The 285,618-nt window shown below is 39.5% G+C and overlaps 4 protein-coding genes, 2 long non-coding RNA genes and 1 other non-coding gene across 17 annotated transcripts in view; 3 read left to right on the top strand and 4 right to left on the bottom strand.

The window, feature by feature from the left end:
- Window positions 1–27,408: 27,408 nt before the first annotated feature.
- Window positions 27,409–34,079, bottom strand: LOC128622199 (uncharacterized). Its single transcript, XR_008388364.1, has 3 exons — window positions 31,009–34,079; window positions 29,454–29,738; window positions 27,409–28,942 (listed from the first exon to the last, which is right to left on the bottom strand). It is a non-coding gene; the product is annotated as an uncharacterized LOC128622199 (long non-coding RNA).
- A 19,620-nt stretch (window positions 34,080–53,699) lies between these two features.
- On the bottom strand, window positions 53,700–53,771 carry trnat-cgu (transfer RNA threonine (anticodon CGU)). Its single transcript has one exon. It is a non-coding gene; the product is annotated as a tRNA-Thr (tRNA).
- Window positions 53,772–56,471: 2,700 nt separating this feature from the next.
- Window positions 56,472–57,915, top strand: LOC128622194 (uncharacterized). The gene is made up of 2 exons (XR_008388362.1): window positions 56,472–56,747; window positions 56,954–57,915. It is a non-coding gene; the product is annotated as an uncharacterized LOC128622194 (long non-coding RNA).
- Window positions 57,916–60,111: 2,196 nt separating this feature from the next.
- Window positions 60,112–82,758, top strand: suz12a (SUZ12 polycomb repressive complex 2 subunit a). 3 transcript variants are annotated; one of them, XM_053648484.1, is made up of 16 exons: window positions 60,112–60,790; window positions 63,426–63,472; window positions 63,579–63,643; window positions 68,177–68,245; window positions 68,377–68,426; window positions 69,035–69,117; window positions 69,785–69,986; window positions 70,110–70,212; window positions 70,717–70,822; window positions 71,009–71,189; window positions 71,426–71,514; window positions 71,809–71,952; window positions 75,067–75,224; window positions 75,618–75,816; window positions 76,827–76,906; window positions 77,363–82,758. In XM_053648484.1, exons 1-16 carry the CDS (start codon window positions 60,637–60,639, stop codon window positions 77,589–77,591), a joined length of 1,959 nt encoding a protein of 652 aa, XP_053504459.1. In that variant the 5' UTR covers window positions 60,112–60,636; the 3' UTR covers window positions 77,592–82,758. The 3 variants fall into 3 exon arrangements, with proteins under 3 accessions (XP_053504459.1, XP_053504469.1, XP_053504478.1); XM_053648494.1 differs by lacking the exon at window positions 60,112–60,790 and having other exon boundaries at window positions 63,851–68,282; XM_053648503.1 differs by lacking the exon at window positions 60,112–60,790 and having other exon boundaries at window positions 63,439–63,472; window positions 63,579–65,968.
- Window positions 82,759–87,498: 4,740 nt separating this feature from the next.
- crlf3 (cytokine receptor-like factor 3) lies at window positions 87,499–116,822 on the bottom strand. Its single transcript, XM_053648470.1, has 9 exons — window positions 116,719–116,822; window positions 108,150–108,267; window positions 102,554–102,761; window positions 99,389–99,476; window positions 95,587–95,764; window positions 95,196–95,418; window positions 94,197–94,338; window positions 92,119–92,231; window positions 87,499–89,886 (listed from the first exon to the last, which is right to left on the bottom strand). Exons 2-9 carry the CDS (start codon window positions 108,264–108,266, stop codon window positions 89,621–89,623), a joined length of 1,335 nt encoding a protein of 444 aa, XP_053504445.1. The 5' UTR covers window position 108,267; window positions 116,719–116,822; the 3' UTR covers window positions 87,499–89,620.
- Window positions 116,823–130,650: 13,828 nt separating this feature from the next.
- caskin1 (CASK interacting protein 1) lies at window positions 130,651–283,472 on the top strand. Of its 6 annotated transcripts, none has more exons than XM_053648385.1 (22): window positions 130,652–131,255; window positions 208,514–208,565; window positions 224,724–224,821; window positions 226,251–226,396; window positions 236,505–236,600; window positions 236,797–236,927; window positions 237,088–237,196; window positions 237,560–237,668; window positions 242,702–242,796; window positions 247,910–248,036; window positions 254,358–254,534; window positions 260,315–260,395; window positions 263,444–263,544; window positions 263,769–263,862; window positions 267,516–267,598; window positions 268,599–268,709; window positions 272,458–272,559; window positions 272,774–272,912; window positions 273,047–274,080; window positions 274,707–275,391; window positions 279,248–279,674; window positions 280,971–283,472. In XM_053648385.1, the coding sequence occupies exons 1-22, from the start codon at window positions 131,162–131,164 to the stop codon at window positions 281,065–281,067; spliced, it is 4,188 nt and encodes a 1,395-aa protein (XP_053504360.1). In that variant the 5' UTR covers window positions 130,652–131,161; the 3' UTR covers window positions 281,068–283,472. The 6 variants fall into 6 exon arrangements, with proteins under 6 accessions (XP_053504386.1, XP_053504360.1, XP_053504354.1 ...); XM_053648379.1 differs by having other exon boundaries at window positions 274,707–275,439; XM_053648411.1 differs by lacking the exon at window positions 208,514–208,565 and having other exon boundaries at window positions 130,651–131,255; window positions 274,707–275,439.
- Window positions 283,473–284,701: 1,229 nt separating this feature from the next.
- Window positions 284,702–285,618, bottom strand: part of traf7 (TNF receptor-associated factor 7) — an 18,534-nt gene continuing 17,617 nt past the window's right edge. For all 4 annotated transcript variants that reach the window (XM_053648434.1, XM_053648449.1, XM_053648441.1 and 1 more), the window contains one exon: window positions 284,702–285,618. This exon is cut by the window's right edge and continues 971 nt beyond it. The gene's annotated coding sequence lies outside the window, so the exon portion shown is untranslated.

Here is a 285,618-nt window from a genome sequence, read left to right as displayed (position 1 = left end):
CACACACACACACACACATATACACACTGACAAAGGCACTACAGAAGGTGCAGAAGGAAATCGGCCGAGCAGAGAGAACATTATTAACTGCAATCCAGAATCAGATGACGTTTGGCTTTCCCCTGTAAACCCCGGAGGTGCAGTAACCAAATCGAGCTGACATTTGAGGTGTCACCACTTCACTGCAGGCTTAAACAAGCGCACTACTTTGAGAGTGACTACTGTGCATGTGTGAAGTCATGCTGCCTCACTGAGGCTGCCGTTCAAGCCAGACTACCTCGAGACAAATAAAGGAGAGTGTTGTTGTTATAGCAGTGAGCTGAGCTGTGGCGCCGATTCCAAACCAACCAGCAGGAATTGTCCTGTCAACTCTATTGAACTCCGAAAGTTTCAAATAAACCAGAATTGCTGTTTTGAAACATCTCTTGGCCAGATTGTACAACAAATTGCCTTCATTTCAGCTGTCATACTTGTGCCACATTGAAAAAACCTAACAAACAACAACTGTATTTTTTATTTTTTTTTTAAATCATTAAAGCAATTGTAAAACCGTTCACTAAGCCTGACTAGCTTGTGCTAACTTGCTATCTATTGTTACAACATATACCGTCATTGGAGTGAGTATGTTAGCTAATTATAGGTAGCTCAAAAATAAGGTAGTAAATGGAGCTGGCCGGCTAGCGTTACACCAAACGGGCTTCATTTAACCTATTAATCATAGACAGCTTAATAGCTTAATAGTTACACCAAGAGGCTATCACTACAGCAACTAAACATTAACTACATAACCTAGATAGCATGATAATAACGCCTTAAAATATCTTAAGCTACTTTATATAGATAGCTGGTTTGTCATAGCAGGGAATTGTCGTTGAAGTATTTAAAACATAAATAGTTAAATAGGTAGCTAGCTCTGTACTTCAACCTACGATCTATCCGCTATCTAGTTACTGTCTTTAAATTGTTAAATGAAAAAGGTTTTAAATTAGTTCTTCTTGTTCTTCTTCTTGTTCTTCTTCTTCTTCTTGCAGCTAAACTCAGCACTTGGATTGAACCTGTGAAGAATCTTGACCGCTCTTGGCCGACACCTCTCACCCTTAAATCACATTTCAAATCCAAATACGAACACTATATAAAAATCCCAACCATAAAGCTGTTTCACTGCCATTTTAAAGGCATGCTCGAATTTGGTACTAGTCACGGTAGTTTGGAATGATGATCTTAGAATTGTATCCTTTGAAATGTATAACTTGACTTTGGTCTTAATTCGCTAAATGTTTGCTCGTGTAAAAACTCATGCAAACTTGATCATGCCTGCAGAGAAAGTGCAAGCTGATTTTACCAACAGGCTGCACAGATGATTGCGTCTTGTCCGGTTTGAATGTGCAGATTGGGTTGTTTTTCCTAAAGGCGTGGAAGGAACACAGGGCTGTGACAATGCAAACCGATTCATTTTGTATCCGTAGTGCAATTTGCTTGAAACTAAGCCTGAAAGTCACTTTGTGACTGCTTGTGCAAATTAGGACATCAACAGAGCATGTACGGCGCCCTTCACTAATACTGGCACCCTTGGTAAATAGGAGCAAAGAAGGCTGTGAAAAATTGTCTTTATTATTTAACCTTTTGATCTTTTGTTTAAAAAAAAAAATCACAAAAATACTCTGCTCTTATGAATATCAAACAATTGCAAACAAAACACAGGTTAATCCAAAAATAAATAAATCTTTGTTAAATATAGGTGTGCAACAATTATTGGCACCCTTGTAGTCAATACTTTGTGCTACCTCCCTTTGCCAAGATCTGGGTCTCTGAGTCTTCTCCTATAATGCCTAATGAGGTTGGAGAATACATGGCAAGGGATCTGAGACCATTCCTCCATACAGGATCTCTCCAGATCCTTCAAATTCTGAGGTCCACGTTGGTGGACTCTCCTCTTCAGTTCACCCCACAGGTTTTCTATGGGTTTCGAGTCAGGGGACTGGGATGGCCATGGCAGGACCTTGATTTTGTGGTCAGTAAACTATTTTTGTGTTGATTTTGATGTATGTTTTGGATCATTGTCCTGCTGGAAGATCCAACCACGGCCCATTTTAATCTTTCTGGCAGAGACAGTCAGGTTTTCATTTAATATCCGTTGATATTTGATAGAGTCCATGATGCCATGTATCCTAACAAAAGGTCCAGGTCCTCTGGCAGAAAAACAGCTCCAAAACATTAAAGATCCACCACCATATTTAACCGTGGCCATGAGGTACTTTTCCATATGGCTACCTCTCTGTGTGCACCAAAAAGCTCTATTTTTTTTTTTCATCTGACCATAGAACCCGATCCCATTTGAAGTTCCAGTAGTGTCTGGCGAACTGAAGATGCTTGAGTTTGTTTTTGGATGAGAGTAGAGGCTTTTTTCTTGAAACCCTTCCAAACAACTTGTGGTGATGTAGGTGACTTCGGATTGTAGTTTTGGAGACTTTCTGGCCCCCAAGATGCAACTAACTTCTACAGTTCTCCAACTGTGATCCTTGGAGATTTTTTGACCACTCGAACCATCCTCTTCACAGTGCGTTGAGACAATATAGACACACGTCCAATTCCAGGTTGATTTATAACATTTCCAGTTGACTGGAACTTCTTAATTATTGCTCTGATGGTGGAAATGGGCATTTTCAATGCTTGTGCTATTTTCTTATAGCCACTTCCCATTTTGTGAAGCTCAACAACCTTTTGCCGCACATCACAGCTATATTCCTTGCTCTTACACATTGTTATGAATGACTAAGGGAATTTGGCCAATGTGTTACCTCATATTTATACCCCTCTGAAACAGGAAGTCATGGTTGATCAATTTCCTGTTCCTAGTCACCCAGGTGTGCTAAAAATATATATATTTCTCTCAAATATATTTTTCCTATATGAATTCATAAGGTTGCCAATAATAGCTGCACACCTAAATTTCACAAAGATTTTTTTTTTATAAACCTGTGTTGTGTTGGAAATTGTGTTTAATATTCATGAGAGCAGAGTATTTTTGTGAATTTTCTGAACAAAAGGTTAAACAAAAAAGACCATTTTCACAGCCTTCTTTGCTCATATGTACCAAGGGTGCCAATATCACTGGAGGGCACTACATTAAATTTGCAGCCGAAGACCAGATCACAGTTTACGTTCACACATCAAATGCCAACAGCGTTCAAACAAAGCCTTTGAAAAAGCTTTCCGTTCATGTTTACCTTCCTTAACATAAGACACAATCATATCTAGACTCTTTTATTGATTAATCCATGTCATATTTTGAACAGCCTTTCTAATAATCTCACTGGCACTATATTTGAGATTTCATGTTCAGTTTATGGCTATTGAAAACAATTAAACCTCATCAATTACCTAACTAAATCTTGCTTCCTCACCTTGTTTGCACATAATATAATTAATGCAATTATTCTTTGTAAACTACCCCCTATTTGTACACTGTCATTGCACATTATTTAGCATGCACTCTTTAAGAACATAGTAAGCAAGTAGGGAAGGTACAGTCTGTTTGACCTTTGGAGAAACGTCTAGTGAAAACATTAGGAGTCAGAGCTTTGCTTTGTTCAGACCTGCAAAGTGATTCTTCCTTTAGAAAAGAATAAATTGTTCACAAATCTTCAGTCACTGTCATGTTTCCTGTGCAACCACATGAGCTCCCAAAACCACAGACTAAAACGGCAGCCATAAATCAGAGCCCCAAGGATCCATTTTCACCTTGGGCACTTATGAGGGAAACCCAACGCTGCTCTCCCAAGGATGGTTTCTTCGTTCTGAAAATATTTCTATGTATAAGAACATGTTGGGAAAACGGTTGAATCAGCACGGGTCCGTTTACATCCTGATGGCACATCACTTGAAGAAGGGATTAAACATAGAAGCAACAAGACCATGTCACCCAAACACTGCATCCTAAAACGCATACTAATGTTTTGGCAGGAAACGTCTCTAAAGGTTTCAAAACTGTTTTTTTTTGGGGTTGAATAAAGTACAGTGTCTTGCAAAGATCGGGGTTGTAACGGCAAATGATAATAAAAGTTCTTCAGAAATAGAAGGGGACAATGGAGGTCCACTTGTTGGACAGCCAAAGGCTTTAAAAGAAGAAGTTGTTCACTCCCACCTGTTTAAGAGGACAGCCTTCGTTTCATCAGCAAACATCACCTCCTATTTAGCAAGAGGCGCAAGAAGAGGGTCCATGGCACCATTACAGAGCCAGCATTGATTTCCTTACACAGTCAGAAGCTGCCAGGAAAGTCTACAACAGATGGCAGTCTTTCATATGGCCTTGGAGAGGCTTATTAGAGCGTTGTAGTTGTACAATTCATCCCTCCATTCATTTTCCATACGGCGTATTCTACACAGGGTCAAGGGGGAGCTTGAAGCCTATCCCAGGGAGCTCGCGGGCACATGGTGGGGGACACCCTGGATGGGGTGCCAACCCATCACAAGGCACAATCATTACATTACATTACATTTACGGCATTTGGCAGACGCCCTTATCCAGAGCGACTTTTATTTAATTTATACAACTGGGCAGTTGAGGGTTGAGGGCCTTGCTCAAGGGCCCAACAGTGGAAGCTTGGCAGTGCTGGGATTTGAACTTACGACCTTCTGAGCAGTAGTTCAACAGCTTAACCACTGAGCTACCACTGCCAATCACACACACATTGGACATTTTGGAAATTCCACTCAACCTACAATGCACGTCTTTGGACTGGGGAGGAAACCGGTGTACCCGGAGGAAACCCCCGAAGCACAAGGTGTAGGTGAGATTCGAACCCCCAGAGGTGAGGTGCGAGGCAAACATGCTAACCACTCCCAGTGCAGTTAAAGGAAATACAGGCACTCTTGGAACCAATCAAATCTCAACCAATCAAATTAGTGGACGAAGCTAACTGTTCTAATGTGATATCGTTTATGTAATCATTAATATCTTGTATGCCGTGTTATCCCAGTGTCTGCGTGGGGTTCCTCTGGGTTCTCTGGTTTCCTCTCATCTCCCAAAAACATGCCAGTAGGTGGACTGGCTCCAGTAAGACTGAGACACATGCCAGTGTGTAAATGGTTCTCGGTTATGGATTAGTGTGAATTCTCCAGATTTGCACCCAGTGTCCTAAGGATAGGCTCTGGATCCATCCCGATCCTGACCACGTTAAAGTGGTTACTAAAGATGAGTGAATGAATGAATGAACTCATATCCCCACCCTTAACTGACTCTTTCATAACCTCTGAGCTCTTAGTTGCAATATTCAACCCATATATATCCACCATGTGAACAGGCATATACCTATAAGGACTTTGCTAACTAAAACCAAACCATAGCACTGTTGAATTCTCGATTCTGATTGGTCAGAAGGTGGTGATTCATTTTCTAACTGCAAATCTGACAGTAGCGCTGGCTTTAATTCTAATCACATGTTTATATCGACGCACTCATTGTAATCCGTTATCGTTTCTATAGTAACAACTTACACAGGGACTCCATATTATCTGAGACGAATAATAAATGGATTTGTTCTGTAACAAAGAAAAACCTACAATCGTTGATACGGTTAAGTTTTATGTAAGAAGACATTTATTTAATATTTATGGACGTATATATATATATATATATATAATATATATATATACACACACCACATGCCGTTCATTAATAAGTTGAAAATTGTAATTGTTGGCAAGTTGCTGTGGTAGAAGAGGAATAAAACCCTTCGGGATGCATTACACCATCCTGTCGCTGATTGTTTTCCTGTAACAGCATGCCCTGTCGTGTTTTATCCCTTACTCATGGTATACAGGCTAAGACATGAACTGGCAATATTTGAACAAAGATCTAGAAATCCCTGGTTTCTGAAGACTTTTCAGGGGTCTGCATTGTCCAAGCCCATGTCAACGGAATAGGAGGATAAATAATGGCCTAAAAACAGTTAAAACAGAGAGGAGGAGTCAGTGAGGGCTCATTGTCTCTGTCTCTCTCTCTCTCTCTTTGTCTTTCTCTCTCTCTCTATCTGTCTCTCTCTCCCACTCTCTCTCTCTCTCTCTCTCTCACTCTCTGTCTCTCTCACTCTCTCACTCTCTGTCTCTCTCTCTCTCACTCACTCTCTTGCTCTCTCTCACACACACTCTCTGTCTCTCTCGCTCTCTCTCACACTCACTCTCTGCCTCTCTCGCTTTCTCTCACTCACTCTCTGTCTCTGTCTCTCTCTCTCTCACTCACTCTGTCTCTGTCTCTCTCTCTCTCACTCTCACTCTCTGCCTCTCTCGCTCACTCTCTGTCTCTGTCTCTCTCTCTCACTCGCTCTCTCTCACTCAATCTCTCTCACTCACTCTCTGTCTCTCTCGCTCTCTCTCACTCACTCTCTGTCTCTCTCTCTCACTCACTCGCTCTCTCTCTATCTGTCTCTTTCACTCTCTCTCTCTCACTCTCTCTCACTCACTCTCTGTCTCTCTCGCTCTCTATCACTCACTCTCTGTCTCTCACACTCACTCTCTCACTCACTCTCTGTCTCTCTCTCTCACTAACTCTCTGTCTCTCTCTCTCACTCACTCTCTGTCTCTCTCGCTCTCTCTCACTCACTCTCTGTCTCTCTCGCTCTCTCTCACTCACTCTCTGTCTCTCTCTCTCTCACTCTCTGTCTCTCTCTCTATCTGTCTCTTTCACTCTCTCTCTCTCTCTCACTCTCTCTCACTCACTCTCTCTCTTTCTCTCTCTCTCTCTCTCTCTCTCTCTCTCTCTCTCTCTCTGCTGGGTCTCTCTGACCAGACTGTTCATGTCTCTGTTTTAGACTGCATATTGTATATTACTGAAAGATTATGGAATTATCTTGGAGAAACATAATTTGTTATTAGTTTTTAGATAAGCGCTAATATACATTTAAAAGAAATGATGGAATGACTTCCTCTTGGGATCTTTGAGAACAGCAAATGGACAAACCACACAATCATTAGGTTTTATGGAGAGTCCTTGTTCATCTTCCAAGAGTTCCTCATGTCTGGAAATACTCTGATTTCTGGCACACAGCCTATTCACTCACACACACACACACACACACACACACACACACACACACACACTCTCTATCCACAACGATCACACTCGTAATATAGGTTTCCATCCAAATGTGTCTCAAATGCAAAGTGAACTGTTGAAAAATATGAAGGGTTGTGATTCCAGCTCCTGTTCTGCTGAATGTTCTGCAGAGGAATACAAAGAGGGGACATCATTACACATCACACAAGCTGTGTCTCAAAATCCACATACTGTGTGTGACCTAACACTTAACCGTTTGAAGATTAACATTAACACATAGGCTTAGCTTTTTATTTAAAAAATCTTGCGAAATCAAATGACAGTTGAATGTGTGTGTGTGTGTGTGTGTGTGTGTGTGTGTGTTGACAGGATAACCCACATCATGATAAAGTACGAAAATCATGAAATTACTGTAAAGTTGCACAAGCGGCAGGTTCAAAAATGGTCAGAATGATTTGATGAATGATTTGCACACAGCATAATTGAACATTAATAGTGTTGCGTATCTAGTTACCTCATGACCAGGGTTTCATAATTCGAGCGCAAAATCAAGCCAACTCCTCGATATTCAGAGGAGTTTGCAATTTATTCAAACTCACCGCAGATGTTCCACAGATTTGGGCTGTGTGACATCATCACGACGGGCGTTCAGCCAAAGCCCTCTCCGATTCGCATGTGTCGAACATGAGTACAGCTAAAAACACATGTCCTGCTAAACCTTTTTTCCGACAGTGAATCTTTCCACAGCAGAAGTTTTTGCCAGCGTCTTAAAATAGCATCTTTCGCACACAGGGGGTCAGGTGGTTTTGAAATCCATGACAAATGTCTCGGGTGTTTACGGTTCAAGCAGTGTGGGGGTGGGGAGAGATTACAAGAGCAATTTCATCAGACAATGAAAGAGAGAGAGAGAGAGAAAGAGCTGAAGAGCTGGAAAACACCTGCGCACTTCTGATTAGGAGACACCACAAGTGAGCTCTTACTGAGGGAGAGAGGGAGAGGGGAAAAGATGGGTGACCCAGGCATGACAAATCATACACACTGTATCAACCGTTTTGTTTTCTTTCTTTCTTTTTTTTTTTTTAAATCAGAGGGTTTTTTTCATTATCAGGATATTGTCATCCCTGTTTATCTTTAGCTGTACATATCAGGTGACATTTTAAGCATAAAAAACATAGCTGTATCTATTTTGGTATATACTACATATACAGTTGAGGTCGTATGTTTACATACACCTTGCAAAATCTGCAAAATGTTTTTTTTAATAAGAAGGATCAATAAAATTGCATGTTGTTTATTTATTTAATTCTGTCCTGAATAAGCTATTTCACATTACAGATGTTTACATATAGTCCACAAGACACAATAATAACTGAATTTACACAAACGAACCAGTTTAAAAGTTTACATATGCTTGATTATTAATACTGAGTGTCGTTACCTGGATGATCAGTGACTGTGTTTATGTTTTGTGATAGTTTTCATGAGTCCCTTGTTTGTTCTGAGCAGTTAAACTGCCCACTGTTCCTCAGAAAAATCCTCTAGGTCCTGCATGTTATTTACTTTTCCAGCATCTTCTGCATATTTGTCCCCTTTCCATCAGTGACTATATGATGTTGAGATCCATGTTTTCACACCGAGGACAACTGAGGGACTCGTACACGACTATTACAAAAAGTGCAAACATTCACTGATGCTCAAGAAGGTAACAGGATGCATTAAGATCCAGGGGGGTGTAAACTTTTGAACAGGATGATCGGTGTAAATTGTTATAATTTTTTCTTCTGGGAAACATGTAAACATCTAATGTAGCTTCTGAAGAGCGGTACTAAATGAAAGATCTTTAAACAAAATAATAACAATTTACACCTATCATCCTGTTTAAAAGTTTACACCCCCTCCCCCCTCCCCCTGGCTCTTAATGTATTGTTTTGCCTTCCTGAGCATCGATGAATGTTGATCCTCAAGATGTGGTGCTCAATCAACGTGAAAAGATGGATCTCAACATCATATAGTCACTGTTGGAAAGGGGTCAAATATGCAGAAGATGCTGGAAAAGCAGTGGGCAGTTTAACTGCTCAGGACAAACAAGGGACTTATGAACAACTACCACAAAACATAAACACAGTCACTGATCATCCAGGTAACGACACTCAAGTTGTGTCCCAAATGACATACTATACACTATACACTTGTACTATGCATTATACACTCTGAAGTCTAGTGTATGAATTTTCTGAAATAGCTTATTCAGGGCAGAACTAAATTTAAAAAAAGGAGAATGCAATTTTTATGATCCCTCTTACTATTATTTATTTATTTATTTATTTATTTATTTATTTATTTATTTATTTAATTAGTAACATTTTGCAGATTCTGCAAGGCGTATATAAACTTATGACCTCAACTGTATTTTCTTCGAGCATTTCTTCTCAGCTCAGATACACAGCTAGGCTAAACAGTTAGCTCTCATAGTGAAGAGTGAGCTGACTAGCTTAGTTATTAATACTAGCGAGCGATTTATGCTTGATGCACTGTATTAGCTGCTATACTGAAGACTATAGCAAGCTAGCTACCTGTGTAGGGTAGCATTATGTTAGCTAGCTAAACCAGCTGAAGAGCTCAACTGGCTGAAACATAGCTAGCTGGGTGACTTTAAAGTTGAATCGTGCACAAATTTTTGATTATTTATTCATGAAAACTCGATCTGTGACTAGTGCCACACGTACACTCCTGCTAAATTCTAGTAAATAAAGCTCCAGGGATTTGGTATGATTAATTCCTTGGTTATTGCAGAACATGTAACAGAAATGTCACTGCTCATCACAACATGCGATGTATTGCACTGCCGTAGTGATCTTAAATGGCTGATCATTTCTGTTGTGTTGGAAATATATATATAATTTTCTAAACGAATTTAAAAAAAAGTACTTTTTATTGGACTCAGACTTTTGGAGTGTATGAGGTGTGTGTGAACCGTGCTGAACTTCCGCCCGTGTTTTCACTGGTCAGTGTGAGAATTTCCTTTAATCTCAGTGTGCCATGTCAGCATTTTTCTTATCCACTGCTCCCTATGGAGTTATCTATCCTAATGATATCCTACTATGGTAAATCACCAATCCTCCATCACTGAGTTACACACCGGATTATCATGTCCGCTGAGGACATAAATAATGAGAGTACAAACGAAGTCTGGAACAAAAACACACACAGCCACTGAGTCATAACGGATAATGTGTCCTCTGCGGTTTCTAGCTCTGTATGACACACTTATCTACAAAAGATGAGCAAAGGACTTCCCATAGCTGAAAATGCGTAATAGAAAATAATGACATTTCATTCATTTATTCATCTTCAGTAACCGCTTTGTCCTGGTTAGGGTCATGGTGGATCTGGCAGCCCGAGAAATACCTTTGTAATTTGGCGTTTTGTACTTTTTGACAACTACAGGCTTTCCCATTTGAACGATTCTCAATCAGAAGTAAAGTTCTAGCATTTTAAAAGTCCCTGAGAAGTGAAAAGGAAGAACTGCATTTAGATTTCATTCCATTTCCACACACTGATTGTCTAAAAGCAACTTCTATTTATTAAATTCACTGGCATTTAATGTAATATGCAATAATCATGTAACTATCCAACAACTTGGTCAAAGATTATTCAAGAACACTTAAATAGCAAGGTTTTAGACATCTTTAGGCAGACTAGCTGTTTGGACTGCCTTACTTAACGTTACGTCGGCTTCGCCGTTGAACTCCACGTCCTGTAACATCACGCCATCTACTAAAATGGCCACCAATGATAATCCAATTCTTCAGGCAAAATCGTAAACAATAAACAGGCTAGGGTCAGGTGATCAGCAAACAACACGAACTAGTCAAAGACTATAAACGATGCCTCACACCTCCAGGGTTGGTCGCTCACACCTCACGCCTCTGCCCTGTGTGCGTGGAGTTTGCAGGTTCTCCCCATGCTTCGGGGGTTTCCTCCCGCGGTCCAAAGACATTGTCCGTAGAGTGTGAATGTGTGTGTTGTTGTGCTCTGGGATGGGTTGGCACTCTGTCCAGGATGTCCTCGCGTTCTCTGATATATGCTCCAGGCTTCCCTGTGACCCTGTGTAGGAAAGACCCTGTGTAAACGATAGAAAACGGATGGATCGTTAAACCCCTGTAGACTAAAGCGGAGTGAAAGGCTTGGTAATGACAGACATGAAACACTGAGCGTATACTTCGCAGTCCGTGAATGGATATGAGAGTCCTTATATTGCGTGGGTGTGTGAATGAATCCAGGTGACTGTAATCAGTAACCAGGTGAACATGAACATAGGTGAAAGGAGTTAGAGTCCGTTGCGGCCATGTTAGTAGGCCGTGTGGTGTCATGGGATGTGGAGTTTAACACCCAACATAAAATAAAAACATTGCCAATGCCATTTTTGTAAAATATACTTATATTTTGTTAAAGTTGAGGTGTCAAAGCATTTTTGGATTGTTACGTGAATTTACCCACAGCGACAACCAATGGGTTTAACCAGTTCATCAGATATATATACAGTATGTCCAGGATTTTACGATCGTAGAAATTAACACAAAACCAAGCAAACTCCGCAATATTCGGAGGAACTTGCGAATTTTGAGGAAATTTACTGCAGAGTTCGGCCAACACAAGTCATGTGACGTCATCACGACACGCTGTCAAGCATTTTTGGACGAAACAATCACAACAAACTGGCACCCTGTCCAGGGTGTACCCTGCCTTGTGCCCGATGCTCCCTGGGATAGGCTCCAGGTTCCCCGTGACCCTGAAAAGGAGTGAGTGGTAGAAGATGGATTGATGGATGGACATACACACTCATACACACACACACACACACACAATTTAACACACTCATTCACACCTTTCGGGCAACTTAGTGTAATCGAAGCCACCTTCAGATTTCAATTATTTATCATACATGTTTTACTTTATGTTCAGACTTCAACATGCAGTTTGTTAGTATGTAAGCTTGTAAACTAAGTTAGCTTTGTAGCACCAGGGCAAAAAAGGAAAAAAAGACATTCTTAAAATGAATATTTAAAAAAAATGAACTGTTAAATTGGTCAAAATGAAGAAATAAAAGGATGAAATCAAATGCACATGGGAAAAGTACATTTGATTGTATGATTGTATGTAAATACACAGTACAAACTCCATTAACATCATGCAGCCAGTCAGACGAGACCTACAGTCCTCTGTGCATTTAGATTATATCTCATCTGATTGGCTACATATAATGCAATAAAGCTAAGAGGCTAGAAAAGGATTTGGGTTTTTTTTTTCCTTTCCCACTTCTCATGCAGAATTTGTGTTCAAGTGTAGCTGTCTCTCCTTCTTTCCCTTTTCAAAATCTACGTCTCTGGGTCTCTCTCTTTCATCGGATACTCGTCCTCCCTTCCCCTTTATCTCTGTAATTCTCTCCCTCGCTCTCTCTCTGACCTTCCTTTTGTCTCACACCATTTTCACACTTCTTCTTCCTCTTCTTCTTCCTCTTCTTCTTCTTCCTTTTCTTCTTCTTCTTCCTCTTCTTTTTCTTTGTCTTCCTCTTCTTCCTCTTCCTCTTCTCCTTCTTCCTCTTCTTCTTCTCCTTCTTCCTCTTCTTCTTCTCCGTCTTCCTCTTCTCCCTCTTCCTCTTCTTCCTCTTCTTCCTCTTCTTCTCTTTCTTCCTCTTCTTCTTCTCCGTCTTCCTCTTCTTCCTCTTCCTCTTCTTCTTCTTCTTCTTCTTCTTCCTCCTCTTCTTCCTCTTCTTCTTCTTCTTATTATTATTATTATTGACATTGATCAACAGTTTGGATGAAGCCTTTCAGTCAATCCTACTGTCCTATATACAAAATATACAAAAGTCTTTAATTCATAGTCACTTGCTTGTGAATCCTTTCGTTTCACTCAATATTTTATCTCCATGTTCCCTTTCTACACCATTGTGAAACTCCGCTATTGGATTCCTTTCACGCATGCCGTGCAGTTACACACGAGTGCACTTACAATCAATCCCAGGCAGTCCTCTTTAGGTGGACTAGAGATAAGTTCCTGATGACCTATACACGACACTTGGTGTGAACAACCCCGGACCAAAAGAAAAGCGCAGGTGTTAAAATACTGAATAATCTGCAGACAAAATGTCACAGTCATGATCCTATATATTCATATTTAGAGCTGATATCTGGAACATTAATACCAGTGCTTATGAATAACAGGAATCATTCAATTACCTGGATTTAGTATAAATAAATAAATGAATTGGTATTCATTAAAAAAAACATTGGCAGCTCTGTTGCCTTGATGAGAGACCTCAGAGGAGAATAGCCAGACTGTTTTGAGCTGACAGGAAAGCCACAAGAACTCAATTAACAACTCTTTACGCAACTGTGGTAAGCAGAAAAGCATCTCACCTTTTCGACACATTAGAAAGCAAAACATCGCCTTGTCTGATCTTCCCACTGTAGCCTCAGATTCCTGTCCTTCACTGATAGGAGTGTTACCTGATAGGGTCTTGAGCTTCTGTAGCCCATCCACCTCAAGGTTTGACATGCTGTGTGTTCTGACATGCTTATCTGCACGCTGTGGTTGTAAAGAGTGCTTATTTGACTTACCATAGGCTTCCTGAACTAGTTTAGCTATTCTCTTCTAAACCTCTCTCATCAACAAGGTTTTTCCACATGCACAACTGCTGCTCACTGGATGTTTTTTTTTTTGTTTGTTTGTTTTGTTTTGTTTTGTTTTTCGCACCACTGTGTGTAAACTCTAGAGACTGGTGTGTGTGAGTGTGTGTGAGTGAATCCCAGGAGATCAGCAACTTCTGAAACCAGCCTGTTCTGGTACCAGCCACCATCAATTTTTCTGATTCTGATGAACATTCATTGAAGCTCTTGACCTGTGATCTGCATGATTGGTTGTTTTAATTCTACATATTCTACATATTGACTGAGTAAATGCTTTTAAATCCATCTAACATACAGACAAAATCCTTTACATCTTTTTATGTTGATACAATGTATTTCTTTTTAAACAGATTTTACATTCCTTTATTATGCCTGTCCATGTAGAAAGAAATGATCTTGTAAATGTTCATCTGCAGTCTTTGAGCATGTAAACAAAAATATTAGGTGATACAAAATGCCTTAAAATCACAATCACAATTTTTTTTTTTTTAACAAATACACTAATGCTAGTGTGTATTCTTAGAATGACTTTTGTGTGTGTGTGTGTGTGTGTGTGTAATACAAGTGCAGGAAGGCCTGATGTTCCTGTGTGGGTGTTGTGGAGCTCAAAACACATGCCAACAATTGTTCTCACAACTGTACCTTTATTGTTAATGTCAACGAAAGAACAATACAACAGATGTAACACTGAACAAGCCTCAGCTGCACCCTACACCTGTTAGGGCTTTTAAGGCATAAAGTAAAATTTATACAGCGTCCTTTAGAGGCTATGTATATACAGTCCCCTCTGAAAGTATTGGAACGGCAAGGCCGAATTCTTTCATTTTTGCTATACACTGAAGACATTTGGGATGTTTTGAGATCAAAAGATAAATATGAGATGATCAGATCAGAATTTCAGCTTTCACTTCCTGGTATTTACATCTAGACGTGTAAAACAACTTCGAACATGGTATCATCTTTGGTGGCAGAGCACCCTAGTTTTGCGTGCTTAAAGTATAGACTTAAAGTAAATAACACTTAACTACATAGCAATAACTACATCAAGCCTGTGACTCACTGACATCACCAAACTGTTGCATTTTTCTTTTGCTCCAGGTTTTTCATGCAGTTTTTTTTTCAGTTGTTTGTTTCTGGGGTTTATTCACCTCATTCAGTCTCCTCTTCCATCCATCTTCTATACCGCTTATCCTTTTCCAGATCACAGGGAACCTGGAGCCTATCCCAGGGAGCATCAGGCACAAGGCGGGGTACACCCTGGACAGGGTGCCAGTCCATCGCAGGGCACAATCACATACACACTCACATTCATACACTACAGACACTTTGGACATGCCAATCAGCCTAGCATGCATGTCTTTGGACTGGGGGAGGAAACCGGAGTACCCGGAGGAAAAACCCGCAACACAGAGAGAACATGCAAACTCCGCACACACAGTGGGAATCCACAGTGGGAATCGAACCCCCAAGCCTGGAGGTGTGAGGCGAACGTGCTAACCACTAAGCCACCGTGCACCCCCAGTCTCCTCTTCAGGAGGTGAAATGCATGTTCAATTAGGTTAAGGTCTGGTGACTTGAGTAGTCTTAAACCTTCCACTTTTTCACCCTGACGAAGTCCTTCATTGAGTTGGCAGCGCGTTTTGGATCGTTGTCTTACTGCATGATAAAGTTCCTCCCGATCAATTTGGATGCATTTCTCTGTAAATTGATAGACTTAATGTTTCTGTAGTCTTCTAAATTAAGAAAATTAAATAGATTTTCTCCCGTAGACAGCTCTCTGGTCTTCATGTTGGTTTATCATTAATGACAACAAATACAGTCTTCCCAGGCGAAACCCAGGGCCCAAACCCAGAGTAGACTTGCAGAGGTATTAATTGTTGAAATAATCAATCTAACAGGGCACACCTGGACAAAGAAACAGCTGTCAGTCACGTGTTCCAGTATTTTTCATCACTTGAAAAATGGGTGAGTTCAAACAAAAGGTGCTGTGTTCGAAGTTGTTTAACATGTCTAGATGTAAATATCAGGAAATGAAAGCTGAAATTTTGATCTTTCATCTCTACCCCAAATGTCTTCAGTGTATAGCAAAAAGAAAAAAAAGAATCAGCCTTGCCGTTTCAGTACATTCGGAGGTGACTATATGTTACGTATCTGTACAGACAATAACAAGAGCTCAGGATTGAACCACTACAATTAATTTGAACCTTAATCACTCATTTGAGTCAATTCCTATAATGTAGCATAGATAGATAGATAGATGGATGGATGGATGGATGGATGGATGGATGGATAGATAGATAGACTATAATATACCATAGATAGTTAGATAGCTAGACAGCTTTCTTGTCAGTTAAAAAAATCGGATAAGCTCGGAGTACACAACTAGCAAAGCTAATACAAGAAAACCAGCAATTTACGTGAAAAATAAACTCCACCAAACTGCACCAAAAACACCATTCAAGTTTTGCAAATATCTGTCTGTTTCAACAGCGCTAACAACATTGTGCTATCTAAAGTTATAATAAATGGGGGTTTTCTCATCGTAGCGCAAACCAAAAATAAGATTGCACAACAGCGATCCTGGAACTTGACTCCTCCGGTGCATGAAAAGTAACCTTGTAAGGTGCTTTTCCAGGACCTGAGAAAGCTGATATTTGTGTGTTCATAAATGCTAGCAGCTGTGGAAGTAGAGCATTTCAAAGGTACAGTATAAATCACATGCCATCAAAACATAAACATCCAAACTATATAAAAATGTAGTAAGTGCACAATACATCATGAGATACAAGAAAAACATTTAGTTATAGTATATAATGTTCGTAGGCAAGAAGTTTATGTAACTTCCTGGACAGCTGCTAAGCAGGGCTGTTACCAGCAATAAGTAGTAGCTTAGCTGTGTGTGTGTGTGTGTGTGTGTGTGTGTGTGTGTGTGTGTGTGTGTGCAGAAAATCCAATGCCATTTTAATAGTGTAAACGCTGATAACAGTTAGCCAGATTAGGACATGCTTCGGTGCCGTGACGCTACCTTTGCACTGTATCTGACTCCAGACACTTGATCTGCATCTCCAGTTTCCAACTGACTGTTGGCTCAGGGGTCTTTAGGACAGGATTTTTTGAGACATCACAGTTAGAAAAAGTTCTTCACCATCTCACCATCACCTCAAAAAAATGCGCTTACAGGATCTGTAAAAACGGACATTTGTAGGTTCGTTAATGCTAGTGGCCGGATGGAGAGGTTTTCAGCTGTACGTTATTAATGACACCATCACAAAACATAAACAGCAAGTATGGACTACTGACTTTGCATGTTTCCTTCCACCTCCCAAAAACATGCAAGTAGGTGGATAGTATTTTCTATACTGTAAATAGCCCCTAGGTACATTATATGGCCAAAGGTATGTGGACACTTAATGATCACACTCACATGTGGGTCTTCCACAAAGTACACAATTGTCTTGAATATCTTTGTATGCTGTGACATTAAGATTTCCTTTCACTGGGACTAAGGGTTCCAAACCTGTGCCCCTATGCACAAAACGAGGTCCATTAAGACATGGTTCGCCAAGTTTGGTGTGGAAGAACTTGACTGGTCTGCACAGAGTCCTGACCTCAACCCCACTGAATGCCACTTGGCAGGCCTTCTCCCCTGACATCAGGGCCCGACCTTACTAAAGCTCTTGTGGCTGAATGGGCACAAATCCCTACAGGCACGTTCCAAAAACAGGTGGAAAGCCTTCCCTAAAGAGTGGAGGCTTTTGTAGCAGCAAAGGATGGACCATGGTTTTGGAAGGGGATATTCAAGAAGCACATAGGGGTGTGATGGTCAGCTGTCCACATACATTTGGCCAAACAGTGTATGAATGAGCATGCAAATATGTGTGTGTGTGTGTGTGTGTGTGTGTGTGTGTGTGTGGGTGGGTGGGTGGGTGGGTGGGTGTATGAGATGCCCCAATGCAGTGACAACCCAAAGAGGGTCAATTCCTGCCATATGCTCAGTGATCCTGAGATAAACTCCACCTTCACTGCCACCCCAACCAGGATAAAGTGTTAGTGAAGATGAATGAATGAATATAATCTAATGCAAAAATGTAGAGCGTGGCACCGCGCTCCAGTAGGTTGCTTTGCTACCTCACAGCTCCAGGGTCCCTGGTACACCCCAAGCCCAAGTTTACTGACTGGGTTACTCCTGTGTCCATGTAGGTGTCCTCTGGGTACTCTTATTTTTTCCCCACCTTCCAAAAACATGCAGGTAGTCTGTGAATGTTTATGAATGAGTCTGTGTAGTGCTCTGCGATGGACTGGCATCCCATTCAGGGTGTATTCCAAGGGTGTGTTTCAGGATAGGCTCTGGACTCAGTGTGGCCCTGACCAGAATAAAGTGGTTACTGAAGATAAATACATACAAGGACAAAACTGTAGAATTTACAGAATATGGCACCAGACACAGGAAAAAGTTAGCTGTAATGAAATGCAGTGTAATCCTGCTAACTACTTTGCTAATGTTAGTCAGCTTGCTCTTTGCTACAAGAATTATCTCTATTTAAAAAGCCTTGTGTGGTCATTTATAAAAACGTATACAGTACAATATCATAATATTACAACTGCCTATTGTCATGGTCGTTCATGCTTTACAGTACTAATGTAGACCATGATAAAAGGTTATACAATTGAAATATAAAACTCTCATGTCAGCTTGTGACTCTGACTGTGAACTTATGCTAACATTTCTGGCTACAGATAGTTGATCCGCTTCTCAGTGTGGATTTCAGCTTACAGTGGGGTTTTGTGAGGCTTGTACAGTTACGGGTGCAGAAAATAGCATGGAAATATAACCATTACACTTACCTTAGCAATGTGGAAAAGGCTGTGTGTGTATGTGTGTGTGTGTGTGTGTGTGAGAGAGAGAGAGAGAGAGAGAGAGAGAGAGAGTTTAGACCACTCTTTCACGCTGACATTAATAGCAGCCGGTCCACTAAAGTTATGATTCCATTGATAATATTAGGCAAGGCTATTAGGCAAGGCTACCAATGCACACATGTAGGCATGCATACACATGCCATCCATCCATCCATCCATCCATTTTCTGTACCGCTTATCCTACACAAGGTTGCAGAGAGCCTAGAGTTTATCCCAGGGGAATCAGGCACAAGGCACAAGAGTACCTGGAGGAAACCCCTGAAGCATGGGGAGAACATGCAAATTCTGTGCGCACAAGGCAGAGGCAGGAAACCAACCCCCAACCCCAGAGGTGCAAAGCAAATGTGCTAACCACTAAGCAACCGTGCCCCTTACACATGCCAGATGATGGCACATGATGTATTTGCAATACCAAATACCATGGGCATATACCCCCTTTTTCCCAGGAGCCTTCTTGCTACCTTCTCACTGGATTTTGGTTTCAAATGACCCATTCAAAAAGGATTCACAGAACCACAGTTACATACATAACTAGTGTTCTATTTCACCCCTCTTAACCACCAGAAGTGGTGAGAATAACCTGGAAAACATATGTCATGAGGAACCAACTCACCTTTGGACTGCTAATATATTGGGATATGAACCATTCTCACACTACTTAGAGGGGCAATGTTAACCCTTTAGAACCTGGTACTACCCAGTGATGGCAAGGGAGATATAGAGATATATATATATATATATCTCAGAGGGCAGCTGTGCCTCAGGTGGTGGAGCAGGTTGTCCACTAATTGTAGGGTTGGCAGTTCGATTCCCAGCCCACATGACTCCACATACCAAAGTGTCCTTGGACAAGGCATTGAACCCCAAGTTGCTCCCCTGGAGCAGAGAGGGTTAAGGACTTTTCTCAAGGACCTAAGAGCAGCAGCTTGGCAGTGCTGGGGCTGGAACCCCCGACCTTCCGATCAGTAACTCAGTAACCCACAGCCTTAACCGCTAAACCACCACTGCCTGATGGGTGCATCACTTCATTTGCTTCCCTTCTTACCTGATGCACCCAACACTTTGGAATAGGGTAAATCTATGGCTTGGAATAGGGCAGTTGTGGCTCAGGTGATAGAGTGGGTTGTCCACTAATCGTAGATTTGGCGGTTTGATTCCCGGCCCACGTGACTCCACATGCCGAAGTGTATTTGGGAAAAGACACTGAACCCCAAGTTGCTCCTGATGGCAAGTTAGCGCCTTGCATGGCAGCTCTGGAGTGTGAGTGTGTGAATGGGTGAATGAGAAACAGTGTAAAGCACTTTAGATAAAAGTGCTATATAAGTGTGCCATTATAATAGAGAAACAGCTGGTCTGAGGATTCAATGGCCAGCAGCAGGTTAGCCTTCATGGAACAAGTCTGATTCACTGATTTATGAAATTTGGTAAAATGATCTTCCTGCATGTACCTTTAGCAATTACTTAAGAAAAGTTTTTCAAGAATCAAGCAGTGCATCAGAACTCGTCAGTGAGATGTATGCCATTCAAGGTACAGCTTCCAGCTTAGGGCATACAAGGCCCATGAACTAGGGGGTTTTACAATCAGGAATGTTTCCTGGACTGCTAGTTTGCAATCCTCATTCTACACTTTGTCTAGGGGGGTTAAACACATTTGACCTGGCTGAGGGTACTTAATCTTTCTGTTTATTTGTAAAATCTGCTTGGGGAGGAAATTACCAGGGTGGTCCAAACACTATCAAAAGTAGTAGTAGGAGCCAAGGCCTTGCTAGCTTTCTCAGGGCCACAAGTAGGACTCTAGAGCCTAGTTGCTGATTTCTGTACAACATGGGCCAGTGTTTCTACTAGGTAGAACCACAATCAATGAGTTGGCAATGACTTGGCATCAGTGAAAATGTCCACCTGCACCTAACCAAAAGTGGCAAGATCTGGGACACCACATGTCCAGTCTATCGAGCAAACTAGAGCCTACGTCCCTCTCATGGAGATGAAGACTGTGAGACTGTGATACAGTCTCTGCCTGTGTTCAGGCTGATAACCCAATTCTGAATGTTGCTTAGTTCCAGCAAACCAAATTAAACTGCTGTTATGGCTGCCATCAGCAATCCTAGCATCATCAGCAGCAGCTGGTGCCACACATAGTGACCTGGCTGAATCCAATTAGCGAGGACAATAATGTCTCCCATGCATTAGGTCACAAGGTAGCTAGCATTTTCAGTGTATCTAGCTTCACACCTAAAGTGGAATTCATGATCGTATCCCTGCGATACTGTCCTCAGGACCCACTGAAAACTGAACCTTACTGCCCAGCAATATTTTTGTATGTTAATTGCCCCAATGCAAGCCACCGCCCTTTATGGGCATACTCTGCAAGGCCCTTTAGTGGTGCATACAGTAGGTACTGCTTTGAGCTTGCCCTACGAGGTGAGTGGAGGTGCTTGTGCATCTGCAAGGAGCCTGAAGGTAGGACTCACTCTGTTTAGGCTTTGCACAAGGCCCATAAGACCATTGTAGACATTGGTACACGGGACCAGTTTGTAACAGGTCCAAAATATAAAGGCAAATTTTGCAGGATTGATTTACATGTGCCTGAGAAGGCAGAATATGCTGCACACTTGTCATCATTCATAAACCAAGTTTTTGGATAGACTCCCCATATCTTGGCCTAGGTGTCCCACTGCAAGGAACAAGATTTGTACCAAGGCTAACAGGAGAATGAGTAACATATTGCATGTGAGTACCATACATGATGAAATATTGTTAGTTCTCTATAGCAGTTATCAGTGCACATCTTGGCATTGAGCTCCATCTGATCCAGCCACCAGTGATGCAAAGCAGGTCTCAGTGTAGGATTACCACCTTTTCATGCTAAAACTAGACACCCCTATGCCCTAACACACATTTAACGTTTCCATTAGACTCACCCATAATATTTCTTCCAGCTGTATTTTGTATTTGATAATGCTGATGTCAGCAGATTTCAAAACAATTTTGTCAAAGTCAACACATGACAATCCAAAATGAAATCCAATGCAGGTTTCTCCCTTGATCACACTCATTCATGATTTGTTTCTTTCATCGCTCCAAATATTGTTCGTAACACTGACGAACTGCTTCATATATGCATTGTTTACAGGAACTGCAAAAGAACAATTCTGAGCAGATTTGGCGAGTCCCATTGAATGAAAAGCCATTTTTTGTCCATTACTTGGATCAAGGCTTGGGAGTTTCTGTTTCAAGTTGCAGCACTCACTGAAAAGCTGTTTCTCATCAGCACATTCCACTTTGAGTCCATCGTGAATGTCTGATAACATGCTAAAGAAAAATCCTTAGCCTGAGCACTGAAATATTCTTCAAGAGGTAGTCTGTAGTCATAATCAACAATCTGTGCACAACAAAGATGTAACACTTGTGAATAGAAAACTCTGGCCTATGTTTGGCCTCAGTTTATCTTCATATGATTTTACTAAATCCCATATTGTTCATGGACAGTTGTCTTCTGCTTTTTAAACGAAACACATATTCACTGCTGCAAACATGGAAAGCCACCTGGTGGGCACATGACACAGTACCTTATATCCCATTTCTAGGAATTCAAAACATGTTTCGCATTACAAGAAAACTCATTGTATATATTAATGAATAAGTCAACATGATAAGAGAGTTTCTTGAATGCTTTGCAGTATTGTGTAGGAAATGACAAATGCAAGCTGTAGTGAGACTGGAATTCTCCTTTCCCAAATGAGTGAATACAGACTGATGCCTTCCCTAATTCACAGCAATACTGTACCATATGCAACTTTCTGAGAGTCAGTTCCACAGTTGTTGAGTAATTGATCCACTTCAGAGGTTTGCATCCTCACAGAACTCAATCACTCCATTCTGTATGCCATTCTCTTTGCTAAAGAAAGTACTGGCACCAGGGAACATTTCCTGGTGTCCTTTATTGGAAGCGTGCATGGGAAGTGAACCTGACCATCACACCCATATGTGCTTTTTGAACATCTCATTTCGGAGTTTCTGCTATAATGCATTTGCTGCTATAACAGCCTCCACTCTTTTGGGAAGGTTTTTCACTAGATTTTGGAACGTGGCTGTGGGGATTTGTGCTCATTCAGCATTAGTGAGGTCAGACACTGATGTCTGGAAAGGAGGCCTGGGGCTCAGTAGGCATTCTTGTTCATTCTAAAGGTAATCAGTGGGGTTGAGGACAGGGCTCTGTGCTGGTCTTGTCAAACCATGTGTTCATGGAGCTCGCTGTGTTCACTTGGGCACTGCCATTATGAAACATGTTTGCGCCTCTTAGTTCCAGTGAAGGTAAATTACAAAGCTACAGCATATAAACACATCCTATACAATTGTGTGCTTCCAACTTTGGGGAAAGGCCCACATATGGGTGTGACGGTCAGATGTCCAAACACTTTTGGCCATATAGTGTAGCTTAAGTATTTGACAACTAGGTCCACTGAAGTTTGTCTCAAAAGATTAATAGCAATAGCTTCACTTTTGGTTCTTCCACGGTGTAGGTTTGCTGCTATGCCTGATTCTGTAAGTGAGTAAGTAAGTAAACGTCAATCCACAATTCACAATTGTAAAAAAAAGTTGTGTGATATATATATATATATATATATATATATATATATATATATATATATATATATATATATATATATATATACATATATCACACAACTTACATTTCAAATACAAGCATAAGTTAAAATAAGCAGTAGAAATTTTTGTTAAGCATTATGGACATAATTTTTTATACAGTTTTGATAAAGAAAGGATATAAATAAAAATAAACACTCACTCAAACAGTTTCATATTTAATAGTGAAGCATTGATATAGTTCTCTGGTTTTATCATTCAGTGAACTGTAAATCAGACAAACAGCCTACTGATTGACAGTCATACCTGAGATAAGTAGTTGGCATGGTACACGATGCAGTCTTCTTCAGTAGTGTTTTTCTTGAGTATGAATTTGAGTGGTCTATTCAAAATACCGGTTCTGTTTATGATGATCTAAACTCTGATGAACAGGTTTAAGTCCTGGGTAAGGTTGCATGATTAATTGTAATTTTATCAACTGACTATTCTAAGCAAAACTTAGAAACTAGGGCATCAGCAAGTAATACATAGACTGGGACAGGGGTTCCCAAACATTTTGAGCAAATGACCCCAAGCCCTAACTACCCTACATTTTTTAAATTCTGGGGTTCTAATTCAGGACCTGTAAATTCATATTCAAGAAACATTTTTGGCATATTTTGGGTTTGTTTTCTTGATGTCTGTTGTTCCTGAGTCAGATTCACTTGATGTTTTCAATGAACTAGCTGAAGTCTTTGAATGTGACTCACAGTAAGGCTTCAACATAGTAGAAAAAAAGTTTTGTTTTTAAAAAAAAAAAAAAAAAAAATAGAAAGAGCAATATTTGTTTCAATTAATCGGATAAATAAATAAATAAATAACATTTAAGAGGAGATTATGAGTTTCTCTCACATGACCCCTAGTTTGGGATCCCCTGAATTAAGAATTTGGAAATGGAAAGGAGTATGACGTAGGAGTTTTTCAAATGAATGCAAGTTCTTGATTATCTGGAAAATAATGTGCAGCAGGTGTTTTCGAGCAATGTGTGTGCACAGCTGAGAGCAGGGCTCTTGTAGTGCCAATTGCAATCTTAAAGTTTAGATTTGTTTCTCAGCATTTAATCTGACTATGGTGAGGGAGACACCATCCTACACACCATCTTCTTCACCCCCCAGAAATTGTTTAACAGGAACAGTAAGAAAGGTGACCCCTCAGCGCTGAGAGGAATCATGACCAAATGTTTGCTAAACCAAATGCTTCCCTGGTTCTACTCTTTGTCTCTTCCGCTCTCTTCCCAAGAGGCCACAGCCAATCGTCAGTGAGGTAGAACTGAGTTTGAGCAGGTCTGCGCAGGGCACTTCCAGCTGGACTAGCCCCAAATGGAGGTGGATCAAGTACTCTGGTTTTGCATGGTGCTGTGGCCCTCCCTAATCCAGAAGTGACATACAGAGTGCTGGTATACTCTGTACGGTATACACTGTATACCCAGCAAGCTCCATCAAACCCCTTCAGATGATTCAGAGTGCAGCAGCACGACTCGTCTTCAACCAGCCCAAATGGACCCATGTCACTCCCCTCTTCATCTCCCTCCACCAGCTTCCTGTAGCCGCCTGTATCAAATTCAAGGCCTTGATGCTCACCTACAAGACCTTGTCTGGAACAGCACCCTCCTTCCTCAACTCTCTCTTGAAGGCTTACGTTCCCTCACGCAACCTGCGATCGATTAATGACCGACGCTTAGTAGTACCTACTCAGCGTGGCTCCAGGTCCCTTTCCAGAATTTTCACACTAACTGTTCCTCAGTGGTGGAATGAACTTCCAACCTCAGTCCGGACCGCAATCCGGATCTGTCACTATCTTCAAAAAACAGCTAAAAAACAGAGACCCACCTCTTCCATGAACACCTAACCAACCCCTAAAACGCCAACCCCACATTATCTTTAAAAAAAAACCACCAAAAAAACAAAACATACGCTGGCATTTACACCACTACTCTGCGCACTTTGCTTTTCTAGAACTCGATTAATAGATCTTGTATGGTAGCACTACTTGCATTGTTCTCCACTTGATATATTACTTTGCTTGTATTTCCTCGTTTGTAAGTCACTTTGGATAAAAGCATCTGCTAAATGAATAAATGGTATACTTTAGGCTTTAGGCTTTAAAGCCTGATTGACGACAAGGCAAGGAATGCAGCTGGATGTTAGGGGGCTAGGTGATGTGCACACACATTATTTTGTGCTGTTGGACACTGCATTTATGTCACACAAAAAAAAAGGCAGCAGTTTGTCTCCACTTTTCCTACACAGAAATTTTGGGAACAGACTGGGCAGGGTTTGATCAGTTGGCTGTGGACTTCGGATTGGGTAGGTCCAAAGTGTAAGGTGCTGTGTAAGGTGCTGGTACCTTGTGTGACTGTAACCAGGCAGGGTGGTGGGAGGTGTTCCTTACCTCTCTCTTCATTCCCCTCATGGACTTACCTCTGGGCCAGTCACGTGACAATATTTTAAGAAACCCTTTCAACTAGGTCACTGTGATCAATGTTCGAAGTGTTTGACTGGGGTCGGTGCAACCTTTACAGCTGTACAGAATATGTCAGAACACCCAAAGTGTAGAAACTATGACTCTAATATTGGTCCCAAAAAGCCAAAGGGAAATGTGTTTCCTTGTGGCTCATTATAACTCCATGACTGGGCGCCTGATGGCACCTGAAACTCTGTTCTGTTCTGTTTTATTGTAATTATAGGGAGAACTTCTGGATCAAATGTAATCGTTTGAAAGTAATAGTTTTTTTTTATTCTGTATACAAATGTAATTAATGATTTAAATAAAACCTTGTGTGCTTTATTAGACAATTTTGAATTAATGAACAAGACATTCTGTAGAAGTAATCAGTTTTAATAATTCAAAATTGGTTTAGCCTCATACACTGTTAATTACAATAACTAGCTGAAAGAACTATTGCTAAAAATAGAACAAAGACTTGAGACTTGACTTGGACTCCACCTCAAAGACTTGAGACTTGACTTGGACTCCACCTCAAAGACTTGAGACTTGACTTGGATTCCACCTCAAAGACTTGAGACTTGACTTGGACTCCACCTCAAAGACTTGAGACTTGACTTGATCTCCACCTCAAAGACTTGACTTGGACTTGGACCTCAGGAACTTGGGAACATATATGGATAGAAGCCATGGGGCATGTTAAACATAATTAAAGAACACTGGGAGGATGGTCCAACACCCAGTAAAAATGTTCAGTATCTCTTGGACCTGCGATTAAACACAGGAAAATGTGCCCCAGGACAAATACAGTGGCTATATAGTAGGTGAGACAATTTGCACTGGGAGATAAAGTCCCCATCTGGTTCAAAATGACTTGCCAAGTGGCAAGGACCATTCAAGGTCACACTGTGGGTTGGGGATGTTGACTATGAGGTGCTGCGAACAGGGGAAACCCACAGCATATTTACCACCTTACTGCAAAAATGTCAATTGCTGTACACAAATATAGTCCATCATCCAGCTCTATTTATTGTACTCAATTTGTTTAGGTCTGTTTTGTTTTTTCAGCCTAATAATGGCCTCCTTCACAGCTACCAAATACAAATTCAACACTTGAAATCAACTCCAGAAATTTTAACGGACAGACTCTGTAAAAAAAAAAAAAAAGGCTGTAATTTAAGCCACTTGAGATAAAGCTGAAAGTCTACACTTCAATTGCATCTTGATTGCTTCATTTCAAACCCATTGTGGTGGTGTACAGAGGCAAAATGACATAAATTGCATCACTGTCCAAATACTTAAGGACCCGACTATGTTTCACAGTGCAGGCACGTCAGACACTTACGCATACTCTGACATCAGCTAATATAGAGAATAATGATCTTCCATGATCATCCTCTTTTATCCCATATTCTCTTTAGTCTTTAGCCACACACTGCCAGTCAAAAGTTTGTGCACACCTGATTAAATTCAGTTTTAAACTAGACCAGAGACTGAAGGAAATGCAGCCCACAAATCCTCAGCATATGTAGGAACTCGTTCAAAACTGTTGGAAAGGCGTCCAAGGCTACCTTATGAAGGGGGTTGAAAGAATCGTAAGAGTTTGCAAAGGCAAAAAGTAACTATTTTGAAGAATCTAAAACATAAGATGGTTTGGTTTTCATTTATTCAATAATCGTTTGGGGGGGGAGGGGGGAGGGGCATACACAGAATAATTCCACATAAGTTATTGTATAGTTCTGATGTCTGCATGGTGCCCTGTAACCTAGTGTTCCCGGGACAGACTCCAGATCCGTCCAGTCAGATCCAATGAATGTCTTCACTATTATTTTAAAAGGTAGAAATTACTGAAAATATGGGAGAGAAAAAAAAAACCCCTCTCTATTACAATGCATGTCCAAACTTTTGAATTATACTGTACATTAACTAAAGAGACATGAAGTCAGTGACTAAGAGCTGAGCATGCTGGGGTTTCCTTATGCCGTATGGACCCAAGTCAAAACAAATGATCAAAACAGAATAAAAACATACATAACGAAAAAAAAGTACATAAGAAGACAATAAACACAGTACAATATACAAAAGTGGGGAAGGATGTTGCAGCCATGTTGCGGTGCACCTGGAATGTGAAGTGTGTGAAACACTCTGAAAAGAATATTATTTTGCACTATATATAGTACACTGAGTTATATAGTACACCTATAATTCATTTCTCTCTCTCTCTCTCTCTCTATTGTTTCCTCCCACTAGCTGAGAGTTCATCACTATCCATGACGTCTTTATTGGGGAGCAGCTCCGGATGTATGGATGTCTAATAAACTAGTTCATGGCTTTAGCCGTGTTTGGCTACTTTATGACTGCTGTTTACTCTCACAGTAAGGTCAGAGAGTCCACAGTCACACACTGATGAGAACTGTTGGATTTTACTAGTGTGTCTGTGTGTGTGTGTGTGTGTGTGTGTGTGCTCATAAACACAGGAGTGTTAATCCCATGGTATACATTACTGAGGCTTTAGGGACTGTGACAGACACTGAAAATGTTTGTCTATATTAAGCAACCTGATTCTCTACATCCTTCTCTCTTTCCCCATCACACTCTTCATCTCTCTCCGAGTGAACAGAGCTCTTTCTGCTCCCACTGCCCCCCCTATTTAATTGATATATATATATATATATTTAATGATGAACAAAGTGTACATACTGTATAGAACAGAACAACAAATCAGTGTTATAAAACAAAATTGTACAAGAAAAGAAAAGTACTTCCTGAATATAATATTGTTGCTGTTGCTTCTTTTTGTTCTTGATAAATGACAATACCTGAACACATAAATAGTGTTACAGTTTGGTGATTCAGTTTAAAGACTGATAAGAGTTTCATTAGAATTGTTGAGTTATTATTTGGTGGTTTAGTGGTTAGCACATTTGCTTCGCACCTCCAGGGATGGGGGGTTCGAATTCCTCCTCTACCCTGTGTACACAGAGCATGCTCTCCCTGTGCTTCAAGGGTTTCCTCCGGGTACTCCAGTTTCCTCCCCCAGTCCAAAGATATACACTGTAGGCAGATTTGCATCTCTAAATTGTCCGTAGTATGTGAATGTGTGTGTGAATGTGTCCTGCGATGGGTGTCCAGCGTGTCCCCTGTCTTGTGCCCCGAATCCCCTGGGAAAGGCTCCAGGCTTCCCACGACCCTGTGTAGGATAAGCGGTACAGAAAATGAATGGATTGAGATATTACTTTTTTTTTCCACAAATGCTGCTATAATTAAGGAAGAGTATTTTGTAAAGGTAAAGGGTAACGCTGATAAGTAGGTCTCACCTCTCTTTAACTGTTGCTATAGTGTGATTTATTTTGTCTTATTTTATGTTTTTTTTTTTTTTAAATCTCAAATCAAACGTGACTTCATAATTTCACATCCATGTAATAGAATTGGGTTTTATTATTGAATTTACCAGTTTCCATATTTTGCTCTCTCTCTCTCTCTCTCTCTCTCTCTCTCTGTCTCACACACACACACACACACACACACACATACACACTGAGGATGTGCTATATTTGAGTGTGTGCTGCCACAGTGACCCATATACAGTAGAGCAAGGAACTGTGGGGATTTATATTTTTTAGTATTTTGACTGATATAATGAATTCCTTTTTAACAGATATGATGGAATTCATGCTTACAGACAGGCTACATGATCTCACCTGGTTGCTTCCATAGGCAACAGCACACTAGGACCTATACTGTGAAAGGTTTGGCAGTCCACATCTGCTCTAAGTCTCAGTAGCCTCAAAGACTCACAGATTCTGCAGTCCTTTCCTCCACCCACCCGAATTCCTTTGCTCTCTCTTTCGTCCCATTTCTTTCTCTCTCTTTATTTCTCTCTCTCTCTCTCCCTCTCTCCTTTTCGTTTCTTCTCTTGAGCTCTCTTTTTACCTTCTCGGTTTTTTCTTCCCACTTCAGAATCCAGATGCCCCAGTGACCCATTTCTATCAGAAAAAAAGTGACTCTGGTAGTGGATAATCATTATTATGTAATCTATGCAGACGTAGAGTTAGTTCATCAGTCAATTTTTGGACCTTCAGAAGTTGGACTTTGCCATGAAAGTCTTAAATTCAGATTGCACTGTAAACCCTGTGAGCTGCATTTTTATTCAGTTACATAAAGTGTGTATTTGCCAATAAAATACAGTACAGTGTAATATGTGACACACTATGGGGATTTTGGGTGACATAAAATAGGGGGGGGGGTGGAGATTGTGTGCTGATTGTGAATTTTCCTCTGGGATTACTTATCTATCTATTTAACTAACTACCATATTGTTGCACAATTCCCTGATCTGAGAGAGAGCAAGAGGAGAAACAAGTTTCTGTCAGGTAAATAGTAATGTTAGCTAGGAATGATATTTTACCTCATGACACTTTATATATTTGGTTAATTACACTAGTTATAGTTACTTAGAGAAAACAGTCTTCACTGAAGTGCAAAGCTCATTATCATTAATGGTATCTAATTACATCTAATAGCATTAACTAACTAACTACCTAGATAGTTATTTAGCTAGTTGTGTAATGCTAAAATAGCTAACTAGCAATCAGTCTGTAGAACATTCATGCTTACCCATTGGTAATAGTCCATTTTTCTGAAAGCTGTTTGCCTTGATTCAATATTAAACCACTACCAGTGGCTCAGACTGTAATTTTTGTAACATGGGGTTGTGACATTCGTTTAACTAGACGCTGAGTACCTAGGTAAGGTTAGTTGTTACATTTACAATTGCTTTACATTTTCACAGGGTGTCCCAAAAGTGTCTCCATACATAGGGTAAATTAAATTTTTTTTTTTTGTAAAATGTCTTCCAAAAATATTTTTTTTTGATAGCCTTTAAGAATGCCTTTGACAAAAGAAGAACGTATTGAGATCATCCTCATGGCTGGATTGGGAAGCTGTCGCAAGGTTGCGATGGACTTTAACAGGAAACATGGTGAGCACTTTACACACGACACTGTTGCCAAACTTACTAATAAATTCAAAAAGACTGGAAGTGTTGCAGACTGACCCAAAAGTGGATGTCCACGAACATCCGCTGAAACATAGTCAAACATACTGTATGGAGACTTTTGGGACACCCTGTATTTATTTGTTTGAGGTTACTTTATGGGTATCTGAATATGAAAAATAATAAACCTTTACAGCAAATTAAATGGTAAGCACGTTGTCAGCATTTGATATCACTTCACATATACAGTGGATACTCACACATAGCAGGGGCGTGTTGACGTGCGTTCCCACTTGCCATTTTTTCTCATCTGCCCTCACACATTTTACATTTAGCCTTATGGGAATAGCGTTCCCGTCTGCATTTTTTGGTCGCAAAAGAGCATCCAAGGTTCAACTTTTCAGAAAATTCCCAACTGACGTCAAGAATTAAAAATTTATTTTTTTTTGCTTTACCTCCAGTCATGTTGCAAGTTGGGGCAAACGAGGAAAAAACCATGGAGGATAAAGAGCTGGTGAAGAATTAGTCATCCAAAGCTGCAGCGAAGCAAAAACAACCCTCAAAAAATCTTTATTTAATCTTTATTACTGATAATAATAAATCTAATCTATATAGCAAACCCAGGATAGTTAGTTAGCCGATACTAGCTAGAAAAAGAAAGAGCATTGTTATGATTATGTTATGGCTTGGCATTATTTTTTCTGAAAGTGTGAAAGCACCCTTACGCTGTAGGAAACATTAGTTACCTGCAGTCGAGCTACCATACACAGAGCTAGCAGTTAGGTGTCATTCTCTAATTTCAGACTAATGACCACATTCATTCCAGTACATATAGCACACTGTGAGCTCTGAGTGTCTCTGGTGTTCAATACATCCGTTCTCTGTAATTCTAGCACATCATCCAGGTATTAATAGTGCACTAGCATGTGAAGAACACAGTTTGAGACAGAGATATAGTTCCTTACACAAAATACTGATCAGTATGTAAAGAAAGGTCCAAGTGTTCTAGTGCAATTTGGTAATATGTGGCATCTCAACCATTAAATTTCTTTTTTCAAATTGGAGTTTCGTGTTTCGTCCTTCTTGTCTTCATTCTTGCTTAGCTCCAAACTGCTATGTTCCTCAGCTGTGATTCTCAGATAAGCTTAAAGCCAACATTTTGGAAATCATCAATACGCATTGCATGCTTGAAGTGGGGAGAGGGGTGGGCTTGACCATGAATCACATGGACGGTCATGCATACATAGGATGCTCTGACCTAAACCCTCTCCTATGAGATGATGCATAGTCCTGTCATACTTTGTTCCATTTAAGTTTTAACTCCTTAATATCAACAGCAAACAGTGCATTTACAGTGTCCCTGTAAACAAAGCCTAAATAAAGAATTCCAGCTGCCCTCAGTAGTGGACTTGGACTTTTCTCTCCAACTGTTTATCTCAATTAGTCTTGTCTGGCCCAGAACTAATTTTAGCTGAATTGGCCCTTGTTATTTGAAAAAAAGAGGGCAGGTCACACTGGACTCAATATATGTGGGTTGATGATAGGGTTAATATACTTTTGTTTTTTGAGTGTGTGAGGCTGAGTGATGATTGTATTTTCTAAAAAAAAAAAAAAAGAAAAGAATCAATTATTCAGACTCGGATTCAGTGCTCTATTTTTAATCTAGGTTGCACTACTTTTCAAATTAAAATCATAACAAAATGGACAGCATGGTGCTGTAGCAACAGGTCCTTGGTTCGATCCTGAGCTCAGGTTACTGTCTATGTGGAGATATATAGTCGGCTCCATACATATTTGGACAGTGACACAATTTTTGTAATTTTGCCTCTCTACACCATCAATATGGACTTGAAATGAAGCAATCAAGATGTGATTGAAGTGCAGACTTTCAACTTTAATTCAAGGGCTTTAACAAAAATATTGCATTAACCTTTTAGGAATGACAACTATCTTTTTTTTTACAGAGTCCCTCCATTTTCACAAGCTCAAAGTAACTGGACAAACTATATATTATAATCAAACTATTACTTGATTATAAAATCAAGATCATTTTTAATGCTTGGATGCAAATCCTTTGCAATGAATGACTGTCTCAAATCTAGAAACCATGGACATCATTAAATGCTGAGTTTCCCCCCTTGAGTTGCTTTGCCAGGCCTTTACTGCAGCTGCCTTCTGTTGCTGCATATTTGTGGGTCTTTCTGCCTTCAGTTTTGTCTTCAGTAAGTGAAAAGCATGCTCAATTGAGTTGAAGTCAGATGACTGATTTGCCCATTTATGAACATTCCATCTCTTTGCATTAGGAAGCTCTTGGGTTGCTTTCGCTGTATGTTTTGGGTCATTATCCATCTGTACTGTGAAGCACCGTCCTATCATTTTTGCAGCATTTGGCTGACTCTGATCAGTATAGCTCTATACACTTCAGAATATTCAGCCTGCTACTTCTATCAGCAGTCACATTATCAATAAACACCAGTGACCCAGTTCCATTGGCAGCCATACATGCCCATGCCATAACACTACCTCCACCATTTTGGACAGATGATGTAGTATGCTTTGGATAATGAGCCCTTCCTTTCCTTCTGCATACTCGTCTTTTCCCATCATTCTGGTACAAGTTAATCTTGGTTTTATCTGTCCAAAGAATCTTGTTCCAGAACTGGGCAGGCTTTTCCCTCCAATGTTTTCTAGCAGAGTCTAATCTGCTCTTTCTGTTCTTGAGTGTTACCAGTGGTTTCGCATCTTGAGGTAAACCCCTTGTATTTACATTCATGAAGGTGTCTCTTGATTGTAGACTCTGACAATGATACTCCTACCTCCTCCAGAGTGTCCTTGACTTGACAAGATGTTGTGAAGGGGGTTTTCTTCGACAAGGAAAGAATTCTGTGATCATCCAATTTAGTTGTTTTCCATGGTCTTCCAGGGCTTTTGATGTTGCTGTGCATTCCTTCTTTTCAAGAATGTACCAAATTGTTGATTTGGCCACTCCTAAAGTCTCTGCTATCTCTCCGATATGACTGTTTTGGTTTTTTAATTCTAATGATGGCCTCCTTGACTTGCATCGACACCTCTGGACTTCATATTATATAGTTATTATACAGTTCCCATGAATGGCTACCAAATGCAAATTCAACACTTGGAATCAACTCCAGATCTTTTATATCATTAATTTGTCATGAAATAATCAAGAGTGGTCTGGAATTTTGTTGGGGGGTGTTGTGCGGGGGGACTGAGTCAGGGGAGTGCATTTCAAGGGGTGGGGGGGCATTACAGTTTAAACTGGCTACCTTTTTTTCCCAGAAATGAAGAGGGTTTCTATCTTTTATCCACTCAAAAGCCTACAAAAGTGAGTTCTGCACAGGAATGCAATTTCTGCACATAAGCGTAGTGGGGGTATTCTGCGTGTGGTTATGCAATGTTGACATCCATCAATGGTCATACTACCTACAGAGTGCAGCTAATGGGAACACATCTCTATCAGAGTGCAAACAGTTACTTTAACTGCGATAGTAGAAACTTTGATATGAATAAAGCTGCGTACACGTACCTGAAATGATCCAGGTTTAATCTATTTTGAATGCCCTTATTCATCTTAATTTATTTTCACTGTCATAGCTGTCTAAGTATTATATCCACAGTTATATTAGCCTACATGTTTATTAATTCTCTCCAAGCAGAGATTCTTTTAACCGAACGGTATTTGTTTTGTTCCACACATATTCACATATGTTGTTCATTGACTTTTCATGTGCCTGTCTATATACTCAAGAAAGCATTTTGTTTGTAGGAGACATGTGTAATGCTATTATATATTATATCGGTATATATATATATATATATATATATATATATATATATATATATATATATATATATATATATATATGTTTATATATAGATTAAATTTACTCTCTGGCCAAGTAAAAGTTTTTTTATTTGTTTATTATTATTTATTATTTTTATTTATTTCATTATTTTCTTAGCTTGCTTGTAGAGACCACAGAGTGATACGTTACAATGAAAAATGACTTGCATTAATCCTGAAAGTACTTTAGGTTAAAATAAATGTTAAAGTGTGCCCCCTAAAAGCACAAGTGGCCCCAGCCTGCCTGACCCCCCCCCCCCCCCCCCCCCGGCTACTACAGCACTGCCTGTAGAAAAAAATGAGGAAATGGGCCACACCCGACCATGAAACTGCTTTTCAGTCAACCGTCCGATTACTTTTGAGCCTATGAAAATGGAGGGAATCTGCAAAAAAAGGCTGTAATTCTTAAACAGTAAATGCAATATTTTTATTAAACAACTTGAATTAAAGCTGAAAGTCTGCACTTTACTCGCATCTTCATTGCTTCTTTACAAATTCATTGTGGTGGTGCGCAGAGGCAAAATGACAAAAACTGTGTCCCTGTCCAAATACTTATGGACCCAACTGTACATGTTCTCCCCAGATCCATGTGGGTTTCTTCTGGGTTCTCTGGTTTCCTTCGACCTTTGAAAAAACACTGGCGACCTAAAACTTAAAATGCCCCCAGGTGTGAATGTTGGCGAGTGATGCTTGGTAAACTACTTTTCATATTTGTTCCTGTAAAACACCACACCTTTTTTTTTCAGAACTTACTGTTGACACTTTCTTCACTTTCTGACAGTTTCTCACATACACACACTCACTCACACACACACACACACACACACACACACACACTGACAGCAATGCGGTTACATGCTAACCCTAAACTCAAACAAGAATCCATACTTCCTAAGTAATAAGTAAACGGAGTTCAAAATACCCAGTTTACATGCAGCCCAAAAATCTGCTAATAATTCGCATGACTGTTCAGTCAGTCGCCTGACTGAGATCAATCCGATTGAAAGAGGTGGATAATTCAATCGATCTGTCACGCAGTCAAATGATTGACTATAATATGAAAAAAAAGTTGTGTCAGTATAAACGGTGCAAAAGTCTAAATTGTTGGTTGCTCTAACTTGTAACATGTACTATAAGCACTGTTCATATCGTAACCCTCTGTTGGATGAATGATTACATTTAAATTATCAAAAAAAATGCTTTGTGGATTTTTATTACTTGAATTAGTTCAAGCAATAAAAAATAAATGTTAAAAAAAATAATTAAAAGGTAGGAGTAGTTTAGATCAATTTTTGCCATATGGCAACAACGTGCATTGGTGGAAAGTATCATACAGTCAAAAATAACACAAAATGTATGACATTACAATTCCAATTACTGCATTTTCCAGACTATATGTTGCAGAGGGATTTTTTGCCACCTAGTAAGCATGTTATATCTTCTAGAAAGGAACTACAACTGTAAAAAGTATGTGGATGGATTTACTCACTCAAAAAACATACAAACATTCGATCCACACTTGATTTGGGTGAAGTATATTATGAACTCTTTCTCTTGAATTCTTCATTCTTTCCCCTGAAACTATGGTGCAGTTGTAAAATGTCTGAAATGAGCACAATTTCAAAGTACAATTATGTATCATTGCCTATCATAAATTCATTGTTAAATAAATTAATTGTTGCCGTATGGCAACACCATTCAGTAAAGGGTTTAAACATAGTGACAACTCTGTATATAATAATATTCTTTCATAATATTAATTCATTCCTCTTCTGTAAGAGCTTCATCCTGGTCAGGCTAGCGATGAATCCGGAGCCTATCCCGGGAGTGCTGGATATGAGGCTGGAATAGTCACACACACACACACACACACACACACACACACACACACACACACATTCATATACAGTATAGGGGCAATTAAATGCAGCCAGTTCTGACAACTACTAGAATGTTTTTGGGAAGTGGGTGGAAACCGGAAGATTTAGAGAAAACCCGGGGAGAACATGAGGAACTCTGCACAGTTTCACACTGACCCAAATCAGTGCTAATATTTTTTTATCCAGTATTTTTATCTGTGCATTTTTGAAACAGCGCAATTCCCCACCTCCCCCACACTCCAATAGCGTGCTAAATATATTGTTACATAGATATATAGTTGAGCTATGTACGAAGGGATTTTGTTAAACAGCCCGTACAATTACATAAAACATAATGTACAAACAGCATAGAAACATTCTCTGTCCATCATCAACTTAACACTGACAACACTTCGCTGCGGGCAAGGTTGTGAAAATGGCTGTATTGCTGCAAGTTCGTCAGATTCCTGAGGAGTGTGTGTGTGTATGAATGAGTCAGAGTCAGGGTGTGGTCCTACTCTGAGTCATCCCCCCCCCCCCCCACACACACACATCTACATACAGGATCAGGTTGAAATAGATAAAAGAATGGTGTATGTACATGTTTTGGTTTTCTCCACTTATGAGTCACTCAGTTCAATATCAATCTGTCATGTTAAAAAAGGGCTGAGTTGCAAAATCGTACAGGAAAACCGGTGCATCACAATATCACTTTACAGCATCGCATGTGTAATGGCTTGAACATTGCTTCAAGTGGTCCAGAGAGATCACTCTCAGCCAGGGGAGTAGCCAGGAGTTAATTTCAAGAGGCGTGTGGAAATGTACTATACAACATTATATTGTGAAATGTGACATGCTCATGCTTTTTGGGTGGATGCCAGACAGTAGGAGTAGGGGAAGCGTGCATGATTCTGATTGGTTAAATCTGGTGCTCACAATAGCATTAAAATGTTAATAAACAAACTCAGGCTATTTGAGTATGAAATTGTAATGGAATCTTTTATGAACATCATTACATACAACATAACTTGATGCGTATATATATTCACTTATAAGCACCCACAAGTAAGCATTTGGAACTGATGTAAAATATTTCAGGGGGTTCAAACCCAAAATCCAGCCCTCTAGCGACGCCTCAGCTCTCAGTCAACATCAGTTTATTAAAAGCACTGATTTCTCTCTTTTATACCTGTTTTTTTCTTAACGAAAGGAGGCTTAGGCTACTTATGCATGTGATTTGTGAGATCAAATCGTAGCCAGGTGTCTGAGAGAGAGCATTACTGTCCGGCTCTCTGTGTGGGAACGACAGCCTTTCTCCCTCGACCTGTCAATCAGTGTGACATGAGGAAACTTGTTCAACTTCACTTTCTCTGAATGGTAGCTGTGAGACTGGCTATGACTGAACTGGAAAAGAAAATTCCCGTTTTTCCAGTTCCCGTTATTCATGTTCCTGTTTTACATGTTATAGAACAGAGATTGATTAATGGCACATGTCATTACGTCCCCACGCCACGCCGTCTGACGTTCCCTCCAGAATTTCGAAATACAGTTCGTCTTCGTTATGGTACCGTATACAGTTTTGCGTGTTTTTTATTTAAAATTTTACGAAAGCTTCACGTGCAGTTAATTATTTGTCATGGTATACATGCAAATGGACGACTGCTTGAAGCCGTGGGCTGCGTCTAAAACCATGTACTTACCTACTATATAGTAGCCGAGATACATGTATTTCACCTACTATTTCACTCACTATGTAGGTGAAATACATGTATATAGTAGGTGAAATACATGTAAGTAGTAGGTGAAATACATGTATATAGTAGAATACATGTATATAGTAGGTGAAATACATGTATATAGTAGGTGAAATACATGTATATAGTAGGTGAAATACATGTATTTAGTAGGTGAAATACTTGTATATAGTAGGTGAAATACATGTATATAGTAGGTGAAATACATGTAAGTAGTAGGTGAAATACACATATTTTGGCTACTATATAGTAGGTGAAATACTTGTATACAGTAGGTGAAATACATGTATATAGTAGAATACATGTATATAGTAGGTGAAATACATGTATATAGTAGGTGAAATACTTGTATATAGTAGGTGAAATACTTGTATACAGTAGGTGAAATACATGTATATAGTAGAATACATGTATATAGTAGAATACATGTATATAGTAGGTGAAATACTTGTATATAGTAGGTGAAATACATGTATATAGTAGGTGAAATACTTGTATATAGTAGGTGAAATACATGTATATAGTAGGTGAAATACATGTAAGTAGTAGGTGAAATACACATATTTTGGCTACTATATAGTAGGTGAAATACTTGTATACAGTAGGTGAAATACATGTATATAGTAGAATACATGTATATAGTAGGTGAAATACATGTATATAGTAGGTGAAATACTTGTATATAGTAGGTGAAATACATGTATATAGTAGAATACATGTATATAGTAGGTGAAATACGTATATAGTAGGTGAAATACTTGTATACAGTAGGTGAAATACATGTATATAGTAGGTGAAATACATGTATATAGTAGAATACATGTATATAGTAGGTGAAATAAATGTATATAGTAGATGAAATACTTGTATATAGTAGGTGAAATACATGTATTTAGTAGGTGAAATACTTGTATATAGTAGAATACATGTATATAGTAGGTGAAATAAATGTATATAGTAGATGAAATACTTGTATATAGTAGGTGAAATACATGTATTTAGTAGGTGAAATACTTGTATATAGTAGGTGAAATACTTGTATATAGTAGAATACATGTATATAGTAGGTGAAATACATGTATATAGTAGATGAAATACTTGTATATAGTAGGTGAAATACTTGTATATGCAAGCATTTCACCTACTATATACATGTATTTCACCTACTGTATACAAGTATCTCATCAGCAAAAACTTCCCTATATCAACAGTTACACGTTCTGTAAAGCCGTTTATGTGGAGTGTCTAGCCTACAAATCCCTGCGCAGATTGTATCTAAAGAAACAGTGACCTTAATCTACAGCAATAATATAAACCTGTGATTTGCCTTGTAGCCCGAGCTACTGTCAGAGCTGCGGTTATAGAAAATGAATCTCAACACCTTCCGACCAATCGGATTTGAGATTTCGACAGGGCTATAATAATGTAATAATAATCAGGTTTCGTCGTGTGTCTTAGTACTGATATATCGACTCAGCCCTAGTTTGGTTTTCCGTTTTCGTTTAATGCTCTTAGCATACCAGTGTGGTTCATTATAATGTGCCATCCAAACACTGTCATGAAGTTTTTGGCTATGGATGGCTCTCAGCACTTGGAAGTGATGTGTATGTGTGTGTGTGTGTGTGTGTGTATGTGTGTGTGTGTGTGTGTTAATTAGAGGTCGTGCAGGGAGAGAGGCTTGAGATTCTACACACTCAAGGCCTCTGAATCAAACAACCTGGTGCTTTTTGGTGGTTTTTTTTGCACTTTCATGCCAAATGGTATCAATCCAGCACCAGTGGAGCAAAATGCTCAGGGCACGGTCTTTATAATGAGGTGTAGTTGCACACTGAGTCACCATTTGATCAGATCCACATACCATATATACTGTAGGTCTCTTTGTAGGAATTACTGACTGTAGTTCATCTGTTGTTGTACGCAAGCCCCTTCTACCCCTAATCCAGCAATGGAAAGAGACCACCACAGGACCTTCACTACCACATCAGATATGTATGTAGTGGACCTTTCCACCACCTGGAACCATCAATCTAACATAGTCCTGTGATATAAACAATAATTAAGGACTACTAAATGACGTCATACAACAAATGAGTCTAGTTCCCATGTGCCTCTTAAGACTGTATATGTGTCTAATAAAGAATAAACAGCATTTTAAAAAATTATGATGTCATTTATATTCTATAGTTACTCATATATTATAATATAATCATAATCAAAGTCAGTTTCCTGAGATGTGAATAAGATAAACACATTTTCGTGTGCGGATTAAACATGTGCTGATATTTCTCTTCCATGCCATGATAATTATATCAGGATTTACAATATTATCACTCATGCTGAACTATAGAACAAGAATTATGACTGTCTAAGACAAATAATAACAATATTTACATATTCAAAAGCAAAAGAGATCCACAGTGATCTCGGCTTCTTAAACCCAGTAGCTTTTGTCTATAGAAACAGCCGTTACTTGTTGAGTAAATGCGTCTTGTTTTGCTAGATTTAGGACAGATGTGCTGAATAAATCCATGTAACTGATGTTTATTCGGGTTTCAAGTGACATATTGCAAATAGCGAACCATTTCCAGAGTTTTCTGTGGCTGGCATTCTATCTACACAACCATGCCATTATATTATTTATACCTTATGTAGTGAGCACATGTAGTGCATTTGGGATTCCTGCCTTAAGGTATGTCGGAGGCTTAAATGATGAAGAGGAAGAGGTTTTTATGTGGATCTCAGGTCATCTAGGAAAGTAAAACAAAACAAGAAATATTTTTCGAGTGATAATAAGTAATAGCGGTGCGAACCGTACGTAAACAACGATTTCAAACGATGTGATTATTTTGTTATTGTTCAGTCCCTCCAGGATTTTTGTCATTTTGCGATCGCAGAAATGAATGCGAATCCAAATTTTCAAAATCGCTGCAGATTTTCTGCAGATTTGGGCCGAGACGTGTCATGTCACGTCATCACGACGCGCATTCAGCCAAAGCCCTCTTCGATTCACATGCATCGAACATGCATACAGCTAAAAGGTGTCATTTACGAACATTTACCCTACAAAATCCTGTATGGACTGGTTCGTGTTGCTGCTTAACAAAGCAACACTATTTTTGTCGGTGGTTTATGTGAGTGCTCATGTTGTATCTGTGACAGTATAGCGTAAATAAAATCATTCTGAGCAGTTAATAATGAACGAATGCTTACTAAGTAATAACTAAATAATAGCTTCATTATTAGTAGTTAATTATTAAGTAGTTATTAATTAATTAATTAATGCATCCGAACGCTATTTTTAAAGCTCGAGCCTATCTACTATCTCAAATTAAACGCTAGATATTTAGCACAATATTGTGCACGTTCCACGTCGTAGCATCATGTATAATCGATTATTGAGCATATGGCGCTGTGTCATGGATTGTGTATCGCAGGTCTTCTTTATCACCATGGCGTGCATGCATTAGATCATCTGCGCAGAGGACTTATGGTGGTGTCTCTGTGGAAGACGTGTTAAGACGAGACTGGAGAAGAAGAAGAAGATGAAGAAGAAGAAGTGTGCTCGCTGAACATTGCAAGAGCAATAAGGATTTTTAGGGGCATTATGACTGGGTTAATAAAACACAGCTGCCCCTAAAAGTCCCTCATTTTTCTTGCTGCCTCTCGTTCGTCCACGCTCTCTTTCTCGGTCTCTTTCTCTCTCACTCTTGCTGTGGCCGTAACGCCGCTGTCAGCCGTCCAAAAGGAGAAACTTTAGAAAGAGAGTGTAGAGAATTTTCCTCTCTCTTTCTCTCTCTCTTTCTCTCTCTCTCTCTCTCTCTCTCTCTCTCTCATACACACACACAGCCTCCAATCACACACATATGCCAGAGGCTTTATACGTTGCTCTTATAAAGTGGGGGTTGCTTTGGGATCTGAGCACCGGGCTGGGAGAGGTTATTGAGTTCAACATGCTTCTTTTTTTTTCCTTCAGCGAAACTTTTTTTTTTGCGTGTTTGGACTGCGCTCACCATCCTGCGTGTTAAAAATAGGCAACAGTTGGATTTCAGAACAACAAGATGACAGATGAGGTCTAACAACATAAAGAAAGAAACAAAATGTCAGCGGTACTCGTAGCTCTGCACCAGAAAGTGGAATGTTTTGAGTTCAGATCCCGTTACTGCCAGAGAGCCACTGTTGGATCCATTAGTGAGACCCTTTAAACAGTTATTATTATTATTATTATTATTATTATTATTATTATTATTGTTGTTGTTGTTGTTGTTGTTGTTATTAGTGTTAAACTCTGCGCTTGTCTGTCCTGGATAGGAACGAACGAAATAAAGAAATGTGGACAGATTTATCTGCTATGTCTTACGTCTTATAATACCATGACATACTTCCTTTCTTTTTCTTTTCGCCAAAGCTCTATTCTGGCCTAGATGTGCACTTCCTGAAGGAAATACTGTGCATTGGAATGGAATTTAAAAGGATGGAGGAATGAAAGAAAGATTTAAGTGGGGTTTTGGGGGGTTTTTTTATGTTTTCAAAAGCTTAACAGTTTGAAAGTGTTAAAAGGAGGAGGAAATAGAGGGTGGGGAAATAGAACTAGAAAAAAAGGAAAGAAGGAAAAAAGAAAGGAGAAAAAAACTATTTAAAAAAAGAAAGAAAGAATGAGAAAAGTAGAGGAAGTCAAAATAAATAAAAAAAAAAGTAAATCAAATGAAGGAATCTGTGACAGAAGTGATAGACGAGTATCTGTTTGATTTCTTCATTGCTCTTCATATCTGACGTCAGCTTACGATGTCATAACGTCCATTATGGCTTCATAAACTGGAAGTTGTTCTTAATCTACAGTATTTCTTTTTTTTTTTTTAATAAAAAAAACCCCCAAAGATTATTAAAACTGAAAACCCACAGTGCAAATCTGAGGTGGTGCTCAGAAAAGCTTAAAATTAATAGCCTGTAGTTTCAACCTCAGCAGTCTTTTAAGATGATTGCTTGTTACCCTGTACGAGATGACCCTGCTAAAATCACGGCCGAATTCTATACCAGAAATACGTCCCTCCAGGATTTCGTGATTTTGCGATCGCAGAAATGAACGCAAAACCAGGCAAACGCCGCAACATTCATAGGAGAATGCCATTTTTCAAAATTACCGCAGATTTTCCTCAGATTTGGGCCACGGCGCGTCACGTGACATCATCACTGCACGCTGTCAGCCGAAGCCCTCTTCGATTCACGTGCGTCGAACATGCGTACAGCTAAAAGGTCTCATTTACCGACAAACACCACTGCGAAAGACCGTGCGAAACAATTTTGCGCGACTGCGATTTCGCCAATTCGAGTCATTTTTACAAGAAAAGAAAGCACACAAAAAAATTCTGCAAGTTGCATTGCAAATTTTTTAAATAAGCCACAGCAAAATCAAGCAAGTTTGGCTGAAAGCCTATACAGGACTGAGATACAAAATTCAACAATGAAGAGCCTCTAATAATGAAAATATATGTTTCGTCATTGCCAATACCGTATGCGTAGCTATGGTGGCTTTTCACTTTTGAGCACTGTAGCAGTGGTCACACTCTGCCATAACGTTATCGTCGACTAGCTTTGGTTAGCCGTCAAACAGAACTCCAGTCAAACGTGACCAGGATCCTATCTATTGAATCGGGAGAGACGTATAAACAAATCGACGAATGAAATCGCTGTTTCGATTGCGGCTACTCTGCGTGAGTGTTTCTTCAAAACAAACCGAGCCAAGGCTTGACAACGCCAATCATATTTAAGGCTGTTTCTACGGTAATGGTGATGTCATATCAGCAAGTGGATTGAATCACAAAAGGCTCTTCCACACGTGCACTACGTAACATAACAGCCAAATGTGCAACAGGAAACAAATGCAGTCGTCTAAGCTGAAACGAAAGACGTATTACTAATAGAGATGTGCCTTCTTTTTTTTTTTCTTTTTTGAACCTAATTTTAATATTCAACAACCTAAAAAAGAATTAAACAATGGATATTTGGTTCACCAAACAAACCCTCAAATGCCTTATTAATGCATAATGAAGTATCCATGTCCCACTTTCTTTCTGTCACTGGCAGTGCATGTGTTTGTGTTGGACGGACGTAATAATAATAATAATAATAATAATAATAATAATAATAATATATCGAAATAATGAACAGAAATAATAACCCCACACCAAAACGTCAAGCTTTAGCAGCTGAAAAGTGAAAATCTCACTGGTTTCCAAGCCTTTCTCCGAACACGGTGACGCACATTTATAATAATCTGGTAGTCGTTACAGATATTTGCATGTTATGCAGGGCTTTCTAGAAATAAGTGCTTCATGCTGCGTCAAACGAAAAGCGACGTGCCAAAAAAAAGCTGCCTGCGTTTAGAATGGAGTTCTAGTGAACGTCGCTGGAACTGTATTATCTCTTCATGACACATCAACCGTTCTTTTGAATATGATCTACTTCATGGGGAAATATATACATACTGGTGCCTCAAATGCATAACTGGGCGTTAAGGTTGTTACGGTGTGTGTACGATCGGACCGTTACCTCACCATTGACTTTTTCAAAATACCAATTAAAACGCTTTTATTACTATTATTTATTTGTTTGTTTGTTTATTTATTTATCCATCCATCCATCCATCTTCTATACCGCTTTATCCTTTTCAGGGTCACGGGGAAACCTGGAGCCTATCCCAGGGAGCATCGGGCACAAGGCGGGGTACACCCTGGACAGGGTGCCAATCTATCGCAGGGCACACAATCACACACACTCTCACACACCCATTCATACACTACGGACACTTTGGACATGCTTTATTTATTTATTTATCTATCTATCTATCTATTTATTTATTTACCTGATCCAGTTCCTTCCTCGGGTGGTTTGCACCGCTTTTATGTCTGGCTACGACTCCCTAAAAATTTCTCAACCCTCTCCCTCTGGACTCGCCTTAAATCAAACTAGAGCGACCTCTGAAACACGCTTTGGTTGTATAATCCGCTGCTGTTGTAAACATGTTACGCTGCTGTTCTTGCTGGCATTTCAAGCACGTTCTTCTCTTTATCATACACCACGGCTATCGAATGCACACGAGAACACGGCGTGGCTGAATTCAAATAAACGAAACAGCTATCTATTTTTGGCTAAGCAGCTCTTCACACTGCTGTGCTAGTTAGATTTTTATTTTTTTTTTCCTCTGTGCACTACCTTTCCTTACAGCCTCTCTCTCTCACTCTCTCAATCTCTTTTAGCTTTGTAATGACGACGTGATAAATACTGACAATCTGATGGGGGGGGAAAAATCCCTCTCAAAAATACCTTTCTAGACGATAAAAGAAAGACGGCCAATTAAAGGATCTTTTTTTTTCCTCCCTCCCTTTTTGTAGTACGTTTTTCCTTTCATTTTTACCACAAGATTGTGTGTTTCCGAATATTTCCTTCATGCAGTGAAAAACCGTCATACTTTTAGCCTACGCTTTCATACCGCGAGATTTTCGATATATCATAACACCCGTTAAGTGGGGTTTTTGAACACCTGTACGCATTAGTTATTAGTAATCTAGCCTTTAAACGGAGGACATTTTATTAAGCAGGAACCTTATGTGTCTGTTAGATGCTCTGTTTCCAATTCGCACTCAACTGTATTATCAAAGTAATAATTATATTACTGATGCGTAATATAACTGGATCTCCTCTGTATCAAACGCCATAATACTGATCCGAGAGGCTAGTTTTACTGTTTGGCATGACGAGGAAACTAGATGAATCATGAGTTCTTTCAGGACATGACTGAAAAACAAGCCAGGACTGTCACGTAGTCATGCAGTCGTGACGCCCGATATCTACGTATGCGTCAGTGTGAGAATCTCACGCGCGCGTCTTTTTTCCTTTTCTTATTATGACTTTTTTTTTCGATTGTAACACAGCCGGGAATTGCGTTATTGCGCATTAAGCGTTATCCCATAACCACTGTCTCTTCTGTACAGTCTCCCATACAGTCTCTGATTGCGTACATTACAGCAATAATGTGGGGGTGGGGGGGATGGGGGGACGACAAAGAAGAGGAAGAACAGTACTGTAGTCACACAGAGTAATTATAAAAACAGGCCATGTAGTATTTGGGTTGCACCCTCGACTCGAAGTGAAGCGGAATAGCCGACGCTGCCGTGCCTCTTCACTCACATGCCGGTGTTTAGCACATATTAAATGCCTTCGAAAAAACTTTTGGCAGTCTCAGCTGAGCCCTGTTCAGCGTCATGGTTCTCTAAACCCCATGTTTTTTTTTTCTTGGGCTTGAACCGTGAAATTTTTGCTTTGTTTTGTTTGTTTGCTTGTCCACGCCGGGCTTAGAAACACTTGGTACACTCTAGTACAGCCAGGTGTGTGCCAACAATCTGTCAGAGAGGATACGGTAATATTTAACATTATCCTGCGCACTCGAACATATCACCTTTGTATTTATAGTTCTAAGTTGCGCATTAATCAAAACAGTTTTGGCACTACTTTATGATTTTAACGTTTTTTATTCTGACAGTGTCTTGCCATTAATTTATGAACACTGCTCCAAATCCTCAGGGCTGTTTAGTGTGTTTGTTTTTATATTTTAATTCCTTCCAATAGTGTTTCAGATTCATTTTAGACACTTTAATAACTTCTTGACTACTCATCGCTGAGAAAGCATTTGTTAGTACTGAATTCAGTGCTGAGTTTATATCCGTATCTACTGCGTGCTTTATCTCAGAGTGCCAAAGAACTGATATGGAGGTCTACTCATATAATAATCTTCTTTTTTTTTAAAAAAAACAAAAAAACATGGGATTTCAACCGTGTTTTTAATCACAATCGTAATTATCTTTGCTCAGTATTGAATTTTTCAGCCTGTTTACAAGTTAAATAGTTTCTCGGCACTTGCACTTGATCGTTTGACGGAAATATAGCGGATTTTGTTTCCACCTCGTCAAATGGATAAATCTGAGATAATGCACAGGAGTCATGTTAAATGAGTGGAAAATTAGACTAGAAATAAATTGTAGCATTATACATTACTCACAAAGTAATAGGCAATGTAAAAGGTAAAAAAAAACCCATGTAGTCATTTAGAAAGAAACACAAGATTGTAATAATGTTGTAAACCATAATAACACACACACACACACATATAAATATATATATATATATATATATATATATATATATATATATATATATATATATATATCACATTACAGAAATGTAATATTGGCAGAAAAACACATCATGAGTCCTTCTTCAAAAAAAATCCAACCCCATACCTCTGTTCATTATTCGAACACATGATGTTTGAATAATATCGCCATCTCTCTGACCTTTTACACATAAAAGATAAAGCGATGATCATGATGTGAAAATTCGGCACATGCCTACAAACGGACAAATGGGACTTCATTCTGATCTGGTCTTATACGAATTCTTTCTTATTACCTAAGGACCTTAGGTAAAAAGAATCTTGATGACTATTTTTTTTTAGGAGGGAAAAGACAACAGGTTTCACGTCTCCTGTCTGTACAGAGAAAATGCTTCGTTGATGGACAGTAATGGTTTATCAGGAAGATCACATGAGCCAGAAACTGGGACTTTGTAGGCCAGTTGAGGGAGCGTGGTAAAGCACTCACCTTGCCTACAAAGACCCAACCTCTAACACACCTCACCGCAGCCGCACACACACACACACACACACACATTTTAATATGACTCGGGTATGACTCTTTCTATCAATTCTATAAATGTAGTATCATTCGGAATACTTCTGTAGTATATAAGGAATAACGAAAACTTCCAAAAAACTGGATTTTTTTCAGATCTTCCATTCCAACAGCTGAAATAACGAACTATTCAATTAAACCATTGCTTTACCTGAGACACCACGGCTAAAGAAAGACGTCTCTCTTAGGCAAAACAAAACAAAACAAAACAAGGGCTGGCAAATTTCGAACTACTGAAAGCACATCAATAAGGATGTATAAGAAAATCCTGATGTAAAATAGTTGGTATTTTCACTATTTGTATTAGTCAGCGTACATAGTTTAGTACTTATTTATTTATTTATCTCCTTTTCATCGTTCTTAGCTTTAATACTAAGGGTACTAATTACAGCTTCGTTCTTAGTTCAAGTTCCACTTGAAATATTTATCATCGAAAATAAATCATCACAAGCAATATATGTGGAATATTACTTCAGGACACTGATTGCACATACTTTCATATGTTTCTTTATGACTTCTTTTTTTTTTTGCTCTCTTAATATATTTGGAAATGACCCCCCCCCCCCCCCCAATAAAAAAAAAATTGCATGAGAGTTCTGCTGTTAATCATTTCATGATGGCACACACTCATGTTTGCACAGTATATTTGCATTATGACTTGCACACATCATTTTTTTTAGTCTACTATAATAAATCATTATATTCATATAATATATTCATATTTTTTTATTGCCTTTTATGGCTTGTCCTATTGTATTGCCACAGATACCACAATGTATACTGTGCACTCACAGTGAATTATTATTTTTTCTTTAAGAAAAAAAGTTATTAATATGTTAATGCATATGAATGTTTAGGCTAGCATGAGAGTGTTAATAATAGTAGTTATTGGGATTAGTGCTGTAGTGCAGAATGTTAAGGGTTACTAAACAAGCATGAAGCAGTGAGTTGAGCGTCGCAGAGCATTTTAATCTCGCATGGAGAGTGAGATTACACACTGCGGATCTGATCCTACCTGTGCTGGTTTTTTCCACACCTATCCCACATTGTTCAGTTTGATACACACACACACACACACACACACACACACACACACACACAAAAAAAAAAAAAAAGTCAGTGTACATCTCCAGATTTTGATCCAGTGGTTTTAGTGTGAAAGCGCGCGAGCCTCCTTTACTTCCGAAATCCTTTCAGTGATGAAGAGAAATGTGTGCTTTGGGCTCTAACTCCGCTCTGTGTGTGTGTGTGTGTGTGAGTGTGTGTGTGTGTGTTTCCATCTAATTGCTCGGTGACGCGCCCGGACCCTGCGCGCGCTCATAGGTGCAACTAACTTTAAAGGGAAACTGTACAACAGTGGACTCGTTCGAATGAATCGATCTCACTGAATCGGGTGAGGTCGATTCTTTATGAACGACTCTTTTAGCTACATTCATACAGTCGCTGTGTACTACGAAGTCTATGAAGTAGGCGTTCCTACTGCTGGTTACCATAGTAACATTTATCAGTGCTAGGCGTGACTAGCATTCCACTTTTGACAACAAACCAGTTTTCTTGTGGCTAAAATGAAACATTCTGTAGGGAGAGAGTTTGTATGTAAAATTCAGCAGTATATATATATATATATATATATATATATATATATATATATATATATATATATATAAAACGCATCATATCCTATGAGATGAAGTTAGTTAGTTAGCGCTTTTCTAGAAAAGCGCTTTACACAGTGTGTACTCATTGCCATTGTGGCTATCTGTCTACGGCGAAGACGAAAAGCCAATTAGCTTAGCTTATGTCTTTAAAGCAAAATAATAGCTAGCGAGCACAGGAGGCTCATGTGCGCTCTACTTTCTTCACTCCCATTGGTAGTCGATATGCACCAAGCCGCTCCGAATTTGCATAAAGTTTGTCGTATCACTGGACACACCCATATCTAAGTCGAAGTTGCCAGCTCTCATTGAAAAGGACTGGTATCTGATTTTTTTTTTTTTTGGGGGGGGGGGGTGTTCTGCTGCAAGTCACTGTACATGTGAACGTACCTTAAGTCATTCACATTTTCAAACGGCGGATTTTTGACTGACAAGTTGTCCATGGCAGGAGCACTGTTTTGAACAGTGGGAGGAAACCAGAGAACCCAGAGGAAACCCACACTAGGAGAACATGTAACAGTCTTAGAGCTGTGAGGTGACAAAGTTAGCTGCTGCATCATCATGCCACCTTATTTTGATGTGACTATTTGAATTCTCGCTTTTTTGTTCGGTAGGCTATGTTAACGTAACGTACACTATACTGCCAAAAGTTTGTGGACACCTGTCTATCACAGCCATATGTGAGCCTTCCCCATGTATAGAATGTCTTCCCTTCACTGGAACCCAAGGGCCCAAACATGATCCAACATGACAGTGCCCCTGGGCACAAAACGAGCTCCATGAAGACATGGTAGGCCAAAGTTGGTGTGAAAGTACGCAGGTGTTCTGCGCAGAGCTAAACTGGACTGCTGACTGAGCCCCAGGCCTCTTCAGATGACATCACGGCCTGACTTCATTAATGCTCTTGTGACTGAATGAGCACATCCCCTCAGCCATGCTCTAAAATCAACTGGAAAGTCTTCCAAAAAGACTGGAGGTTATTTTAAGCACAAAGGAGGGACTAAATCTGGAATGGGATGTTCAACAAGCACATACTGTATCAATGATATGGTATGGTCAGGTGTCCATGTATTTTTGGCTATATAGTGTATGTTCAGCTAGTTATCCATTTATCTCATTAATTAAAGAAACAACATTATGACTCTTCTAAAGTTAGCAAATCGATGACCAAAGTTTTGGCTATGCACTTTGGTGTGGTACTCAAGCCATTATTTGATTGACGTGAGGTGTGAACTGTGAGGTGACTATGAGAGTTATGACAGCTGTATTTTAGTATGCTCAGCTTCATCAGTGTTTCTACCAAACAGCATATTATCATACAACAAGTAAGATGAGTCTTATCACTCACCATCTGCTGCTGCGGATCATCCCACCTAATCATCACCCTAAAGACAGGGTGAGAAAATTTATGCCCAAAGTCACACCCTTTCTTCAGTGGATAATCTCACCTGGATCTTGTAGATTTGTACCTGCTCATCTCAGCACTCTTATTCCCTAATTAATATCCCTGCTCATACTGAACATCCTTTCAACACAGTGTTCACTATGCCACACAGAAGAGCATGGGTTCCCTTTTGAGTCTGGTTCCTCTCAAGGTTTCTTCCTCATGTAGTCTCGGGGAATTTTTCCTTGCAGCTTGCATGTCTGGCTTGATCGTTATCTGATCCAGATTGACATCTACATCTGGATTTCTTTGAAGCTGATTTGTGACAGTAAAGGTGCTATACAAATCAAATTCAAATGAATAAATTGCTAATCACTTGACTTGACGAGGCCTCCATAAATTAGCACTCTTCATCGTAGCGTTGCTAATATCACATCTAACACTTTGTTACAGATAATGTTTGTTTGTTTTTTCCCATTACTCTCATCTGAATGTTACACGTTAAACTGACACTGGCTGTAGCAATTTCTTAGCTTTAAATCTACCCGATGTATGGTCATATGCAGCGTATTATGAATATTACACTTAGTACCTCTGACAACGGTATGAACATTTAAAAATAAAATAATCACTGTCAAGAAGAAGGGTTTGCGCACTGGCTCAGCAGCATCACTGATTCAGGGTCACTGTTTCGATCCTGAGGTCGGGTGACTGTGTGTGCGCGTTTCTTCCCATTTCTTCCCATCTCCCAAAGAACATGCCGGTAGGTGGACTTGCTATTCAAAATAGGTGTGAATATGTAAATGTTTTTACTCATAGTGTCCCATTCATGGTGTAGTCCGACCTCACACCCAACATTCCCTGGATAGGATCCAGATCGACTGTGACCCTGACCAGGGTAAAGCAGTAACTGATGGTGAATGAACGCATGACAATGAAGAAGGATAACTGCAATTGATTAGGGGCTTCTGCATTTCTTAAAAAGCTGATGTTCTAGTAAGTACATTATTCTAGTTGGTTGTGAGTTACAGAAGGCATCCTAAAAATATTTCCGGATGTTCAGTCTGAGTGGTGAATCAGATACATCAATTGAATTTAAAAATAAAAAGTTGAATCAGTGAGCGAATCAACTGAGTCATGAGGGACATCTGGACTAATACTGACATTCTCTGCCTGCTTACGTCACTGTTGCCGTAAATAACTTTAGCACATTCCTGTTTATTAAAAAAAAACACACACACACACTTTTTGCACTCCTCTGATGTTGTTGTATGTGTGTGAGCTATTTCTATTTAGGACTGAGCTGTGGAAGCCTTCAACTCTCACTGTTCTAATATTTCAAATCCAGGTGTCATCTTATGCTTTATTACAGTTGACTACAGTTTATTTACTTACTTTTAGGTTTAAAGCGCCACCTTGTGGCCATAATAATAACAACAATAACAACAACAACAATGTTATTTTCAACTCTTAATCCATCATTAATCCAATAGTTAGAGGTGTTTTGATAGATATAGATAATAGATATAGATTTTTTGATAAATAATAAATAGAGTTTATTTTGTAACAAACAGGCCATTGAAAATATTGTGATATATTAACTTAACTCATACTAACTAAGTTGAATTAGTAATAAGCAAAGAAATGTTTGTCGTGTCAGGACCTAAAACCTGATTAAATGTGTGTTGTTGTTTTTTTTATTTTAGTGCTACTGAACAGGGAAAACGATAGGTCACTGTAGGGTGCTATACAGTATGTTCCTCAGGATTTATTATTATTGATTTCTTTATTTATTTAAAGAACATGAACTTGCACTTCTTTTTCCCCTCGTATGTGACTTCGCAACCCAGTGTACACACTGCTGACTGGTAGGCAAGACAGACTGTAAGCAGTTTTAATTCACCCCTGCTGAATCACATTACTGTCGACTGTGACCCAGCAATCCAGGAAACTCTCCTGAACCTTAATCCTCAAGCTTTTCAGAATGACCACTAAAATATGGTAAAAGTTTTAATGGGACTAAAATACTGACAGCTCACAACAGGACCTATGAGTTATGTTATATAAAAAAAAATCTATGGCACTATGTCTCTACTTTTAATGAGTCCATATACATTACAGCACAGTAATTTTTTTATTTTATTTATTTATTTTTTTGCATGTTAGGAAGCTATAGGCTCCAGGTTCCCAATGACCCTGAAAAAGGAGTAAGTGGTAGAAGATGGATGTTAGGAAGCTAGGTTAAGAGCACAATGTCAGGCATGGAGCAGAGAGAGCGTTAAGGGCCTTGCTCAAGAGCCCAGTTTGGTAGTGCTGTGACTTGAACCTCTGATCAGTAACCCAGAGCCTTAACCATCAAGCCACTACTGCCCCTTTGAGACTATAGTAGTGGTGCTATGAACCCCAAATAATGGCACTGTCATTTGAACTCAGTGAGAAGGTTCTAAGAAAAATATCTATTTATTACAAATACACTGAATGATATGTCACTATATGACACACAAGAACATATCCTGATGATGCATAAGAACCCTTGGAGTAATCAGTAAAATGCAGTAATTCACAGTTACACGTGTAACTGCATGCTGTTTTAAGAACACTTGTAGGGTTGTCACGTGATTGATTATAGATCATCTGATGTCCTTGAGCTTGTTATCTAAAATGTTCGTGTGATTTTCGTGTGTGACCTAAAGGCACGGACGGGGTTCGAACCCGCGATCTTCGGTTTACGAGACCGACGCCTTACCACTTGGCCACCGCGCCTCACGAGCAGCGAGCAAAAATAACCTCTTTTCAATTAACTCAATGAATCATACAAACGTATAAAATATACTGTTACATAAATAGTGTGTTACTATCTTAATCAAACCTTACTTATATATTAGCATATTTAACAATTTGTGAAAAGACAAGTGCGCTCTTAGCCTGAATTTAGCTTGAATTTAGGTCTAATCTCCCTGCTATGGTCTAATTTTATTATTCAGAATAGTACTTTCGGTATAAAGGCAAAAAGTCATATATGTGAGATAGTGGCTAAATCCGACAGCGTGTTTTCTTGCTTTATGTTTCTTGCTTCATTAATATGTAACTATTTATACATACGGGTAAAGTATACAATGTTCGCCCAGTAGAATGGATATTTTATTTACATTTCATAGAAGCATGTCAATGCTACACAAAATCTGCGCCCACTCGATCGACAGTATAATTTAAAGCTCAATAGCATTTGAAGGGAATGAAGTACATTCATACATCCAACTGTAAAGTGTTCATCTAGGTGTCAGGTATGACGCACACCTTTTAGATTTCTGATATTTAATCAATTCCCTTCAAATGATATTGAGCTTTAAATGATGGTATATTTTGTGTATGAGCCCATGCAGTAATAAAATACATGGCAATATTTATATATGATTTAATAGTTTATTTTGTTAAATATCAGAAATCTAAGAGGTGTGCATCATACCTGACACCTAGATGAACACTTTACAGTTGTTTGTGTGAGTGTAAGTCATTCCCTTCAAATGCTATTGAAGTTAGAAAGGTGTTTAACAATGTCGTATGTAACTTTAGAGATGGTCCCTTAATTTCCGCAAACCTGCGAATATCGAACGTCCAACATCAAACTTTATTCCAGTGTGAGAACCCAAGGTTGGCTTGTAACCTAAAGGGGCTTGTAACATCAAGGAAGGGGCTTATAACATCAGAGGCTGCCTTTATCTCATTAATGTTATTAACATCACACATCCTATGTCCGTGACACTGACCATCAACTTTGTAAGTTTTCTTTGTTTCTGTTTTCTGTATATCGTTCATTTGTGTTTGTGCAATAAATCCACTCGTTATTTCTATCGCTAAGTATTCACTGGTTCTTCTGTAAGAAAGAATGTTGCATTAAAAGTGCATGACTGTATTTATATGGTTATTAGAAATACTTTCCTAAGCTAACCGTGTATTATGTTAGACACGTTAAAATCGACCTCTGACAAGCAAGCTTGCACGTTGATATAAACCTAACAAAAATAATTGTTTATTATAGGCTATATAAAAGCCTCTGACGTAGGAACGTTTTCTTATAATGAAAGCTTGGCATGGAACTGTTTTAAACTAAATATAATCAGAACACTGAGGTATTATACTTCCATCGCTAATTAGAAGATTATCTTTTGGAGTCAGATAATTAATTAAATGGAGTCAGATATTTAAATCATAAATTAAAACACGCATTCAAACTTCGGCTGCACCTATTTCCGTCTTTGGTTATAGGAGAGCAGTGGGTTAAGTAATTAATCCTTAATATTTTAGCCCTACACTGGTTATTGGGAACAATAGTAATGAGTGACTGGTTGTTTTGAGCAATGGTGATGAGTGACCCAGTGTTGGGAACAGTGATGATGAGTGACTGGTTGTTGGGAACAATGGTGATGAGTGACTGGTTATTGGGAACAATGGTGATGAGTGACTGGTTATTGGGAACAATAGTGATAAGTGAGTCATTGTTGGGAACAGTGGTGATGAGTAACTGGTTGTTGGGAACAGTTCTGATATGTGACTGGTTGTTGGAAACAATAGTGATGAGTGACTTGTTGGGAACAGTGGTGATGAGTGACTGGTTGTTGGGAACAGTGGTGATGAGTGGTTGGTTGCTGGGAACAATGGTGATGAGTGACTGGTTGTTGGGAACAGTTCTGATATGTGACTGGTTGTTGGAAACAATACTGATGAATGACTTGTTATTGGGAACAGTGGTGATGAGTGACTGGTTGTTGGGAACAGTGGTGATAAGTGATTCTTTGTTGGGAACAGTTCTGATGAGAGACTGGTTGTTGGAAACAATGGGGATGAGTAACTGGTTGCTGGAAACAGTGGTGATGACTGGATGGTGGAAACAGTTCTGATATGTGACTGGCTGTTGGAAACAATGGTGATGAGTGACTGGATGTTGGAAACAATGGTGATGAGTGAGTCATTGTTGGGAACAATGGTGATGAGTGACTGGTTGTTGGGAAAAGTTCTGATATGTGACTGGTTGTTGGAAACAATGGTGATGAGTGAGCCATTGTTGGGAACAGTGGTGATGAGTGACTAGTTGTTGGGAACAATGGTGATTTTGATTCCATTAAAATATGAATCATTTAATATTTTACCAATTATCTCATCCACTCAGTCCATACAATTTTTTTCCCATCATGCACCTAATAGCTTTAAGCAAGATTTTCACTATAAAGTAGTACATGTTTACACTAAAATTCTAAAATAAATGTTAGATTTTTTATTATTATTATTTAGCTTGACGGAGTACTTCATCTTTAAAGTTTTAAACAAGTCTACACATTTAAATCACATTTTTAAACCTTCTTTATTATAAATTAAAAACCCTTAGTCAAATAAGGAACAGTGAGAGACACATTATTTCATTTTTCTTTTACACACTTTCTTCCGTTTGAACAAAAACGCCTCCAAGATGCACTTCAACGTGGCAGAAAGAGGCAGAGTGTCTAAAAAGGTTTCGATACATTTGATACACGTCCCTATATGTGCTTCTTTGTACTGCGCATGCGCGACGTAAAACTACCTCGTGCCTCATATAGCTCCTAGCTGATCGTTCCTAAACTCGTGTGGAGTGTGTGAGGATGAAATTGAGACAGGGCCAGAGCGGGGCGCGTGACACCGCGCATGCGCGATGCAAAAATAGCACGTAGAGTAACAGCTGATGTGTGTTTTATTTCCGTTGTTGGGGTGAGTGGAGCGTGTTTATTCCTCTTTTTTGGCTGTGTTATGATTGTGTAGATATCAAAACCGTCAGTAATTACTGTTAGGGTCAGTGTGCGTACGCGTGGGAATGTTAATCCCTGAGCTTTGTGCTTAAAGTGTGCTAATGTCATTGTGTATGATGTTCTTGCTTATAAGTATAATAAAAGCTGTAATTCATTCTTATTTTTCAGCTTCAAATGAGATGCCTGAACTCCTGAAATCCTCCTGTACCAGATGCACACTTCAGTAGATAGGGTGGAGCTTCAGCGGTTCACAACATAGTGTGTGTGGAGGGTTAAAAGACTGAACCATGAAGTTGATAGTGGATGTAGTGTGGATGATATGGGGCATCGGTGCATCTGTGTACGATTACTTCCACACCAGCGCCATGGAGGAGAGGATCCACACTCTGGAGAACGTCCTCACCATCCACCAGTTTCTCATAGTGTTCCTCTCAGCAAGCCTCGTTCTGCTTATCTCCTACATCGTCTTTAAGAAGAAATGACACGCCAGAAACCTCGGAAACCTGGGAGCCTCGAGGAACCATGAGACAATCACTCTGCTCCTCAGTTAATGAGGATGACTGTATAGATAGATGAACGGTTGTGTCAGATTGTCTGACCATATCAAATGTAGCTATCAAACATTGACAAGGTTTACGATATTTTGTATTTAAAGAAATACACCATTTCTAACATGTTGTTCTACAGAGACAGTTTTGTCTACCATGTTTCTCTTGTCATGACCTGTGGAATTATGGGATTACCACATAACTGTGCACTCAATATCACACCATACAACAGATTACCAGAACTCTCAAAAACTTGTTTTTCTTCCTCAAACCGAGTTCAAGTACGTTTTTTTTAGTACTCATCAATACAGATACAGTAATGATTAACCTACTTAGAATATTAATCATGCTAAGTAGATTAGCATGCCACAAATAAGATGTTATGGCGCTTAAATGGTTTCATTAATAGATGGTGTGAGGGTGGCCATCTTGAGGAAGCTGACGTTGCTCAATGCTTGTCATGTGCAACAGTTTCTCTTTACAGCTCCACTGTTATTTTTAATGACCACACTGGCTGATACTGCTCTGTACGCTCAGCTCAACACTCTATATTAATAAAGATACTGTTTAAATGCCTTGAGATGACTGATCAAGTGCTTGTATTGTAAGAAGTTGCTGTAGTAGCATGTTTGCCTTGCCCTTCCAGGGTTGGGGGTTTAAATCCTGTCTCCACCCTGTGTGCACAGAGCTTGTATGTTCTCCCAGTACTTCGGGAGTTTCTTCTGAGTACTCAGACCAAAGACTGATTGGCATTTCCAAATTGCCTGTAATGTGTGTGAGATTTTGCCCTGCGATGGGTTGGCACTCTGTACAGGGTGTCCCCCAACTTGTGCCCCGAGTTCCCTGAGATAGGCTCCAGGCCCCCCTGTGTAGGATAGGCAGTACAGAAAATGAATGGATGGAAATACCTCCAGATTGCTGGCATTGTGTGTTCCCGAGCGCAGCAACATGCACTAGGTTTATGTCACATATAGTATCAGATGTTTGATATTGGAGATTTTTTTTTTACAAGTAAATCAGCATGGTACCGGTATTGGTATTTATGCATCGCTAATTATGTGTGGATTGTCCATTAAATATTATTATGCAACTCATATATTAATTCATTCAAGCAGATAGATGAACTCAAACTTGATCAACTGCATTACACAAGTATTAATCACATCCTAACACAGGTAAACAAATCAGAGAGCTTTTACTCAGTCTTTTTTTCCTTTTATTTAGAATAACCCGCTCTATGATGTGCGTATTTAATGCCTACGATTAGAATATTTTCCAAGTGTTCTCTACATTTGCGTAATGGTAATGAAAACCATTCTCTCAGACCTTCTGTTCACCTGAAAAGAGAAACACAAATACGAACACAAAGTTAGAATATTTACACTTCAATACAGCAGAACAATAGCGATACATCAGTGATTATTTGAGAAGTCAGAGTTTGGCATTCGATTGTCTGTCATATGAGAAACAGGAAGTGTGTTTGCATGTGAGCTGTGAAACAGGGACACACGGATACAAAAGGATGCACAGAAACAACTTCAATGGAAATTTAGTATAGTTTTAGTGTATTGTAGATTATGTTTTAATATATTATACGTACAGTAATCTTTAACAAATGTTAATTTATTGTCAAAATGAACAAAATATGAATAGTGAAATCAAAATCTCCCTTTTTGTTTTTTCTTTGAGAAAATCCTCTTGGGTGTAACAGTCCAGTTCTAACTCCTGTCAGAATAGTTTTCTGGTACTTTTGTCTTTTTAACTTTTATTTATTATTATATTTTCTTTTTGGGGGCATGGTGGTGTACTGGTTAGCACGGTTGCCTCACACCTCCACGCTTGGGGGTTTGAATCCCATCTCCGCCCTGTGTGTGCAGAGCTTGTATGTTCTCCCCGTGCTAGGGGAGGTAGGTTAATTGGAAATTTCCAGATTGCCAATAGTGTGTGAATGTGTATGCCCTTCACACAAGAGGGGGTCCCTCGTTAAATGTATCATTCATATCAAATTTGTACTTTCTTGGATTTAAAAAAAAAACATTGTGCTGGATCTCGAACCTAACCAGTGAGTTGCAATGTTTTTAATAAATAAATAAATAAATAATAGTGTCCTGTAGTCCAGCAAATACATTCTGTCCTGCAAAGGTACTTTGAGTTCAGTTGGAATGCTGACTTTACGCTGTACCTGAACCTTTACAATGTAATACTTTAATACTGTTAAATTAGTTTGACATTTAACATTTTGTGTGGCTTTATTTTGTGACAGTTAGGTGTATCTCCATTTTTGCATGAATGAAAGTAAATATAACACACATTGTTCCAAGTTGTGTGTGTGTTAATTATGCATTATTACATTTCAGATAATAGATCAGAGATCAGAGATCATAGATTTATATATATATATATATATATATATATATATATATATATATATATATATATAAATCTATGATCTATATATATATAATGGGTTTTTTTGTTGTTGTTTTTTTACGTGTACTCCTTTCCATGGATAAATCACAGCAACGGAACCTCCCTTAAGATGGCGTCCAAGGGGACTCAACCAAGGCGAAGTCAACGACTTTAAACGGTATTGGAACGAACAGGTAAAACCGGAAGTGCGTGCCGAACCTCTCTACCAAACTTTCCCGAGTTCCTTGCGATTGGCTATGACGATAGACTCGATACAAAACACCCTACCTGCTCCCTGTACAGGCTCACTTGATACACATTGTATGAAACAGTGACTTTTCCGCCCTATGTAGTGCACTATATGTCTAAATTGGGACCGAGCCAAACTTGGGTCGCTCGCGCGCCGCCGGGCTAGGCGGGATTCAGGACGCCTGTTTAGGCAGAGTTTTATATTTATGAAATAAACGGTTTACACGAATAATTTATATTATATCTATATCTGTTTTAAGACATCAATAACGCTCCGGTGTATTTTAAATATCGCGCTTCCGGAAACAGAGCGTTACGGAATTGTTTTACGAGCAAACTGAAACCAGAGAATTTGGCATCGAGCTTAATTTAATCCTGAATTAACACCAAACAAAGCTAACACCGTGTTTATTGAGTGCACGCGCGGTTTCTGTTACGTTTTCCACGCAAAAACACTTCTGTATTATTATTATTATTAATATTATTATTATTTTCGAATCGTACGCGGCTGCCATGGAGACGGGCGCGCGCCGTTTGATCCTCTGGCGGAAACACAGTCACCACTAGAGCGCTGTCTTTTGTTCAGCGGAGTTGGTGTTGGGTTCTGTCACAGTCTCGGTGTTTTTGAGGAGGTGGGGGTGGATTATGGCACCGCACAAGCCTGGCTCGGATCCCTACAGACCCGCAAAAACGCACGCGCATCCAACCCACGCCAGCAGCCTGGCCACGAGTGCTGCCAAGAGACCCAAAATGGAGCAGCTTCAAGCCGACCACGAGCTCTTCCTGCAGGCCTTCGAGAGTGAGTCTCGCGCGCTCGCTTCCACCTACAGCTAAAGAGGCGAAACAGTTCAACTCTTTAGACGCACAGGACCTGAGCTAATCAACCGCGGGATAGCAATACTGTTCGTTTTGCTCTCTTAAAATGTCTTTCTTTGCTCTTTTAACACACAACGCATTCCGCTCACCACGTGTGTAACATCACTCAGTTTCCTTTAGTGGGAAATATTTAAAATGCTCAAGAAATAATTTGACCACAAAGTTGACGAGGACTAGTTAGTAGAAAGTAAGCCAAAAAAATAAATATATATATATATACACACACCTGTCTGTTAAAGTAAGGTGCTTTTACTTTAAAGCAGATTGGGGATATGACAACAACCAAAGAATTGTCTACTTAAATAAATACAACAGGCTAATCATGGGGCGCGTGCATTAAAAAGACACGGCACGTGCGTTCGGCGTGTTCCTCTTAATGTTTCTTCAATTCTCTTTTTTTACAGATCATTTAGTAGACTCCTTCATCTTACTCTTATTAACACAAAAGAACCGAGAGAAAGGGCTAGGACGGTTCGGGCCAAAGTAGCACAAATCCGTATTTACTCCTTTAGTTTGTAACTTGCCTCAGGCGCTTTTACAGCTTTACAAACTTTCCCTAAACACTACTGGTTCAGGAGGATTGGATTGTGACCATGTCAACACAGTTACTATAATGTAGTCTTACATTAAATATATATAGACCATGTCTTTCACCTGGAGACGTGGATATAGTGTTAAGGTACACGAATGGACCTTTTTAGAATAAAGTTTAAAGACACTTTGCTAGGTAAAAAAAGATACCTTGTTCACAAATGTACAGAAAGTGTACCCATGAGGTCACTCTGGTTACAAGGGAAGGTGCCGTTTTGTACCATTTTTTCCCTGGCAGTGCAGTCTTTTTTTTTTTTTAGGAAAGTCAGGCACGTATGTAAAATGGCAGGAAATACCTTAATGCTTTGATCAACTACGAACATAAGAAGTACCTCCTTAGTGTCACAGACGAACATCATAGGTCTCGACCCATGAAGATATCAGATCTTGCCCACTGTAACAATTTAGCCTGGGCCTGAGTGTCATGAAGTAATAAAATAACCCTTAACCTTAGTTACCATTGAGTACTGTATTAAAAATTATAGTTCACTGTACTATACCATAGTAGTATTATGTTTACCATGAGGTACTGTATTAAAAATTATAGTTCACTGTACTATACCATAGTAGTATTATGTTTACCATGAGGTACTGTATTAAAAATTATAGTTCACTGTACTATACCATAGTAGTATTATGTTTACCATGAGGTACTGTAGTAAAAATTATAGTTCACTGTACTATACCATAGTAGTATTATGTTTACCATGAGGTACTGTAGTAAAAATTATAGTTCACTGTACTATACCATAGTAGTATTATGTTTACCATGAGGTACTGTAGTAAAAATTATAGTTCACTGTACTATACCTTAGTAGTATTATGTTTACCATGAGGTATTGTAGTAAAATTATAGTTCACTGTACTATACCATAGTAGTATTATGTTTACCATGAGGTACTGTAGTAAAAATTATAGTTCACTGTACTATACCATAGTAGTATTATGTTTACCATGAGGTACTGTAGTAAAAATTATAGTTCACTGTATTATACCATAGTAGTATTATGTTTACCATGAGGTACTGTAGTAAAAATTATAGTTCACTGTACTATACCATAGTAGTATTATGTTTACCATGAGGTACTGTAGTAAAAATTATAGTTCACTGTACTATACCTTAGTAGTATTATGTTTACCATGAGGTACTGTAGTAAAATTATAGTTCACTGTACTATACCATAGTAGTATTATGTTTACCATGAGGTACTGTAGTAAAAATTATAGTTCACTGTACTATACCATAGTAGTATTATGTTTACCATGAGGTACTGTAGTAAAAATTATAGTTCACTGTACTATACCATAGTAGTATTATGTTTACCATGAGGTACTGTAGTAAAATTATAGTTAACTGTATTATACCATAGTAGTATTATGTTTACCATGAGGTACTGTAGTAAAAATTATAGTTCACTGTACTATACCATAGTAGTATTATGTTTACCATGTGGTACTGTAGTAAAAATTATAGTTCACTGTACTATACCATAGTTAAACCCTAGCAGTATTATGTTTACCATGAGGTACAGTAGTAAAACAATAGATAACCATAGTTAACCATAGTGAGATTTCTTTACACAAAACCATTTCAGTTTAGTCGCAATTAATAGGCAAAAGATAAACCAGAAGCAAGAAACTGGTTGGCAGCATGTCTGGTTTTAACTTGTAAATCATGAGCCAAGGCCATTTAATGTTGCCCAATCAGTGCTGGGAAACAAGGTGCCGTTGTCTGATTATAAGTGATGGTAAAGAACAACGTTTTATTTGCTTAAATCTTCCCCTCACAGCAGGCTGCTGTTAGAGATTGCGGTTTCTGGGTTGTCCATACATACATACATACATACATACATAAATTTTTCCCAGTTTGTAGTTAACATTGATGTTGAAAAATTGTCCATGAAACAAGTGCTCATTATGACCATAATATTGAATGTCAATATTTAACTCTTTTCGTCTGTTTGCAGAACCGACTCAGATATACCGATTCCTTCGAACGAGGAACCTCATGGCTGTAAGTATATGCGTCCTCACTGCTTCCGAAACAGCAGTAAAGCTGAGCAAAGAAATCGAAGAGACGTGACCGTATTTAATGTTTCTGACTTTCCCTTTTGTTCCAGCCCATTTTTCTGCACAGGACCCTCACGTACATGTCCCACCGCAACTCACGAGCCAACGGCAAAAGGTAACAGGGCTGTAGCTTGAATGGTAAAGCTGTTAGGGTATACAGTAATGAAGAAGCACGGTGAAACTTTTAGCGTTAGGGTATGGAACTGACCACTGGAGGTTAAAAACATGTTTCTAGCATTTTCTCTTCCTTAGGGTGGATAAATCTGGGCAAGATATTTTTTACGTGTGTCTAAGCTAATAGTTTTTTTTTTGTTTTTATTAGGAATTGCACAGTGGACTTTTGTGGTTGACGGCCAAACAGTTTTAATAGTCGGATTAGTCAGCGTGCAACGATGACAGCCAGTTGTGGAAATACTGACGAAACCGTGCAGCGTAAAGCCGTAGTATAACTCATGCAGTCCTGTCACGGTTAAACAAGAGAGGAAATAATGAGTCTGATCACACCCCAGTAATATCTTTTATGTGCGGTGTGTGGACTGAACAGCTGAAACATTTGGGCCAAGCAGCGTCATGTGACATCATCACAGCATGAGTTCAGCCAAAGCCCTCTTCGATTCACGTGCGTCGAACAGGACTACAGCTAAAAGGTCGTGTTTACAAACAATCTTCATTGCCAAAGAGCGTGCGAAACAATTCTCGTGCAACTGCAGTTTCGACAATTCAATACGATTAGTTTTCTGAAACAAAAAAAAAGCAAACAAAAACTCTGCAAGTTGCCTCACATATTTTGAAAAAGGCTGCAGCAAAATTTAACATTTTTACTGGAACAGTCATAAAAACTCAGCGAAATCCTACACAGACTGAGAAGTACACTGGATCTTCGACTTGCTCGTGGATCGCTAGCTAATGAAAATCCTTCATCTTTTTTCCCCTTTTCATTCTTTCAGCTTGAAAGTGTGGGATTTCATTGCAGCTGGAATGTGTTATGAGTCTGATCTTTTGTTCTAGTCTACCTAATTACAAATAATGGAAGCGTGATGGATTTCTGTCAGAAATATTCACCGTTTTTACTCTTTCGGGGGAGTTCTCATGGCTAAAAATTGCGGTTGCCATTTCTAATGTATAAATTATGTAATGGGACATGAATTTGAGTAACACGGTATGCAACAAAGCCCTATGCTCCTCGCCACCTGCAGCGTCAGCAGTTTTATTGCCGCATTGAGGCAAAACCACTAACTGCCAAAACCCTCCATAGTAGCACATGAGAGTTATGGGGTTCCTCATAATTCAAAACTGTCTGATTGCAGACGCGTGCGTGAGATCAATTTATGGCCTGAGTGCGATGACGAGTCAGTTCTGACCGACGGGTCATTGAGAAAACGCCGCCTGTCACCTTTTTAGAACAGCAGGACAGCACTGATTACTATAAACTATGAACTACATAAACATGCAGTTTGGAGTTTTAAAATAATTTTGGTGTACGTTTTTCAAAGTCATTGTATATTAGAACTTGTACGTTTAAGATAATGAAGATGTGCTGATATTTAAAGCGAACTGGCTATATGCTAAATAAGCAAATGAGCACTTGGGGACATGCAGTTACGGGAAAAATAATCAATGCCCGGGTGGTTCGGTACTTCCACCTACCCCAAAGTTGAATATTTTCCTCTAACAGCATGTTTTATTTCTCTTACACCACAGCAGTTTTCCAACAATTACAGCTGTTCAGTTTATTAATGAACGGCATGTTTTTGCTTTTAACCATTTATAGTTACGTTTAACGTCGTGGAACATCTGCGTGACGAGTTAGTTCCTGTTCTTGTTATGGCACCGTAATAACGGTTATAACCCTGAGTCCTCGGGCATGAACACTCTGCCATGGCGGAAAACTACTGTTATAAAGGGTTAACTGACGCTGGAGGCTCCTTCCATAAATGTTAAATATACCTTACTTATAGAAAAGTTCAGCATATCAACAATTATAGTCTTTATTTTTCCCTTGTTGCGTAACAGCACACTGTTTTATTTTTTTTTTAATTGGTTTATTATTAGTCGTGGATCAGGGCTCTACAGCGCGACCATTTCACTCGCGTTTGCGACCGAAAAGTTCTTTGTGTAAAAAAAAAAATATTTATTCGCACCGGTGCGAGTGACCTGTTCGGAGTTGTATAATACAATCGGAATAAGAACTAAAACTCTAAAATGCATCGACACCGCAAAACAGTTACTTTCACACTGCTCTTCATCTCCTCAGTCAACCGAACAAGTGTGGAAATACTGCAGAGAAGCCATTATGATAAGAGTAACACAGTACATCATCTGCTTCTCTCAACTTCCTCATCTCACAACCGCCATGTTTTACTGATCTTCAAAATGACCTGAACCTGCACCTGCTCGTGTAGACACCGCAGTAAATTAATAATAAAGATAAAGCAACAAGGTGGGTTTTAATTCAAACTTCTTTATTAAATAATTCCTCACCAGTCATAATCAAGAGTAGCAACTGTTCAGTCTGTACACATACAGTACGCTACTACTCTCTTCACCAACTCGTTCCAGCTCACACGCACAGTGCGTTCACTAATTTAAACTCACAGTTGCCAGATATCACTAGAAAAGTCAACTTCAGTGTCCATGTTTTGATTTAATCCCCCAAAATAACACAATATTATCAGCAGACATGGCAACACTGTACTGGGGTTACCTGTCTAAAACTAATAAGATGTAAAGACAGAAAATGTGCTTAGTTATAAATAAATCATTTAATATAAAAATAGATATTATAATAACCTCATAAAATATAAATTAAATGAGAAATGAAATGATGTTTAATTACAATGGGTTGCACTTAATATCAGTTTGACATTAAGCTTAGTTCACTATCTCCTTAGAAAGCTATTAGCCTTTTTCCTAATATGGATCATGCTTGTGTTAGTCTACTTTTAATTAAGACTTTCTATTGCTTTTAAGATATTTAAAAATAAATATTTTATGCTTGTTTATTTATCAATTAACCAACAGTATCTCATTGCTATTATTTTAATTCAGTTAACAGTGTCCATGAGCAGAGAGCTTATATTTAACCCTCTTACCCCGTATGGCCGAAAAACCGGCTTGCCCGTCTTTGATCTATTCCCGTAAGGACGATATACCGGCTTGGTCGTCTATGCCAAATACCCGTAAGGCCGATATAGCGGCTTTACAGTGTAAATGTCATCCCCGTAAGGCCGGTGTACCGGCATTACTCTGCTATGATTCCTTACTTATTTAATTATAATTTTTTAACCCAGAAGGTTGATGACGTCACGACGTGATTACGTTATTACGCCGGCATTACGATGAAGATCCAAGCGTGAATATTGGTGTAATTGTAGAAGTGAACTAAAAATGCCAAAGCGAAAAGCTAATCGTGTTCCAGCTAAAGTTACACCTACAGTGAACACGGGTACATCTAAAACAGTGAAAAAAAGAGAAAACATACACAGTCACACAGGCGAGAGCGAGGATTCTAGATAGTGACAGCAGAGAAAGTTCAGGCAATGTTGAAACTGAACTGATAGAGACGCAAACTCTCCTGATTCAGACCCTGATCCGTCTTCATCTTCAGCATCAACCAGTGCGACTGACACTGCAGGGGTCTGGAGTCATAATGGGACCATTTCTGTGCATTCGTGAAAACACTACCTGCTGGTCTGATTATCACCAGAAACTTGACTTTTGGTGCTAAAATGCATTTATTTATTTATTTATTTATTTACTTGAATTTATTCAAAGGCATTGACCACGCTCATGCTCGTATGGTACTTCTAAATGAGTAGAAGGATTTTAGCGAGCATTTTTCGTCATTTTTCTAGTTAAGAATTGTGCTCTAAGTGGAGTAAAAACACTGAACTGCTTCATTTTCAAAGTAATATTACACAAATACATTATTATAAGTTGTTTCAATGCCTGAAAATGTTAAAATTAAAATGTTGATTTTGGGGCCAATTTTGGCCTGGGAACTCAGGGTTGGCGTGCTGTTTCTATGGGGAATATAGGGTTGTGGGACATAATACAGTGGGAACTAAGGGGTAAGAGGGTTAACTGTTTATGATAGACCTCCTGATTAAAGCTTAAACAAAAAAAAAATTCGTATCTGGATCGGTTTCAGTCGTAAAAATCCTGATCGGTGCATCCCTAATGAACACCATTAAACTAAAGCGCTTTGCATCTGACGGGTAAATGAACTCACCCAATCACATCCTATATGAGATTATAAACCTAAACTTCAACTGTGCTCCAAAATTTTTGAAATTGTTACCGTAAAGCCCTGTGGATTCTCGTGCTCAAAAAGTCCCTGTGATTAATTTGTTCCTACAGAAAGGATAACGGATTAGATCAAGCACTTTAGCTCAACCCCTCATGCATTAGTAGAGCATACGACCTCTTGCTGTGTTAGAAAAGAAAGCCGTTTCTATATTCCACATGCACTCTTGGGTGACCAAAACCTCAAACAAGCGCCATCACGTAGTCTCACTTAGTGTTCGTTTCGTTCGTTCAACGCCGAGCATCGCATCGGGCGATGGTCTGTAACGAACTAACCAGCTGTGAAGCGTCATGGTTGGGACGGAGCCTCATTGTCTCTTGCGTCTTCCTCTCTGCCTGCCAGGAAACATTTCAGCATGGACGATCTGCTCTTCAAAGTGGAGAGGACGAAAACCGAGCAGGAGGCGCTCAAGTAAGCTGATCTCGGCTTATCCGCAGTTGATTCAAAAGTTCGTTTGTTTGGGTGTTTTTTTTTTTTGGGTTTTTTTTTTAAAGGTTGCATGGTCTGAAGTGTATGATGCATGTCGTTGAATTGTTCCTCAGTTTGGCGTCACACCTGCAGCTTACCTTCACTGGCTTCTTCCATAAAGTCGGTAAGAGCAGCCGCTACGCTGATATTACATTTTCATGTCATGATAAACGTCTCGCGGTTCACTACAGCGTAAGACGATGTCACGCTGAGTAGATATAGTGTTTGTGTTGATATGACTGTCTGTCTGTTTGCCTGTCTGTCTATATATCTGTCTAGTGAGTGATATGACAAAGATATCCCATCACTATACTTGAAGACATTTCTCTGATGCACACACACACACACACACATCCTGCATTTATAAATATTTCATGTCTACAAAGTATAAAAAAAAAACATTTTTACAGTGTTAAGAATTCAGTACGAAGTACAAAACAACAGATCCACAGCTTCCAATCAGAGTTTGTGATTTATTTTGAAAGACCATCGGAAAACAATACCACAATACGCGCTTCCTCGCAGGAACGTGAATTGTGGCGTAATTTATAACACTGTCGATATTCTATCGTCATATAGTCCGGCCCTAGTACCTAGTATGCGTCTTGTTGTCTGTGTATTCATGTTTATCCCCGTCTGTCTCTCTGTTCATCGCCGTGTCCCTCTCCAGTCGTTTTCTGCTCTATAAGCTCCCGTCCTCTTCCTCTGTAACGGCATAATAAAACGTTTCAGATAAGACGCAGAACAGCGAGAACGAGGAGAGCTCCGTGTCTCTGGAGGTGTTGCTCATCAAAGTGTGTCATAAGAAGAGGAAGGTAAACGCCTCCGCACTGTCACCCACACATAACCGTGTTCCATAGGAGGCCACGTTTAAAGTAGCAGTGAAGTTTAAATAGGTGTTTCTTGGTGACACAAATAAAGCCTGTGTGTTTATATTTCTGGGAAACCACGATAACATAAAAAATTTCACGATTCATCCTGTACTCATCCAATTTGCGTCCAATCAGACGCCTTCTGGAACACATTTGTCCCGCCCCTGTAAACAGCCTGTAGGTATGGCTCTATAGGAAATATGGATGGGGGGCATGTTATTGTGCAGGCAATGAGGCTAGGAAATTAGTTAGCTAGCACATAATAGTTGTTTATACATGCTGTGTGGTGACAGCGGAGTCAAGACAGAACTGTTGGGAATATCAGGATTTTCCCATGACTACAGATTACACTTGGAGAGAACACCAAGTTGGATTCAGCCATAACATCAATGTTGCTTCATGAAAGTTGTGAGTACGACAGTGTGTAAAAACCAGTGAACACTCAAACCCTGTTTGAACTTTGTGGCATTTTGGTTTCAAGAAGAGTAATAACACGTGTGTGACAGTACGTCAAAGTTTCCAAAATGACACCGTTATATATCTGACTGGATCTCAGATTTGGTCTCTGTGTCGTCACTATACCCGCCTGTTCTTTTCTTGATATCTGCAGGACGTGAGTTGCCCCATAAAACAGGTGCCTACTGGGAAGAAGCAGGTGCCGCTGAACCCTCGGGTGAAGACAGGGACGTGGCCGACCATCACGGTGCCCAGTCAGGAGTTTGAGCCCAGTAACAGCCACATGGTGAAGTCTTACTCGCTGCTCTTCAGGGTCACGTGTCCTGCTGGAAGGGAGATCAGCACCCGAGACAACAGTACGCCATACGCACTACATATGCTACACATAATACACACACACACAAACACCCATGAGCCCACACTCTGCGACTGTTAGTTACATCGTAGCATGCTGATAAAATGTGTGTGTGTTTGCACAGGTATTGCTGACGAGATCCCCAGCAGGAAGAAGCGTTACTCCTCCCACCGAGATGACGGAGAGACAACGTTTGTAGCACAGATGACAGTGTTCGATAAGAACAGGTGTGTGTGTGTGTGAGGCACCAAACTGGACAACAGTGAAGCGAATGGGGGAGAGAGAGAATGACAGACGAAAGTCCTCAAGAGAAAGGCCAAGTGTGTCTGAAAGTGTGCGATAGAGCGAGTCCTATGTTTAAACTGTCTTTGTCTCTCTCACGCCGCACACGTTCACGTTGTATACCTCTCTCGCGCCGCACACGTTCGCGGTGTGTCTGTCTCGCGCCGCGCACGTTCGCGGTCTGTCTGTCTGTCTCGTGCCGTGCACAGGTTCGCGGTGTCTCTCTCGCGCGCCTCGCACGTTCGCGGTGTCTCTCTCATGCACGTTCGCGCGCTCCGTCTCACGGACACACTCGGGGTCTCTCGCACACTTTGGCCTGTCGTTCTCTCTCTCTCCCCATTCACTTAACTATTGTCCAGTTTGGCCCTTTGCCTGTGTGTGTGCGAAGGTGAACCGAGTTTGATCAGTGCTTGACCACTCTACATTAGTGTGTGTGTCTGTGTCTACAGGCGTCTGCAGCTGCTGGACGGCGAATATGAAGTGTCGATGCAGGAGATGGAGGAGTGTCCCGTCGGCAAGAAACGAGCCACCTGGGAAACCATTGTGGACGGAAAGGTGCGACGGAAATGGTTATTGTTCTAGGATCGGGATTCAAGTCTTAATGCAAACATTTGTTTGTTGTGGTTATTTTTCCGACCGCGTAGCTATTTGTTTTTTGGACTGTAGGAAAAAAACGGCCCTGGACATTAACCCCTCATGTCTGTGCACGTTGTGCTCTCTCTCACTCTCTCTCTCTCTCAGTGGGTTCCTCCGTTCGACACGTTCTCTCATGGCCCAACTCTGCAGTTCACGCTCCGCTGGACAGGCGAGGAAAGTGATATCGCTGCGCCACCAATGACCCGACCCCTCGCCACACGCAACACCCACACGAGCTGCAGCGAGAACCAGAGGACTAACACACCTAAACCGTCACAAACAGTAGGTATGGCGACGGTAAACTTTCCTATCACGATAATCACTGAAAAACCTTTTATTTCTATTTTATGATGTATTAAATGAGATTTTTTTTTTCCCGCGAGCGTGGAATTACGTATCTAGTCGTTACGTGCCTGTGACATCTGATCACGGGTTCGCGGTTAGTTTTAATACGAGTACAGTATTATTAGCAGTTATTAATGCACTGTGCTGACATTTCTTCTGCTGCATTTTATTTTCCAGCTGTGAAAGATCCTGTAAGCTCAGACGCACTCTTGCGAAAAGAGCAACTTCACGTTGAGCCTCGTCAGAAACTCCGTGTTTATTATCAGGTAACGCATTTTCTGCATGACTCTTGGATGTGACCGCAACCGAATTAATAACATGCACTCCCTCAGAAGCACGTCCTTGTCTCTTCTCATGTGACATCTTGTCCCACGTGCTCTTAATTTGTCCTAACGAGCTGATGCAGCCAGAGCACAGCACAAGCACATGTATAACATGTTAATAACAGATTGTCACTGTTGGGGAACGCAAGTAACTCTGGTTTAACTACGGTAACTTTACTGTTGGAGAAAGTGCTGCTGTTTTGCTAAAAGCTGTTTCTGCCTTTCGTCTCCCTGCAGTTTTTGTATAACAATAACACGCGGCAGCAGACGGAGGCTCGAGACGACCTGCACTGTCCCTGGTGTACGCTTAACTGCCGTAAACTTTACAGCCTCCTCAAACACCTCAAACTGTCTCACAGCCGCTTCATCTTCAACTATGTGGTATAAAATTCCTTTTATTGACACACTCTGTAGTGCAAAATGTAGCATCCCTCTTGGTTTCTGGGTGGAAAATCAACAGCAGGACAGAATTTTGTGTTAATTGGTGTAATGTGCTCTAAAGTGTTTCCGGGGGGGGGGGGGCGTTATTAGCAGGTACGTTTTATTAGCAAACGTTTTCATTTTTAATATCTCAATATACTCTTTTATTTATTTATTTGTTTGTTTGTTTGTTTGTTTATTTTTGTTACTTGCCATGGTGAAGGAACCAACGATCCATGATGGAAGTAGCTTTTCAGAGTCATTTTAACAAAGTGCCCTTCAAAATGTCAGGAAGTCTTTTTAAAATGAAAATCACACACAGGGAATAGCGCATTTAAAATGTTCGATTAAAAAATGTGCATCACCTCTTCAATTTTTTTTCTTCCTGTATTTAAAAGTGAAATAAACGAAAGCCGATTGAGTGGTTGAATGAGTATTTAAACAGGGTTTGTACAAGCTGCTTGAAGTGCTTGAATTTGGCTTTTTGAAATGTAAGTACTGGAAAACCTTGAAAATAACTTTTTTTTTCTTCAATCTAGTGGTGCTTAAAAAGTACTTGAATTATGTTTAAAAAAAAAATCAATAAACACGAAATTTTCGATAGAACACGAATACATCCTTTCACTCAAAATATGCAGCCTCTCCTCCTCCTCCTGTTATTCACTCACTCATTGTGACAGACTGTTTCACACTTGTTACGTCGTCTGACAACAGTAATAGAAAAATATGTAAATGAGAACAGCTTTATTGGGAATGCAAATATGATGTGATGTAATGAATATGCTAATTAGCATATGACATCGTTTAGCGACTTTCCACTGAAAGTTGTTGGCAACAGTGCTCCTGTCACTCACCTGGAGTATACTGACGTTATGGTGAAAACGAAGCAATGCCTGAGAAATGCAAATTTAGTCCAGCATGGTTGGAAAAGGCACCATAGAAACCACTGGTTGTGGTTGTCATTATTATTATTACTTTTTCAGGAATTTAAAAATAATTAAAAATTTACAAATAAAGGATGTTTGAATGACATCTCTTGTGGCTTAATGGTGATCACGTTTGCCTCACACGTCCAGGGTTGGGGGTTCGATTCCCACCGCTGCCCTGTATGTGCGGAGTTTGCATGTTCTCCCCATGCTTCAGGGGTTTCCTCCGGGTGCTCTGGTTTCCTCCCCCAGTCCAAAGACATGCGTTGTAGGCTGATTGGAATCTCCAAATTGTCCGTAGTGTATGAATGGGTGCGTGATTGTACCCTGCAATGGGTTGGCACCCTGTCTGTGGTGTGCCCCGAGTCCCCTGCGACAGGCTCCCCGCAGTCCTGTGTAAGCGGTACAGAAAATGGATGGACACCTCTTGTATAGTCCTTGAAAACAAAAAAAATTGTGCTTGAAAAGTCCTGGAATTTCATTATGAAGAATCTGTACAAACCCTGTTTAAAGATGCAGTAGTCGATTTATAAAAAAAAAAAAAAAATCAAAAAATGATTTTGATTCATTTCATTTTGAAAAATGAAATATGTAGAACATAATAACAACGACAACAAAGGTTTAAGCCGTGGTCGTAGCAAAAGTTTACACATTCTCTGGTTTTAAAAACTCACTTCTGGTCCAGAACGCTTGTTTGGATTCGCCTCCTGTCAGTCATTTTATAAACACTATATAGACCAAGGTCCTGGGGGGCGGAGCTTCGTGAATCCCATTGTGAGGCTGGGAATCATTCAGTTGTCAAACTCACCTAACCGTTAGAGCCCTAACCTTGGAGGACAAAACCTAATCTTACCTAATGCACCATTAAATAAGTAAAAATATTGAATACGTTAGATGAATTGGTTTACACTTTATTTAACATAAGCTTTTTCTTTGGATTGGTTTTTATTGTGCGTCTCGGCATTCAGCTGAGGAATGGTGGCGTTCAGTAATATTTGCGACTCGGCAAGTTTTTAGCTTTCACTCAAAACCAACTCCTCTCAAAGCGATGAGGAAACGTAAGCTAAGCAACCACCTGCTCTTGGATTAGTGAAGAGAGTAAAGTATGGTTCATGAAACAACCCATGGGGCCGTGTCTGAGTGTTACACATGAAATGTGTTTAGTATAGGGTACTTGTGATCTCTCTTTCTCTGTAAAAAAAAAACAAAAAACAACAAAACAAACAAAAAAACGGATCATGGAGACCTTTTAATCAATCACAATGTAAAATCATCACATTGCCCAGCACTAGAAGGAACGCCTTCGAAGTGTAACTCTCATAAAACGTCTCAGTTTTATCGTTTTGAAGTAAACGCTTGCTCGCAACTGTAGCTAGCACGTTTCAAACGCGGCCTGTCTGGTTGTATTACATTATACAAGTTAGATCCGCTCCACTAATTTGATTGGTTGAGCAGTGTTCCAAGAGTTCTTGTATCTCTGGTCATGTTGTGTCCGAAACGTCACTTACTCGCTATCCATTTCTTGTTCGTTATTAGTAGAGACACGGCACAGACGCAGGTAATTCTCTCTCTCTCACTCACACACACACACACACACACACACACACACACACACACAATTTCTCTCTCTCATAACTATTTATTGTAATTCATTCAAATAAATGTAATCTTACCGCACTACTTTATCTCGGTGTATGATTTAGAGCAGGCAGAGTTCTAGATCTAACGACTCGTATATAAAATAACGAACAGATTGTCTGTTATTTGTATCTTTTCGTCAAATTTTGTGCTGCAAACATCACTGATGGATTTAACTCGTCAGTGCTGGGAAGCGACCATGGAGCAAGTGGGATAATGCACGGCTGTGCGCTACACCATTTTAATGCTTCACGTCAGGTGGTTATTTGCCTCCATGTCGTGCGTTAAAATGGCGAACCTAGCCGTGGATTGTCCCTTGCTTTTAAGTAGCAAAGTGGAACCATGTGAATGACCTTTGACCACAATCACAAAATAATGCGTTTTGAATATTGTATGTATCAGAGAATTGGTGAAAAATGTGTAACATGGCAAATGATTTTGTTTACAAAAAAAAAATGTCAACAATGGGGAAAAAATTTTGTTTAGAAAATCTGTGTTCCGTGTTGAGCAGCCTCACCCTAAAGGAGCGCGGATAGACGTTTCGGTGAACGAGTGTTACGATGGATCCTACGTGGGAAATCCTCATGACCTGCACTGCCAGCCCGGCTTCGCCTTCAGCCGCAACGGCCCTGTTAAGCGCACCTGCGTCACACACATCCTTGTCTGCAGGTCAGTTTTGTGTGTGTGTTTGTGTGTGTGTGTACGACAGATAGATTAAGACTATTCCAAACCCTGTTTTCTGTGCTGTCTACTTTTTCTATCCCCCCTCCTCCTTTCTGCTCTCCGCTTCTCAGAGTAGCAGATCTGTCCTAACTGCTTGAAAACTTACCTGCTTGGAAATTTGTAAAGTGCTAAGATAGTTAAAAAAGGGAGGGATAGGGATGGTAGGTGAGGTACAGTAGCTGTTGTGTGGGTACTTAGCAAAGCCCGTAGAATAATCAACAGGCTTCATAACTGACGGGCTGGAATCCGTTAGTTCTCCGTCAGCTTCTTTATCAGTGCAGCGTCTCTCCCGTCGTCTCACCTGTAGCGTGATGCTGATCGTAGCTAGTGTGTTCGCAGGCCGAGGCGCACCAAGCCGAGTCTCTCCGAGTTCCTGGAGTGTGACGAGGTACCGCTGGAGCAGAGGCGGCCGTTAGTGAGCGGCCACAACCGCCTGTACTTCCACAGCGACAGCTGCGTGCCGCTGCGTCCTCACGAGATGGACGAGGACAGCGAGGACGAGAAAGACCCCGAGTGGCTGAGGGAGAAAACGGTCATGGTGAGGAAACGTCGCCGAAATTAAAAAACCAAACGTGTACCCTGTGCTCACGCTCGCTTTAGTTTTTTACGCAAGAGCACGACACGGAGCTGTGATTTCAGCCACAGCAACACACGAACAGAGCGACCAGAAGCATTTTCCATTCGGGTTTTCTCCATTATATGAACTTACACAAGGTAAAGTTTTTGTTGTAGTTAAATGTAGTTAAACAACAGCAAAGACGTCAATCTGCACTTTAATTAACGACCATACACAGTCTACAAATAACATTTCCAGCTTCAGTGTTTTTGTTTGTTGTTATTTTTTTTTAAGACTATACTGTTAGAATGAAAATAAATCAGTCAGTGTAATGTCAAATAAATCTGTTTATAATATTACACTAATAATACTTTTTTATGTACTTATTTGGACAAGCTCATGTCCATCGATAGAGCCCTCCTTATGTAAAGCTCAATGAGCGGCTTTAAACGGATAGAGGATGTTGTGTCTGTCTCCAGAAGCACATGGGAGTTTAAAAAAAAAAAAAAATCCAGGCCGATTAATGATCAGTGGAATGTTTTCCCAGCACGTTTGTACACGACATGCATTTGACCTGTAAAATTGGCTTCATCTAATCTTCAGACTCTCGCAGCATGTTTAAGCCGCTTTATTTATTCTCCGCCTCAGTGTTTTCAGTTTCCGACTAACCGACGTTCCCACAACAACGATAAGTACATGTGTACTCTTCCATCTTATATCGAACTTAAAAAAAAAAAAAGAAGAAGAAGAAGGTAGGCCTCGCCCACAAGAGGCTTGTCGCTCGATGGTGTGATTTCAGCTTTAGCCTCGCAAAAACTTTAGATGGTCTGTGCTCATGGTTTTCTTTCTCTTGATTCTTCCATCTGTACGCGGAAGCTTACGGAAGTGACAGCCGTACTGAACTTTTTACTAGCTAGTTAGCAATCTGGTCCGACTCTTAGCAGCTAAATCTGTTCCTGTTCTACACTGCGCTTTTGTCGTCTCATTTGTAGCAAATTGACGAGTTCACTGACGTCAACGAAGGAGAGAAGGAGGTGATGAAATTGTGGAACCTTCACGTAATGGAACACGGGTATGTATCTGTTTTTTGTTTTTGTTTTTTTTTAAAAGATCCAAACACTGCTAATAATGCTAACAATAGCACCCAATACAATTAAAATGTCCTACATTTCAGAACGCCTTGTAATGTTCTGTATGGCATATCATTGGTGTTAATTTGATTTGGTACACAACCGTGAGACATTCAGAGAGGGGTAAAGGTGCTAAAGATATTAGAAGCTCTGAAAATCCAATTTTGAAACTTTAGACATCCTGGGCATCGAGCCATTTCTTAATATCCGACTGGCTGTGTTCCAAATCAGGTCAAGCACTGCCTTACTGAAAACGATGAGGCTTTTCTAAACGTCTTGCTGGCTGTGTTCCAAATCGAGTTGAGCACCGCCTTACTGGAGGTGACAAGGCCTCTCCGAATGCCTGGTAATTGGAGCAGGAATCTAATTTTCTCCTTTCCTTCCCTCTCCTTAATCAGATTTATAGCTGATAATCAGATGACTCAGGCCTGCATGCTGTTTGTGGAGAACTTCGGCTCTATCGTCATGGAGAAGAAGCTGTGTCGGAACTTCCTGCTGCATTTGGTCAGCATGCACGATTTTGGGCTGTTGAGCACGCTGACCATCGACAAGGCCATGGCTCGCCTGCACCAGTTTAAACCGGCCCGGAATACCGGCAACGCAGAACCTGCGAAGGAACGCGCCTGAAGCTCAGCAGTACAAAAACTTTAGAACCTTCCCCAGATGACAGGAGCTGCCAGACCTCTGGATGCCAGATCATTCATTTTAACCACCGATTCATTGGAGCTAATGAACTACGTCGTGCTTTGAAATAAACGTGGGTGCTATTTTTGTACCTTTTTTTTCTTTTTGGCGCCAATTTTCGATTGAAAATATTTTTAATATATTTTAAACAGTGTGACAAATGGGGGTAAAGACTTTAGCCTTGGTGAATTTTATTATTATTTTTTGTTTTTGTTTTTTGGTAGTATAATTATTTTGTCTGCTGTTTTTGAAACCGTGTGTACATTTAGGCAGCAGCGGGCGATATGACGACAGTTGTCCCAATAGCACATCCGGGGTTCAACAAGGGATGGGCGTGGGTTAAATTCAATCGCCTGTCATCACGTTGCCACTTTTTTGGCTCAACGTTCCGATGAGCATAAAATCCCGAGGTGTAGTAAACGATGTTACAAGAACGGTTTGCTAAGCAAGCCGGCTACCTAAACGCACAACATTAGCAGCATGCTGAGTACCTAGCTAGCGAGTTTGCATTAGACAAAATCACTAGCATGCTTGCCTAGCAGGAGGTCGAGCCAAAGATGTAAACAGAAAGGTAGTGATGTCATTATATTTCCAAAGCTTTGTGATCTACAAGTTTAATTCAAGCTCTATCCGGTCAATACACGATGCATAATACAGAATTTCACATTTTTTGGAAAATTGGAGGACTGTTTAACTGGTTAATAAATGAATAAATACAATTTGAATGGGCACACCATTTCCTCAAAGTCCAATTAGCCACTTGTTTGCCAAGCATTCTGGCTTTTTTTTTTTTTCTTTCATTTTTTCATTTTGTCATAAAATGAGATTTAGACCAAGTGGTGTGAGAGAAGCTCATTCTGATTCAGCCTAGCGCAAAAACATAAGGTCTTTTTATTTCCCACCCCCTGATGTCCATTGATGCACGTTATCTTGATTCTGCTGAGTGACGGCTCTTATAACGAAGGCGAAGCTCAAGCTAAAACCGATCATCCAGCCCGCAGCTTTGACCGTCTTCGGCTCAACGTCGCGATTTCAAATATTTTTTAAAATACCATACGCAGTATAATTAGATAGGTAACATTTTAAATAGATAGCGACTTAACATCAAACAACAAAACTGCTTAGCTAGCTAAAGTTAGTGTTGTCTTTAGCTAGTCGAACGTTTATAAAGCCATTAAAAATCGGTCATTTAATGTAATTCAGGGATGCGTAAAGGTATCGGAACAATCTGTTAGCGGTTTATTTAAAGAATTTGCGTACACATCAGAGTAGGGCTGGGCGATATGACTATCATCTCACGATATTCTGACATTTCTACGATACATGGTGCCTAGCGTGATGTATATTATAGCTAACAAACTGTCTGCAAAACAAGTAAAACGAACACAAAACTGTTCAACTGAGCTTGACGATACGTTTCTTTAATTCCGGCAAAGACAAAAATAAACTTATTTTTTAATTTTTTTTTTACTTCAAATCAACGGTGTCTGTTCAGTACCATTTAATGTGTAATAATTAAAAATGTCAAATAATAATACATCACCATACCGACTATATCTCGGAAAAGTGTAATCATTTATCACAGTACCAATATGATATATCATCGATAAATATTGCCCAGCCCTACATCAAAGAAGTGAGAAACGAAGCAGGAAAGCTATGTTTAGATGCACTGTGGTGCTGTGCAGGTTAGAGACTGAAAGTCAAGACCTCAGGAAAGTTCAGCAGTAAACAATCAGGGTTTCGTTATAACACCATGATGGATGGAATTTTCTTGACGTCTTGTTTCAGACTTTTAACCAGCACCTGAGCTGCAGCAATGCTATAGGCTGAAATGTCGAGCTGTTCAATACGCCAGGTCACGCACACGTTTTCCTGTGACTGTTCTTCTGCCCATCCGTAGGTCGAGTCAAAGAAGTGGCATCGAAGGCTAGCATTTCAATCATGTACAAGAATAACTTGCCCTTGTTGACCTCGACACGTCTGTTACTCTGCAAAATCAGTCTGTGCTGTTGCTAGAGGACACACACACACACACACACACACACACACACAAGAGACGGAGCGCTGTGGTTAAAGGTGCTGAAACTTAAGTGTGAATGTCTGTAGCTGTTGCACTGAAACTGGGAGGTACACACTAGGCATGTGCCGGTAATCAAACACTCGATATAATCAGGATGCTGTGAAATATCTGCATTATTTCTTTCTCGTGTTTTCCATTTTGGAGCAGATGTTTGTTGTGATATTAAGTAGCTAGCAATGTTCTTCCCGATATTCCGCTTACTTGTACCCACCGTCATTGGCCAGCTTTTCCTCAACCGACTAACTAACTTGGACGTACGCTAGCTAGGAAGTCGCATTTTGAGTTGGTCATCACTTGGACGTACGCTAGCTAGGAAGTCGCGTTTTGAGTTGGTCATCAGTCAGGCTTTCGTTACAGCAGTTAGTCCTCAGCTTAAAATACAAAACAAGAGTTCACGCTAGCGATCTACCGAACACAGGCGGGAGGGAGCATGTCCATGTTAACCAGGGTCCTATGTTCCGCAGGTTTACACGGCACATAATGAACACGTGGGAAAAGGGGTCCCGGGCTCCCCAGTTCGCAGGGTGCTATGTTCCTCAACTCTATGTAGCACATAATGGGAACCTTAAAGACGCGTTCCTAGCTGTGTATTCGATTAACATGACACGGGTTATAGTGGGAACACGTCAAAGGGGTTTCCCTATACAATAGGTCTAGACTTGAGGGAACTAAACAAATGCTTGGAGTCATGGAATCACAAAAGGTCCTAGCTTCCTTAGGTGAAAATTAGCATACTGTGTTTTTGAATCGAACTCTCATGATGACTCGTATCTATTTTAATTCAGTTTGGTTTCACCTGCAAATGCTAGTGTATTTTTCTTTTTTTTTTTTTCTTTTATGCATTTAGTTTAATCAAGTTAATTTCTAACACCTTTGTTTCTTTGAGCTGTGATTGACATGATCTCACTGCTGAAATGTCCAAATACCCATGCAGTGATCTCGTTATATTACGTGCCATAGAAATCTGGGGAACATGGGAATGACCCACATTGCTCCAATGTGGACTCGACCGCTTTGCCTTTTAAACAGTTAGCGATCCTAGTGAAGAGTATCTAGTTAATAAATGCTAGTTACTCGGCTACACTTCCTGTTAGCTAAGTTTAAAGATATTTGGCAGTTGAGAAACATACCTAGTGAGTAACACCATCCAGAATTGTTCAGTGTATGTGTGTAGATTATCAGCAAATGCTGTCCAATTAGCACAATGACAACTTTCTTTTTAGATTTTAAGCACATATGAAGGCAGTGTTTTATGTCACCTGTGCTTGAAGTCAGATAAAAAGAATAATTTTAATAAAAAGGCTGGCCAGTGAGGACGGCTACAGCGAAACATTGTGACACGCCCATTCAATATCGGCACATGCCTAAAGCGCACACACACACACTCTCGTGTATACAGGGTAACACACACTCTCAGCCTTGTGAGCAGGGAGAGACCTTGCAGAAATGTTTACACTTCATTTATATGTACTTCATGCAGGATGCAGACGTTTTGTGTGGATATTTTAGTCAATTAGGTTTTGTTTTTGTTTGTTTTGTAGGGGGGAAACATTAGGAATGCACTGATCCATATTTTTCTTTTCTTTTGTGTTTTGTTTTTCTTTTTTTTCCTAAAGTTTGCTGTTTATTTCTGCACAGTTCAAATCGAGTTGCAATAGTGAAGCATAAATACAGGACTAGCTTAAAGTTATTTATGCTCTCACATAATGACATCCCAACATGCTCCTGTGCAGTATGAGGAGCACTGATTTTTTATTTTAAACTAGGTTTGGATTTTTAGAACAGTCCCAGTCAAAATTCTATAGGACGATAACCTTCACAGCGAGAAAATGAACAGTGGATCAGACAGGATCATATCGAATACTGTCTGATAGTCCGGATCAGATCGGTGCAGCATCCCTAGTGAGAAGTGCAGGTTCGACACCCCCCCACCCCCCAATTTATATTTTTAATAGCAACATATGTTTTCCTTCCTGCTGATAATGTTTCGAATAATTTCCTGTGTCTTTTTGCTGTTTTACTTTGCTTTAACCAAAATGCAGTGACGCGCACGTGCCGCTAATCAGGTATACAATACATAACGATATTCTGGACGTGAGCCATCAAAACACACTCTCTGTCTCATAAGAATCCTTATTTTGGATACAAGATGGCGTCTTGTCTTCGGCAGAGAAGGCAGTACCGTAAATTTAGTTTAGTTTGAAAAACACAATAAATAGAGCTCATGCTTCCGGCACAGTTTATATATATAAACCCGATGCATTTTCAGGAAACGTATACAAAACACAACTACGCTTGTCTTGTTTCTTATCGTTATCTCGGCCCGTCTTTTTAATTACGGTTTTGAAACTCGTCATGCTGTGGTAAAAAAAATTCTTGCTACTCTACCTACTACACCTAATGGAGAAACAGATGCTGTGTAAAAATGTCGTCAGCCTTCTACCAAACCATTCTCTAAAGATCAGTATTGTATTGTAGAACTGATTATCGGCACATAGCTGTACTGTGTAATGGGGAATAGATGCAAAAAAAAAAAAAAGGATTATATCTTGAAGTTTTTTTTCAATGGAGTTGAGTTCACATACCAAAGGGAGCGACGCTACTGCAGTTCTTTGAAACTCTTCAAGATACGTCCATTTCGAAGGTTTCGCTTTGATTGCGCTGGAGCTGTGTGAGATTTCTTTTTAAATTCTGCAGAAATGTGACTTTACCAGCTAAAAACCTTTTTTCAGAGCCTCAAATGGAGACGAGCATCGTTTGCACAAGATACGGCTGGCCATGAGGGAAAGAAAAAAAAAACTGATAAGAGCCAGCTTGTTGGTGCTTTTATGCTCAAAAAGAGTTGTTTTGTTTCCTATTTAAAAATAATAATAATAATAATAATAATAATAATAAAGAATTTTTCATTGCCAATGATTCATGTTGCTTGTTGCTCATTTTGACTAGCGGTGGTCACAAAGTCAACTTCATGGCTTTGGGCTACTCACTTCTGTGGAATGCAGAATAAACAAATTCGTAGCTGTTGTATTTTGAGAGCTTTGACTACTGTTCTCTGAATTGCTCTAAAGTGAGAAACCCCACTCATGTCTACTAAATGTTAGTTTACTAACAATTAAACTAGCTGGTTACCGGTATTTCCAAGTAGCATATTCACATATACTTCTAAAGTGAGGGGAAATAAGTATTTGGACAGTTTTTTTTTATTTTTATTTTATTTTTTTTTAACCTTATTGTTATTCTACCTTTTCTTCTTCCTCTGGTTAGGGTGTCTATGGCAGCCCATAGAACCATCTGGTAAAAAGATGTAAAATTTGGCACACTAATTGGGAAGGGTCTAAGGAACATTCTGACCAAATTTCGGCAAAGAGCTACCAACGCTCAAGCACCATCATTGGGTCAAATTTGGGCCTAATTTAGAAGTATGTTTATTATCATTATTTTTGAACTGTGTGTCCAGAATTTAAAAGCCCGGCCTCTCTGGATTCCCTGGTTCCTGATAGACAGATACAGCGATTGCATTAAAACCACCTGCCTAATTTTGTGTTGGTCCCCTTTGTGCCACCAAAACAGCTCAGACCCATCGATGAGACCTCTGAAGGTGTGCTGTTGTGTCTGGCACCAAGACGTCAACAGCAGGTCCTTTAAGTCCTGTAAATTGCGAGGTGGGGCCTCCATGGATCGGATATGCTTGTCCAGCACGTCCCACGGACACTCGATCGGATTGAGATCGTGTTCCTCAAACTGTTCATGAACCATATTTGCACTGTGCAATATCCTGCTGAAAGAGCCCACTGCCATTAGGGAAAAGCATCCCATGCAGAGACAATGATTTAAATTTATATATACATTTAACTTTACACATGTTTTTGAATCTGTACGTGTGAATGAAAAAGCAGGTATTCATATGCAGAGACAATGATTTAAGCAAAAAAAAAAAAAAAAACAGATTGGTGGGGGAGGTGGTGGGGGAGGTGGTGGAGGTGGTGGGGGAGGTGGTGGAGGTGGGGGAGTATTTGGCCAATGAACAACATTAGTAATTTTTGCAAATCTGTTGTTGGCAGTTGACAAATTATAAAGTTGTCTGGGGCAAGAATTAATTAGCTTGTTGCAGAATTCCTCTTGGCAAGTCACCTTCAACCCTGTCCAGGGTGTTCCCCGTCTTGTGCCCGATGCTCCCTGGGGTAGGCTCCAGGTTTCCCCGTGACCCTGAAAAGGATAAGCAGTATAGAAGATGGATGGATGGATGGAAGTCACCTTCAACTATCCAAGGTTACAAGGTAGATAGATACTCTGATAGGCTTGCTGTTTCCAAATCCAACATAAATTTTCAACAGGATTCAAGTCAAGAGATTGGCTAGGTCATGCATGGCTTATTTCAGTTAGTTTGGTTGTATTTGGGGTCATGTTGCAACGTCCATGTTCTCCACAGATTCAGTTTCTTGGCCCATGAGATTCAAATCTCTATGTCCCAGTGCATCATTCCATTCCAATTTCCTTCAGTGATGTGTAATACCTCAGTACCAAATTCTATTTTTGTGTCGTCTGACCGAAGTATTTTGTTCTGATTTGCCTAAATGTATTTAGACATGCATCTCTGTACTGCTTTTTTTTTTTTTTTTTAAATATATGCAGTTATGATTTGCGTTATCATTAGTCTGATAGCTTGTATGGCTCCCCAGTCCAAGGACAATTGGTTGAACTTTCCACCTGAATACCGAACCAATTGAAGTTTAAGTTCTTTGCTATGACTCTGTACCTTTTTTCCACTCAAAAGTTGTTTAATAAAGTTGTCCATGAGAACTTTAAGAAGTTCCTTCACCATGATTGCTACTTGTAAGAAATTTTCCCAACGATGTCCCAACGAGGACATCTTTTATGACACCAGGTGCAATTCGCACAATAATTTTTTTTCCCACAGAATGTATATCTAGAACCCATAGGCAGTTGAGACTGAACAACGTGCAGTCATCCAGCACACAGTCTAGCGGCTTGTTTGATCGGTTTTAGATGTAGCTTTGTTCAACTGTGTTTGATACAGCAGGTGTGTTTCCTGTTGTGTGCAAGACACACACAAGAGCTAATAGCATTAACCAGGGTTGCCAGGTTTCACCAAATATCTACATCTCAAAAATCGCACAAAAGACCTTAATCCCCCAAAATTCAGGCATTAATAAAGTAAGACAATTTTCTTCTCTCATTGTTTGTGTGGAAAGCAAGGTCACTGTAGTGCATGTGCTTTTCTGATGTACAGATATTATCCACTCCATAATCCTGCTTTAACCTGTACCAATCTTTGCAATATATCTTACAACAGAAAATACATCATAGACACACTGTCTGCACTGAATTCTGATTATTTGCTAAAAAAAAAAAAAAAAAAAGATCTTGGCAGCCAATTAGTGGTCTTCTGGGAAACATAAATATCTTATGTTGCTTCTGAAGGGCAGTACTAAATGAAAAAACTAAGACCTTTAAACAAAATAATAACAATTTACACCAATCAACCTGTTCAAAAGTTTACACCCCCCGGCTCTTAAGGTGTCGTGTTGCCTTTTTGAGCATCAGTGAATGTTTGCACCTTTTGTAATAGTCGTGTACGAGTCCCTCAGTGTGAAAAGATGGATCTCAACATCATATAGTCACTGATGGAAAGGGGTCAAATATGCAGAAGATGCTGGAAAAGCAAACAATGTGCAGGACCTGGAAGATTTTTCTGAAGAACAGTGGGCAGTTTAACTGCTCAGGACAAACAAGGGACTCAAGACAATAATCACAAAACATAAACACAGTCACTGATCATCCAGGTAACGACACACAGTATTAAGAACCAAGCGTATGTAAACTTTTGAACTGGTTCATTTGTGTAAATTCAGTTATAATTGTGTCTTGTGGACTATATGTAAACATCTGTTATGTGAAACAGCTTATTCAGGGCAGGACTAAATAAATAAACAACATGCAATTTTAATTATCCCTCTTATTATTATTACAAATTATGACATTTTGCATATTCTGCAGGGGGTATGTAAATTTATGAGTACAACTGTATAGACAAGGCCTTGAGCCCCGAAAAGACTGGCGGCTGAACTTCAGGATCCCGGGTGAGACGTTGTTGTCAGGATCTATTCACCTCATGTAGTCGTTTAACAATAATGTCGCTTTTTTTCTGCAATCATTATCCCTCGTCTGTCTAGGGTCTGTTCCACAGGGTGGATGAGGGTCACTCAGATGCCTATCCCTGCATCACATTAGAAACATGGAACTGGCTTGCTGTGAGCTAAAGGTGCCACGTAATTGGTCCATTTATTGATGCTGGCTTTAGGATCCTGAAACCTGTGCCCTACTATCCATAGCCTCACTGGGGGCAAGCAAGTGAGAGGAAAGTTGCCCCATATCTTGGCCTAGGTAGTTTAGAGCCTGTGAGTGGCACCTGCATGCTGGCATATGCTGAACCCTTGCTCTTCTTCTGATGGCAGAATTTTATTTATTTACTTATCCTCCAACCCTCTTCCCCCCAACGCACATGAAGCCAGAAGACTGCACCTTTTCTGCTGCTCATGCAACTTCAGGGGGAAACACACTCAGAGGAAAGCCCACTTCTACATGCACCCATGAGTAGATAGTTTCACTGTGATTGACAGGTGAGAGAGGTTGCCACCCCTCCCCCATGACAGCACGGCCAACTTTGCTCTCTTGGGCTCCCGGCTGGCACGGATGCCTGCGACATCACCAGGAACCAAACTCATGATCTCTGGATGATTGCTTTTCTGTTGCATCATTCAGGAACCCCGACACCAGATTTTGAACTACCAGGTTATCAGCCCGGACGGATCTCCCAGATGCAGCTCTATGCATAGCATCCTCACACGCCTTTGAGAAGTAATGAGAAGGATGAATTGTCATTGGACTGTAAGGAAGGCTCTGCTGAAAAGTACAAGCCTCTGTGTTACATGGCATCAGCCCCGGATTAATTGATTTTAGCTGAGCCAAGTGGTTAATTGGTATTGAGATTAACTGCTTTCTGGGCTTCTTCTTCTGTTTGTTAGTCATCGCTGGACAGTGGCAGGAAGCTGATGTCACAGGGTGCCCTCGTATCCGTGTTAGTTTTGCTGTCATTGCTAGACCTTCTTGCACTCCAACTTTATAAGCTGTTTTCTTTCTCCTCGTCCTGCTGTGACACCAGTGCCAGATCCAGATACATTTCTACTTCTCACCTTCCAGACCTGCCTGATGCATCCCAATGCTCTACTTCTGCATAGAGCTTCCTGCACTCCTGACTCACTTTCTGCTGCTGTGGATGGTCCCATTTTAGGAAGATTTCCACTTCCTAAAAACTGTTTACGCCCTGGACTTGCCGTTTGCCTCAGTGAATAATCTCACCAAGAAACTGTCGATTTGTACCATTTTAAGAACTGCTGTTATAATCATAAACACTGTCTTGTGCTTAGTACAGGCATCCTATATAGTGGTTAAGAGATTGGACTCATGATTGGAAGGTTTTGAGTTCAAATCTTCCAACCTGCCACTGCTGAGCCCTTGAGCAAGGCCATTAACCCTCAACTGCTCAGTTATATAAATGAGATAATAGTCACTCTGGATAAAGGGACAATGAACATCCTTTCAACACAGTACTGTTTTAACTCTTCTAAAAGTTCCCACAATGGTTCGTCTCCAGGTTTCTTTCTCATCCAGGAAGTTTTTCTCCACCACTTTCTCTTAAGCTGCTTTGTGACAATGTCTACTGTTAAAAGCACTACACACATAAAATTGAATTGATTTGTTTATTAGTCATTGGCAAATATTCTCCTGCGCTCGAACAGGTGTTTTCAGAAGGCACACACACAAATGAGGTACAAAGAAGATACAAATCCTCTGAACCGTCACAGGTTGCTAAACGGTGCTACTGTACGTGTCTGGTTCAACAACATTATAATAATCTAAGTACCTTTTTATACGTTTTTTAAATAACTGAGGTCCCTGTCCCCCCACCCCAATACTGACTCACTGACTAGTGTGTTCAAATCGGGTTTAACCCGATTCAAATCGGGACGACCAATGGAATCGCAGTACTTTTCTCAGCTAGCGCGTTAGCAAGATTGTAATTTAGCAAGTTTGTTCGTTTCGTTTTTGGACAACAGACAGTTTGTAGTAAGTGGTCAGGAAAACTTTGTTGCTGGGTTTTTTTGCTGTGAATTACCACTAATTAATTACCACTAATCAAGAATGCCACTATGCAAAAGAAAACCATTTTTCACATTTAAAAAAAAAGGTTCTTAATTACCCAAGTGTAAAATCGAGGCTGCAAAAATGGTATGTACATATGGAGGTGTACAATGTTGACCTATGTTTTAAGGAGTAAGATAGAGATTAGGGACAACAGGACAACAGTCGACCGACAGCAACACAACATTCACATTTGTTTTGCACCAGTTTCAGATCCCAGAGATTAGCATTAGTATGGGGAGAAAATTATTATTACTTCAGAAGCTCACCGGGAAAAAAAAAAAAGAAAGCAGTGAGCGAAAAAGAGAGAGAGAAAAAGAGGAAGCAACCGCAAAGATCTGCATCTGAGCTTGTGTGGCAAACCAGCATGCTTTGCAACTCACGTCTGCACATAAACAACCTTTTTTTGATCTATAAAAAAAAAAAAAAAAAAAAAAAAACCTCAAACACACCTGTTACTGAGAGAAGAGTGCAAACGTTGACTTACTCTTTTCAGGCACAAACCATAACGGTGAAAAATAATTCATTTCACCTTTAATTCTTATTCAGATAAACAGAATATAAAGGTCCTTGTTCATTTTTTTTTATTAGTCGTACTTCTCTTTAGAACCGTTTCTTAATATCCATCTTTTGATTCTTGCATTCTTGTCTACGTTAAAATTCTTTTCTTCTGTAGTTTTAAATGGATGAATTAAATGGATTAATTTTTAAATTTTTTTTTTAAACAGTAAATGAGCGTCCCGGTTCAAAATTAGAAAGCTGGTTATATCTTTGGATAAGCACACGGTGTATACGGACCCCTTTTGTTTAGCATCAGTGAAGCGAACTAGAACTGATCATTTTTGGTTTTTGTTTTGTAATCTGAGCTGAGCTCTGTCGAAAGTGAGCTTTCCAGGAAACAGACAAGTAGGATAGTAGCTTAATAAATGGGCATCTACCCGTACATGTCGGCTGCGTGAAACCTTCATTGACGTACCTTCGTATAAACAGTCTAGGTAGCCATGGGCGTGATACAGTTATAGGTGATGGCATGGCTGACCAGCGTGTCAAGGTAATCACGCCAAATTCCGTAAGGAGGCGGCTCTGGTTAGCTTGGACAGCTAGCTACCGATCATATCTTGTGGTAACTTTAGCGAGATTGCCACCTTAGGGTCATTTTCTGCATTACAGGTAAAACATTAGCTGTTGGCTCACTAACGGTTACATCTTAAAAGCTGAAAGATGTTAGCAACTATGGCAAAATAAAGGTTACGTACGTAGCGCATCTGTCATTGTTCTTGTTCATTGTTCAGTTAACCTGGCAAGAACTTTCTTCACATTCCAGGCAATGACAAACCACTCAATGTTACAGCTCAATCAAGCTTCACTCCTACAGGTCACACAATAGCCTAACCAATAAATGGTTTAAAAAAAAAAAAAACTTAAATCATGTGCTTGGTGTTGCAAATAAAAAGGGGTGTGTGTGTGTGTGTGTGTGTGTGTGTGTGTGTGTGTGTGTGTGTGTGTGTGTGTGTGTGAGGGGGAGTTCAAAATGTAGCATGGTGGCTAAGTGCTGGACAGCAATGTAAAAACATCTCTACTTTGTGATTAATTGTATGTGTGACTAAACACTGTAAACAGCTTTGACATCAAGATACAAATGTAACGAAAGCACATCAGCGAAACATCAGAAAACCAGCACTTTCCAGCCCGGGTGTGTGAAGGAACAGCCGAAAAAGAGGCAGTCCACGACTTGGTCGAGCAGCCAATCAAAAACCACCTCCCTGTTCCCTGACCCAATCGTAACCCGCAGCTTGAAGCTGCTCACATCACTTGGATTGTTGTTGTTGCCGGGAAAAACGCTGACCACTTCCATGTCGAAGGTGATGGCTGAACCGATGGTGACGGCGGGAAGCTGATTGGTCATTTCTTTCCCGTTAACAAACACAGCACCTGCGAAATAAACAGAAGAATAATTAGTATAGTGTAGAACGCCGTATTTATATTTGCTATAGTTAATAAAAGGTACAAATATATTTTCAGCTGCATGTTGCCAGGAAAACAATGAAAAGTAAACAAAACTCAAAAACACACAACAGCCTGAAGGTGCAACAGTCGATTTTTAGAAAACGTATACAACATGATTAAAGAAGAACTGTTTACACCATGGCTTCACACAGCACAAGTGTACTATATGGCTGGGAACACTTGCTTGTGTTTCCATGGGCCTCATTTCAGTCAGTTTTTCCATCGCTTGAAGTGTTTGAATGTCCGATTTTAAAGAACAAATCGAGTAGATCTTGAGATGTAAAAGAAAACGTGATTCATCAGACCAGACCCACCTTCTTCCATTGCTCCAGGGTCCGGTTCTGATGCACAGTGTGTTCTGACACCTTTCTATCATAGCCAGCATAGCTAGCATTAACCGGTCGTCTTTCCTTGGAGCACTTTTGGTAGGTACCAACCACTGCATAATAGAAACACTCCAAAAGACCTGCCGTTTTGGAGATGCTCTGACCCAGTCGTCTGGCCATCACAATTTTGGCCCTTGTCAAAGTCCTTACAGTCCTTACGCTTGCCCATTTTTCCTGCTTCCAACACATCAACTTCGAGAGCTGACTGTTCACTTGCTGCCTAATATATCCGACCTCTTGGCAGTTGCCACCGTAATGAGATAATCAATGTTATTCATGTCACCCGTGGTCATAATTCACTCCAATTATTAGCTACCATTTTTCAGCTTAGTAAACCAAAACACAGGCCTGGGCAACACATTGATGTTTTCACTTGCTTACTGGGCTAGGTAATACGTTTAGGATTTATCCACCCCCGACAGTGTAGATGTTTAACATACGTGTTGTGTGTCATGTCATCTTTCTGCTTTCAATTCACATCGAATATGCTGAGAGTGCTGAGAGCTGTGTGTGTGTGTGTGTGTGTGTAATATTTTATATATATATATATATATATATATATATATATATATATATATATATATATATATATATATATATATATATATATATAAAATATATGGTGTACGTAAACAATTAGTGGTACAGTGATGGTTTGTTCCAGTTCACCAACAAATTCACATAAACGATCTCTGTGTCATGTGTGAACTTCTGAGCTTCTCTCAGTTGTTTTGCTATGAGTTATCCTCATAGCTCCATGGTAAACACTTAATTTTTTTTAGCATAACTCCCACTTCAAATCCAAAAGGCAGGAAGTGGTAGTTGTTTAGGGGGGAGCAGAAAACTACAGCAACGATCAGTACGTTTACATGGACAACAATAATCTGATATTAACCTGAATAAGACGATACTCTGATTAAGAAACTAGCATGTAAACAGCGATTATTGATTATCTTAATCTGATTAAAGTCATACTCGAAGTAAACACTAATTGAATTAAGACATGTGGAGTATTCCTGTTTTAGTCGCATTATGGAAGTGCATTACAGACATGTACACACCTTAATCACTCTATTAACGTCGTGTGGAAGTTTTCACCGCATTTTGTGACAGGACACGTACACACACGGTAGTGCTCAACCGTTTTACGGCAAACAAGGGAGCACAGCTGCATCCCAAACCGTGTACTTACATGCTGTATAGTAGGCGAAATACATGTATACATCCCAAACCAGTATGTGGTTTGGGACGCAGCCCACGGCTTCAAGCAGCTGTCTATTTGCATGTACAGCATGACAAAGAATTAACTGCACTTGAAGTGTTCATAAAAATTTAAAATAAAAACACCCAAAACTGCATACGGTTCCATAACGAAGGCCAACTGTATGTCGCTACGTGAAATTCTGGAGGGAATGTCGGACGGCGTAGCATGGGGACGTAATGACGTGTGCCGTTAATCGATCTGTGTTCTATAACATATAAAACAGGAACATGAAAGTAATAATCTAAAAGCGACTCATGTAAACACCTTAATCACAACACTGTCTTATTCAGAATAAGCTCAATAATTACATTACTGCTGTCCATGTAAACGTAATCAGTGTAGTGAACATGCAAGAAAAACTGAAATATTGATGTATTAGACTCATGGGAAAAATCACGACAATGTCCCATTTATACACCAAAACTTTGTCAGTACCTGGAAGTCAGCTTTGGTATGGGATTGTAAACTATGTTATCGTCCATCACTGGTGGTGAGGATCAGACGTACCATTAGTGGAGATACAGACAGCCTGGTCCCTCTGCAGAGATTCTGATTCGCTGCGTTTATCCACGCACACACCCACACTGTCAGGCTTATCCATCTGCCCAGCTGCTGTAATCCTACACACACACACATACACAGAATTAGTGAAACGACAGTGTTACCAATTCTTAAAACACCAATCTTCACTAATACCAGTTCACAAACGTTAATATTGTATTTCAGGATGGGCATTGTGAGGATTTTTTTTTTTTACTTGAGTATACATTACAAAAAAACAACACTTACTTTAAGTACTTCACGGTACTGATTTAAACTGAAACAACCAACCATTCTCATCTTAGGCCTAATTACCTAGGACGCCAGTTAGATACATTTAATATGCATTTGAATACTAACGGAAAAATCCACCCTGAACTCTACTTAAAGAGAGAGATGAGATGTGACGTTGACATTTTTTTTTCTCCCTTTTCTGAAACCTGTCCAGTTTGGGTGAGCCTGTGCCCCTGATGGCTTCAAAGTCCTGTTCTTGGCTGAGAGGATTGGAACCTGATGTGGTCTTCTGCTGTTGTTGCTCATCCACCTCAATGTTTTCTCAACTGCGTTCTGCTTTTCTGCTCACCATGCTTGTAAAGAGCGATTATTTGAGTTACTATAGACTTCCTGGCAGCTCGAAACCAATTTGGCCATTGTCCTCTGGCCTCTCTTAACAATTGAACGGTCGCTCACTCAGTGTTTATCATTCTGTGTATAAACTTTAGAGACTGTTGTGTGTGAAATTCCCAGGAGATCAGCGGATTATGAAATACTCAAACCAGCCCATGTGTGACTAACCTCCATGCCATGTTCAAAGTCACAGAGACCACACTTTCTGATGTGAACATTATCTGAAGCTCTTGACCTGTATCTGCATCTGCACGATTTGATGCACTGCACTGCTGCCGCATGATTGGCTGATTAGATAACTGCACGATTTGATGCACGCACTGCACTGCTGCCACATGATCGGCTGATTAGATAACTGCATGAATGTGTAGGTATAAAGGTGTTCCTATTAAAGTGGCTAGTGAGTGTATAGCTGCACTGCATTCTGGAACCTTGAGCCCAACGTTTGGTGCCTCCACTATTTCTACACTGGCTTTCTCATTCATTTAATATTTACATTTATTCATTTAGCAGACGCTTTTATCCAAAGTGACTTACAAATGATGCAACACAAGCAAAGATATAGATCAAGCAGAGAACAATACAAGTAGTGCTACCATACAAGATCTTTAATTGAGTTCTAGAAAAGTAAAGTGTGCAGAGTAGTGCTGTATGACCCAGAGTAGGGTTTTTTTTTTTTAAAGATAATGTGGGGTTAGTGTTTTAGGGGTTGGTTAGGTATTCACAGAAGAGGTGGGTCTTTAGCTATTTTTTGAAGATAGTGACAGATCCGTATTGCGGTCCGGATTGAGATCATTAAGTTCATTCCACCACTGAGGAACAGTTAGTGTGAAGGTTCTGGAAAGGGACTTTGAGTCACGCTGAGTAGTTATTACTAAACGTCAGTCGTTAATCGACCGCAGATTACATGAGGGAACATAAGCCTTCAGGAGAGAGTTGAGGTAGGAGGGTGCTGTTCCAGACAAGGTCTTGTAGGTGAGCATCAAGGCCTTGAATTTGATACAGGCAGCTACAGGAAGCCGGTGGAGGGAGATGAAGAGGGGTGTGACATGGGTTCTCTTGGGCTGGTTGAAGATGATACTGAACGTTGCTGGACATTTTTTTTTTTTTTTTTTAGGAGCGAACTGCGAAACTTGACCGTTCTCCTCTACGTTTTAGACTGTTGCATTTTTTCCCCTCCTATAAACACCACTGCTACTGCATTAGCAATGTCCTGCTGTGAATCCAGAGCAATGAATAATGAAAAGACACTATCCAGACAACAAATTAACACCTAAGCATCCTTATTAATGAGTTTCAGGGTGGACGTTTCCTCTGATGCGCGAATCTAAAACGGAATGTTGTCTGCACCGCTTGTTGGGTCACGGTGTTCGAGAGCTGACAGAATAAAAACGGCTCAGCCGTGCCGAAGGTCGTACTTGAAGGTGAGCGTTTGTCCGCAGAAGTACGAAGGCGAGTTGGAGTAAAGAACAGACGCGCAGCCTGACGACGACGAGTCACTGCGCAGGGCCATGTTCTTCCTGCTGCTCAGAATGTAGCCGTCCACACCAGCACTCCACTCTACACACAGTACATTAGGAAAAGGATTATTATTATTATTATTATTATTATTATTATTATTATTATTATTGCTACTACACTTAATCCTAAACAATCCTCTAACAAGTTAAAATTTAAATAATTTTCATTTCACAATCATTTATTCTGCATACCGTATTAATGAAACACCTCATAAACAAATGCTTCTGTAACATTTTGTTTTCTTTCACACAGGCGATTAAATCATGAGGAATTTATTTCATCTGCCTTCCACCGTCACCAATTTATTTTTAGCGCACGCCCAATCCCTAGAGCCATAACGTTACAGCTGCTGTTACACAGTGCTTCAAATCAACATCTGGATGAGCACTCAATAACGGCGCAAATAAATCCATATGACGAGATGTATATATATATATATATATATATATATATATATATATATATATATATATATATATATATATACACACACACATACATATGCATGCTCTGTTCATCCCAAAATGAAATCTGTGCGGTCATCGTAAGGGTTGTCCTCGGAAACGCTTTCACTCTGGAGGAGGGCTCTAGCTGCAAAATGTTTGTGAACCCCTAATCTAGAATAAATGTATAGTGGATATAAAAAGTCTACACACCCTGTAAAAGATAAATAAATAAATAAATAAATAAATCGGCAGATTTTTGTGCACTTATGCAACCTGGTTATAGCAAGTTAGTTTGTTTGTTTTTCTCTTGAATTTTGTCGGCTGCTATATCACATTAAATGGAAAAAAAAAAAAAGCTCTGATATGATTTATCTCTTGCTAGCAGGGGTGTGTAGACTTTTTTATTTATTTTTTATATCCAACATATACATTGTGTGTGTGTCCATGTACCATGCGCTGTGAGTGTTGTGTATCCGGTCTGTGGGACGCTCCATGGACTCCACTCGGTGCGTCCCTCACCGCGCGCACACACTCGGAACAGGTAATCTGTGTGAGGGTCCAGGTGTAGCAGCAGGAACTCACACTCACTCCCGATGTAGGCGTCCTCGTAGTGAGTGGAGCTACTCCGTCTGTACTGCAGTCTGTACTCCTGAGGGAAGAAGTCCTCATCCACCTACACACACACACACAAAATAAATAAATAAATAATCACATATATACAGTACAAACTCACATCATCACATACTGTTTACACTCCAACATGCAAACAAACTCTGACCCACTAACATTCACATACACACTCACATTCAAGGTAATGTGTGTGTGTGAATGTGTGTGTTACCTTGCTCCAGCGCACCAACACTCCACCGGCTCTCTCAACCAGCTCCTCTATCTGTACAGGCGGGTGTGACGACACACTCCCGTGACGCACCACTCGCTCCTGCATCATGCACAACAACGAGTCGTCCAACTGTGCCGACACGCACGGCACGTCCACCAGCGCTGGCACCTCAGGGAGGCTAGACACAAATGAAGTTCATTGGAGAGTACTGTTGTTAGCTAGGTAAGTCCTTGTCTATTTACGACGGATATAAAAAGTCTACAAGCCCCTGATAAAATGGCCGGTTTTTGTGATGTAAAAATAAATAAATGAAACCAAGATCAATCACGGCAGAACTTTTTCCACCCTCGATGTGAAATTACAGCGTATAAAAAGGAAGTGAAAAACAATCTGCAAAGAGTGTGCAAAGCATGCATGGTATCTCACTTGTCGAAAGGTATCGATTAGGAGAAGGGGTATAAAAGAATTCCCAAAACATTAGCTGTACCATGGAGCACCATGAAGGTCATTAACAAGTGGAGAAAATGGAGCATCACAGTAACATCACCAACAACAGGACGTCCCTGGACAAAACAAAAACTTACAAGGGAGGCTGCCAAGAGACCTACGTCAACATTAATGGAGCTACAGGAATGTCTGACAATTACTGATTACTCTCTGCATGTGACAACAATCTCTCACACTCCTCACATGTCTCAGGGCTCTACAGTGCGACCATTTCACTCGCATTTGCGACTGAAAAGTATTTTGTGCGACTGTGAATAAATATTTATTCGCACCGGTGTGAGTGACCTGTTTGGAGTTGTATAATACAATCGGAATAAAAACTACAGGAAGTCAAAAATGCATCTACACCGAGCAACAGTTACTTTCACACTGCTTTTCATCTCCTCAGTCAACCGAACAAGTGCGGAAATACTGCAGAGAAGCCATTATGATCAATAGTAACTCTGTACATAATCTGCTTCTCTCTTCTACCATACAAGATCTTTAATCGAGTTCTAGAAAAGTAAAGTGTGCAGAGTAGTGGTGTATGAGCCAGAGTAGCGTTTTTTTTTTTTAAGACAATGTGGGGTTGGTGTTTTAGGGGTTGGTTTGGTGTTCACAGAAGAGGTGGGTCTTTAGCTATTTTTTGAAGATAGTGACAGATCTGGATTGCGGTCCGGATTGAGGTCGGAAGTTCATTCCACCACCGAGGAACAGTTAGTGTGAAGGTTCTTGAAAGGAATCTGGAGCCACGCTGAGTAGGTACTACTAAGCGTTGGTCGTTGATTGATCGCAGATTGCGTTAGGGATCATAAGCCTTCAGGACAGAGTTGAGGTAGGGGGGTGTTGTTCCAGACAAGGTCTTGTAGGTGACCATCAAGGCCTTGAATTTGATATGGGCGGCTACAGGAAGCCAGTGGAGGGAGATGAAGAGGGGTGTGACATGGGTTCTCTTGGTCTGGTTGAAGACGAGGCGTGCTGCTGCATTCTGAATCATTTGAAGGGGTTTGATGGAGCTGGCCGGGAGGCCCGAAAGTAGGGAGTTGCAGTAGTCCAGTTTTGAAATAACAAGAGCCTGGACTAGTATCTGTGTAGCCTGTTCGGTGAGGTACGGTATAATTTTCTTGATGTTGTACAGGATGTACCTAAAGGACCGTGCACTTTGTTGAGATGTGGTCTGTAAAGGTCAAGCTGTCATCGAGAATCACCCCAAGGTTCCTGGCCATCCTGGTTGGCTTGAGTGTGAGCCGAGCTGTACAGTGAGGTTGTGGTTGATTGAGGGACAGGCTGGGATGACGAATTAAACTACAGTGCTAAATGAATAATATTTATTCTGGTCTGTGTTTGTGTATTGGGTTTTTTTCAGTCTTATATAACTGGACAAACAGTTGTGTAAAGTTTTAGTCTGAAGTTTATATTTGGAACACTCAGTTTGTGGATTTTATTTTAAATAAACGAAAAAATGGTACTGAAAGATTGCCCCACCCCCCATTGATTAATCGAAAAATAATCGACCAACTAATTGATTATGAAAATAATCGTTGGTTGCAGCCCTACACAGGACAATAAATACACAGAACATGGACTGTAAACTGTAAGCTATAGTGTGATGTAGAACCACAAGTATAGCAGCAATACTGGCAGCACAAACGAGTTGCATAATATAAAGTGACTGGTGCAGCTATGTAAAGTACCGAGTCTTACTGATTTAGTGCATGTGCAGTGGTATGATTCTTACTGGGTTAGGCTAGCCCAGGTGAGCGTTTGGCTAGCCCAGGTGAGCACTGGGAGGCAGCAGGGTGTTGAGTACTGCCTCAGGGAACAAACTGTTGCGGAGTCTGCTGGTGGTGGCACGGATGCTCCTGTACCTTCTGCCAGACGGTAACGGGGTGAATAGTCCATGAAAAGGGTGAAAGGGGTCGTCCGCAATACTGGTGGCTTTTGTGGATGCAGCGGTTGTTGAAGGAGGTGTCGATGGTGGGTAGAAAGATCCCGATCATTTTTTCAGATGTCCTCACAATCCGCTGTAGGGTCTTGCGGTCAGAGGCAGTGCAGTTCCCATACTACACAGTGAGACAGCTGGTCAGGACGTCGTCCCTCTGGAGAAGGAGGTGAGGATGGGAGGGGGGAGTCTGGCTCTCTTTATCCTCTTCAGGAAATGGATGCACTGCTGGGCCTTCTTGACTAGGCAGGTGGTGTTGAGAGTCCAGGAGAGGTGCTTGCTCATGTGCACATCAAGAAACCTGGAGCTTTAGTCTCTCTCCACAGTTGTTCCATTGACGTGCAATGGTGAGTGGTCGGCTTGGGTTAGAACTGAACTCAGCAGCACAGTCATGAGTCAGCAGGGTAAACAACAGTGGACTGAGAACAAAGCCCTGGATGGCACCAGTGTGGTGGTTTTGGAGCTGGAGTTGCAGAGGGAGGTGTTTAAAACCAGCAGGCTCAGCTTTGTCATCAGATGTGGTCAGCTTTGTTGTCATATTTGGTAGAGAGAAAGAAAAAAAAGCACCACCAAAAGAACACCATCCCCACGGTGAAGCCTGGTGGTGGCAGCATCGTATTTTAGCGTTGCTTTTCTTCAGCCAGAACTGGGGCGTTTATCAAGGTGGAGATCAAGAATAGCTACAAATACCAACTGATTTTAGCACAAGACCTTCAGGTGTCTGCTATAAGCTGAAGATGAAGAGGAATTTCACCTTTCAGCTCGACCACGACCCAAAGCATACATCCAAATCAACAAAGGAACGGCTTAAGACTCAGCCAGAGCCCAGACCTGAATCCATCTAAAAATCTGTGGGGTGACCTGAAGCAAGTTGTGCACAGGAGACGCCTTTACAATTTTGACGGCTCTAGGATGCTTTTGAAAGAAAGAGTGAGAAAATATTGCCAAGTAAAGATCTGCCACACTGATAGGCTCTTACTCAAAAAGACTGAGTGATGTAATATAATCTAAAGTAGTAGTTTTGGGGTGTGCACACTTACACAATTACGTTATTGTACGTTTTTCATTTTTATTCCCAAAAATATTTCTTAACTGTTTTTCAATTAATTTTTATATGTTGTAATTTCACATGAAGGGTGGAAAATGTTCTGACATGATTCATCTTGGTTTAATTTTTTTAAATTTATTTATTTTACATCACAAAAACCTGCTCTTTTAATAGGGGTGTGTAGACTTTTTATATCTATTGTAGATGTATACGCAAGTTATCCATTTACTTTGAATTCAACTATTTTTATGTACTAATGCTATTACTGAACCAAGCCATGGCTTTAAAGTGTATGTGATGATGTAGACATGCAGTTTGGTTCCCACCTGTCCAGTTGGATGTGAAGAGCTTTTTTAGCAAAGCTACACAGTTTGTCTTCTCGGTCACTGATCCCACAGCGTATCGCAGCTTCACCTGCGCAAACAGGAAACGTTAAATCCCACACATTCATACTCGGATTAGGGCAGAGATGATAGTCAGTACGTTTACACGGACAACAATAATCCGATTTTAACCTGATTAAGACGATACGCTAAGAAACTACCACGTAAACAGCAATTTCTGATGACCTTAATCCGACTAAAGTCATACTCTAAGTAAACACAAATCAAATTAAGACGTGTGGAGTATTCCTGTTTTAGTCGTATTATTGAAGTGCATTACAGACATGTACACACCTTAATCACTCTATTAACATCGTGTGGGAGTTTTCACCGCATTTTGCGACAGGGCACGTACACACATGGCAGTGCTCAACCATTTGACGGCAAACAAGAGAGCACGGCTGCGTCCGAAACCGCGTACTTACCTACTGTATAGTAGGGTAAATACATGTATACATGGTAAGTACGCGGTCTGGGACGCAGCCCATGGCTTCAAGCAGTCGTCTATTTGTACGTATAGCATATAGTCTATTTGCACGTTCTTTCACTCGCATTATGCTACAATATATTCATATAGAATCTATATTATAGATAGTGATGGTGAAATTAATTTCATGTGTTCCAGATTCATTTTTTTTGTCTATTACAATTTGAAACTGAAAGAAAAGAAAGAAAGAAAAAAAAAAGAGATAGAGGCTTGTGAGAGAAAGCCGGTTTATAGCTGCTATAATGTAATTGCTAACAGGAAGTAACTTATTTAACGGACGTTCCGCAATATTAAATGTACTTACAGACAAGTTAAAAAAAAAATATTTTAAAAAGTACAACATGTAAGTTTTTTAATACGCAGTGCTCACAAGTTGCTATAGTATATGAGAAATAAAAAACGGCAGATGTGCTGTTATTGGAAAATAATCAACTTCAGATTCTACAACCCCAATTCCAAAAAAGTTGGGACACGGTGTAAAAATGTAAACAAAAACAGAATGCAATGATTCGCAAATCTCATAAAGCCACGTTATTCACAATAGAACATAGAAAACATATCAAATGTTTAAACTGAGGAAATGTACCATTTTATGAAAAAATAAGGTAATTTTGAATTTGATGACCGCGACATGTCTCAAAAAAATTGGGACGAGGGAAACAAAAGGCTGTAAAAGTAAGTGTTACTAAAAAGAAACAGCTGGAGGAACATTTTTCAATTAATTACGTTAATTAGCAACAGGTCAGTAACAATTGGGGTTTGGAATTGGGGTTGTATGTTGTGCTGTAGCAAGAACACAACAAGCCTCTAAAACAGACTACTTACTGTAAAACAATATAAATATTTGGTAGTTTTCCTCTTAGAATAACTGAACCCTCACCGGGCTGCTGCGTAGTTATGTGGCGTTTAAGGTCTCTGAACATGAGACGCTGGGTTGGATCACGTTAAGAACGACGCTGGCAGTGTCTGTGATGTCTATGTTGTCTCACGAGTCAGTGTTACAAAACGCAGTACTTCAACAGCTACATAGTTTCCTGTAAACAATTCGAGATGCGCCTAGTTACTATGATACAGGCATTCCTGAGATACCGACGTGTACTACATTTCAGCATCCACAAAATGTCATCTGTTAGCCTACACGAAATAATGTAAATACGGAGACGGTGAAGGTAAAACGAATATATTCTGTAATTATAACTGCTCTTTCTTGACAGTCAAAACAATTAGTAATAAGTGTTAATTAGGGTCACTCTAGCCTGTCCGGTACCGGCGCTGACCATATAAAGGACCACAAAGAATAAAAAAAAAAAACAGTCAAATGGCCAGTATTGCGTATTTCAGATGGATAGCTCATATCCTCACATGACTGTATGCCTTCCTGCCTCTGTTACACACGTCTGTTGTCTCACTCACTGTCTCATTAATGCTTTTGTAGAATGGTTTTTAAAACATTAACCTTTTTTCAATTCTTTGCATGGTGATACCGTTACAGTTGAGGTCATAAGTTTAAAAATCCTCCAGGTCCTGCACATTCTTTACTTTTCCAGCATCTTCTGCATATTTGAACCCTTTCCAACAGTGGCTCTATGATGTTGAGATCCATCTTTTTACACTGAGGACAACTGAGGGACTCGTACACGACTATTACAAAAGGTACAGAGAAGGCAAGATGATACATTAAGAGCCAGGGGGGTGTAAACTTTTGAACAGGACGATCGGTGTAAATTGTTATTTTGTTTAAAGATCTTTTTTTTTCCATTTAGTACTGCCCTTCAGAAGCTACATTAGATGTTTACATGTTTCCCAGAAGACAAAATAATAACAATTTACATAGATCGTCCTGTTCATAAGTTTACACCCCCCTGGATCTTAATGTATCTTGTTGCCTTGTTGAGCATTGGTGAATGTTTGCACCTTTTGTAATAGTCGTGTACGAGTCCCTCAGTTGTCCTCAGTGTGAAAAGATGGATCTTAATCATATAGTCACTGATGGAAAGGGGTCAAATATACAGAAGATGCTGGAAAAGTAAAGAATGTGCAGGACCTGGAGGATTTTTCTGAAGAACAGTGGGCAGTTTAACTGCTCATGACAAACAAGGGACTCATGAACAACTATCACAAAACATAAACACAGTCACTGATCATCCAGGTAACGACACACAGTATTAATAATCAAGTGTATGTAAACTTTTGAACTGGTTCATTTGTGTAAATTCAGTTATTATTGCGTATTGTGGACTATATGTAAACATCTGTATTGTGAAATACCTGATTCAGGGCAGAACTAAATAAATAAACAAAATGTAATTCTTGTGATCCCTCTTTTTTATTATTATTATTAATATTTTGCAGATTCTGCAAGGTGTATATAAACTTATGACCTCAACTATAACTACGCTGCTTATCCCATCATTACAGTGTTAACGTGTTGATGTTAAATGCGTATCCTAGAAACGGCTAGCCATGCTCCACCCTGATTATTTGCCACCATGTCTTGCAGCGCGAGTGCTGACTATCTGCATCATCCAGCATGTTCCTTAGATTAACAGCCATGTGTCATAGCATTGTTGTAGCAAGTATGTGTGTTTATTTTCCCCCCTTTCGCAGTTTTCCAGTCTCACCTTCACGCAGGAGCTCATCAGCCATTTTGACACCATGTTCAATGAGTTTCTGGCAGTCATCTAGTGGACTGATGCTGTCCTGCTCGATGGTGTCCACTTCCTGTAGGAGTGTGTTCAGTCGCTCATTTAGCAAGCGGCTCAGCGTCGTCTGGAGCTCCTGAAAATGCCTTTTCAAAACCTCGCGAGTGTGAGTGGAGCTTCCTCGCACCTTTAACACAAAGACACAGCAGGGTTAGAAAGGAAACGACAACTCGGCATTAAGCTAGAGTTGGTCACAGGTTGGTTAAATGATCTTCGCTAGTCTACCAGCCGTACGTTTCACCAATATTATTAACTTTGGTAGCTATCTACCTCACGGTAACTGATAACTAGCCATGTGTTGTAATAGAATTGTTTGGTATGATGGTTAACTTTGTCCCACAATGACTAAGCACGGTGGCTTAGTGGTTAGCACGTTCGCCTCACACCTCCAGGCTCGGGGGTTCGATTCCCACCGTGAGGGAATCCCCCTTACTCCGGTTTCCTCCCCTCCCCAAGTCCAAAGACATGCATGGTAGGCTGATTGGCGTGTCTAAAGTGTCCCTAGTGTATGAATGTGAGTGTGTATGTGATTGTGCCCTGCGATGGACTGGCACCCTGTCCAGGGTGTACCCTGCCTTGTGCCCGATGCTCCCTGGGATAGGCTCTAGGTTCCCCGTGACCCTGAAAAGGATAAGCGGTATAGAAGATGGATGGATGGACCATTAACTGTGCACGACATGTGTAGTTAAGTTTTATCTTACGTAGCTATGCGTCTCACCTACATCAAACGACCGGACTACAAAAATAAATTGGAAATGGTTAACACAGTCGGTCAGTATAACAGAAGTTGACGCTCCCAATACCCTTCAAGAAAAGTATGAACAAAACTAGCCACAGTACATGCTAATATACAGTGGTGCTTGAAAATTTGAAAACCCCTTTGGATTTTCTATATTTCTGCATGAATAGGTTCACTTTCACGCACCACTGTAAAACAGTGCATATGTCTGACTTGTAGATAGTGTCTATTTAGTGCATAGAGAACTGAATCAATTCAAGATGGTGTGTGGGTGGGGGGAAAGAGGAAATGGTGTAAGACAAGGGCCCGTCTTTACGTTTCAAACTCCGATTCACCAAGATGAAACCGCCACACTTCCTGTCTCTCATGCTTTTAAACGTAGAGAAAAAAAAGCACTCACACACACTTCCTCTTGTACCATATGAAACAAGAACCACTACAAGTGCCCACTACTTTTACCAATCCAGTTTCTCTTCATTTTCCTAGCCATGTTTACATGCAGAAACGTAAAATAAAACCCAATAAATTCCTATATTGATTGGCATCCTGAATTCATCCTGAATCTATTCATATAATCTCTGTTTAGGTTACGGTCAAATTTACTGGAGTTAGTGGATTAATGAACCATAGCTCAGCGTGTTATCTGAGAGGTCAGTAGCATTGCTTTTGTTTTTCATGTGTATTACTGTACATGATTGTCTGTCCCATGATGTAAAAACCTCCTTTAAGTGTCCTTACTGAGCACAAGGAGGTGAGAGATAATCCTGACAGCAACTGTAATTATTATATCTGGTTCAAAACTTAACACAGTGCTCATCCTATTATTTATCAATATTAATATTAATTATAAACTGATCTGAACATCATCTCGGTAACAGAAACAAACAGAACACAGTCTAGCTGTGGCACACTTTGCATCAATGTCTTTTGGATCTGCATTCAAGGTTCCTGTCTGATTAGTCAGCATTTTAGAAGGAAAAAAAAAAACTGAAACGAACCCTTAGCATTGCCCTTGAGGTGCTCTTTAATACTTTCAATGGTATTGGAAAGTATTGGAACAGCAAGGCCAATTCTGTTGTTTTCGCTATACACGAAGGATCAGAATTTCAGCTGTCTTTTCCTCATATTTACATCTAAATTCTTCTGATTCTTGCTGTTGTTGAGTGGTTTGCATTTTGTGGTTTGGCCTCTATATTTCTGCACTTGAAGTCTTCTTTGATCGGTGGATTGTGATACCTTCAGCCCTGCCCTCTGGAGGTTATTGTGATGTCACGGACTGTTGTTGTTGGGTTTTTCTTCACAGCTCTCACAGGGTTTGTGCCATCAACTGTTGTTGTTTTCCTTAGCCGTCCTGTTCGATGTCTGGTTGCTCAGTACACCAGTGGTTTCTTTCTTTTTCAGGATATTCCAAATTGTTGTATTAGCTATGCCCAATGCTTGTGCAATAGCTCCGATCAATTTTCCCTCTTTTCTCAGCTTCAAAATAGCTTGCTTTTCTCCCATAGACAGCTCTCTGGTCTTTGCAGTCTTCTACCCAAGACTAGACTAGAGCTACTTATTCTTTAAACAATCGCTCCAACAGGGGACACCTGGACAGCAAGAAATCAGTCACGTGTTCCAATATTTCTGATCACTTGAAAAAAATGGGTGGGTTCAAGCAAAAGGTGCCTTGTTCCAAGTTGTTTAACATGTCTAGATGTAAACACAAGGAAATGAAAGCTGAAATTCTGATCTGTCGTCTCATATTTATCTTTTGATCTCAAACCCAAATGTTTCAGCGTATTGCAAAAACAATAGAATTGGCCTTGCTGTTCCAATACTTTCAGACAGGACTGTACATGGCATCTGTTTATTTGCTACTTTAATGGTGTACATGAGGATGGATCGCTAACTAGCATTAGCTGCCTTTGTGCTGCTAAAAGCAACTAGACTACTGCTTGCTTAGTGACAGAACTATGAAGCTAACTAGCGAAGGCTAGCTCCAGAAGCTGTGAGGTGGCATTGTTGGTTCATTTTAACTCCAGAACAACAACTGTCAATCTATGGACACAAACACAAATTTACACAAGACTGTTAACTAGGACACAAGCAATTTGTAAACATACTCCTCAGACAGAGCGCCATTTTGGGCCACCCTGTCTACTGACACTTACATGGAACTCTTAAGAGAATTATAGGATTACCTTTAGCAGATGTGACCCAAGGAATAAAGAGTAGCTACCTTCTGAATGGGACAGCCCTTAGCTCAGAAGCAAGCTAAATGCTAAGGGTGAACATGCTAGATACTCAACATCTTGGTTAAAGTAACACAAATAAATCAGCTTGGAAGCTAACAATTCATTCGAGTCTTTTATACAGACAGTATAGCGACAGCGGAACTACAAGAACTGTGTAAATAAAATACTTTTATTTAGAAATAAATGTGTCAGTAAATTACCAAAGAAAACAGGTCATCACACTGTACTGACATTTAGCACTGAATGCTAACAGAACTTCCACAGTCTTCCTATGGAGAAATATAAACAGGCGCAAGCTCTGAGGTAAAACACACCAAAGCATTTGACTGTAACGAACATATGTTGGGATTTCTAAATTAAAATGATCAAAAGTTTAACATTTAGAACCCTGTAGGTCAGAATTAAACACCAAACTGTTTACTCTGTTTCTAGTTCAAAGTTGTGGTATCTATGACACACATGATAGTGTTTTCATCTGAAATGTAGACTACAGAGAGGAAGCTGGCTAGGTATAGGTCAATCATGAACGTAAAAAAGGTAACACAAAGTGTTTGTACGTTTTTTCTTTTTTAAATCTGTCTGGAATGAGGAAGATCCAGCTTCCAAACACACACACACACACACCCCCACACACCCTGGAGCTACTGGTGGACCATTTAGGAAACACACTTCATCAATGCAAATTCTCCTGCAAGCTCTTGGTCTGTCTCTGTCTGTGTGTCTGTCTGTCTGTGCATGTGTGTACGTGTGCGGAGAGAGATAGCGCTGTCTGTGCTGAGCAGGAAACGGAAACACAAAGCCTAAAATAACACCGATAACATGGCTGGAGTACAAACTGATTATACACACATCCACAGTTACGTATATTGCAGGGTCAAATTTTTCATGGGCCTTTAAAGAATAATAAATTCTTTATATTATGGTTGCTGAAAATGTGGTGCCCACCTACACACACACAAACACACACACACACACACACACACACACACACACACACACACACATACACACATATACACATATACACACACACACACACACATTCGCATGCACCTTACTACCCTTACACACACCCCTCCGTGAACACACCACACTAAGCCTCCCTCAACCCTAGTTCTGCTGCGGTCACTGTTATTCATGGTATTCATTAATATTATTGCCATTACTGTTTATGAGAAGTGTTGTTACTAATTCTGATTATTAATGTTACTATTGCAGCATTGTTAAGTTTATCATTGAGGGTATTACTGTCATTATTGTCATTGCAATTGGTGCCATCCTTCCATCCATATACTTTACATACCGCTTATCCTACACAGGGTGCCTCGCTTATCCTACACAAGGGGAGCCTGGAGCCTAGCACAGGGAATTCGGAGAACAAGGCGGGAGACACCCTGGACAGGGTGCGCTCTATCGCAAGGCACAATTGCACTCACATTCACACACTAAGGACAATTTGGAAATGCTGATCAGCTTACAATGCATGTCTTTGGACCGAGGCATGAGGAGAACATGCAGACTTCGCGCACACACAGGGCGGAGGCAGGATTGTAACCCCCTCCCCCAAATAATAATAACAACAATAATAATAACATAATAATAATAATTATTATTATTCTTATTATTATTACCTAGTGTTGCTTTTTGTTTAAATTGTATTTTGAGTGTGTTGATAACTCTGTACTACACAATAAGGTCAGACAAAACCTGCATGCTGAACTGAGAGGTGGAAAAGAGGGAAAGATGGGTTCAGCCAGAGACAGAAGGAGATTGTGTATGTATATACAGCATGTGTGTTTGTGTGTGTGTGTGTCTCTGTTTCTCTACAGGAAATAACAGTGTTGTTTACGCTCAGTAAGCACAGTGTTTCTGAGAGGAAGCTGCTGGAGACAACACACACACACACACACACTGTGAGATTCTTCTGTGCACAGCCTGCCAAGCCTTAACACGCCATTTAGCCTCACATACACAGCTGACCGCTCTGGCTCACACCTCTTTATGCACACATGGTGTGCATTAACCTGAACACTGAATACACTCTAACTGCACAAACTAACTAAATAACTAACTAACTAACTGTGTATGTGTGTGTGCGCGCGTGTGTGCGTGTGTGCGCGTGTGTGCATGTGTACAGATCTGGTGCATGGTCCCCTGGTTTAGGGGATGTGGGCGTATCATAATGCACAGTGTAAAAATAACAACCATGGAGGTTGTACTTTTGGTTTTGAGAGCAGAATTTACCATCCAAAATTGAATACACAGGACAAAGAGATACACAGCATACACAGTTGTATTGCTGTTGCTTGCTGGCATCCTGTTTGCATTCCCATTAGCAATGTTACTCCAATTCAGCTTGCTGCAACTGCCAGAAAAACGTTACTTACCTCTTTATTTTTATTCATCTTTGTGATCTTCATTTTGCTACTTTTTTTTTTTTTTAAACAAAAATGATTGACCTTGAAACTTGAAACCGGAGTTCCTCCGGTCAGTCAGAGGACTCGGATTTGCTGTGAAACACTGTGGTGTGTGTGTTTACCTGTTTGCGTGCCTGGCTGAGTCCTTGGAGTCTCTGCTGCAGCTCACTCCTGTAGTTCTGAGCTGCTTCTATACACTCCTTCACCTCCTGTAGCAATGACTCCGCCTCCACAGACATCCTACACACAAGAGACAAAATAGAGGGGGTCATCTGTTACTGATCATAGACAGAGCTATACATCTATTATAATGTACACAAACACAAACACACACGAGAGGCCGCATAGCCTAGTCGACTACTACATTCGCTAGTTGCCGCTGTTGGGATATCGACTAGTCAGGACTGTTGAGAGAGAAAAACAAAACAAAACAAAACAAAATCAGTAAGGCAGACGGTAGAGAAAGCAGCTAAATGTACTTTAACTGTTAGTCTGAAAATATTCCAGACTAGATGAAGTCAAGTCTACTGCACAAGGCTACCCTGGGAAAAGTGTTTCCCAGTCCGCACTGGAAAAACTCACATCAAATCTCCACCGCTATGGAGGAGCTCATCCGGACCTGTAGAGGGGAGTCACAAGCTACAATTCCCCCCACTTCCAGTTAATAGAAGGAGTAACCCAACCTTGTACACTAAACCAGAAGTAAATGTCTCATTCAACCAGAAAAATAAGATGGTTCACCTGGTCTCAAAAGAACTCCAGAGATTTCTAGGGTTCTCCAAATTTTACTGGTGCTTTACCTGAAGGTGGCCACTTCCCTGACATCCCTCCTCAAAGGGAAAGCCAAAATTTTTTAGTGGACAGAGAAGACCACCCAAGTTTTTCAAATACTCAAAGAAACACCCATTCTATGCCATCCTGACCCTTCTTTCCCACTTGTGTTCAATGTAGACACCTCTGAAAATAGCATGGGCACTGAACTGTCCCAATGTCATAGTAATCCTGCAAAGCTCCACCCCTGTGCCTTATTCTCAAGGACGTTAAACCCCACCAAACAGAGCTACAATGTGTTGAACTGGGAACATCTGCCAATCAGGGCTGCTCTGGAGAAGTGGTGACATTGAGTCGAAGGATTTGAACATCCTTTATTACATAATTTTTTTAAACTCGTTTTGCATTCATCTTAACTTACAGACCAAAGATACATGAAAAATACCAAAACAGATGCACTGTCTTGTTTGCATAAACCCACTCCTGCAGAAACACTATACTCCCCAAGTTAGGTTTTGCATCACCCATTCACTAGAACATCATAAAAGACATCCAACAAGCCCAACAAGATGATCCATCTCACCCCAATGGGTACACACCTCCCTCAGCACTGACAATCAAGGCATGAAACAATGATCGGAGAGGTTAGTGGAAAATAAGTTCTGGTGGCCATCTATGCTCTCTGATGTTAAGAAGTTTGTGAAAGACCACTACACATCCCTCATACACCATGGTTTCACATAGCCCTAGACTTCACCATTGACCTCCCCAACTCACAACACCACAATTCTCACCATTACTGATTGTTTTTCCATGTCATGTCGCCTCGTACCACTCCCCAAACTGGCCATGGATACCACCAAATTGTTCAAGTAAGTATTCAGGCACTACTGTCTCCCAGAAGACAGTGTTTCAGACTCGGGAGTCTAGTTCATATTGCAAGCCTTCTGTTTTGTGGCTTAACATCAATGTTAGTCTCTCTTCAGATTACCACCCTCAAGCCAATAGCCAGGTCGATCAACTAAATCAAGAGATCTGGAGATTCCTACCACTACCTCTGATGGGCAGAGTATGCCCAGATCTCCTTAACCCACTCCTCTACAGAAGAGGCTGGCCGATTGACGTTGCCATCCACATTCCCAGCTACAACTGGTCCGAAGGAACTGCTATCCACCAAGACCTGAGGCTAAATATACCATTCAGAAAGTCCTCTGTTCAATGGTACTTTCAAAATAATCCAACAAGTCAACACAGTTTCATATCAACTCAAATTACCACCCTCACATCAAAGAGTTTGCATTTTTCATGCATCACTACTCAAACCCAAAACCAGGTACCTGGAGCTGAGCCACCTTCTTTCTTCATTGGAGATCGATGGAGCACCCACCTATAGTGTCCACACACTTCCTGACTCCAAGCGATGGGGCAACACCATATTCGACCTTGTGGACTGGGAGGGCTTTGGCCCAGAAGAGAGATCTTGGGTCCCAGCAAAGGACATTCTTGACCTCTCACTGATCGAAGATCCCAGACTCCAATGCCCAATCACAGAGGTTGTATGGTTTTGGAAGCTGCCCATCGGGAGGAAGCTTCTATCACATCTACTCAGGACATTTCACTCTGTGCCACCAGAGAACAACCTTCCTCTGAGTTTTAAGAATTCTTCCTAAGTTGTTATGTTCACTTCCTGTCTTACAGGAGTATATAAAGCATATGGACACTAGGCCAGGTGCAAAGCCTTGCTGATTAATAGTACATGTGTAAGTTCTGAGCTGTTTGGTTTTGAAGCTTTCTATAAGGAGATTTCATTTAACATTTTTGGAAGGAGTCTCCCTTGTCAGCACTTACAGTAACAGTTAAAGATAAAGTAAATTAAAGCTGCAAGCAGCGTTTAAAGGGGCCAAGCACCGAAGGAACAGCAAGTGCAATGTGGAGGTTGAAGAATACGAAGAGGAGAAACAGAATGTACATGAATGAATAAAAGGTAGGTTCAGAAGCACAGCCAAGAATAAGATTGAAGAGGAAATGAACAGAACAGAGGCATTTATTTGCATGCCAAGAGGTGGAAAGGTTAGTGCAATGCTGAGCCAGAAAAGATAGGAACCAAATGCCACAAGATTACAGACACTTTTAAGAACTTGCACCACATGGGAATCAAACCCAGGCCCTTTAGAACTGAATTTGTTTATCACAGTGCCCCACACAGAGAACGCATGTTTGGTTTGATGCTGAGGAGAGCTTCCAAGGTGAGAATGAGCACACAAAAGCGTTAGATAGAATGTTAACAGATACTGGATCATAACTTTTAAACAAATATGAATATCAAAATTCTCTTCAGTGATTTTTGTGCAGCTCTGTCCACTGATTATCTGAGCTAGTCTTGGTAAGAATTGGACAGAATTTGAACGAGAAGTAGCGGAAAAACTGAATACTGTACATTTCAAAATGGTGACTACTGTAATGAGTGGAGTCAATGTAATATATGGATTGTGATCACCATGAGGAAAGTAATCTGATAGACTAAGTTTCATTTCTCTGGGACAAAGTGTTCAATAATTATAACCATTTGAAAAGTGAATTTTTGAAATAGTGGTGGCGCTATAGAGTTGGTCCTAGAGACCCCATAGTTGGTCCAGATACTATTCATGGTCATATCTACAAGTGTGCCAAATTTAATCATTTTCCTACTTACGGTTCATAAGGCTGCCATAGACTCGAGGAGGAGGAGGAGAATGATAAGGAGAAGAAGAAGAAGAAGGTGGAGGAGGAGAAGAAGAAGGAGAAGGAGGAGGAGAAGGAGAAGGATGAGAAGAAGAAGAAGGAGGAGGAGAAGAAGGAGGAGAAGGAGAAGGATGGGAAGAAGAAGAAGGAGAAGAAGGAGAAGGAGGAGGAAGAGAAGAAGAAGAAGAAGAAGGAGGAGGAAGAGAAGAAGAAGAAGAAGAAGGAGGAGGAGTAGAAGAAGAAGGAGGAGAAGGATGAGGTTGGGGAGGGGAGGAGGAGAAGAAGAAGGAGGAGGAGGAGAAGGAGAAGAAGGAGGGGGAGAAGAAGGAGAAGAAGAAGAAGAAGAATTAATACAATGGCCTATGCACTTTCAATGCTTGGCCCCTAAAAAAAAAAAATAAATAAATAAATAAATAAATAAATAAATAAATAAATAAAGAGTGGCTGGTGAGGGTATGACTATTCATAGCTGCTATTACTTAAGTCATAACAGGAACTAACTTCTCCCACAATTTAACACTTCAGCATCACACCAACCCACAACGACACTTATTTTCCTACAACAGCCTGCTCTGTCATAGTTTATTCCTTACATACTGTCTACTTGACGTGTCATCTCACAATTTGGACAATGGACTGGTTAGAATACACATGCTCATTAGTTCACCAAAAATAAATAGGAAAGCGGGAGTTTTCAAGCTCTCATACCAGTAGAAAAGGAGGAACAAAAGAACCATAGAGACAGAGTACTGACTTGGTCAGCAGTGGCTGGCTACATAGACCGGCTCCTACAAAACAATTCCATTCATCTATTCATTCATTCCTTCATTGTTACTTATTTTATTATTCATATACTCTTTATAATATATATATATATATATATATATATATATAATTATTATCAGTTTCTTTTTTTGTGTTACAAAGATTGTTTCATGCCATTTTTTTTTATTATTTTATTATTCTTTAAAACGTACACACTCAAGCATTCACAACAGATGTACTACTGTTTATCTTGACAAAAAAAAATACACAGGAGTGGTGTGAATTCTATTGAATTGCCCTCCAGGTCTGACAGACCGGTTCTGACACAGCACCTCTGATTGTTCACGATATAAACATTTTAAAAAAGCTTTTTTGTGTGTGTGTGTGTGTGTGTGTGTGTGTGTGTTTGTGTGTGTGTGTGTAAATGTTTGTGTTTAATAGAGTTTTGCGATTCAAAATTTCTCAATTCTTAATGCAATTTTAGTTTTGTTTTACTTTGTAAGCCTCTTGTAATGGGTCTGAATTTAATTTGAGTCAAAAGCAAAGCATACCGCGACATGTACCTTTGAGACGTCTTCAGAATTCAGAAAATATCATGCTATAAAATTGTCTAGATCACCCACTCCTAGTAGTCTTCTTCTTCTCTTTTTAGAATAAATCAAGGCAATATCACAGAGCACAAATGACCAAATTAAAAGACATTTAATGTCTTTATGAAGAAGAGACTAAGATCTGTGCGTGCCATCAAGCTCTGAAACATCTATCAAAAGGTCATGGACAGTATAGTTTGTGTGTGTGTGTGTGTGTGTGTGTGTGTGTGTGTGTGTGTGTGTGTGTGTGTGTGTGTGTGTGTGTGTGTGTGTGTGTGTGTGTGTGTGTGTGTGTTTAGTCATAGCAAAACTAAAGCTCAGATCGTTTCTCCATCCCTGCTAAGCGGACGATGATGCAATCAGCTGCTCTTATGACTAAAGGAAGTGACCCAAACTGCACTTTATGTTCATGCTTATACATTTACATGTGCGTACTCTACATTACAAACCGAATGTCATTATCATTACATTATCAACCGAATGTGTTCATTTAGCATGGTTCCAGAATACAGACTCGATCCTAAAATGTTACGGGTTCACTGTAATTACTGGAGCATCCTAGACCAGCTGACTGTGTACTAAAATCCCGTTACTCTCCCTGCTCCTGACACTGGAGAACCAAGGGCACTCTGTAGTGCACTAAATTAGAACAGCTATAAACAGTCGCTCCCTTGCTAGCCTCTCTCTCTCTCTCTTTTTTTTTTTCCCTCTCCTTTGAACTTAAGAGAGAAGAAGAAAAAAAATCGCAGCTTCTCTTGTTACAGAGAAACCGGAAAACCGTAACATCCTCCATCCTGAAGACTTACCTCTGACTGATTAATACAAAAGCACTGACGCTGAAATCTCCTTCCAGAAATGCTGAATAAACGTCTCCTTTACGTCCACAAAACTTTACCACATCAACAATTATATGCAATTCTTTGTTAACCGACAACACGTTTGTGGCATGTCTTATCTTATAAGTACCTGTGAATTATCTCTTAGTGCAGAAATAGTACGGCGTTAGAACGAACATATTAATATAAACTTATGAGAGCTGCTGTTATAGAAAATGATTCAACACCTTCTGACCAATCAGCATCGAGAATTCAACAGCGCTGTGGTATTAATACATAAAGGTGTAGTAAAACGCCTAGGACACATTGTGTACTACCTATTTGTAACATATAGATATAAAGACAAGTAAAGCCATGGCACTTCACTCTATGTGCCATGGCAGTATTTGTTTTGTTAGAGGACCTACTGTTGCGTCAATGGCGCATTACACAGCGCATTTTTGATTAGTATTTTAGGTCGATTGGTACTTAAATGTACCAAATAATCTATTTCGCTTCTGGCCTGCACCTTAGCCACCAGAACCTCAGTTTCAGTTTTGCACTCCACTTGCCATTTTAACAGAAAACTGCCATGACTAATTTCTTAACCTGCCATTTTGTGCCCCACCATATAAGGATGTTCTCTAGGTAGAGACAAGATACTGATTGTGTATGTGTGTTTTAAAAATAGGAACGTTTAGGAAAGTACCATTTGTCCACGGTTAGGAGTTTTTCCACGTGTTTTTACAAACGAGGTGCTTTTTGAGCGAATGAGTTGGGAAAATTCGTGAAAAATGAAGGCGCATGTGTGTGTGGGGCTTCTTCCAATAAGAGCCCTATGCACCTCTGAAATGTTCTTCAGTCAGAACAAAGGTGGACTCTTCACCAGCAGTTTTGTGTCTGCAGGCTGTCATCTGTTTCATGAATTTTGCACACCTTTGCTTATTGAACATCCAGTGTAGCTAGACGGGGGGAAAAAAAAGAAAAGAAAAAAAAAGTACACACTCATACACGCCCGATATCTTTGCAATAACAAACTGTTGCATGGTTTTCCCAACGTTAACAGGTTACGAATTTGCATTTTATACATTTAAGACATATGCAGTTAGTGTTTGGATGCCATGTTTTGGCTGCTTAAAATGCTGAATGGCTACCAAACTAGGAAACCCTGTCAGACCTGCGAGTTAAGTCAAAGTCCTGACTTTAGACAACAAATATCTCATTCTACACTCAATCAGGGATGAGCTTTATAGCAAAAAAATATTGCATCGTCATGCCTGAAGGCATGAAGTCCTAACAAAACAATAATCACACATTTAAAAAGCTCTAAAAAAGGTCAAATATTTGATGAGGAAAAGTTGAAAAATCATCCAATCGGCTGCTGTTTACTCTGAATATCAACGGATTCTGAGTATTGCAGAGTTACTTACAACACCTCAGAGAAGTACAATAGCGTGATGTTATTTATTGTGATCACGATATTTCATTACGGTACTTTCCAGCTCATCATGACAGAGACGTCTTTGTGTCCGTGACCCAAATCATCATGAAGATGACAGCATCAATTAATATAACCATGCCAACTAACATTCACATGGCTTACAGCACAGCATAATAATAATAATAATAAGAAGCAGAAGAAGAACAATAAAAACTCAGTTATTAACCATGATCATGGCCATGTTATCAAAACTACTATTCCTATAATATTCCTATACCAACTCGGTTGTTTCTTTGTTAAGAAAACAAACAGGCAGATTTATATTTTGCACAGATTTACCTACTTATGTATTTGTATTAAATTTTTTATATTACGGCAAGATGACCATTTTGGTCATGTCCATAATTTTCATTCATTTATTTATTTCTTTGTTTATTTGATCAATTTAATCTACAACATGTCGTAAAGTGTAGCAATCAAAATATCCATCCATCCATTTTCTGTACCGCTTATCCTACACATGGCTGTGGGGCGAGCCTGGAGCATATCCCTGGGGACTGGACGCGGTGCCAATCCATCGCAAGGCACAATCACACACACACACACACACACACACACACACACACACACAAGAACAATTTGTAAATGCCAATCAGCCTACAACGCATGTCTTTGGACGGAGGGAGGAAACCGGAGAACCTGGAGGAAACACCCGGAAGCACGGGGAGGACATGCAGACTCCGGAGATGGGAATTGAACCTGCAACCCTATAAGTGCGAGGCAAACATGCTGACCACTAAAGCACCATACAAAATATCAAAAATGTTTAACGGCCACTCCATTACCTAACATGTAGCAACTTTGAGGGTTTTAAGCTCCGCCCACATCCCAATCACATCATGTCATATATCCCAGAAACACTTCTCCAGAATTACCCATAAAAACTGCTCTGCAAGTCTCTTTCATGAGAGTGTGTTTAGCATAAAAATAAATCTACATTTTAATTCTAACCTCAGCTACATACTAGATCTGGGTTTTTATAAAGCGTGTAAAAGTAGATGGAGCCTCATTTGCATAAAGAAATGCAGATTTTTGGGGGGAAAAAATTTCCAATACAAAAAATATCCCTGTCATCTACTGGAAAAGCAAAGACTGATTGTGATATCTCTGTTTTCTAATAGCAGCCTGCTCTCATTGACAGTGCTGAGCTGCTTTGCCCAACCCTGAACATGTTCATACTCGCTTTAAACAAACCAAAAAAAATTACCCCCCTCCCCAAAAAAACAAAACACACACACACACACACACAGAGAAGAGAGAAGCATGCTCTCTAATCTTCTCTTTAATATAATAATCTTCACTTTAACACATTATGTTGTGTATAAATCCTGATAAACGGCGCTCGTGCTTTAACATGGATTTCTGAAAGAAAACAAACATTAAACCTCACTTGATCACTTTCACCCAGCGTCATCCACTCATGATCCATCCCTTACATTAGGATCTTTCGTCTTGCAAAACGTTAACACGGAAATATATCACCTACTATCCACAGAGAACCGTAGATTAAATGTGATCGTGACGTTACCTTCGGGAAGTTTAACTTTAGCACTCCATTGACGTTCACTACACAGCCCCAACAGCAACTCCGAGCACAAGATGTTTTCGCTTTAATGCAACGACGAGCAGCCAATCGCGAGCCCGAACTCCTTCCCTTAAACCCCGCCTCTTTTTTTATATTCCTGACCAATCATATAAGACGTAACTGTTCTTTCGTCCCACCTCAACGTAACTGTGACTGCGCGCGACCAGATCTGTACTGCGCATGCGCACAGCTTCGCGCATGCGTCCGGAAGATTCATTCTCGCGGTCGTTGCTACTCGAATCACTTGAGAACTGAGTGTGGATGTTAAAAAGAGATAATTTCGTTAAAATAAACAAACCAATGAAATGAATAGCAACTCTGTCGAATAACGCATTAAATGCCTTCGTTTTCTAGTTAATTCAGTCATATTTTGGCGGAAAATGGCAGTAGGGTCTAACCCTATGTGTTTTTTTTTTTAATTTTATTTATTTATTTATTTATTTTATTTTATATATTTCCTCCAAAATGTCATACATATAATACTGATAGCAGTACCAGGAGAAAATAGCAATGCTACAAAAAATAGTGTAAAGTATGTCAATATAGTAGTATATCAAATTTGTGTATATTTATACACAAATATTTTTTTAAAAACCAAATACAAATACTTGCCATTTAAGGAATTAAATTTAGGTAATCAAATCATACTGTTCAGATATTAAATTACATTAGCTAGGCAGTCCTATGTTTTCCTGTTTTCTCGTGGCTTACTAGTGTATTCTTTTTCTGAATGAGTACACTGTAAATAGTCTAATTATTGTAATCCATAGGCTACTGTAATTCCAAAAGTATGTGGTCACCCCTCCTAATTACTGACTTCAAGTGCTTTGGTCACACCCATTGCTAACAGGAGCATAAAATCAAGCATATATCCATGCAATCTCATGCCAGCTTGGCTACAAGTCAGTTTTGTGAAATTTGCACTGCTAGATATGCCCTGGTCAACTGTTAGTGCTATTATACTGAAATAGAAGTGTCTAGGAGCAACAACTCACAGCGTGTACCTGCAGAGGTCTGAAGCATGCAGCACTTCTGGAAGCAACATCACCCCGAGAACTGTGCGTCGGGAGCTTCATGGAATGGGTTTCCATGGCCAGGCAGCTGCACACAATCCTAAGATCCTAAGATCACTAAGAGCAATGCCAAGTGTTGGCTGATGTAAAGCACACCGTCACTTGACTCTAGAGCAGTGGAAACACATTCTCTAGAGTGGTGAATCACACTTCACACTACCTACTGGAATACATAATGCGTAGAGTAAGGTTTGGTGGAGGAGGGATAATGGTCTTGTGATCTTTTTTAGGGTTTGGGCTAGGCCGCTTAGTTCCAGTCAAAGGTAATGTAATGTAAATACCTTTTTCATAATTGTATGCTTCCAAGTTTGTCACAACAATTCCTGTTCCAGCATGCACAAAGTGAGGTCCATAAAGAGTGGTCTGCACAGAGCCCTGACCTCAACCCCAGTGAAGACCTTTGGGACAAATTGAACATCGACTGTGAGCCAGGCCTCCTCGTCCAACTTCACTGCCTGACCTCACTAATGCTCTTTTGACTGAATGGGCACAAATTCCCACAGACACACGTCAAAATGCTTTAGAAAGCCTTCCTAGAAGAATAGAGTCTGTAATACCTTAGTATAGTATGAAAGAAACAACAACACAAGATATGGATTGTTTTGCATAGAAAATGCTAATTAAGTGCTAATTTAAGTAGGCCTACTTCATGAAGAGATAAGTCTTTTGATTTGTCTTTTAAAGACAACAGTGAATCAGCTTGGAGATCTAGGGGGCATTTTATTCCACCACATAGGCACCAGAACAGAGAAGAGTCTATGCATGCCTTACTTGTATCCTGAGAGATGGTGGGTCCAGTCTTGCAGTGTTAGAGGATCGGAGAATGCATGGTGCAGAGCAGGGCGTGATAAGTGCTTTGAGGTAGGTGAGTGCTGGTCCATTTTTTAAGCATGTATCAGTGTTTTAAATCTAAGTGGAGTGTAGCAATGGAGCAGTGTCGGAGAACTTGGGAAGGTTGAAATTAGAGATGCACCGATGTATCAGCCAATAATCGGTATCAGCCGATAAAGGCAATTTTCACCCTGAAACATCCGATGATCAGGGCTGATTATATCCTGTCAATCAAAAGAGGGCGGTAAAACACATCAAATTCATGCTGTGTGTAAAGAACATGTCTCTTGTGTGGAATTACTTTGAATTGGGTGAAAATGATGACAAAATTGCACTCTGTAAACTCCGCACTGCTAAAATTTTACACCAAACGCTGCAGCAGTGAAACAGGAGTTTTGGCATTGAGTCTAAATTAAATTTTTTGCCGTGCTGCTCGAGCTGAATTAAAGTACACGGTTTAAAGATTTAAATGAAGATGAGTTGACAAAAAAAGGTATATATTGCACAGAAAAATATATTTGTAGACCAGTATATTTCATATCCAGTTAATCTTAATATGAGTTAATATCATCAAAAAAAAAAAAGTTTATATTATAAATAACCAGTTTGATGTCACTGATGAAGTAGAAATGCTTTTGTTTTTGGTGAGTGAATGTGAGACTAACAGGAGGTTTTTTTAGAATTCAGTCAATGTTAATATGAATTAATAACATTCAATAAGTTAAGAAATCTTTCTTTAATCTTCAGAATTTAGTTCATGTGTTAATGTTAATTAGAGTAATGTGTTTTTTGTTTATGAGACCAGTTACTGTGAAACAACTTGTTGATATGGAGAGAAGTTTTTATTTGCATTTCCTTCATAACTGTGGAATTAATTATTATTAATTTAAAAGAAGGTATAAAAGCTAGAAACACCAAACTATCGGTATCGGTATCGGTATCGACCAATATCACTCTGAATAATCGGCTATCGGTATCGGCTGAGAAATTTAGTATCGGTGCATCTGTAGTTGAAATCAAGTCGTGCAGCTGCATTTTGGCTCATTCGCGATGGTCGAATGGTATGCAGAGGTAGACCTATCCAGAGCTAGTTGCAGTAGTCCAGTCTTGAAATAGCGAGGGTCTGAACAAGCACCTGAGTGGCCTCTGTGGATAGAAATGGACAAATTCTCCTGATGTTGCAAAAGAGAAACTGGCATGAGCCTGTTGGTGTAGCATTGTGAGGTGAGAAGAACAGTTGATTGTCCATGGTTACCCCAAGGTTGCGTGCAGACAGATGGTGAGATCTGAGTTATCCAGGGAGATCAGAAGTTCCTGATGTTTGGGGATGCATCTCCCGGCATGAACAGCAGCTCAGTTTTGCTGCGATGAAGTGTCATCTGATGAGATGTCTGTTAAACATGCCGAGATCTGTGCAGAAACTTCAGTGTCTGAAGGAGGAAAGGTTGAGAGTGATCCGCGTAGCAGTTGTATGAAAACCCATGTGAGGATATGACCTGACCAGGAGATGGAGTATAGAGGGTAAACAGACAAGGATAAAAAGTGCACTTACCTTATAGCAGTCTTTCCATCACCAGTTAGTAGAGTCCATCTGTCTGGAGCGTAAATTTGTGAGTCTTTGTTATAAAATAAGCACTTCAAATGAAACATTTATACTTTGAGATAAGTAAATTTGTCTTTCCCTCCCTGGTTCCCATACTTGTTAGTAATTATGCAGTGACTTAATCCTCTAATTTGACAACTACAGTATGTAGGAAAGTAAAATATAGGTCTCTGTTAATCCAAGCTCTTGCCACAAGAATGAGAAATATTTGAAGAAGCATTGTATGTAAGGTTAGACACAGGGGTTTTTGTTTACAGTCTTGTACTGATGTTATAAATGGACCTACGTAAAATTTAATGTATACGATCATCACTTTGGTTTCAACAGTGTAAAATTTATAATGACAAAAACATGGCAGGTTTGTCCTTTTGGTATGACTAGGATGATTAAAATATTAACGTTTTATGACAGCTAAATTATTTGAAAAGGAATAAGCTCATAATACGCTCAGAATAAGTGATCTAAAAGATTATTAAAAATTCAAAACATACAGTCAGGTCTATAAATATTTGGACAGTTATTGTTGACTGACTGAAGTCTAAAACCCATAGACATCACCGGATGCTGGGTATCTGGCGTCTCATCTGTCCATAGGATGTTGTTCCAGAACTGTATGGTTTTGGCAAACTCTAATCTGGTCTTCCTGTTTTTGAGGCTTACCAGTGGGTTACATCTAGCCCACATCAGCATTGCACTGAAAATGCATTGACAAATATGGTAAGCAATGCAAAATATCCTTGCATTGTTGTTGTGCCCTGTTTTGTCTGTGCTTCGTTAAGATTTATTTCCATTTATCCTGATAACTGATCGTCTCTTATAAAACCTTCCCTCATAGACACAGGCATGTCAGCTTCAATTCTTCAAGTTTATAAGGGTCCCTCTGATAGACTCACAATTTCAAAGTCCTCCATAAATGAAGTCTGGAAATTGGCTAGACCAGTGGTTCCCAAACTTTTCCAGGGCAAGGCCCCCCAAATGGCATAAAAATTTGACCGAGGCCCCCCTTTTGCAAGATGTCTTTAAAACACATTAAAAATACAGACTTCTGAATATATCCCCCTTTTTTTAATGAATAATTACATCTTACATATTTACATTACATTACATTAGGAATTGATTGTGTGTGTGTGTGTGTGTGTGTGTGTGTGTGTCTGAGAGTGAGAAAGAGAAAACATACATTTATTTATTTTTCACACCAAATTGTTGAGGCCCCCCGGGCGCCCCCTGGCGGACCCCACTTTGAAAACCACTGGGCTAGACCATGCAAGGCCTTCTTCAGTTAGTTTGGATGTATGTTGGAGTCATTGTCTTCCATCTAATCATGTTTCCTTCAATGACGCGTAATGCCTCAGTACCGTTTGCAAAGAAGCAGTCCCAAATCAGAAGCATGCTCCCACCTCTGTACTTCATTGTGGATATGGTGTTCTTGGGATCATACACACAAAAATGATTTTGGTGGACTTCATTCTTTATTGTTCTCTGTGTAACTGCTGTTCCTGCTGCTTTCAGGTCATCCTGCAACTCTTTTTTCGAGTGACTGCTCTCTTCTCTCCTACATTCCTTCTCATTAGCTTTCATCTCCCGTCCAGGGTAAGCTTTACGCACTCAAATATTGTTTAATAATGTTGTCCCTGTAAATTTTAGGAAGTTCCTTCACCTTCACCATGATTGCAGCTTGTTGTGTGAAATCTTTCCAACGAATGGCAACGTCTTTTATAGTGACACCAGGTGCAATTTGCATGAAAACATTTTTTTTCAGCATGTATATCTAGAACTTGATTTATTTTTATGTAACCTTTACATATACATATATCTTTGTTTATTGCTTACGAATGCATACATGCATTTTGTTCTTTTTTTTTAAATTACAGTCAAAAGTCAAAAGACATTATATGTGTAGATTTGAAGTGGATATATGCACTGGAAGTATATTAAATAACAAAAACAAAAGTGTCAAAATAAATGTGAATAAAATTCTGGGTTTGGGACACCAGTCTGCATTTTCTATTTTATTCTGAACACTCGAGGTCGCTCTCTAGCTGTTTGCATGAAAACTGCAACACCTATCATTTACCACAAGGGGGCGTCACAACACAATATTATTCTCTCTCTCTCTTTCTCTCTCGCCAAGGAGTCAGATCAAGGACAGAGGGGTAGCATCTTACAGAGCAACAATTGTAGTTCTGAATTCTTGTATCAGTAGAATCTTGTCAAAACAAGACATTCATTCCATGGACTTCTAAAGTTCAGGTTCAACAGCAGGTTTGTTGAAACAGCTACTAAAATCACTTCTCATGCATAATCACATGAGTTATTTATTGTATCACCTTCAAGAGTTACAGTCAGCTGTACATCACTTGTGTGTGTACAGAGTGGGAATAGTCATACAGACTTTATGTAGTTTGTTTTATCAAACACCTTTTATTAGTGAACTCAGTTCCACTGAAGGACACCTGGAGACTGCTCCCAAAGCCACACCTGCATTGTCCTGGCATTGTGTTTCTGGCCGTTATTAAGTTGGAAGGTAAAACTTTTCCCCAATCTGAGGTCCTTACAGCGTTTGAGCATGTTTTCCTCATGGAATGGTCATCTGTGTACTTTGAACCTTTTGTCTTTACATTGATCTTAACAAGCCACCCTGCTGCTGAAAAACATCCCCACAGCACAATGCTACCACCACCATGCTCGACCAGGGCCTGTACCAGATGTACCACTTGGCATTCGGTCTAAAATTATTAGTCTTGGTTTTAACAGACCATATAAAATATTGTTTCTTGTGGCCCGAGAGTCATGTGATTTTGTGAGTAGTGGCTTCCATGTGCTGACTTTACTGTTTGGAGGAGTCTTGCAGTGATTGTTGTATTTCTGGCAGTTTCTGGCTAATTCTTTTCTTCTTCCTTGCAAATTCGGCCGACTTGGATGAAAAGAAAAGTAGCCTTAGCAGTGTAATCCAATATATGATGTATATATCCAACAAGACATGTCTTCAAAGCTCTTCTTCCCTGATTCCATGTGCTTCTGTTTTTGTTTTGATTTCATTTCCTTCTTCTCCTCCTTTATGTTCATTGCTTTTCATCTTGCTTACATGTTATTCTAATGGTCTGTGTTTAGTTAATGCTTGTGTATACATTTCCATGTTGTGTTTAGTTTCCAAGTAAGTGACTGGGCTATCCCACAATAAATCAACTGCATTATAGAGCTATTATGCCCACTTAAAGCCCATTGTAACTGCGACCTCAGAAAGAACGTGAATACTGGCTGCAATGCCAGGTGCATTGATGTTAAAACCTTCAGTACACCTATGGTCTCAATAGTGGCACAGGCTGATGAAGCCCTGCATGTAAACCTACACAGCATGTAGCTGAATATAAAAACAGCTGATATGATGGTTCTCAAAGCCTATGACACTTGCCCTAATGTACAACCTAACCATGCAAGCAAGACTATTGTTGCATGTAGAGAATCACAGAATACTAAAACTCCAGCTCAGACTGAATGACCCAAACAGGACTCACTGACCTCGGTGCATGTCAGTATCCAATACCGATTTGTTTACTTTATTGACTCTCTCAAAAGGCAGCGTTGTTTGCAGAAAAACCCCGCAAAAAACAAATCTATGTAGGGTTTCAGAAACAAACAAGTGGACGGAGTTAAGCGGTATACAGCTTGGGCCACACTGGTGTAGCAATGCAAGATCAGTGCCAGATCAATAAAAACAATTCATGTCAGATAAGAATATGACCATGCTTCCAGAGCATGATTCATCAAAACATCGTTGCATAATTCATTATCGACCAGCATGAGTCCTTCTGGCTAAACTGATTGCACAAGTAGCTAGTACAATCAATAAAAGTTAATTTCAAACAAATTTTTGTTGAAAAGAAGAAGGCACAATTTGCCCTATTTCTTTTTCATTAATTCATTTTCCTTCCACTTTTCCTGATGGGGGTCGCAGTGGCAACAGGCTGAGAAGGTCAGTCCAGTCTTCTCTATCCCTTGCCATGGATTCAAACTCTTCCTGGGGGATCCTCAGACTTTCCCAAGCCAACTGTGAGATACAGACTCTCCAGCAGGTGTAGTCCATCTAAGACTGTCCATCTCATGCGTTCCTAGAGGAAAATGTCTTTACTTAAAGTTTTCTCTCAAATCAAATACTTAGCAGAAATTTGTACATCTCTTCAAGTATAATTACAATATATAAAAATTGTGTACATTTCTTCAAGTACTTATACTAGCATATCAAAAATACACTAGTGTGCTTATCTTCAAATGTGCTTAGACATGATTATATGTCACAAATAAACAGTATATCTCTTAGTATGCTTGTAGTAAACAAATACATTTGAATGAATTTGAATTAATCTTTAACTTGGCAGATCTGAGAACAGCGGGAGACTTTGATGATATCTCTACTGAAACTCAAGAGGAGACATATGGGTGATTACTGGGGTGTTTTGTCTCAGAAGAAAAAGCTGTATCCATAAACTAGTTACTTAAGTCGAAATCTTCCTTTTATTTTCATTTGAATTCATTGTTGTCTAGGAGAAAGTATAGAGATAATAAGGAGATCTCTTTTAAGATTTTTCCCCCTATGGGTGCCACCTGAATGGCATTGCACCTGATCCTCACCATTCATCTTGCAGGTGATGAACCCACAAGATGGCTCCATGTCGCCATTTCAGGCTAAACCAGACTATCTTATGTGGATGTCCTGGTCACCAGATACTGTTCTGGATCTAAGAACCCTAAATGTCAATACAACTGAGGTTCTATCCAGTGCTCATATCGGCTGTTACGTGAATCATGAACAAACATGATTGGTTGTGACCATAATTTCAATTAAATTACATTTTTTTTTACATACTTTTAATGGACCACAAAGCAGTTTTATCTGGATGTAGATTTAGATCCATAATGAGCAAACCAGTGGTGGCAAGGAAAAAGTTCCTGAGATGATATGAGGAAGAAACCTTGAGAGGAACTGGGCCCAACAGGGACTCTATTCTAGGTGACACCGGATAGTTTAATTATAAGTCATCCATGTTAAGTTAAATATACCTTATATATTTATTTTTGGTGGAATACAAGCAATTTCTCTGCTTTTACATTAGTTGCGTCACATACTGTTCCTTTTTGGTTAGGTGTTCACATAGTGTGTGCAAATCATCTGCAAGAGCCTCATGGGGGGGGGGGGGGGGGCTCAGTAGAATGAAATATTAAGACTGGGCAATTCTTATCCTCAAAAGAGTACAGAATCAACACAATAATAATTAATTCTCACGATCAGTAGAGAGCAGTATCAGAATGCTGAGTGATTCTTATCCTCAATAAAGAACAAAGAATGATTCGCTTCCTTGATATAAAGCAGTATTAACACAGTCTCAATGAAGTATAACATTTCCACTATTTTGGTGCTGTCTCTTATTGTCCATGTTATGAACTGTGATGATGATTTTGATATATGGCCTTCACTAGTTCAAAAGGACACCAGCTCAGTAGTCTGGAATGAAAGGAAGTAGGTCAGGTTGTATATGTAACTATGGTTCTGTGACAGAGTGGAAGACAGTCTGAGCAACATGGGTCAGTCGAGTAGACGAGAATGTCCAGAGGATGAACTTGACATTTTTATAGGCTACATCTGTGAGGTCATGGTCATAAGGTGAAAGGTTTTCTAACTTTAACAGATTTGGTAAAATAGATTAGAAGGGAAACAAGTGTTGGGTACTGAAATTATTATTATTATTTTTTAACTTTATTCTGAACTGTAAAGGAAAAAAAATATTTCAAACACCTGTGATATTGTACATGAGTACATTTTCTAAAAGTCTGAAAGAATATTTGGCTTCAAATACAGCACTTGGAATTAATAGTATGTGAGAAGGAATTATCAATAGCTACAGTATAAGTAAGGATGATTGGGATGATATCTGGGAACATGCTAAATCCATATCAGCATTTTTATCACACTAAAGCAATACAGCCCCAGATTTTACATAGGCGATATATCTCAGATTTTACATAGGCGATATATCTGGAAGATACTACAGGGCCATCACAGTCACCTGACTTGAACCCCATAGAAAATCTCTGGTGGGATTTGAAGAAGGCGGTTACAGCACACAAACCCAAGAATATTACTGAACTGGAGGCCAATGCTCATGAGGAATGGGTTAAGATTCCTCAGGAACGCTGCCAGAAGCTGGTGTCTGGCTATGCATCTTGTTTGCAGCAGGTCATAACAGCAAAAGGGTGCTCTACTGTTTGTACTAAAGACGCTTGCCATGAAGGGGTTGAATAATTTTGAAACTGGAGAAGTCATTATAAGTTGCATTTTCAGTTGAATTGGGGAAAACCACTTGAAGCATTTGTTGTGTTGAACTATTTCAATTGCTTTTGTTTGATTTGTTCATTGCAAACAGCTGAAAGTCTGTACATTTTGACAATAAACCTGATTTGAAATGGGGGTTGATTAATTTTGATTGCAACTGTACTTAGCTTTGCAGCAAGAAACAATATCCTACTGCAATGGATGAGTGATAAATGTCCAAACGAGGAGGGATGGCCCAAAATTTTAAATTAATTATTAGCACTTGAATATTTAACTTGTGTTACCATTGGAAGAATTCTAAAAGGTCTGGGAGCTCTATATTATATTATATTATATTATATTATATTATATTATATTATATTAGCTAAACAGAGTCAAGTCTATCTACTACTCTATTAATGGGTTCCCCTAAAGGAGTATTGAGAAACTAATTAGAATGTATGATATGATGCTGTTTCTGTCTGTATCAACTTTATGTACCACAACAAAATTCCAAACCTGAATGTAGGGGAATTGTGGCCCTCTCCATGATTTAAAAAAAATATATATATTTGTATGAAACCTTCTCTTTGTGCTTCTTTGACTTTTGTGTATTTTTTTCTTTTTGTTTATTCACTGTAAAACCGGATAAGTTCAGTTAACTCAAAACATTTGAGGAAACTAATTACCTAAATTTTTTTGAGTTGATAAATCAATTTATTTAAGCCAAATACACTTAAATATAACATGTTTGAGTTATTTATATATATATATATATATATATATATATATATATATATATATATATATATATATATATACATATATATATATATATATATATATATATATATATATATATATATATATATATATATTTAAGTGTATTTGGCTTAAAGAAATTGATTTATCAAATTAAAAATTTGAGGTAATTAGTTTCCTCAAATGTTTTGCGTTAAATGAACTGTCCGGTTTTACAGTGTTGTTTAATGTGACCACATTTACTTAATGCTAAAATTCAATAAAGACTTTAAAGAATAAAAAAATACTGTCAAGAATAAAGAATATTACTTCTGTTTTTTTTTTTGTTTTTTTTTAATGAAGTGAGCAAGTAGTTCTCTTAATTACTGCAGTGTGCTTTGTACACATTGAAGTGATGGTTATGTTGTAGTTTGAAAGCGATTTTGAGTTTTGGTTTTAGACTGGTTTTGATGGAAGAAATGGAAGATACATTCACTTTGCCTCCTAAATTCCTCAAATGTGAGTGTTTGAACAGTGTATGCAAGAGGATTTTGCAGTGTTGTAGCTTGCTTAATAACCTGTGAGTGTATGACTATCTCTACAGATAACATAGCTTACTTTCTCTTTTTATACACTTGGTACAAATAATTAAATCTGCAAACCCAGTGTTGGCTTAGCAATAGGTGCAGAGCCTCATTCACAACCCTATACATTTTAAATTCCATCTAAATTACCTCTAATTTGTGTGACCAACAGTTTAAAAATGTTGCCATTTGAAAGATAAGCCTCTGTTCTATGGATTTGGTCCCCATTCTAGATGTAGCACAATCATTATTATTATTGCACCTCAAAAATAGAAATTGCAACAAGCCCATTGGGAAAGGAATCACAATGCCCCATGCTCAGGGAGGAGTAGTGTACAGGACAGTTAATGAGGGTTGCCAAGCTTGCATTTTGTATAGCCTACCATGCTCGCTTGTTTTTAAATACTTGAACTATATTAGAATTTTTTGTTTAGGAATGGGGGAGGGACAGCGGACAGAATATTTAATGATTTTATGTCTTCTGTGTTCACAGGCTCTCTGTAATAGTGGCAAGAGGAAACACGCCTGCTGTATCAAAAACAGTTTAATTACTTTTAAAAACCCTATTTGAGAGTAAGTTTTCAAAATGACCACTCTCATCTTTATAATCCATGGTTTTCAGTTCTTTCCCTGATTAGAAAGGATGTGATTAGCAAATCTACACTGTTATCTAACAAGCTACATAAGTAGCTAGGTTGATTTCAGCTCCCAGAAATCATCATAATTGCACCAATTGCCTATGAATTTATAATGTCTGATTTCAATCTGTGATCAAAAAAAGTTGCTCATCTGAAAGACTGAGAGCTAAATTTCTTGACAAATGAGTCAAGTTATACAGTAAGGTAGGAGTGTTATGTGTTAGATGCTTAGTTTTAATCTAATAAATTAATTGCATTGTTTTGTGTTTTTGCTGTTTTGACTACATCTTTCTGTTCTCTTGTAAAAAATTGGTTCACATAGTTAGTTAATTTCAGTCTTGCTAACTCTCAAATGCTTATTAGAGGGTTACTCTAAAAATGCACTAGATACAGTAGCAGCCTACATAGCCTATACAGTAGCAACCTATGTTATTTCATATTATCCTGCCCAAAATCTATGGTTATGGGCCACTCCTATGCAAACCTCAGTCAGCATGTCCCTTTAAAGGTTCCATACTGAGTAGTGGTAGCTCAGTGGTTAGCTTTGGGCTACTCGTCGGACAGTTGCGAGGCAGTTTTTCTTACTTTGAATGTGAAAAAATGTAAACATACTATTAGAGGAGCCGAGATGAGCTTTTTTTTTGTTACGTAGGCCTGTTTCAATTCATGAATGCACATACCACAGTTCCATTATCACATGGTGTTGCCATATGGAAACAATTACGTTTGACCATTTAACACAATTCTCAAAACATATAATCTTGGTTAAATGACAAAAAATAAACGTTAACTTTTCCTTGAAGTAATTTTGCCTGAATATTATTGAAAAATTGATCAAATTTTGAGAACTCTCCCATAATCACCTTCATCATGTCATGCGACTGATGAAAATGAAGTGCACATCCTGCTCATTGACATGCCTTTTATTTTTATTATTATGCCAAGGCTAAAAGATCCATTTTTTCCAGTTACATTAAAATTAATAGTTTTGTATTACTGCCTACCAAAGAAATTGGAGAAAATGTAATTGTTGTTTAATTTACTGCAACACCATGCAGTAAAGGGTTAACTATCCAGAGAACATGATTAACAAACTCTTTATTCTGTAGTGTACATGTAAATATTACATTAAATGCTTTTTCTGTGTGTGTGTGTGTGTGTGTGTGTGTGTGTAAAACACTTGACATACAGTCAAATGCAGTGCCTAATGGGTAATACATACACACCCATTAAGTGTATGAACACAGAGAAGCATATGAACACAACCACTATCAAGAGGTCTTGTCAGAACCAATTCAATGTGTTTAAGAGTTTGGGACAGATCCATAAAATGGCTGACATATATACCATTTTGAACTCTCACTAGGCTTGAATGCTTGTGTTTGGGACAGAGACTTATTTTCCACCTCATTTCAATTATGACTCAAACACTAAATATAACTATTTTAGATATTGAGTGTTTGAAAGGTTATTAATTGCTTCAGGATATTTTCAGTCACGCTGTGCTGTGCTGGCTCGGCGTATTTTCCGTTGAAAATGAATAACAGCTATAATTATTCATAATTTGTTCGCTGGCTCCCATTTTTCCCTTTAATTTCCGGCCTCTGGAGTGAGTAGTGCTGTTTACTACTGCAGTTTCCATTCGCGCGACGCTAACCGACTGTTCACGTCACTGACTCGGTTTGTCGTTGTGAATCACCACGCGGGGGTTGATTCATTTGATTTGACACTCATATTGACAGCTATAAACAGCGAGCAAAACCAACTTTGTGTCCATTTTGACGGTTTCATACACCCACCTCCTTGTCAGTGCCCTTTCAATCTAAGAGAGGACCCCATTTGCGTGCTAACTTTGTTATCAATTTATCAATGAACACGGAACAATTTACAAATTGCACACGATAGCATAGCATATGCCATAGAACACGACTGCTTTCCACACTCTGAACTGAACAGGTCAAAAATATTTGAAAACACACACACATAACCCCCCGCCGCAAATATGTCAATGTCAAGACACTGGATTCATTCTCGCACGAGAATCGACTCCTTTTTGAAAGAGTCGTTCAAAAGGAACCGATTCGTTCTCGAATAGCCCAGCTTTAATACAGCTGGGACATAACACACACACACACGCAGCACGGAGAGGAGCAGCGATGGCAGCACACACTTCTGCTACACACCGCGGGCATTGGGATTTCTGTACAAATTTCGGAATGTGACTCCTCAATGCTGCTGCTTAAAAAAAAAATCGTATTAAATTTGTCGTCAAACGCCAGCGATGTGATTCATTCGCTGCGTGCAAACGGAATATGCACGTCGTTTTCTCGGTATTGTACTGATGTAGGCTGCCGATTGCACAGTGATTAACACTAAGGCTCTTGCAGTTTAAGCTTGAAATCGTAAAATCGCAAAAAAAAAAAAAAAAAAAAAAACCAACCCAAAAAAAAAAAAAAGCGCCGTGCACTGCCAGCACGAACATTTTGTTCGTCGTCGCGCGAACTGAAGCATCCTTCCAGCACTGGGAGGATCCGCGCGGGGAAAACGGCACACGCACGCACGCGCGCGCGCTCAGAGGATGCTCCGGCTGTAAAAACACAAATTTAACCATGGGCAAAGATCAGGAACTGCTCCAGGCCGTGAAGACCGAGGATTTAATCACGGTACAGAAACTCCTGCAGAGGCCCAAACCCGGCAAAGCAAGTAGGTGTCCCATTTCTGTATAAATCATACAGCTATGTGTGTTCGTGCTGTAATTGACGTGCTGCATCGATTGCCGATTAGAGCGCGTGCACTCGGTCTCCCGCGATTATTTTGGGAGCAGATGTCACGGGTTCCGGTTTCGCCGTTGCAGTCTGACGATATTACCACGATGGGAAACGGGGCATGTTATGAATGCAGACGTGCATGAAAATATAAGGCTGCTGAACATAACATCATGAGAATAATTAACACATGTTTACCTGAGCACACTTGCGTCACGTGCTTCAGCCTTATCTGTGTAATATTAGCTCATTATTACCTGCTATCAGCACTGACACTGCTTCAGGACCCCATACATCTTACTTACACATCACATCCTCATCCATGTGAAGTCATCACAGATCATACATATAACCAACACTACAGCCTCATTCATCTAACCAAGACTACATCACAGCCTCATACAATAACTAACACTGTGACCACCACATACATCTAATACATCACAGATCATACATATAACCAACAGTACAGCCTCATTCATCTAACCAAGACTACCTCACACACAGCATCGGTGCCTCATACTTCAAACTGATATACCACATCCTCAGCCATGTGACTAACACTACATAACAGTCTCATAAATGTAACTAACACTACGTCACAGTCTCATACATGTAACGAACACATCACAGTCTCATACATGTAACTAACACATCACAGTCTCATACATGTAACTAACACTACATAACAGTCTCATACATGTAACTAACACTACATCACAGTCTCATACATGTAACTAACACTACATAACAGTCTCATACATGTAACTAACACTACATAACAGTCTCATACATGTAACGAACACATCACAGTCTCATACATGTAACTAACACATCACAGTCTCATACATGTAACTAACACTACATAACAGTCTCATACATGTAACTAACACTACATCACAGTCTCATACATGTAACTTACACTACATAACAGTCTCATACATGTAACTAACACTACATAACAGTCTCATACATGTAACTAACACTACATCACAGCCTCATACATGTAACTTACACTACATAACAGCCTCATACATGTAACTACCACTACGTAACAGTCTCATACATGTAACTAACACATCACAGTCTCATACATGTAACTAACACTACATAACAGCCTCATACATGTAACTAACACTACATTACAGCCTCATACATGTAACTACCACTACATAACAGTCTCATACATGTAACTAACACTTCATCACAGTCTTATATATGTAACTAACACTACATAACAGCCTCATATATGTAACTAACAGATCACAGTCTCACATGTAACTAACACACCACAGTCTCATATATGTAACTAACACACCACAGTCTCATATATGTAACTAACACATAAAAGTCTCATACATGTAACTTACACTACATAACAGCCTCATACATATAACTAACACTTCACAGCCTCATACATGTAACTAACACATCACAGTCTCATACATGTAACTTACACTACATAACAGCCTCATACATATAACTAACACTTCACAGCCTCATACATGTAACTAACACTACATAACAGTCTCATACATGTAACTTACACTACATAACAGCCTCATACATGTAACTAACACATCACAGTCTCATACATGTAACTAACACTACATAACAGCCTCATACATATAACTAACACTTCACAGCCTCATACATGTAACTAACACTACATAACAGTCTCATACATGTAACTAACACATCACAGTCTCACATGTAACCAACACATCACAATATCATACATGTAACTAACACATCACAGTCTCATACATGTATCTAACACTACATAACAGTCTCATACATGTAACTAACACATCACAGTCTCATACATGTAACTAACACTACATAACAGTCTCATACATGTAACTAACACATCACAGTCTCATACATGTAACTAACACTACATAATAGTCTCATACATGTAACTAACACTACATAATAGTCTCATACATGTAACTAACACTACATAACAGTCTCAGACATGTAACTTAACACTACATAACAGTCTCAGACATGTAACTAACACTACATAACAGTCTCAGACATATAACTAACACTACATAACAGCCTCATACATGTAACTAACACTTCATCACAGTCTCAAACATGTAACTAACACATCACAGTCTCATACATGTAACTAATACTGCATAACAGTCTCATACATGTAACTAACACTACAGCCTCATTCATCTAACCAAAAATACATCACAGCCTCATACAAGTAACTAACACCACATCACAGTCTCATACATGTAACTAACACATCACAGTCTCAGACATCTAACTAGGGCTGCAACTAACGACTATTTTCATAATTGATTAGTTGGCCGATTATTTTTTGATAAATCGGATTAGAGCTGCAACCACTAATCGATAAAATCGACAATAATCGATTATCAAAATCGTTGTCGACGAATCTCATTATCGATTACTTGGTCTGTGCGTGGTACGTTTACTCAATAGTTACTTCTGTTCCAAAAACACGCTTCGGAAAGTAAATGCTAAAGTTGTGTCCCACATGACTTACTATACACTTACAATATGCACTACCGGCTAGTGCAGTGTTTCCGCGGACCCCTAGTGGTCAGTGGTGTAATTGCAGGGGGTCCGTAGGAAAGTGTTTAAAATGTTTAAATAATATTGTATATTTTTTGTTAAATGTATCCAAATGAGATGTTTTAAAATTAATCAATTTGGTTATTCATGTGCATTCACAAATATCACCTTAGCTGAGCTAACGATCGTTCATTGATCGATTTATTTTAAATTTATTTACAAATGAAATGATAATTTGCAAAAACCTATGAGTGGTAGACAAGTTCAAGTGTTGCCTTGATGGATAAAATAAACAAAAGATAATTCAGAGAGTCAAATTAAATGTCAAACCAACAATAATATGTAATTGAACCTGGTATTTGTACCAATGGTATTTGTACCAATCCCTGGGGAATGACAGGTTCTACCAATCAACCAGGGATTGCTAGGACTGTAGAATTCTGTGCTTTTTGTGCATCCGTAAAAAGAAATGCATATATATGTGTGTGTGTGTGTGTGTATTTATGTATTACTTTTCATAGATGCACGGAATTAAACTACAGTCCTAAATTAGCAATATATATTCTGGTGTGTGTGTGTGGGTCTATTGGGTTCTTTTCAGTCTTATACAATTGGACAAACAGTTGTGTAAAGTTTTAGTCTTAAGTTTATATTTGTAACACTGTTTGTGGATTTTATTTTAAATAAATGAAAAAATGGTACTGAAAGTTTGCCCCCCCATCCGATTAAGCGATTAATTGGGATTATTATGAAAATAATCGTCAGTTGCAGCCCTAAATTGGATTGGGTGGGGCAAACTTTCAGTACCATTTTTTTTTGTTTAAAATAAAATCCGCAAACTGAGTATTACAAATATAAACTTCATAATAAACATTACAAAACTGTTTGTCCAAAACAGAAAAGATAATTAATTATATAGTATTTATGCATTATTGTTTAAGGATGCACAGAATTAAACTCCAGTCTTAAATTAATAAAAATTCACTTTCACTGCACTTTGTGATTTCTGTTACTCGCTGTCTTTAGACATATTATTTTACTTCTGTTTTACTTTTGATCATAGTGTATTAATCGGACATTACAGATCTTACTCGCGCTCCCACTGTGTATCAGCGTGTCTACACTGCGCGTGAGGAGCAATGCGGCCTCGTTACTAACACATTACTTCCGTTATAATAAACGACAGAATTTACACTGCAAGCACGCAAATACAGCATATAATGACAATAAACTGGAATTAAACTAAATCTTTTAAGCAGCTTGCACCAGTTTCCCCAACCCCTTACACATAGTGGAGCATTTTGGATATAAACATAACTTTGTGCATCACTGTTTGATCTCCGCAGTGTTTAATATAAAATGCCCCCCTGCCTTAGAAGTGTTTCTTCCTCAGTCACTTGATGATTTCGCCTCCGTCTGATGGTGACTGAGGTCATGTTGGGAGTAAAAGGTAATGCTGACATAAACAGTAAACTGAAGAACGTCATCGTCTATGAATCTGGGTGTCTGCTAATGCTAGCATGCATATGACGTCATGTTAGTAAAAAAAACAAAAAACGCTAGTGTTCTATTTGAGACAATATTACCTTTCTAAAATTCATACACTAGACGGTAGAGTACAGAGTGCATAGTGTAAGTGTATAGTATGTCATTTGGAACACAACTTTAGTATTTACTCTCCGAAGCGTGTTTTCAGAACAGAAGTAACGTAATGAGTAAACGCACCCCGTGCTGCACGCAGACCAACTAATCAATAATGAGATTCGTTGACAACGATTTTCATAATCGATTATTATTGATTTAATCAATTAGTTGTTGCAGCTCTACATCTAACTAACACATCACAGTTTCATACATGTAACTAATATCATAATGATATGAAATTTTCATATCGTTACATCTCTCCATATGTCTAACTAACACTAAATGACTACCTCATACATGTAATTAACAGTGCACTACAGCCAGACACTGAAACTAACACTGCACTACAGCTGGACACTGAAACTAACACTGCACTGCTGCCGGACACTGTACCTAACACTGCACTATAGCCTGACATTGTACCTAATACTGCACTACAGCCAGACACTGAAATTAAGACTGCACTACAGCCGGACACTGTATCTAACACTGCACTAGAGCCTGATATGCTAACTTACACTGCATAACAGCCTCATACATGTAAATAACCCTGCATGCCAGCCTCACACATGTAACTAACATTTCACTACAGCCGGACACTGAAACTGACACTGCGCTACAGCTGGACACTGTAACTAACACTGCACTACAGCCGTACACTGTACCTAACACTGCACTACAGTCGGACACTGAAACCAACACTGCACTACAGCCGGACACTGTACCTAACACTGCACTACAGCCGGACACTGTAACTAACACTGCACTAGAGCCTGATATGCTAACTAACACTGCATAACAGCCTCATACATGTAAATAACCCTGCATGCCAGCCTCACACATGTAACTAACATTTCACTACAGCCGGACACTGAAACTGACACTGCGCTACAGCTGGACACTGTAACTAACACTGCACTACAGCCGTACACTGTACCTAACACTGCACTACAGTCGGACACTGAAACCAACACTGCACTACAGCCGGACACTGTACCTAACACTGCACTACAGCCGGACACTGTAACTAACACTGTACTAGAGCCTGATATGCTAACACTGCATGACAGCATCATACATGTAAATAATCCTGCATACCAGCCTCACGCATGTAACTAAAAGTTCACTACAGCCGGACACTGAAACTGACACTGTGCTACAGCTGGACACTGTAACTAACACTGCACTACAGCCATACACTGTACCTAACACTGCACTACAGCCGGACACTGAAACTAACACTGCACTACAGCCGGACACTGTAACACTGCACTACAGCTGGACACTGAAACTAACTGCACTACAGCCGGACACTGTAAATAACGCTGCACTACAGCTGGACAATGTAAATAACGCTGCAGTACAGCTGGACACTGAAACTAACACTGCACTACAGCCTGGCACTATAGCTAACAATGTACTAGAGCCTGATATGCTAATTAACACTGCATAACAGCCTCATACATGTAACTAACACTGCACTACAGCCGGACACTGTAACTACTACTGCACTACAGCCAGACACTGAAATTAACACTGCGCTCCAGCCGGACACTGAAAATAACACTGCACTAGAGCCTGACACTGTAACTAACACTGCACTAGACCTGAACACTGTAACTAACACTGTACTAGAGCCTGATATGCTAACTAACACTGCACAACAGCCTCATGCATGTAAATAACAGTGCACTACAGTCAGACACTGAAACTAACACTGCACTACACCCGGACACTGTAACTAACACTGCGCTCCAGCCGGACACTGAAAATAACACTGCACTATAGCCAGACACTGTAACTAACACTGCACTACAGCCGAACACTGTAACTAACACTGCACTACAGCCGGACACTGTAATTAACACTGCATTACAGCCGGACACTGTAACTAACACTGCACTACAGCCGGACACTGTACCTAACACTGCACTACAGCCGAACACTGTAACTAACACTGCACTACAGCCGGACACTGTAACTAACACTGCATTACAGCCAGACACTGTAACCAACACTGCACTACAACCGGACACTGTAACTAACACTGCACTACAGCCAGACACTGAAACTAACACTGCACTACAGCCAGACATTGTAACTAACACGACATAATAGAATCTTACCAATGCTCCATCACAGCTTCCTACTGTAACGCTGCAGTTAAGCCTAATCCATTAATACTAGTAATTAACACTGCACTACAGCTTCATTCTGTAATTAAAACTGCATTACTGACTGATACGATAACTCACACTGTATTAAAGACTCATATTTCACCCCAGATTGCATTACAGCATTACACTGTAACTAACACTACGGCCTGATGCTATTATTAACACTGCATTACAGCCGGATACTGTAACTGTCACAGTATTACAGCCTTAATATTTAATAGGTGTGTTACAATCTGAAAGTTTGAATTGATTTATCTATTATAAAAGGCAATGATGGAAGTGAATCAAGGCAACAATCATAAATTAATTATCAGCAATTAGAATTGACTATAAATAAAATTTAACTGATTATAAATCGATCATTATTGAAGAAAGACAGCAAGGTGAGTTGCCGTAACCTGTAGTCCTTATCTGCATCATCACCATTCGTGAGTTACCAGTAGGCGTTTCAGTGGTATCATCAAATATTACGCATTGTCTTTTGAATCTAAATTGTAATGTGGCATGTTATAGCAGATTCAGTAGTTTTGTCAAGTATCGAGTCGTTGCCTTAAGAATCAAAATCGTATCATATTGTGTGACACCCCTAATATTTAAGAAAACTTCATCAAAGCATGGCATTGCAACTAACATGACATCACAGCATAGCACTGTAACTAACATGACATCACATCATTGCACTGTAACTAACATGACATCACATCATTGCACTGTAACTAACATGACATCATAACATTGCACTGTAACTAACATGGCATCACATCATTGCTCTGTAACTAACATGACATCACATCATTGCACTGTAACTAACATGACATCATAACATTGCACTGTAACTAACATGGCATCACATCATTGCTCTGTAACTAACATGACATCATATCATTGCGCTGTAACTAACATGACATCACATCATTGCACTGTAACTAACATGGCATCACATCATTGCTCTGTAACTAACATGACATCACATCAATGCACTGTAACTAACATGACATCACATCATTGCACTGTAACTAACATGACATCATATCATTGCACTGTAACTAACATGACATCACATCATTTCACTGTAACTAACATGACATCATATCATTGCACTGTAACTAACATGACATCACATCATTGCGCTGTAACTAACATGACATCACATCAATGCACTGTAACTAACATGACATCACATCATTGCACTGTAACTAACATGGCATCACATCATTGCTCTGTAACTAACATGACATCACATCAATGCACTGTAACTAACATGACATCACAGCATTGCACTGTAACTAACATGACATCATATCATTGCACTGTAATTAACATGACATCACATCATTTCACTGTAACTAACATGACATCATATCATTGCACTGTAACTAACATGACATCACATCATTGCGCTGTAACTAACATGACATCACATCATTGCACTGTAACTAACATGACATCACATGATTGCACTGTAACCAACATGACATCACAACATTACTCTGCAACCTACATGACATCACAGCAAGGCACTGTAACTAACATGACATAACAGCATTACATTGCAACTAACATGGCATCACAGCATTACACTGTAACCAACATGACATCACAGCATCACACTGTAACCAACATGACATCAGAGCATGGCACTGTAACTGACATGACATCACAACATTACACTGTAACTAGCATGACATCATAGCATTACACTGTAACTAACACTGCATCACAGCATTACACTGTAACCTACATGACAACACAGCATTACAGTGTAACTAACATGACATCACAACATTACATTGTAACACACATGACATCATAGCATTACACTGTAACTAACATGACATCACAGCATTACAGCATGATACTGTAACTAACACTGCATCACTGCATGGCATGTGCAACTGCATGACACTGTAACTAACACTGCATCACAGCATGGTGCTGTTACAAAATTAGTGCCACTAAATGGCACTGTACCTAACACTGCATCATAGCTTGATGGCCCCTGAGATACAAAGGGGCCCATACGAATGCAAGAATTTTCTTTTAACATGTTCGATTTTGTTACAATTATTCTTACCATGCTTCAGCCTTTCTCGGGGTCCCCCTTGTGATCAGCGACTGAAGGGTATGTGTGAGTGGGAGGTAGTGCAGGGTGACAAGTAAGATGTTGCTCAGGGACCCCAAAGGTTCATAAACATCCCTGAGCACAGCCTAATGTTAAAGCTAACACTGCGATACAGCCTGATACTGTAACCCTGCGTTATATCATCATACTAACGTTACATTGCAACCTTTTTCTGCAACAAACATGGCATTACAGCTTGATACTACAACTAACATTTCACAGCCCAATGCTGTAACAAACAGTGCACGAAAGCCTGATATCCTACCACTACTTCACAAGCTCAGGTGGTAGAGCGGGTTGTCCACTAATCATAGGGTTGGCGGTTTGATTCCCGGCCCACGTGACTCCACATACCGGAGTGTCCTTGTGCAAGACACTGAACCCCAAGTTGCTCCCGATATCAAGTTAGCGCCTTGCATGGCAGCTCTGCTACCATTGGTGTGTGTGTGTGTGTGTGTGTGTGTGTGTGAATGAGACACAATGTAAAGCGCTTTGGATAAAAGCACTATATAAGTGCAGACCCTTTACCATTTACTTGCATTTGCTCGGATTTCTTTTTGGACGTGCAAGACCAGATTTGGCCCCGTGCAGCCTACCACATTTTCAGGTTGACGTCTCAGCTCATCTTGTACACGTTTAACCACAACCTCGCGAGAAACAAAGATGAAAACACAGTTAACAAAACATGACTCGCTGCTATAAAATGATTATTTTTATGCCGTGGGTGCAAACACAACAGGGTTTATGAATTCATTGTGTGATTCCCGCTGGACTGGCGGATTATTCAAAGTGCATTATTCAATGCGTTAATACTTTTTCTGCTGAAAAGCCCAGCTTGGTCCGACCAACCACCTGCTTTGTAAAAGTTGGTAAATAGTTGGAAATAATTGATGAGTTATTGCTACGAATACAACAAAATAATACAAAGTTATTTCAAGAAGCTAACAATAGCAGGGCAGTTAGAAAATCTCAAACAATATATTAATCGATTAAATCAAGCAGTCGGGGAAAATGTGGACAAACTACAAGGTTGAACAACTCAGGCTGTGTTTCATCACCTGCCCAGACCAAGCTGGATTTAATATTTTGGGAGAATGATTTGCAAAAATTTTTTTTCCAGTTAATGCTTCATGACAGCTGCCGAATTAATAATGTGTTTATCTAGTTTCGTAGATTTTTAGTGTGCTGCTTGGCAAAAAGATTACCTGACCTACCACTGCATCACAAGCTGCTAGTGGAATTAACAAAGCTGCATACTGTAACACTGTATTACAGCTCGATAGTTAATTAACAGTGGAGTCCTGACTGATACTGTAAATAACACTACTGTACATCGCAGCCTATTTCCCCAACAAGTGCGATACATCCTGATAGTGTAACTAACACTGCATGACAGCCTGATGTTTGAAACAGTATTCGCAATAGTAGTTTCGCCGTATCAGTGTATTAATCGATGGTAACACTTTTAAAAAGGGAAATTTTTAAAAACGAAATCTTTGTACAGGAGTGTCTTTGCACATATTTGAATATACGTCTATGTCTAATGATTTTTAAGAATGTCTTTTTTTTTTCTTCATAAAACATCTTACATTACGCCTCATTTGTCAGTCTTTTAGCAAAGTTGTGTGTAAATGTTTTCATACACCAAACCGAACTACAAAATTCCGCCGGATTTACACAAGTTTCGGAAATGCAGATTTTCCTGGTACTTGCATGTGTTTGTTTATGAATGCAAATCAACCATGACCAAGCATCTGCATGCAACAGCTCATTCAAATGTATTGTAGTGATGCTCACAGAACTAAACAACACGAAGTGGAATTTCTTTGACTCAAAATGAGTGATAAGGATAAAGGCTGAAAGGCAGAAGTGGAAGTTATTTTGACCCACTTCTATGCCAGTAAAAATATTTAATAATATATGATATTAATAATAATAATAATAATAATAATAATAATGAGTTAGGGCTAAATCTTCTCCAGACTGAGGCATTTGTTTACAGATTACAGCTCCGTGCAGACAGACCAGCCCGTCCTCTGTTTATATGCCGCCATTTCTCTTGTCATAATGTAATGATTTGTTTTATTTGGATTAATTTAATGGTTTGTGTTGGTTCCCTTTCTTTCTTTTTTTATATTCTTTAATCACTTTCAATAATATAAAATGACTGGTTTTCACAAAATTGTCTCGATTGCATCCTTAATCCTCGACCTAGCGAACTAGCATGAGGATGTTTTTTTGATAGAGATGCCAAAGCACTTCTGTAAGTCGCTCTGGATAAGGGTATCTGCTAAATGCTGTGAACATAATAAAAATAAGCAATTTATACTTGAAAATATATTCCATATATGCAAGTGCAGTAATCCCTGCAAAATATATGATTTGAAGTCGATCAAGTCAAGGTTTATATTCGTTAGTCTTCTTATACTTGAAGTTGCACACACTCAGGAGCATGAGTAGGATACGAGTGTTTTTTCTTCTGAATTTACAGGGTTTTCATGAGTACCAAATTTCTTGTGTAAACGCGATATGAATGATTTGCGATAAATCCGTTCATATCCAGCTTGATAAATGAGGCCCAATGTCAGTATTTATCATGTTGTCATTAGAAGCTAAAGGACTGAATGATTGCGGGGAAATGGAAAGGTGTGGCAGAGTGCCGCGCTGCTTAACCAAAAATATTTGTTTCATTTAGTTCTGCTCAGCAATGCCATGTTGTTCTGCCCATTTGATAGCTTTTGTGTACGAGAACGTTTTGGACATGCTAGTAGTAGTTACAGCAGAGGTAAAAATGTAACATATTTGGAGCAGAAGCGGATTACACAGCCAAAGGGTTTACGGTTTACGCTGAGACAAGCTGGTTGCTGTAGTTTGATTTAGGGCAGAGGTTCTCAACCTTTTGTAACTAAAGCCCCCCCAAGCCTCCTCTATCATCCCCCCTCCCCCCAATATTGGAGGAGTCCAGGTATAATGATTATCTGTTCTATATAAAATCTATCTATATATAACCTAATCTATAATCTGTTTTGATAGATAGATAGATTTTTTTTTTTGCTTTTGTACTTTTTAAAATTACTTTTCATAACTTTTATGATTTTTTAAATAACTTTTATGACTTTAATAAAACTATATAACGGACAGGTATGGAAAATGAATGATATAAAATGTTTCTGAACACTATAACTACTTTGAACAAGAGAACTAGACTGTAATAACGTGGAGTATTTTACATGTAAAACGTTGCATTACATTTGTCTTGCGTTCTAAAAACATTCGCATGTGAATGATGTAAATTGGGACAAACGGCGCGTCTCATTATCCACGACATTGTTAAATCTCCGGCTCTCAGCCAATCACTGAACAGAGCAGACGCAGAGAGAGGTGTAAGTGCAGCGGGAAAATTGCTAAATTTGTCGCTAGGTGCTAAAGGTGTCTGAAAAGTGGCTAAGTTGGCAACACTGGTCTGCACTGACAGCGAGATAAAAGTCAGGCTAAGCTCCGCCTCTCCTCAGCAAAAAGAAAATACAGAGGGAGAGAAAACGCGGGATTTTTCATTTATGCGCATTCTGTTTGAAAAACAATAAAATACACAGAGTCCCCAAATGATGCCCTGTCTGTGTTTTTTTCTTGAAAACAATTTGCGCCCCCCGGGTTGAGAACAACTGATTTAGGGGGAGTCCAGAGGGAATTTCTAGTGGAGTCGTAGCCGCACACAAAAGAGGTGAAACCCAATGGAGTAAAGAACTTGACTGGATAAAGAACTGAATGGGTAGATGTTAATAGATGGAAATGCATTGTAATGGGTATTTTGAAAAAGTCACCGGTGAGGAAACTGTAAAACTATAATGACCGTATCTGATATCTTTACTAACATTGCATCAGTCTCATACTGCAACTAACATTGCATTACAACCTGATACTGCATTACGCATTGACACCGCATGACAGCTTGATACTGTAACCAACACGGCATCACAATCTCATACTGTTACTAACACTGCATTACAGTCGGATACCCTAATTACCACTGCATCACAAGCTGATACTATAATTAACGCTTTATTAAAGCATCATACTACAGTATAACATCATACTGTGACTAACACTGCGGAGCTGCCTCCGACTGTAATGTTACAGTCAGTACATCCTGATACAATCACTGATACAGTAACTAAACACTGTAAAACAGACACTGCGTAAAAGCCTGGTACTATAGCTAACATTCCATTACAGCCCAAAGCTTTAACTAACACTGACTTATAGCCTGAAACTGTAACTAGCACTTTATTACAGCCTGATACTAGGGATGCAATGATAGGAAAATTTCACGATAATTTCGCATTGTCATACACACCGATCAGCCATAACATTAAAACGAGTGACCAGTGAAATGAATAACATTGATTATCTCGTTACAACGGCGCCTATTAAGGGGATATATTAGGCAGCAAGTGAAGAGTCAGTTCTCGAAGTTCATGTGTCGGAAGCAGGAAAAATGTTCTTGTTGGGTGTTCCCAGTATAATAATAATGATAATGAGTCTTTATTGATCTCATATACATTCTGACCCCTTTCCAACATTGAAAGCGTCTACAATGGGCACATGATCATCAGAAATGGACCATGGAGCAATGGAAGAAAGAGGCCTGGTCTGATGAATCACGTTTCTTTTAACATCATATGGACATATGGATAGCGGGGTGCATGTGCGTCGCTTACCTGGGGAAGAGATGGCAAGAGATGGCCTTCAGAGGTCTTGTGGAGTCCATACCTTGACGGGTCAGAGCTGTTTTGGTGACACAAGGGGGACCTACACAATATTAGGCAGGTGGTTTTAATGTTATTGTTGATCGGTGTATATTCTTGGTTCTCTTTTAGGAATCCCATAGCTTAGAACATACAGCGGAAATTATTACAATTACTGTCTGATCTCCAATAAGTTTTTATAGTATAAATGCATTATATTGTCTTGCAACGCCATATAGAAAAAAATAGAATAGTAATAGACATATTGTAACATGCCTACTGTAACTATTACAGCCTGATACTGTAACTAGTATTTTATCACAGACTCCTACTTTAACTAACATTGAATCACCTTTTGCTACCGTATCACTAGCTTGTAGCGTGCTGTAACTAACACCGTAACATGCTGTAACTAACACTGCATTGCAGTCTCATGCTGTGTTTAACACTTTATTACTTCATCTGAAGTGTGTCACGGCTAGGGATGTCACGAGAACCGATACTTCGGTACCAAGTTGGTACCAACACTCTTAAATTGTGACGGTACTTGTTTTTCTGCAGTAGCGTAGGTATAGTTGGTAATGAAGCTAGCGAGGTTGCAATTCTTCCGGAACTGATCGGGGCAGCAAATACGTGTAAGTGTTTTAGTCGGTCCACAAGTGGTAAAGAAGAAAAAGAATGCCTACAAGCACATGGGAAAAACTACAGAGGTTTAGCTCCGCCCAGACTCGTTGAGAGGAAAGGTGGTAAGAGTCAGATATGGAAATAGTTTGTATTCGAGGTGGATGACAACAAACATATAATTGATGCTCTGAAGCCGGTGTGCAACCGATGCTATCGTTCATTTCAAACAAAGCGAGGAAACACCTGGAATTTGGAGAAGCACCTGAAAGATGGTGCCTATATTATGCTTGTATGAGGCAGCTGGCATTGTTGCCGTGAAACCAGCTAACGTTATGCTCCATGTAATGTTTGGGATAGCCTGTTATTTGTTAACGACGCTAACACATTGCAATGTTATAAACTACCTCCTAATGGTCCACCATGCATCGCCATTCAGCCCGTGTCCTGTCAGATAAATGTAGCCTAATGTCACTAATAATTATTCAAATGTTCATGCTTTTAATAAATCTTTTTGGCCTGCCAACATATCAGTGAATTTAAACTAATGCTTGCATTCAGCGTATAAGAGGTATGTGTGTGTGCGTGTGTGCGTGTTTAGGAGTGCACCTTAGCACTTGTATATATACGTATATATAAATAACATTTATTTTATAGTATTTATGCATTATTTTTATGGATGCACAAAAAGCACTGAATTGAACTACAGTCCAACATGAATAATATATATTCTGGTGTGTGTATTGGGTTCTTTTCAGTCGTATATAATTGGACAAACAGTTGTGTAAAGTTTTAGTCTGAAGTTTATATTTGTAACACTCAGTTTCTGGATTTTATTTTAAATAAACAAAAAAATGGTACTGAAAGTTTGCCCCACCCCATCCGGTTAATCGATTAACCGAAAATAAAATAAATAAATAATCGACCAACTAATGCATTATGAAAATAATCGTTAGTTGCAGCCCTAGTCTGGTTTCAAACTCACTCAACTGTATCGAACCCTGGTGCATTTGTGTTCTTCTTACGGCATCACAAACGTGCATGGAGAGCACAGCGCGACTCACCGTATTTATTGTTTTTTACAATTATTTTGGTGCTATTATGTGCAGAAGTAGACTCTTCTGTGTCCCACACCGTTCCCCCTGCCACTCCTGCTACACGTGTTTTGTGGAAACTAATGATGTTGTCATCGGCTAAAACACATGCGCAGGTTACTTTACATCCTGAATAAGTGTGGACTCGAGTACGAGTTGCGTTCTCATTCACTGGAATTGCGGCACAGTTCCAGTGGAACCGAACACCACCTCCTACAGGACTTCTCGAGTTTGTTAGTTCGGTGTGCTTCCTGGTCCACATGATAGCTTTCATATTACCAAATTTTCATGCAAATCGTGCTCTGTTTCAGACTAAACGGCTAGTGTGAAAGCCTTTTACATATTCAGACCAAGTGTGAAAACACTGTAACTCACACTTCATCACATCATTACTGTAACAGTGCATACAGTCTGATACTGTCACGAACACTGCAGAACAGCCTTTTAAATGTAACTAACATTGCATGATGGCCTGGTACTCTTACTAACTTGTATCAGAACCTAACTCTGTACCTACTGTGTACCAGCCTATAAACACCAGACCCCGTAGACACGCTGATCAGTGCCACACGTGTCCAATGCGCTCCCATGTTATTCAGTGTGACCTTTTTCACCTCATTTCAAGATGACTTGTGCATTAAAAAAAATTCTGTTTTTGCAGCATTGACACCATGATGTTTTAGTGCAATTGGTGTTATATCTAAAAGAAAAACAAAAGTGCACCTGTTGGTCAGGTGATTGAGAATGTTAATGCAGGACGTAATCAGACTGTCAGCAAATACGGTCTATAAACAACTAAATAGAGAGGAATATTATAGTAGGGTTGCAGTGCATAAACCCATCATTACAAAACAAACACATGTTTGAGAGTTCAGTGGTGCAAGCACCACAGGCACTGGTCGTCAGAGATGTGGAAAAAAAGTCGTATGGTCAGGTGAGTCATCCTTCACCGTGTGCTCAGCAACTGGGCATTTGCATGTGTGGCAGACTTCAAGAAAATGGTGCAGGCCAAAATGCGCAACCTGTACATTGAGGGGGCTCATACTGCAGGGGCATTTTGCATTTACATTTACAGCATTTAGCAGATGACCTTATCCAGAGCAACAGAGGTGCTTTGTAGTCTCTATCAAAACATATCCTCAAGATAGTTCACTAGGTCAGGGACTAAGAATACCATTGAGCAATAACATCATAACAGAATAAAACACAATTCAGTATTTTACATAGATTAAATAAGAACTCTTTCGGTGTGTTGGAGGGGGGATTGTCTGGCGTTTTAGTGTTGATCATGTTTGCCTCACACCTCCAGGGTTGGGGGCCTGAATCCCGCCTCCACTCTGTGTGCATGGAGCTTGCATGTTGTTCCCGTGCTCTGGGGGTTTCCTCCAGGTACTCCGGTTTCCTCCTCCAGTCCAAAGACATGTGCTGTAGGATGATTACCATTTCCAAATTGTCTGTAATGTGCGAATGGGTATGTAAATGTGTGTGTGATTGTGCCCTGCGATGGATTGGCACCCTGTCCAGGGTGTCCCCTGCCTCGTACCCCGAGTCCCCTGGAATAGACTCCAGACTCCCCGACGACCCTGTGTAGGATAAGCGGTATAGAAAATGGATGGAAGATCTCATTCAAATGCTTAGTGATGCGGTTGTTCTTTAGTTTTCATTTGAAGACAGTAAGGGACTAAGCTGTTCAGACATCCAGGGGACGTTCAATCCACCACCAGGTTGCCAGGACAGAGAAGAGTCTTAATACATGTCTTTTTGTACCATACTGCATTACCACAAGCCTGGTTTTGTTTGCCCTTATAGAAATGCTTTGGAGTCTCGATCAAAAACACATCCTGATACAAGTTCAGTAAGGTCCAGGACCAGGACCGTTTACCAGCCAAGAATGCCATCGAGAACATTTTGTAAACAGTGGTCATTTTGTAGTATTGGCATTAATTAAAGAATAAAAAAAGAAAGTGGATCAACCCATACCTAAATAACAAATAAAACTAAAACTAATGATTCTGACAAAAGAAATGGTGCTGTATAAATGGAGGACAGGTTGGTATGTCTGCTCATAGCCGTAAGCCAGAAGATTTTGCGCCTGCTTATTATTATTCATGATATTTATTAATAAATATTTTTATTGGCATAGATGTGAGTCAGAATAAATTACATTGATTGTACGCATACGAGTACGAAGAAACTCAGCATTTCTGAAACTTAAGAAACTTTGTAACTCCGGCAGAAACTTTTTGTACAGTTTGGCTTATGCAAACATTTACACACCTTAGAAGAAAAAGCCTTTAGTTGTCACATATACATTACAGCACAGTGAAATTCTTTTTTCGCATGTCTCAGCTTGTTAGGAAGCTGGGGTCCGCCTGCACAGGGTCCGCCATGAAGCGCCACCCCTGGAGCAGAGAGGGTTAAGGGCCTTGCTCAAGGGCCCAGTGGTGGCAGCGTGAACCCCCCACCTTCTGACCAGTACCCCCGAGCCTTAACCATTGTGCCACCAAAAGATCGATAAATGAGGTTGTCACATGTTCCCCTTCTCATCACATACTTCAGCTCTAAACCTGCTCCTCAGCTGTCAATGCAAACAGAGCTGGTTCTGGGTTTTTTTATGTTCTGTTATTGTTTATATAGCAGTGTGCATTTTGTTTTGTTTCATTCTTGTTCGGTTCAGCCACTGCCCCTGTCTTGTCATTGGTTTAGCTTCCTAATGTGTCATGACTGTTCTCATCTAGTTTGTATTTGTTCTGGATAAGTTTGTGTATTTAAGCCCTTGTGTTTCAGCGTTTGGGTGCAAAGTCTTGTTCAGTTATGTCCATTTCTAAGCCTTGTTTCTTGCCCAGTTGTCCGAGTTCTTGTTTGTTTTTAATTCTTGGTTTTGACTTGTCTTTCTGGTTCTGAATATGTATTATCCAAGTTTTAACAAAAGAGCCTAGAACCTGAGGCTATCATGGGAACAGACTGGACAGTTGAATACTGGAAAATGACCAGGTGATTTTTTTTGTTTGTTCTAATCTTCAACTGGCCAGTTTTGATGAGTCTGTGCCCATGATAGTCTCAGATTCCTGTTCCTGGCTGACAGGAGTGGAACCTAATGTGGTTTTCTGCTGTTGTAGCCCATCCACCTCAAGGTTCAATGTTTTGTGCATGCTGAGATGCTTTTCTGCTCACCACATTTGTAAAGAGTGATTATTTATGTGGCGCATGGTGGCTTAGTGGTTAGCCTCACACCTCCAGGGTCCAGGGTTCGATTCCTGCCGGGGACATGCGGAGTTTGCATGTTCTCCCTGTGCTGCAGGGGTTTCCTCCCCGCGTCCAAAGACATGCATGGTAGGCTGATTGGTGTGTCTGTAGTGTATGAATGGGTGTGTGAGTGTGTATGATCGCGCCCTGTGATGGATTGGCACCCTGTGTACCCTGCCTTGTGCCCGATGCTCCCTGGGATTGGCTCCAGGTTCCCCTGCGACCCTCAAGAAGGAGTAAGTGGTAGAAGATGGATGGATTTATGTTATCTTTTCTGGATGGCAGCTCAAACCAATCTGGCAATTTTCCTCTGACTGCTCTTATCAACAAGGCGTTTCCACTGTCGCCCTCTCAGTGTTTTTTGTTTTTCTCACCATTCTGTGTAAAGTCTAGAAACTGTTGCATGTGAGCATCTCAAATACTCAGATCAGTCCATCTGGTACCAACAACCGTGCCCTTTCCCCCCATTCATATGTTTGATGTGAACATTAACTGAAGCTCTTGACCTGTATCTGCATGATTTTATGCATTGTGCTGCTGTTACATGATTGGACGATTGGATAACTGCATAAATGAGAAGGTGTATGGGAGTTCCTGTTAAAGTGGACATTGAGTGTATATTCAGAAGTATCATAATGTTAGTTTTTTATGTTAGTGCTAAAAAACTTGCAGCAAACTTGTGTAGCCAAGAATAAAACTGGTGATATCTCCTGCAGCTAAACGTGACATGTTGCGCCGAGCTCAGTAATGACTGACTGTTTATCGCTTGCGTTTGTAAACCATCATAGAACAGAGCAAGGTTCTACAACATGTTCTTCGCCTTAAAGGAGAAGTCTCACGAATGTTGCATATAGTATGCAGAGAAAGGGATTGTGAGTAGGAGGTAGGGATGGGCGATATGGACTTATTCTATATATCACGATATTTCCTTATAACGATATGGACTTAAAACTATATCACGATATTTCCTGGTATTTTATTGTGATAACGATATCAGTGACGATATAAATATAGTACCATGCACCACTGTTTTTGGCTACAAGTGACAGCTGTGATCCTGAGAGCCTCAGAAACACAAACATTGATCTAAAAATAAAACTGATTTTCTGTAATCAAACTAGGGCTGCAACTAACGATTATAATCGATTAGTTGGCCGATTATTATTAATATTTCGATTAATCAATTGATGGGATGGGGGGGGCAACTTTCAGTACCATTTTTTCATTAATTTAAAATAAAATCCACAAACTGAGTGTGGATTATATACAAATATAAACTTCAGACTAAAACTTTACACAACTGTTTGTTCAATTATATAAGACTGAAAAGAACCCAATAGACACACACACACACACACACACACACACACACACACCATAATATATATTATTCATTTAGGACTGTAGTTTAATTCAGTGCTTTTTGTGCATCCATAAAAATAATGCAAAACAATATGATATAATATAAACTATTTATGCATTATTTTTATGGATGCACAAAAAGCACTGAATTAAACTACAGTCCTAAATGAATAGTCCTAAACTCACTTTCATTGCACCTTGTGGTTTTTGTTACTCACTGCCTTTAGACATATTATTTTACTTGTGTTTACTTTTGATCATAGTGTTTTAATTTGACATTAAAGATCTTATTTGCGCTCCCACTTTGCATTACTGCGTCTACATTGCGAGTGAGGAGCAACACGGCTTCGTTACTAATAGATCACTTCCGTTATAATAAACTACATAAGTTAGACCGCAAGCACGCAAATACAGCATATAATCACAATAAACTGCAATTAAACTAAATATTTTAAGCAAATTTTAAGCACCAGTTTCCCCAAGCCCTTGCACATAGTGGAGCATTTCGGATATAAACATTACAGTGATGCACAAGCACAAACTTGTGTTTCCCTGCTACACAGACTCCGCTTTATAAAGTTTGATCTTCTCCGCGGTGTTTAATATAAAATGCCCCCCTGCCTTAGAGGAATTGGAGGTCACACACTTTCTTCCTCAGTCACTTGACGATTACGCCTCCGTCTGATGGAGACTGAGGTCATGTTGGGTATAAAAGGTAACGCTGATATAAACAATAAACTGTAGAAAGTCATTGTCGGTGACTCTGGGTATCTGCTAAAGCTAGCGGCGTCTATGTTTACATTACGTGCGTATGACGTCATGTGCCGTCGACTACGAAGCGGCTTATACTTCCGGTTAGTAAAAAAAAAACGCTCGTGTTCCATTTGAGACGATATTACCGTTCTAAAATTCATATACTAGACGGTAGAGTATATAGTGCATAGTGTACGTGTATAGTATGTCATTTGGCACAACTTTAGTATTTTCTCTCTGAAGCCTGTTTTTGGAACAGAAGCAATGCAGTGAGTAAATGCGCCTTGAACGAGGAAGGATACATAATTCATGTAGACCGTGAGCTGATAGAAAACAATAAGGATGAATTTTCTGGAGAAAAAAGCTAACCATTAAGTAGCAGTTAATGCTATCACTTTCATTCTCAGTAATGCTATCTCTTTCTCCTATGTCTATGCTGTTTTTGTCCTGCTGTCTTTATTTCTGACTTCCTAGTCAGGCCCACAAGTGAAAAATGTTCAGTATGTGCAATAAGCAGTGAAAGACATATTTCAAGATAATGTTGCCAACAGTTATCTTCAGGTATAAACAACCTAGTCCAATCCTCCATTCACCTTACTATGTTGTAACAATGTATGTTTCTGTCTTTTTTTTTTTGTGGAAAATTTTGGTCTCTTACAAGTGACACGGGCACACGGTGGCTTAGTGGTTAGCACGTTCACCTCACGCTTCTATCGTTGGGATTTCGATTCCCGCCGTAGCCCTGTGTGTGCAGAGTTTGCATGCTCTCTGTACTCCAGTCCAAAGACATGCATGGTAGGCTGATTGGCATGTCCAAAGTGTCCGTAGTGTATGAATGGGTACGTGAATGTGTATGTGACTGGCACCCTGTCCAGGGTGTACCCCTCCTTGTGCCCCATGCTCCGTGGGATAGGCTCCAGGTTCCCCATGACCCAGTAGGATAAAGCGGTATAGAAAATGGATGGATGGATTACATGTGACACTTCAACCTAGCACACTTTTGTTTTTAGCAGACATCAGTATAAACATGACATAAAAAAGATGCACAAGTATAAACCAGGCCTCAGTCAGTGGGAAAAAAATGGCGTGTCCTTTGTTTCTGTCAATTGACAGTGAAGCCTGTGTCTCTGTCAGTCCCAGCAAAGGAGGTATGGCATCTGTGCCAGTCAGTAACGGTGAAGGAGGTGTGGCCTAAGTGTCCATCTCAGAGAACAAGACATGGCCGTTTTGCGTGTCAGTCCCAGTGAAAAAGGTGTCTCCCTCCTCTGTACTTCCCAGACGACTAAAGGAGGCTTGACGTCTGTTTCTGTCAATACCCTGCAAAGTAGGCGTGGCCTCTCTGCCTGTCAAGAACACTGACAGAGATCTGGTCTCTTTGCATGGCAGTCCCAGAGAAGGAGGCATGTCTCATCTGTGGATTTTGAACATGTAGCCAAGTGTGTATGCTTTCCTCTTGCATATGTCAGTGTTTCATTTACACTCTGGACAGTGTTTTGACGTCGATGTGTGTAGGTGTGTGCAGTGAATGATGGCATTAGGATGACAGCTGCATACCATAAGCATTATCCAGGAAGCAACATTGTCTCCTGTCTGTTCCTTTCTGTCTCCTCAGTTTTTCCCTGAAATGGGCTCTTTAGTGTTAAATATTGGTGCATTAGTGGGAGTGCTGATATTTATCGATCTTATGTCATTTGTAAAATTGCCATGATGTATTTGTATTTGGCACACTAATGGATTGCTGGAGGTGTGTAAGCACATTCGTTGTTTTCACCGAGCAGATGGAGTTCAGGCTTCAGAATTAGAAAACATCGATTCACCAAGTGTACCAGAAGTAGGCAGAAAAGTGAGGAAAGTGTGAGATTTACTACAGGGCGTTAAGTGGGGTGGGGTGTACGGATTAAAAGGAGGATATAATGAGTTAGGTGAAGGATTAAGGGAATGAAGGGAGGGTAGGGTGGGTAGTCTGAGTAACTGATTATCTTCTGGAAGGAGTGAATGGTGTGTAATTAGTAAGATGAAGATATAGTGAGTGAATCAGGAGAATGATGAACAAGGTTAGGTTATAGGAAGTTAATTTAGGAGAATTTGAGTGAGGTGTCATTAAAAGGGCCAAAGGGGGTGGGGTATAAGGAGTAAGGATGGCATCGGGAGAGAAAGAATGGAGTTAAACAGTATAAAGAAGGGTATTTGGAGCAAAGGAACAGTGCCAAGTCAAGCCAAGTGTAAAAGGGAATAAATTGAAGCTATATGGAGTTTATAGGGGCAAAGTGAATCAAGGGGTCCAGTGAATCTAACTTATCAGACTCAGCAATAAACAGCACATGGTATGGCAACAGAAATCACACACAAACATAGGGGTTGGGAAAATAATCACATCACAAGTTGTTCAGGCTGGATCACCGTTCACGATTTTATCCAGATTTTTTTTTCCATGTTGGTTTTTAAGACTATTCCACAAGTTACCGAACAGAGCGATCCAATTACCTTCCTTATTGATGAAAGTATACCTTTTCAAGGAAACATAACCTCAAAGAAAAAAGAATAACAGATGCCTTAGGCCAAAGAACGTTTTGGAACAATTTTTTATAAAGCGTTCTTACCAATCATAATTTAAATAATTAATTATAAAATACAAACAATCAAGCATGGATAGCATATTTACAAAATGTTAAATAAAACACACATCACCTCTACTAATGTCTTCGGTATTTAAAAGTCCAATAAATTAAAAAAAATTGAATTGACGGTTCTATTTAACGTTTTTAAATGTTTCACGGTTTTGGTTTTTATTGCATTTCTCTCTGTATTCCTTACAGCTAGAAAAATATTTGCAACTCAGTATGTCGTAAAAAGGTTCAGCTATTTTCAGGAGTCGCTTATAACCCTCGTTTTTTTAAAAACGTTTTGGTGGGTATTCAGTTCTTGACAAGGTAAAATGTCACGATGTTATGTTTTCTCATAGGGAGTGCCTTTTTACAAAGACATTTGGTTACTTAAGCTCTGTTTTGTTTGCCCAATATAACCCAGTTTGAAACACACAGATACAGAGAAACACACAAACACCACCTGTTAGTCACAACTGGGTTACGATACAAATTCCACAATTAGGATAAACCAACTCCTTATCTGTCCAGCAATAAGAATCCATTTATCTCTTAAGGTATTGCATTTACTCTCACTGACTACGTGTACATGGACAGCAGTAATCTAATTATTGACCTTACTCTGAGTAAGACAATAATGTGATTAAGGTGTTTACATGAGTCGCTTTTAGAATACTCCTGTCATGTTCCCGTTTTACATGTTTCAGAATATAATTAGATTAAAAGCCCGCGTCATTATGTCACCGCGCCACGCCGTCCGACGTTCAACCAGAATTTCACGTATTAACATACAGTTCGTCTTCGTTATGGTACCGTATACAGTTTTGGGTGTTTTTATTTACTATTTTTACGAACGCTTTAAGTGCAGTTAATTATTTGTCATGCTATACGTGCTAATAGACAACTGCTTAAAGCCGTGGGCTGAGTCCCAAACCGCGTACTTACTGTCTATATAGTAGCCGAGATACATGTATTTTTCCCCACTACAGGCCTATAGTAGGCAAGTATGCGGTTTGGGACGCAGCCGAACTCTCTTGTTCGCCGTAAAATGTTGAGAACTGCCATCTGCGATCGTGTCCTGACAAAAAATGCGGCGAAAACTCTCACACAACGTTAATAATGTGATTAAGGTGTTTACATGTCTGTAATACACGTTGTTAATGCGACTAAAACAGGAATACAACACCTGTCTTAATTCGATTAGTGCTTAATTCGAGTCTGACCTTAATTAGATTAAGGTAATTCAAAATTGCTGTTTACGTGGTAGTTTCTTAATTAGAGTATTGTCTTAATCGGGTTAATAGTGGATTATTGTTGTCCATGTAAACGCACTGACTGTGTGCTTATGACTGCATGTTAAGGCTCCATTTCATCTAAATCAGACTTATTTATATACTGTAGAGTTCATCAGCTCTGAGATGAAGAGAAGTTACATTGAGGAAGTTGAAACATATATTACAGGTGCATTGCTGTAAAATAGGCTACAGAGCTGCCTAGAGAAACAGGACAATTGCTATGTAATGAACTCTACAGGAAAAGTCAGAGAGCAGGACGTTATTGGACCTGAGAAAGAAATCAGGCATGCTTTCTAAATGCACACAACTGGGACAAGTTAAAAAGCTCCAGCTCTTACTCGCGCTTTTTCCTAGGCAATATTCAGAAAATATTCAGACGCTGGCACAGATCCTTGTACCCAATCCAGGGCTTCAGTTCTCCCAGTGTTGCATGTGATGATTGAATTACAGTGCAGATGGCCTGGAGAAAGGGACACAGTAGAGAGGCCGAGTGAAAGAGACAGAGTAGAGACATTACTGAAAGACATTAGATCAATTTTTTTCTGCATCAGAGTTGGTAGCCGGATGTTTTCCACCGTTGGGAGATATGAGTGGTGTGTGATAACACAGGAGGAGAAGTGGACAGGCGTAGGTCTGGCTTATCTTGGCCCTGAAACAGTGCTCCTATTAAAAATACTTGCAAAAAAGAAAAAAATGGGGAAACGCAGTAAATGACACACCTAGAAAAATAAAAGTGAAAGGAAGTGTTGTGAGCTGTTATGTAACTCTTGCCTGCTTGGCTCACATCCTTACTGCTTCCTTTCTCCCTGAACTTCCATTTATACCTAAAAACACATTTATATATATAAAAGCAAAATGCCTTCTTGATTTGGGAGTAAAGGCAGTAAAGGGGAAGGTCAAGGGAAGGGATAGAGGGTTGGAGGGGCACAGAGAAAATGACTGGACAGTAGATGGCAGTTATATATTAAAGGAAATTATTAAGTAAAGGACGTGTGTAGAGGAAGGGCGTCGGAAATGAGCAAATAATTGGGAGAAAATGCACTAAGCAGGAATATAAAGAGTACAGTGAGTACAATAGGGAGTAAAGGGCTGCATTATGATGTGGGTTTAGGGAGAGTGTAGAAAATAAATGAGAAATATAGGAGGGAGGACGATCTAAGTAAGCTTTTTAATGATGTTTCTAGGAAATAAAGTAGTCAGGTTTATAATGACTAATGGAGGGTAACTAGAGGAAAAAGGTGGTGTATGGAGTAAAACAAATGTAGATATGAAGTGTGCAAAGGCAGGGGAAAGAAATTATGGACTAGGGAATAAGGGAAGGCATGTGAATAAAGGGAGGATATATTTCAAAGAAATAGTTTACTCCAGGACAGAAAGGAGAGAGTATAGGGAGGGTATATGGAGTAAAGGGAGAAGCTATAGACAGTAAAAGATAATCTGAGTGGGATTTACACTGGGAAAGAGTATAGGGATTAAAGGAGAGTATAGGGAGGTAATGGATCATATAGGGAGCACCTGTCCATCTAGTGTCTTTTTAAAACAGCAATAGCAGCATAAACATCTGGCTCTGTTATGCTCTATTTAGTGCAGCGTTTATTAGTAATCAGTCTTATGATACCTAGTGGATAGAGCATTAGTCATCGTGGATGACGACACGTCCATTTTATGGCAGTGGTGGTTCAAAACAAGTATTCATGAAAGAGCTCAAAATGATAAGAGAGATGAGAACATTGTGCTAATATACCTCCTCCTTTACACACCTTCATCCCTGCAGGCTGGTTTCTGATGATTTAAAGGGAAATAAATCTGAAGCATGGATTTCGCTTCACTAAAGTGATGATGTTGCGGAAATGTGCGAGAAAGATGGAATGGTGATGTGTGTGTGTGTCTGTGTTGTGTGTTCCTGTATATGACCTTAATCAGGCTCCTGTCCTGTATAAATGAGACTTTACTATACAACCATACACTGTATAAGCAAACACTGTTTCATCCTGACAAGTTTGAGAACCACATCTGATTTACACACGCTCACACACACACACACACACAGACACACACACACACACACACTGTATACACGCACATCCAAGCTCATGATTTACAATCGTCATTACTCCGAAGATGCTGTTATACACGATATTTGTTTACACACAATTGCTCACGTGCGTCTCGGCTAACGGTATGTTAAGCTAGTGAGAACGCTGTTGCTAGGCAACTGGGAAATATGGGAAATATGCTGAGCGTAAACTAGTTATGACAGTGAAGGTAGCCATTAAGTCTTAAATGAACAAAGTAGAGGCTGAAGGATCAGACACCGGACAGAAACATCAGGAATATAAACATTTTCCTCAGACGTATTGGCAAACGTTTGAGATAAGACTGTATGACTGAAATGGCATTGTAATTATGCTTAGCATTGACTGCAAATAACTTTATTGGCTTCTGGCATATTGAGAAAAATCAACACTGCATTACTGTTTATGACTACTGAAGTCGTGGGCTGTTCATATGGAATCTTATATACAGTGAACACAACCTCCATGTCATTCGAAAGGAATGTAGGGCTAGTGACAGTATTTTAGCTAGATTTGAATTTTTCAGTCATATAGCCAGTTATCAGCATTATAACTGTATTGTGTGGGTTTGCTGAGCGACTGAGTCTCCGACTTGCTTAAAGAGAAACGTGCTTTTCATACTGAGGTGAATATTTCCTCTTATGATCGGGAAGGAAACATGTGGCTGAAGGCCAGTTCTATGTTGTTATGTAAGTTTTAGCAGTAGAGCTGTGGAGGTGGTGGTGGGTGGATGGAGAGCCTAAGCCACTCGCATTCTCCTTCTGGAGGACAATCTGTACTTGACTGCACACATACACACTGAGTTAACACGTAGAAATGAAACCCTCCACTACGACTGTAACAGTATGATAAATTTGCAATATTTTACACAATCTAGCTTGTTACAGTACATCCTAGTACAAGTGGCAGTGTATGAAATTCACTGCAGGTGCTCATAACAGCCTGCAAATTCAGCATGTCATGTTGTTTCAGGAAAAGCATAGTAAGATACAGTATATATGTAGAATCAGCTTTTACCAAAAGTCAGGTGTTTTCTGATAATAATCAGAAAACACTGATTATTATACTCTGATAATAATAAACAAGATAATAATCTGGGATCAGGAGATAGTTCTGGATCCATGTGCTGGAGGACTTTTATTCATAAAAGCCAATCAGATAGGGCAGGCAAACGCTATCCGAATACAAGAGTTAAAATGCAGGTAAAGGTCAAACACAGTGAGGGAAGGTTCAGCAAACCAATGGGCAAATCCAAACAGCAGCAGTGGCTTTTGACCATAGATTGTGGTGGGGCAGGATGACATTAATAACAGCATAGCCTTGAGAGGGTATCATGGTCGACCTATGCTATAGGCTACCATCTAGAAAACTTTTAGAGTAACCCCATAATAGGCAGTTGGGAGTCGACAACATATAGTCATCCAGCATATAGTCTAGTGACTTATTTTGAGACGTTTTAGACATGCCTTTATTTAATCATATTCAGCAGGTAGAGGAGAGGTCAGCTAATATCATTAATCAGGGTTGCCAGGTTGCAACAAAAAAGAGACCCTGGTGGTCTAGTGTCTAAGGATTCCGTGCTCTCACCACCGTGGCCTGCGTTTGATTCCTGATCAGGGAACCCCAGCCTTTGGGGTGTTGCACTCAGTGCTGGTCCCAAGGCTGGATAAAATGGGACAGTTGCATCAGGAAGGATATCTGGTATAAAACATGTGCCAAATCAAATATCTAGATCAATGATCCACTGTGGCATTTGTGAACATTTGCATGTGAAACAAGATCATGCAATGTATGAACATTATCCACTCCATAATCCCGCTTTCTTCACCTGAACTTTGAGCTTGTAAGTGTTATTTGTAGAATTTTGTTTCAGATTATTTGTTATAAAACAAGATCGGAGACTATTTTTAAACTAACCCAATCTGGCAACCCTGTCCTGCCCTCAGCTTCTTCCTTGAGCATGGGGCAGCATGAGTCGTGCCCCAATGGGCCTCTATAAGCACTTGTTGCAGATTGGTGCAGTTTTAACTCTATGGAGTTAAATGGGGCAGTGCTCATGCAGCCCCACAATTGCACGACATCTAGAAAGGCAAACAGCACAATGAAACTTTGTCTTATATCTTGTCAAGAAGCAACAATATTTAAAGCCGAAATTTAAAACTCTAGAACAGTGGTGTCAGACTCAATTTAGGTAATGAATCACATTACAATCAGTCCACTGTTGGGTGGGCTGGACCCAAAAAAGTCATTTAAGTAACTTATAACACATCGACTCCTCTTAAGTTTGTTTATTTATTGCCATTTATATGAAAAGTTCATTCTGGAGGCACAACCAGATTGGACATATACCCTATCACCTAAAAACTGATGAACACATTGCAAGTTTTTATCATGTATACATAGTGGCTTGCTCTATTTTTCTCTTAATGGAGTACAGACATTGACTGTAAATCAAGATGATTTTAATGTAGAACCTAAATTCTAAAATTATTTGGTGGACGAAGTCTTCTTCGAATGGTGGATTGATAAACCTTCACCCCTGCCCTGTGGAGGTTGTTGGTGATATCACTAACTGTTGTTGTTTTTTTCCTTCACAGCTCTCACAGTGTTTTTGTCATCAACTGCTGTTGTTTTCCTTGGCTGTCCTGTTCGATGTCTGGTTGCTCAGTACACCAGTGGTTTCTATCTTTTTCAGAACATTTCAAATTGTTGTATTGTCTATGCCCAATGCTTGTGCAATGGCACTGATAGACTTTCCCTCTTTTCTCAGCTTCAAAATGGCTTGCGTTTCTCCCATACACAGCTCTCTGATCTTCATGTTGGTTTATTGTTGTTAACAACAAATGCAGACTTCACAGGCGAAACCTAGGGCTCATCAAGAGTAGATGTTCAGAGCTATTAATTCTTTAAACAATCAATATAACAGGACACACCTGGGTAACAAGAAGCACCTTTTTGCTCACTTGAAAAAATGGGTAGGTTAAAACAAAAGTTGCCATGTTCTCACATCTAGACGTAAATACAAGGAAATGAAAGCTGAAATTCTGATCTGTCGTCTCATATTCATCTTTTGATCTCAAACACAAATGTCTTCAGTGTATAGCTAAAACAACAGAAATGGCCTTGCTGTTCCAATACTTTCAGCAGGGACTGTATATGCGCCCTTCTGGGACTGGCGTCCTATCCAATATGTATTCCCGCCTCTTCATAGGAGAAGCTCTGTATCCACCATAACCCTGATGAGAAACATAATCACCTCGTTAAAAAAAAACTCTTCCCAATTTGGAAAACATTCTAAATGAAGCACTGTGCCTGGAATATTCTGTACCATTTCTACCATTATCTGTATTACTATAGCTCAAAGCTAACCACCTAAAAGATAAGTGCTGAATGTAATTCATTATAATAAACATAATTATACTGATTGATTCCAGGCTGCAGATCTGCTGCTATAAATGCTGTTGCATGTGCTTACTACACAATACTTTTCATGATACGTTAACGACAAGCGGACACAGAATGGACAGACACACCAACTGGACATTACTGGGGCTTTCCATCCACCTGTCTTCATGCAGAACAAGTCAGCGAGGGACAGGAACACATTGACTCCCCCTACTGACTTTTAAATAAGCTCAGTTTCTGCTGCTCAGAGAACGAGGCACAGCTCTGAATGGAAAATACGAAGAGGGAATGTATTTTTTCCTTTTTTTTTCTTTTTCTTTCCATGGAGTACTTCCCTTCTCAGACAGTCTTGAGTTACACTACTGAGACCTGTAGTTATTTCCTCAGTTATCAAACACTAATCCTATAGTCTGCTTAACTGATCCACCTTATTTGCAATGCATTACTCCATCCCATCCATTAGTTGAGCTATGTACATCCTGTTCAATCACCAGAAAACTGATTACCAATTTGCACAATATTGTAGCATGGACACTTCAAAATATATAGGCAGCAAGATAAAGTCTGTCCCTTTCAGAAAGCAGCATAGAGACTGCCATCTTCTAATGGTCGTTATTTGTGACAAATCCGAGCATATATTGTGTTAATTCTTCTTGCAGAAGTTCCATTAAAGTCACGAAAATGTGGAGTATAGAACTTGTACTATTTTAAACATAAAATATGGTGATAATACACAGATCAGTCATAACATTAAAACTACTGACAGGTGACGTGAATAACATCGATTAGCTTGTTACAATGGTGCCTGTCAAGGAGTGAGATACATTCAGCAGGAAGTGAACGGTCAGTTCTAGAAGTTGATGTGTTGGAAATAGGAAAAATGGGCACGTGTAACGATCTGAGCAACTTTGACAAGGGCCAAATTGTGATGGCTAGAAGACTGGGTCAGAGCATCTCCAAAACGGCAGGTCTCGTGGGGTGTTCTTGGTATGCAGTGGTAAGTTCCTACCAAAAGCGGTCCAAGGAAGGACAACCGGTGAACCGTTGACAGGGTCATGGGCACCCAAGAATCATTGATGTGTGTGGTGAGTGAAGGACATGAAGTACACCCCTTCATGGCAACAGTATTCCCTAATGGCCTCTTTCAGCAGGATAATGCGCCCGGACACACTGCAAAAATTGTTCAGTAATGATTTGAGGAACATGACAAAGAGTTCAAGGTGTTGACCTGGACCTGGCCTCCAAATTCTCCAGATCTCAATCCGATCGAGCATCTGTGGGATTTGCTGGACAAACCAGTCCGATCGTTGGTGGCCTCACCTCACAACTTACAGGACTTAAAGGATCTGCTTCTAACGTCCTGGTGCCAGATACCACATCACACCTTCAGAGGTCTTGTGGAGTCCATACCTTGATGGGTCAGAGCTGTTTTGGTAGCACAAGGGGGGACCTACACAACATTAGGCAGGTTGTTTTAATGTTATGGTTGATCAGTGTTTTTTAAGCCATGATGAAAGTTTAGCCAGAGTACAGATAGAAAAGCAGGCGCATGACTTATCTCTGTATTTCTACTCTGTTTTCCTGCCAACCACAATTGCTTATGCCTTGCATAATTTGCAGTACATTAACCGTAAATTTTGCGGCTTATTATTCAGTTATTCATCAAAGAATATTGTTCGGTAATTGCTGCTGCATCATTTAGGAACTACAGTGAAATGAATAAGAAAGGTATGTAGTCATGAGAGTGACGAATCTAAGTCTGGAACGCATCAATCGGTTAAAAGTTTTAGACGTGGAAAGATTTTTCTGTGTCGTGATATCTGCAGGAAATATTTCAAGTGTTAGTGATACACTTTGCTCTTGTCGGTAAGGACGATTCAAACCTCAGGCTGTGAAAGTGGCTGGATGATTGTCCTGACTAAAGTTAATTTGTTTTGCATGCTCTCATCATTTTTTCCATTTTTGCTGCTGACTGTTTGTCCCTGCTTGACAGCATATGACACCATAAGACTAGCTTGCAAACCGGACCAAACAACATACACTATATGGCCAAAAGTATGTGGTCACATCACAGCACAGAACTATGGGTGTTTGTATGGATTTAGTCCAACTTTGCTGCTATAAGAGCTTAGACTCTTATGGGAAGGCATTCCACTAGATCTTGGAGCTTGGCTGTAGGGATTTGTGCCACATTTAGCCACCAGCACATTACTGATCTTGGGCGAGAAAATCTGTCACGCAGACTTTGGCCCCATACTTTAAGTGAAGGACTGGATTGTACTTCTGGCACATACAAAGACATTCTAGACAATTGTGTAGTTCTGCAACCGTTTGGGGAAGGCCCTCATTTGGGTGTGAAGATCAGGTGTCCACATACTTTTGGCCATATAGTGTAGCTGTAGGATGGAACCACTTGCATTTAAAATACTGGTGCTTGAACTATGTACTGACCTCAATGAAAAATTATGTTTCATAAAATCCTTTAAGAATGATAATAACTGATGAAATAAACATGTCTCTTGGTAGCTCTCTGTTGGACTTGAGTGTATGCAACTCCTCTGTTTTTCACATATGGGCCACATGTGGCTTGGTAGAAGCGCTAAATGCTAGTCACAGAATTTTATGTTTTTTTTTGCCAAACCGCCATGTTACACTGAGGGCAGAAGTGTTGGCCATTTTTTCCCCTTCCTGATTTCTCTTCGCTCTCTGACTCGAATGGAAATTCCCTTCCTGAGTTTAATACAGCACCAACACACAGGCAGAAAGCAGCTGGGTGCCTCAGGTGTTACTTCAGGGGGTTTCTGAATACAGTTGGGTTCAATAGGCTGAGTGTGCTTAGTACAGTCTGTTCATTTTGGCCAAAAGCAATAGGGATAATAAAATGCATAACATATAGAGAAGTGTGTTCTGAGCCAACATCTGGTTTTGAGAGACAACAATTAGTCCAGCAGGTTTCTGAAGTCTTCAAAAGATCAGAAAGGCATTTCTGGAAGAGGAGGCAGTATGAAAAGTCCAAATGGGCCACCCACTTTCAAACCAATTGGGCAGGAGCGATGTGTGAAGCGGGACAAAAAGTGGCAGGAGTGTTGGCCGTGCGTCCTGCGCCTATCTTGTCGCAGCAACACTACTATAATGCTGCATTTGACTTACCTTGTGGCAATTCTCAGGCTGTCATTTTCGACCTTGCTATATTCGGTACATATTTTTGGTGAAGCAAGGGCAATAACTGAAAAGGTGTCCACATTTGCACACTTTGAAAATCTACCGGAAATAGTACACCATCCGGGTACCTTTGGGATACTCATTTCAACATACTACGATTTGGGACATACTAATTCTAGTCTCGGATATGCTATTTAATACAAATAGTGATGCCAATTGTGATGCAGGGCTTGACATTGGGTTTGATTAATGATACTGTATGCATAAACAGTTCGCAACCTAACTGTGATGAGTGATGTATATTTTCCTCCTCAAACAGCAAACTGTATAGTCAGTGTTATGTTGATTTTTCAACTCCGTAAACTGGGACGGACCTCGTGGAATACCCCAAATAATGTGACGAGCAGGGACTTTAAGTTGAGAGGGCGTTTTCTTTGGCTTTTCCTGGTTGGAGGTTGGTTTAGTTTCAGGTTGCAAACTTGAGTTGAGTTAACTTTGAGTCTAATTAAGTAATTTCCCATGAGCAAAGTGAAACCATTGTTCATTTATAAATTAAGTAACGTGTAAAGAATTCAATTGCGGTACTGTGAAAAAAGAAAACAAAAAACGAAACAAATGACATCTTACATCAACGTATGTAATGTTTTTTTTATTTTATTTTGATAGATAGAAGGATATTAAGCAAAAGATTAAAATAATTTTAAAAACAATTGAGGTCTGGGATTACCTGCTGCGTGTCAGATACAGGAGGCAGAAGCGCAGGCTTTTTATTAAACAAAATGCAAACAAAGCAGACAACATGAGAATCATAAATAGAGCGAAACGAGAGCTATGGAAATGAGGCATGGCACGTCTGACAGACTATAGGCAACAGCAGATTATACACAACCAAAGCATAGCAGTTATAGAGAGACACTAATCAAGGGAAATAGCCATCTAGCCGAGTTCCTAACTGCATGACGGTGTAAACCTTTCAAAGGCAAATAGAGTTTACACCATATATTCATTTGATTTATTCTTTTTACAGCTTACTGTGATTTTATAGTAAATATCTGATGTATATTTTAGAAGCATGTTTGCTTCACGGATTTCTTTACATGTGCCATTGACCTTTGCACAGTCCTACACCTTATCAACAGAGTAAAAGAGATAAATGGCATTTTCCTAATGTGGTCTCTTTCTCTCTCCATCTCCTCCAAATGGCGCCTAGGGAGCTTCTCTCAGATATCAGTATTTCAGATCGTTTCAGAACAGTGGATGTTAAGAATGAACCCTAGATTCATGTTGATGATGAAACCTTTGGTTTCTGGTTAAGAGCACTGATGACCTTCCACAATGTGGTCACTTAGCATTTTGTAATTATTTTTACTATATAGGATATTGGAGATTTGAGCCAGAATCAATCACAAATCTAAAAAAAAAAAAAAAACAAGCCTAATCTTTTCTTACAGATGATTGAAGTATGCGTCATATTGTGTCATATTAGATTATAACATACCTGCCATATTTTATTCCCAAAATGCTTTGTCTCTCTGTTACATTTAGAGTTTAAGCTGTTAAATAATAGAAACAGGAAATATAGTAGGGTTTTTTTGGGGGGGAAAGGGGGGGGCGTGGGACACATGTTATTAAATTCAATTCCATTCAAATTCATTTTAACAATAGACAGTGTCACAAAGCAGCTGTACAGAAATCCGGATATAGACCCTAATGTGTAAGTCAGAGGGGAAAAACGTCCTGAGATGACGTGAGGAAGAAGCCTTGAGAGGAACCAGATGCAAAAGGGAACCTATCCATTTCCCGGGGTAGTATAATACATGCTGTGTACATACAGTGTAGTCAACAGTGTAGTCAAGCAGTACTAAGTGGGTTGAAATGATGTTCAGTATGATCATATTGTGAATAAGAGTCCTGAAACGGGCACAGGACAGTCTTTATGATTACAGCAGCAGTTCTTAGAAAGTAAAGCTCAAATCATCCCAAAAGGCTATATTCCCATGAACCCACAGATCTGCAACTTAACAAAATGCCTGTCTAAACAAACACCTTTTCAAGCTAGACTTTAAGACTGATACTGTGTCTGAGTTATGAACACTAATTGGATGGCTATTCCTTAGCTGCAGGCTTTGTGGGAAAAGACTCTGTCCCCTGCGGTTGCTTTAATTATTCTAGGTACTCATTGCTCAGGCACTGTGGGGCAAGATCATTCAGTGCTTTGTAGGTCATTAGTAGTATTTTATAATCAGTGTGAAATTTCAGTGTAGTGTGGATGAAATACTGGTGAGATGGACAAGCTTTTTGGTTCTAGTAAGGAGTCTAGCTGCTGCATTCAGGACTAAATGGAGCTTGGGGTTCATTGAATTTCACCTTCAACGTCTGGCTAAAAAAATCATTGTGATCTATGGCAGTGGTTTTCAAAGTGGGGGCCCCCTTGGGGGCCGCCAGGGGGCGCCCGGGGGGCCTCAACGATTTGGTCGGCGCCACCAAGCCCATCGCTCCCACTAGTGTGTTTTCTCTTTCTCACTCTCAGACAACCACACACACACACAATCAATTCCTAATGTAATTTAATGTAAAGCTGTAAGATGTAATTATTAATTAAAAAAAGGGGGATAAATTCAGCAGTCTGTATTTTTAATGTGTTTTAAACATATCTTGCAAAAGGGGGGCCTTGGTCAAATGTTAACGCCATTTGGAGGGCTTTGCCCTGGAAAAGTTTGGGAACCCCTGATCTATGGTATCAAAAGCTCAAGTAATACAATCCAGGAGACAGTCTGATCTGAAGCTAGTGGTAGGTCATTTATTACTTTAACCAGCACAGCTTCATTACTGTAATGAGGCCTAAACCCTGACTGAAAAATTTCATGTATTTGATTCCTATGAGCTTAACAACTGAACTACATCTTGAAGATGAAGGGATGGTTTGATTATGGGCTTGTACCGGTAGTTTGACAGCTCACAATGATTAATGTCTTTTATCTGTGCTTTGGCAGTGGTCTTATTTCTAGGTAACTTTGCTACTGTACTTAATAAGTATCTAGGATTATTTTTGTTGTCTTTGCGGTTCTTCTGCTGATCTAGCAGCAGTTGGAGCCTTTCTGTAATTAATTAAAAAGTTCACTTCATCAGGGTTAGCGGGTGATCCAGTCAAAGTTAATAAATTGGATAAATTTTCAGTACAGCTGGGTATGGTGGTGTGGTGAAGTACATACACAATATGGCCAAAGGTTTATGGACACCTGGCCATCATATGTGATTGTTGAACATCCCATTCCAGATTTAGTTCTCCTTTGCTGTTAACAGCCTCCACTCTTCTGGGAAGTCTTTTTACTAGATATTGGAGCGTGGCTGTGGGGATCTGTACTCATTCAACCACAAGAGCATTAGTGAGGTCAGGCATTGATGTTGGGTGAGAAGACCTGGGGTGCAGTCTGTGTTCTAGTTCACTGAATTCAGGGGGTTGAGGTCAGGCCTCTGTGCAGGACACTCCAGTTCTTCTGGTTATTATTATTATTTTTAAAAAATATTTCTGCCAAATATCAGTATTATATTAATGGTGTGTCCTGTTATATTCTGACTAACCCCTCCCGAATCTACTATAGACACAAACACTCTTACAGGATCATTGAAGTTTTGCAAAATACAGTGCTGTAAATAAATATTTGCCTGATTTCTTATGTTTTTGTGTATATCTCATACTACATTGTTTCAGAAATTTAAACAAAATCTAACATAAAACAAAGGCAACCTGAGTAAACCCAAGTTTACAGTTTTTAAATGATAATGTTATTTATTGAAGCAAAAAAAAAAAAGTTATCCCATACCAACTGGGCCTGTGTGAAAATGTATTTGCCCCTATAGTTACTAATTCCCCAAATCTATGAAACTGCATTCATAATGGGGTTCAGCTGGACTAGACACAACCAGGCCTGATTACTGCAAACACTGTTCAATCAAATCAACACTTAAATAGAACTTTTTCAACAGCATGAAGTTGGTTAAAAGGTCTTACCCAGTAACACACTATGCCAAAATTCCAAGAGATTCCAGAAATGATGAGGAAGAAGGTGATTGAAATACATCAGTCTGGAAAGGGTTACAAAGCTATTTCAAAGGCTCTGGGACTCCAAAGAACCACAGTGAGATCCATTATCTCCAAATGGAAAAAACTCGGCACAGTAATGAACCTTCCCAGAAGTGGTCAACCATCCAGAATTCCTCCTAGATCACAGCAACGACTCATCCAGGAAGTCAAAAAAGAGCCAAGGAAAACATCAAAGGACCGACAGGCCTCTCTTGTGTCAACAAAGGTTCATGACTCCACTATCAGAAAGACACGATGCAAAAAGGGCATCCATGGAAGAGTGGCGAGGCGAAAACCACTGCTAACCCAAAAGAACATTAAGGAATTTTGCCAAAACACACTTTGATGATCCTCAATCCTTTTGGGAGAACCAATCACAGAATTCCACAAAAAGAACGTCATACCTGCGATCAAGCATGGTGGTGGAAGTGTGATGGTGTGGGGATGATTTGCTGTTTCAGGGCCTGGACAATTTGCAATAATTGAGGGAAACATGAATTCTGCTCTCTACCGGAAAATCCTAAAGAAGAATGTCCGGACTTCAGGCTGTAAGTTGAAACTCAAGTGCAACTCGATAATGCAGCAAAACAATGATCCAAAACATAGGAATAAGTCCACCTCTAAATGGCTCAAAAAAAGCTAAATTTAGGTTTTGGAGTCAAGTCCTGACTTGAACCAATTGAGATACTGTGGCAGAGCCTTGAAAGGGCAGTTCATGCTCGAAAAACCTCCAGTGTGGCTGAACTAAAGCAGTTCTATAAAGAAGAGTGAACCAAAATTCCACCACTGTGAAAGTCTGATCTCCAGTTATCAGAAGCATTTGGTTGCAGTTATTGCTGCTAAAGGTGGCACAACCACCTTTTAAGTTTAATGGGGCGATTAGTTTTTCACATGAGTAATAGGTGTTGGATAACTTTTTTTTTTGCTTCAATAAAAAAATAAAAACTGTATCATGTTTACTCAGGTTGCCTTTGTTTTATGTTGTATTAAGTTAGAAGACTATAAAACTAAATATAAAACTATTTAGTATGAGATATACACTAAAACAAAAGAAATCAGGAAATACTTTTTCCACGGCACTGTAAATATTTAAGTCTCCAACAATGACTAGAGAGGAAGTCTCTAATCTCATGTATAAATTTAAAATAGGGCCCTGGGGGCCTGTAAACTCTAATTATTGGAAAAGATTGAGCAGGCTTCTTTTCTGTGTCTCTGCCTATTATGTTATTAAAGCATACCTTAAATGAGTTCAATAAATATCCATATTTCTGGAGCATTAGAAAGGACATTGGAACTTGTTTTCCATTGAGATAGTTTACACTGAACAAGAAACCAGATTTTTTAAAACGAACGTGAGACCTGGTAAGGCAACAAGCCAGTGCAGTGAAATAGTGAGTATAGCTGGGAGAGATGGGGTATGTGTATGTGATGGGAAGCAGAAGAAAAGATAAAAGGGAGCAAGATGAAAGACACACTGCTGTGAACTGTGTGTGACGTGGTGGCTCCGAGCCAGACCTGAGAGACCAACTTGTCTATTTTGGGCTTTATGATATGAGGAATCCTCAAACAGCTAAAAAAAACCCAAAAAGAAAAAAAGAATGGATCTGTGTCAGGCTTAAATAAATTGTTCTTGAATAATGTGGTTCAGGTGAGGAGAAAGTTGGATTAGTTTTTGATCACTGATTAAAAAAACACAACTTACAGGCATCCAGCAGGGTTAGGGTGTTTACTGTGCTACAGTTCTTTATTTAAACACTGATGAAGTTACAAAGTTGAACAAAAGCTCCATTGTTACTGTGGAGGTAAGTGTAAGCTCCAATGGCAGTATCTTATTCCAAATAATATGTGTGTGTGTGTGTGTGTGTGTGTGTGTGTGTGTGTGGGATAGGGTGTGAGGAAACAAAGTAAAATAGTGTATTGTCATATGGTGGAAGAGGTGCTCTTTGGCGTTTTGGGTTTCCTAAGCTTTATACCAAAATGTGTGAGATGATTCAACTTCTTTATTATAATAATTGCATTTAAAGTTCAAGATTAAAGTTATACATTACCATATAATACAATAGGAAGAATGGGAAGTGTGTGTGTGTGTGTGTGTTACTTGATTTAGTGTGGTGAAATTAGTCAATTGGGTGTATTCTTGTTAGATCCTAGTGCAGTCGAATATATTTTTTAAAATACATTTTGGTTAAAAAAAACCATCAAGTATCACAATAATAATTTTTCTGCACTACCCAGCCGTTCTAAAAAAAAAAAATGCTTCTGTCTCCTTTCCTGCATCAGATGTGTGCTATTTGTGTCTTACTTGCACAGCAGTTATAAACGCTGCAGTGGTCGTTTTTACTGCAGTTAGGTCCAAAAGGTCATTACCAAGATTTTTATTTCACTGTTAATAGGGTTTCAAATGGAAAAAAAAAATCTCTCACTTAACACCAATCAGCCATAACAGTAAAACCACTGATAGGTGACATGAATAACACTGATTATCTTATATATATATATATATATATATATATATATATATATATATATATATATATATATATATATATATATCTTAGGCAGCAATTGTGAACAGCAATTTCTTGAAGTTGATGTGTTGGAAGCAGGAAAAATGGGCAAGTGTAAGGATCTTAGCGACTTTGACAAGGGCCAAATTGTGATGGCTAGATGACTGGGTCAGAGCATCTCCAAAACATCAGGTCTTGTGGGGTATTCCCGGTATGCAGTGGTTAGTACATACCTACCTAGTACCTGGTCCAAGGAATGGCAACTAATGCACCGGCGACAGGATCATTGGCTCTCAAGTCTCACTGGCCGTCTTGTCCGATCACACAGAAGAGCTCCTGTAGCACAAAATGCTGAAAAAGTTAATGCTGGCTATGATAAAGGTGTCAGAACACACAGTGCATCACAGCTTGCTGCATATGTGGCTGCGTAGCCGCAGACCGGTCAGAGTGCATATGCTGACGCTTGTCCACCACTGAAAGTGCCTACAATGGACACGTGTGCATCAGAACTAGACCATGGAGCAATGGAAGCAGGTGGCCTGGAATGATGGGGATCAATGCAACCCTAATATAAACATTTTCTAGAGAAAATATATCTCAAGTACAATTTAATTATATGTAATGCTACAAAAATCGCTACAAAGGATCAGAATCAGGATCAGAAGTGTATGGGCCTGTCAGATTGTATAATGACTGTTAGTGCGTTTTCCATGGTAACATAAACAACCACACAACAGTGGTGGGAAAAAAAACAGTAGTAAGCTGCTTTGTTTTTGCACAAGTTGTGAGACCTGTATTTTGTATGAACGTGGAGCTTGTGGCAAGGTCCAGAATGGTAAAATTATGGTTTTGGTGTGCTTCACTACGGCCTCACCATTTCCAGCTAGCTTTTAGCTTTTAGTGAGGAGCTACACTACAACATGACGGACTATCAGAACCTAATTTTATCTGCTTTATCAGCCTTGTGGCTGTCAGAGGTCCCTGGGGGTCAATGTCCTGAAAATGGGGTTTAATCAGGAGCTGCTGATGCAGCCTCATAGTGGCTAATCACATGGCTGTTATGTCTTTCCGGCTGTCAAACCGTTATTACTGCAGGGCAGACATTCAGTGTCTCTCTCGCTCTCTCTCTCTCTCTCTCTCTCTCTCTCTCTCTCTCTCTCTGTCTTTGTGCCAGTGCTCTTTAAGCTATGCCTCTCTCTTGTTTGTAATTGTTGGGAAGTTTCTAAAAATGTTCTTACCCATTCACAGTGGTTTGCAGTAGAATTCTGGAGAATGTACAGTAGTTTATTGTTGTTTGATGGAGAATGTTGGCGTTTGAGGGAAGCCGTTTGATGAAGAATGTTGGTGTTTAATGTAAAATGTTGTTTGATGTAGAATGTCGGTGTTTGATTGAGAATGTTGGTGTTTGATGTAGAATGTTGGTGTTTTAGGGAAAATGTTGGTGTTTGAAGGCAATTTTTGGTGCTTGGAAAATGTTGGTGTTTGAGGGAGAATGTTGTTTGATGGAGAATGTTTTTGGGGCAAAATGGTGGTGTTTGGAGAATGTTGGTGTTTTAGGAAAAATGTTGCTGTTCGATGGAAAATGTTAATGTTTGGGGACATGTTACTGTTTGATGGAGAATGTTGGGGTCTGAGGGGAAATGTTACTGTTTGATGGAGAATGTTAATGTTTGGGGACATGTTAATGTTTGATGGGAGAATGTTGGTGTCTGAGGGTAAATGTTGGGGTTAATAGGAATTAATTGAGAATAGGGATATGTTCACGCGGGGGGTTCCCCCTTGCTTATGAATGCCTGTGGCCGTGTGCATTTCACTTTCGCTTTCGAATTAGCGGCAGTTGGGGCGTGGCTATTGCTTGAATAGTGGGTTCGTTATTATTCTTAATGAAAAACACAACTACAAAACAGTACAATGACAAACTCGTTTATATTAAACATAGAACTTTAGAAACCAAATCTTCTGCCATCATCTTGTCAGTCAGCTCGCCTCACTCTCGTCACGTGATAAATGAAATCTGACTCCTGCTGATCTGTGCTGTGACTCGGCTCATGCTTAATTGTGCAGATGTGTTCGGTTTTTAATTGTAGCGTCTGTTCCCTAACTGAACTAAATGATTTTTATTACTATAAAAAGGCACAACGACAGTGGGGGCGCTGCCGCGGTGGGCGAGTGATGTAAACGGTGTGCGGCCCCAACACTGGTAACACTAGGAACACCGACTATCACAGCAAGCCTAATGGAGAATGTTAATGTTTGGGGAAATGCCACTGTTTGATGGAGAATGTTGGTATTCTGAGGGAAATTTCTGGTGTTTTAAGGGAGAATGTTGGTATTTGAGGGAAAACGTTGGTGTTTGATGACGAATGTTCTCATTTGATTAATGTTGGTATTTAAAGCTGCTGGTGTCTTGGTGTTTGATGGATGATCTCTTGTCATTTTTGGATGATGTGGTATTTACACCGGGAAGTTCACAATGCTTTAGTGTTTTAATCAAATATATTATTGGAAGCCATTTTGTAGAAAGAATTATGGAGAATATCATGACAGCCTAGATTGTAGTGCAGTAGGTCAGAGTCCTATCAATATATACAGAATACCTATAATGCATAGTGGTGTTTGAAGATGGGGCATAGTGGATAGGGTAGGTGGTTTGAGACATGTCCACAGTGAACTGATGATGGTATGGTAAGTGTTAGTGTGATGCTGTTTATATGACAGAATGATGAACAAATTTTAGTGAACTCAATCCATTACTGAACACTCATTCTGTTTCCTAGAGATACATTTGGAACACAGCCGTGGAGCTGCTCTGCTTCCCTGCTGGAGCTGATTAGCCTCTGGAAGAGTGTCAAGAACAGACCACTTTCAGTGCCAGTAGTCAGATTTTGTCCACCTGTTTCTATGTGAATGTTAAATTTGTGCGCTCCTAAATTTCTCAATAAAGTGTGATTGTGTGTGAGGTGTGAAAGTCGTGATGTGGATAAAGAGAGGATGTGATAAAGGTGATGGAAATAGAGTGTTTGGAATTCATTATAACATAGTGTGTGCTTCAGTCTCCCCATCCCAAACCCCATATTAGAGTGTGTGTGTGGGTTTGTGCGCATACTTTTTTATTTGCGTGGATGTGTGATTGAGGAAAGAGATGCAGCAGCTCACAGTGAAAGACAGATCGAAATCAACCATCTCCTCTGATTCTTCAGCTGCACACACACACACACACACACACACACACACACACACACACACACACACTTACTGGAACGTCCCAAAATAGCTCAGTAGGCCATAAGCTGGCTATGCTTATACACAATACTACCAGTGTGTGTGTTCTGTTTTGTTTTGTTTTGTTTTGGGTTATTTTGGTAAAATGACCCATTTGACAGTTTTGCTAAAGCCTGGGACAATAGTAAATGAGATTTTTCCAACATGAAACTATATGTGCCGCTCCACACAGCTCAAGTTTGACTCAGTAGTATGAGAGTGAGGTATTGTAAGTCTGGACCTGCTGACTGGCCCTGGCTAAGTGGTTATCTACATGAAACCATTTAACACTCTAACTCAATTTAACTCCATGTAGCACAGTTTAATTGCATTCTCTAAACCTTCGATTTAGGGATGTTCAGCTAGTCAAACTCCATTCCTATGTATTTGCATTTAAATTCTATAAACGCCATTTAATTTCATACCACCAGATACATCTTGGTTTATACTCTCTTTATACATCTTAATAGAGCAGGTGAAAAATGATTGTAATCCACTAAATCATTAAGAGGCAAAGAAACAGTGTTTAATCATAACTCATTAGAGTTATGTAGTGTGATTTATTATTTATAGACCTGAACTAAAAATTGTAAAGATAGATAAATTTTAGACACGCACATGGCTTTAATTAAGTGTTAGTGATTTATTTATTCTGTTTCTCGACCAGGAGAATTGTAACTCACTGAGTCAATATCAAGTGCTCACAGCTACATGAAAAATATTGAAGGATCCTCATACTTGTTTTTATGACAGATTAAGAATGAATCAGTATTTTTAATAAATATATTTCTTAATAAATCCACATCTTTGTTTCCATACATTTTCTCTCCAATCCATTTGATTCCAAGCCTGACTGTTCCAACCTACCAGCCAGCGCTCGCCATCATATGTCATCTTGCAGCCAGGGAGGGTGAAGGCTAACGTGCTTCCTCCAAGATACGGGAAGCCAGCCTACTGGAACTTTTCGAACTGCTGCTCAGGCAGCGTCACAGGGCAGTGTAACACACGCGGAGGAAAACTCTATCTGCCCTCTTCCACATACATAAGGTCACAGGCAACTGTGATTGGCTAGTATCGGTGTGATTGATAGGGGAGAGAGTGTATCCTCCCATCTTTCCTATTTTGCTCCCTTGGCTCCTGGCCATAAACAACTATGGATATGATGATGTAGTATGGGGGAACAATTAGGGATATGATGCTGTAGTATGGTGAACAATTAGGGATATGATGATGTAGTATGGGGAACAATTAAGGATATGATGATGTAGTATGGGGTACAATTAGGGATATGATGCTGTAGTATGGGGAACAATTAGGGATATGATGCTGTAGTATGGGGAACAATTAGGGATTTGATGCTGTAGTATGGGGGAACAATTAGGGATATGATGATGTAGTATAGGGGAACAATTAGGGATATGATGCTGTAGTATGGGGGAACAATTAGGGATATGATGACGTAGTATGGGGGAACAATTAGGGATATGATGCTGTAGTATGGGGGAACAATTAGGGATATGATGCTGTAGTATGGGGAACAATTAGGGATATGATGCTGTAGTATGGGGAACAATTAGGGATATGATGATGTAGTATGGGGGAACAATTAGGGATATGATGCTGTAGTATGGGGGAACAATTAGGGATATGATGATGTAGTATGGGGAACAATTAGGGATATGATGCTGTAGTATGGGGGAACAATTAGGGATATGATGATGTAGTATGGGGAACAATTAGGGATATGATACTGTAGTATGGGGGAACAATTAGGGATATGATGCTGTAGTATGGGGGAACAATTAGGGATATGATGCTGTAGTATGGGGAACAATTAGGGATATGATGATGTAGTATGGGGGAACAATTAGGGATATGATGATGTAGTATGGGGAACAATTAGGAATATGATACTGTAGTATGGTGAGTTTACAGGGAGTCATAGCCAGACACAAAAGGAAAACCACTGGAGTAAGGTATTTACCATTAACCTTGACACTATACAACCCTAGGATCAACTAAGAACAATGCTGTATTAGTGCTTTATAACTTGCTACATGAGCACTGTGTAGCTTCTCTTGTGTATGTGTGCAGTGGGGCTGCTGAATGCAGTGTGTGCGTAGATACTGTATGACAGGAAGTTTTCTGTCTGCCTCTCTCTGCTCTGTATCATGCAGGAGCCAGGATGTTATTACATACTTTTTTTTTTTCTTGAAGCTTGAGATTTGAGAATAGAGTTGGTTATCTTAACGTCACATAGCACTACATCTGTGTATGCATCATGTTCATGCGTTACAGCTGCGAAGTCAATGCAATAAGCCGAGGTACGAATGATTCTTGTGTAGTCAAGACATGCCAGCGGGATGTACAGTCCCTCCGAAACAGCAAGGCCAATTCATTTGTTTGGGCTATAGACCAAAGAAATTTGGGTTTGAGATCAAAAGATGTATATGAGAAGAGATCTTTTTTAAAATTATTATTATTATTTCAGCTTTTATTTCCTGGTATTTATATCTAGAAGTGTTAAACAGCATAAAACATAGAACATTTTGTATCAGACCACCCAATATTTAGGTGAGCAAAAGTATAGGAACAGATAAGTCTTGAAGTAATTTAAATATAAATAACACTTAATATTTGGTTGCATAACCCTGCATCAAGCCTGCAACTTATTGACGTGACCAAATTGTTGGTTTCTTCTTTTTTGACGCTTTTCCAGGCTTTTACCGCAGCCTCTATCAGTTGTTGTTTGTTTTGGGGAGTTTCTCCCTTCAGTCTCCGCTTCAGGAGGTGAAATGCTGTTCAGCTGGGTTAAGGTCTGGTATTGACTTGGTCAGACTAAAACCTTCCACTTTCTTGGTCAGACTAAAACCTTCCACTTTCTCCCCCGATGAAGTCCTTTGTCATGTTGGCAGTGTGTTTTCTATCATTGTCTTGCTGCATAATAATGGTTCCTCCCGATTAATTTGGATGCATTTCTCTGTAAATTGTTCCTGTAAACTTCTGAATTCATTCTGCTGCCACCATCATGAGTTCACACCATCAATAAAGATTAATGATGATGTTCCAGAAGTAGTCATTCAAGCCCAAGCCATGACACTACCTCCACCATGTTTCACAGATGAGCTTGTATGTTTTGGATCATGAGCAATTCCTTTCTTTCTCCATACTTTAGTCTACGGTTACTGGACGTCAGTGGTGGTTTAGCGGTTAAGGCTGTGGGTTACTGGTCGGAAGGGCGGGAGTTCAAGCCCCAGCACTGCCAAGCTGCCACTGTTGGACCCTTGAGTAAGGCCCTTAATCTTCTCTGCTCCAGGGGTGCTGTATCATGGCTGACCCTAGCTTCCTAACATGCTGGGATATGTGAAGAAAAGAATTTCACTGTGCATATGTATATATGACCAATAAAGAATCATTATCATTATGTCAATCAGGGAGCGGTGCTGTACCCTTCAATATCTGAACACTTGCCTTGGAACAGTTAATACAGCACCTGCACACATGCTTCCATGCCATACACCGTTTAACACAACGCATGGAAGGGGGAAACCCATGGATACAGTCATGCACTGTATCTCATTTCCACTGAGATTTTGATCTCTTACTCAAATAAGATTAATATTTGTAGTTAAAAGGTTTATAATCAAAGCATCACGGTTGTGTTTTTGGAGGTCATATCTAGGGCACTAAGCCCCTTGACAATTTTATGTGCCTGTATTACTAACAAATGCAAAACAAAAGAAAAAAAAAAACAATTCTGAAACACTGCAGAAATGCAAGGCTTGAAAGGGAGTGCAGAACAGCTGAGTGTGTATGACAGGAAGCCAAACTCCAGATCTGTTTTGGCGTGTACACAGAGCAACTGCACAATGTAATATAGCTATTACACTACTCACAGCTGAAAATTTTAGATATGCTCCATCTGTAGCGCTGTTTAGGTCAAGACTTAAAACCCACCTTTTCTCTTATTTCTCCAGCTATTGAGTGCACATTGAGTCTGTTTTCCATTCTGTGATTACCACAGTCTTTTAAGATTATTACTGATCACACAGTAGGAGATGTTCCCAGTAAACAAATTCTGAAGGTTATAATAATAATTATTATAATACATAACTATGTTTCTACCAGTGGTAGTTCAGTGGTTAAGGTAGTTGGTCTACTGCTCAAAAGGTCTTGAGTTCAAGCCCCAGCACTGCCAAGCTGCCATTGTTGGGTCCTTGAGCAAGGCCCTTAACCCTCAGTTGCTCAGATGTATTAATGAGATAAATGTAAGTCACTCTGGAGAAGGGTGTCTGCCAAATACCATAAATGGAAAAAAGTAATACAGAAGATTTAAATGTAAACTACCGTGCTATTTTAAACGTAGCGAATGCAGCAGTATGTGAGTTATGCTTAATCAATTGTAATAAAATATAACTCGATTGCTGGCGCATTTCTGACAATGACATTCAATTTGTTTTTATCCAATTTAATTCAACAACAGTAGCATACAGTAGTTTAGCACATCCTCATGTTCTTATGTAAGTATTAGTTACCAGTTTTAAGCTTTATGGCATGTTTTGGGGAAACGCATCTAAGTGAAATGTAATGTAAGTCCAAAGTCCAACTCTCTAACGTGTAAAGCATCCATAGATTTGATTTCATGATAGCTAGCACTTTCTTCCATATAACACAAAGATAAAGTTTACAACATCAGCAAAAATTGAGCATGAATTCAATATAATTACCTTCTTGATTCTCGCAGTTTTGTTTAGTAAAACGAAAGTAAATAATATCTAGTAATATTATCATCTCACAGGTCTTCACAGAGCTTAAAGTGTTTCATGCATCCTACTCCTTCACCCAAAAAAGCGATGTCCAGTGCTCAAGTGCCTTAAAGACATTGAGAGTTCCCCTCTCTTTCTCAACTCCTAAGAATAGAATATCTGTCTCCAAGTCTTCGAAGTCTATGCAATGAAGAGAGACTCTCTGACCTACTGCTACTCTCAAGCGTGCCAATTAACCGTGAGGAAGTCATTAAAACGATTTAAAAACACAACAAACAGATGAGTATGGCTTTAAATACAGGTGATTTAGTTCATAAATAATTCTGTGTTTAAATACTTTAAAGAATGCATTTGGGTAATGAGTCTTTATTGGTCACGTATACATTACAGCACAGTGAAATTGTTTTCCTTGCATATCCCAGCATGTTAGGAAGTTGGGGTCAGAGCGTAGGGTCAGCCATGATACAGTGCCCCTGGAGCAGAGAGGGTTAAGGGCCTTGCTCAAGGGCCCAACAGTGGCAGCTTAGCAGTGCTGGGGCTTGAACCCCTGACCTTCCAATCAGCAACCCACAGCCTTAACCGGCAAGCCACCACCGCCCCTTGATTTGGTTATGTACATTTCTATTGTTATTTATATTATTTTGGGCCCTTTTTGGTCATTCCGTCCCTTCCCCAGCATGCCACTGACCTCCAGTAAAGACTGCCAATCTCATCTCACGACCAAAGATTGTCAGTTTCAGCTACATATTAAGGAATGGAAGGTCTAGCTAGCATATGGTATTTGTTAAAACTATATGTTAATGCTAAATGTTTTATTGAAAAACAACAAGTCTGTACAAATTCTGTACAAAATGCACACAAAATATATAGTATCTTCCTAGAAGTTTAATAAATTAAGCTGCTGAAATGTTACGAATGATGGAGGTGTCATGCTATTCCAAGTATCTCTGTAGGTTAAAACACATATTTGTATAAGATAGGCTAATAATATGCCCTGTATGGTAATCAGGATGTATGGACGCTAATAAAGACCTCTGTAGACTAATAAGTTTCTGTGTGGGATTATAACGATGAGTAGAGGCTAATAACGACAGGCTGATGACGTTCATTTGGAAAGTGACGATGAATATCAATGAAAAAAAAAGTGATATGCCATTCACAAGGCACAAATTCTCAGTTGAGGCATTGCTAGTTTTGATAGTTTACACTTTGAAATGATGTGTATGTTGGAAATATGAACTATCCCAGTGTAAGCACAGTACCTGCTATACGAGTGGCTATTGCACTACGAAAGCACGATTCGACTCATAAAGAGCCGGTGAGCCGGTGCGTTCGCAGGTTTTCATTCCAGGCAAGCTGGAGCCACACCTAATTCAACTTGTTTAATCAATTAGTCTTGGTTTTCAAGCATGTCTCCTATTTGGCTGGAAATAAAACCTGAAGCCACACTGACTCCTTATGGAAAGATTGAAGTCCACTGGTGTATAGCGTAGGAATATGCAATATAGTGTAAGAATACAATATAGTTGGGGGGGTTTGGTTCTCGGAAATGCATGAAAACACAGATTCATGAGCATCTGGGCACAATTACAGTGTGTGTGTGTGTGTGTGTGTGTGTGTTTACTGTACACTAGCCTGTCATTATCAGTTCCACTGAACTCAGATGAAGTTTGTAAGTTGTTTACAAACTCGCTTCTTTGTGGTTTCCTCTTCGTCGTTTCATTTTCCTTTCATTTCTTCATGATTTTATTTCTCCAACTTCACTTCTACTCCCTTTCCTTTTTTTTTTCCTCTACCCCTTCCTTTCTCCTTCTGTCCTGCTGCCCTGTTCTCTTTCAATTCTCTCTCTGTGTGGAGTGCTTTGTTTGTTTTTCCTGTTTGTGTCCTCCATTCCACTGTCAGTAATCACGGTGGTGTTAGTTGTGTGGAATTAAGTGTGATTGCGAGTTGTTTGTTTAGATGTTTGCGTGTGTGTGTCTTTAGGCATTTATTTAAAACCTTAAAGCTGTAGAGAATTTCATCACCTCACCATGTCGACACACTTTAGCCTATAAATGAGTCCTCCTGGAGTCAATAAGAGTCGTTCATTTTTCTCACTGTCTTTTAGCATTGCAATAGTGTGAACACGGGCTTAGTCTGAACCACTACTCGTTGTCATGGTAACATTCCGAAATGAGTGCCGTGGTATCAAGTACACCAAGTTAGAATTGGGATTCAATTTTTGGGACCGGATCTACATTAGAGACATCTTAACAATCAGGGGGAAAACCCCCTATTGGAATGGAAATCCAGTTAATTTGTTTGTGCTATACACCAAAGACATTTGCATTTAAGGTCAAAAGCTGGATCTGAGACAGTATCTGTTGCTCAGTACACCAGTGCTTTCTTTCTTTTTCAGGGCATTCGAAATTGTTGTATTGGCTATGCCTAATATTTACGCAGTGCCTCTGACTGAGTTTCCCTCTTTTCTCAGCTTCAAAATGCCTTGCTTTACTCCCATAGACAGCGCTCTGATCTTCATGTTGGTTTATAACAACAAACACAGTCTTCACAGCTGAAATTGAAGGCTAAGCCCAAGAGTTTGATGTTCAGTGCTATTTATAGTTTAAATCAATCTAACAGGACACACCTGGGTAACAAGAAACACCTGTCAGTCATGTGTTCCAATATTTATGCTTACCAAAAAATTGAGTGGTCTGATACAAAATGTGCAAAATGTTCTATGTTGTTCAAAACATCTAAATATAAATACCAGGAAATATAAGCTGAAATTCTAAACTCTCTTCTCATATTCATCTTTATATATATATATATATATATATATATATATATATATATATCCTCAGCCCACGACTCCAGTCATGATCCTGTCCCATTCGCAGATACCGATTACCGATGATACACACGTATTTGTTGTTACACTATGCCCTTCAAATAATCCAGACTCTACTTTACTTAGTGTGTATGGCTGTAGGGCAGGTGTTGTGTTCACACCACTGGTGCGTCTCAATCAGCTCAGGTGGTGAATCAGTATATCGTGTACACGAGTTCGGGCTCTGGTCAGGACCCTGTATCAATACACAGTGGGACACTGATGACTCAATTTCTGGAGACATGACTACGTAACCATGTTGTAAAACGTCACCACTGGCATTATCAGCAACAGGCAGGACCGATATCTTTCTGACATTATATGTCATATAAATTTGTTAGCGTAATCACATGTTTCTATCATGGTACTTCAAGCAGGATCATAGGCTAGCTAGTGGATTTAAAAAAAAACACTTAAAAGTCATTAGACTCAAACAAACCGTATACAGAACTTCAAATAATGTTTCAAATCGCTAACGTACTGTAAGTAATCATTTGAGAGCTACAGCAATGAGAACAAGCTACTTACATTTGTAGACAAAGTTGGCTGAGAGGTCGTCCGGCAATTTTTTTTTCGAGCTGTGAGGCTTCAGAAAATATGACGTCATTTCCAGTAAGGGAACATAGTGAGCATCGATACTCCCTAGATTTTGTGGTGCCTTGTGGGGATTTTTTAGGGAGGGAATGTTCCAGTGCACTGGAAAGATTTTGCGATTGAATCAGCCTTAACATGGCCGACTCCCCGATCAGTGCCCTGACTACTGAGCTAGGGAGCGGATTGAAACGCGCCCTATGAGTGCATTATATAGAATCAGAACTGGCTGGTGCATAATTCTGATAGCCAGCTAATAAGACTACTGAACAACCAAGACTACGCAACTTAATTTTAGCCTAATTGACAACACTTGACATAACTCAGTGCTTTCCAGGGATGTTTAACTTTTGACAATGCTCTGCTCTATTGAACAAAACAAAAACAAAACAAAAAAAAAACAACACTTACAGCAAGCAATGTTTATTTAAACCAGCTCCATTCTGATCACCTTGCGAATGCTTCATATTGAAATTCATGCAAAATATGCATGATTGAAAAAAAAAGCCTTCTGCAAAGTGTGTAAATATTTGTAAGTGTGTAAATTGGTACTTTCTGATGCTAAAGCTGAAGGAAGCTAAAGCTGAGGAAATGAACCCTAATTTAATTCATCATCGTCAAAGCAGAGTGTAATGAACTTACAAGGCTCAAATAACAGGAGTTGATTTTGGCAGGTGTGTGTTTGTTATGTGTGCAAGTGTACTGCAGAAGAGAAAGAGATGGATGGATACTGTAGACAGAGAAAAGGCAAAGAGGTTAGATAGGTAAAAGGGTTGATGATGGATGGATTACTGGGTGGATGCATATGTAGATGGACAAGCAGATGGATTGGCTGGAGGGACATGGCGATAGACGGACAAAGATTAATGGACATATGGGTTGAGTGGGTTGATGGGTGGATGGATAGAGAATGATTGCCTAGATGAATGGGTTGAATGATGAATGGATGCATGGATGAATGGATGGAAAGATAGTTTGATGGACAGATCTATGGATTGGTGAATGGATACATAGATGGACAAATAGATGGATGGATGGACAAATGGAAAGTTGGTCAGACGGATTGTTGGGTAATGCAAGGATGGATGGGTGAAAATAGATTGATAAATAGATGAATAGACGAATAGCTGAATAAATGAAATGTGAAAGGATTGATGAATATTTGGACTGATTGATATAAGTGTTCTGCACTTATATAGCACTTTTTTAACCTTAGCGGTTCTACACCCACACACCCATGGTAGCATAGCTGCCAAATATGCTACTAATATGCCAAATACTCATTCAACAAAATAAAAAAAAAATCATACAATCATTTTCAGTGTTTCATAATGACAGATTTTTTGTTATTGCAGTTTAAAATATATCCTTTAATATTAATAGTGTATTAATATTAATAGTGTATACCAGTTATAGCGCAAATCAACTGTTCGTATAAAATAACTTATTTCTATTTCTAATTACTATTTGGATTATTATCTCAAACATGTACACCTACACAAACTAAAATACTATGTCACGATCGTCATGGTCAAAATAATAATAATAAAAAAAACACCTAAAAAGTACCCAAACATTATACCTTTTTTTAAATAAAAAAGAAATATACATTAAATTCTGTATTAAATGTAAACGTATTAAATGTAAAGTTGTATTAAATGAACTACGCTTCAAAGAGACATATCAACAGGCACATCTGACGTTGGTTTTAAGTAATATAGTAGCACATGCTTTCGGTCACATGATCATCTTTTGGGATCCAAATTGGCTCGCAGTTTGAACACACAGTATAGGGTGGAGTAATAATAATTTGATTGCCTACCTAGTGCACTTGTATAGAGAGGTAGGAAGATAAAGATGTACTGACTGTAGCTTCTTATTAATACTATATAGAGAAATGAATACCAAAGTAATGATCAAATCGGAATTTTTGTATTTGTGTAAAGAAACTGCGAGAGAAAGAGAAAGAGAAAGAATGAAACTTAGCAAATCTGCTGTTTACTGTTTACTCTTACAGGCAGTAGACTGTGAGATTTAGCACTGGGATGTTACCCTGTGTGTGTGTGTGTGTGTGTGTGTGTGTGTGTGTGTGTCCGTCTGTCTGTCTGTCTGTATTTTCTTTTTAACTGTGTAACAAATATAGCACTTCAGGACAGTGACATTAAACACACACATGCACACACACACACACACACACACACACACACACACACACACACACACACACACACACATGATGTGATGCCCTGCCTGCTAGCAGATCCATTTAAGCCGTCTGCAGCTCATGTTACATAACAGAAAGAGAGATAGAGAGAGAGAGAGAGAGTAGATACAGACACCCTCTGTGTCTTGCCAGCAGTTTAGAGTAGTAATCGTTACACCATTTGATGAAGTGCACCTTTATTATTGGCTGTATACCTAAGACACGGACTAGGGATCTGTGTATAAACTTCGAGAAGAGTGGCAAGGAGCTCCCTCACCACGTTTTTTTTTTCTTCACACCCGTGTGCCGACAAATTTTACTATGATCACTCCAACCCCCTGTGCTAGGATTGGTAAGTAGTCCCTGTTTCTGTTGATGCATCTTGTCTTTAAACCGGCATCAAGAGTCCCTCTGTGTTAACTAGTAAGGGACCATTGTCGAAGTGCACATCATTAAATGTGTGCTACAGTGAATATTGACTTACATCTGTTGCACCAGTTGTTCGTTGCTTGCATGCCGTTTTGTAGGCTCTTGCTGTCCGTATAGAACAGTTAAGGCATGAATTAAAGTTTGCCCGTACCGTATGTTTGATAATCCATAGTTCGATGACGTTCCCTTATTCATTTATGGAAAGGGTGCTTTCGGACATTGTATTCTGGGAAAGAAGTAATAACTGTAATAAATGTAACTTTTTTGTTACGATGACCAACGAGGTCATGATTTTGAGATGCCTAGTCATACTTTCTTTACTATGACTGAGTAAATGATTTTCTTTCTTCTTTAAGTGGTCGAAATGGACTTTATTGGATCATTGAGAAGACAGATTTGTACAATTCTGGCCTGTAAAATGGGTCGTTGTACTTGCGGATGCTGTTCTGGCTGCTCAATGACGTGAGATAAAGTGACTGTTCATATACGTTTAGTGAAAAACATCAAGTACATAAGTGTATAGTGTATGTCGTTCGAGTTGAGATAGAGCTGAAATTTATATTCTAGTAGGTGTAATCAGAAATGTTTTTTTTTAGCAGCTGCAACTTGTGTGTGTGTGTGTGTGTGTGTGTGTCTCTGTTGGCACATTTTTTGTTCCTTAATGAGTCCCTCACAGCGACATGAGCAATTGCTCAGCAGAGCACTGATATGAAATATTCATCTAGCTGTGTGTGTGCGAGTGTGTGTGATTTATATAGTAAATAGTGGGTGTGGTTTGGGACACATCTATAGTAGTCTGATGGCTGAGACAGCTGTATGATGACGCACATGAGGAAGTGAGGTTCATTAATTTATTCATTCATCTTCAGTAGCCACTTTACGTGGTCAGGGTTCAAGTAGATCTGGAAGCTATCCTAGTGACACTGGGTGCGAGGCGGGGAGAATTCAAGCCAGACAGGACAGCAAGCAATTGACGGAGATTTTTAGATAACTACCTTAACTTCATTACAGGCAGGTAATAATCTAATCATACCCACACATCCTTATTTTGTAGATTGGTTGATATCCTGTAGATTGGCTGATAATGTTAGTGCAACATTGTGTTTACGCTGCTTAAGTTTACATTGTGTAATTAAAATTGTGTTCTATGTTAAGCAGCAGCAGAAACTGACGTTTATACCTGTGTATTTCTGTAAGTTATAAACTATAAATGAGCTATTAATAGGGTTGCCAGATCAGGGTGGCCAATTTACACTTAGCTGTAAGTGTTTATGCAAAACATTTTTTAACTGTTTTGTTAAAAATTTCTAATGTTACTTTAAATATAGCAGTGTATATTGCAACTGTGTTGGAATGTAAAAGCTGACTATAGATTATACCTTTAAAAATGTTTGTTTTGCGGCTATTTTCACCGATTATGGGGGTTCTTTCATCACACAGACCCGGCAACCCTGGTTCCGCCGGTGGAGTAGCCGGTGTCACATATAAATGCAAACAAAAAGACTACGAAACCCATCAGGCAGTTGTTACTTGTGTATTTGACATAAAAAAACACATTTAGCACCACGATATTTTCATTGTTTTAATTTGCATGTTTAACTTTAGTACGGCACAACGATGCCGATTTGGTGCTCTTACCAATGTAAAGGATGGGAAAGTTTTCCTTAGTAATGTAAAATCATATTTTAAAAAATGATAACAGCAATTTCTCCTCGATCTTGATTACAAACAACCATATGATAAAATATTATAAATTATATATGATATGACATTTTCTTTTGTTTTATGTGTGGAAATTAGTTATGTGTGTGATTACATGAATATCACATGCAATGTTGGATGAGTACCATCCTATACGATAGTAAACCCAAAGGCAGTGCAGCTCATGTGCAATAATAACACTATGCACGTGATTACTAATGATTAAAAGAAAAAAAATGCCTTGGTTTATGGATGTGCGTGTCCATACATATTATGTCTAGCTGTCTGGATATCTAGGTCATGAAAGGGGCCAAACTGCCACTGATGAAAACTGATTCTGTGCTTTTAATTTCTCTATCAAGGATAATTTAACTCAGGAGTCACAAACTGTCCTAATACCCTTGATACACAGTTGCTAAGAGACAAAATATGTGCTGGTTTTGGCAGGTTTGGTGGAATCTGTCCGGACTGATAGGAAAATAATTCGGAGCACAGATGACCTCTTTGCTAATTGGACAGATACATTTTTTTTGGCTGAAAATGACTTACCTTAAAGAGAGATTTTTTTTTTACTAGAAAATCAAGAATTTTTTTTACAGGTACCTCCAGGTTCAAAAAATAAGAGGAAAACGCAAAGAAAATTCAAATCCATTGATTGATAGACAAAAAGGCATACACATCAGGTGTTCGATATAAGATAGTTTCTCAGATATATAAGCGTTTAATAAATATGAAAACACACTACAACTTATATCAAAGAGAAATGGATGACAGAAAGTGAAATAATCTTTACTGGTGAAGAGTGGTCAACCGTATGGAAATGTCAATGGAAATCGACTAGTTCACTAAATTGGAAGGAATACTGTTGGAAAAACATTATTTGATATTTTATAACACCAATACAAATGGCCAAAAACAGTAATAATGCTCTAAAATGTTGGCGAGATTGTGGACCTAATGAAGCAAACCATTATCATATTTTCTGGGAATGTCTACATATTCAAGAATGCTGAATACTAAAGAATACTAAAGAATCCAATACTAAAGAATACAAATTATTTTGGTTGTGTATGTTCAGATATAGTATCAGTTGATAATAGGGATGAAACGGTTACCGGTTTCACGATAAACCACGATAAAATTCCCCAATGGTTAGTATTACTGTGTCACATTTAACTATAATTAAAACCGTGCACGATTGTCCTTATTTGTAAAACTCACGGTAAATGCCAACCACACACACACCCACCATGCTGTTTTTTGAGCGTGAAAACGGACATTACAATTAAAACGCGTCTGCTCAATTCAGCATGAGCCGAAGGAGTCAGAGTCGCACCAGAGATCAGATTTCATTCATCACGTGCCGAAAGTATTCACAAAATACTATTATGCTATGCTTCAGTGCAAGGGTTTTTTGACAGCTTTCAAGAGGGATTTTGGGAAGGAGCCTGATTGGTGGCCCCTCAGAGAGAGATAATCACAATGAATTTCAACATGTGCCACAACATTGTAAAGTCTTTACACATCAACCAGCTGGAATTGAGGGTAGACCATCTGGCCCACAAGTTCTTCTTGCTGGTTCTAACATTTTCTCATTTTACACGTACGCTAGGAACAGCGTACAGTACGTGTGACGCAAATTTGGTCATCAGCAGAGTACGTGCGTATTGTACGTGCGCTTCCGGATTTTTCTAACCTTCTAGGTCGCACATGCGCATTTAATCCTTTTTCACTATTTAGTTCTTCCACAAGGTGGCAACAGGGACCCAGTGCTGTTGATTCTCAAGGTAGTAGAAAAAAAAAATACAACAAATGGAAGAGACGGAAACGAGTGCAGGTTAGAAAGTTCCCACATTTGTATACTTCTAGCATGAAAGAGTATAAGGATTTATATATGGGTGCTAAGTGTGATTCTTCTTTGTTGTTGTCCTTCACACCAGAAGACCTGCTTTACTTCTCTGTACTGACCCTTGTAGGCCAGGAGGGGTAGTACAAGTTGTTGTAATACGCAAATGTAATGCATAAAACATGTCAAATGGAGTATACTTTGAAAGGCTATGTGTACGACTGGGCGCATACACTAGCGTGCGCATAAAAAACCTAAGTATACAAGAGCCTTAAGACGACACCACGTGATGGTCCACTTAGACATGTTGCGACGGCCAACTATATCAATTATCAGGATGTCAGTTGAGTGACTCTCTCTGCCTTACACAGAATCTCTTCAGCTGGCCCCATTTGCAACTGGCCTCATAAAGAACAACTCATCTTCTGTACAATAGTGTGGTGGACTCGCTGTTGAGATGGCACATTTGTCCAGTGACATGGAGTCTACACCCAGCCCAGATCTGAGAAAGGTTTGATGCGGTGCAGGTGGAACTCTTCACTAGTGCCAAGTCAACACACTGTGGATTGTGGCTCTCCCTAGTAGAGCCAGGCAACCCATTGGAACTAGATGTTCTGGCCCAATACTTGTTATACATTTTTCTTCCTCTGTTGCTAATTATTCCAGTGCTTTCAATAGTTGTCAGATCATCCTGATGGCTACCTCTCTGAGGAGATCTGCTGGCCCAAATGGATTTTGAATACCCTTCCAGGTCACCTGTGTCTTTGGGTATGTCCCCTCTGGTTGATTTGCCAAATCAGAACTGTGGCCTAGCATTCCAGGAGACAGTTCTGAATGCAACAGCTCCTTGCACATGGGCCTTGTATGCCTGGTAGGTGGAAGCTGTTCAAATGGTGTCCACCTCATCCTGAATTTGAGGGACCACTAGACACTGGCTTGGCCCCATCTACGCTAAAGGTATATGAGGCACCCATCACAGCATACAACAGCACTATAGATGGCATTTCTCTAGGGTCTCATAAGCTTATTACTGCCTTTACAAATGTTGCGAAGCACCTCCATCTGCCACAGTTTCCTAGGACCTAGGACATGGGACCTCTTATTTCTACTGGAATCCCTTAGGGGCCCTCCTTTCAAGCCCATGTATAATGACAACATGAAAAGGGTATCATTTGTCTTACTTGTATTGGTGGCCAAATTAATCTAGGGTCACCTTGTGGCTGAATCCAGGATTCATGCCCAAGGTCATATAACCCAACGTTATGAATCAGCATATTGATCTCGTAGCCTTCAATAAGGGTGAACCTGCAGAGAGCAATACCCTTGGGTATTATTTAGACTGAACAGTAGCCATCTGATACTCAGACCAGGTGTTCATCTGCCATTGAGAAAAGATGCAGGAGGCTTCATTGTCAGACATATTCAGACTTTTTTCCCCTTGAACCCTACTTCGCAGTTTTTTTTTTTTTACTCGTGCCACGACTGCCCCGAAAACTGAAAGTGCCAACTATTTTGACTATTTTAACTATATTAGTCTGAAATATTTTGGTGGCGTACGTAATAATTATATTACAGATGCTATATACTTATTTAATGATAGTTCTATTGATAGACTATAATTCACATTAATGAACTGAAGAAAAAAAACAACTCTGTTTACCATGACAGAAATAGAGGGTGCCACATTAGCACATCTTTAAAGTAGAGAGCTCAAAACACCTATGCAATTGCATTCATTATTCTGGATGAATATGCTGATTGGCTCATCTGACATGTTTATTAGGGGAAAAAAGAAGATGATAAAGAAGAAACTCCTATACAAAATATGTAAAAGTTAGCAGGTCTGAAACACTCATTTATTTCTTTTAGCATTTTCTATTTCCCCCAGGCTTAGGGTTAAGGTTATTTTTTAGACTTAGACCCAATTCCAATTGGCTTTATATTCCCCATTGTCACATATTGGAGGCTGAGACGGAAGCAAGTGCAGGTAAGGCAGTGTAATGAGAAGACAAATCCACAGGGTTAGGCAGGAATCAATAACCATAGACAGGCAAGGGTCAAACGATCATGGAAACGATCCAAACTAGGCAAGGAAGAGAATCAAAGTCGAGGGCACACACGACACGAGGTAAAGGCTTGGTAAACAAGCCAACTGAGCATAATACTTCGCAATGGCTGTGCGTGTGAGAGTCTGTTAAGTAGTGTGGTGTGATTGAGAACAGGTGTGTGAGATTACTCCTCAGTAGAAGGTGCCATGTCTGTGTGTTCCATTGGGAGTTGTAGTCGTCTGCCATGTTTGTAGTTTGTGGTGCATTCTGGGAAATGGAGTTGCTGGTTTGCCGTGACATGACACCTATACTATAGATGCTGTTTACAGTATGTTTAACATATTGACGTTCTTGATCCTATCTAGTGTACTACACTCTAATGAATGATATTTGGGGCTCTACTACCAATCTCTTGTATTGAAGCATTTTAAATATTTTAAATATGTTCATTGTATTATGTTAATAATATTTTCCAGTAGTTAGGTTGAGCACTTTCATTCTACTTTTTAATTTAAGTAGCATCTAAGGAGAAACTAGTGGTGTAGTAGTGATCATGAATACATAGTTTTAATCCAATATGTTGTGCGTTCTATATATATATATATATATATATATATATATATATATATATATATATATATATATATATATATATATATAATTTATTTATTTATTTTTTGAAGTACAAGTGACTTGACAAAGACAAACTTTTTTTCCCCCCACGCAAGTGCAGATGTAGAAAATGGAAAGGGATCTGATTAGCTGTAAACACGCTCTGAGTAACCTGATTACTGGGCAAAAATCCAGGTGGCTTTATTGGATTTCCTGAAATAGATAACAGATTTAATCAGATGTCGGATGTAAGAGTATGCTCTTTACATGTTCACTTGAATTACCAGGTCCAAAATCTGATATTGATTATTAGAATTATTAGGGTGCATGTAAACACACTCAGTGTAACACACTTATGGACCAAATAAGGACCAAAGTCTCCATTCTGAGCTACACACTTCAACAAGACTGCAAGACTTTATGTATGGCAGATATGTACGAACACTCCACTGAGTGATATTTCATTAAGTGGCCATCTCAGTAATTGATTAGATTTAGCTAACTGACAGAAGCAAACTTATTACATTTGCTAATATTAAATTACCGATTCATAGTAATATCTCAAACTTTGGCAAAAGCTTAGCTAATTATGAAATGGAATTTGTAGCTACCTCAGCAGCAGTTAATTTAGCTGTGAGCTGTGAGAGAGTTAAATCCCTCTTCTTTGTCATTATTTAAGAGAAGAAACTGTATATTCCCAATGCTGCTATCGACAAGGCCGCTTCTGTACAGAAAGGTCAATGAGACGCCAATCTCTCCAGACAAAAGGAGACAGTAGTGTAGCTCAGCTCTGACCTTATCTGCAGTCACATCTCTGCATTTAAAACCCATTTAAAATGTAAAACCCCTAAGATTACAGTCAGCCATCAAAGACCTCTGTTTGATTTCTCCTTTACAGATTGGATCAAAAAATGAGAAAGAACAAAGGCCTAACAGATCTTCATACTCTCATTACAAATGGTACTTCCAACACATTTTGTTGACTTTAAAACCCACAAATGATTTAAAAAAGGTTATATTTATTATTCTATCTTTCTTTTACATGACATCTGTGTTTCATTTATTTTGATGGCTAGTTAGTTACCTAGCTTATTACTACGCTGGGTAAGTACCAAGCAAGCTAGATGATTAACAAGGTTTTATAACATGAGTTTCAGACATGATACACACACAGCAGATCTAGACAGTTCGAAACAATGTAGCAGAGGCTACAACAAAGTGAGTGGGAGAGAGAGAGACACAGAGAGAGAGAGAGAGAGAGAGAGAGCGTGTGCGTGAGAGAGAGACAGAGTATGTTTTTATATGTTGGTGGGGACAATACATAGTGTCGCACTGTGATACAATTACGTATATTGTGAAATCAGATGTTTTGTTATTGCTGATAATTACCTCAGTTTAAAAATAAATCAAATCAGGCCACATCTCAAGAAACCTCCTGCTCACTATATATGGTATCACCAAATAAGATATATTACAATGGCATTGTATTTGTGCAAGAGTATTACGGTAGTAATGTTGGGCAAGAAGGTCTGGCATGCAGGTAGAGTTCCAGTTCATGGCAAAGGTGTTCAGTGTGGTTCTGTATAGGCCACTCAAGTTCTTCCACACCAACCTTGGCAAACCATGTCTCTATGGACTTCACTCTTTGTGCACAGGGGCATTGTCATGCTGGAACATGTTTGGGCCCCTTAGTTCCAGTAACATCACAATGCTACAGTGTACAAAGACATTCAAGACAATTATGTGCTTCTGACTTTGTGGCAACAGTTTAGGGAAGGTTAATATATGGGTGTGATGGACAGGTGTCCATGACCTTTGGTCATATAGTGTATATACATATCTCATAGAAACTTGAAGGTTAAGAGAGAACTCAATGCCATACAAGTCTTTTGATGCTTACAATATTGGTGTTTGTGGACATGATCAAAGTGGAATTTAACTTCTACATTGGTTGCTAAAATCAACAAGCAGTCCAGTCTTGAATTCATGTAATAATCTGTTTTATTTCGGCCGCACACACCGGCACATCTTCAGTAGTGCTGTTGGGAGCCAAGATAACAACAACAACAACAAAACATTTCATCATTTCATCAAATAGCATCTATACATAACATGAATACATAAATGAATAATACAAACAAACAACAGAAAATTCTGCTACTCTCTTGTAAAGGAGACACGGACAGAAGCAAGTGCAGGTTAGGTAGTTTAATCCAAAAACAAGTCCAAAGGGTAATTCAAAAATCCACAACTATAAACAGGCAGAGGTCAGGCGATCAGGCAAACAGACAAAACAAGGCTAGGCAGAAAAACGAGGTTGTAAACGAGAATAAAGTCAACACCAGGAAAACAAACACTATATCATGGCTTGGTATATACAGAGAACAAATCAACTGAGTGTTCTGTTGCAATTGGAGGCGGAGATGGGTGCAAGTGCAGATTAGATTTAATAAAATACAAATGAAACACAGTAGCTATAGAACTTGTGACAAAACACTAAGGCAATGAATAACCGGGAAACAAAGTCCATAAACACAGCGACAGTGACAACGGTAAAGAAAGACAAATATAAGCGCAGTGCAAACTGTGGCTATATACACATAGGTGCTCGTTAACATGACGTGATTCAGGTGCAGGTGGTCATGTGGCCATGATGCAGTGAGGTGCAGTGGCTGCTGGGAACTGTAGTCCAGAGTTCCTTCTCTGATATTACATGGCAGCTACTCTGTAACTCCCTTTCTTAATTCAGGATCATCTCGACAGAGCAGTTTTACTTGTTCTGGGAGTTCAGGCCATTCTTGTTCAAAATTAGTGAGAAACTTTGGCCCATTGGTCTATCTATTTTACGATTACTAGTAAATCATCGAGGACGTCGTGGCACTGAAAGCCGAGGTGCTGCCTAGCCAGGCGACATAAACTCACTTGTTAGCTGAACGACGTTAGCTCGCTAAACCTGCCCAATATGATGTACGTGATGCCAAAAGACACATAACGGGTACTCACCTACGGTACATATAGTTCTTTATGGAACTTAGTAACCACGCTATGGCATATACTGCACAGTTTAGTGGAAAAACTCTGCAAGTGTTCATAGCTGCCTGTGGTGATATTCCAAACCTCATCGCACGATATGTATCTTGTGCAATTATTGTGATTTGGGACCTAGCCATGGGATAGCGGCTACTGCAAATATACACTCATTACCTCTGTGATCTGGGCTGATTTGTGATCACACAGTAATCGTTTATTCCAAAACAATTCCATTCCCCCATCATCATGCTATCACATCTTTATCCACACTACAAACTTTACACCTTAAACAGGGGAAAACAGATCATGGAGATATTAGGTGAGTGTGTGTGAGTTACTGGTTTCCGTTCAGGTTTTCGTCTCCACAATTTGAAGAAGATGTGGATAGAAAGCGCACACTGTGCGCTTTGTGACATAACTCGTTTCCTCAGCCAAGATGTGAGGACATTCGTAAAAAGTTCCCCTCTTCACCTGAGTCAAGTTTTCCTTTTGCATATTCTCTTTGTCTCTTCCTGTTTTTACAAACTGAATGCCAAAGTCTTATCTGCAAGTTTGATATTTTTTCCACTTCATGATGGATTCTTGGAATGATTCGAAGCGTTTTCTTTTTTAGTCATTTAACCAATCTGTATTGTACGCTATTTAGCAGTGTTGTGTCTCGTTGCCAGAGTAACAACACGACTGTAATGTTTAAAACTGTCAATCTGAATGATCTTCATCTCAGTCAAGATGTTAATAAGCGGTGGAGGGAATCCAACATCACCCTTCCGCCTGTCTTAAAGTAACCAAAAAGTTTGACCAAAATTAAAATCTTTAACCCAAAAGTAATTCATCAGTCAAGATACACTATATGGCCAAAAGCTGCAAAACAAAAGAAGCAACTACTTTGCTGATTCACTAGATTTTGGATAAGACAGACATTGTGTACTTTTCTTTTCTTTTCTTTTCTGTTGCTTTAGTACACACTTTGTCTCTGAGCTCAAAATAGCCTGAACATCATCTTTGTAATCAAAACCTGACTTTTTTTTAGAATACAGCATCTGGTTTCACATGGTCAAAGAAGATGACGGTAAATGCAGTGAGAACACACTAGCATATCATACTGCTAACTGTCTATCTACCTAGTTTCATTGTTATTATCATGCTATAATCACATACTGCTATATCACCACAGCCCTAATCCACACCATAATGTGTGTGACTGTTATCTGTACTTCAGCTGTTAAAGCTAACATACACACTGGTTTGAATCATATTGAACGTGTCACATTGCTATAAAGCAGCTGTCAATCATGCAGGCAGCTTGTCTCCTTCAGCAGCAGCAACAACACACACACACACACACACACACACACACACACACACACACACTCAGATTTGAGCTAACTGTAAACAAGTTTCTGTAATTCAGCAGGTACTAGCAAGCTAACTAGCTGCCTGTTATTTTGCAAAATTGGTTAGCAAGCTAGGGTGACTTTTATTTTTTACCATGCCTGGGAGTTAACAGTCAGGTAATATTTACATGCTTTATCAAGCAAACATAAATATTTCACAGTGTTTTTGCGTAGTTTATGTGCAACAAAACCCAATTTGTCTTGTCTCTTTGACTGTTACAAGTCAGTGACTAGCATGTGTATGACTAGCATGTGTATGACTAGCATGTGTATGTGTTATCTAGCCTTACATTAAGAATCATAAGCTAATTTAGCTGAGCAGTATTTTTTCCCCCTGCTATCGTTAGCTAGATATTTTAAACTACGTATGTGACAAAGATCAGATTTGTTATGTCATTGAGTAATTAAGTAACTTGTGGACACGATGTTGATGTGTCGGATTTTGCTGAAGTGCTAGATTTAATGAGCTCTTTGGCTAGCCGGTTCGCTGTGAGCACCATTTTAATGAGCCACATACAGTTAAATCGTTACAGGCCGGATGACATGACTTTAGACAATGTTTTCTGCCAGAAACTAAGTTATTTCTGGTGAGTTATCTTAAAGAAAAAGAGCTTTAAACATTGGCAAAAGTCATTTTTTTAGTCTATGGGAGACATTCATTTCCGGGGAGAATAATCTGCTCTAGTCTGGGCCTCAGTAGTGCACACTTTAGTAGTCACCTGTGTAGGGCTTAGATACTCTATGTATTGTATGATCTGATTACTAATATGTTTAATCAGACAGTTAAATAACATTATGCGAAGGTTGGAGGGAGAGCTCTGTCTGCCATGCTTTCCACACTGTAATGTATAACAGAATTAAGATATTGTCATGAAAATTTGGTTCCTCAGAAGACAGCAGTCCTTACACTGCCTTTCAAATGGCACATGTTTATCACTACCAAAAATGCTGCACCCTCATTCTAAATAAAACATAAGGGAAGTGACATTAGTTGGACATGTCTGTGATGGCATTATTATGAGTGTGGAGTTTATTATATAGCTGATTATTAGCATATGCCTGGTTGCAAGTGCCAGTGATACATACAAATACGTGTGCGTTATTTTTAATATTTTCACTGGATTAACCTACACACTGATCTGCCTTTGCCTCCACAGCTATCCCACACACTCTGTCATTCTGCATGTATGTGTGCTAGGTTGGGTTTGGCGGGCAGCAGTGTGTGTGTGTGTTTGCGTACACTAATGTGTAGGAAGAGGTGAAAGCTTGTTGCCTAGCAACTTCAGTAAAGTTCTCACACTCGTTCACACACTTTGCTCTCAGAATGGTGTATGTGTTCCTAACGAGCAGTTTCACCTGGACAGTGCGCAGTTACATTGGTTTCATTTGGATACACAGCTAACATAAACCTGATCAAAAAAGTCTGAGGTTTAGATCAATTTGGGAAAGTGTAAAAGTATGATAAATAGTCAACTCTAAAGGGGCAATGATTATAAAAATATATGGTTTTTATCTTAATGCAGTGTTTTCCCCTCGGTACACTGGTTTCAAAGTTGCCAGCACCCACACAATTAATATTTGGTGAAGCCTCCGGTGGAGAGAAAAACAGCACATAGCATCTTCTAGTAATGTCTAACAAGGCTGGAGACACTAGTAAAGGAATCTTGGGTCATTCCTCAATGCAGAACATTGCAAACATTTCAAGTGTGCACATGTGGACTGTCCTTTGTATTTCAGCCCACAGGGAAAGACAGAGATGGTCATTGCAACGCAGTAATTTTGTGTCAGCCATTTCTACAATGATCTGGATGTATTTACGAGGTCATGATCTTGTTGTTAAGCTCCAAGTCAAGGCTCAAATTTGCGACCATTTTGGTCGCATATGCTCCCGAAATGTAATCTGTGCGACCTTAAAATATATTTGGGAGCATTTGTGCAAGTATAAATAATTGTTGTTCTGTGTCCTGTTTTCATTTCTCTACAAAACGTTTGCTAATTACTCCACAATATGTGCCTGCTGTGAGCTGATACAGTGACCGGTCCACCATTCTATCCAGCGTTACATAACCAATTAAACTTCATCTTTACATTCTTAGCTTTAATGCAGATTTTAGATTGGTTCATTTTAGCCATCAATCACTCCCTTTCACTGCGCTCCGTTGTCACGTGACAGGGAGCTAACTAGCACGCAAAATGTAAATAGCTGAAGAGAGAAGATGAAAAGAACACAGATTTCTTTTGTAAGCCACCTAAAGTTACAGATAATGTAACTACTGGAGAGTGTGATGGCGATCATGTGGTGAATGTGGATCCACCAGCGGAAAAGAAGACTTACAGTTTTCGGAGAATGTGGCTGAAAGACTTTGAGTGGCTCCGCTATGAAAATGGCTCAAATCACTACATTCACTGTAAAGCCTGTGGGATAGAGGTTGCAGGTAAAACGGCATTCACCATTGAATCCACATATTTTAAGCGCCAGTGGTGGTGTTGTTTTTAAGTATATAAATTGTAGCTGTGGTGCTCCTTAATTTTTGGTGGGACAAACCAAATTTGGTTCCATCCATCCATCCATCCATTTTCCATACCGCTTATCCTACACAGGGTTGCGGGGGAGCCTGGAACCTATCCCAGGGAAATCGGGTCACAAGGCATGGGACACCCTGAGTGGGGTGCCAACCAATCACTGCACTGTTGCGCACACATTCACACACCCATTCACACACTATGGACAATTTGAAAAAAATCAGCCTACTGTGCATGTCTTTGGACTGGGGGAGGAAACCCAGAGGAGGAGTACCCAGAGGAAACCCACAAAGCAGGTGAAGAACACAGGGCGGATTCGAGCCCCAAACCCCAGGGGGTGTGAAGCAAACGTGCTAACCACTAAGCCACTGTTTCCCCCTGAAATAGCCTAATACTTCAGAATTAACAATGTTTGTGGAAGGTTTTGCATTACTCAGTTTAAATGCCTCAGTGAGAGATGTGGACACATATCTCTCAGATATTCTATATGGCCAAAAGTATGTGCTCACCTGACCAAGATACCCAAATGGGCTTGGAATATCCTATTTCAAAAGCATAACATTAATATGGAATTGCCACCCCTCCTCCTTTTTCCTGCTATAACAGTCTCCACTTTTCTGGGAAGTCTTTCCACAAGATTATTGAATGCTGCTCTGGGGATATGTGCTCATTGAGCCACAAAAACATTAGTAAAGTCAGGCACCGATGTTGGTCAAGGAGGGCTGGAATGCAATTGGTGTTCAATGGGGTTCAGCTCAGGGTTTTGTGCAGGCCATTCAAGATCTTCCACTTCACCCTTGGCAAACCATGTTTTCATGAAGCTTGCTTTATACACAGGGACATTGTCATGCTGGAACAAGTTTGGGCCCCTTAATTCTAGTGAACTGACATTGTAATGCTACAGCATTTTAGGCATTCTAAACAATCATGTGCCTCTTTGTGGCAAAACTTTGGTGAAGGCCCACATATGGGGGTCATGGTCAGGCATCCACAAACGTTTGACCAATTCCATTTAAAACTGCAATGTATTTTGTGACGTCTTCACCAGCTTCCTCTCTTGGAAGCGCACATCACATGAGTGATGTTACAAGAGCTCCTGACCCACTAGCCACAAAATACCCCCAAAGCAGCCCAAAGCATCATAGCATCCACTGCCATATTTTAAAATGGGTATCAGGTGCTTTTTCCCTGTATGCAGTCCCCAAATCTTTTGCCAAACAAACAGATATTGTTTTACTAAACATACGGTCTGGATGACCAAAAAGCTTTTTTTTTTTTTTTTGTTTCTCTCCACAACACATGTTTCCAGTTATATCTCCAATGGTGCTATGTTTTTTTGGGTTTATCTCATTTGTGCAACCCTTTCAAGCTGGTGTATAATAGTTAACCTCCCACACCATACTCATTGTGCAAAAATATTTACATACTGTACGTTCAACTTCATGATTATACCCCTACCCCATGGAAACACTGTCAAAGGCAACAGCTCAGGCAGACTGAGCGCAATCAAAAAGAAGAGAAGAAAGGTAAGTTTAGGCTAATTACACTTCACTTATGATGCCTCTAATCAACACTAAGAAGAGTTAACAATCTGGAATTATGCAGACAGCTGTATGATTTCTAAGCTACCATTAGTGGTATAGCGTACAGTAGACTGCAGATCCAGTAGATGTGAAGCTCAGACGTGAGTGGAGCATGGAAATCAACGTATCAGAATTTCCCAGTAGCCCGAGTTCTGATGTTTTGTAGATGGGATCCAGAAAGGGCATGAGGGGATTGAGAACAAAGCGAAGAAGAGTTTAAGAACAACAAATTGAAAAGAGAACTGAGAGGATTGTGGAGATGGAGAGAAGGAGGAAAAGGAAAGGAACAGTGGACTAGATGTTATATGGAGAGAAAATGGAGGACAAGAACAATATATAGAGAAAATGTTAAAGAAATGTGAAGAAGAGAAGGAAGTGAAGCATGGGAAAAAGATGAGGGGAAAAGAGGAAAGATAAAGAGACAGATGGAAATACAGACCTGCCAACCTTGCGTAGGAACGCTGCATTTTAACGTTTTAACAAAACGATTGGTGTAACAGAAAAGAGTTTGCCCTATCATCTGGGGTTCAAATCCTGACCATGCCAACTCCATCCATCGTCAGGAACGAAGGGAGCATAACTCCGTGCTCTCTAGATGGGAGAGATGACATACTCTTTCTCCCCTGTCAATCACATTGACACTAGCAAAATTGTGAGCATCTGTGAGCCCATGTATGTGGAAGAGCGATTTCTTCTGAGTGTGACAAAGCATGAGCAGCAGTTCGAAAACATGCGGTTGAGTGGCTTCATATATTTTGGAGGAAGACTTCCCTGTTGGTGTTCATATGTTAGGGAAGGGCTGGCTGCTGAGTGGGAAATCCAAGGTTATCAAATTGGAGAGAAAAAAAATTGGGAACCCACCCCCCCAAACCGCAAACAAAAAAGGCAAAGTTCTTCTTTTTTTGCTCCCAAAAAACAGTAGAATCGACATATGAATCTGGATATGTGAATCCCCCCACCCCCATGTCACAAGCGTAGCCTTATGTTTTGGCTTATTCGCTCACATTACATTTACATTTACATTTACATTTATGCAGTGGTGGCTCACTGGTTAAGGCTCTGGGTTACTCATCAGAAGGTCAGGGTTCAAGACCCAGCACTGCCAAGCTGCCACTGTTGGGCCCTTGAGCAAGGCCCTTAACCCTTTCTGCTTCAGCTCTGACCCCAGCTTTCTAACAAGCTGGGATGAGACAAAATAAATGCTTTTTCTTCATAATTTGGCAGACGCCCTTATCCAAAGCGACGTACCTTCATCTCGTTTCATACAACTGAGCAATCGAGGGTTAAGGGGCTTGCTGAAAGGCCCAACAGTGGCAGCTTGTCAGTGCTGGGATTGGAATTCAGGATCTTCTGATCAGAAGGCCAGTATCTTAACCACTGAGCTACCATCGCCTGTCTTCACTTGACTGTCCTGCTTGAATGATGTGGTCCCCTTTGTTTTCTGTCGACGTAAATGCAGAATGTTTATAAAAATCAATCAGGAATCAAGGAATGAAATCAATCAGTGCGTGTTTGACCTAGGTAACATTAGTCGAGTATATATTTAAGATCACTTAACTATATTTATTAGGAATGCCACTGAAAACATTTAGCCAAAAATGGTCAAAAACAGCAGGCAGAAAAAAGCCGGAAGATTAAAAGTGCCAAATCTGTCTACAAATAATGATAATTAGACAGTGATTAAAAAAGCTGCTTGTTTTCCACGTGAAAGCATTTCACGTTTAATCTCTGTTACACTAGACAAGTCATCTGTTAAAGGATTTACATGGAAAATGTTTATTATTGTTCACTGTGTTTGGACTACTTCGTCATCCGTTGTCCATCACCGCCCCCACGGTGGGACTCCACGGTATTCCTCTTCGGGGTTGGCAGATCGGGAGATATATTTGGAGATGTTGTTCAGCTGTTCGGTGTTCCACTCCTTTTATGAAGATACAAGATACAAGACAAGCCCTATGTGGAGAACATCACAGACGTGGTTGTGGTGTGTGTATTGTGGTGCATTCTGGGAAATCAGTCTGGACTCTCCTCACAGCCAAGTGTTAATAGTTTTTGGTGCAGTGATCCAGACACACTGTTCATTAACCACCTGCAGTTCACACACACACACACACACAGACACACACACACACATGCATAAGGGTTAACAGATTGAGATGTGTGCACTTTACACACACCGGACGAGGTCACATTGGGACATTCATAACTCTTCTGAGATACTTTCAGACATTCAGATGCACAGACAGACAGGGCTGGTGTAAATGTTTTAGACGCAACGTCATTCTTTTCTGTGTGCGTAAAGGCTGATTTATGTATCTGTGTGCATGGCAGGACATCGCGTGCTGTCGCTCGCACAGGATGAAGTACTCATATTTGCGGACATGTAATGTGAGCATGTCCGCCAGGAGGCGCTTCAGAAGCATTTCTGAACTGTTTTTACTCGTCTATATTCAGCAGTATGAGCGGCTTTTGCACTGAAGCACTTTAAACAATTGACTGGGGTATAAAATCCAAAGTTCTATCAATTGCTGAATGACGATGCTGAATGAGTGACGATGCCCCTCACAGCCAACCAATCAGCTTTAACCCGACGCATAGCACTGAAGAAACGGACAACTTGTAGTTAGCTTGTATGAGGACTGTGAGCTAGCACATCGCCACATCATTGTGCCTTTGGTCATGGGATAATACACATTAACGCAGAAGTATACAGTAAATCAGGGTTCTGGGATGTGCTCCAAATCCACCAGGACTCTGACCAGGATAAAGCAGTTACTGAAGATGAATTGAGTGAAGAAATGAGTGAATATCGGCAGAGAAAGATGATTTTTTTTAAAAACTCTATTTAGGATGGGGTGATTCTACCCCCTAGCGTGCACGCTCACTATTCACAAGGCTGATATATTTTGTCGTGTCCATATAATTTGATTGAAGCTACTGCGTGCACTCTCTCTTGAATAGTCGCTAGGAGCCTGAGTGATCAGGTAAGCAAAATCTAACTCGCAAGCCAGACCAAACTAGCATGATAGCGAACTAGCGATTCAGCGTTAACCTAGAAAGCGTAGCTTACGTATCACAAAAGAGGCATCGGATCAAGTGAAAATATCTTGAATATAGTCAAATTTATATAATATTTCCTCTGACAATATTACGATAAACCAAATATACGATTATTAAACATATTTCTAGACATTTCTTATTCATCTGAAGCTCGAAATAGCCTAATTTTAAGCATTTATTTCTAGAGAGAAGCAAACTTATCTGCCAATAGAATAGGAAAATTTGAAGCTTGAAATTAGTACAGATTTCTAGAAATAGGATGAAAAATCTTATATGTATGCAGCTTGCATGCTAATTGGGAAGCACAAGGTCATTTTTTGATCACTGTAAATTAGTGATGCATTGAAATGAAAAATCCCGGTTGAAATGGGAATTCAGGACACACTGGGCCGAAAAAAGTTTTTTCGATTTTCTTTCCTTTGCTCTTTTTTTTTTTTTTTTTAATGTGAGTTACAATGGGTGTCTCTGTTAGATATACAGATGTTCTCTGTTTGGCCAAAAGTATGTGGACACCTGACCATCACACCCATATGTGGGCCTTCCTCAAACGTCGGCCACAAAGTTGGAAGCACACAATTGTATAGAATGTCTTTGTATGCTTTAACATTATAAGATTCCTTCACTGCAAATAAGAGGCCCAAAACATGTTCCAGCATGACAGTGCCCCTGTGCATAAAGCAAGATCCATGAAGACATGGTGTGCCAAGGTTGGAATGGAAGAACTCGATTGGCCCCACTGAACACCTTTTGGGATGAATTCGAATGCCAACTGAGCCCCAGGCCTCCTCACCCAACATCAGTGCCTGACTTCACTAATGCTCTTGTGGATGAATAAACCCAAATCCCCACAGTCACATTCTAAAATCTAGTGGAAAGCCTTCCCAGAAGAGTGGAGGTTATAATAACAGTAAAGGAAGACTAAATCTGAAATCGAATGTTCAGCAAGCACATACTGTATGGGTGTAATGGTCAGGTGTCCACAAACCATATACATATACGGTGTATAGTTAATAATAATGTCTGCTAGGGACTGTGTAATGAGGTAGATGTGTGCAATATGTCTGGGATCTCGCAGGTCCCAACAAAAGTCATGGGATGAGTGGTCAGATATATAGTTTGTGAGACTTAACACTGCAGTGTATTGGACACAGCGAGTTGCACATTCATTCATTCATCTTCAGTAAACGCTAAATGCCGGCTAGGGTTGTTATGGTTTAACTATTAACTATTTTTTATATATTTAGGAAATAGAACCAGCTACATTCATTAACAAAATCGTGGGCAGGTACAAGCAAAAAAAAAAACAAACTAGAGGAGCAAGTGTGATTGGTCAGACTTTGCTGTAGAAGCAGGCTAGACTGGGATTCAAGCACTATCTCTATAATGAGGCTCTGTATGCTCTATTACTCTAAAACATGCAACATCCTTGATAACAGAGAGCAGCTGGTCAGACAAAGGCAAAGAATTCCCTGCCTCCATAATTTCTATGCCTCTCGTCTTTTCAGGTTGTCCGCCTGTCCATCCGTCCCAGCTTCTCTTTAGCGTGATATCTCAAGAACGACCGGCTGAATGTTTATAGGATTTATAAGGAATTATCGTTCGAACCAGCAGATGAACTGATTAGATTTTGGAATCAATCCAAACAGGGCCAAGGTCACAGCAAGGTCAGATGTTGGAAATAGTTCTTCTTCAATATCTTCCTTCATGTTTTAAAGATATTTCTGGCAAACAAATTAGTAACAAGAAGGACTAGACTTGGTGGTGGTGGAGGCTTTTGTGTCAACACCATTGGCGTCGATTTCAATTTGTTTAATTATATTTTGCACTTTAGTACTGCTGTTTGTGGGTTTTTTTTTTCTGGTAATCTTTTCATCTGGCTCTAGAGGATAATAGGGACTTTCCTTTATGCTTCCATAGTTTTGCTGTATTTTGCAGATTGAGCCAGATGCTGTGTTGTCAAGTGATGTATTAATCCCTTAGTGGATGAGTCCTTGGGCATCGTACCACTCTTTGATACAGTGATTGCAAAATCTCTTGTTTAATGTCCCTCGTAAACATTACGTTCACACTACCTGCATTCACACTGCCGAGATCTCCTGCTCAAACAGTTGGAATGCATCTGCTCTGACCTTTCGAATTTTCATTAGTATTCTGGTATTGTTATGATTTGTAAAGTTTTTTTAGCATTTGACACTTTGTTTTAGGTGGGCTTTATTCAGTTGCTGACTCTCACTGCAGTCACGCGTGTCTTACCCAAATAAACGTATGCCCCCAAAAAGTAGGTTACACCAATTCATCACAGGAGAAATGTTTTGTGTACAGCTGAATATACTTATCCCAAGGCGAGAATGTGGAGATTAGACCTCCCTAAGATCATGCGTGACATTATGTTCAAGGCTACCTGGAGGGAGCAGATAAAAAAAAAACAATGGTGTGCTGACATCTTGCCAATTAGCAAAAGAGCTGCATGTGATGTTGTTGAGACGAACGGTATGTATAGGTTGGGCAGCTGTGGCTCAGGTGGTAGAGCAGGTTGTCCACTAATTGTAGGGTTGGTGGTTTCGAAGTGTCCTTGGGCAAGACACTGAATGCCAAGTTGCTCCCGATGGCAAGCTAGCGCCTTGCATGGCAGCTCTGCTACCATTGGTGTGTGAGTGAATGGGTGAATGAGACACAGTGTAAAGTGCTTTGTAGAACCACTAAGGTTAAAAAAGTGCTATATAAGTGCAGACCATTGACCATTTAACAATCCTTATTCTCGCCTGTACTGTAGTTCGGTTGTGTTTGGTTCTGCTTGAGTGACAGCAGACTGGGAGTCTTGGACAGAGAGCTGTCAATCAAGCATACTCATTAGCATATTAAGACACAACCCCACACATTTCTTATCAGTTTATAATTACCTTTAATGTCTGCGAAAAACAAGTTATTTCCTATTAACACTTGAGCTGTAGCAGCTGTAAACAAATATAGGGCAAAAACAATAAGACCGGGTGGCATGGTGGCGTAGTGGTTGGCACTGTTGCTTCAAATCCCGCCTCTGCCCTGTGTGCGTGGAGTTTCCTCTGGGTACTCTGGTATTCTCCACCTGTCCAAAGACATGCATTGTAGGCTGATTGGCATTTCCAAATTGTCTGTAGTGTGTGAATGTGTGTGAATGTGTATGCAATTGTGCCCTGTGACGAGTTGGGACCCCGTTCATGGTGTCGATCGTCTTGTGCACCGAGTTCCCTGGGATAGGCTCCAGACTCCCCATGACTCTGTGCAGGATAAGCAGTGCAAAAATGGATAGACAATAAGACCAAAAACTATGCAGGTGGAAACCTGATTTTTGGAAAGCACTGATACTGGAGACTCCTTCTGGAAAGCTTCCAAAAATCTTTACCATATCAGTTATTATATGTCTATATGTTAAATAGCAATCCGTTTTTTGTTAATTAATAGTCAGCCATACAAATCCCTGTGAATAAGCTGTTACTATAGAAATGATAATGTATTTGAACACACACACATTAATATAAACTTTGCGGCTGAAACAGCTGTTATAGAAAACGAATCAACACCTTCTGACCAATCAGACTTGAGAATTCACGAACACTGTAGTGCAAACAGTACTTAATGTCGTCCTGTTTTAAAATGAGACTAATCAGATGCTTCACTGAAACGGTGGTATCGGGTCAGATTGTTATTATATCCTGAAATTTATTATATCATTCTAACCTTACTGACAATAGAGGCCAGTGGTGTTTCCTCTCCCACATCCTCTCGCAGTGAGGAACAGATAGGTGGCCTTCTGTTTGATTCTGGTGACTCTGTGTTTTGAGCCCTGAGGGACAGGGAGGCAGTTCTTCCTGTTCCTTCCTGTCTTTGCCTGTAGCATTTCGTGTGCAGAATACTCAGTGTTGCTCACGGTACCGCCTAACTTTTAATCACTGCTTGTTGATATTAGCAAATGCGGCACTGGGTTTTAGAAAATAACTATGTTTAGATTTGATTTGATGAGATTTGATTACTTACACTTACTTCTCAGCTTGGATTAAAACTGAGCAAAGCTTATTCTACAGAGATAACGTGTATATATATATATATATATATATATATATATATATATATATATATATATATATACACACACACACACATATATATATGTATGTATGTGTGTGTGTGTGTGTGTGTGTGTGTGTGCAGTATTAATGCCCTTGCATTCATGCACAAATGCGTTATTATTTCTATATTGTTAACGTACACAGTGACTTGTATGGTGGATTTGTGTGTAATTGTTGACATGTTTTCTGTATGTATAATTGGCGTTTAATATTATTGGAAGGTTTCCAGACACGAGAAAGACTTCCAGACAGAGAGCGCTAATGCTTCTCGGTTACATGACAAGTAGCCCTTTTTGATTTATTACCTTCCAAAGATACATAAATAGAGGCTGGAGTAGAAACAATTGTTTATAGCTGCTGTAACATAAGTGATATCAGGAACTTATGCTGCGTTCATAGTGCCTTGTGAGTTTTTTGTCATTTGCAAGTTGTAATATTGTAACTTCTCACCTCAGAACATTCGGTGATCTAAGTGTAGCTCTGTCAGCTACAGTACTGTAAGCAGACTTTTACAGTTACAGTCCTGAGTAGCTATTAGTTCTATTCTACTACAGTGAACTTCAGACATTTTGGACTGAAATTTGCGATGCAACTAGCGGAGGTTTTTGCGCTTTTTTTTGTTTGTTTGTTTGTTTTGCACGTGATGTTTGTTTGATAAATGAGATCTTTTAGCTGTACTCCTGTAACCTCGCCTCGAACGCAGCATAACCAATTTCACGGACGTTCCACAACATTAACCGTAACTATGAAGGAATAAAATGTATGTCGATCTTCTTTCAATTAAAAACTTGTTGGCATAAGAGGTATAAGAGGAATAAAACACTTCAGTGTGCTGTTGTTATATCATTTTATTCTGTACAGAACTAACTGTCTGAATAACAGTAGCTAAGTAAATGGAAACATATTGTCAGATCACCGCAAACCAGTGACTACATTTCCCAGCCTGCATTGCGGCCTACAAACATGGCCGCCATGGACTGCAATTCCCAGAACACTCACATTCGTTGTAATATAAATTCACAGCACTCACAACCACAGTATAAAGAGACTGTTTGAACACAATGACTTTGCGAAGCACTGAGTGTTATCACCATACCAAGAGTTTATACTCTGTTCCTCGTTTTGTTTCATGTTCCTTGATCTTCTTTCTTGTTCTCGATTCTTGCCTTTCCTCGGTTATGCCTGTTTACAGATCGCCTGACCCATTGCCTGTTTTTGACCACGCTATTGTCTCATGATTTGGATTTGTCTGCCAGGCTCTCTTTATTAAAAGCTCTTATCTGTACTTGCATCCATCCTCACCTCCATTACGTTAATTACGTGGCACATATAAAGCTAGCTGGCTAGATAATGCTGACATCATATTACCCAGCAAACTAGTAGCCATTAGGCCTGTTGTTTTTTTTATTAGCATAAATAATTATTTTTATTTGTCGTTATCTCATTTTGATAACTATTAACTAACATAAAAAGCAAGTAGCGTGACTGTAGCAGCTAATCATATATTTAACATTTTGCAATCCTTAGAATTAAAAAAAAAAGATTTAATGCATTCATACATCTGAATGTCTGAAAGGTTGTGTCCTAAATTCAGTTCTAACATCCAGGGCTGCTTCAATATAACAGCAGCGCCAGATTAAATGTGCAAGTTTGTCAGTTTAGGATGATGTCTAATCACTTTTCTCTTTTTTTTTCTTTTTTTTTTTTTTTTTTTTGCCAGAGTTGCTCGGTTCTGCCAAGAAGGTGAACGTTAACTTCCAGGACACAGATGGGTAAGTGTATGACAGACAAGGCCTTTTAGGGATCCGTGTAGCTGTTTTGTAAACATCACTGAGGGTTTTGTCAGGCTGCCAAATATTTTGGGGCTTGTTAGTGTGTGTGTGTATGTGTGTGTGTGTGTGTGTGTGTGTCCTGAGAATATTTATTGATGCCTGAGTGAGATCTCTCTCTCTCTCTCTCTCTCTCTCTCTCAGCGCCTCGGTTCTGTTTCTTCTGTTCCTGCACTATTTCTGCTGTCTTCTATCTGATTGTCTGCAACCTTTCTGTTTATAACCCCCAATCTATCATCTCTTCATTTTAGCACTGGCACATTTTAGAGGGAGGCCCGGGAATGGCACGGAATACAGCACGAGGGCCAATCGATGAATACTAAAGTACCACTTTTACAATAGTAATATGAGAAGATTACATAACAATACTATCTGCTTCTAACTACCTATCCTGATCCATCCATCCATTTTCCATACCGCTTATCCTAAACAGGGTTATGAGGGAGCCTGGAGCCTATCCCAGGGAACTCAGGGCGTGAGGTGGGTGACACCCTGGACGGGGTGCGAACCCATCGCAGGTCACAATCGCACACACACCCATTCACACACAACGGATAATGTGGACATGCCAATCAGCCTACAATGCATGACTCTGGCACGGGAATAGGAAACCGGAGTACCAGGAGGAAAAACCCCCAAAGCACGGGGAGAACATGCAAACTCCACGCACATAGGGCGGAGGCGGGAATCCAACCCCCTTCCCCGGAGGTGGTAACCACCGCGCCACACTTACGTCATTTCTTTATTTCTTTGTGACTCAAATTGAAACATATGATTAAAATGAGACCTTGAGATTTTTTTCCCCCTCTCAGTCAAAAAGACTGGAGCTTAAATTCCCAAATGCACTGTATAGTAAAACAAAATCATTTTATATGAGAGAGAGAGTATTCAATGTGATGCTCACTCTCCTATTTCATAATGATCTTTGTGCTGCAATAATGTTGTTTTTTTGTTTTGTTTTTTTTTTTTGTGGAAAATTGGCCCTGAACGTCACCTCTGTATCATGAGTCAGATTTGTAAAAATGATGGTCATGGTCATTTGAGAAACTGAATCGAGCAAGTTTGAAGTTAAGTAGCTAGCGTAGGTGATTATCGACATGTTTCCATCTAACTAAATGCCTACATCTAGCTAGAGGTATCATAGGACTGTGCGTGTCAGGATTGTGATCCTGCAGGACCCAACAAAAACAAACAAATAACTGCGTGAGTAGAGTCAAACTTTAGTCAAACTGCAGGTGTGGAACAAAGTCACATCTCTACATTTAGCTATGTTTGAGAGTACTGGATTGTAGTTAAGTGGACTATCAAGCTGATTTGAGTCCATGTCTCTGATGGTGGCAAAGCTTGACAGGCCTGAGCTTCATCTTGCTGGTTGTGATGCTGTGGGTGCTAACCATGAGTCAAGCGTGTCTCATCAATCCTGGTGTGTGTTTCTTCTGTGCTTTGTGTTTGGGATTGCCTGTTTTGTTTGTTCCAATGCTAATCGTGTAATAGTGAGCCTACACACGAGCTGATTTGCTTTGGAATTTCGTCTCTCTCTTTTTGCTGGCATTGCGGATGTTCTTGTTTCATACAGCTTGAGCCGTAACAGCACGGAGTTACTGTAGACATAGGGTATGTTTTTATTAGCTTAGCACATCTAGACACTGGGATTTTCACCCGTACTTCAAGGCAAAACTACTCTAGCTCCTTCAAGTTAGATGGGTTGTGTTGGTGTACAGCAATCTTCAAGACATGCCACGGATTCTCAATAGGATTGAGGTCTGGGCTTTGACTAGGCCATTCCAAGACATTTAAATGTTTCCCTGTAAGCTACTCGAGTGTTTGTTTAGGGTCACTGTCCTGCTGGAAAGTGAAACTCCATCCCAGTCTTAAATCTCTGGCCTGGCAGACTGAAACAGGTTTTCCTCAAGAATCGCCTTATATTTGGTGCCATCCATCTTCCCTCAAATATTGAGCAGTTTCCCAGTCCCTGCCGATGAAAAGCATCCCCACAGCATGATGCTGCCACCACCATGCTTCACTGTAGGAAAGGTGATCTTGGGGTAATGGGAAGTATTGTGTTTGTGCCATGCCTACCATTTCCCCACAATGGCCCTAAAGTTAAATTTTAGTCTCATTTGACCAGAGAACGTTCTTCCATGTGTTTGGGGAGTCTGCCACATGCTGTTTGGTGAACTCCAAACATGTTTTTGTTTTTTTTCTTTAAGCAATGGCTTTTTTTTTTGGCCACACGTCCATAAAGCCCCACTGTGTGGAGTGTATGGTTTAAAGTGGTCCTATGGACAGACACTCCCATCTCTGCTAAGGATCTTTGCAGTTCCTTTAGTGTTATCTTAGGTGAATCTCTGATTAATGCCCTCCTTGCCTGGTCTGTGAATTTTGGTGGGTGGCCTTCTCTTGTCAGGTTTGTAGTGGTGCCACAGCTTTTCCATTTTGTTATAATGGATTTAATGGTGCTCTGTGGGATGTTCAAAGTTTGGGAGAGCCTGACCTGTTTGGAGAGCTCCTTGGACTTCATGTTGCTTGATTAGTGGTCTTACAGACTCAGGGGCTTTTTCGAACAGGTATATTTATACTGACATCATGTGACAGCGCATGATGACACTTTGATTGCACACAGGTGGAACTTAATCAACTAATTATGTGACTTCTGAAGTTAATTGGTTGGACCAGCTCTTATTTAGCGGTTTCATAGCAAAGGGGGTGAATAAATACAACTTTTCAGGGGTTTTTTTCTATATTTTATAAACAAGGTATATTTTTTTTCATTCCACGTCAACAATTTGGACTATTTTGTAAGGTTCATTATACAAAATCCAAATAATTCCAGGTTGTACTGCAACTAAACAGGATTCCAAAACAGAAAACTTTCACAAAGCACTGTAAATACGTATTATTCTTGTATAAAACATTTCTAAATAGGGTATTATGAATTAATTATTAATACAGTGCCCTCTTCATAGCGATTTGATTTAGAATATTTTTTAAAAGCTCATTAGCTTGTCAAGTTTCCAACCGAAAAGGCTGCTTTAACCTAACTGATGAAGGACCGCCCAGGTCATTAACTATTCATGGGGGTGTGTGCTAAATAAAGTTGTGTGTGTGTTGACTCAAGGTTATGATGTCAACATTCAGGAAGGAAGTGGATCAGAAAGTGGCATTAAAGAGGGACAAAGGCTTCTGTGTCTGAACCTCACTTCCTCTCCCTCTCGCTCTGTCCTCACTCTCCTCTCTTTTCTTCAGCTTCTCCCCCTCGCTCTGTCTTTCTGTTTTCTCCATTATGTTTTCTCCATTTCCATTTCTCTCCTCTCGCTTCAATTCAATACAATGCAATTCAAGGTCTCTCCTTCTATCTCTTTCTCTGTGTGTCTCTCCGTCTTATTCTCTATAGTCCTAGAGTATGGGCCAAAACAACAGAAATTGTTTTAGCCTCTATTTACGGACTGCAGCCCACACACACACACACACACACACACACACACACACACACACACACACACACACACACACACACCAGCCTGGTGGTGATTAGAGCCTCAAAGATCAAAGTCTTTTCTTTGGCCTCTGAAAGCAGGAACAATAAAACCCACCAGGGATAAAAACCCTGTTCATCCTTACACATCGGACGGATATGAACACTGTGACTGTACATGAGATATTCGGTGTCGAATTATATTTATAGAGAGTGTACAGTGCACTGCATTCATACAACTAGGGTTGTCACGGTACCAAAATGCACCTTTCTTGTCCACAAGCTTTTGTGGATTTGGAACCACCGAAGCAGCAGCTCCGTAGGCCGTCATGTCTTCTTGTTGCACGGTGCACCCATGAAAAGTTCAGACAGAGCTTCAGTACTGGGTGGACCCTAATGAAGTCCTTGATTAGTTGCATCAGGTGTGCTTGAGACAACACCTGTTTTGCATATTTGTGCTGTTGTGAGGGATTCTATTCAGGGGGATGAATAATTTGGGGACTGGAGAAGTCATTATAAGTTGCATTTTCAGTTGAATTTGGGAAAACCACTTGAAGCATTTGTTGTGTTGAACTATTTCAATTGCTTTTGTTTGATTTGGTCATTGAAAACAGCTGAAAATCTATACATTTTGACACAAAACCTAATTTGCAATGGGAGTTGAATAATTAGGGGTTCGAGCCTGAAGGGCTCAACCCTATTGTAATTGTAAGGATGTATTTTTACGATTTATTATTATTATTATTATTATTATTCTGCCCTAAAACTGATCGTTCATACCAAACCGTAAGGCCTAGAGAGCTGAAACTTTGAGGGAAGGTAGTACTACAGCTTCGCAAAGTTTCGGCCCGATCAGCCAGATGGTGGCGCTATAGTGAGCATGTTTAGAAAAAATGGCCATAACATTTGAACTGTTTGTCACAGACTCTTGGATTTTTTTGGAAAACATACTTTTGCGAACTAGTCCTAGGATTTTGTCCGATCAGGACCAAACCAGTGCCAAATGATTCTATGGAGTCTATAGTCCATATTGAAGTTATAAAAAAAAGTTTGAACTTTCGACTTTCAGTAGCTACGGTATGCGAAAACACAGGAAGTAGGCGTGGCCACTTTTACATAAATGGATATAACTCTTGAACGAAATGAGATATCTTCATCAAATTTGGCACACTTATCTTTCAGGACACTCTATGGTGGTCCAGAAAGTTGGTGCAGTTTTGCCACATGGTGGTGCTATAATACTGAAAAAAAACATGAAATTGGCTGTAACTAAGGAACCGTTGATCTGATTGACAAATTGATCTGATTGATCAAATTTGCATACGGGGTCTTTGTCTCAGTTGCCATCACTGTGTGTGAGCACATCCACGTATGTTGAAAAACATGGCCGCCATCAGCCAATCAAATTTCGGTAGTTATTAGACAAGGTAGCAAATGGCTGATCGGAACAAACTTGGTGGACCTATTTGACTCTTGGTCTAAGAGGTTTTTGTACAAAGTTGTAAAAAAATCAGCCACTAGGTTGTGCTACCATGATTTTTTTTGTTGTTAATGGTTTCTGATAATGTTAAAAACCTACTTTTGCAAACTAGTCATAGGTTTTTTGCTCAAGTGAAATAAAACTATTGCAGGAAATACTTTGGACTTCTCAGATCAATAGTAATCAAAAAAGTTGAACTTTTGATTTACCCTCGCAAAGCCAGATCAAACTGTTTGAAGTGGGTGTGGCCACTTTTACTTAAATTGCTATAACTCTTGAAAGGAATGAGATAATTTCACTAAACCTGGAGTACATATGTATGGGCTAAATTTGAGGACAGATGTAAAAAAAAAAAACAAAAAAACAACAGCATTACTGAGTGTGACCAGTTGGTGGCGCTATAGCAAAACAAAACATGAAATTGGCAGTAAATGTGGAACCATTGGTCCAATAGACTTGATATATAAAGCTTGCAAGAATTGTCCTTGTCGAGGGTCCAATCAGCATATACGAGGACAATTGTGAATCTTGAAAAACCAGTGGTCGAGCAATGTTCAGCAGCTATTAGACAAGCTTAACGAAGGCCAATATTTCTTAAAATTATCTTGGTTTTTCTTTGATTTAGGTGCTTATAGGATTGCACAATAATAAGTAATATCTTTTAACATCTTTAAGGGCACTAAACGGCTTGAACCCTGATAATTGCTGCTTGCAGCTATATTTTTGATCGCTCCTGTTATAATCGACGACGAATTTACACTGCTATTATATCAAATGACAATAAACTTGAATTGAACAAAACTTTTTTCAGAAAACCACACCAATTTCCCCAACTCTTTGCACACAGTGGAGCATTTTGGATATAAACATAAGTCTGTACTCGTGCACCACTGTCGTGCTTCCATGCTACACAAGCTCCGCTTTACAAAGTTTGCAGGTTTCAATCTTCATCACTGCATTTAATATAAAATTCCCCCCCTGCCTTAGAGGTTGCACACATTTTTCGCTGTCACTTTTTTTTTTCTGCTGTGACGATTACGCCTCCGTCTGATGGTGACTGTGGTCATGTCGGGAATAAAATTGGCATGTCGACATAAACAGTAAACTGAAGAAATTCATTTTCATTGACTCTGAGTATTCTGCTAAAGCTAGTGGCATCGCATTACGTGCGTTTGACGTCATGTGCCATCGACTGGGAAACGGCTTATACTTCCGGATAGTAAAAAAAGTTTTCCTCACTTTCTGACAGCTACAATTAAGTTGCCCTTAGAACGACCACTATCCAACCAATCGGGACCACGGGTGTGGCCACGGGGTGGCCAAGGGTAGTGAGTGAGTTCATTTCAGGATTGTCCAATGGAGAGGATTGTCAAGTTGTGTAATGTCGTGCAGAAAGCTAACACAGTAGAAGCAAACTATTCCATGGCCCCACGGACCACAACAGACAAGCAGGCGAGCAAACACTGGTCAAGCATTTTTATGTTATTTGGAGTCATAACATTGCATTCAGTTCATTATTAGCTACTGATTAGCTAATAATCAGCAGATTACCATCGTTAGTTATCATTATCTAATGATATTGAATTTGTAATGCTTGCATAATTGTCTAGCCTAATATTGTGTTAGCTTTGTTTTTGGGTTTTTTTGCAGCTTGCCTGACATCAAACAAATGTTATTTAGGAATGTGTTCAATAAGGTTCCTACTCACGCCATACACAGATACAAGGCTCCAGACTGTGCCTAAAATGGCCACGACCAAAAATATTCATGTGCTAGTGATATTTTTACTGAGATCGCCACTGGCGACAATATAAATGTACACGTTATGATTAAACAATTTGTATGTATTGTCTTTTTACTTGCATGTTCTGTGAGGAGTAGGCTATAACATCGTTTGTTGTGTTGATGAAATGAAATGAGACACTGCGAATGAAAGTTTCGCTGGAAAAAAAACAAACAGTTTCACTGAGTTTAATGGAAGGAGCTAAAAATAAAATTCAACACCGGCAATATGATTGCATGTGAAGAGCTGCCTTTCACCAAATTTACCTCTCGGAAATTACTAATGAAGGAAAATGGACTGGATGTGTGCAAGATGTATGACAACGACACAGCATGTGCTGAGTTTATAGGATGCATTGCAGATGAGATCAAAGAACAAGCACTGACAGATGCTCAGACAGCCATTACGTCTCTGTTATCACTGACTGTCGCACAGACGTCTCTGGGAAGGACAGTCTTATTGCATACTGCAGGCACACTTCTGTAGGTGAAGCAGTGAACCGGTTTATTGCTTTAGCTGAGCTTGAACACTGCCATGCATATGGAGTATTAGAGAAAATAAAATGCTTGTTTGGTGATGCTAAGCAAACTGATCATGATTGGTAGCAATTGTAGCCTTTGGAGCAGATGGGGCCTTCATTCTTATGTGGCACTTAATTTTTTATTTTTTCCTATAGGAGCCAATGGCTCATTAATTGATTTTTTTCGTCAGGAGCACTAAGACAATGAAAGCCACATGATGTATTTTTCTGTGGTTGCAGATTATCATTTTACCCTACCTTGGATTGCCACTCCAATAAAGGAATTGTGCCTTACCTTAGGCCAGCTCAGGTTAGACCCAATGGAGGTGGCTGTAGTCATGTCAGTCATGTGATCTTTCAACTCTGAGAGCTCTTCTTCTTAGGCACTCTAGGCTTATCAGACTGCATGCATGTGTTTTAGTGGTGTGATTGTAGACGGAACACTGTAATTGATTGAATTTTGAGTTAGAAAACACCTAGCATAGGCTAACGTCTATACCGTTAATAATGCACTAGATCTCACCGAGTTTACGTTTCAGACCCGAAGACATGATTCGTGTGTAATTAAGAAGCATAGTTTAACTCTACAGGTCCAAAGCTAATAACAAGGGAACTGACTCTCATATAATTTGGCTTAGCAATACAACCTAGTAAAATATAAGAGCTGTATGAAGTAGCAGAATAACACTATAAAAATGAAATATTTAAATCAAACAGAACTGTCTGATTTGTCTGTCAAATCAGAATCATCTGAATAACATCGTATGTCCAGTTCAAATGTAGTAGAGTGGAAGCAAACTACAGTATGTGCTGAGGAAGAAAGTGATTCAGCTCCAAAATGGCTATCTTAACAGTTTTTACCTCAGCAGTGCCTTCTTGTCCATTTGTATGGATAACTGAAGGCCATACAGTATTAGAACCCACATCAGCAAGTTTTGCGTATAATACTTAACAAGGCCATTTGACTCAAATGTGTGTGACGATCATGGAATGACTCATAACTGAGAGCTATAAGCAGAAAAATAAAAAAGCAAACTTTATACAACAAACACATCTTTGCTGATTACCTGTGTTTGCGGTAAGAAGTAAAATTGTATAAAATTGTAAAAACTTTTGGCTGAACCGCCACTTTAAGGAGAAAAAGGTTGAACACTCAGTGGAGTGAATGTTATGCTGTTGATTTATCACCACTTTCAGGGAGTGTAAATACAGTAACGATTTCTTTCTGACTTTTAATTATGACTTTTCATCAGTGCTCCAGTCAGCAATTCTGTTTTTTTTTTTATTTATGAAGTATATAAATTCATAATAAAACACACAATAAAATGCATGAAACTTGTCAGAACTTCTCATCATCATGATAGTCAGATGTGGTATTTGTAATACATATCATTGCCATCCAGTATTCTTTCCCCAGACCTGGTTCTGAATGACAAGAACCACAAAAAATGACAAAGATCACAGCTACATATACTACATAGAAACAATGTTTGTGGATAACTGACCGTCACCCCCACATGTGGGTCGTCCCCAAACTTTTGCCAAAAATTTGGAAGCATGTTTTTTGTATGCTGTAGCAGTACAATTTCCCTTCAGTGGAATTAAGAGGACCAAACCTGTTCCAGCATGACAATGCCCCTGTGATGCACAAAGCAAGGTCCATGAAGATGAAGACATGGCTTGCCAAGGTTGGAGTGGAAGAACTTGAGTGGCCTACACAGAGCTCTGACCTCAACCCCACTCAACACCTTTGGGATGAACATGAACGCTGACTGCACCCCAGATCTCCTCACTGGACATCCATGTCTGACTTCACTAATACGACTAGGGGGACATCCCATGGTAGGCTTTTGGGGAATCATGATAGATGGAGGCACCTCTTCCATTTTTGAAAGGTTGTAATAAGTTTATAAGGCCCCAGAGTATGTGCGGACTGCGGAGTTTGCATGTTCTCCTTGTGCTTCGGGGATTTCCTCTGGGTACTCCGGTTTCCTTCCCCAGTCCAAGGACATGCACTGTAGGCTGATTGTCCAAATTGTCCGTAGTGTGTGAATGGGTGCGTGAATGTGTGTGTGATTGTGCCCTGCGATGGGTTGGCACCCATGTCCATGGTGTTCCCCAAAGTTCCCTGGGATAGGTTCCAGGCTCCCCTGTGACCCTGTGTAGGATAAGGTGTATGGAAAATGGATGGATGGATGGACTTCATGGGATGTTCTAGTGAAACAAATTGCCTTCTTCTAGAACACTCTTTATAATACTGTATACAAGACAAATGTTTCCCAAAGTGATGTCTACTTACTGTAGGTAGCCTCCTTAGTGGGACAGTTACAGCATTAACTGCCGTGACTGCTTATAGGTACGTACCGACATGGTAGTGTGTGGCTTATTCTCAAGAGTGTAGGCCAGGTTGCTAGGCCCAGTGAGTAAGGTAATAAAACTGATTAATGATTGGACATGACTGATTTAAATGATCAAAGCACATCCATCATAATGAATGGGCGTTTATTTAAAGCTATTGCTGGGGCATTAAGAGATGAAGCTGTCTCTATATCTCACCGTTTTAGCAGTATTTCATTATAAGCCCTTGCCGACAGGGTGAGCCATGATTCTGCATAATTAACGCTCCCCTGACAGATGAGAACAATCTGGGAACATGTTCATGAATTATTAACATTTGCTCAGAGGAGACACCTGTTCTCTCCTTGCAGGATTCTGGCTCTAAGCAGCCTTATCACATATCACATTTGAATGTACATTTTTTTTTTTTAAAAAGCGATATTTTTGTATTGCCAATTTGTTATTGTGCTGTCTGTTTCAATGTTGTGTATAATGAAATGTCTTGAAGTATTGCAATGCTACATATATTTTTCTAAATTATTCCTGCCTAATGAAACATACTAGATGACTGCATACTGTAGCTAAAGTCATTTGTGTTCACCCAGAAGAAAAGAGCTTAAACACAAGAAAGTTTTTAAAGATGGGCCCATTTTTGTCGAATTGTAAATTAATCAAATTATGATGATCATGATGATTTATGATGATGTTGATTATGATCATGAAGGTGATGATAGTGGGGATAATGGTAATGAAAAAAGCAGTGATGTTGGTAATGGTGTTGTAATGAAGGTGATGATGTGAGGATTGAGGAAGATGATGAAAGGATGATGGTGGTCATTATGATGATCATCATGGTAGTGATTATGCTGGTGATAATGCTAAAGGTAGAAATGATGAGGCTGAGGAAGGTAATAATTATAAAGAGGATTGGTGATAATTGGATGATGATAAAGCTGATGGTATTATGATTATGAGGAGGATGGTGAGAGTTCTAATGGTGATGATGATATTATTATGAAGATGATATTGATATTATGATTATGAGGAGGATGGTGAGAGTTCTAATGGTGATGGTATTATGATGATTGTGGTGGTGATGATGGTAATTCTAGTGGTGATGATGGTATTATTATGATGATGGAGACTGGTAATTCTAATGATGATGCTATTATGTTTATGAGAAGGATGGTGATGTGGTCAGAGTTCTAATGGTGATGCTGGTATGATGATGACGATTGCTGCTTTCCAATGGTGATGATGGTAGTATGAGGATAAGGATGATGATGATGATGATGAAGATGATGGTAATTCTAATAGTGATAATGGTATTATGATAATATTGATGATGGTGGCATGGGTCAGAATTCTATTGGTGATGATGGTATGATTATGAGGATAAGGATGATGATGTAGTGGTGATGATGATGATGATGATGATGAAGGTGGCGGTAGTGGTGGTATTTCCAGTGGTAATTATGGTATTATGATGATGAGGATAAGGAGGATGTTGATGATGAGGACGATGAAGATGATGGCCATTCTAATGGTGATGATGGTATTATGATGATGAGGATAAGGAGGATGTTGATGATGAGGATGATGAGGATGATGGTCATTCTAATGGTGATGATGGTTTTATGATGATGAGGATAAGGAGGATGTTGATGATGAGGATGATGAGGATGATGGTCATTATAATGATGATGATGGTATTATAATGATGAGGATAAGGAGGATGTTGATGATGAGGATGATGCGGATGATGGTCATTCTAATGGTGATGATGGTATTATCATGATGAGGATGAGGATGATGATGATGGTAATTCTAATGGTGATTATGGTATTAAGATTATGATAATGATAGTGATGTGGTTAGAGTTCTAATGATGATGATGGGATAATGATGATGATGATGATGATGACAATTGTGGTGGTGATGGTATTTCTAATGGTGACAATGGTATTATGGTTACGATGATGGTAATTCTAACGGTGATGACGGTAGTATGATGATGATGATGATGGTAATTCTAATAGTGATTATCATATGATGATGATGATGGTAATTCTAATGATGATGATGGTATTATGATGATGGTAATTCTAATGGTGATGATAGTATTATAATGATGATGATAATGATGGTAATTCTAACGGTGATGATGGTAGTATGGTGATGATGATGATGGTAATTCTAATAGTGATGATGGTATGATGATGATGGTGGTAATTCTAATGATGATGATGGTGTTATGGTGATGAGGATAAGGAGGATGATAATGATGAAGATGATGATGATGGCAATTCTAATGGTGATGATGGTAACTGGTCAGAATTCTAATGGTGATGGTATTATGATGATGATGATGATGATGGCAATTCTAATGGTGATGATGGCACTGTGATGATAAGGATAAGGATGATCATGTGATGGTGATGATGATGACGATGATGAAGGTGGCGGTAGTGGTGGTAATTCCAATGGTAATGATGGTATTATGATGATGATGATAAGGATGATGATGATGATGACGATGATAAGGATGATGGTCATTCTAATGGTGATGATGGTATTATGATGATGAGGGTAGGGTAATTCTAATGGTGATGATGGTAACAGTGGTCAGCAGTGTAATGGTGATGGTATGATGATGATGATGATGATGGTAATTGTAATGGTGATGATGGTTTTATAATGACGAGGATGCTGGAGGTGATGGTAATTCTAATGGTGATGATGAGGATGGTGATGGTAATTCCAACAGTGATGATGAGGGCAGTGGTGGTGGTGGTAATTCTAATGGTGATGATGAGGGCAGTGGTGGTGGTAATTCTAATGGTGATGATGATGGTTGTGGTGGTAATTCTAATGATGATGATGAGGGCAGTGGTGGTAATTCTAATGATGATGATGAGGGCAGTGGTGGTGGTTATTCTAATGGTGATGATGAGGGCAGTGGTGGTGGTGGTAATTCTAATGGTGATGATGAGGGCAGTGGTGGTGGTAATTCTAATGGTGATGATGATGGTTGTGGTGGTAATTCTAATGGTGATGATGAGGGCAGTGGTGGTAATTCTAATGATGATGATGATGAGGGCAGTAGTGGTAATTCTAATGGTGATGATGAGGGCAGTGGTGGTGGTAATTCTAATGGTGATGATGATGGTTGTGGTGGTAATTCTAATGGTGATGATGAGGGCAGTGGTGGTGGTAATTCTAATGATGATGATGAGGGCAGTGGTGGTGGTAATTCTAATGGTGATGATGAGGGCAGTGGTGGTGGTGGTAATTCTAATGGTTATGATGATGAACAAGTATGCTAATGATGGGATAACAGTGATGATAGTGATGGTAATAATGACAATGATGTTAATGGCCTCAGGCTTTTGTGTGTGTGTTTGATATTTCACCTCTTGCTTTGAGGTAACACATATCAAACATTTTTGGGAACTGTGAATCAAAGCAGGCATTGTTGAGCTCTTGAATATTGCATGGTGTGTGCTTTTTTACCACTGAAAGGAAGGAGAGGGGAGTTCCTTAACAGGTAGAGAGAGATAAAAACAAACTGAAAGAGATCAAGCGACAGTGAGAAGGCTGGCTCACATTCTGTGTGTGTGTGTGTGTGCATGTGTGTTTAGTATTCTGCTCTGAGCGTGTTCATTTCACTCTCGTACTCACCTCAGCCCTCATGGCCGTCTCTATGGCTACAGCACATTCCACGCACCAATTCTGAAGCAGGGAAAATTGCCCAATCAGATCACTTCATTTGCTCAAAACATCCTCCAAAGGCATGAGAGCACTGTATTAATAATCATTAGTAATAATACTGACAATGATGCCTCTTTTCAGAGTATCATTTGTATTCTTTTTTTTTGTCTTGGAAAATTAAGAATTGACTTGTAGCAGCTGTGAATCCGGTGAACACACTGTGTGTGTGTGTGTGTTGTTTCAGCTGCATAGGCAATGCTCGCATTTGAGCATATGTAGTGCATTTCTAAACATAGTCTCTCACAAAGTGCACACCCTATTTACATACACAAACACACACACACACACACACACACACTCACACACTCACATTTTTACTCAGTGTAACTATAATAATTTGTAACTGTGTAAATGTGTAACTAGATTATACTTACGGTTAGTGTGTGGCTACTTAATGTTTCTTAGACAATGTGTAAAATAACAAGTAAAATTGTAACTAATTTTTGTCTAATGTGTAACTAGCTAATGCTTCTTGGCTAAAGGGTCTTAGGTAACTTGTCATATCAAGATGCAACCTACCTGATGTGTACCAGCTATTGTGTATATTGTGTAGTAGCTCATTTCTGCTACCTGAAGTGTACATGCTAATATTTAACAGCTAAATTGTAATATCTGATGTGTACTATCTGAGTTGTTCAAGCTAATGTGTACTAGCTGTTTTGGCTGTCTGAGGTGTTCAGGCTAATGTGTACTAGCTGTTTTGGTCTGTCTGAGGTGTTCAGGCTAATGTGTACTAGCTGCTTTGGTCTGTCTGAGGTGTTCAGGCTAATGTGTACTAGCTGTTTTGGTCTGTCTGAGGTGTTCAGGCTAATATGTACTAGCTGTTTTGGTCTGTCTGAGGTGTTCAGGCTAATGTGTACTAGCTGCTTTGGTCTGTCTGAGGTGTTCAGGCTAATGTGTACTAGCTGCTTTGGTCTGTCTGAGGTGTTCAGGCTAATGTGTACTAGCTGTTTTGGTCTGTCTGAGGTGTTCAGGCTAATGTGTACTAGCTGTTTGGGTCTGTCTGAGGTGTTCAGGCTGATGTGTACTAGCTGTTTTGGTTGTCTGAGCTGTTCAGGCTAATGTGTACTAGCTATTTTGGTCTGTCAAAGGTGTTCAAGCTAATGTGTACCAGCTGTTTTGGTCTGTCTGAGGTGTTCAGGCTAATGTGTACTAGCTGTTTTGGCTGTCTGAGGTGTTCAGGCTAATGTGTACTAGCTGTTTTGGTCTGTCTGAGGTGTTCAGGCTAATGTGCACTAGCTGCTTTGGTCTGTCTGAGGTGTTCAGGCTAATGTGTACTAGCTGTTTTGGTCTGTCTGAGGTGTTCAGGCTAATGTGTACCAGCTGTTTTGGTCTGTCTGAGGTGTTCAGGCTAATGTGTACTGGCTGTTTTGGTCTGTCTGAGGTGTCCAGGCTAATGTGTACTAGCTGTTTTGGTCTGTCTGAGGTGTTCAGGCTAATGTGTACTAGCTGCTTTGTATAGATTTCCCTATGTTTCAGATTTTGGAAAAGTTTCTAGTTTGGCATTATTGAAACTATATCTCTAAAGCCTCATTCACGTTATTACAGAGAAGAGTTTTAGAACACGAAGCACTATACTAAAGACTAAAATTAACAGTCAGAGATGCTTCGTTTGGGGTTTTTCCTCAACTGTGAAACAAACAGTTAAATACGTAGTTTCACCATGAAGAGGTAAACCTGTAAATGGTGAAATGTCAGCCTGTAAATAGGATGAACAGATTATTTATGTTATTTGACTGTGTTTAAGGCTAATGCAGGATTTGAATGTAACCTAACCCTGACCCTAACCAACCAGCAGTTATAGTTTTGAACTTAATAATAAAGGTGTGAAGTTAAACATTTTGGGAGACTTTGTATCTTTGGAATGATATGCATTTCTATTTATTCTGTATATATTTCAATTTCTGGAACCTGACATTAATGTTCAATCGGTATTTTGTCAAATAATTTGTTATTTAATGCAACAGGAAATGCAAATGCATCTATGCATACGACTATAAATGGACAAAAGTGAGACATCCTATTGTAATTTGTTCAGCAGTTGTTAGGGTACATACCAATTATGATCAAACAGTCACTCATATATTCAGCACGTTGTGTGTGGGTGTGTGTGTGTTTATGGACTTAATTAGGACACAGTATCAGGCACAATATGATGATATGTACTATCCAAAATTTTCAGTGTGAACTTTGAATGTGTCCTAGCTATTGTGTAATACCTAACAAACAGCCACTGATCCATACTGTCCTGCATATGGAATTTGTTTGACTAGCCTGAGGATATGAAGGGCACAGTCAGTGATACTGTCTCTGGTGATATTGTGCGTGTGTGTGTGTGTGTGTGTGTGTGTGTAACTGTGTCTATGGATCTGTGGATGTGTTCAGGCATGCGTGTGTGTGTGTGTGTGTGTGTGTGTGTGTGTGTGTGTGTGTGTGTGTGTGCGCCTGTCTCTGTCTGTCTGTGTTATTCTACCAGGATGATCTCACTACCAAAACTATTCAGTTCTACATATTTTTAATCTTCTTCTTTCCCTCCCTTTCATCCTCATTTCACACTGCACTTCCACCATCTGGATCTTACAAATCAGTTCGCTCTAAAATGAAAAGAAAAAAAAAAGCATAAAGTCCTATATCCTACTCCACTCCACATGTTCAGCTGTTATCGCAGCTTCTACAATATATATGTGTGTGTGTGTGTGTGTGTGTGTGTGTGTGTGTGTGTGTGTGTGTTGCAGATTTTCTGCGCTCCACCATGCTGCCCTCAATGGGAACCTGGAGCTCATCTCTCTGCTGCTGGACTCTCAGGCCATGGTGGACATCAGGGACCAGAAAGGTTGGTGCTATATTAAGAACTGGGTTAGCTGAGGTTGCGTGGACCGATCAGCCACTGAAGCAAAAAAAAAAAAAAAGCTAATTAGTCCTGCATGAGTATAAAGGAGTAGTGCAGTAGATGACCGCCGTGAAATAAGAAATTAGGTAAAAAGCAATAGATAGCTAATAAAATTCAATTGAATGGAAATCCATTCAGAAAAATGAATGAAAATCAAAATAATAAAATATATATATATATATATATATATATATATATATATATATATATATATATATATATATATATATATATATATAAAATAATAAACTAAATCATATACCTTAACACTGATCATTGATCATTTAATTCATGCACATATTAAACATATACTACTTTGATTTTTATTTTGAAGCTGTCCATTTTTGTTTCCATTTCCTCAGTACTTTTATTTACTTCCCCTTTACTTACCTCCCCTAGGGAAAAGTGATATTGGTAGCCAAAGATCTCTCTGGCCAGCTAAGCAATGCACCCTACTTTCTAGTTAGTAAAACATATCAGCAATAGAGAATCTTTTATAACATTTTTCAACAGGCGGTCTTTGATGGGACTGCAGGAGGTCAATGGCCAGATTGGCTGCAATGCCACAACAGAAATGCGTTCACCCTATAGTCGAGAGATCGCAAGTTTAAATCCCATTGATGCCAGAGCCATCCCTAACCACGAGCCAAGGGAGCAAATTGGTCGTAATGTCTGTGTGGGAGATATCTTTCACTCCTCGGTCACTCAGAGATACACTATTTACTGTGAGCTAATGTATGAAAAAGAGAGTAGATGGTGCTTTTCTTTGAGGGTGTTACGCTTCCATGTGATGCAGCATGAGCAGCAGTTTGGAATGATGCTGTTTACTGGCTCAGAGGAAGCACGTGGTAGCCTTCACCTTACCCAGTTGGTAGCTGTTGTATGACTGGGGAGTGCTGGCTGGTGGATGGAAATTGGCAGGTGACCAAATTGGGGAGGAATTTGAGGACAAGAAATTCTCATCCTGCATTAGACATCCTCAGGGTCAGTCCTCAGGTTGCTCTGGTTGCTCTGAGGGGTCTCTGTATTCGCTACCAGGATGTTAAGATCAAGTTTTTAGCTTTCGTGAGTGAAATTCATAGCTCGAATTCTTCGACTTAGAAAGCAACATTACTAAAAATATGCTAACTTATTATAATGGCTCATATCATGCCTAGTTTTCATTTTTGCAGTCTCTTATTGATAAATACTTGATACTGACTCAGTTACTACTCTGTGTTTTGGTTCCTATTGCTCACAGCCAAGTAGAATTTACTGTACTTGATTCATATTATTAAAGGATGATGGAGTCCTGTTGGAGATTTGGAGTACAGTGTAGACGTGTGTGTTACAGCTCTGTGTGTGTGTGTGTGTGTGTGTGTGTGGGTTTCAGGCATGCGTCCTCTACACTATGCTGCATGGCAGGGGAAATCTGAGCCAATGAAGATGTTACTAAAATCAGGCTCATCGGTTAACACACAGTCAGATGAGGGACAGATTCCCCTTCACCTGGCTGCACAGCACGGACACTACGATGTGGTGAGTCTCCAACACGCCAACAAACCAATCAAACAACCAACCGATAAACCAGCCAAGCTTAATTGTCATTTATGACTCATGATTCATCGCTCAGGCTGTAACACAGTTAAATGAATCAGTAAATGAATCTATTGATCAAGCATCAGTCTATCAGTCATTCCATCCATTCATTCATTCATCCATCCATTGGATGAAGGAACTAAATTAAGTAAATCAGTCAGCAGGATATCAGCCAGCAAATCAATGAATCCATTCAGAAGTCATTGAGCCAGTCACTCAGTACGTTTACACGGTCAAAAGTAATCCAATATTAACCCGATTAAGACAATACTCTGATTAAGAAACTACCATGTAAACAGCGATTTTTTATTACCTTAATCCGATCGATTAAAGTCATACTCGAAGTAAACACAAATCGAATTAAGACATGTGGAGTATTCCTGTTTTAGTCGCATTATTGACGTGCATTACAGACATGTACACACATTAATCACACTATTAACGTAGTGTGAGAGTTTTCACCACATTTTGCGATAGGACACGTACACACACGGCAGTGCTCAACTGTTTGACGGTAAACAAGAGAGCAAATACTGTATAGTAGATAAGTATGCAGTTTGGGACGCAGCCCACGGCTTCAAGCAGTCGTCTGTTACCACGTACAGCATGACAAATAATTAACTGCACTTGAAGCGTATGTAAAATTTTAAATAAAAACACCCAAAACTCTATACGGTACTATAACAAAGACCAACTGTATGTCGATACGTGAAATTCTGGAGGGAACGTCAGATGGTGTGGCGCTGTGACGTAATGACGTGTGCCATTAATCGATCTGTGTTCTATAACATGTAAAACAGGAACATGAAAGGAATATTCTGAAAGCAACTCATGTAAACACCTTAATCACAATATTGTCTTATTCAGAATAAGCTCAATAATTACATTACTGCTGTCCATGTAAACGTAGTCAGTGATTAATGATAATAACTAATCAAGTTAGGCAGTCTGTCTAAATAAACAAATTTTATGAACAGTGTCCCAAAAATAGGCCAAAACCTCTTAACTATAAAAGACTTTTAATGGAGAAAACATTTTGAGATCTAAGACTAACTAATGTATGGTTTGTTTATGTGCCTTATATATTATGTTATTAAATTTGTTAAATATTAATTTTGTCTAACCATATATACTACTGTGAAGTGCCACACCATTGGCTATGGCTTGGTTATGTTACTTGCTAGCTAATGTCAATTTCTTACAGGTTGTGCTGGGTACTACATTGTTTTTTGTTTTTGTTTATTATTCTTAAAATGTCATCTTGATTGACAGCTTGTGGTCAACGGTTTTAATCACCTTTATACCACCGTGCTTTTGAATTCTCAAATCTGATTGGTCAGAAGGTGTTGATTAATTGAACAGTAGTTCAGCTGCGCCGGTTTATGTAAATCTACTTGCTGCAAAGTGTTATCTTTTTCTATATTGACAGTTGATTCACATTGACTTGCATGGCCAGCACTCCACATAATCTAAGACTAGTAATAAAATTCTAAATATGTTGTTATTTAAATAAGAAAAACATCTACAGTGCCCTCCAATAATATTGACACCCTTGGTAAATATGAGCAAAGAAGGCTGTGAAAAATTGTCTTTATTGTTTAACCTTTTGATCTTTTGTTCACAAAAATCACAAAAGTACTCTGCTCTCATGCATTATAAAAAAGAAGTTTATTAAAAAAAAACTTTCCTAAATATATTTGTGCTACAATTATTGGCACCCCTTTGAATTAATATGAGAAAAATATATTTGAAGTATATTCCCAATGATATTTTAGTACACATAGGTGACTAGGAACAAGAAATTGTTCAACAATGACTTCCTGTTTCTCAGGGGTATAAATATGAGGTAACACAGGCCAAATTCCCTTAGTCATTCATAACTGTCAATCTTTTGGACTATTGTGGTTCATGTTTTAGCCACTACATTGTAGGGTTGTCATGGTACCAAAATTTCAGTAGTCGACACCAATACCAGTAAAATTCCACGGTACTCTGTACCAATTTCGGTACCAAAGCAAAACACAAAAACATGCTAATTAAACAACACGCTATTATATTAACTAAGTTAAATATCAATTTAAAATATATTTTTACAAATGCTATTCTGTACTTCTAGTATATCATTATTAAAGCTACTAGAGTTATCCAGACAAGAGGAAAAATGTTTTTCTGACTGATAAAGACATAAACAGTGCTAGCCACACATCTGTTATTTTCTAACACATAGATTTCAGATATATCGCTCATCAAAAAGCCTCTGGTGTGTAAAATTAGTAAAACCCATCATGTCCTCCCATTTATTTTACTCCAATAAAACTCATGAATGTATTAGCATTAAACGCACGTATACTAACATTAAGTAAGCAAAAACGAGGATGTTTTCTTGCAATAATACACTCCAGTTAAACTATGCTACAACATTCATAATGCAACCGCTACCATCATTGTAAACTCACCTGCTTGAATAAATACAAGCAGCCGCTCTTCCTGAAATTTTAGGGGCGCAGCTTTTACACACTTAGCGGTAATAGCACAGAAAGCGGAAAACGAGCGTCCGAGAGAAATACGTGTATTTTGCCTACTATATAGTAGGTAAGTATGCAGTTTTGGTCGCAGCCATGGTAACCGGGGGAGCTGCTGCTGCTTTGGCTCTTCTTGTTGTACGGTGCACCCATGAAAAGTTCCCAACTGACCACCTGTCAGGCAGCGTGTTAGTAACGGGTTGTCCCGGTACTACCGGTACTTTTTTCTTTTTAGTACCAACTTGGTAAATGGCGCACTTGTATAGCGCTTTTATCCAAAGGTACTTGGTATAGAAGTACTGGTACTTTTGACAACCCTACTAGATGGCCTCAGCGTACGCCTGGGTTCTGATTTCCCCGCCTTTCCGTCTATTAGGTCAATTTTCACACCTGTGTCTTGTTATCTTTGTGTATTTCAATTGCCTCAGTTCTCTGTCTCTTTAATTGGTGATTGAATGAGTCTCTGTCTTTTTCTCCCCTGTTGATGTGCTTGCATGTTGCTATTGAGGATTTTCGTGTTTTCCTTCTATGGATTACTTCCTGGATTTGTTATATATTTTTTTTTTTTAGATTATTCCCGTTTGGATTTTCTTTTGCCTTGAGGACCTTGTATTTTGAAAAGAAAATGTAAGGCTACTATTTGGATTGTTTGTCTTTGTTTGCCCTCTCCTTTTTGTGTTTTTTTTTATTCTTTAATTAATTTTTTTTTTAAATCATTTCATGGGCTGTCTGTCTTCCATTTTGGGTTCAAACATATTCTCTGTGGCTCAGCGGTAGAAGCTCCACTCCTTACACCAGAGCCCAGCAACTGACACATAACAATGGGTAAGAGCAAGGAATATAGATGTGATGTGCCGTAAAAGGTTGTTGAGCTTCACAAAATGGGAAGTGGCTATAAGAAAATAGCACAAGCATTGAAAATGCCAATTTCCACCATCAGGATAATAATTAAGAACTTCCAGTTAACTGGAAATGTTATAAATCAACCTGGAATTGGACGTGTGTCTATATTGTCTCAACGCACTGTGAAGAGGATGGTTTGAGTGACCAAAAAATCTCCAAGGATCACAGCTGGAGAATTGCAGAAGTTAGTTGCATCTTGGGGGTCAGAAAGTCTCCAAAACTACAATCCGAAGTCACCTACATCACCAAAAGTTGATTGGAAGGGTTTCAAGAAAAAAGTCTCTACTCTCATCCAAAAACAAACTCAAGCATCTTCAGACACTACTGGAACTTCAAATGGGATCGGGTTCTATGTTCAAATGAAACCAAAATAGAGCTTTTTGGCAATAAACACCAGAGGTGGTTTTGGCGCACACAGAGAGGTAGCCATATGGAAAAGTACCTCATGCCCACGGTTAAATATGGTGTTGGCTCTTTAATGTTTTGGGACTGTTTTTCTGCCAGAGGACCTGGACATTTTGTTAGGATACATGGCATCATTGACTCCATCAAATACCAACAGATATTAAATGAAAACCTGACTGCCTCTGACGGAAAACTTAAAATGGGGTGTGGTTGGATCTTCCAGCAGAACAATGATCCAAAACATACATCAAAATCAACACAAAAATGGTTTACTGACCACAAAATCAAGGTCCTGCCATGGCCATCCCAGTCCCCTGACATGATACCCATAAAAAACCTGTTAGGTGAACTGAAGAGGAGAGTCCACCAGTGTGGACCTCGAAATTTGAAGGATCTGGAGAGATTCTGTATGGAGGATCTCACACACATACACATTATCCTCTTCAATGACTTATCCTGGCATGGGCTCTGCTAACAGCAAGTCATCTGCTCTGTGCCATCTGTACCCTCTGTAAAATCCATTAAAAAATAAGGACAATATATCCATAAGGACCTAATAAAAAAACCCCTCTGTATTAGTCTAAACTGTCAAATAGTTATGTTACAATTGACAAGGTTTACATAAGATTATTTCTTAGATTGCTAACTTTTTATGCTTGAGGTGCTCAACGATGTATTATGTTTCAAAAATCGTCAAACGTATTTTATGGAATCGTATAAAAATGCATCTTGTGGTGCACCGGCTCACTCTAATCATCTCACCATCTTGACGCCTATGTTTTCAAATTGCACAAAAATGCTTACACTCGCTGACTGTGAGGAAAACGCTGCTGCCATCATTTCTATGTTGCACAATATTTGTGTGTGTGTTTTGTGTGTGTGCATGTGTGTGTTTCATTACAGGATTTGATTTTGCGAATTGTACAAATAAGAAAAAGAGACAACTATTAACAATATAAAGCATTTTACCACATTATGTATAGACATGTGCTATTATTTTACATTATACAGGGTTCATACGGTCATGAAAACCCTATTGCTATTTAAAATAGCAATTTCCAGGACTGGAATAGATTTGCAAAAATGAATAAACCAAGAAAGTTTTGGTAAAGTCATAGAAATTTGCTTCACAAATACCTGTATAATAGAATATATGTTTAATTGATGATGTTAGTTAAACAGTACTTAATGTACATGTCACATAACATTACGTTCTCTCTATGGGGTAAAGTCTGGCACAGTTGGTGCTTGTACTTTGAGTCAGGGCCGTAACCACCATAGACACTGAAGCAGACACATCCCCCCAATAATCAGATATGTCCAAATTGTCTAACACCCCCCGACCCCCCAGTATTTGATATTTTTAATGCTGCTCTTCTGCACTTTATTATGCACCGCTATGTGTGTTAGGGTGACAAAAAGTTTGCTTCCGCAGTCTAGCAGCGCTCATCAATGCCAAAATGTCTGATGTGGCCAATCAAATGAAAGAAGGCTTTACTGTTCACAGAAGCCATGCGACACTTAAGTTTTAACAGTGAAAGAGTGTCAGGTAGTCTAAGTAGCTAAAGTTTAATATTTGCCAACTGTTTTACGATTGAAACATTAAAAGACTGACAGTAATATCCAATGATGCAAACATTTACGTGATTTCATATAATGTAATGTTAGTGTCAATGTGACGAGACGAAGCATTAACGGAGCCGTTTTCAGATATTAGACAGAAGATTAAGAATGAATGTGTGCATATTAGGAATAAATTTAATGAACATAATGAACAACTAAATGTGGGAGAGTTATCAACCTCAGACTTAAACTAGAACTTGGTAAAAACGTGTGGATTTGACTCAAATATGTTTTTAGGTGGTGGTTAGGACAGTCGTTTATTAAAATAAAAAGATTATTTGCAAATCTTGTTCTTTAACTATTTTTCTTTATTAATTTAATTCTCTTTTTTTTAAACAATAAACCCCCAAGTGTTTGCAGCCATTGTATTTTGATACTACTCTGTATGTCCTTGTCAGGTCTGTGCTCAAAAAGTTAAAGGTATAGTTCCCCTAAAAATGAAAATTCTGTTATCATTTAGTTACCCTGACAGTTACCCTATCATTTAGTTATGTCATTCCAAACCCAAATACTGTTACTTTTCATCACATAAAAGAAGATATTTCCCACTTTTCCACTCTATTACAGCTCTATTCCATAAAATGGCAGAGGAAAGTGATCATGAGCTTTAAAGGTGCACCATAAAAGCTCCAAGTTGCATTACTAGAGCTTTGTGTCGTATGGACTGCTTCTATAGTAGAGCTGTGTAAACATTCTTCAATACACACTGACCTTACTGTAGTTATTTTGATTTTGGTTTAATTTTAGTTAAGATACGCTGTGGTACATTTTGACAGGGATTTTTATTCTTATTTTACATGTATACATAGACATTTCAGGGTCATGGTCAAGAAAATTTGCCTTAAAAGTCATGGAAAAGTCTTGGAAATTTATTGGTAAAAATGTGTATGAACCCTGATTATAACTGAGTTATAGAGTTTAAGCAATTCTGTCGTTGCCAGTTTTTAAGCCTGGCTTCTTATTAGGAGTAGTAATATTTTATAGCACCTTTCCTACTGTCCTAGTGGAGTCGATATCAGAGTGGATCAAAACTAGAAGATCACAGAACTTTTCGCAAGTCAGTTAAGGCAGTGGTTTTCAAAGTGAGGGCTGTCAGGGGGCACCCGGGGGATCTCAACAATTTGGTGTGAAAAATAAATTCTCACTCTCAGACAACCACACACACACACAATCAATTCCTAATGTAATGTAATGTAAAGATGTAAGATGTAATTATTAATAAAAAAAGTGGGATATATTCAGAAGTCTGTATTTTTATGTGTTTTAAAGACATCTTGCAAAAGGGGGGCCTCAGTCAAATTTTAATGCCATTTGGGGGGCCTTGCCCTGGAAAAGTTTGGGAACCACTGAGTTAAGGCATCATCTTTTTTCACATTTTAAAACAGTCGATTAGAGACAGATTTATTTCAGCTTTAATTCACTGTATGAAAAATCACATTTTTAAATACACCAATTTGGCTGTCTCTAAACAGAACGAAAGATTCTAGAAATTGATGTAATGATTTTAAGAAGCTTCTGATTGGCTAATTGTCATACTTTGGAGTTAATGGAAGTGCACCAGTGGCTTTTTGCCCTTGATACCATGGGAAAATCCAAGCAACTCTGGAGCAAGTTCCAAACAACTGAAGATACCATCAGCATCTGTACAAAGAATTGTATGTAAATATAAACATTTTGGAACCAAAAAGCCACAACTTAGGGATGAACGAACTTTGGTCCAAAAGATTGAAGTGAACCCCAAAGGCATCAACAAAGGAACTGGTGAAGGAGCTGGAGGCATCAGGTACCAAAGTATGTTAAACAACCATTAAGAGAGTCCTACATTGATATGGCCTGAAAGTCTGTCATGCAAGGAAGAAGCTCCTACCTCAAGACCGGCGTAAAAAAGCCAGACTGCAATTTTGCAGGTGATCAACAGCAGTTTGGAGGCGTGATCTCTGGTCAGATGAAACAAAAATTGAAGCATGGGGGTGGCAGCATCATGTTGTGGGGGTATTTTGCTGGAAAGGGGACGAGTGCAATTCAAAAAAATAGATGGCATCATGATTGTAGGTAAGAGGATTATCTAGAAATATTGAAGCAACACCTCAAGACAACGGCCAGAAAATTACAACTCGGTCACAACTGGGTCTTTCAGCAGGACAATGATTGTCATATCACAGCAAACCAGTGACTACATTTCCCATACTGCATGGCGGCCTACAAACATGGCCGCCATGGACTGCAATTCCCAGAACACTCACACACAGAACACTCACACTCATTCTAATCATTCACACCTGCATCCCATTCACAGCACTCACAGCCACACTATAAAAGAGACTTTTTGAACACTATGACTTTGCGAAGTATTACGTCTCTGTCGTATTTCCAAGCCTTATCTCGCGGTTGCTTTTCAGTTTATGGACTTTGTTTACCCTGTTGACCTCGATTCTGTGTTCTGCCTCGTTTTGCCTGTTTCATTGATTGTTTGTTTGACCTTAGCCTGCCTTGGACTTTGTTTTCTGCCTGATCCCTTGTACTTCGTATTGTTTTATTAAACTTGCTTGCACTTGCTTCCGTCTCAGCCTCCATTACGTGACAATGATCCTAAGCACACCTCCAAAGTTGTAACAAAATAGCTGAAAGAGAACAAACTATTAGAGTGGCCATCACAAGGCCCTGACCTGAATCCCTTTTTTTTTAAATTGTGAACTTAACTGAAAAAGCGTGTTCGAGCAAGGAGGCCCAGAATAAGCAAAAATTTCAGCAAATTGTCGTAAGGAGCTAATGGAAGGCTACCCCAAGTGTTGGATTCAAATTCAAGCAATTAAAAGACAATTTCATGAAATACTAACAAAGTCTATGTAAACTTTTGATAAATTGACTTGCCACAGGAAATGTAGAGTACATGAAATGTGTGGAGTTGTGAAAAATGCACTTCGAATGTGTCATGTAATCAGAGAAGGAACTCTGAACTACAGTTCCCAGCAGCCACTGCATCACAGTCACATGACCCCCTGCACATGAATCACGTTCCTGTTAACAAGGACTCTTGTATATAGCCACAGTGTGCACTGCATTCTTTGTCTTACATTTGTCTTTCTTTGCCATTGTCCCTGTTGCTGTGTTTTGATCTTTGGTTTATGTTTATTCTTAGCCTCAGTGTTTTGCTGCTGATTCACAGTTCTTGTTTTGTGTTTGGTTGTGCTATAAATTAAAGAAATTCTGAACTTGCATCCGTCTCCACCTTGGAATCGTGACAGAATGTCTTTAACGTAGGTGTATATACACTTTTGTCCTCAACTATATATGTGTATGGAGGTTTGTGCTGTGTGTTTAACATGTCGGTAATGTAAGTGTAATATGTATGGAAAGTTAGGTGTGACAAGTCTGTAATGTGTGTTACATACACCTTAGCCAAATTCGTTTAAACTCGGTTTTTCACAATTCCTGACATTTTAATCGTAGAAAACATTCCCTGTCTTAGGTCAGTTAGGATTTGAAAGGATACTTTATTTTAAGAATGTGAAAAGTCAGAATAATAGTAGAGATAATTATTTATTTCAGCTTTTATTTCTTTCATCACATTCCCAATGGGTCAGAAGTTTACATACACTTTGTTAGAATTTAGTAGCATTGTCTTTAACTTGTTTAACTTGGGTCAAACATTCTGCGTATCCTAACACAAGCTTCTCACATTAAATTGCTGGAATTATGGCCCATTCATCCAGACAGAACTGGAGTAACTGAGTCAGGTTTGTAGGCCTCCTTGCTCGAGGTCAGACCTTGACTTTGTTGTCCTTAAGCTATTTTGCCACAAGGTATGCTTTGGGTCATTGTCCTTTTGGAAGACCCATTTGTGACCTTCCTTGCTGATGTCTTGAGATGTTGCTTCAATATACCCACTTAATTTTCCTTCCTCATTATGCCATCTGTTTTGTGAAGTGCACAAGCCCTTCCTGCAGCCCTTCCTTCCCCCACAGCTTGATGCCGCCACCCTCATGTTTCACTGTTGGCATGGTGTTCTTCGGCTTACAAGCCTCACCTTTTTCCCCCCAAATATAACAATGGTCGTTATGGCCAAACAGTTCAATTTTTGTTTAATCAGACCAGGGGACAATTTTCCAAGATCTTTGTCCCTATGCGCACTTGCAAACTGTAGTCTGGCTTTTTTATAGTGGTTTTGGAGCAGTGGCTTCTTCCTTGCTGAGCAGCCTTTCAGGTTATGTCGATATAGGACTCGTTTTACTGTGGATATAGATACTTGTCTAGCTGTTTCCTCCAGCACCTTCACGAGGTCCTTTGTTGTTCTGGGATTGATTTGCACTTTTCACAACAACCTATGTTCATCTCTAGGAGACAGAATGCACCACCTTACTGATCTTTGAGGTTTGTGTAATCATATGCCGTCCTCCTTTTGGTAAATTTTTAGATGGGTGTCGTAGCAGCGTTCACACTTGCAAAATTTTCGGACACTGCCAGAACTAAATTGGCCGCCTGTGAGCACCTCACATTATGCATTCAAAGGCTGTGTAGTGTAAAGCCGGCTTAACATTTGTGTGGTGTATGTAATCTGTGTATGTAGTCTGTAAATGTGTTGTTGTTTTTTTCAGTCTGAAATGTTGCTTCAGCACCAGTCAAACCCGTGCATAATGGACAACGCAGGGAAAACGCCGCTGGACCTTGCGTGTGAATTTGGACGAGTCGGAGTGAGTTGCACTAAACATGCTGCACATTTAGCATTTAGCTTAACACTCACTAAGCATGTGTCAAAATAACGGGCGTCGTCTTAAGTTAAACAATTCAATTGTTTTCAAATTTGGTAAAGTACATTTAAGCATTTACTGTCTAGATTTACTGCTGCATGCCAAGCCTTAATATGAACACTAAAATGTGTGTGTGTAGGTGGTTCAGCTCCTCCTGAGCAGTAATATGTGTGCTGCTCTTCTGGAGCCAAAACCAGGAGACTCGACTGATCCGAACGGCACCAGTCCACTCCACCTTGCCGCCAAAAATGGACACATCGACATCATTAGGTCAGAGACAGACAGATATGTACTTTATTGATCCCATACGGAAATTGCCTTGTAATCAGCTTCTCTGTTTTTTTCTTTCACTTTCTCTGTCTGTCTCTCTCTCTCACTCTCTCTCTCTCTCTCTCTCTCTCTCACTCTCTCCCTCTGTTTCCGCCTGTAGGTTATTGATCCAGGCTGGCATTGACATTAACAGGCAGACTAAAGCGGGCACTGCTCTGCATGAAGCGGCTCTGTGTGGGAAAACCGATGTGGTGCGCCTCCTGCTGGATGTGAGTGTCACTGCAACAAGAGTGCTCTGCTGTTCAGTTTTCCAGAGACAACTGACTAGATAGATAAGCTAGTTAATGACATGTGGAGAAAACACAGACATGTGCTAATGGCAGTGACTTTTTATTACTTTTACAGCAATGACATAAAACCTTTCCACAGATAACTCCATAAAAATAAAGGATTAATTATGGCTAGTTGTTCCAAATAGCTAAATAGCTAGCTAGCTACTATTTATTTAGCAGCAGCTAACTGTTACATAGATAAGTATAACCTTGATAGATAGCTCAGCACTGTAACATAGATTAGTCCTGCTGCAACTGAAGGAGAAAATTTTAAAAAATCTTTTTTTATTGTTGTTGCAGAGTGGCATTAATGCGACGGTGAGGAACACATACAGCCAGACGGCGCTGGACATCGTCTACCAGTTTACTGCCACTCAAGCTAGCCGAGAGATCAAACAGATGCTACGAGGTACGGACGAAGGAAGCAATAAAATTTTTATATATATATATATATATATATATATATATATATATATATATATATATATATATATATATGAGTGTGTATGTATATATATGTGTGTGTGTGTGTGTGTGTATATATATATATATATATATATATATATATATATATATATATATATAAACATACATACATATATACATACATATGTTATATGCTATGAGCTTACATCTACAGTCATCTACAGAATTTTCGGCACCCTTGGTAAAGATGATAAAAAATAATAATAAAGTAATAAAAAATGTCTTTGTTGTTAGTTCATTAAATTTCACACTGAAGGAAATCTAAAGTAAATGTATTTTTTTTATTATTATTTATTGTTCGCATCAAACATCAGAGTAGTAAAGATGTGATCTCAGTGACTTTGAACCTGGCCTGGTGGTTGGTGCCAGACAGGCTACTATTTGAGTTGGTGAGAAAGGTCAGAAGAGAATGGCCAGACTGTTTCAAGCTGATAGGAAGTCTACTGTAACTTTAAAAGACTCTTTACAACCATGGTGAGCATGGTGGCTGACAGGAACCCAATATTGGGGTGCTCAATTATTAGCACCCAGGTTTAGCCAGTATCAATGGGCTTCCCTGTCTTTCAAAACAAAAGTAATAAAAACTCAGTATGTGGTTTTATTTTTGGCATCCACATCAGAATATTTGCTGTAAACAAGGGATTAAAGCAGATTATTGTGGAACCAAGCATATTACAGACTCAGTCACAGATGTAATCGACGTGAACGAGGCGGATTATTTTGGTTACTCTTTCATCCTTTTTTTTCTACAGTGCATTTGGAGGAGAAACTAAAAGTTTGTAGTAGACTGAGCACATACTGTCCAATCAATGTACATATTACACAAAAGGGCAGATGACAACCATATGTTTAGTGTTTTTTTATGTGCGTGTGTATGTGTGTGTGTGTGTGTGTTTGAACAAATGGATTACAGCTTTCCTGTTTACCATATTTGGTATTTGGAGGAAACTTGGCATGAACCAAGTAGAGCATTATGGTTTTGAAACAGTAATAAACTTATAAGCAGCTAAATATGACGTGACAATGAGGACCATATTCATCAGCATGGAGAAAATCAGAGAATACACAAAAGAAATGAGGCAAAAGTGTGTTGAACTTCTTAAACCCTGGAGATTCTGGAATAGAGGTCAACTGGTAGTGGATTTTTACCGATACCTAAGTTTGGCAGCACTTGCCGATTACAGATTAATCAACTGATAGTTTTTAAAATCGATACTGAATGAAAATATAACACTCAAAGTAAAATATTGTTGAACTTCGTTACTAAATTAAATAGTACTGACCGTACCGTGAAAATGTACTGTCGTTTTTAAAATGAAATAAATATTACATATTAAAGTATATAAAATATATACATCCACACTAGGGCTGCACAATTAATCGGATATCGATCGCCATTACGTTTTTGACTGCCCACAATTAAATTAACATGATTGACTGCGATATTGACGTTTAAAGTCTGTCCTCCGCTAATAGAAAACTCCGCTGCAGATCAAATCAAGCGCTTCCTACACTTACAGCCAATCGCCATAGAGTGGCGCAGGGATGATGTCATTTTGTAGTGCCAAAACCCGGAAACAGGGTTAGCATTTTAGCCCTCGAGCTGCCAGCTTCGCTTCGAGCTCCAGCGCTTTGCGCGAGGAGAAATCATGACATTAACATGATGCTAAATGGCACTACAGAGTTTGTCAGAGACATTAAACGCCATCACGCCGAACAAGAAAAAACTTTGCAGATAAACTCAGGGCTCTACAGTGCGACCATTTCACTCGCATTTGCGACTGAAGTACTTTGTGCGACTGTGAATAAATATTTATTTGCGGTACGAGTGACCTGTTCGTAGTTGTATAATACAATCCGAATAAAAACTACAGGAAGTCCAAAATGCATCTACACCGCGCAGTTACTTTCACACTTTCACACTGCTTTTCACCTCCTCAGTCAACCGAACAAGTGTGGAAATACTGCGGAGAAGCCATTATGATAAGAGTAACACTGTATATCATCTGCTTCAACTTCTTGATCTCACAAACCGCAAATCTTTTATTGATCTGGCAAAATGACCTGAACTTGCACCTGTTCGTGTAGAGACGGCGGCTTCGGGCAGAGTACATTAATTATAATGTTAACGCTACAAGGTGGGTTTAATTCAAACTTCTTTATTAAAAAATTCCTCACCAATCATAATTAAGAGTAGCAACTGTTCAGAAGGAGTACGCTGCTGCTCTCTTCACTAATTCTAATATATGGCGTATTCACTTTATTTAAACTTAGGGTTGCCAGATATCACTAGAAAAGTCATTACCAGTTTCCATGTTTTGATTTAATCCCCCAAAAAACACAATATTATTAGCAGACATGGCAACACTGTACTGGGGGAACCCATCTAAAAGGAACAACTGACAAACAAACAAACAGAAAACTAATAAAATGTAAAGACAGAAAATGTGCTTAGTTATAAATAAATAATTTAATATAAAAAATAGATATTATAATAACTTCAGAAAATATAAATAAAATGAGAAATTAAATGATGTTTAATTACTATGGGTTGCATTTAATATCAATTTGACATTTTAAGTTAGTTCGCTATTTCCTTAGAAAGCTATTAGCCTTTTTCCTAATATGGATCATGCTTTTATGGATCATGTGTTAGACTACTTTTAATTCGGACTCTCTATTGTTTAAAATATTTAAAAATAAATATTTTATGTTTGTTTATTTATCAATTAACCATCAGTATTTCTCACTACTATTATTTTAACTCAATTAACAGTGACCATGAGCAGAGAGCTTACATTTATCTGTTTATGACAGACCGCCTGATAAAAGCTTAAAAAAAAAAAAAAAAGATTGGTATCTGGATCGGTATCGGCTGTAAAAATACCGATCGGTGCATCCCTAATGAACTCCATTAAACTAAAGCGCTTTGCATCTGACGGGTAAATGAACTCACCCAATCACATCCTATATGAGATTATTCAGATATATACACAATATACACAGAGCGGTTCGAGAACTGACTCCACCATGACAGTGGAAAATGTCTAATAGTGTAGCTTTAAATATATTTAAGAGCAGCGGACTTCAAAGACTGAACATTGAAGTTTATTGTATTTGTTTACAAGGAGGGACAGGTTAACGGTTGTTTTTTTGGCATACGGTCTGTAAAATTAACTGAAAATATTAAATTTAGTTTATCAGAAGGTAAATGAATTTGTCATGGCTCACTAATTCTGTCATAAGCTCAAGTTTTCTCATGCCTACTTGTGTGTTATATTGTGGCACATTAACGTTACCATCTCTATAAAAAATCAAAAACAAAAAAACTAAACTTCAATCATGCTCCAAATTTTTGACTGTGCTCCTAAATTTTTGTAATTTTGTAATTGTAAAGAAATTGTTACCGTAGCACCCTGAAACTGGTTCAAGTGTGCTGTGCACAATTCCCCCCCAAAAGAGTAAATCCTTATTATGAAAAATGTTTTAAATCAAGTTTGGAGAAGTTGTCGGAAGCTTGGTGATGGTGATTGTGAAGTCGAGCTACCGTGGTGTTTTTCGTTTATAGCGTACGTTAGCTTTTTATTTCTGGGGATTGTATTGAGGCTTCAAACTTCATAAATGTTGTGTTGATTTGTGAAAATTATCTTGATGGACAAAACATGTTAGTATTGTAAACTTTTGATCACAGAGATTATTTTTTCTAATAATCCAAAAGCCTATGGGGAAATCCTGTTTTTTGTCGAGGTAACCAGTGTGATGCTAACTTACAGCTTCTGGTACAAAATGACGTCGTCCCTGCACCTCTCTATTGGGTGATTTAGCTGCGTCTCTCCTGTAAACACTGTTATTGTCTTTTCTGCATATGACTGAATTGTTTTCATTTGGTTGCATATTGTTATATTTGGTTGATGGCATTTTTATTTTGACTTATCCTATATTTTGGGTACAATTTTATTTATAGTTTGCTTCTATGAGATGATGCTCTTTAAGGATAAGTCTAATTTGATGCAATGATTTGTACATTAGCAGGAATGTAGCACAACATGGAGGTGAAAGCAGCGGTCTGTTTATTTAAATGTGAAAGTGCAATAAAAATATGTTGTCCCTAAAATCAAGGAATAATCGTGATAAATAATCGCGATCTCAATATTGATCAAAATAATCGCGATTATCATTTTAGCCATAATCGTGCAGCCCTAAGCCACACTGAACCAAAAAGTAACACTCCAAATAACAAATGAAAATAGAGACCTCCAAAATGAAGAGGAAAAAAAACACTTCAAATAGCACTTCAAAATTTGTCAGTGATAGTTTTTATTTCGACTCTAATGGCCGCTCTCGCCTTGTATAATGACAGCGGACTCGTCTCGGCCGATCCTACCACGGACGCAACCGGGAGAAACTACCGGTGTGAATTTATGCCGATAATCAGTCAACCTCTAATCTGAAGTGATTCTGTAGTGCGAAGTAAATGCAAGGGGTGCATTAATGTGTGTGGCGTAAATTTATATATATATATATATATATATATATATATATATATATATATATATATATATAAATAAATGTTTTTTTTTCTTCTTAGAATTAATTTACCCTAGTTATTGGTTAGATTTCAAAAACATCTTAATCAAGGGGCACAATAATTCTGGAGCTGATTTTATTGCTATATATTAATTAATTAATTATTCCTTTATATTGTTACAATGGCACCATATTCATTCAGACATGAACCCATGGATGCTCCTATCCTAGTGTTAATTGCTGCGGTGTCTTGATTTGGTTACTCGTTGTCAGTATGATAATATTGTAATTATTATTAGATGATATGCTTTAGGCTTCTTTCATGATTTCGACTCAGCACAGTTTCAGTCTGTGGACAGGAACACTTTTTTTTTTTACCTTTTACTGTAAGGAGGAACTGTTTTACTGTGTGTGTGTGTGTGTGTGTAGATGCATCTGCGGCTCTGCAGGTCAGGGCTCTTAAGGATTACTGCAACAACTACGACCTGACGAGCCTCAACATTAAAGCAGGAGACGTCATCACGGTAAGACCGGTTACTATTTATCTATTTGTGTATCTACAGGATCTGTCTGTCTTTTTGTCTATAACACGTTTTTAGAAGAAACTAGAAAAAACACGGAGGGTCAGGCAGATAGATGAACAGACGTTTTTGGAGATGTTTTTTATTCATTGTTGGCACCAGATACATAAGTTGCACGTGAACATTTTTTTCCTGTGAGACTGGGTTGACTCATAACTCTAGTGTGTAGTGTCTTTTTAAGATCAAATTACAGAGGGCACTGTTGCTCGTGCTTTGTTGCATTAAAAATGCGCATCAAAGGAAACCTACGATTTCATGCGGTATGATGAAGAATCACGCGCGTGCTGCGAGCACAGGACATACAGGACCAGTAGGGGACAGTCATGTTTCATTTGAATAAACACGGCTTGCTAGTAGATACAGTAGTTCTGCCTGGACATATACTGTATACACATATCTTTTACCAACCTAACGGTTCTGTTTCTTGTACTGAAGCCCATGATCTGCTTGTCCTTGGCTTGCAGATCTGTGAACCTCTCTCAGAACCGTTCCGCAACAAGCAGCAGAACATATTAAACATTCTCAAGCCTGAAAACAATGGAATGTGTGGTCGGTTAGATTTAAGAAAAAAAATAACGTGTAGTTTACATCAAAATATTACGTTTCTCATCAACACATACGATAAACAAAATTTGGGTATGTGTATTTGTGTAGCACAGTGGTAACATGCAGGTTTAGTATGCTAGAGACTGGGGTTCGAGTCTTAGCTCAGTTTAATTTTTTTTAAATGAGCGGTGTTTTTTCACTGTAGAAAGTTCCTCAAGGTAATGAACGCTGAATGAATTCCATCTTCTCCTTTATAGCCAATGGAAATGTTTGCTTTTTTTCTTAGATTAAAAGTTATTTAAGAACTGGTTTAAACTGAACACAGAAGTCCACACACTGAAAAAAAAATTGATTGAATTGAGTTATTGTACCGTACTGTGTGAATCGATCAAAATTAAACCAAATATTCAAACAGTTTATGTATTAATTTACACATATGGCGGCATTTATCAAACGTGTTGTGATTTACACATCCTGACTATCACGGATACCCAGAGGTGGGGAGTAACATTTACTTCATTACATTTACTTCAGTAACTTATTGAAAAAAATTACTTTTAATAGTTAACTGGCCATACTTATACTCTTACTGAAGTTCATTTTTAATCATAGAAATGTACTGTTACTTCACTACATTCAGTGCCGTTCCTCTGTTACTGTTAAATATGAATGAATATATGTTGTTTTAATAATTAGTTTAAATGATGTACAATGAGGTCACGAGCCTCGCGATGTGCTGCAGTGGTCTGAAACAACAACCGCTCACGTTTTTAGCGTCCTGGAGAGGGGGAAGAAGCGAGCGTGTCAACACACACACACCCACACACATACACACACACACACACACACAAACATACACACACACAGAGTTCTCCATATAGTCTGAAATTCAAGATTTTCCCTTGATTTTAATCAGATCCAAAGTAACTAGTAACTTAAGTAGTCTTCTCATCGTATACTTTATTACTCTTACTCAATTATTAAAACTATTACTTTTACTTTCCACCACGTCTTTATCCTCAATGAACAGCTGCCCTATGAGAGTTCAGCTCTCCCTGACCAACCGACCTACATGTTGGAGGTGTGAAAGCGTCTTGGCCAAAACAATAGCAGGAATGATCCACACCAAATCCCATGCACAGGTGCAAATGGCCCGCTTGTTTACAAAAACAAGAGACTGACAGAAAGATCCTGGAACTCTATTTACATTTACTGCATTTCGCAGACAACCTTATCTAGACCGACTTACATTTCTCTAACTTATACAACTGAGCATTTGAGGTTTAAGGGCTCAAGGGTCCAATAGTGGCAGTTAGGCAGTGCTGGGATTGGAACTCACAACCTTCCGATCACTAGTTCAACATCTTAACTACTGAGCTGCTAATGATTATATTTGCAGACCTGCATAAGGATGGCAGCACCACCAACCTATTTTTTTACATGCATAAACCCCATGCATGGCACAGGGCCATAATTTCAAACTTTCCCTCTGCTGAAAGAAAAGGTATCTGTGGGGGTTTCCAGCTAAAAAAAAAATGAGGAAGACTCAAAAACTGTCAGCATCATTTATATCATATAAAAGATGTGAAAATTGTAAATAAAAGGATAAATGCAAAGAAAATAATAATAATACGTGGCCACTTAGGGCTTCCATAGGATTGGGTTCAGCAACAAAGAAATTCTTTGTGTTTTTGAAGAGGATGAATCCTGCAACTTTTTCACCAGTTACACGTGGATCTCCCCTTCCCCTCAACTATTATCACCTCTCCGCAGCACTTCTCTTTGAGTAAAATGCCTTTGCCTCCATTGTGATGTCATAGACTGCAAATACATACAAATTACTTGACCTGGATAGAATTTATGTGACTCTCCAAATTTTATGCTTCTGCTCCTCCCCTTCAATTTGACGAGCCAAAAGATAAGATTACTTAAAGATGATAATTACGTATTAATCGCCCAGTACATTTGCATGTGAATCCAAAGCTATAGAAGCTACAGCATATGCAATTTACTCCCTAGATTGCCCAATTAAACATACTGCATTCCTTTTCTAAAAAAAAAAAAAAGGTTTTAAAGAGTTAGTGGTACATTCACTAACTTTAAAAAAAAATTCTTGGTCACAATTGTAACTGGCGGGACAGTGAAATAGGTCAGTAAGAAATTATCAGTTGCTCAATAAGACTCATTATAAAATTGCAAACAATATAGAAACCTGTTTTTTCCCCTAGCATGAATATGATTCTTTCAATATTCTGAAGATGGAAAAAGTCAAACTGCATTTGCAATAGGCAGTGATTTCTGTCATTGTAAAATAATGTTACAAAGGATTCCTTTCTTTTTTGATCTACAGTTAAATAAAAGTGAAACGGGAAAATTAAATAGTAGGCTATAAAAATGCACCTATTTCTGGACATTGCTTGATCTAAATATTCTACATAACGAATAAAAATCACAAACATGACACTTGTGAATAAAACACATTTATATATTAAATTCAAAAATATTTAATAGAGTTGTCTTGAATATGTCTGCAGCTCATCAAAAATATAAATGGGGCCTCAATCAACTGAAAGCATGCTGTCAGAGTTCAAATTTAAAGTAGCATTTTTGTATTTAGTTACTTTTGTTTCTGAATAAATAAGCATTATGTCATCAAATCACAAGTCTGTTTTGATTTGATGGTCAGAAGCTGTACTAAATGACGAATAACCTAAAAATCACAAAAATGTCACTTTTATGTATGCAATTTATTAGATCCTTAAAATAAAAAGACAGCTAAATAGTGGAAAAAACATAATAATTGTACAAATGAATGACAATAACTTGCCTATAGTCCATCACCTGACTCTTTCTAATTTGGCATGGGCCTCCAGTCAGTGTTGTTCATGCGGAATTCCTTCAGTGTTACCTTGATGAACTTACTACAGTGAAAAATACCCTACTCATTTAAAGAATTGCTAGTTGAGCTGAGGCTCGAACTGGTATAGTGATTCTGTGGTCGAACTTAACAAATAAGTATGCATACTATAATTTTAAGTACTCTTTGCATACTTGTTGTTTAGAATTTGTACATATTTTTACTGATAAATTAATCCATAGTGTAAGCTAGTTAAATTTTAGCTGGCTCGTGTGACTCTGACCAGGATGAATAAATTGGATGATTTAAGTGTTTCAAAATGATTCACATGCTCAAATTGATATATAAGGAATGGTAAAAACCTAAGGTGTGATGACTGAGTGCAGTGCCAAGTTGGCATAATGGGTAATGTTAATACTTTATGTTCCAAGGGTTGCAGGTTCAATGCTGAACTGTGGTCACTTCTGTAGTGTTTCATGGTTCCTCCTGGGCTTGTGTGGATTTCCTGTGTATTTATTTCTAAGTATGTGTACTTAAATTTTGGCATGCACACTTAAAAAATAAGTATTCATACTTAAAATTATAGTATAATAAAATAATTTTAAATATGCAATTTATTAGATCCTTAAAATAAAAAACAGCTAAATAGTGAAAAAAAAGTAATAATTGTCGGAATTATACGAATTAACGACAATAACTTGCTAATAGTCCATCACCTGAATCTTTGTAATTCGCATGGGCCTCCAGTTAGTGTTCATGCGGAATTCATGCAACGTTACCTTGATGAACTTTCTACAGTGAAAAAACCCCGCTCATTTAAAAAACATTTAGTTGAGCCCTGGCTCAAACCCCATTCACTGGCATAGTAAACCTGCATGTTACCGCTGCACTATACTAGCACACATATAAAACCTCCTTGAATTAAATACTATAGTTATTGTACCGGTACTACAAGAATCACACTCACTTTATGTTTTACATAATCTTGTAATTAGAAACTTTTTAAAATTAGCTTTATCATAAGTTTTGATGAGAAACGTAATATTTTCATGTGAACCAACCATTCGACCACATATTCCATTTTCATTGGACTGTGTTCAGCTACAGTATGTTGTTCCATGCGCCACCTGGTGGTTATTGTGTGAAGCACAACAAATTAATTTAAATTCTTAGAGCCATGCCTGCAGTATACTGTGTGATCACACGTGATGAATCGCGTGACACCGCGTGAAAAAAAACTCTCATTTTTAAAGGCCACATCTGTATGTCAATTTATAGTAATCATGAACACACACCTGCTGTGCAGATGTCATTTGTCACCATTAGCATCTTGTGTATATGCATATGTTACAATATTACTGAATACAGTCAACTCTAGAATTATTGACACCCTTTGTGAAGATGTGCAAAATCAATTTCAGGACAAACGTGTACCTTAATTGAACAAACACATACCTTACTTCTCACATAGAAGATCTTTGAGATGTAGTTTGAATGGCATCTGAATGTTAAGCTGTAAAAAATGTCAAGAGACATTTTAAGGAATAAAATAAGAAGTATGAGAAATATGAATGGTTTCGAACATCCTGCTGCTTTTTTATTTGAATTATGTGACAATTTTGTTAATGTTATTATTACATTTTTGTCCTCTAGGTGTTGGAGCAGCACTCTGATGGACGGTGGAAAGGCTGCATCCATGACAACCGAACAGGAAATGACAGAGTCGGCTACTTCCCTTCGAGCATAGTGGAGGTGATTAGCAAGAGGCCGGGTGCTACAGGTAGGGAAGAGGAAAGAATTTTTAGACCTGCTCAGTGCTGTAGACACACACACACACACACACACACACATCAACACTAACGCTACATGGCCGGTGTCTTGAATGCTAATAGCTTACATACACTATAACAAAACGCTGGCACAAAAAGTCTATTTTATACACTCATATAATTAATTAAGTATAACGTGCTATTCTTAATAGCACTTGATTACACTCGAGTTTCTTTTTAATGTCTCAATTTAAATATTGAAAACAGTGGTTGCAACACGTTGCTTATTTATCGGTATGTTGTTTTATCGCAAAATTCTTCATGTTTTCCATTCAGTTCATCAGTATTCTTCACTAGTGGGAGATGCAATATAACATCCTGTAAAAACTGTCGGTTTACTGAAGCTGTTTGCTCCGTCTAAGTGGTTCAGTGGTGAATAAAGAGAGTTTTGGGGAAACAAAGTGGCGCAGAGATCTTGTTTGGTTAAAATGTAAATGGAAGCTATGTAAGAAAGAAGAGGTCTGGTAATACAGAATAATCAAGAACAACCACAGAAGAACAACAGCAGAAGAACAGCCACAGAAGAACAAGCTTGAAAATACAACAATGAAAGAACAACCTCAGAAGCACAAGTGCAGAAGAACGGCTGCAGAAGAAGAACCATGAAAGAACAGCTGCAGAAGAACAGATACAGAAGAGCAGCTTTAGTTGTTTTCCTAGTGTTTTCTCACTAGACGGAGATGCAGCATTGTGTGTTTTTTGCGCCATGTAATGTGGTCTATAAATTGATAGGAGGATTTGGAGAGGTCTAAATTGAGTGGTATAGGGATCTTTTTTGGACAAAAACATACATGTAAGCTATATACAATGAGGTCTGGTACCACACAAAAAACAAGAACAGCTACAGAAGAACAAGGGCTGAAGGACAGTTGCAGAAGTACTGTCGCAGAAGAACAGCTGCAAAAAAACCAACTATGGGGACGAGACACATAAAAGTTGCCACAGAAAGACAACTGAAAAAAGAGCAGCTGCAGAAGAACAACCGCAGGTGACCAACTGCAAAAGAACAACTGCAGATGAGCAACTGCAGAAGAACAACTGCAGTAGATCAGCTGCAGAAGAACAGATGCAGATGACCAACTGCAGAAGAACAACCACAGTAGAACAGCTGCTTTAGAACAACCACAGAGGAACAACTGCAAAACAACCACAGAGGAACAGCTGCAGAACACCTGCAGTAGAACTATCGCAGAAGAAAAGCCACAGAAGAACAACTATGGAAAAACAACTGCAGAACAAGGACAGTGTAAGAACAACAAGCACAGAAGAACAGACATAAAAGAACAACCACTGAAGAAGAGCTGTAGAAATACAACTTTAGAAGAATAGCCGCAGAGGAACAAACAGAAGAAGACATGCAGATGTCAGCTTACAGTAAGCAGTGGTGGAATCCAGCTGTCTGCTGAACAGCTGTGTTGCAGATTTCATTGTTTATCATTGGAGATGTGTATCAACTGTTCTTCAACAACATGCTGTTTGAATTCCAGTCAGAATAGAAACGGTTTCAATTAAATGTTCTTTGATTATGTACTGCTGTTGAATCTGTTCCTGTTTAACCCTTATTCACTGCTTTTCCTATGCAGAACCCTTTTCACTAACATAGAGTGTTTCTGCTTCTGTTTTTTGTTTTTGGTTCTTCTGCTTCTAGTTCTTGGTTATCTTATTGTTTTAGTTCTAGTTCTTGCCCCTCCTTCTGGTTCTGGTTCTTGCTCTAGTTTTGATGCTGGTTTTGGTCCATGATCTGTTTTAGTTCTGGTCTTTGTTCTCTTCTCAGTTTGGATTCTAGTTTTGGTTCTTGATTTTCTCTTGGATTTGTTTCTGTATTTAGTTTAATTGTGGTTGATCCGTTTAGTTATAAGTTTCTTGTTCTGCTCTGTTCCATGTTCTTATTCTGATGCTGGTTCTCATCCCAGTTATGTTGTTGTTGTTTTTTTGGGTTCTGCATCTGGTTTCTTCTTGTTCTGGTTCTGCTTTCGGATCTGGTTCTGTATTTATTGCACTGACATATGGATACAGTTTTTGTTTTATTTATTTGTCTTAATCTCTTTTTGGTTGTGGTTCAGGTTCTTTTGCTGTTGTATTTGTATCTGGTACTGATCCTTGTTCTAATTGTGGTTCTGATTTCTTAGACAGGTTCCGGCTCTGTTTCTAGTTTGGATTATAATTCTGATTCCGGTTGTGCTTCCAGTTAATGTCATGAATCTGCAGTAATATTGTTGTAAAGTCTCAGCAGTGTATCATCTGTTCTTTCCATGTTCGGTGTGATTCATGCTTCAATGCCATACCATCAGATCTGACGGTCTGTGTGCACAACGATCAACTGTGTTTATTTCATCTGCCATCAAACACTAACAGAGACTTTGTAATAACCTTTGTCTAAGTTAATACTTATTGTTTAAACAGTGCCGGTGCAACGTCTACTTTTCAGCCATCTTGGTTCCAGAAATTTCTTTCCCCATATACAGTTTTTATAATTACAATGGGTTTCTTTTTCGGAGAGTGACAGAATGGTGTGCACCGGCCCTGTGTTACCAAGATACCATTACCAATATCACATACATTTATTTATTCATTTATTACATCAATATTTATGTCTGTACATATGTCTTATATTTATAATATTTTGCATTCTCATTTCCAGTATTTCTATACATATATGTATGTATGTGATGCACTATATGTGTAGTGGTTGTGCTTATTTAATCTGTCCAAAGGTTCACAAACATTTACTAGTTTAAAATTATTCTTTATCTCCTTTTATGATTTGCTGTTTTTAACCCTTCTGTTCTGTACTTAGGAGTGATGAGTGACGTTTCATTATTAAATTGTATAGCCTATTTTGTAACCTTTATAAATCAAGTACAGTGGTGTTTGAAAGTTTGTGTAAAGTAGAATTTTCTATATATCTGCATAAATATGACCTAAAACGTCATCAGATTTTCATACAAGTAGTTAAAGAGATCCCAGTTAAACAAATGAGATAAAAATATTATACTTGGTCATTTACTTATTGAGGAAAATGATCCAATATTCCATAGCTGTGAATGGCAAAAGTATGTGAACCTTTGTATTCGGTGTGACCCGCTTGTGTAGCAATAATTGTAACTAAGCATTTCCGGTAACTATTGATCAGTCCTGAACATCGGCTTGGAGGAATTTTATCCCGTTCCTCAGTACAGAACAGCTTCAACTCTGGGATGTTGGTGGGTTTCTTCACATGAACTGCTTGCTTCAGGTCCTTGCACAACATGTCCACTGGATTAAGTACAGGACTTTGACTTGGTCACTCCAAAAGATTAACTTTATTTTTCTTTACCCATTCTTTGATAGAACGACTAGTATGTTTTTAGTTTCATTGTATTGCTGCATGACCCACTTTCTCATGAGATTCAGTTCATGAACAGACGTCCTGACATTTTCCTTTAGAATTCAGAATTCATTGTTCCATCAATGGCAAGTGGTCCTGGCCCAGATGAAGCAAAACAGGCCCAAACCACAATACTACCACCACCATGTTTCACAGATGGGATGAGGTTCTTATGCTGGAATGCAGTGTTTTCCTTTCTCCAAACATAATACTTCTCATTTAAACCAAAAATTCTAGTTTGATCTTATCTGTCCATGAAACATTTTCCCAATAGCCTTCTGGCTTGTCCATGTGATCTTTAGCAAACTGCAGATTGGCAGAATTGTTCTTTTTTGGAGAGCAGTGGCTTTCTCCTTGCAACCCTGCCATGCACACCATTGTTATTCAATGTTCTCTTGAAGGTGGACATTAGCTAAGTTGCTAAGTTACCCTGGCTCCTTTGTGAGCTAGCAGACTATTACACATCTTGCTCTTGGAGAGATATTTGCTGGTAGAACACTCCTGGGGAGGGTAACAGTGATCTTGAATTTCCTCCATTTGTACAGTCTGTTTGACTGTGCATTGGTGGAGTCCAACTCTTTAGAGAAGGTTTTGTAACCTTTTCCAGCCTGATGAGCATCAACAACTCTTTTTCAGAGGTCCTCTGAAAGCTCCGTTGTTCGTGCCATGATACACTTCCGAAACGTGTTGGGAAGATCAGACTTTGATAGATCTCTGTTCTTTAAATAAAACAGGACACTCACTCACACCTGATTGTCATCCCATTGATTTCACCTTCAGATTAACTGCTAATCCTAGAGGTTCACATACTTAATATATGTAATTTTGGATCATTCTCCTTAATAAATAAATGACCAAGTATAATATTTTTGTCTACTTTATTTATTTACTTTTAGGACTTGTGAAAATCTGATGATGTTTTAGGTCATATTTATGCAGATATTTAGAAAATACTAAAGGGTTCACAAACTTTCAAGCACCACTGTACATTGCAGTTCAATATGTCTGGTTTAGTGTTAAGTGTTAGGGGTTCGGGTTTGAGTTGTGATTGGGGAAATTTAGTTTTAGTGGTTACCCGACCTTCACACTCACAAGTGACAAGTCGCTCATCAGTTTGTGAGCGTGCACTGTCCAGGGTTTTTTGCTTTTGGTTCCCGTGAGAAAAGGTAGTAGCTATAAATAGCTTCAAATTAGAACTAGTTAAGCACAGACAAAATAACGCACCAATCAGTCTTTAAATGTGTTGTTTGATTTACGTTGTATACTAGATTTCATTCTAGTTTCATTGGCAGATTAGTAAAACTAGCTAACTTGACTAGCTACATTTATTCACCAGAGGCACCAACAATCTCTGCTCCTTCCTTCCAAGCTTTATTTTTCTTTGTAATATCTCTAAACACATGTCAAATATGACAGGATAAGATGAAGCCACAGTTATACATTGTTGTTGTTGTTTTCCCCAGTTTTGGATGTCGAATAGTAAATGGGAACTATTTGTAGCTAGGAAATAAAGCTGTGAGTGAGGAACTGAAGAAACGCTGGAGCGCACATGCTATAAGATTCATCTGAGAAATCATTCAAGCCAGTCGTTTGGATTTGTCACTTTACCACGTAATTTTTTACAAAGCTTTGTCACTTGCTAGTGTGAATGTAGGGGCAAACATTCCCTACAAATGGTTTAAAAAAAACACAAAAACTACTCAACTCTTGAAATTTTAATTCGTCAACTTGGGGGTAGTCTTCTCAACTACCGGTTCCTTCCCTGTTTACGGCGTGACGTCAAATCAACATGGCCGCTCACACTGAACAGTGCAACGTACCATTTTTTTACTTTTAAATTAGTTTATGCAGTATTGGCTTTAGATTAGTTCATATACAGACACTGTACTTGGTTAAATCTATAACACTGAACACACTGATCGCCATTTTGAGAAGGATAGAATCATCAACATTAGAGTTATCAATAACGATAGACGGCTTGCTTGCTGTTAAGCTCCTCGCTCTTGTCCGCTGTTGTTGCTGTACTGCAGTTTCAGGTCCAGAATGCATGTTGCTTGAATGTTTGAAGCTACTGTAGTAGAACAGAACTAACAGCCACTCAAGCCTGTAACTGTAAAAATGAGGTTAAAGTAGCTTTTTATAAGCTTTACGTGCTATGACAGAGCAAACAAAAGACACGCTTTTGTGGAGGCGTCCGTGTTTCTTTCCCTAGACTTTGCACGTCGAACGTCCCGAGGTAGGAAATCATTACAAGGCACCACGAACACACAGCATTAGGATTAGGGATTAGAATTAGCTATATAGATACTTGCTTGGAATCTGTTTCTCTCATTGGAAGGATCTCCGACCAACCTGCCATCTAGTTTGGTGTTTCGACCATTTTCTGAAGAAATACATTATCACTTCCTTCTCAGCTCATGCCATCTTCACTGCAATATTAGGGGAAGTGGTCAAAAAAGGGATTACTGTTACAAGCACTCGTGAGGTATGTTTCCTCGCTGACATCTCGCTAGTGCACAGAGCTTTTAATCCTCCAGATGTGTGGAAGGTCGCTTGCGTAGCTGCTGGCGTCACACATCGAGCATAACTGCAGTGTAGAGCAGGTGTGTGTGTGTGTGTGTGTGTGTGTGCGTGCGCACAGCTGGGAATGAAAATAAAAAAACGGAAGAAATGAGACACTTTAATAGTTTTACCTCTTTAACTAAACTGAACATTACAACATTATATTTGTAATTGATCGCGTATTGTAACAGGTCATTTTTGAACAGAGCAGAAGGGTTCAGTGTTGCTGATATTTTGGTTGTATTGTGGGGTTTTTTTGCATCTTTGATTTTCTCTCTCTCTCTTTTTTTTAAAAAAATTTATTTATAATTTTTTGCATATTTTTATTTTTTTGCTGGTTTAGTTATTTGTACTGAACAGTATCACACTATCGCGCCGGCGAGTGTGTGTGTGTCTCCCGCCGTCGCCATGGTGAACGGAGAATCGTGTCATTTCCTGCCACTATCCCATCAGCCACTTTTCACTTCCTTTGGCTATAAAAGTTCACAAAACAGCTCGGCCGAGCCGATCAGCCAGAAAGGTACAGGACACTGACTCTCCACTATTATTATTATTATTATTATTATTATTATTATTATTATTAATACAGTCAGGTCCAAAAGTCTGGACACATCATCTCTGTCTATTATACATCCAAAACGGTATGTTTTAAGACGTGTAGATGTGGTGACGTGGACAGCAGAATCATTTAAGAATTAGTCTACTCTAGCAATGAAAGAAAATTTACAGACACGATGTTAGTTGGCATTAAAATCTCTTGTGGCTCTAGTAGAAATGACAATTATTATAGATAAGCAGAAGCTCCTTGAAGCTTTAACATCGTTACTTAACGACTACTATGCAAGAAATTTTTCAAGCCTGCCAGAGAAATTAGGAGCAGAAGTGGAGCAAGGTGATTCAGCTCAGAAAACAAGACAGTGCTAACCCTACTGCAACACTAATGGGACAAACACTAAACTAGACGTGCTGAAGTGCTGTTTTAGAGGCAGATGAAATTTTACTTGGAAAATACTGTAGTGTTTAAAAACCAATGAAAGATGAGTTCCAGTTTAGTGCACTCAGAGTTTTGTACCTGACTGTAGTATTATTATTATTATTATTATTATTATTATTATTATCATAATAATAATAATAATAATAATCCTTTACTGATTTCTTAAAACTTTAAGGAATGTTTAGAAATGGATCTTACTTATTGTTCTACTAAAATGAAGCAAATTTCAGACATTCCTTGACATTTTCTGAAACATGCTTTTTGACGTTTCCTCTTTTATTATTTAATTTGATCTTTTAGCTGCTTTAAGCAGGACATGTTTCATTTTGTCCAGCCGTGTCCTCACAGCCTTTTCACGGTCTTTTCTGTTATGCTTGTCCGAGTCCTTCTATCACGCCTTCATCCACTCTATGTGTGTGTGTGTGTGTGTATGTGTGTGTGTTCTCATGTGTCTCAGTCGTGTCTTCTGCATCTGATCCTTGGAGCAAATATTGAAGGCAAATTTGTTTTACTTCGAAACACATCCGGGCCTCATTTCAGTACTGTTTATATCGCATCCTCGTCCACTTCCCCTTGGTCCACAGTCCCCTTGCCTGCCATGTTAAGAGCTGTCGGAACCGCACTAATTCACTGTGCTAGTACACTGAAAGCCAGTTTCGAAAGCTGGCTGTTTACCAAGACAATATGATGCTGTACAGAGAAGAAAAAAGCATCACTAAATTCATCAGTGCCATAAACCTGCAGTTATTCCCACAATACAGTCGTTCTCTTACGTTATAGCAACTATAAACAACTGTTCTCATATGAGACTCTCTTGTCTCTTTCTCCCTCTCTCTCTCTCCCTCCCTCTCTCGCTTAAATTGAATAAGTCAAAAACTGCAGTTTGTCAAGCTGGTGAAAAACTGGCGATAATTGTTCAAATGTTTACTTTGTAGTAAAATCCAGTGGGATATGCCTTTAGCAGTCCCTCCAGGGTTTTGAAATGAATGTGAAATCAAGGAAACTCTGCAGTGTTCGCAGGAGCTTGCAATTTTCCTAAATTATTGCAGATTTTCCACAGATTTGAGATATCATGTGATGTCATCATGACGCACCATGTGATGTCATCACAGCGTGCATTCAGTCAAAGCCCTCTTTGATGCACGTGCGTCGAACATGAGTACCGCTGAAAAGTCTCATTTACAAATAAACATCACTGTGAAAGACCATGCAAAACAATTTCGTGTAATTCCAATTTCGCCAATTCGAGTAGTTTTCCGCAAAGAGAAAAACTCCGCAAATCGCATCGCAAATTTGGAAAAAAGCCAACGCAAAATCAATCGTTTTTGTCCGCATCAATCACAACAAAAATCCTGTACAGACTGAATTAGCCACACTTCCCATATTTTGACCATTTTTATCCCTCCGCCACTAGATGGTCCACCAACCGTCCATGTGTGTGTCCAAAATTATTGTTAGCACATCTCAAGACCGAGTGGTTGAATGTTTGAAGGATTTATAAGGAATTATCATTGTGATAGATTTTGGAATTGATCCAAAAATGGTCAAGGTCTCAGCAAGGTCAAATGTCTGAAATAGGTTTTCTTCAGCTTCCTTCCTGTTTGAAGTACATTTGAGGCATGCGATTTAGTTACAAGAAGGACAAGACTTGTTAGCGGTGGGGTTATCCTGTTGAGCTCTACTTGTTTGATACAGCTTTCACATTTTTTCCAGTGTTTATCTTGACTTTGAGTGTTGCCTTGTGCCACTGTACATTTAAGCCTGTACGCTCATTACATAGGCAGAACGCAACCTAATTGAGCCTAAAATCAAATGCTGAAAGCAAACTGCATCTTGCCCTGAATGTGTAAGTCTGTGTGAACTGTGTTGTTCTTGTTGGAAGGTCAATTATGGTCTTATTAGATTCAAGATTTTCCTTGCGTTGTAAGGGGAAGTTGACGTGGGAAGAATGAAAAACAGTATTTAAATGCTGGGCCTGCCGTTTGCATCTTGATTGACTAGAATAAACTGATTATACCCTAAGGAAGGCAGTTGGTTTCTAGTCATACTGACTATTGATTATTATGATCAACATGGTAGCAAAGACACAACACACATCAGATTAACATCACACAACTACACTAGAAATACACACAGCATACATATATCATGGTGACAAATTAAAGGTAAAAAAAAGCAGTGGCTCTGTTATGCCCTGCTATTTTGCCAGCATGGTTTGAGTCCACGTGTCCCCTTAGAGTCCACTTACCACCTTTATCCTATAATGGAACATTCTCTCCTAATGGGACGGGTCTCTTCCAGACTGATCCCGCCTCCATTCGTGAGGGCTCACGGAATGGTTTGTTGAGGATGATGTAAACGATGTCAATCATACAGTACACGCATCAAAAACCAATTGTGGGAATATCTTTTGGAAGAATGGTGTTTAATCCTCCATTACAATTCCAGAGACTTATGTCTCTGGACTTACTGAAGCTGTTGGAGGATTGTGGTGGCCCAGCACCTTACTAAGGCACTTTACATTGGTTTTTCCTTTAATATGTCAGCCATCTGTTGTAAGGTAATTAATTAGTAGTAAAAAATAGTGTCCAGACTTATAGCATCATAATGTTGAACTTGTTCCTTTGCTCATTTGGGATACTTCTTTTGAGGGGTAGAAAATGTATACATTTTTAGACTCACTTCTGTGATGTCACACCAACGACATTATGACACTGACATGAGATTCTTTCCTTTTAATCAGGAAATGGTTTGCTTTACCTTCAAACAGACAGGCCCTGTTCAGACTTGGTAGTAACACCAAGCTCAGGAGATTCAATCCCAGGTCGAGAGCCAAGATGGATAGCCGTACTCACCACATATTTTCATGTGTCCTGAATACGTCTTCAGTGACCACTTGTGATCACATTTTGCTACTTGAAAGAGTTGCCAAATCTGCCAAAAAGAAACCCAATATCACTTCCAAATCAACCCCAAAAGTTGTTAATTGCCAAAACTTGAATGGATTGTAGCTTATATTTAGAACTTGAATGGCATTTCCTAGTTAACCACGGGATACTTAGTTAATAAAAGCTTTACACATACTATCAGGGTCAGACTTCATGGTATTTTACTAAGTAAAAACTGGGCGAGAGAACTGTGCATTGGGAGTGTAATGATAAAAAATACAAAACAAGCTCTAGTGAACTTCATCACAGTGCACAAGACCTTCTTAAAGCCAATTCAGTAGCATGGAGACAGCACTATATAAAGTGATGAGTGTAAAATAGACAATAAATACACAGGACAATGTGGAAACAGTAATATATTAGATCGTCCCCATCTGTTCAGGAATGGTATGGGCCAAATTTAGATAGATATATGAGGTTCTTCTCAATAGATGCCTTCTTGACTTCTTAATCCATAACAAGGATCTCTGATTTGGCCTTACCTTTCATTATCTTTGTACCGCTTATCCTACACCAGGGCCCTTGGAGCCTGGAGCTTATCCCAGGGGACAAGGCAGCGGACACCCTAGAGGGAGTGCCAATCCATCATGGGGCACAATCGAACACACAATCACAATTTGGAAATTTCAAATCAGCCTACAATTTATAGCACATGTCTTTGGACTGGGGGAGGACACCCCTAAAGCCTGGGGTCCTGAAATTAAAGAGGTGGGAATCGAACCCCCAGCCACAGAGCTGTGAATCAAACGTGCTAACCACTAAGCCGCTGTGACCCCAGGAAAGGAAGTAAGAAAAGAAAATGAGAAGGTGCAGTTAAAGAACTGAGAAGACCTCCACCCCTGTTCAGGAGTAGTGTGTTCCATCTTAAGACAGATGCACAGATACAGTATATAGATACTTGCATTGTCTCCCTCTGTACAGGAATGGTTTGTTCCACTTTGATATATGATATCATAAAAAACCATGACATCAGTTGAAGTGACATCAGAAAACCAGGTATAAACAGTGCTGAATGTCTTGCCATTCAACTGATGAAGAATCTCAGATGAGCAGAAAAACATCTTCAGCATTATAATACAAGTCCAGTCACCTGGACACACTAATACTCACATTAAGCTTTCTGTTACCTTCTTATCTCTACTAACAAGCTAATGAAAGCTATAAAGTCTTATTTTCCAGGCAATTACAGTTGGGTCTGACAGTCTGAGTTACACTACTGAGAGATGTTTTCTTCTTAAGCTATAAAAATGCAAATTCTCCATTCTTCGTAAGTGATCTTCATTATATTCAGAAAGGATTGTAGATTTTTCAAAGGTTACTGGCATCAGCACATGCCTGAGCATTTATTCAAGTGGTAACACAGTTAAGACTTTCGAATACTTCATGTGGAGATGGCATCTGCGAGGGTTGCACAAACATTTGTAAACATACAAGCTCACATACTCTGCAGTTACACACCGGCTGTGACATACAACTGCTCCAGTAATGCAGGGGGCACTATTAAAATTTCAGGACAGTTCCCATAACTCCAGGAAGAAGCTTTCCACGCATCCAAGTTGGAATGAAGCAGCTTGGGCATGGCTTGTTCGTAACAACCTGTCACAGGTTTTGTTGCGTTGCGTAGCACGTGCACGCTCATATTTAATCCATCTACCATGTGTATGACACGTCCATTTACTCCACAATTACGTCATGTTGTTTGTAGAAGCCAGCCGAAAAGCGTCTCCACATGAAGTATGCCTTTAATGGGAATACGCAATGCTGGATATTAATAAAGTGTGATATGCACTCAGACATTTAGATCCTGCTGTGTTTTGTTATATAATGCTGTTTTATATATATATATATATATATATATATATATATATATATATATATATATATATATATATATATATATATATATATATACATACATGTGTATATATATAAATCTTCATTATTATAATTCCCTAAGGACCTTATGATGCACTGCAGTTGTTCTTGTTTCTAACCTGTCCACATATATAATTATATCTTTGTATATATTATATATGTATTTATTTTTGTGTGTATGTGTTTGTACCTTGTGGCATTTATATATGTGTATACACAGATATATATGTTATTGATATATTTATGTACTAATGTATATAAATGTGCACTTTGTGTATGTAAGTGCAGGTGTGTGAAAGAGAGAGACAGAGAGAGAGAGCGAGAGAGAGAAAGAGAAGCCAGCTTTGAAAAAAAAAAAACATACAGTGCATAAAATACAGGTGCAAAACCTGAAGTTCAAATGAATTCAGCGTTACTGTCCTCGGCAACACTACGGGAGTGTATCACGGTGGCGCGTTTGTAACGCTGCTCTCTGTGTTGAAGGTTCTCGGGGTTCAGATTCCTCCGGAGGGCCACAGGGGGGCAGCACTGAGGAAATCTGGGTCCTGCGCAAACCTGCAGCAGGTAACAGCAGGGCCTTCGTACTCGCTCCTCTTCCTCCTCTCCTTCTAATGCTCCGCTTGCTCATCCCTCGCTCGCCCTGCTTGACCTCAGATGCTCCTCGGTGTTCCTGGAGCCTTCCCATCCATCTCGCACTAGGCATGTGCCGATATAATCGGTTTTCCATCATATGTACTCCGATTTCCAACACGGACGGCATTGTTAACAAGGATGCTGTGTCGGTATACCGTCAATAGCTAGCGTGTTTTATCACCAAGGTTGGCCAGCTCTGTCGTTTAGTTCACGTTCCAAGTTCAAACGTGCTTTATTGGTATGATACACAATGTTGCATATGAGAATGTAATATCGGTACATGCCTACTGCACACACAGATGTGTAGAAGAAAGTCAGAAAGGGTTTTCAGGTATGAGAGAGTATGGACCTGCTGTGTCTCTGAAGGTTTTCACTCATCCAGGGCATGCTCATTGTAGACGTATACCAACTCATTTGCATTTAAGATTTTATTCTGACCATGGTGCAGGAGTATCGCAGACATTTCAACAGCTGGTACGTAATTACAAACTGAAATGATGAGGTTTATGTCGGTTTCGCTACTGGATGTAACTATCCAACAACTTGATCAAAGCCTGACATTCACTGTGAGAGAAAGGAGTTTTTTAGAGAGTAAATAGGTAGGCAAGGTTAAATTATAAATAAAAGCATTTCTGTGTCACTCTGATGAAATATGACTTCTTTAAGTTGAGGTGTCAAAGTGTGTTATAAAATGTCAGAAAGCTCCAGTTTTGGCCAGAACAATATTCTTTCATCTTTCGTGGTTGTGTGGCATGAAATTCAGCCCCAGCGACATTTGATGGTTTTTCTAGACCACCAAACATTTACACCAGGACAAGATATTGAGTCTTGAAGATGCTAGTTACTTATATTAAGTATATATGCCAGTTGCGTAGATAATAAAAAGTGCAAATGTTGACTCAGGACACATTTTTCAATTGACTTTTATAGCGCTTTGAACAGCAGTATGAATTTTGTTCAACAAGGATGGTGCTATGTTATGGCAAAGTTCAGCCTATAGTATATGGTGAGAGTAAACCTGGCATCATATACGTAGACTTTCAGTCGGACTATAGACACATGGTATTTGCGCAGATTTGCATGACAGTCATACAGTGGATTTGGAAATTATTCTGATCCCTTCACTTTTTGCACATTTATTGTATTTAAAAAAAATTGTATCAAAAACCCAGCCATGAAATCCAAGAAAGTCTCTGTAGACCAGTGCGATCAAATAGTGTCAAGACATAGAGCTGGGCAAGGGTATAAAACCATTTCTACAAAGTTAAATGTTAGCAGGAGCACAGTGGGCTCCATCGTTGTGAAATGGAAGAATTTGGAAACACCAGGAATCGTCTTAGACCTGCCATCCGGCCAAACATAACCGCGCTAAAGAACCTTGGTGACCAAGAGCCCATTGGTCAATCTAAAGTCTTCCAAAGACATGGGAAAATCTGCTAAAAGGACAACCATCGGAGAATTCCCCTCTCTATGGTGAAGCTTGGTGTTGGCAGCATTATGCTGTGGGGGTGCTTCTCAGTACAGGGCCAGGGAGGCTGGTCAGAATCGAGGGAAGTAATGTAGCCAAATACAGAGAGGTCCTTGAAGAAAACCTGCTCGAGAGTGCACACGACATCAGACTGTGGCAAAGCTACACCTTTCAGCATAACCACGACCCGAAGTATACAGCCAAGACAATGCTGGAGTGGCTTTGGAACAAGTCTTTGAATGTCGTTGAGTGGCCCAGCCAAAGCCCAGAACCCCTTAGATCATCAGTGGAGATACCTGTAGATGGCAGTTCACAGGTGCTCCCCATCCAACCTGACTGAGCTTGAGAGGATCTACCAGGAAGAATGGGAGAAACTGTCCAAATCCAGGTGCGCAAAGATTGTAGGGACTGACTCAAGAAAACTCAAAGCTGTAATTGCTGCCAAATGTGCTTCTACAAAGTACTTAATAAAGGGTGCGTATACCTATCTAAGGAAAGGTTTCATCCATCCATCCTTCTTCTATACCACTTATCCTTTTCAGGGTCACGGGGAACCTGGAGCCTATCCCAGGGAGCATCGGGCACAAGGCGGGGTACACACTGGACAGGGTGCCAGTCCATCGCAGGGCACAATGGAAAGATTTCAGTTTTTGATTTTTAATACATTTGCATGTTATATATATATATATATATATATATATATATATATTAATAAAAAGATTTTTTGCTTTGACATTATGGGTTATTGTGTGTAGATGAATGACCACAAAATACAATTTAATCCACGTTATATTAAATCTACAACAATAAAGCGTGCAAAAATAGAAGGGGTCTGAATATTTTCCGAATCGACTGTATTTTTTCATCATCCATCATCGATCATCCATCATCGACATTAACAGAAAACACTACACTGGGTCGGAGTGCCGATTTCCTGTATTTCTGCTGAGCCAGAATGAAAGCGTGGATATAAATCAGAAAATCATACTGATCATATTTCCTTTTCTGGAAAGATGTCCCTTTAGTCCGACTGAACAGGAGTGTTACCATAGTAGATGCTTATAGTAGACAATTAGGACAGAGTGGGCTGTGGTGAATTTTGTCAACTGGTTGCTGTCCTCTTAATCGGACAGAATATCCCTGGGGAATCCCACCAGGGATATGTTTAAAACATTAAAAAATATATATATTTACTTATTTATTTGTTTAATATCACACACAGGTATGTGCAGAAGGTTCATTCAGATAGCTGGCTCTCAGTGTGTGTGTGTGTGTGTGTGTGTGTAAGATTAATCTCATGAAATCTATTTTCATTTCCACAGTTTATCACCACCTTACATCTGCCTTATCGTGCATGTGTGTGTCTGAGTGTCTGTACTCACGTTGTACCAGCAGTGCATCAACCGTCTGTTCGTTCTGGGTTTTCAACACCAGTCTGTACTGACTGTGTGTGTGTGTGTGTGTGTGTTTTTGTGTGTGTGTTTGTGCGTGCCATTGTGTGTTTGTGCTAGGTGGGGACCGCAGCAGTGTGAGCAGTTCGAGCAGCGCTCGCTCGTCAGGCAGCGGACAGAGCAACACACACATCCTTCATGCTCATGCAGAGGGAGTAAAGGTGAGGCTGACAGGCAGGTGGATGGAGAAATCGGCACCTATTCTAAAACCTTTTCTAAGACTGTACATGTGCAGAGGTTTGCCTCAGTGTCACAGAATCCCTATCGGCTGCCAAACTATCCAGTTAGTGTTGATGAATAAATAAAGCATGTGATATTGATGAGTAACATTGCTCTGTGTGTGTGTGTGTGTGTCTGTGTGTGTGTCTGTGTGTTCTTGCTGCAGCTTCTTGCCACAGTTCTCTCTCAGTCAGCGAAGGCTAAAGAGCATCTGTTGGAACAGTCCAGATCTGTGGATTCACCCATAACTACAAATAAAGGTTAATAGACCTATAGATAGATCAATAAGATAGATATGTAGATTGGCAGACAGACAGGTAGATGTATAGATTGGCAAACAGACCTAGAGACAGAGAGACAGCCATTTTTTGAATACGCATATGTTTGAATAGGCAGGCAGGCAGACTAACACAGATGTGTACAGATGTATAGATAGGCAGACAGTGAGAGTGATGTATAGATAGACAGGTGTATAGAAAAGCAGACAGACAGACAGATGTATAGAAAGGTAGACAGACAGATGTATAGATAGAAGGATGTATAGGTAGACAGACAGGCAGATAGACAGGTGTACAGATAGGCAGATAGACAGATGTACAGATGTTCAGATAGGCAGATAGACAGATGTACAGATAGATGTACAGATAGGCAGATAGACAGATGTACAGAAAGATCTACAGATGGGCAGATAGACAGATCGGCAGATAGACAGATGTAGAGATAGGCAGATAGACAGGTGAACAGATAAGCAGGCAGACAGATGTACGGATTGGCAGAGAGACAGATGTACAGATAGGCAGATAGACAGAAGTACAGATAGACAGATGTCCAGATAGGCAGATGTACAGGTAGACAGATAGACAGATGTACAGATAGACAGATGTCCAGATAGGCAGATGTACAGGTAGACAGATAGACAGATGTACAGATAGACAGATGTCCAGATAGGCAGATGTACAGGTAGACAGATAGACAGATGTACAGATAGACAGATGTCCAGATAGGCAGATGTACAGATGTACAGATAGACAAATGTACAGGTAGACAGATGTACAGGTAGACAGATGTGCAGATAGACAAATGTACATATAGGCAGATAGACAGATGTGCAGATAGACAGATGTACAGGTAGACAGATGTACAGATAGACAGATGTACAGATAGGCGGGCAGACAGAGAGATGTATAGATAGATAAGTAAATAGGCAGACATAGAGATAGGTAGGCAGACAGGCAGGTCAGGGTGCAAATAACTTGTTTTACATAATAATCCGACTGAAAGCTGAATCAGAATAAGAGGCTGTGTTTCTACCTAATGATTTTTGCTCAGTTGGTTTGTGTAAAACACACAGTGTCCTCCAATAATATTGGCACCCTTGGTAAATATGAGCAAAGAAGGCTGTGAAAAATTGTCTTTATTTTTTAACCTTTTGATATTTTGTTTTTAAAAATTCACAAAAATACTCTGCTCTCATGCATATCAAACAACTGCAAACAAAACAGGTTTATTAAAAAAAAATCTTTGTTAAATATACTCATGCAACAATTATTGGCACCCCTATGAATTCATATGAGAAAAATATATTTGAAGCATATTCCCATTGATATTTAACTTTTTTTTTAGTACACCTGGGTGGCTAGGAACAGGAACTTGTTCAAGCATGACTTGAACAGGGGTATAAATATGAGGTAACACACAGGCCAAATTCCCTTAGTCATTCATATCAATGGGTAAGACCAAGGAATATAGCTGTGATGTGCGGAAAAGGTTGTTGAACTTCACAAAATGGGAAGTGGCTATAAGAAAATAGCACAAGCATTGAAAATACCCATTTCCACCATCAGGGCAATAATTAAGACATTCTAGTCAACTGGAAATGTTATGAATCAACCTGGAATTGGACGTGTGTCTATATTGTCTCAACGCACTGTGAAGAGGATGGTTCGAGTGGTCAAAAAATCTCCAAGGATCACAGCTGGAGAATTGCAGAAGTTAGTTGTGTCTTGGGGTCAGAAAGTCTCCAAAACTACAAGCCGAAGTCACCTACATCAAAGTTGTTTGGAAGGGTTTCAAGAAAAAAGCCTCTACTCTTATCCAAAAACAAACTCAAGCGTCCTCCGTTTTCCAGACACGACTGGAACTTTAAATGGGATCGGGTTCTATGGTCAGATGAAACCAAAATAGAGCTTTTTGGCAATAAACACCAGAGGTGGTTTTGGAGCACACAGAGAGGTAGACATATAGAAAAGTACCTTGTAACGGATAGCTGCACAGTGACGCAGAGGCGGAGTCCGTTCCATTCCGTGTTTTAATTAACGGAAGAAAAAAAAAAGAGAGAGAGGAAGAGAAGGGTGTGGTCTTCGGAAGCAATAAAAAGAACAGGTGACTAAAGGAGGAGGAGATGAGCAGGAGGCGGAAATGAGCGGGACGTGGAACTGAGAGCCAGGTGGGAATGGCGGAACTGATGGTGTGCGTTTGCCAGGGACCATGCTAATGCTTTACTGTGGATTATAATCTTGTGGATATTGATTCCGGAGGCTGGCGAACACTTCGGGAATATCCTGCCAAGGTGAATCAACGAGTGAGCGGAGCTTTGAGGGTTCGGAGGCACATCACGGGTTTGAGATCCTTTCTTTAATACTTTTGTGGAGAACCAGTATGCTTAAATCGTTGGATGTTACTGTCTGTAAATAACTCCGAGTGTTAAGCGGAATCTGACTGCCGGTTTCCCATGCTTTCAAGTTCACGAACTCCCGTATGCCTAAATCACCGCCACTGAAGTGTCGCTTTTAAAGTGAACAACTTTTTTGTTTTGGTTAAGAATTATTTTGTGGTTAAATGTGTTTTTTTCTGCTTTTTGTGTGTGCAAATTTTCTTGTATGAATAGAGGCTTGTTTCCTTATGGGTTCGTCTATTAATCCCACGTATGGGAAGTTTTGGTTTTCATTATTTCAGTTTCTATGACTGAAACGATCTGTATTTTCTTACGTTTATTGCATAAATAATAATAATCTTATTTTGTAAGAATTGAGTAGCCTAATGATGTTTTTTTGTTCTGAGTGATGTCCAAATTATAAATTATAAGTGACGGTTAATTTGAACTGTCCGGCGCCCAAACCCCATAAGTAAGGTACCACGCTACACCCTCATGCCCATGGTTAAATATGGTGTTGGCTCTTTAATGTTTTGGGGCTGTTTTTCTGCCAGAGGACCTGGACCTTTTGTTAGGATACATGGCAACACAGACTCTATCAAATCTCAACAGATATTAAATGAAAACCTGACTGTCTCTGCCAGAAAGATTAAAATGGGCCGTGGTTGGATCTTCCAGCAGGACAATGATCCAAAACATACATCAAAATCAACACAAAAATGGTTTACTGACCACAAAATCAAGGTCCTGCCATGGCCATCCCAGTCCCCTGACTTGAAACCCATAGAAAACCTGTGGGGTGAACTGAAGAGGAGAGTCCACCAGCATGGACCTCGAAATTTGAAGGATCTGGAGAGATTCTGTATGGAGGAAAGGTCTCAGATCCCTTACCATGTATTCTCCAAACTCATCAGGCATTATAGGAGAAGACTCAGAGCTGTTATCTTGGCAAAGGGAGTTAACACAAAGTATTATAAATTCAAGGGTGCCAATAATTGTTGCATACCTATAATTAACAAATATATATGTATATTTTTTTTTATAAACCTGTGTTTTGTTTGCAATTGTTTGATATCCATGAGAGCAGAGTATTTCCAAGGGTGCCAATATTAGTGGAGGCCACTGTAGCTGCGTCACTGAAAAAAACCACACAATGTCACATACCATTATGGCAGTTCAGGTTTTGTTCTGCTGCAATTGTACATGGATAGTCCATGTCTCCTGATCCTGAAGCAGCCCCTGTGTCTGGTGTGTCTCCAGCTCCCACCTCCCGCAGTCAGAGTGTGTCCAGCTGTCCTGTCCATGAGCCGCAATACACAGAGAGGAAAGGAGATGAGGGGAAGGTGAGAACACACACTCACACACACACCTCTGCTTTTTCACTTCTTTCCCTTTCCTATTTCTCTTATACTCCTTTCTTCTCCTCTTCTTCACTTTCATTTCTTTGTTTGTTTTCTCTCCTCTCACCTATCTCCCTGCTGTCTCTGTTCTTATTTACGCTTCCCTTCCTTCTCCTTTGCTCTTCTTCCATTCCTCTTTTATTAATTTATTTTTTTCTCTTTTCCTCTACTCACTTCACGTCCCTCTCCTCCTTTACCAGTATGCTGTCATGCTCCTCCACCATTTTTCCCCATCCTTGTTTTTATTTGCTGCTTTAGGAAACCCATTCCAGAGTTGTTTTGGGTTTTTTTTTAATTAATTTACAGCACCCTTTATTTACTTATTTTATCATTTTTTGTTGTTGATTTATTTTTTTCAGGAGGTACCCTGGTATACTCAGTAGTTATATATTTAATTTAATTAATTTCTAAAATTTTATGTATAGGGAAAAAAAAACCACATCCAGCAAACTTCACTCCTGATTATCGGACATTACGAGTAATATTTATGTCCACTTCTTTGAATAGACATACTGCTTAGCGTAAAATAGTGGTTTTAATTACCTAATAAAACAGTTAATCGGTAATTTGTTGCTGTTAATAGCAATTAAGGTTTTTCTTAAACATTATTCTAATGTTTAAAGGCAGTATTTTATGTTAAGGAGTCTGTGAAAAGATGTCAAAAAGAAAGGCTAGCGGTAATGTCCATGATCAGGTTTGGGATTAAACATAAATAAGAACGACACAAGGCTAATGGAGTGAAAAGCTTAAATAGGTCCGTTTATCTGAAGTCTGCAGAACGCTGGCTCCTGTTGCCGGCTCAGACAGTCTGACACTAAGAAGGCTTTCAGCAGCGCGTTCAGACTCTCAGAGCCGATACAGCCAGCGTATGGCCGTATCCCATAATTCCCAGGGGCGAGTGGGACTGAGACAGTGACCCACTGCCTCATATCTTCTCTCCTAGACTTCAGAGGCCGTTATTGAATGGCTGAGCGAATTTCAGCTGCAACTCTACGCACCATACTTCATCAGCGCTGGCTATGACATTTACACCATTAGCAGAATGACCCCAGAGGTAAGAGTAAAAATAAATAAATAAATAAGAGAAAAGAGATTACATCATATTAAATTCTACACAGAATGAAGCTAGATACAAGTAATAATTTAATAATCATCTAGAGATTAAATTATCTAATAATAATAATAATAATAATAATATTTTTAGCAGAATGACTCCACAGGTAAAAGTAAAAATTTATTCATTAATTTCTCCATTCATTCATAAAAATGAGAAAATAATTCAATTACAATTCATGCATTAACAGATTGACCAGAGGAAGAAGATTTTAAAAAGTCAATATAAAATGTTATAATTATATAGTAATAATAATTTATTTGCAGAGATAATGTTAAGAAATACAGTAAATGAAAAAATCAAGGTCAGAATGGATTCATATCATTGGCAGAATGACAACATGTGCAAGATAATTAAAATGGATACTAAAAACTGAAATTGATTCACATCCTTTGACATTCGAGTCAGCCTGTGGTTTAAATTATAAATTAACATTTTTTCAAGCTTTAAATTCTAAAATGATTTCTAAAAAAATAATCCAACGTTGTGTATACAGAAAGCAAATGATTAGATTATGTAGAACTAAAGCTGTAGGCACACACAGGATATTTCATGCTAACTCACTAACGGAAGCTGGAAACATGGCTAATTAGTGCAAAGGACTGAATCACAACATTTAAGTGATGATAATATTTAAAGGGTACGTCACTCATTTATCTCATGTATTGCTGAAATTCTGTTGCTTTTCTCATTGCATCAACTTCAGTCATTTCAAAAAGCAGTGCCTTACATAAGGATTCACCCCTCTTGGAGTTTTCCATATTTTGTACTGTACACACTCACTTTCAGTAACCGCTTTATCCTGGTAAGGGTCATGGTGGATCAGCAGCCTATCCCAGGGCCATTGGGCTTGAGGTGGGAATACACCCTGGATGCGATACCAGTTCATCGCAGGGCACCATGAACACACACATTCACACACTGATTCACACCTAGGGACAATTCATCTTAGCCAATCCACCAGGAAAACGGAGAAGACAAAGGAAACCCACGTGGAGATGGGGAGAACATGCACACAAACTCTGAGTTCAGCATCGAGCCTGGTACTCTGGAGCTGTGAGGCAGCAGCACTACCTGTTTTTGGTCCAAAATTATGTAGTTAGAACAAGTATATATCGATTGCATAAGAATTTATCCCTTCAGCCTATACATAACCCATCTTTGGCAACAATCACACCTTTGAATTCTTCTTGGCAAAATGACTCTGTTGACATGGGCAATATGAGACTGTAACTTTGTTTTGCTGGAAGGAGAACCTTATCCTCACTCTCAGGTCCTGTCCTGTTTTCCTTTCTTCTGTATTTGCCATGCATTCAATCCTGACCAGTTTTCCAGTTCCTGCCAATGAAAAGCATTTCTACAGCATAATGCTACCACCATCATGCTTCTCAGTGTTGGTCTCATCAGACCCGAGGACCTTTCCCCACATGCTTGTTGTATTTCCCACATGCCTTTTGGCAAACTCCAAACAGGATTAGATGTTTTTCCCCCGCAGTAATGGCCGCCTGCTTGGCAATTTTCCATCTTTGAGAAGCTTTAGTGTTATAATCGGCCTCCTTGGACAGTTTCTTGTATCCAAGCTGTGGATTTCTCCATCTAATTAAAGGCCGCATTGGTTGCCTCTCTGTCTATGCTCTTATTACTCAGATGGTGGACAGCCTCCTCTAAGTAAATCCAGAGCTGTGTAATAGTATTTTTAAATAACGGATTTAGTCGTGTTCCAGGAAATGTTCAGTTCTGTTATTTCTTTTTTTAATAACCCACTCGGATTGTTGCTTCTGCGGAACTTTAAGCTGAACGTGGTCTTGATGATGCTATTGGTTAGATACTCTCTACCAAACTCTGGGGTCTTCCAGAAACAGGTGTATTGATTTTTAGATCATGCAACACTTTAATTGCACCCAGTTAGATTTCGTTTAACTAATGTTTATCATTTTGGGAAGGAGTTTCGGGTGTGAGCACTTTGTAACAATCAGCTGTATAAAGCTGTAACTTTAAGTTTTCTGCAACAGGACAGTGTTCAGAATGCCAGGCTTCATGGTTCCTAGGTAAAATGATACAAGTGAAGTGGGACAAAAAAAACAAAAACAAAGAGAGGCTAGTGAGGGAATGACTGTTTATAGCTGTTATAACATAAGAAATAACAGGAAATAACTTGTTTAGGACGTTCCGCAAACATTGTGTAACTATAAATGGATAATAATAAAAACCACACCATGTGTCAGTCCTTAATCAATAATAATTGTAATCTTTGGCAAATTGCTGAGGCGTACGAGGAATAAAACATCAGTAGGTGCCAATATAAGAAAACTGTCACTGAATGTTTTCCTAGCACAGCATGCTCCCTAGTGTTTTATACCTTATGTTATTGTATCAACTATTATTTTATTTCTCTTTTTACAGAAATTTTATTTTAAAATAAAATCCCAATTAATCCACATTCATTTTCTAAAATGTGGAAAGGTTTAAAAGAGGTGAATACTTATGTAAGGCACTGTATATTTCATTCTGACTGTAACACAAGTACGTTTCTAATTAGGCATGTGCCAATAGTCATCAATACAGTATACAATAATATAGAACATACGGGTCAATCTGTGTTCCCCAGAGTATTTCCCCATTTCAAAGACAGAGTAAGAACAAATAATAATAGTAAGTTTATCTTATAGCGCCTTTATCAGACCCAAGGTTGCTTTACACAGTATATAGAAACATATACAAGTTTATACCCGTCACGATTTCAAGGCAGAGACAGATGCCAGTGCAGATTAGATTTTAATTAATACCAAAGCAAGAACTATGAATAGGTAGCAAAACACTAAGGCAAAGAATAACCGTGAACCAAAGACCATAACACAGCAACATAAACAACAGCAAAGAACAACAAACGTAAAACAAGGAGCGCAGTGCAAACTGTGGCTATATACACGTAGGTGCTCGTTAACATGAAGTGATTCACGTGCAGGTGGTCATGTGACCGTGATGCAGTGAGGTACAGTGGCTGCTGGGAACTGTAGTCCAGAGTTCCTTCTCTGATATACATGACAATACCCATAAACACAAACATCCATGCGAGTAAATGTATATACACAAATACCCATAAGCATACATACATGCATACACAAGTATATAAATACACATACTTACATAGACATATAAAGAGTAGAACAGGGAACTGCTGAGAGCTGGCAGTGTGATAATGTAGTGTGAATAGGTGCATCTTAAGTTTAGATTTTCAAATGTCTTAAAGTGGGTATAGCATATGTCTCAACTGTCGCTCCTACTTAGCAACACCATTTTGAACATTTACTGTTTTTTTTCCCTTCAATATAGCATTTTTAACACAGATTGGGGACAATAAAATCATGAAGCATTTACGTATAGTGGTATGCCTTTCGAATCCGTTTCCTTATTCCGTCTCACAGAACATTCTCACATCTCACAGCCATTGTTCGTCTTTGGCTCGCTCATTAGGGATCTAGATTTAGCCCCAATTTTCCAGAAGTATTAAAGTGCTATACAAATCAAATTGAATTGAATTGTATATGAAAATATCATATTTGCATGTGTTTAGAATTGCCTTCTGTATTGACTTGGCAGTACCGTAAGACTGATGGACCTGACTGTAATAAACTCCGGTGTGTGATGGGTGTGTGTGTGTGTGGGTGATTTATGATTTTGTTCTCAGGATTTGACAGCGGTTGGTGTGACTAAACCGGGCCACCGCAAGAAAATGCTCTCAGAGATCAATAAGCTCAGTGTCACAGAGTGGACACTTGACCAAAAACCCGTGAGTGCCACTTCTGATCATCAGACAAGATATCATTAGACCAATATCATTATACAGTATTTGGGCCTTGATGACAGGAGAACCTTTTCAGAAGTACGCAGTATCGCATTTACTGCTTAAAAGCAGTATGGAAAACTACAGGAGGGCTAATGAGATGTGTGTGTGTGTACATGTGTATGTATGTGTGTGTGTGTGTGTGTTGACTAATTCTCAGGCTAATCTCTGCGAGTGGTTAAACATTATTGGACTGAGTCAGTATCACCAGATTTTGGTCCAAAATGGCTATGAAAACATCGACTTCATCACAGACATCACGTGGGAGGATCTGCAGGAAATCGGCATTACCAAACTCGGTAACATAGAAATTTAGATTAAAACAGTTGTTTGTATAGCTTTTATGTTATGGTATACATATTTTTATGTAATTTGTAAAAACAACAAAACAGTTTTCAAATTTGGTCAAATTGTATTGCTCAATTTTTTCTAGGCCATCAGAAGAAGCTCATGCTTGCTGTAAAGAAGCTAGCTGAACTCCAGAAAGGCTCAGAAAAGCGAAACATGACTCGTAAAAAAACACAGGAGTCAACATCCATTGAGTGCCCTCCCCCTGAGTGTACTTCTCCCAAACCGAGCACCTTCCAGGAGAAAGAGCCGAACACTGAGATTGCGGACGGGTCTGAAAAGGAGGCACGTACAGTTCGCCAGAACAGTGGGGGTGGACAGAGGGGAAGCGTTTCATCGGTGCACCCAAAACCTCGCCAGTCTTACTCTCAAGGTCCGCCGTATACACCGCCGCAGACTCCAACCAAAACAAAACCCCCTTCATCACCCAAAAATGGAGCTCAGATCATGGACAAACCCATTTCATCTCCCACACACAGGGCGTATCAGGAAGCAGGAAGGAAGGAGGAAGTGCAAATGGATGTGACACCCCATTCTGCAGCACCCATATCTGTGCCTCAAATTCTCCTGCCACCAGAGGGCAACGAATCTGGTAAACAGGAACAAGAAATGAAAAAGCGTGCGAACAGCCTAAACCGATATGATGGTGAGCAGGAGCGCAATGAGGCTGACATGGCGAATGCGAACACTACCGTGCAGCGCCGCGTCAGCCGGAGCAACTCCGTACGCAACCAGAGCGACAAAAATAATGACAAAAATGTCAAAAATGAGAAAAATGTGAACCGGGGCAGCCAATCCTTTGCTCTGAGGCAGAAGAAGAAAGGCCCTCCTCCTCCACCACCAAAGCGCTCTAGCTCAGCCATCTCGAGTTCCAGCACCAACCTAAATGACATGCCCAAAGACACGGGTACTGGAAACCTTCTGGATGTCAACTACAACCCACAGAGACGAGCCAGCGCTGTGGAAACGGGTGTCACTGTGGAGACGGGATGCGGTGGTGCCGTGGAGACAGGCAGTGCGGGCAGCGTCAGGAGTATCGCCGCCATGTTGGAGATGTCGTCCATCGGAGGAGGAGCAAAAGGACTTGCCATGCAGAGATCTACAGCCCATTATCTACAGGTAGGAAATGATTTGCTCATTCCATTTCCCCGCTTTCCCACCTTCCTACTTTCCTGCACTTTTTCTAGTGTCCTTTACGTTCCTCAGGTCTACAACAGGTCCGACCAAGAACCACCTCTCTTTCATCATTCCAAAACACTAAACCAATGCTTTTGCCAAAACAATTGGCCAACAGCCATGCATTCCAGGCACCCCAATTAGGAAGTAAGCAAAAATTAATACATAAAAATGAATAACACGTTCAGTGAGCTGAAACAAAGTTCTATTTTAACCCCTTTTTTTAAATAATACTTATTGTTTTTTTACTGTTTCAGCTTTCAGTAGATGCAGATTTCATGTAAAAATTTAATTTGCTCAATTTCACAACTTATTTCAGTGTATTTTTTATATTGAGGTCATGGATGCCCTTTTGCAAGTTTCCCTTTGAGATTCAGATCCAGATCATTCAGGGCTCATTTTCATATTTTGGCAAAGTTATATAAAACAAACAGCACCTTCATGAACAGTTGTGTCACAAGTTTACTTAAACCTGATATAGTTTGTTTTTAGTTCTTTTAGGTAAAGCTGATATAACTCGCAATTTGTAGAGCCCTACTGCAATTTAAACTATTCTCTTGTCTTCTCAGGTGTCTCAATCAGGAGGAAGGCAGTATGATGCAATTGGTTTGGATGGAGAAGTTGTGAATCGCCGCAGGACCATCAGTGGCCCAGTGACAGACCTTGTAGCAGCTGCTAAGAAAAAATCGCAACAATCCGAGCCAGTACCGGTTCAGACTACAGCACAGAATGAAATTCAGGCCAAACCACTGGCTGAGAACCCGCCTTTTGCTGAGGACAGAAACCTAACTGTTAAAACAAAGCCGAAGCAAAGTGAGGACGGCAGGGGTACCATCCAACTTCCACCACGGGAGGATTCTTCAAACACTGATGGCTCTAAAAAGAGGACCTGGAGCTCCAAGCCACCTCAGGATGAAGCCAGATTTTACCTCACAGAGTCAAACACTGTCAAACGGAGGCCCAAGATCAGAGAGAAGGAATCTGAGGATGAGACAATTTATCAGAATGGAACTGGCACTATTAAGAGACGCCCGGTTTCTGATGTTACTGTCTCTGAACAGCCCAGATCGGCCGAGAAGCCAGTGGAGAACGCACCTCGGAGAGAGAAATCAGATCTGGATGGACAAACTGCACCTGGTAAAACAGCTAAGCCTCCAGTGTCTCCTAAACCCGTCCTCCATAACGTGAAGAGACAGGACACTCCAGCTGCAGTGACCAATAAAGGCGCCTTTCCTGGAGCTCCTGGCAGCCCAGGTACTACACAGTGTGGCCCTTTCTCTTGCCCTGTCTTTACCCAATTATGTGAGTATTCCTCTAAAAAAAACAGCTCCAAGCCTTTTTTATTTTGTGTCGGATCAGAAGTTTTGGTTTGCTTTCTTCTCATCTTTGTTCTTATTGCGTGAAGCATGCTAATTTATCCACCCTGGGGTTTTTTTCTTCCAAAATTTAGTGTAAACATATTTATACTTATTGAATACTACCCATATAACACACAGCCCTCTAGCCAGGAATTTTCTTTAATCTCAAGAACACAACATCAAACTCAAAGATTTTTTTTGTCTACCATGCAAAGTAATGACAGCAGTCTTGTGGAGGGACATACTTTAATCCACCTGTATTCATGACCTTATTGTTTTGGTCACAACCCCCAGCTTGTAGCCATGAGTGAGGATAGGTATATAGATTGACCAGAAAACAGAATGTTTTGTCCAAAGAATGAAGCTCCACCAGCACAGACCATTATAGCGACTGAAGATTGCAGCCGCTGACCCAATCCTTTTGTCAAACTTGTACTAAATTTTTTTTTTTATCACTTGTAAATAAGCTCCCCATATCTTCTGACATGAAGGTGCTGATTTTCACGCCATCCACTTTCCACTCAGCAGTAAAATGCTAGAGTGTGTGTCCAAGGTCCGGTTTTGACGGTACCAAGAGAACATCAACTGCAAATAACAAGGATGTTACCTTTAGCCTCCTATATTGGACACATCTCCAAACTTTTCTGCAATGTGATATCCTGTCCATGAAAACACACCCTTGATGGAGTCTGACACTCTCCTTAAACTGTTTTGATGGCAAAAAATGCAGACCCAACTCCGGAGACAGGTTCACTATACTATTTTGCTAGTCCAAAGGCACTGCCCCAGAATTCCATGCAACATTAAACAGACATGTTAAGCACACAACCCCAACCTGTTTTATTGCCTGCAACATCTCCAGCTGAATCTTATCCAACACTGCAGCCTTGCCTCATTTAGTACAAGGGAGATGTTCTTCAGAGGGTTTCCCAAGCAACTCAAAAGGCTCTCCTTTACCAAGTAAATCTGGCATATGTCCTGTATGACAAATCCAACTCACTACCAAGTGGTGATCAATTGACAGTTCTGTCCATCTCTTTAGTCGAGTATCCAAAACATATGATCTCAGGTTTGATGATACTATCACAAAATGAATCATTGATCTGGTGCCCAAGGTGCTCTAGTACCAAGTCCACTGAATAACCTTGTGTTGAAACATAGTGTTTGTTATTGTCAATCCATGATTGCAACTAAAGAATTATATGTCGCCACTCGAGAGGCCATTCCTCCCAATCACTCCTCTCCTGTATCTGCATTATTCCCCATATGAGCATTGATTTCCCCAAGAGGCATTATGGTGTCAGTAAGTGATACCCACTTGTGTACCTACTCCACTTTCTCCAAGACATCTTGACCATTGGAAAAACTTGCAAGGCCCTCAGACTAGGACTGGTCCCCACACCCACCTGAGGCCTATCTCCTGTAAGATCTCCAGAGTGGGAGGGAGACCGCTCTCAATCAAGATGTTTGGTTCTCAGAGTCTGCAGTGTGTTCGGATGTAAGGTCGACCATAGGCCAACCATATCTACTCCATACCTTATCATCTTACACACTAAATCAGGCTCTTTCCCTGCTAGCATATTGAAGGTCAAGTGTCCACAAACGTTTGGCCATATTCACAGATCAGCCATAACATTAAAACCACGTGCCTAATATTGTGTAGATCCCCCTTGTGCCACACCAAACAGCTGTGACTTTTTGAGGCATTGTCTCCGCAAGACCTCTGAAGGTGTGCTGTGGTATCTGGCACCAAGATGTTAGCAGCAGATCCTTTAAGGCCTGTAAGTTGCGAGGTGGGGCCTCCATGGATCGGACTTGTTTGTCCAGCACATCCCACGAATGCTTGAATGATCTGGGGAATTTGGAGGCCAAGTCAACACCTGGAACTCTTTATCATGTTCATCAAACCATTTGCAGATTGTATCCTGATTATATCCAGATAACATCCTGATTATCCTGATGAAAGTGGTCACTGACATTTGGAAATAGCATTGTCATGAAAGGTGCAACAATGTTTAGGTAGGTGGTATGTGTCAAAGTAACATCCACATGAATGCCAGGACACAAGGTTTACCAGCAGAACATTGACCAGGACATCACACTGCCTCCGCAGGCTTGCCTTCTTCAATTGCTCCATGGTCCAGTTCTGATGCTCACATGTCCCTTGTATGCATTTTTGGCAGTGGAGAGAGGTCAGCATGGGCACTCTGACCTGTCTGTGGCTACGTAGGCAGCCCCATACACACCAAGCTGTAATCTGTGTGTTCTGACACCTTTCTATCATAGCCAGCATTTTAACCATTTCAGCAATTTGTGCTACAGTAGCACTTCTGTGGGATTGGACCTGATGGGCTAGCCTTCACTCCCCATGTGCATCATTGTACCTTGGGCGCCCATGCCCCTGTGACTGGTTCACCCATTATCCTTTCTTGGACCACTTTTGATAGGTACTAACCACTGCATATCGGGAACACTCCACAAGACCTGCTCTTTTGGAGATGCTCTGACCCAGTCGTCTAGCCATCACAATTTGGCCCTTTTTAAAGTCACTCAGATCCTTATGCTTGCCTATTTTTCCTGCTTCCAACACATCAACTTTGAGAACTTACTGTTCACTTGTTGCCTAATGTATCCCACCCCTTGACAGGTGCCATTGTAATGAGATAATCAGTTATTCACGTCACCCGTCAGTGGTTTTAATGTTATGTCTGATCAGTGTAGTGCAGCCCTGAGGTTCACTGAATTACACAAGGCCATGACAAACTCTGAATTCAATAAGAGTTATTTTATGATTTCTTTACTGTTAAATATACTCTTTGAGATTGGTTGAATAGCCTAATATGTTGGGGCTGCTGCTGTCATGATGACAGATACGTTAACCAATAATATTGGCCGATACATTTCTATAGACCAGTTGGTCTGTTATGTTTTTGTAGCTCTGTAAAAAGAGACCCTAATTGAGTAATTTTCTTCATTTTGCCATTGTTCACTGAATGTGAGCCATCAGCCAGTAGAAAAACAGAGCTTGGCGCTAGCAGTGGGATTAGATGTAGTGAAGTGCGGCTGTAGAAGTGTACTTCTAAAGCTGCCTGTGGTCAACTAATCTCCACCATTGGCCAGTCAAAAGATGCATAATAATGTTTTTATTTCAGCTACCGTAGTGGCGTGAATATTACTTTCCAAAAGGTACTTTCTATTCTAGACTGTGTATAAATGTTTGGAGCTCTAGTAGCCAAATGCCCCCAGTCAAATTCCATTGTTCTTTTTCTAAGCCATTCTGCTTTCTCCATATTGTCTCCACATTTTCACAGTCTTACACGGCTTATGTAGTTGATGTCGTAGATTAGATGCAATGGCTCATTTGTTCTATTATCAGAACCTCATTTTGCTAATTGATCCTCATTGTTTTTGATGTTCTAATTCAGTACATCCATGTTTCTATCCATTCTTCTGTCCTACAATAAATCTAGTAGCTAAATGTCTTTTTGTAGGAACGGTTTAACTAAAAAAAGGAAATGAACACAATGTTCCTCTTACCCCAAATCTAGCCGATCAGCTAATACATGACTGGTGTTTGAGGGTTGCTGCTTTAGTTTAGGACTTGAATTGAAAAGCTAACAAATTAAGCTTGTAGCCTTCAATTCAAGGCTTGATTTGGCTGATTGACTGCATCTGGAGTAAGGGAAACTTTGTGTATTTCTCATTTTGGTTAAACTATTGCTTTAATCTCCTTCTGTGTATGTTTGCTGCAGTTGAAGGGAAGAAAGTCCCTCCTCCGGTTTCTCCGAAACCCACTCCTCCACCCACAGCTCCCAAACCTAATAAAAATATCATTCAGAAAGTTGCCGTGACTTCACTGGTGTCACCTGCCACCAATCAGACCGTCACCATAACAACCGCCACACCACCTGTCACGCCCCCTAATGCAGCAAAAACACCAACATCACCAGCTCAAAGTCCACAAACTCCACAGACTCCCATAACTCCACCCATTAAACCACCTCGCTCCTCCATCGGGGGTGTGTCTATGGACGCTGGGGGCGGGGCTCCACAGACGGCAGAAGTCGCTGGGGTGACGAGTGTGGATGCGGTGCATCAGAAGATCGAGGAGACAAGTGCATCACTCGCTGCAGCGCTGCAGGCTGTGGAGGAGAAAATCAAAGAGGACAGGAATAACGAGTAAGATGCATTAACACAACAAATCATCCACCAAACTCTGTAGTGTCTGCTTCATTTATGTACACTTGCAATAAAAAACACAGTGCGAACACTAAATCACAGGTTTATATTATGCTGTCCTTCTATTATATTACTGTTTCTGTAACGCACAGGGTGTCTGGAGGACCTTCCATATTAGCTAAGTCTAATAGTAAACAAATTTAAAAGCCTGTAGTGTAATCATTGCTATCAATGTTGTTGTTTTTCCCCCCATTTTCTCTCCAATTTGGTCGTTCCAATATGCTAACTCTCCCCGATCACATCACAACTACCAAGCAGGTAGGGTGGAGCAAACACATGCTTCCTCTGAGACACTTGAAGCCACCTGCCATGCCGTGAAAGTGCTATCCGCCGTATTCTATGTACGTGAGCGCAAAGACAAACACGTTGCCTAGTGTAGCTCTGAATGACGGGGAGAGAGTATGCCATCCCTCCCAACCAGAGTACTGCTAGTTTTGCTCTCGACTCCCAGGTCATGAATGGATGTGAAATCATCAGGATTTGAACCTGAGATGCCCGACGATACGGCACACGCTTTTCTGTCGTGCCACTTGAGAGCCCCGAAAGACGTTTAGGCATCACCAGTGTTTGTGCTTTCTAATAGTCAGAGGTAACTCGGTAACTTTATTCTTTCTGCCACAGGAAAGTTTACGTAAGGGGGATGTTGCAGACTGTGTGTGTGTGTGTGTGTGTGTTTCTGGTTATTTTTCTGTCACGATCCATTGCTGATTATTTTCCTATAACAGCAGCAGCAGAAGAAGCCTTTATTTGTCACATATGCATTATGGCACAGTGAAATTTTTTTCTTTGCATATCACAGCTTGTTAGGAAGTTAAGATATGATACAGCACCCCTGGAGCAGATAGGGTTAAGGGCCTTTCTCAAGGGCCCAACAGTGGCAGCTTGAACCCCCGAACTTCTGACCAGTACCCCAGAGCCTTATCTGTTGAGTCACTTCTTGACCATTAAACCCCAGTATACATCTAAGAGTTTTATTCCTTACATATGGTTCTTTGTTGATTAAGTAACTACATTAGTAAGCTAGGGTTATGCCATTGTTGTTGTTATGGCTTCAGCTGTGGTTGTGTGTGAGCTCATATTTGCTGATCTTTGCAGATTGTGTGTCCGAGTGCAGTTTGTTGGCTTCACGTCTTTACTATAGTAGTAATGTGTGGTAGTAATATCTTCTGATATTGTCAATCGTGTGTGTGTGTGTGTGTGTGTGTGTGTGTGTGTGTATGTGTGTGTTTGTTTTAGCTTGTCAGCCGAGAACAAGAGCACAGTGAGCATCCTGGACGACATCGGCAGCATGTTCGACGACTTGGCCGATCAGCTGGATGCCATGCTGGAGTGAAGAGCACAATACCAGAAGAGCAACAAGGGCACAAATGAACCTACTTAATCACCCTACACTATCCTCTCTTCCTTCTTTTCATTCCCCATTCCAATAATCCTCTCTTTCTCTCCATCCGCCTCTGGTGCACAGCCTTTAAGCGGAGGCCGAACCTTTTATTCTCTCAAACGATCAGCGAGGGGACGTCGATTTCTGCCTGTCGTGCGTCTCGCCTAGCAACCTGCTAATGTATATGAAATGATTATTATGGTATGTGCACATTGTGTAAGCATGAGACACGTTTTTAATCTCTAAAGAACAAAGTCTCACAGTGCGAGACCTGCATCAATCAGTACAGTAATATATATATAAATATAATTATATATAAAGAAATATATATAAATATTTTATTTTGTTTTTATTCCATGGTAAATGCAGTGTTATGTGCAGAACCTCTATAATGACACCTTTTCCTTTTTTTAAAAAAAAAAAGCTTAGTGTTGGATGTGTGCTGGTTTTCAGTGATCAGAGTTAACATTTTGCTTTGTGTGTTTTTTTTTTGTGTTTGTTTGTTTTTTGGCTTGTTTTGCTGTGTCCTTTGACCTCACCTACTGCAGAATGGATGCCCCAAGGCTGTGTCCCAAATGCTAGTGTTTGATCAAACCATTCCTACTGAAGAGACAACTTTGCACTGTCATGGCCTATTTCAGGGCTAATTATTGGTTAGCATACATGATTAGTGCTCTTCATATACCCTGATAGAGGACACTAAACACATGACCTCCAGAGCTATTCTGTTTCATTACGTCCTCATTCTCAGTGTTAAACTGGACCCACGTAGTGCATTATTAGACGGTAACACATTGAAATAACCACTACGAAGAACCGCCTCGCTAAGGCAGACGTTCTAGTAAGAACACTTACTCCAACGATTGGCACAGCGTTGACATCGGCCCCTCTAGCGCCACCTCATCCTACAGTGTCTCGTTGATTCGTGTGCCTTAACACGACCAGTGACCTAACACAGAAACACACACACACACACACACACCGATCACGTACAATAACCAAGAACATAATCTACTAAGCATTTCATTATAACTTAAATATTTAATTATTACGTAGTACACATTGTTATATTATAGATGTTTTCCAGAAAAACGTTATTATAATGATGTGTGTGCACCATAACGAGGGCTTTTAGGTGGATTTTCATTTTTTATATATATATATACACACACATATAAATAGGAATTTAAATGACTTGTATTGTAATTTAATGAATTACGTTGTACAGACATGTGCCAGTACTCGGTTATATATCACGATATTCAACAATATTGTTATTGTGGAAACTGAACTATCATTACAGCACCTTGGTTAGGCGGCGTACGCAATGCCAGTGTCCTGGTTGAAAGGTTGAAAGGACAGTTGTCTCACTAAGTCCCTTATTTCGGATAAAGCAGCAGAAAGAGCATGCAATAGTAATAAACACTTCACAATATTATTGCGATCTGTGATGACGCTGATTATCGTGCTATAGAAACAGAATATCGGCACGTGCCTAAAATGTGTAATGTTACTTTTTTAATGTATGTGCCTTGTCCATCTTCTGTTCTTCTTTTTTTTTTTTTAGTGTGATTGTGTAGAAACTGTACAGAGACATGAGTTATTGGGTTGTTTTTTTTAAGCTTTGTAAATAGCAAATTGCATTGCTTAATTCTTTAACATTTTAAAATGCCCATTTTTTTTTTTTAATTTTTATTGCATTTTATTCATCTTTCAGATTCTAAAAAAAAATTATGTGCAAAATATTATATATATATATATATATATTGGTTCAAAATGTTTTATTTTCACTGTTTGGCAGAGATGTTTATTTAAAAAGAAGACAACGTGAGATTCCCTGCATGGCTCACCTGTGTGTCCGTGTGTGTGTGTGTGTGTGAGAGAGAGAGAGAGAGAGTGAGCGAGTGAGTGAGTGAGTGCAGGCTGTATATCGTGTTCATGTTCCTGCTGTTGGTTCGTATTGAGCTGTGTTCATATCGCCATTGAGAAACGTGGTGTGCTTGCAGTGATGCACCAAAAAACCACCTGCTCTAAATAAATGTTCAACACAAATAATAATTCTAAGCTTTTTTCCCTTTCTTTAAAAAAAAAAATCTTTTCTGACATCAGCAGCAGCCTTTGTATGGCACCGTGTATACATGCACACACGCCTAGTGGCAATTTAGTGTAGCTAATCCACGTACTGGCATGTTTTGGGGTAGGAATTCGTAAAAGCTGTGAAGCAAACCAATGCAGCCATGAGGTAGGGTGATCATACGTCCTCTTTAAATTGGATAGAATGTGTAGCATTTGGCTTTGCTTAACTTCCGACGAACCTTGGTTTCTGCCCGTATGCTCCATGGCGCCATCCTGCCACACTGCCAACTTTTTTGAAAATCAAAATATGGTCACCCTACATGAGAACATGAAGAGGAAATCAACACAGTGTCACCCAAGCTCAGGATCAAACCCAGGACCCTACAGCAGAGGTGTCCAAAGTACACATATTTATAACGTCTATATGACAAACCATTGGGTATTTTAATGAGGTCTAATCTGGGCCCATTTAAAAGTAGTTTTACCCACTGTGCCTCAATAGCTCAACCTCAATTGCTTGAGGTTTCATCATCGATGGTGTAATAAGAATGTAATAAGAATCTTTTAGTTTCTCTCCGAAAACCATTTTGAGGTAAAACAGATGAGTAAACATCCCACCTCTTTCATGTTCATTACACCCAATACTCTATTTCAATCACTGTGGATGTGTCAACGAAGGGGGCTAAAAAAAAAAAAAAAATAGTTCAAACAAGAGATAGAATCTATAGGGGCGTTTCACTCTCACTGATGTTAATCTAGTCTTGGCTAGAAAGAAATCAGACCCAGTCTCACCTCTTCTTACCATACTGTTTTCTGATGACCATTGGTGTTGCGTTTGGTTCCACATTAAGATGTTTGTTAGCAACAAAAAAGAATCCAGACATGGGGGGGGACTTCGCCCTGTTTACCCATTTATGTAAACCAGCTCTCTCTGGTGGTGTATGTCTGCTAAGATTCCAGGTTCATCCATTTTCCATACCGCTTAGGGTCATGGGGGAGTCTGGAGCCTATGCCAGGGATCTCGAGGCAGAAGTCGGGGGACACCCTGGACGGGGAGCCAACCTATCGCAGGACACAATCACACACACTACAGACAATTTGGACTGGGCGAGGAAACCCCTGAAACATGGGGAGAACATGGAAACTCCACGCACACAAAACAAACAGGGCGGAGGCAGGATTCAAACCCACAACCCCGGAGGTGCGAGGCAAAACGTACTAACAACTAAGCTCCATGAGAGAACAAAACTATACAACTACTTACTTAATTAGTTATCAAAACTTTGTGTCAGACTATATTTTTGAAAAAAAAAAAGGTTGTCTTCACTGATCAGTAATCAGTTAAGCAATATACCATGACATTGTCATCTCCACTTCCAAAAAAACATCAGGATAGCACGTTTCCTACTGCTCCATAGTGCAGCCCTCCTCTGACGTACATTCTTTCATTTGTTCTTTATAGTCTATGCGGTCCAATGTAGTACCATGTTAATAACAGACAAATAAGACATTCATCAGAACCGTTTATTCAATATTGTGATGACGTCATGACCCATGGTAAAAATGTAGGCAATTATCAATGACGATGGAAATTTAAGATCATCACTGGTCTACTGTTTACTTCAGTACAGTGACTTCTGATTGGCCGAGAGCAGTAGGTACAATAACACAATGGAGTGGAATAACTGAGTCAACAATGATTAACACTATAATATTAGGAGTGCATGTGTGACTGAATAAAACACCAGTGCAGTTCTTGGTGAGACACCCAGACAGTTGGACCTGTTCTGGTGTGTATTCTGCATTATACACACACATACATACATACATACATACATACATACATACATACACACACCAAAGCTGGAGCTGCTGTAATACAGTCATAATGTGGGTTAACAGTTAAAAGACTCAGTGTTTCAATACTGCTTTACACACCCTCACTGACTCCCTCAGACAAAATCTTACATCGTGAGTGTGCACTAGCAACATGAACGGACGCGTGTTAGTCAGTTCGCTCACTCGCTTCTCTGCTAGCTATACAGAAGAATGTTTAGCTAGCGACACAAGTTTAACTGCAGTAATGCATGCAGGGCTTGTATAGGAGGCAGAGTGATTCAGAAAAAAATAAATCCTATATGAAGTATGTTATTGCTCCTGTTTTCATGTATAAACAGCTTCATCCACCATTTCAAAAAAAGAAACAGCAGTCTAGAGTGATATTCACTTGATCCCTCATCTACTTCATTCGAGCTGATGAAGATGGATGGCGAAGTGGACTCAGTTACTAGGAAGTGGACAATGACGCACTGAAAACTAGTCCTTGTTTTCCATCAACACGGTGTGCTGCTGATTAATTAGGTGATTAAGTATATACAATAAAAAATGTTTTTAAAAATCTCTCGCTTGGCAATACCGAATGTTAGT

This window comes from Ictalurus furcatus, chromosome 2, assembly GCF_023375685.1.
Source record: "Ictalurus furcatus strain D&B chromosome 2, Billie_1.0, whole genome shotgun sequence".
Lineage (NCBI taxonomy): Eukaryota > Metazoa > Chordata > Actinopteri > Siluriformes > Ictaluridae > Ictalurus > Ictalurus furcatus.
The sequence above is the reverse complement of the archived record's forward strand: the minus strand, read 5'-3'. Positions and strand labels throughout refer to the sequence as shown.

What these genes read in the sequence shown, in the direction of transcription:
- suz12a (XM_053648484.1), top strand. Translation starts at nt 60,637, where the DNA reads ATGGCACCGCACAAGCCTGGCTCGGATCCCTACAGACCCGCAAAAACG. An exon ending in ACCGAGCAGGAGGCGCTCAA is followed by an intron (nt 68,246 to 68,376) that starts GTAAGCTGATCT and finishes ATTGTTCCTCAG; the next exon opens with TTTGGCGTCACACCTGCAGC. An exon ending in ACACACATCCTTGTCTGCAG is followed by an intron (nt 75,225 to 75,617) that starts GTCAGTTTTGTG and finishes GTGTGTTCGCAG; the next exon opens with GCCGAGGCGCACCAAGCCGA.
- crlf3 (XM_053648470.1), bottom strand. Translation starts at nt 108,266, where the DNA reads ATGTCTGTGGAGGCGGAGTCATTGCTACAGGAGGTGAAGGAGTGTATA. An exon ending in TGTTGGTGCGCTGGAGCAAG is followed by an intron (nt 95,419 to 95,586) that starts GTAACACACACA and finishes GTGTGTGTGTAG; the next exon opens with GTGGATGAGGACTTCTTCCC. An exon ending in GGACAAACGCTCACCTTCAA is followed by an intron (nt 92,232 to 94,196) that starts GTACGACCTTCG and finishes GTGTGTGTGTAG; the next exon opens with GATTACAGCAGCTGGGCAGA.
- caskin1 (XM_053648379.1), top strand. Translation starts at nt 131,162, where the DNA reads ATGGGCAAAGATCAGGAACTGCTCCAGGCCGTGAAGACCGAGGATTTA. An exon ending in CCTGCGCAAACCTGCAGCAG is followed by an intron (nt 260,396 to 263,443) that starts GTAACAGCAGGG and finishes TGTTTGTGCTAG; the next exon opens with GTGGGGACCGCAGCAGTGTG. An exon ending in AAAGAGGACAGGAATAACGA is followed by an intron (nt 279,675 to 280,970) that starts GTAAGATGCATT and finishes TGTTTGTTTTAG; the next exon opens with CTTGTCAGCCGAGAACAAGA.